This window comes from Thunnus albacares, chromosome 18 (assembly GCF_914725855.1).
Source record: "Thunnus albacares chromosome 18, fThuAlb1.1, whole genome shotgun sequence".
NCBI classification, from domain to species: domain Eukaryota; kingdom Metazoa; phylum Chordata; class Actinopteri; order Scombriformes; family Scombridae; genus Thunnus; species Thunnus albacares.
In genome coordinates, this window is record NC_058123.1 from 8,994,437 (window position 1) to 9,282,794 (window position 288,358).

Below are 288,358 nucleotides of genomic sequence, written 5' to 3' on the forward strand. Positions count from 1 at the left end.
CTCCCACCCATTTTCAACCATGCTACACCAGACAATCACATTCCCATACTGCACATGCCATCAAATGATTACAGGCAATGCAAAATGGACAAAAATGACTTCTGATCCAAAGACAGACTGTTGTTGTTGTTGTTGAATGTTGTCTCTGAGGTCGAGAGAGAAAAGTGATTATGCAACAGGGCCTCTGTGTGACATTGCAGAGCATTACAATGCCCTGACTGTGAAAAAGCAAGGACATAAACTTGTAATGATAAATATGCATACCACAGTGAAAGCCTTCGACATCTGCAATAGCAGGAGAGCCAAATGGAAAAGGACAAACGCTCATGTTCACTTGTTGATCAATAGCAAACATGCTGATAAACAGTACTTTCCCCTGAGTGGGATACAAGCGCAAATTAAACATGGCACAAATGCTGAGCTGAATTAATTATATTCTTCTTGATTATATTGGTATTTTTACAAATGCATCTAAGGTTGCTGTGGAGAAGGATCCAGAATACTGCTAATAAATAGAAAAGAAAAAAAAAGAAAGTAGAATCTCTTGATGTGACAGTTTGCCTTTTCATGATACCGCAGCTCTGCCATCAGCCTCTCCTGGTGTTGTGCATATTCACGTTAATAGGATGTCAAAGATCAGTGAATCATCCTATATGTCAAACCTGACAGGCTAAGTCATTGTTTTTTATCTGAGAGGCTCATATTCACCCCCAGAATAGAAAAGCTCAGGGGAAAATAACCTGCCAAGATGTAAATCAATCATAAAACAATATGATTGACACAGTTTAGATGTAGGTACCTTCAGTATACAAAATGAATTTCAACCCTATTCAGCCACTGGTGTTGTCTTATTTATGTCTGTGTATACGACAGCCCAGATGGTAAAAAGATTCAGTATTTTACTGAAGGCTATTGAAATGCAACGTACATCCACAGGCTGCTTTGTTATCACTAAGTTGGAGGAACATAACCAACTTTTATTATTTTGTTTGACATGCCATTTTCTTGATTTGTTTGTAGATGATACTGAACAGTCAAAATGTTTGCTTACTCAGTTGAGATATTCAATAATTTGTGAAAATGGTTTTCCACCCAGAAACTGAGTTTGATGCTCTTTATACTCTGTCAGTATATTGTAAGAATTATTACTGGTTTAAATATGCTGCTATTCGTTTTTCTTTTCAATACATATCAACACCGGCCCACTGTGTTTGTGTGTGGGTGGACCTGCATATGTGCATGTGTGCTGAGTGGGAGCAGGGGCACAGCTGGGGTCTTGGCTTTCTCTCTAAACACTATCTTCAAGCCTTTTTACATCTCATTGTAAAACCACCTCTTACCAACTCTTGAGCTCTCCTTCTTTCTACAGTATCTTTGTGTCTGCATGCTTTGTCCTGTTTTTTCCTTGTCACTTCTTACTGCTGCAGTGTTGTCCATCTCATATGTACTGTATAAATTGCGGCATCCCTTCTTCTTTATGATTATTGCCCTCCAGCAAGTTAAATCTAATTATTAATCAGATTTGATCTCTAACAACAGACACAACCCAAGATTCCTATTCAACACCATGGATAAGCTCACTAAAACAAACCTGCCCACACCAGTGTCCTGCTTTGCAGCTGAAGTTTTTAACAACTTTTTCATTGAAAAGATTGAGCTAATCAGGAATAATATTATTGGTAAGGCTGTGTGCCTCTCCTCTGATCCCTTCCACCTTCTACTTCTTTCTCATACAAATTATAAAACCATTTGCCACTTTTTTCAGTTTGATCCAGTTGATTCAAACCCTCTCTCTCAAATTGTCACTAGCTCCAAACTAACCACATGTTCTGGATCCCATCCCTGGCAACCTCATTAAAGACCTGTTCACTGTTATAGGAAATCCTCTTGACATCATCAATAAATCCCTCAGTTCTGGTATCGTTCCCACTGCTTTAAAAACAGCTGTGGTTACACCATTATTAAAAACATCCAACCTTGACCCACAAACTCTAAACAATTTTAGACTGATCCCAAATCTCACATTCATGTCCAAACTGTTAGAAAAGGTGGTTGCTACCCATCTATCCAGTTATAACCTCTTTGATGAGTTTCAGTTCGGTTTCAGACTCAAACACTCTACTGAAACTGCACCGACCAAGGTAACTAACAATCAATTAATTGATTCGGACTCTGATCTCTTATCTGTTTTGCTGTTACTTGATTTAAGTGCCACCTTTGACACTGTGGACCGCGACACCCTACTACAACATCTTGAGAACCTTATTGGTCTCAATGAGTTGGCACTTTCTTGGTTTCATTCATACCTCAGTAATAGAACAGAAAGCCTTACATACAATAATACAATGTTTTCCTGCTCTAAGGTCAAATACAGTGTCGCACAGGGATCAGTACTCAGACCACTTCTGTTTTGTGTTTTCTTGTTGCCTTTGGGTCACATTTTCAAAAAACACAACATAATGTATCACTTCCACATTGATGACACACAAATCTATCTTCCTGTAACAGTCAATTACTCCTCCCAGCTGGTTAAATTTGAGACGTGTTTGTCAGACGTCCATCACTGGATGTGCAATAATTAATTAATGTGAGATGCTGCTTGTTGGTCCAGCTAGATTCACATCACTTTTTTACAGACTTTTACATTTATCTTGATGGCTGCACAATTTCTCAGACCCATACAATTAAGAATCTGGGAATAGTATTCAATCCATCTCTTACATTTGAGCCGCATATCAAGTATAAAACACAAACTGCCTTCTTCCACCTTCGTAAAATTGCCCAAATACGCCCCATTTTATCAAATTAAGATGCTGAAATCCTCATACATGACTTCATAATATCTAGAATAGACTACTGCACTGTACTTTTCTCTGGCCTACCTGAGACAGCAACAAAAGGTCTTCAACTAGTCCAGAACGCAGCTCCCAGACTCCTCATAAATTCTAAAAAGCTGGATCATATAACACCAGTACTAATGTCTCTGCATTGGCTACTGATTCATGCAAGAGCTGATTTCAAAATCCGCTTTCTTACCCATGAGGCTTTAAATATATTGGCTCCCTCATATATATCCAGCCTTATAGCTCCATATACTCCATCACGTCCTTGACGTTCCCTTGGTGCCAGTTACTTAATTGTTCCTCGATTCAATAAGAACGCTTTTGGTGGTCGAGTCGTCACCCACCAAGCTCCACCTCTCTGGAATAATCTACCACTGCACATTTGGGAGGCAAGCTCTGTTAGTACTTTCAAATCCAGGCTGAAAACACATCTTTTTTCTGTTTACTATGGCTGTTCCTAATTTTACCAGCTGGGATCCCAAATCACTAACTGTTTTCCTCCTTGACATGTAGCTATCCCAACCGTGTTGGGATTATATGACCCTGTTTTAAAATGACTGGCCTAAACATTGTTATATTAACTTTACTACCTGTGTATGTGTGTGTGTGTGTGAGTGCGTGTGTATGTGTGTGCGTACTTTTACATGTAATATCGTGTGCTTCAATTTTCTGTTGTTGTTTTTATTGACTTGTAAAGTGTACAGAGACTCTCTAGGTGATGTGCACTTTAAATAAACTGAAGTTGAAGTTGAAGTTATTGCATGTTGTATTAGCTCAGGTGAACCCCAAGAAGGAAACTGCAGAAACAGACAGGGCTGCAAACAAGTACCAGCTGACTCCTACAGCTTCCTTTGGACAGGTATATTGGCAAAAAGGCTCATCTGCCTTCCTTTTCCAAACCACCAGCTGTGAAATCACACACACATGCCAGTAAGACATGTGCACTTTTGGTTTTTGACAGGCGCATTAAGAAAAATAATGGCCCTGCCAAGTGGCATTTCGAGCTCTGGATCAGTTTCATATTGGTTAATAAACATTAGCCATCATATCACATTGTCAGGCTCCTCTAAGGAGCTGATGCAGCATGAGAACGGAGAAATTAAGATTGAACTTTGCAGTGTGATTGAGGCTGTTACTGTACTACCTTTCTCTTATTTGAATACTACAAATACTGCATAGAAAAAAAACTGAAGCTCCACAGTGGATCTCTGCTGCCCCCTATAGCAGCAATACTACGGGAGTTATGACCAATATAATACATTAAATGTATACAAAATATACACTAAATGTCTAATTTGAGAAATCCAACCTCATATTGGAGGTTTTGCAAAATATATACTAAGGATGGAAAGGTTTCCATGTGAGAATGAAAAGTTTATGATCACTGCAGATGCTGCTAGTGCATCTTGATGCTGTGATTCACAACAGAACATGAAGTGCACACTCCTCATTACTGGTTTATTAGACTAAAGTTCAGAGTACCATGTGTTGTCATGCTCCTGGGTCTCACATTGGCTGTTATCATACTGTATGTAGAGATGATTGGAACTGAATAAATATGCACTATTTCAACCCAAGGCATTATGGAAGTTGTAGTTGCAAATGAAGTATATGAGAATATGTGAAATCTTACTGGTCTCTAGATAAATAGAGTGACTCTAATAAAACATTAATTTTATGGTTTTGTAAGTTAAATTTAATATATATATATATATATATATATATATATATATATATATATATATATATATATATATATATATATATATATATATACATTTTTATCAATGCTGTGCACTTTTAAAACTGTGCTTATGTCTGTTTGGAGAAACTAATGATAGAGGAAGTACTTTGTGTCTGTTCTTACACAAGTCTACACTACCACCTGGTGGTGCATTGCAGAAAAACACACTCAAACATAATGTAGTTCTATTATGTAGGGATGAACAATAACTTTAATTGCTATTAAATGTGATCATGATTTCAGTTTAGCAGGTGGTGGAATATGTTATGACGTAACTGGCAACATTTCTGTTTTTTTGCAAAGTAATGAAATGTATTTGGCAATGTTAAGATTCATAAATCAATCTGGATTTATTCATAAACCCTAATCAAGTCAAGTCACAATCTGTTCATGCAGATCGTGACAAATCAAGCTCCATGGAGATTGCAGCAGGTGTTGTTCAAGATTAATTCCTGTTTTATTTTCAGTTTTTTTTCTAAATAACAATGGGGATTAACACAACTGTGTATGTAACAGCACATCACTTAACTATTGTGTGTGTGTGGGGGTGTGTGTTCTACACCAGTCTTACACTTCTCCCTTTGGACTACACCATTTGTCTTTTTGAGTACAATTTCATGTTTCTTGTTCTCGCAAGTCCAGTGAGGAGAATTAGTTGTGGTATGGTTAGTTTTCTTATCACTTTCTTTTGTAAAAATCTTGTTCCAACTGTGTGGGTTTTTAGCACATGTTCTATTTTCTGCTTGCTTCTGCTTTTGCTCCTTAAATTCCAACAAATTATGGATTTCATGTGATCCATTCCGGCTTTGATGAGCACCTTCAGGCTCACTGGATAATGAGCACACACAAACGTGGTTGAAATTAATGCAGTTTGAGGCAGTTTCAGGTTTTCTAGATTAATGCCAACATTGGTTTAATTTATGGCCTGTCCAGGAAACCGGTTGCAGATTCTTTGAGGACTTGTTTCCTTGACATCGAATAGTATGAGAACTGACATTCTGGGAAAGGACACAGATAAATGATTGTGAGCACACAATCAGAATCAGAATCAGAACCTGTTTTATTAGCCAAGTATGCAATGATACAAAGAATGTGTCTTGGCGTTTGATCCTGGGATATCAAAACTTGAAATGAGATATTGACTGTACAAAGGAAATATGGACTGTGCTATGAACAAAGAAATGAAGTGTATGAAACGTATGAAGGTGACAAGTGCAAAAATTAAATGTGACGTGTAATAAAAATGTAATAAATAATTAAATTATTTAACAGTGTAGGTAGAATGCAATGTATAATGTTAAAACCAGTTTGATGAAATATATGAAAGTGACAAGTGCAAGGATTAAATAAGGAATGTGAAATTTGAAGTCCTGTTTGATAACAGTACAGTTCAGGTTATTATGAATCTCAGTCTTTTTCCTGAGGGAAGAAGTTCAGAGAGTCTGTGTCCAGGGTGGGATGGGTCAGAGATGATCTTGTTTCAAATGATGCGCTGCAGCCACTGACTGTCCTCTTCAGTTGCTGCACTGTACCAAACAGTGAAAGATGATGTGAGGATAGACTCAATGATGGCAGTGTAGATAAAAGGCTGCCTGCATCAGGTTGAGCTTCCTCAGCTGCCTCAGGAAGAACATCCTCTGTTGGACTTTCTTGGTCACAAGTATTTGGACTTATGACATAGTCTCATACAGTATTGTGGTTGGTCTTTCTGTCTGCAGTGGATCATCCTTTGTCCATAATCGAAACAAAAAGTATAGGTCAGAGTAGAAGCTAGGCTAATCATCAAGATCCAGAAAGAAAAATTCAGGTCAGGACAAGGTGTTAGTAAGTTCCACCTGCCTCAGGGAACCAGTTTCTGCACCACCCTCTTCTCAAATAACTACAAGGTCTAGCCTTGTTAATGTATTCGGCAGGACTAAATACTAATTGCCAGCAATTACCTGCACTTCCCTGCAAATCCTACAGAGCAGGACGGGAAATAATTAAAACCCTGTGGAGCTTTTGACCATCTGAAGTGCTGTAGAGCAATGTTTGCATCATATGTTTTAGCAGGCATGCAGGGATACACATGCATATTGCAAGCATTGCAGGGGTGACATGATATACATTTCTGCCCTTTGCAGAGATGCAAAAGCTGCAAGCTATTGTGAACAATGCAGGTTTCATAACTTTGAAAAAGAATATTTTGCAAATGTTATAGTGATAAACACTGAATGTAGTTCCTCAGGTATTATGTTCCCGCTTGTCCTCCGAGGCTGAATTGAGGAGAGTTGCTGTCCATGGTGCTGAACCTCTTTTTTCACTTTGGTGCCTTTCTGCCTGCATGGCTAAGCTTCCACAGCTGACAGCATTTTTTGGAGAAGAAGTGGCAGGAGAGACAGGGAGAGAAAGTCAGACTGCTTTGTATTTCCATCATGCCTTTTATTTATTAACAAATGAGTGATGTGGTCCTCTGACGCCTATTCTCAGTGCAACGTCTGACTCAATTATCACCAAAACGCAAACAACTAGGCCACCATTTTTTCATTTGTATGTAAATGAAAATGCCAAATGACCCGGCAAAGTGCATTTCAAGGTCAGGGTAATACCAATATGTTGTAGTGCTGCCATTTAAAATAGGGCTGTAATGGTCCAGTCACATTACTGCTGGTGCAACTCAATTTCCTGCAGTGAATACCAGCGTGAAAGGAACTGCATAGTTAGTGTGAAGAGGCCAAAATTGGGGGAAGAATGCCTTTTTCTGTCTCTCAGAGGAGAAGATCCCAAATGTTATCTACTCATAGTAGCACAATTGCAGAATATTGGCTCCTTGTGCTTCAGCACTTTCTCATGGGAACACAAAACTGTCTTAGGAGGCGCACTGATTTTGCCTGCACAAGCGAAACACAATGTGAGCAGAAGACTGACATGCCATAAAAGACTCATATGGTTTCCTTTTATTTTTTACAGAGAAAATTAACTTTTTTTTACTACTGTAGTAGTGATAGTCAGATAACTTTACTTAACCTGAAATTAAGATGAAAATGCAAATGAAGTCACATCTGTTAACAAAATTAAACATTAAGGTGCAAGCTAAGGACCATTAATTGCCAGTTGCACATTTCACTTGAGTCACAGGCCTCTTTTTTAGCAATATCTTTCCCTTTTACTTTATATTTCCACATGGCTCATTGTGGGGGAAGATGGGATCTGCATGTTGAAAATTAGGCCTGTGAAAAAACTTAACCCAAACTATAACCTACTTAACCCACTCAGTTACTTATAGAACTATCTAAATAAAGTATGATCCACAATTACTGGCACAAACCTAAAGTATTGATTAATAATGGTTTATTTATGGCAGACACACATGTTGTGGAATGAGCACAGCCTATTGTAATTATAGGGACTGTTTATACAAGCCATGCAACTCGGCACAATGCTCACAAAACTGGGATGTCTGGCCAGTTTTCTCTATGCACAGATTTCACGTCAATATATAAAGAAACTTTACAAGTGTTGTCATTGATTCATATATGTGTATAAATGTCTGCTTTAAAAGTAATAGAAAAAAATCCCATAGGCCTGGCCACAACTCCAGACATCAGATGAGGATGAGGAGGAATTTGTGGAGAATGTGAAGAGCATGAAAGAGTTAAACATCAATCTGGAAGTGTGTGGTGAAATGTCAGAGCTGAACTCGGGACAGTTTTAGACTTGAGAATCTAAATTCTCATTGGATGAAATATTATAGCATGAAATCAGTTAGTGCGTAAAATGCTCTTTGGCTACAGTGGGAACTGTGGAAATTCTAATTATAATGTAGATGTTACTTTTTCTGACAGGCTTAAACTGATTTATAGTGACTCAGTTTACTCTTTTAGTATCTGTTGTACTTATTTATGCTATTCTGGCACCTTTAATAGTGTTCTCATCTGCATTTATTGATGTTTACCAAATGTGTGATATAAGACTATCATTAATATGTATACATGATTTATGAAATATTATAGTTTTCCAACAGCACTCACCATTTTTTAAAATGAACAATAGCTCAGAGTTTAGATATATGCTCTGTATCACTCCAATTCTAATACAATTATTATTAAGAATATTTAATAATGGTGACATAAAGGACTTTAAAGGACATGTTTGTTCACTTTTTGCTTTATTTAGGTTTACTGAATATGTACAATACAAAGACTTTTTCACTAAATGTATCTCAAAGTGTACTCTCATATTTTACCCAATATAACAATGTATAACAAGGCAACTTCCAATCTAAATGGACCAAAAGTTGTTCAAAAAGTAGTAATATCTCTGTGCTTGTCACTTACAGTCCAAATATGGCCATCCAGACATAATTGGCTGAAAGTTTATATCGAAAGCCTCTGACAAAGTATTTTAAATATGTTCCCAATAAACAAATGCACAGCCAGACATGGCTTAGATGTACTGTCCTGTTTGGCATTACAAATATTTTCCATATTGGATTATTTATTTTATAGGCATAAATTGTAGTAGACTCAACTGGCCAGAAGATGGGCTTCAGTTAACCCTTCAGTTAACTCAGTTCTTCTGTGAACACCTTGACTCTTGAGCCCCTTTAACTTTTTTGCACTTTGTTGATTGTTGCACCACTTTCTTGTTGTTTATGGTATTTCTTATGTACTTGTCTACTTCCAGTTGTTTCTTACTTTAATTAAAAAATGAATTAATTAAATTGAAATTTAAAAAAAAAAAAAAACACTCTGTCTAGCGCTGTTTCTCGTTGCACTTGTACCTGGTCAGCTACTTAAGAATTAATACTAGGACTCTTGAGTCACTGTCCTCTAAAGCTTGATTGTCTTGCCAAATGATGAAATGTAAATATAACCCTGTTTTAAGGTTACACTGTCAAATCAATAAACCTTTATAAGAGGAGTCTCAATCAATAATCCTGTGATCTGTTACATGCATGATACGAGTCCTTTCAGGTCTGCTGGTGTCTAAAGAAAAACTCAGAATCCTAAAATTGTGACATGCTGGGGATTTTTTTTATGGGAACTGATATAATGGGAACTGATGGGAATGGAAACTGGTGGGAAATTTATAACCAGCATTTGAAATTACATTTATGTAAACAGCGAATGTGAAATGACTAAAGGTGTCATCTTTGAGCTCAGATGCCATTTTGTATTTAGAGGTTGAATCTTTAGTGACTTTTTAATGTTGAGCAGGTAATGCAGCCTCTTCACTTGGCTTTTAGCAAAGCTTTAAATCACTGTGTTGGTAAATCCAATGTAATTGTGATTCTCGGATGTTTTAATGTTGATGTTGTTGGAGGTTTATGGCCACACCAGCTGGTTAGGTGCAGTTCTTCCTTTTGGGACATATTATATTGCTAAGTTGAATTATTCTTGGCAAATGCATCACCTTTTAGTATATTGTACTGGTATATGTAAGGGATAATGCCCAACAAGGTGTCCATTATCAGGAATTAATGGATGACGGGGAGGCCAGAACTGTCCGACACACAGGTGCTAACTGGACACAATAGTACACAATCTGCAATCTGTATAAGTGGTGTATTGACTTACAGATATACATCTTGTCAGGAACTTTTTCTTGAGGATGCAAGTTGTGAATCTACCAATGTGACAGACTACCAAAACTAAAATGTATATACTGGAATGATACGAAACTTCAATTTTTTATAGGTTTAGGCTTATATCTTCTTTGTAAACCTTGCAATATCAACTTAAATACTCATTTCAGTGAAGGGTCACAGGGCATGAACTCTAATTGAGAATATAAACTGAATGTAAGAAAAGAATAATTCTCTTTTCCTGGATTTTGAATGTTATTTTTAATGTCTGTATTGTCTGAAATCAATTTTAAAACACCACAAACGGGGATACTCTTTACAAAGGCGATCTTTATAAAGGTGGTAGTTGTTGTTAAGTTGTAAGTTTGTTCAGTACTTTATCCTCATATGAAAATACAGATGAGATCGATGTCTAAATGACCCCCAAAACACTGACATGTGACCTCATGGAAACATTATAGCTGCGTTTTAGAAGCATAATACAGATATTACAATAAAACTTTAAAATATCAAGCAGATATCATGTCGAAAATACACTGGAAATTGTAAGATAATATAAGTTTTTCCAACACAACAGTTGATATCAGACTCTGGGATACTATACTTTTTAAAAATATATTTATATATATGCATTTTTGTTATTGTAGCCTACACTAAATTGTTACCAGAAATGCCTGATTTAAATAATCATTATAGGCTTGACTATTTAAAATTGGACATTTCACTGTGTTTTTTTAAAATAATAATGTGAAATATGGTCATACAAAACGTAAGCGAACATATTTTCCGGGTAAAAAGGGTGATGCCATGTTTGAAAGGGTCCACGCTTGGCTGGACCCAGGGTTTAAGGAAGCTTGTCCGCCCGGCCGGCAGTCAGAGGGGGACTCGACGGCGAGAGCTTCGGGAGGTTGTGTGAGCCGGTGACGGACGCCGAAATATCTCCACGACGGCTCACCTAGCATCCTAAATCAACGCAGCAATGAACAAACTCTTTCTGTAGCGGTCGTTTTGTGTCATATCCAGGTGAGTTAAACTTGTGCACTGTCTGGTTTGCGGCTCTAGCTGTGTGAAAATAGCCGAGGCTAGGAGTGTACGCTGTGGCTCAATACAAAGCCTTTCTTTGCGGGAGAAAATGCCGGGGCTGCAGCAGCCGGGAGGCCCGCCTGTGTCTTTCAAGTCACCGACTAGCCGCGGTTATCCCTCCAACGTATCGCACCATCTCGCTCTTCTCTCCTTAAAATGTAACCTTTCTGTGTTATACACTACCTTAACTGGACATTACTTACGTTTAACGCGTTTAACAACCAAACGCGGTTGGTTTTTGACAACCGTGGCCGGTACCAAGAAACATGGTTGCTCTGCGGAGTCTCCTAGCGCTGCACGCCGGGCATCGGTGCAGTCCGCGCCGCTAGAGGGTTACGGGGATAGCCGGGGTTGCTGTGTTGCAAGCAGGAAACAGTCCCGGGTAAAAAAAAAAAATGCACGCAACAACACGTTTCGTTATGTAATACTGAATTTGCGACTCACTAATGTTGGCACGTCTGTCTAAAACTTTCTTTGTACACATGATATGTCAAACTAAGTTGGCATACGTTTTCAGCTCGGTTTATGTGCTTTTTTTGGCATTTATCCGCGGGGCGTCTACACTCGTTACGTGAGGTTGTTTTCTACCAGTTATAATCTGTGATGAGTATGTTTCAAAGGTGGGTACATAATCTCTTGGTGTCAGGCTGTAGTCGGGTTGCCCATTCGCCCCTGCAGGCTGCACACTGAGCCAGAAGGGAGGATTTACATTTTTGGTGGGTACAGGCTAGCAGAAGCTCCTGCATAGCGACTCCTCGGCGGGGTTAATGTCCTTTCGACAGCTTGTTCGTGCAGGCACCACTAGTGGCTGTTGCGGGGTGTAACTTTGAGCACAGGACAGTCTCATAGCAGTCCTGGGTTCAAAATGCTACATTATCGGGGGTGATATTTGTGTGCAAGAATTGGTAATTAAAGGACAGCTTCACAGTTTTTTCCAAGTCTGTCCTAAAACAACAGTCAGGTGCCCAAATCGACACTGACAGATGTTTTGCTTGCTGTAATCATTCCTCCTGTTCATACTGGCCATTAAGAGCTGCCTTCATAATGCACTTTCAATGTAAGGGTTGGTGGACAAAATCCACAGCCCTCCCTCTATGCAAAAAGTTTATTTTAAGCTAATATCAGGCTTCAGCTGTCCAGATTGGTCAAATCAAGTCAATATATTTCAAAGTTGTTGTCATTTTAGTGCCACACTCCCTTCCACTGCAGCTGAACAAGAAAACACTGCCCATTGAGACCCAACGAGAGTTTTTTGTTTTTTTTTAACTAAAAAGACTGTTACTGTGGAAGATACCCAATTATTTGACAAACTTAGGCAGCTGAAGCCTCATATTATCTTCAGATACACTTTTGAAAACATTTTTGCTCAAAATGACCACTGTGGATTTTGTCCCCCATCACTTACAATGGAAGCACATTTAAAGGGGATCTTCTAATGGTCAGTATGAACAGGAGGAATTATTAGGCTACAGCGAGAAAAAACTGTTTCAATGTTCATATGGGCACCTGATTGTTGTTTTTAAGACAGACTTAAAAAAATGTGAACCTATCCTTATAATCCTCCCAAATACACATGTTTGCACCATTTCACAGAGCACAACTAAGATGCAGTCTTGTAGAATATGTCTAACTCATGTCAAAGAACATAACTTTGTGTTTATAACATGCAAAACCCAAAATATATTCACTAGCAGTCCATAATCAAGATGTATGAAACTAGGCCTGCAACTAACAATTAGGCTATTTTAATTACTTATCAATCTGCTGATTTATTTCCACAATTAATCAATGAATCATTTGGTCAATAAAATATCAGAAAATGGTGAAAAACACCCATCACAACATCCTGAATTATAAGGTGATATCCTCAAATGTGTTATTTTATCCAACCAACAGCCCCAAAATATTAAATTTACAGCAATATAAGACCAGGAAAAGGAACAGATTCTCAGATTTGAGAGCCTTGAACCAGCAAATGTTTGGCATTTTAGCTTGAAAAATTCCTCAAACAATTATTTGATTATCAAATTAGTTGCAGATAAATTTTCTGTCGATCAACAAATTGGTTAAGTGACTAATCATTGCATCTCTATATTAAACCCAGTGGTGGAAAGTCATTAAGTTTCATTTACTCGAGTACTGTACTTAACAGTGCAATGTGTAGAATTTAGTGGCATTTAGCAGAGCAGACTTGACCTGAAAATAAGAATCGTGTTTTCGTTACCTTAGAATGAGACCTTTATATCTTCCAAGGAAGCGGGTCCTCTTCTACAGAGCCTGCCATGTTGCACCGCCATGTTTCTACAGTAGCCCAGAACGGACAAACAAAACACTGGCTCTAGAGAGGGTCTTTCACGTCTTTTTACGAGTTTTACGGCCACCGCAGGTTCTCCTAGATGCTTGCCAAGGGAGGGGGAGGGGTTTCAATTGGTTGCAATGTGCAACCTCACCACTAGATATCACTAAATGCTACATACGGAGCTTTTAAACAGTTAATTTTTTGTTAATTGAACTTGTCTTGAACATTTCCAGTTTACCCCTGCTCTATGGCATTTCAAAAGGGAATATTGCATTTTTTACTCCACTACAGATGATCTGAAAGAAAGCTAGATGCAGATTAAGATCTATAACGGTGCATTGTTGTACAAGTATTATTATACAATGTAACATTAAATAAAAACAGCTGAACTACATTAAACCCCAGAGTATATTAAGTAGTTAAAATCTGCTCCACCCTCACCTGCTACAACATTAAAATTGATTCATCAGTAATGATAATCTAATAATATAATGTGTATTAACATGACATAGAGGTGCCATTCTTCCTGCCTAAAGAGTACTAAGAGTTATCATTTTCATTTCATTATCATTACATTTACAGCATAACATCATTGCATTTGTGGATAATACTTCTGTACTTCAGTAAAATCTTCAATGCAGGACTTTTACTTGTCAGGGACTATTTTTACATTGTGACACTGCTGAGTAATAGATCTGAATACTTTTGACACCACTGATTGGACTCCAACCTCTTCATGACCTGACGTCTTCTACTATTTATTTGGTATTGAATTACACAGCAGGATGTGTGCGCAGTAAGAGCTGTCCATCAAAGAGTAAACGAAGAGCGCTTAAACAACCTCCGATGCAGAATTAAAATTGAGGGAGTGGAACAATTGGATAAACAGGATAATTTAACACCATTCATTTGAGTGAGTGGATTCAGTAATGACAGCTTTGGATTCAGGATGGCAGCTGTATTAAAACACAGCTGCCATCCTGTCACTGACACTCCTGGTGCATACATAACCGGACCAGCCACAACAACCTGTAACTTCAGTTCCTGCAGCTATGACAATAATCGAGAGATTAATCGATAATGAAAATAATCATTAGTTGCAGCCCTACCGCAATACCCGATGGGCTCAATAAACTAATATCTGCTGTTCTTAAATTGATAAAGTGGGATCTGCGGACTTCTATTGGCGCACACAAAAGTGATGGTTTTATTTTGCCACTGTAATCTTAGGAGGACTACAACTAATGATTATTTTCATTATCAATTAATGAGACAGCTATTTGTCAATTAGTCATTTGGTCTATGAAATGTCAGAAAATGGTGAAAAACGTCAATCTGTGTTTCCCAAACCCCAAGATGATCGTCCTCAAATGTCGTCTTTTGTCCCAACCGACAGTCCACAACCCAAAGATATTCAGTTTATTAGTTTATTTTTTCTTTACAAAAATGTCCCAAAACAATTATTAAAATAGTTGCAATTAATTTTCTGTCCATTGACAAACCAATTAAATGACCTATCATTGGGGATCTAAATCTTAGCATTAGGAGAGCATGTATAAAAGTGACCTGAGATCATAGATTTCTTTCACCTTTTTTATTATTTGGAGTTGAACTGTGTTTAAAGAGTGTATCTTAATCAGCTGAAGTGGATTGTTTAATAACTACACCAGAACAGTTCCTAATACTTCTTTCTTATTTTTTTAAACATTTTCCACCCAAAGCCACAATCGAATCATCAAAGAGGGAAACAATGAACTAGTCCGAGAGTGAGCTGCGATAATGACGTGTGCAATGAAAAATCATCATATTTCATGATAGAGTGGAATATTGTTTTGAAATGCAGTTGTATTTTTTTCTTGGAATAAAATGTATTAACGCTCCAACCAGAGCTTCAGGGAATCCCGTAGGCTGGATTAATAACCGAGCTAATTGGGCAACAGCCCTGATGTCTCAGACCCTCAGGGGCCCGAAGGCCCCAGGTTCATTGTGTGGCAATTACACTGTGGAAATTTGATTTATTCAGATATAAATTAAATTATAAGGGCCTAAAGTGTCTCTTGCATTTTTAATCTCAATCTAATCCTAATCTGTTTCTAATCCTAATCCCTATTTAGTAGGGGGATGTCAAAATCAACTTTTAATACCTTAGTTACAGTTGACCTTATGTTTATGTCAACCTTGGCTTGTTTCACTTTGTGTGTTGATTGCGTATTGGACTGTCATTTTGCATTTGTTCATCTTGAAGCAACTGTAGAACACATCTGCAGGTTTTTGCGGCCATCGGAAAACTTGCTTCTTTTGGCATGCTCCAAAGTTTTGGCTGGAAGACCTGAGTTTATCTGCCATAATTTGTCAGAGCTGTAATGAAGTCCATTCTTTCCCTCAGAGTGACAGAATGTTGATGCACTTGAACTCTTCAGCTCTAGTGGTTTCATACTCAACAGATTCCCTGTAGTGTTTTGGTGTAGAACTGAGAAATCACTTTTATGCACTTGACTTGACTAGAAAATGGGTCCAAAACAAGACTATGAGGAGGCATTGGACATGCTGTGCATGGCACGCAAATGTCTCAAGTCTCCCAGAAATTCCATGAACCGCCAACAAATGAGCACCAACTCCTGCACCCCCAAGCAGCAAGGGAAATCTCCCAAAACTATGCAGCACCATTACATTTACATGATAACACAGTCTGCATAAGTGGTGCAGGGTGGTTGCAATGAGTTCCTCCACTGGATGGCAGCAGTGCGCTGACAATGCCCATTCAGTTCGACATTCAGGATGTGTAGATGTGTGCTTTGAGATCTATTTTGATCAAATATCACTTGTGTGAATTTGACTATATTTCCAAGTTGATGTGCATATCTTCTTAATTTAATTAAGTCAAATTGTAGGCTATGCGACTGACAATTGTTAGTATGGAGGTACTTTTTTATTTTACAAAAAGTCATGTTTTCTTTTGTCAGAGTAAGAGCTCAACAATAGTGGCAGACATAAATTGCAGCATCTTTAATACTGAAAGATTAGTCCCTTAATTGACCAGTTAATCAAATGAAGTGCACTAGTCAACAACAATTTTTGTAATTGATTGTTAGTTATTTATCAAGGAAAAATGTCAAACCTTTACTGGTTCTAATACTTTAAATGCTGATTTTCTTTAGATTTTTTAGACTGTTGGTAGAACAAAACAAGCAATTTGAAAACCTTACATTTTTGCTGTGGGCACATTCACAATGTTCTTACATTTCATAGAATAAACAATTATTGTAAAAATAATCAGCAGATTAACTGATAATGGAAATTGTGAGTTGCAGACCTCATTTTGTGTGGCAGTAGTCAATAGTAGTACTGAGTAGTAGTACTCATAGTTCAAGATGTCCATGCATGATTAGTCAACATGTAAATTTAGACATCTTTAGACACATTTTGTGGGTGGGCCCATTTGCAATATTGCAGCTCTCACAAAACACCACAGATCTGACGTGTTGATACAGAATGACTATGCCATCAAAATATTTTTACATAATCACATAAAAATTCAACATATCGGGGCTTTAATTATCAGTGCAGTTTGACTTACCTGTCTCTGTTTGTTTTTCTCACAGATTGAACAATGTGATTGTTCTCGGAGGCAGCCGCACTCCTATGGTCCAAGACCTCACCTTACTTCACTAGAATGTACTTGATGAATGTACCTCCTGTCGCAGCGACTCACACAGAATGGAGAAAATGTGGCCCACCTGGAGGCTATAGCCTTCCAATCTGCTTCAATGACTCTGACACTGAGTTGTCCACCAGAGGCACACCTATCTCAGATAAGGTCCAGATGATCATAGAGAGTCTAAGGAGCACCCAGTCCTCACTCGAGATGGGCGACGAGATCGAGGGAAATGTGCTATCAGGACAGGAAGGTCATCCCCAAGTCTGCAAGGTTGCAGTGGGTTCTTTTGTAGGAGCCAAGTCCAAAACTAAAGGTCCCACTGAAAACCAGCAGGCAGGTGTTTCCTCCCCAATCAACCATGAGAGCAGTGACTCTGACAGCGATGATTCTGTGGACAGAGGAATTGAGGAGGCAATACTGGAATACCTGAAGGAAAAGGATGATCACAAACGCAAGGCGGAACCATGCACCACTTTCCTCCAAACATCCAAAATTCCCAGGAAAAACCCACCTATTCCTGAGGTTTCCAAACAGAACTCTGACAGCAATACATTTTTGATTGCAAGCAACCAGTTTCCAAAAAGTGTCAAAGCTGAGACCCCCACAGCACCAGCTGTCATACCTATAAAAAAGTATATCAAAAACAAGGCCTTTCTTAATGACAACATGGTTAAGAAATTGGAGTCAAATAAATCAGCCAAAAGTTTACAATTGGCCAAAGAGCAGGCAAAGAGCCCTTCAAAAACAATCGACCTCCTTAACAAAATAAAGTCCCCAGTCACAGTTAAGGAGGAGGAAGATTCAAATGATTCCAGTAGTGATGATGGCATCGAGGAGGCCATTCAAAGATACCAGTTGGAGCAAAAGGAGCAGCAGAACAGAAGGGAAGCATTCAAGTCACCTGCATTCGAAGAGGAGTCTGACTCTACAAGTGATGATGGGATTGAGGAAGCTATTCGCAGCTACCAGCTTGAGCAGCTGAAAGAGAAGAGCGTCCTGAAACCGTTCTTACACAAGCAAAAGCCCATAAGTAAGTCATTAATACAGGCTGTTGGAAGTACAAGCACGGAAAACATGAAGAAACACAAAGTGAGAAAGAAAAAGAACAGAGCAGAGAGAGAAGTGAAATCTGTTCTACCTCCATCTGTTTTCATACCCAAGAACACACTTTCTGACAGCCAGAGAGGTAAAGGGAATGGATTACTTTCACTGAAAGTTGAAAGTTTTAAGGAGCAACCTACGCCTGCTCCTCCAAAGGCCAATACAACTGCAGAGCTCATGTGTGCTGAGGCAATATTGGACATCTCAAAGACTGTTATGCCTGTGACCTTCCAACATAGTGTCGGCCTGAGCAGCTGTGCCCGCAACGAAACTTCCTTGCAGTCTTCACTTCCTGACAACTGCCCAGATGACGAAAGTGATGAAAGTTCTATTGACAGTGAAGATGGGATTGAGCAAGAAATCAGGAAATTTCTTGAGCAGAAGGCGCAGATGCACAACAAGCCACCCAGCTCTGCTGTGACTCAAGAGCCAAAAAGTATGAACGAACCAGAGAAGATGAAAACAAAACAAGTTGTAACCCAAAAGAAACCTCCAAGATTGTCCTTGACACAGAGAAGAAAACACAAAGAGGAAAACCGTAGTGTTTCCAACGCATCAGGGATAGATGATGTTAAAGATACAGCCCCTAAACCTTTACATGAGCATAGACAAGAATCAAGCCCATTGGTATCTTCCCAGAGAAGTCAAACACAGCCAATAACTGGATTACACAACACAGATCAAAGTGGAGACAAAAGCAGCTCACTTGACAGTGATGAGGACTTAGACACAGCTATAAAAGACCTGCTCAAGACAAAAAAGAAGTCAAAGAAAAAGACAAGAGACTTAAAGCGGAAATCAAGGAAGTGCCTCAAGGAGGAAAAACCACTGCTAGCGAATGCTTTACAGGCCAAAAAGTTAAAACCTGATCCTATTTCCAAGCGTAGTGCTTTGAAAAAGGTTCAAAAGAGTAAAGATGACATGAGAGACAAGTCTACATTGAGTAAAAAGACAATTTTGCAACATAAACAAACTAGCAAGAGTAAAGAGCATAACATGCATGAGGATGAAACAGAGAAATTGAAAGGGACTGAGGGTCAAGACACCCCACTGCTATACAATGCTCAGACTCAGACAGCTCTTCAGATCAAGGAAGACAGCAGTTCAGTAGACAGCGATGATAGCATTGAGCAAGAGATCAGAAGGTTTCTGGCTGAAAAGGCCAAAGTTTCCACTGCAGAGAAAAGTAAAGACGGAGAGGTGTCAAGGAATGGTACTGTCATGGTTGGTACCCCACTTCAAGATGAAGACAGTAAACAGGAAAATCAGCTGGCTGAAATTCCAAGGAAAAGTATCACTCCCCTTTCTGGACGATCTCCTCTGAGTAGTCCCGAAAGTAAACCACCTCAAGATAGGCCACAACTTCCAACGCCACTGAGTCTGCCGCCAGACAACTCTATCTATTCTGTCAGTGCACAATCATGTCTATCCTCAGTCCAGTCCTGCAGCCCCAGTCTTTTGGAGCCAGCAGACGGGGCAGGGGTTGCTAGATCTGAGCAAAGGTGGCCTTCAACTGGGAGAGGTGATATCCAGGATGTCACTCCACAGATGGAGAGAGTTCGGCCAGTTTTGAATCCCAACATTGCTCATTCTCGCTCTGAGTCAATCAAGTGGCGCCAGAGCCTTGGACTCCCCACTAGTGACAAAAGGACTCTCAGTCGAACTCCATTCCATATCACCTCGTCTAAAATCAACGAGACTGCATCAGAAATTCCTCCATATCAAGGTCGGGGCATCGACCTCAAATCGCAGACTCCAGTCACTGTTTGGTCCTCTGCAAGGACCAGCAGAGCACCTTTCACCTGCTCTACAGAGAAAACTGTAAATACCACGTTTCGACCGCCTGTTTTGAATCTTTTTTCCGCTGCCAGGCAGCTCCCAGGAATGTCATTTACACGGAGCTTTGCGCCTGGCCACAGTTCGCAGTGCCCTATAGAAGAAGAAACAGAGAGTATGGTGCACATGTCTAAAGACAAGAGCGTGTTTGTCGAACTGGAATCTGATAGGACCAATCATGTCCAGGTCAGAAGCAGGGAAAGGAGCGAGGGAAAGGAGAGAGCGAACTTGCTAAGTGAGATAAAAAGAGAGGGCGAGAGCATGAAGATAGATGATAAAGAAGTACATCCAGAAAGAACAGAGGAAGAATTTATAGATGAGGCAGATTGTGAGTCAGACAACAGGAGAAATCCAGAGAAGAAGCAGGGCTTTTCCACATTGTAAGTATTTCTTTGGCCACTATGTCGCACATAGCATCATAATCCAATTTCATCACTTGATTGTGCCCTGCTAATAAATATAATGTAGGTTATGATCAAGTTCATTTATAGGCTCTAAGGGAATGTTTGTTGATAAGAAAAACGAAAACAGGCATTTTTAAAATGTGTTTGTACATTTATATGGCTATGTAACACAACAGCAGCATCATGAAACTTTTTTTTGTGCTCTGAGATTAATTCATATCACTGAACCTTTTGAAAAGCAATACGGTGACATTTTGGCTCAGGAGGCAGACTGGCATGAAAATTAACCTCTTAATATGATAAAATAAAGGTTAAGGCCAAATGCTTAAAATTAGGATGTATCTTTTTTATGTAGTGGGACAACACAATGAACAAAGTTCATCAGAAAAATACTTGCTGTTATTACATAATCTTACGCAATTTACCTGAGATAGGTTTACTTTAAGTGGAAGACCTTTTTATGTGCAAAAGTTAAAAAGTCTTTATTGTTGATGTTATTGTAATATGTTTCCAACACTGCCTTCATGAAGGGTATTTCAGTAAAAACCCCAAAACACAACATAGGCTATATTGTACAACTAGATTCGATCCATTCACGTTCAGCTGTACAGCTTTGTGTGAAACAGAGAAGAGACCAGTTAAAACACTATTGGATAATTAATCAGCAGCTATTTTTATCATCAGTTAATTGTTTTAGACATTTTTCAAACAAAAACATCCAACATTTTCTGGTTTCTGCTTCTCAAATATCAGGATTCGCTGCATTTCTTTGTCAAATAGCAAATTAAATATTTTGGGGGTTTTGACTGTTGGGTCAGCCAGAACAAGACATGAAGATTATGAGAAATTGTGATGGGCATTTTTTTTTACTTTTTTACATTTCAAACAATCAGTTTGAATAATTGGCAGATGAATCAATTCTTAAAATAACCTTTTAAACATTATTAGCTATGTTATAAAAACTTATGTAACGTGATTATATTTATCAAAATAATTTGAATTATGTTAGGAAATTAGACAAGTTAATAGAACAGAACAAGACCAAAGCACGAAAATCAACTCATTTTAAACTGGTTATTTTATCACCCAGCACTTATCTCTTTCTAAACTCTGAAGATTTTGATGACTGAAACTCTGACCAGGCCGCAGTCCTGAAATATTCGTTCACCCCCACAACATATGAAGCATAATACAGTTTGCTGTGACTGAACCTGCCCAGTTGTCAACCATTTACTTTACACACACTCTTTAGTTGTGGTTGCCGGTGTGGTCAGCCCATACTTTTACTTTCCTCCCCAAGTAGTACCTTCCATCCAACTTGAAAAATGTGTCTTTACTTCATCCCTCACCCCAAAGAACATTTTTTTCTAAATCAGTCCCCTCCTTTTGTGCTTTTAATGATGATAATTTCAGAAAATATCCCCTCTCACCTCACCTACAAATGCAGGATCGCCTTTTTAACTTTTGCACATAAAGAGTAAATAATCCAGGGTACACTTCTAAAACAAGTTATTCCCTTCACCCTCAGTATATACCTTTTTTTTTTTTTTTTTTTTTTTTTTTTTTTTTTAAGGGCAATTTCAGAACGACAGTCGGTACTGGAAAACCAAAAAACCAAGCAGGGATGCAATCTTGTATCCTTTCACAAGTACCACAGAGATATTAATATACTACATTTCCCAACATTATTTCTTTTTCAGACACTGAGCCCTTAGTTCACTGTGTGGTTTAAATTCATACATTTTTAATAATCAGTTGTCAATGAAAGCCACTACAGCAGTCTTGGACTTCTGACCTCTATGACTGAAGTGTTGTTCCAGATGCCACAGAAGCCACACATTTACTCGTCTCTGTCGCTCTGTCTTACTAGACTTGATATTTAGTGTGTTCATTTCTTTCTGTCATGTAAAAGTTTTCTTGAATTTCCTATGTGAAAAAAAAGGCTATTTATTTTTGTTTATCAAAAAAAAAAAAGTTACTGAACATGCTGTGCATTGCCAGGTTTTGTAAATATTTTGTAAGAGGTGTTTTCTTTTCTTTTACTCTTTCAGATAAAAAAAAAAAAAAAAAACTTGCTGTGTCTTTTAAGTGCATCTGTGTAATAAAGAGTGGAATCAAAGCAACAATGTGTCTTCTTCGTTAATAATATATCATTTCTAATATTGGAACACTCCTCATGGTGATGGAAAATCTACCATCTTTTAATTAACGAGCTATACTCACCGGCTTGAAGATAGTCTATGAAATGAATGACTGGGGAGTGGTCTCATGCATGTGCTGCTCTGCTTTGCTCAGGTCTTTGTCCAGTGCCATTGACCCTGGCATCACCTTCAGACCTTGCATAGCTCTTACCACAGAGGAGAGAAGCAGGACGTTCAACAGGAAGTACCTGACTGATAAATACAAGAAGGTACCATTATGTAGAAACAAGACAGAGTTTGCACCACTTCACTATTTGTATCCCTTTAAATCATTCGATGACATGTTAGCTACACTCACTGGTCAATCATTTGCAAGAAAACTCAGAATATTTCTTTTACTTTGGCTGTCGAATCCAGAGATTGTGAAATACTGTATTGCACAATGTTTGCAGGCGACAGCTGCTCTGAGTAGTGTTTTCGTGCAGAAGAAGACTGTGCAACATGTCAAAAGAAAGCTTCAGTTCATTTCGGTGAACAGGTACGTGATCCAAATGGTTTTATCTCCACAAGTGGTTGCAGTAAAATAAGACTATTTTCATCTTTTTCAGGAGAAATGAAGCGCCGACCCTGCACAACATAAATAAATAAAAAGTAATTATGCATTTGAAACATTCATGTGTTTGATATTACAACATGAGGGCTGTTTTTGATAATTATTTTGAATTTTGTAACGTTTTTGTTTCTGTAAGGTTGGATGTTTCAGGATAATGGCAATTTTTCATTTTGGATTTGACCTTTTTTAACTTTTTCTTTTAGTTGGGATTTTGGAAAAATCTTTAATGCCATGTTTTGTAATGTTACAATTTATATATTACGGACATTCTACAAAATATATAACATTAAATGGCAGTTTTTGTTCAAATAGATGAGGACAATTCTTTGTCTTTTTTTCCCCTTGTTTTAAACCATTAAGTGAACCCTAAATTCCAGGAACTGCCTGAATATTCTGCCATTTTTCTTGACTTTATTGTCTTATTGTTGTTGTCTCTTTTCATGTTGCTCGTGAAAAATCAGAGTTCAGAGAGGTTTCAGGCTTTCTAGTTAGTTGCAGTTCTTAAAAACTCATATTTGCTCACCCTGTACCAGAGAGATAGCATCAACATTTTGTCATAATACAGCTGTTGTTATTGTAAGAAGAATATTTGTTCTATATAAGGAGATGTTGCGTAACATTAACACTTGTAATGTTAGTAGGATTGTATTTATAAATAAAGTTGTTAAATGAAAAAAAAAATCACCTGGGCTCATGGGTATTGTAGTCTATGATAGAAAACTGCCACAACAGTACTTACTACACAGCAATTCATGAACTACAAACTGACTGCAGAATATTTTATTTTTATTTGTGCAGAATATGCAAACAAGAGACATTTATAAAGGAATGAGCTGGGACATAAAGGGATTAAACACATGGACCTTAAAACAATCTTCACAAACAATCTTGGAAATTCTGGTTTGAAACATATCCTTACCTTTAAAAAAAACATATTCTTAACTTAAACCAATGTCTTTCTTGAGTTTCTGTAAATAATGATTAGTTGGACGAAAAGGATTTTAAAAGATACCTTATATCTTGACTTTGTTAATTAAAAAAGAATGTATGCAGCAATAGCCAAACTCTTTCTCAACAAATATATCCAGTAAATGTGGACCAATATGATAAAGCAGGGGGTGTACTTATGATGTCTTGTTGAAAAAGTTGATGGATTGTTTTATTCTTAATGTGTTCACTCTATGCTATGAGGAACAAGTTTTCCCAACTTGTTTCAAAGACAATTAAGAAAAAAGTTGGTGTTGAATAAATTCAACATAATTATAGTGTTGACCATTTTCGTTAAATAACTGAATTAGCAATGAAATATTATATCCTCCACCTGTCTTCAAGACACAGGACTGATGGCAAAAATATAAGGAATATGTAACACAACAGTAGGTGGCGATAATACTTCGGCTGGCTGCTATTAAAACCAAGAAGAAGAACTACAAACACGCATGCGCACTTTGCTGACCTTCTGGGGTAAGCAAGTAAGCATGGCAGCCCGGACACTGATGAAAGGTATCTTTACATAATTATTTTTAATTGTCCAACGCAGTGAATATTTTGTGTTTATGTCACAAGTGTTAGAAATAACGGTGACATTGTTTTGCATGTAATTGTGCTTGTTATTCTAACCAAGAAAACTAGCAACTTAGCTTACAGCTAGCGTAAGTAGTAGCCAGCTGGGTACAAGTTAATATCAGTTATTTAACCGATATTTGTGTCTCATGTTAAGGACTATGGGGGCTACGGCACTCACGGGCTGCTACGATCGGGTTTTCCTGTGGTGGACAACATTATACCACCGCAGCGTCCATCAAACCACCTCAACTCCAAACTGACGATGTTTCAGGTGAGCTAACAGATGTAGCAGCATATGATATAACGTTAACATACTTGGTACTGTGTTTTGTCTCCAGACTTTGAACAATATTATTCCTATAAATATAAGTACATTCACTCAAATACTGTACTTAAGTACAATTTGGAGGTACTTGTACTTTATATGAGTATTGCCATTTGATGCCACTTCCACATTTCAGAGGGAAATATTGTACTTTCCACACTACGTTTATTTGACAGCCTTAGTTACTTTTCAGATGAAGATTTGACACGATGGATAATATAACAAGCTTTTAAAATACAACACATTGTTAAAGATTAAACCAGTTGTTTCCAACCTTTTTGGCTTTTGACGTCTTACAAAAAGCAGTGTGTAGTCGGGGTCACATTTCAGATGTCTATGAGTTGTTAACAGCTGCACCAAATAGTGATTTTCCCCTCTAAACTTCTCACATGGTTTAATTTCAATAAATGTTCAAATGATCCAATATGTCACCAAAAATCAAAGATTAGAGAAAAAGTCCTAAAACTGAAAACAGATTTGTGTATCAGAACTTTGTTTTTTCTTCTTTTCTCTCCCATTAATCATCTCACGACCCATCAGATTTATCTGGTGACCCTTTTGAGGGGCCAGACCCCTAGGTTGGGAACCACTGGACTAAACTAGCTAACTGTATATGAAGTAATTCGATATAGCTCCACCACAACAGTAACATGCTGCTCTAACACTGATGCTTCAGTATTAATAATCTAATGATGTCATATATAATAATATATCAGTCAGAGGGACCAAACCACTACTTTTACTACAGAACTTTATTTACATTTTTCTGATAATACATGTATTTTACTTGAGTATGATTTTTCATGCATGACTTTTACTTGTAATAGAGTATTTTTACATTACTGTATTGGTACTTTTATTTAACTAAAGGATCTGAATATTTCTTCCAACACTTTCTTACACACAGAAAAAATTATGAGCCTGCCACTCCAGAAGCCAGACTTTTTCCGTGTGTCTGAGCTCTTCTCGTTGAAAGACCTGTTCGACGCCAGAGTGCATCTTGGTCATAAAAAAGGCTGCAGGCACAGGTTGGTATGACTTTTATCCACAGCTCATTGAATTGTTTGACTAATGTGTGTCACAGGGATTAGTAGTCATTAGAGACATAGGGATGGGAATTTTTGATATAATCTAGATCTGCCACTATTACTCAATTACTCCATCGATATAACAATTAATCAGCAACAATTTTGATAATAGGTTAAGCTATTATTTAAGTAAAAATGGCATAAATTCACTGGTTCCAGCTTCCCAAATGTGAATCTGTTATGGTTTTCATACTACTCTATGATAAACTGATTATTTTTAGGTTTTGGACCAAGTCAAGTCAATTTTATTTGTGTAGCCCAATATCACAAATTGCCTCAGGCGGCTATAATGGATTTATTATGAATATGAAGAATGCGATCAGGAGGATGACGACCTCCATCATCATGGAGACTTGGGAAGACGACAGACTACACATGCACACTGAGGAAACTCGTATCACAACATTGACATACACAGAGGAAGAAGAGACAAGCTACCACACACTAGGGAGGCAGAAAGATAATATATGTACAGTACATGTTGCGTTTTACAGCTTTTGCTGAAATACCCCTAATGGAGGCAGTGATGGAAATGCACATTAAAAACTCTTGGTTGCTTTGGCTGCAAGTTTAGGTTCAGTGTCCTGCTGCGTTGTCTAATTTAAGGACTAAATCCCATTTTAATTTACAACTTCTTTAACCTGACAGTAATTTGCTTTTTCTTAGGCTTATGGAGCCATACCTTTATGGCTGCCGTTTGGACCATGATATAATCGACCTCGACCAGACCGTGGAGCACCTTCAGCAAGCCCTGAACTTCACCGCCCACATAGCGTACCGCGGAGGCATCATACTGTTCATCAGCCGCCGGCGTCAATTCGGCCACCTGGTGGAGAGCACCGCTAAGGACTGTGGAGAGTACGCCCATACGCGGTACTGGCAGGGTGGCCTCCTTACCAACGCCCCCACCCAGTACGGCCCAGGAGTCCGCTTACCAGACCTCATCATCTTCCTCTCCACTCTCAACAATGTGTTCCAGCCGCACGTGGCGATCAGAGATGCGGCCAAGATGAACATTCCCACGGTGGGTGTGGTGGACTCAAACTGCAACCCCAGCCTGGTGACGTACCCCGTGCCTGGGAATGATGACACTCCAGCTGCCATGGAGCTGTACTGTCGCTTATTTAAGATGACCATTAGCCGTGCCAAGGACAAAAGAAGACAGATGGAGCTACTGCACGGCCTGACGGCACCCTCCTCACCGAGCTCATGACATAACGTATTCTTATAAAATAAAAGACATTCAATAACGCAGTTAAGAGTCAAGACTGTCTGCCGCTCCCCTTCATCCTGCATCTGCACTTGGAAAAGATCCGATGTTTGCGTTCAGGGCCGCAGTGCTGTCTTGTGTTATGGATGAATGTTGTGTGTACGTCACATGTTTCTGTAACATATGGTCTTTCTCATTTAATATTTTTCTTACAGTATATCTTTAAAGATGCATCGCAACTATGTCCACATTGTAACTGCCGTGCACCGCTGATACAAGAATGACTTTTTACATGGACTGCCATATTCTGACTTTTGACAATCTCATTTAGACAGGACTTTGTGTTACTGTTGCATTCATGTTCACAATCCCAGGCTGTAGAACATAACCCAAATAATCACTAAAATCCTTTTCATGACAAAGGAGTGTCAAGTTTCACTCTTATTTTCCTGGATCCAATCTTCCTGTCATGTTGCCATTGTGGTGTACCATTGAGGTTAATGTTTGGACATATTTTGCAGGGAACACAGTTTAAAACCAGTCATTTTCTGGCAAAACATAAGAGTGGTTTTAAATGGTAGAACATGTGTGTACTCTAAGTGTTGCAGCTTGTCCCAAAATTTTATGAAGCTTATGGTAGACAGACTGCTCCAAAGAGTGTGTAAACATCTTCTAATGCCTTTTGAGTAATCTGGCAATTTTGACATACTTGTACCCTTCATACACTTTATAAAGTGTATTCTGACAATGACAGGTTGTTGTTCTTCTAATGGGATTAATATTCATATGTAAACATCGTGTTAAGATATGAAATTTCTTTCCACAAGCAAGAAGAAAAGCACCTCTGCTAAAGGTCTTCAAGATAAACAAGCTGTGCAGTTTCTAATAAAATATGCATCACACAGTGTTGTCATTTCTGTTCATCTTACTGATTTATTTCAGTAGAAAACTAATGGTTTGAATTCTGGAGATAATTAATATTCCTTTGTTTTTGTATAATATATTTGTTCAATAGCTCTTTTTTTCCGCCAGTTTGGTGGTTGAACAGACTCAGCTAGACTAATACATTCAGTTAAACTCAGATTTTTATTGTCTCACAAGAGGAATTTCTTTTTTGCAGCAAAGGCAGCACAAAACATTAAGTATAAATGCAATAAAAATACATGATTGGATCTTATTTACTGAGAAAGTCTCAGATTGAGTAATGTACAGTATTAACTTGCATGGTAGACCCATACTAACAGTACGACTTTATTAAGAAGTCTCAGTAAATTTTAAAAAAAGCAACTTTTTTGGCACCACCATTCCATTATGTGTTTTTCACAGATTAACAAGAACAGAAGACAATGACATACAGTATAACACCTATTATTCCACTGTAGGCTGTTTGCAAACTACATGAAGTTTTGTCGCTCTCACTTCCCGTAGCAAAGAGCAGGACCCCCAGTGATCCCACAATAAGAAACTCATCAGCTATGAGCAAATCATCTAATTCATATTTGTCCTGCTGGAACCAATTCAAGGACTTCCTCTGAGTAATCCTGAGTTGTTTGACAAATACAGGTCTTGTCAGTCCAGGAAAAGGGATTTCCTCTTGTGCAATCCATCCCAAGGTTTCTTCCAGTTTCGCTTGTTAAAAAGTGTCATTTGAAGTTTGTCCTTGCCCGCTTGGGGAGGGAATGTCCTTACTACTTGGGTGTGGCATAACTTTACTACATGAATTGTTCTGTTCTCTTATATCAACAAAAAACAAACATTTCCTCAACACAAATTGAATTCTCAACTAATTCAGAGTTTACAACATTCAAGGAACAAGAAACGCCACTTAATCTAGTCAATACTCCACTCCACTTCTCTGTTTCCTATTCTATTTCTGGGACGAGGTGCTTTATCCTCTACTTCTCTTTTAGCACAGTGTGGAATTTGACTTGTGAGATGAAGGATTTTCAACTGATACAGGCTATGCCCATTTTCGCCTGGAAATATTTTCCGCCATTTAGGATTTTTTGCTTCTGTTGGTACATATTTCACCTAATCTTCACCAAACTTGGTTAATATCATATTTAGATGACCCTGGACAAAACTTATGAGTTCACTTCTGGGTGTCACTTATCATTTGTCTGTAATTGGTTGCCAAACTTTTGGAGGTGTGGATAACGCCCTTAATGGGCCAGAACTTTCCAGTGTTAGATTGGATTGCAATGTAATTTGGGAATGTTGTACATAAAGCCACACTGCACAAGTGTGTAACATTTGATATAATTCTACCCACAGTAAAGTAACATTGTACATAATATTTCTGCAATTCTGTTGTCTTTAATAAAATGAAACTTGGTACACAAGTTCTCCATGACAATCTGCACGACATACTGAATCATGGCACCAATAGCCCTACCCTGTGATCTTGGGTAAAATACCACCATACTACTTATTAACTGCCATATCTCTTAAACGTAATATACCATGGTAACCAAATTCGGCAAAGTTGTATAGATAGGGATGCTGAACAAGTGTGTTGTATTTTCAACAATGCTTTGCAAGTTATTCCGGCTGTCAGCATGTAGCCCACTTTTTTAGGTAGTCTGCCAACTGTAGGACAATGCAGGAGATATCTAACATTTGGTGTCAGACTGTTTTCAGTCGTTGACTGTCTCAAGTCTGTGATCCCAGAGGACACTTATATCTCCCCTGGTGATTCTATGTTGGACCTGAACTATAAACTGGACTTTTGCCTTTGGTCTGATTTACGGCAAGTGACACACCTGCTCAGCTGGACTGAGGTCAGGTGATGACAATGCCAGTGGAGAACATTACATATACAGCAGAGTAAAGTCCATCTGAATGATGGACTTTACTCTGCTCTCTACTTACCAGCTGCTAGTTGCCTCTGGCTGTTTCCAGGTTATCCTGGTGCAGTCACTGGATGAGTTTATGCATCAGCATACCAATGGAGGTCCCACACCTGTCAAATAGGACACATGACATTCATTATATTTATATTTCTTTACTTTGCAGTCTGCATGCACAAACACATTGCTGGTAATGTAAACATTTGTGAGCTTAATAAATCAAAAATGCATGTCAAAACACCCCTAATCCCTACATATATGACTGAAGAGGTTTCAGTTAATTCACTTCTCCCATAACTTATATGTAGACATTTCACACAGCAAATAATCCAAATGATGTACAAAAGCTGATAATAATAAAGGAGTAACGTTAGCATAAAACCGCAGTTTGTTAGCTACCAATCAATTAGCATTGCTAGCGTTGGTTATCCTCTGAAGCTAACAGTTAGCTACGGTGGTGGGCAGGTAAATAACTTAAACTGTGTTTGGTTGGAGAGGTTAACTTGATAAAGCCATGCACACTACAAAACAAACAGACCACAAACACAAAGTTGAACTCACCTGTACGTAACTTTGAAAATCCCTTGGTTGGTTCCGCCGCCTCCGTTTCTTTCTTCCTTTTTTTTACATAGTTTTATCTCCAAAGTGTGTAAAAGAAGTTATGAATTATGTTCATTATTTAGGCTATTTGTTTATTTATTTATTATAGCCTCTCCTTAAATTGAGCTGCGGCCAACACGCTTGAAAACGCGCAACTTTTACTTTGAAGGCGAGCTGTCTCTGTTTCCGGCTCCCGACTTCCTGTGTCAATTTTCTTTGCACAGGTTTGATAATGGAACAAGCGGACACTTTAGCGCGCTGAATTGTATTGCACCTCTTAAGACAATAAAATCTGGTAATACCCCCAAAAATTGGGGTTTTCAACAACTGCAAATGAATATAACTTCATGCACGGACATTGATGCTACTTTGTACTTCTACTCCACAACAATGCAGGAGGAAATATTGTACTTTTTATTCCTCTACTTTTATTTGACAGCTACAGTTACATACTTCAGATTAAACTTTAACATTAAATAATATAGCTATATAATATATAATCTTATAAAATACAAAAAGTTAAATATTAAATTAGTAGTTCCCAAACTTTTTGGCTTCTCACCCCTGTGTGTGTCTCCGAGGCCCAAAGAGGTACTAGAACTTTCCAACATTTCACAAAAAAAAAAGTTTGTTTATTCTTCTTTCCTACACCCAGGTGATATCACAGTCACAACTGCCAAGTAGACTACTTTTACTTTACTTTAAGTACATTTAGCTAATAATACCTCTGCACTCTTACTTCAGTAGGATCTTAAATGTAGGAATTTTACATTTGCTTAAGTAAAGGATCTGAGTCATGGAGGTATTATAAGAGCTCTTATTATGCATCCATGATCTGAGTGTTTCCTCCACTACTGTAAATATGTAAAGGCAGGGTGACCTGTGTTTCCTCAACAAGGACAGGAAACGCAGGCAAGATTTTTTGTCGGAGGTACAAAACCATGGCACAGCTGAGGTCCCGCATCTTTCCCTTTAAAGAAGCGCAGTGATGAGTCGCGGGGAGAGAGAGGCTGCGAGCTCACCGGGAGACCCGCTGGCTATTTATGTGTCACAATTATGATCAGTGTCGACGAACAGACTGTTTCTTACATTCACGGGATTGTGATGGCAGCTGGACGCTGAAGAGGAGATCCTGAGATTTTTCTGGCTCATATGGAGCTGAAATCTGAAGGACGCGCTATTATTTTTCTCCGGCGAATGATTTTTGATCAAAGAACTGGATTATGAAACCAATTTGTATAAACCATTTATGCTTTGTCAGCCCCGTGTGCTGTCAAAAAAGATTTAAAGGCTGAGGAAATTATCATGGCATATGCTGCGCGTAATTATTAGATTGAGTTTTGTGTGGGTTTTTGCGACGCATGGCGTAGGTTGCAGTGAGGATGTGATCAGACAGGAATCCCTGGTTTCTCGCTCCGCTGCCTCCCAACAGAGTCGCTCATGATGCCCAGAGCTTTGCGGAGACTGGTTCATTTGGTGCTATTCTGCCCTCTGTCCAAAGCCCTGCAGGTACGGACAAGCATGCTGCAGCTGCTTTTGTTGCTATAAAACGGTCCACACACGGTTTACCTGCATGCATGTCAAACACACAGGGCAAAATCTACGTCGATGGCTTCCTTGTACAGTGCTCATAAATCACATATCATAATTAACATATCGGCTATCTCGGTTTTCTCTTAAAGTCAGCTGTTCATTCATTCATCCATTGTTGTGTGCAGGCCTCAGCAGTGGGAAGTAATTAAATACATTTACTCAAATACTGTAGCCTACTTGAGTACAATTTTGAGGTACTCGCACTTTATTTGGATATTTCCATTTTATGCTACTTTATGTTTTACTCCACTACATTTATTTACAACAACAACTTGAACTTGTGATCAATTTAATTTGTTACATTGTTATATATGATTATATGAACATTGAAGTACTGCTTACATGTTAATGGCACAATGATCCAATAATATAATAACATAATACTGCCAGTGGCCATTCTGCATAATGAGTATTTTTTACTTTTAATACTTTACATTTTGTTGCTAATACCTCTGTACTGTTACTTACTGTATTTTCTTCTCTCTCCCCTCCAAAGAGTCGTCTCCCAGCCATCAAGGTGAAATACCTTCTCCTGGCATGGCTGGGCATCCTCATTGCCAGCTGGGTCATCTACATGCAGTATGCCTCCTACTCTGAGCTCTGCCGTGGGCATGTCTGCCATATGGTCATTGTAAGTATGGTTTCTCAGTTTCATGAAAATCAATATCATAACTTTATCAGTGTGACAGTGACAAAACTGATCATCAAAATGATCATTTTAGTCATCTATCAAGCAAAAATGCCAAACATTTGCTGGTTGCATCTTCTCAAATGCGAAGATTTTAAGCTTTTCTTTGTCAAAAATGATAGTAAACTGAAGGTCTTTTCATTTTTGCATCATCTTGGTCTCTAAGAAGCTAAAAGGGGCATTTTTCTCTACTTTCTGACATTTTATAGACAAAATGATTAATCAAGAAAATAATCAATAGTGAAAATAATCGTTAGATGTAGCCCTAATATCAGGATGGTACAGGAAGGTGAGGAATCATAAATTTAGGTTACTTCATCGTCATGTCTTCACATTCAGCTGTTCAACCAAATCTGTACTCCAGTGTGGTTATGCTTTGCCCAGCTTCATTGATTTAATATCATGTTACTGATTTAATGGTCACTTAGTGGTGTATAACCACAGTATAAGATCCGCATAACAGGTGCACCACAGGGAAAATCCAATATAGGCACAAATGGGAGGACTATAATTACACACATTCAAATCAATACAGAAGTGATTTGTTTTGAGCCGAAAATACACTATTATATGTCTACAATCTGGCAAATTTATACAATTTTGGAGTATGTTAGAGGAAGATTTGGACCCAGCTAATTTGTTGTTGTTCTAGCTGTGTCTTAGACCTGCAGACAATCCTAAGGCAGAAAAAGAAGAATAGGCATAATACAGGCTGCATAGAATAAGAAAATAACTTTCCAGCTGCTGCAGTAAAGTGCTAACACCTAAATAGTATGCAAGGTTTCAAAACAAGGTCGACTGGACAGGAGGACTTTTTTGATGAAGATGAGGGACAGTTTGGGGACTGCTTGTGTTGGCCTCCTATTTCAAACAAGACCTTTAATGCAGGGCAAAGATACAGCCTATAGCTTAACTACTCTCCTACTGTGTCCAGCTGTTCCCAGAGGTTTCAGATGTCGAGAACAGAACAGGCATTGACATTTAACGAGTCTCCGAGGAACAGGACGGTGATTTACAGGAAAACTAATTAATGCACGATGAAAGATCAATGATGGAAACTCAATATAGCCAATAATCAGATCTGCACAGCAGTGTGTGTGTGATTGCATGTTCACGGATGTACAGTTAGTGAACGTGTGTGCCGTTGTTTTAGACGGTACACACAATGATTGGAAAAAGGGGGAAACAGCTTGCTTTGCTCTGCCTCGGGCATCTGATTATATAGTGCAAACTACAATGAGTGACCTATATCAGTACAAACAGTGCTAGAGTACATTGGTGAAGCAGGTCACAAATGTCCATGAAAGATCTTAAGGAACACCTTCCCCCCCAGTTCCCCAATTTTTAATCTTTGATCAAAATTTCTGAGTTGTAACAGCAGCTTGCATTGTCTTCTTTTGAACATTTAAAACAATGCAATCTTAATGGCTGCAGTTTGGTGCTCCTGTTTAGTAGGATGATTGCAAAAGCTTGCATTGAGTAAAGGTTGGAGGTGAGTAGAAAAAAATTAATTTAGGTGTTGGTTTACCTTGATATGACTTGTGTTTTTAATTCATTAGCTTCAGATCCTTTTGCCTTGTGTGTTACTGAGGTTTCATACTCCATCTGCGTGAGTGTGAAAGTTGACACATCACATGACCTCTGATGGCTGCTTCTGAGCCAACTGGAGGAGTTTCCACCACATCAGAGCTGACTACTGTACATTTAAAGCCCACATATAGTACGATTGCATTTTTAGAAACATATTCACACATTGTTGTCAACAGAATATCTGTTTGCACAAATGTATTGTCAGTTAATGTCTTTTATTATTTGACTTGACTGCTGTTCATATTTTAGCAAGTTATTCACAGTATAGGTACACACTATTGGAGTGCGATAGTGTGTACCTATACAAACCTATAATAATTGTGCCACAGTAAATGAAATCACATCAGATTGTAGTGTGTTTAATGATGTGTTGATAGTTATAAATGTATCAAAATGCAATGGAACATTTGTGTATACTGAGATCAAAATAGCCTTACTAGGTAAATGCCATTAAAGGAAAAGTTTGTGATTTTTCATGTTTGTCTACAAACTATAGACAGGTGTCAATATGCACATGAAAACAGGTTTTGCCTGCTGTAATGATTCCTCCTGTTCATACTGGTCAATAAGAGATCCCCTGTTAATACACTTAATACCTATCACATTAATATCAGCATGAAACTCAAACACTTAGTCGAAATCCAAGTTTGATGGATTATTATACTCGTATACTAATATACTAGTACTGGTAGTATAGTATGGTACCTTGTGCTGTTTAGAAAGTTATGAGACAACATTACTGGTATTTGCAATGCAGAGCTTTTGCAGTCGATTAAGATTTTTGCCACACTTGGACTTGACCTCCTTGGCATCTCTTTATTCATCTTCCTTTAATTGTCTAATTAAGTCCAAATGTTTGGACATACATTTTGGGATGCCATGTGTCATCTGGCTGTGCTTAGAGTGTTGCTCTGGACATACATTCCAGTAATTTTTTCTCTTCCCATGTGTGGAAATACTTGTTGTTATTTTTGATGGTAAACCATCCAGTACCTGTGCCCTTTAGCAGGTGGAGATATGAGATTTGCGGAGCAAGTTGGTCTGTGGTGGAATAAGTTGAGATGTTAGAAATTCATGGCACACGTGAACAGAGGAAGTGGAGGCAAAAAAAAGGCTAGTTAGAGGACAATGACATGTCAGTAAACAATGTCCGCATAGGTTCTGGTAAGAGTTTACTGACATTGGAGGGTGAAATAAACAGAAGTCTTAAAATACTTGATGTATATACTTGATGTTGGATTTAGCTTTGCAAGAGAGTGAAACACTTGGGAGATTTTCCTGTCGGTTTCCTGTTGTTAACTCAGTGCATTTCCTGTTTCCTTTTTACAGTGTGATCACTACAAAAGAGGTATAATATCAGGCTCATCCTGCAAGGCATTGTGTGATCAGAGATCTCTAACCCTGCAGCGCTGCATGTCCACCTCCTCTACGCATCAGGTAAAATAAACACGGACCGCACACACACACCTACTCAGTAAATCTCGACTAAAGAAAACAGTCAGGTTCCAAACAACCACAAGTTGCACAAGCATTTTGCACATTTAAAATGTTTTATTCATATAAATGTTGTGGCACAGTTTTCATTATTGCTTTTAAAATATTAGCACATAACTCTCAGGCTGTGGAATATTCAAATTCAATAGGGAAAAACATTTAATTTGTTTTTCTAAAGGAAAACAAAATTTAGTATAGGGGTTACCCACTAAATCAGTAAAAATAACACCAAAAATTGGACCACAGGAGAAATGTTTGGTCTATATTTGGTATCAAATAGAAAATATATTTTATTTCATGTGAAAAGCGTAGTGCTCATTTGAATAACAGCTAATTGTAAATCAGTGTGAAAAGCAGACCTGTAGGCAGTTGTAGTAAATCATAAATGCCTGTAATAACAAATAATAACAAAAACATAGCATGCAGACATATTGCATTTCTTACCGTCCTCACACTTTTCTCCTTGCAGGTATACAGTGGACTGTGGAAGGAGAGACCTGTTGTGATCAAGTGCAATATTGAGGATCAAGTGAAGACCGACGGGACTCCGGACTCTGTGCTGCGACAGGAGATGAGCTTGTTTGACAAACCCACACGTGGAACCTCTATGGATGAATTTAAAGAGATGCTGCACAGTTTCCTCAAGGTATTTTTTTCTCAGTTAATTATAATCTGTCATAATAAGATATATTGTATGGAACAACTATCCAGCACCCGATTAGACTCCAGATCAACTTTTGTGTAGAAATCAACCAAATCAATTGAAAATTCAGTTGCGTAATTGCCTAATATATACAAATAAATGTGCCAATATGTATGAGTATGTGTAAAAAGTATGTGAATCAATTCATCTCAGATATAGAAACGAAAGGTAAACACAGGCTGTATTAATTGATTGTGATACAGACTACATATCAGATGTCTTATTTATTTGATTTTTTTTGTTTATTTATTTATACCACAATTACCACACAATAACCAAATTGTGTCTACCCCCTTCCTGCAGGCTAACCTTGGTGAGCAGCCATCTTTGAGCACTTTGGTGGACAGGATCATCACCCTGGCTGATGTCAACCAGGATGGAAAAGTGTCTCTGGCGGAAGCCAAGTCTATCTGGGCCCTTCTCCAGATCAATGAGTTCCTCCTGATGGTGGCACTGCAGGAGAAGGAGCACACCCCCAAACTGCTAGGCTTCTGTGGAGACTTGTATGTGACAGAACGTGTGGGCCACAGCTCCCTCTACAGGCTAGAGGTGCCTCATTACCTGGAGGCTCTGGTCCCAGAGGCCTTGAGTTCCAGCCTGAACCACTGGCTCGCACCAGCCTGGCCCCGCAGGGCTCGCATCACCATCGGCCTGCTGGAGTTTGTGGAAGAGGTCTTCCATGGGTCCTACGGGAGTTTCCTAATATGTGATGCCAGTCCTCGCCACGTGGGCTACAACGCAAAATATGACTGCAAGATGGCCAATCTGCGCAGTGTGGCATCTGAGGCAGTTGTTCGGGGATATTTGAGGGGACGCCGCTGTGAGACAAATGCAGACTGTACATATGGCCGTGACTGCACGGCCACCTGTGATCGACTAGTGAAGCAGTGTAATACTGAGGTTGTACAGCCCAATCTTGCCAAGGTGTGTGTGTTGCTGCAGGATTTTCTGCTTTTTGGAGCACCTTCAGATCTCCGTGGGGATCTGGAAAAGCAGCTACGCACATGTGTGACACTCAGCGGTCTGGCAAGCCAGATGGAGGTTCACCACTCTCTAGTCCTTAACAACCTGAAGACATTATTGTGGAAGAAAATTTCTAACACCCAGTACTCTTGAAAGCAGGTTGAGACCATTCAATCTGTATTTCTACATAATAAGTTAATTCTTACATGAAAATATGAATAGTTATTGCTGATAAAACTTTGCAAAATGTTTTAGAGGGTGGTGGTGTAAATGTATTTTCACTCTACATTGACTGTGAATAACAGGAAACTGTGAAATAATGAATATACAATATGAAACAGCAGATAAAACAAACTTGTTCCCTTAAAACTCATAAATGCCCTGTCATGCCTTTTTTTTTCAAATGCTTTATTTTGAGAAGCACATTCATCTATTTAGACATATTGTTCTCAGGACATTGCCAATAATTTTATTTGTAAAATTCTGTAATTAAATAATTTGTTTTTAAAATAAAGAAACCAACACTGGATGATTTAAAGATTAATACATCTTTTGTCTGTTCTCAGTAGAGACAGAATGTCAAATTGTGATGAGGTGTGACAGTTTTTATACAACTGTAAATAATGTTAGACCATTGTTGTTTCCTGTGTATAGGTGAATCTGCATTTAAAGCAGAGATAAGATACAAATAATGGATGGAACATGCAGTTTTACAGTAGCCCTGAAATGTCCTTCCTTGCATTCATCTGATATTGATAATGCATTCAAATCAAACATGAAACAGACTGGAGTTGTAAAGGATGATCAGATATGATTAAACCTCACTGGTCTACTAATCCATAAATAAAGTTGGTTCAAAAAATGATTTTTCTCCACATTTTTCTTCATAACCTGGTTCTGGTGTTTGATACATAAGCAGGAGTTAATACTGCACAGGCTCATGCCAACGGATTATCTACTCAGGAAGGTGTTTTACCCTAACATTTGAAACATCACTTTTTACAGCAACACTTGAAGTATAAAGAATAAATTTATTATGAGACCAGCATGTTTTAGCTCATGGGTCCGTGCATGAAGTATAATTCGTTTGCATGGAACAGGCGGACACTTTAGTGCGCTGAATTGTATTGCACCTCTTAAGACAATGAAATCTGGTAATACCCCCAAAAATTGGGGTTTTCATTATACAACGTGAACAACTGCAAATGAATTATACTTCATGCACGGACCCTCATGGCCTTTATCAGGGTTTTAGACATTTAAATAACATGGGTACAAAACAAAAAAATAATTTACAAAGGTTAAAAAAAATAAAAGTCAATTAGTTGTGTACAAGGACACACTTGTCAGCCAATGACTGCCATTATGGACCTAATATGGTGTCATTTATGTCCATTACTGGATACACTCCTTGCCTATCTGCCAATCTGGGGATGTGATTGGCCTCAAACCACATGACCACATACCCAACCCGTTTGCTGTATGTGTGAATACCCCACTGGCTGACGTGTGTCTGTTTGTACATGATTGGTTTTCTTATACGTTTTGTTTTAACCTTTGTAAAAAAAAAATTTGGTTGTTTCACAACCATCTTATTTAAATGTCTAAAACCCCTAAAATGTCTAAAACCTTGATGAAGGCCACAAACCTACATGATTATACTTAGCACCATAGTATGTACAGTATACACTTCAATCAAGAATTTATGTATGGTGGTGTCTTTCAATTTAATACAATAAGTCTATGATATGAACATCGTTCTATTTCATCAGATCATAAATTGACATACATTTGTTTAAATGAAAATCCAAAACAAATGCAAAAGTCCTGTGGTCACTGAAAAGTTAAAAAACAAAATTCTTTCAGACACTCTTTTTGTAAAACAGGTAAATTTAAAATATTAAATTAGGCAAGGACATAAAAGAGTCTAATTCAGACAGGGGTGGAACATTTACAGTATGTTTGAACAGTGATGATGTTTTGCTGAAATAAAGACATCTGAGAGTAGAACAAGTTCTTGGCAAAGCAGTGTATGTCATTTTGATTGCCAAGACCCACTCAAGACATCACTGGTTCAACTGAAGATTATCGTACCTTTACAAATAAATACAATAAATACACGAAATATTCACTGTTTGTGTTTATTGTATACTGCTGTTGTTGTAAAAATGTTACAATGTTTAGAAAAAACATTTTTTATTCAAGGATTGTACTGAACCAGTTATGTAAGCCTCACTTGTACCCGAATTGTGCTTCTTCACGACTGCAATAACTTTAGAAGTATGAAATATGATATCTAGGGGTGGTGTGCCCGAATACAAATACATTATTCGGCAAAGCACAAATAGTGTAATGTATTTGTATTCGGGCACACCACCCCTAGATATCATATTTGTTTTTACGAATATTTATTTTGTATAAATATTTTAAAAATTATTTGTTTTTGGGAAGAAAAAAAATGTATGGTATGTCAAATACCTGCATGTCTCTTTCCTCTGCTCCGCTGTTATGTCTATCAGCAGGTATAAACAAGGGGAGTCACATCCACCTGCTACATGATGCACATTTCCTACTGACACATGCAAAGTGCTCCCAAGGGACTCTCCATAACATGTTGTTCTCCTTCTCCTTTCCACAAAGTTAGGTTGTAAAAAAATAGGCAATAAATGAAAAGTGCAAAGCAATAATCGCCTTTGAAGTTCTTCCCTACATGTTACAGGGCGTGCTGTCTCTGTGTTATGGGTGTATAAATAGGTGGAGGTCTGCCTGCAATGAGGCAATGAGTAAAGCTTTAGTTCAGTAGTCAGTGCAGTGGTCCATCTGTGATCTGGGAGACTCCAGTTCAAGACTCGGTGTGGGGACCTCTTTTGTAAGGTAGTTTATTGATGAACACTTATTGTAACACTTTAATATTCTAAAATTAAAAGTGAAATAAAAACAAACAAATAAAAACAAAAACAGGATTTTAAAGCGTCTTTCCACTTCTATTAGAATACAAATACAAATGATTTTGCTGCCTCAACAAATATAGATACAAATACAAATACTGGCCCCTCTGCACATCCCTAATGACAACTGTACAATTAATTTTAAGTATAAGAAGCCAGAGGAATTAATGTTGTGAAGTCATGCCAAACCTAAGTAGTAAGGACACCCCCCTCAAGCGGGCAAGGAAAAACTCCCAATTATACCTTTTAACAGGTGAAACTGGAAGAAACCTTGGGAAGGACCACACAAGAGGAGATCTCCTTCCTGGACTGATAGGTGCCAAGTGGGAAGCATGACAAAATTGAGATCAGGGCCTGTATTTATCAAACAAATCAGGATTATTCAGAAGAAGTCCTAGAATTGTTTTTTGTAGGACAAAATATGAATAAGATGATTTGCTCATAGCTAAAAAGTGTCTTGTTGTGGGATTACTGGGGGTTCTGCTCTTTGCTACCTGCTGATATTGGGACTGAAGACTAGGTTGCAAAGTGATGTTACCCAACCTGGCAGAGTGAGGTTGAAGGTCACTGAACTGTGCCTGCACATGGCTGTATCTAATAATATGAACAGTATGTGCTAAATTGGTGTATGCAGAGGACTCCGGAGACACTTGTGACAGATTCATACTGTTTGTGCCCTTGGACACAACACCTTGTCTACTGTAGGCAGTGCCCTTTTTGCTATTAGACAGGTTGCTTTCTGCACCAGTTCTTTTTGTCACAGGTTGTGCCCTGGTTCTTATTGGCGCTAGTTCTGGATCTGCAATAAGCCCTCCCTTTGGTCTGTATGGAACCCGTAACCGAGATGATCTACACTTTTCCTCTAACTTTTGTAGCTCCAGATGCCTGTTTACTGTAGGCTCTATATCCACCCAAATTGGCCCCAATTCCCTGTCAACTGCAGACCCTTCTATGGGTTTATTGTGATAAGGACAGTCAGTCAGACGGCAAGTAAAGACACCACTGACACGTCCCTTGGTTGATTTTTGTCCCTGTGAAGCAGCTTTTTGTGGGATAGGTGGGAGCACTTGCCATGCAGATGGTAGAGATGGTTTTGTCTCCTTTTGATGGGGAATCCTGTCTGTTGATACCCGACGTTTCTTATCCCTCTCTCCACGCAGTGGTGGCACTGGTCTCAGTTGACTAGTAGAGGTAGGTATCTCTTCAGCAGTGAGACCAACACTCTCCTGTCGATGGGGAATCCTGTCTGTTGATATCCGACGTTTCTTAACTCTCTCTCCACGTGGTGGTGGCACTGGTCTTGGTTGACTAGTAGAGGTAGGTATCTCTTCAGCAGTGAGACCAACACTCTCCTGTTGATGGGGAACCCTGTCTGTTGATACCCGACGTTTCTTAACTCTCTCTCCATGCGGTGGTGGCACTGGTCTTGGTTGACTAGTAGAGGTAGGTATCTCTTCAGCAGTGAGACCAATACTCTTCTGTCGATGGGGAACCCTGTCTGTTGATACCCGACGTTTCTTAACTCTCTCTCCATGCGGTGGTGGCACTGGTCTTGGTTGACTAGGAAAGGCAGGTATCTCTTCAGCAGTGAGACCAACATTCTCCTGTCGATGGGGAATCCTGTCCGTTGATACCCGATGTTTCTTAACTCTCTTGCTATGCAGAGGTGGCACTGGTCTTGGTTGACTAGTAGAAGCAGGTATCTCTTCAGCAGTGAGACCAACTCTCTCCTGTCGATGGGGAACCCTGTCTGTTGATACCCGACATTTCTTAACTCTCTCTCCACGCGGTGGTGGCACTGGTCTTGGTTGACTAGTAGAGGTAGGTATCTCTTCAGCAGTGAGACCAACATTCTCCTGTCGATGGGGAATCCTGTCCGTTGATACCCGATGTTTCTTAACTCTCTTGCTATGCAGAGGTGGCACTGGTCTTGGTTGACTAGTAGAGGCAAGTATCTCTTCAGCAGTGAGACCAACACTCTCCTGTCGATGGGGAACCCTGTCTGTTGATACCCGACGTTTCTTAACTCTCTCTCCACGCGGTGGTGGCACTGGTCTTGGTTGACTAGTAGAGGTAGGTATCTCTTCAGCAGTGAGACCAACATTCTCCTGTCGATGGGGAATCCTGTCTGTTGATACCCGATGTTTCTTAACTCTCTTGCTATGCAGAGGTGGCACTGGTCTTGGTTGACTAGTAGAGGCAGGTATCTCTTCAGCAGTGAGACCAACACTCTCCTGTCGATGGGGAATCCTGTCTGTTGATACCTGATGTTTCTTAACTCTCTCGCTATGCGGAGGTGGCACTGGTCTCGGTTGACTAGGAAAGGCAGGTATCTCTTCAGCAATGAGACCAACACTCTCCTGTCGATGGGGAATCCTGACTGAAGAAACTCTACGTGTCTTTCGGCACACCTCAGGGGGAGGTGATACAGTGAAGGATTCAGAGGATGCACTGGGCATTGTGGATATAGGAGAAGGAGGGTCCTCCAGGAATGTTTTTGGCGTCTCTGACCTCTCTCTTCTCAATATGTTATTCTCTGCAAAGGACCATAAAAAACAGGAATAAAACATTTTTAAAAAATAAAAAACATGGATATGGATACAAAACATTGATCTCACTATTAATACATTACACAGTTCAATCAAGTATCTGTAATTTTTCCAGATCTGTATAGTGCATACTTTGTCTAGAATAGACCTGATGTAAAAAAGCAAAAGTAATTTGTTTGACAGCTGAGTGAATCGTTAGGAAAATGGTTTCCTAAAAACCAAACTATTTATTAGAGTTAATGATCACCACTGGGCATTGCAAGCAAAGATTAAAAAACATATTCAAGACTTTATGACCACAATGGTCGGCTGATTACAGGTGAACTTCTCAATGTGTAAACCAAAGCAATGAGGAGAATCACTTGACATAGGCCCGTTTGTCTTTGACATTGTGTCATTTAATTTAATGGGAAATTGAGCATGAAATATTAAGAACAAACTCATGGTGCTCTTTGATTTTCCAGGTTCAAACTAAATTAACAGCCCATATAATGAATTGAAACTGCTGACGATTCTTTACTTAAATCTTAAAGTAAAGAACATTATCTGTACATATAACTATCTATATGATATCATATTTATAGATTTTAGCCTATGCTTGCAGTTAACTGCATGTTTGATCCTTAGATTCTCTTCTTCTACACATTGATGCCTAAATCAAAATACCACTCTGACTTACCCCACTGCTCTTGATACCTAAAGGCGACATCCTTGATATCTCTTGATTCCTCTTTGCTGAAATGTGTCATTTCATTCACATGTGTAGACAGAAATTTCGGTGTGTCATCTGGCTGTGTGAGGAGTGTTGCTCTGGACATACACTCCAGCAAGCTTTTCATTCCATACGGTAAGGATTTTCTAGTATTCATCTTTGACAGTTATAACGGTCCTTTACTTAAGACAACGTGTGAAAATGTGTGCAGAATGTCTGGTTTGCACTGGTTTGTGCAGCAGTTCCAATTTGTTCCTTTGTGGTGTCATAGAGGGAAGATTCCGTTCTGTTACACACACACACACATGCACACACACACAAGATTTGTCAACATATTATTGCCTATAAATATTTAGTATTTGCAATAAAAATTATTATTGTACACACATTTAGCAAAGTGGACTAGAAGAATACCACTGTGGTAATCTGTTGAGTAAAACAAACTGAAGACAATCAGCAAAATAACGGAAGTGCATGAATCCACATGATAGTGACAAGAATTTCATTATTTCTAAGCATGTGAAACCACCATAAAATGGCCCTCATCAGCGTATATAAAGGTGTTCCATTGTCACTATTTAGTTATCCATAAAATGTTTAGTTTTCTTTTGGGATAGGCAGATCTAGATGTCTCCCTATGTTACACAACCGTGGTCCCTGATCTCTCCTTGATTGGCCATGATTGATATAATACAGCATCAGTTTCTAGCTGTTCTGCAGGTGTATTAATTACATTGAATGGTTAGATCACTCAGTTTCATTACTGTGGATTTATTTACAGAATGTGTATGTTTGAATGTGTGTGCTTATGTTGAACCAGTGACTTCAGATACAGTCATTTTTGATCATTAAATTTTTGGTCTTTCAGTCATTTTTGATGAGTATCAACTTGTGATCACTGTTTGTCTTTACCAATGCAGCGTTATTTTGTCTTTGGAGTATCATCATGACCTTTATTTCTGCAAATCAGCACAGATCTTTTGAAAACCTTTTTAAAATAAACTTGTCTTCTTTTGCTTTTTCACCCTCTTACAACTTAATATTTTGTGGGTTGTGCACTTGTGTTCATGCTTTTATGAATCACAGCTTTTTCTGTTTTCTCTCTTTCTTCTCTCCCTTCTGTAAACACTTTATAACAACTGTCTTAAATATGTTATTTATAATTATTATTAAGCTTTATTTATTCAGGAAATCTCATTGAGATCGAGATCTCTTTTGCAATAGAGACCTGAGAACAAATTACATACACACAGGATCACAATAAGAAGGTTCATTCACATCACAACCGCAAACAATCAACAGACACAAGTACTTTAAACAATCACAAACATTATGGAGAAAATCAGCTAGTAAAATTTTAGTTCCTCGAAGGAACAAGTTTCTAAGCTTTTGCAGTTCATTCCAGCAGTAAATAAAGTTTGCTTACTTACTGTTGTTTTATGTGTTCATATAGGTCTACATACAGGGAGCAGTACTATATTTTTTGTGTGTAAAACTGCGGTATTTGTTTGAGGACTTAAACTCTTTATTATTCGCTAGAGTAGGGGGATACAGCCACTGAAACATGGCACCCCCTTATTGCCTTCAGGTGCTGTCGGAAATAATACTTTCTCCTAGCTGGATACCAATTGAAAAGGTAAATAGTATGGGTATAAAGAATTTCAGTGGTACCATTCCCCGTCTATAAACCATAGATAAATACATATAGAAAACTGCACTCGGTTGTATGTGTTATTTTGTGTTTGTTTTTAGTTATTGAACTGACAGCTGTAGTTTGTGTTTTTCTACACAGAAACCATGCACACTGACGTATGAAAATCAAACTGTGATTGACATTCGCAATCTGATAAACACCTCTAATTTTCCGTCTTTATTTACAGTTAATAAGCAATAAGTCGAGAGGCAAAAAAAAAGACTTCTAAAATTAGGAGTTCAGAGGAGCCCAAAGGCAGCATCAGGGTTCATAGCAGATGGAGGCTGGACAATCGACGGTTCTGCCTTCTGTTCAACAGCACAGAGACGAAAAAAACATACACAGAGCAACGAGACGACCATGGGCATAATCACACCGCCGGTGGCAGCTATAAAAAAGTAGATAACGGTGCCTGTCAGGTAAAGTCTGCCATGAGTTAAAGCTAATTTCGCCAACGGCACTCAGAACCATAATGTTAGCTTAGACGCTAAATGAAGTTTGACAGGCTAACGTCAGGTTTAGCTCCAGTGTTGGCTACAAGTGCTGCCACTAGCAGCTAGGGCAGTCTAACGCCAGCTTGTGAGAGCCGCTAGCCTTTATGAAGTTGCTCGTTGAATTATTGTGGCAGTTGGCTAATGGCGTTAGCTAGCGTTAACGTTAGATGTCAGCCGGTCGTAGCTAACCCGTATAACGTTGAAGACTGAGAGCATATCTCCACCGTCTGCTCCCTCTCTCTGGAAAATTACGCGACTGAAGGAAATGGCTTTTACTGTTTAATTAGCCTTTTGAGCTAGCAATGCGTACTACATTATTTCAGAATAACGTTAGCTTGCCGGCGTCGGATTACTGTTCTCTGTGGTACAACTGTGCCCAGCCCAGCAGCGTAAGTTATAGCATTTCGCATAATGAGTGATCATTATGTAAAAGTCAAGGTTCAACTCGAGCAAATGAAATCATTTGGCGAGGATGCGGAGAAGCAGGGTGTGGATACTGACGAGCAGGAGGTGCCAGTGTCTTCTCCCCCTGCTTCTGTCTCACCAGACCCTCAAAGCATCACCATAGCAGGTAGAGATGCGGCCAACACCTCCATCACTTATAAACATAGGGGTAAAAGTCGCAGTAAGCCTGGAAAAGATGACAAGAACTCTTGTGGGAAACATATGTCAGACCTGTCATTGCACGGCTCTGTTTCTGCCCATATTGGGAAAAACTTGAATAGGCTAGGGAATGAACGGACGCTCCATATCAGAGGAACTGGAAAGATACTGCAGGGCAGGTCGGAGACCAATGGAAACTATATGACAATCCATCCATCCAAAAACATCCCAGAAACACGCCGTGAGGACGGATTCAAACATGCAAGGAAGAGAAGACCTGTGACGGTGGATACCTCGAAAGCCAAAACCTCGTTGGAGGCACTGAAGTTGAGCATCAAGCAGCTGCAGTGGAAAGAGGTAAGAGGAAAGAGGTGTGCTGCATGTTTGTCTTGCAGTAAATGTTATTCACCCTTTTGCTGTGTCGATTTCATTCTTTTGAGACAATGGGGTGGTTCAAGAAAGCAGCAGTGATTTGTTTCATCCAGAGAGGACATCAGCTGCTCAGTGCATCAGTGTTTCATTTGGATGACAACCAGCTTGTGCTCGGGTCATGATGGATGTGCAAGGATGAAAAACTCTTTTTCTTCTAGCTTAACAAAACAACAACCGCCTTCCCTGATTTAGTTGTCCCTTTTTGTTTTTTTAAACGGTGACTTAAGCCATTTAGGGGGTTCAGTTTGATCAAAAACCTGCATATGCATGCATCTCAATGGCACAGTCTTTAAGACCTGCTGGGATTCAGTAGTGTCTGAAGTCATAGCTATTAGAGAGCATCTGTAATGCTAGCAACCATTTTGCCACCAGCAATATGACAGTTGCCCTGACTGGAGAGTCTTCTTTTGATTGATATGGGGGGGGGGTTGATGAGCTGGGTTCAGATTTGAGGGGTCATGCATAAGTAAACTAGGACTGCAAATAACCGTTGTTTTCATTATCGATCAATCTGCAGATTATTTTCTGGATTTTGGTCTTTAAAATGTCTGAGAGTAGTGAAAAATGCCGGTTGTCATTTCTTTGAGCTCATGGTGGTGTCTTCATATGTCTTGTTTTGTCAGATCAACAAGCCAAAATCAAAAGATATTCAGTTTATTGTCACACGATACAGAAAAGCATCACATATTCACATTTGAGAGGCTGAAACAAAAGATAATTTTCTGTCGATCAACTAATCGTTACATCTCTAGAAACATGAGGATTTAATAGAGATTTATGAAAGTCAAATAGAGTTCATGGAGCAAATTATGGGCATTTTTGCTGAAAAAAAACTTATTCACATTGCTCGTTTTATGCATCTAACTGTCTAAAGTCCAAATATATTCAGTTCACTATCATATAGGCCAAAAAAGCATGAAATTATTACATTTAAGAAGCATGAACCAGCAAATATATGGCATTTTTGCATGAAAAATAGCTAAAAAGATTATTCGATCATCAACATAGTTGCTGATTAACTTTCTGTGGATGGGCTAATCAATTAGTTGACAAATTTTTGCAGCTCTAAGGCAAAGGCTACCTGAGGTGTCTCTAAAAATATGCTCTAATTTACGAGAAATGTACAGCTGGACTTGTATGAAATTTCAGTGTTTTTAAATGAATCTTATTAAACTAATTTATAGAAATGGGTAATAAAAGCATTGTTTATATTGAAAGCTGAAGCACCTCATACAAAACTTTCTGTTTATATGTCTATGTGTTTGTCATAAACTGAACATGAAGTTGGCCCTACTGATCTCTTAGAGAGTGGACAGAAGTCTTGATCTAATGGTAAGATAAAGGAGTACCTGTCTAAAGATATGTTGATGAATATGCCCATTCATCAACCTGCATTGAACATGAACTTGGTCAAAGTGCATGGGAATCTGTTGGAGATTAATGTGTCATCAACCCTGTCTGACCAACTGTAAAATAACCTATATGGACACTAAAATGGATTAATGGAGTTGCTTTCTCGATGACTTCTTATCGTTTCCTATTGGTAATTTATTTCCAGTGTCTCTATCAAAGTTTGCACTGAAGAAGTAATTGATGGAGATGAATTAGATGACTTGATCACCTCCAAGCCACAACTTGAAAATGTCAGTTTGATGCCTCTAATCTAAGAAAATGTGTCCTGATGAAAGTTGTTCTGAATGAAAAGAAATGGCTCTCAAATATTTATGAGAGAACTAATTGATCCAGCTCTCCGTTCTCTGAGCCACAAACACCATCTGGTCTTTTCACGAAGCAGTTTGAATGTCAATAATACCTGTCATCAGCCATTATTAACATGCTCTCCATTATGCATGAGAAGTAAAGAAGGGCAATGCAATGAGACAGGTGAAGTAAAGACTTTACTTATCACCGGTGACCGCGCGGTGACACTTAAGCCCAACCAGGTCTGCTATCGGAAACGGTCGACAGTAGGCCTATACATTACCACGCTTTTGTACTCATGATGCACCCCCAACAAAGTCAAGGGCTCTATAGATCCTGTGTCACTTTGAAAGTACCCGTCAACATCTTTTGAAGGGTTGAAACTCCAGTAGCTTCGCTCTATTCGTATGTAAATTATAAAATCCCTTGAGCAATTCGTCACACACATAACAGCTACGTAGGTTTACAACAGAGGACACTCGATACTTTTGGAAAGTTTATGAGGGCATTTTTATGAGTGTGATATATTCATTTTTTCTTGGCCTTAATGTCGATTTACATCTAAATTACTACGTCTTTACATCTACAGTAATTTCTGGCCTGAGAGAGTGCTTGACTTTCAGCATATGGTATTCTCTTAAACAGTGGGAATGATTAGCCTTAAGCTCCTCTAATCCAATAGCCTCTAAGTCCTGATTTAAGCAGAGAGAATGGCAAGCCCGAGGGTCGGAGCGACAACTTCAAAAAATTAGACTAATAACTGCATTTAATCAGAGGTTTCCTATTTTTATTAGGATCCTACAGATTAAACTGACATTTTGAATTAAAGTACGTAAGCCTGCCACCTAGAGGCTTCCTTAGAACATGTTTGGGAAAATAACGGCCCTGAATATCTGAAACTGGAAATGCTATTTACCACAGGCATGGCAGAGAGGATGTTCCCAGTTGCTGCTTTCTTACTACGGTAGCTAAGACAGAATTAGCCAGGCTGGGCTTCAGTGAGCAATGTGTATTCATTCACAAAAAGGCTCAGAAAATGAACATGTGACTAAGTCCACCATAAAGGGTTGAATTATGGTCCTATTTCTACCTCTCCATATATAAAGGAGATGGCTATTTTTGGCCCTGATCCCTAGTAACTACTCAAATTAATTTAACCTCCTTCCCTGATGCGATTAGACAGTTACACGCTGGAAACTCTGTGGAAGTATTTATAGCTGTCAAGCAGGGTTTCCCTGTTTCACATGCTCACATGTTTAGTCATTAATGAGGAGCAGTTCTGTCACAGATCTATCTTGTAGCTGGGCAGCAGGGTGGGTCGTATCAGAGTAGAATTCAGGAGTGGTAATGATATCCCGCTGACCTTCCAATGCTACTTGACTTAGAGTCATGGATTTTTTTTGTAGGGCAAGTGGAAGAGAAATTTACTTGCCCCACCGGACAAGTTCAAAGTCATAAATAAATGAATAAATAGACCATGTGTCTTCACGTTATTTGCCACTCATTACTCTACTCGCTATTTGATTAAATGAATACATTCAGAATAACAAATGCATTTTTTCCCCCATGATATGTCCAACTCAGAATGGGATAGCTCAGTGCGTAGGTTGTGTGTTTAGCGAGGTTGTGGGGGGTTGCCCTCATGTTGGTGCACTTAATACCAGGAACCACACTTTTTATTTCTCTAAATGTGTGGAAATCTGATGTTTTCACATCACAGATGTTGAACAACAGCATATAAGTCCCAGTGAAATGGAAGTTACAGCGTCTGTAGCTTCTGTACTGTCATTGTTTTCCACACAAGTGACTTTTGTCAAGCCCTGGTAAAATAAAGTTCAATTGAATTATTCTCATCTCACTGTTGATGATTTGAAACTCAAATAGGGGTATGCCTTTTTAAAATTCCATTTTGTATGGATAAGGGCTTCAACAAATGATTTTTTTTTTCTTATCAATTAGCCCATTAGTTGTTTGGGCTATAAAATGTCAGAAAATGGTAAAACATATCAGTTTCCCAAAACTCAAGGTGCAACCTTAAATGTCCCAACCAACAACAATCAATAACCCGAAGATATTCAGTTTACTATCATAGAAGACTAAAAAAACGAGAAAATATTCAAATTTAAGAAACTGGGATGAGAGAATTTTGACATTTTTTTTTCTTAAAAAATTACTCAAAACAATGATCAATATCAAAAAAAGATCAATTATCCAAATAGTTGAGTAATTTTCTGTTGATTGACTAATCAATTAATGGATTGGATGCAGCTCTGGTTAAGGATATAGCATGATCCCACAGACTATAAGAACAGAGAAAGCCAAAAATAAATTGTAAATAAATAAATAAAATGTGTAGTGAGTACCACAGTGTTACACCATTTTATTGCCTGTTTGGAACTACTACGATTGATTACAGTGCACATAGATATTTTATGTTTAACGTTAATTTTCTTATTTAAACAGTTGGGAGAAAACTTCCCTGATGTCGCAGGATTAATCGTCCTGTTATAAGTAGCTGCATCACAACCACTGAGGTTACACCACAGTCACATGAGTATTTGTGTTGCGCCCACAAGCTGAAAACATATCCTGTATTGTGTTTAAATGAGACTATAATTATGACTTTGATTAATACAGTGTGTGTAAAGAGAGCATCAACCTAGTTTGTTAAAAAGCTGAATGTAAATTTGACAGAACATAACATAAATCATCCAGTAACAGACCTCAGCGGCTAATGAAATTGGTACAGAGTGCTTCAATTAATGAAACGCTGAGCAGCAGTGCATAGAGGAGATATAAAAGCTGTCTTTGTAGCCGTTCATGTATCAGTCAGGGGTCCAAACACTGCTGGAACTCATTTTTTGTTTCAAGAACTTGTTTAAGAAAGGATACTTGTCTGTTCTTTGATATGAGATGGCATATAGGGCTGAATATTCAAACATTTTATACTTAAACTTGTATAGAGTTTGTACTTGATTATCTGTCAATCAAACAATGACTGTAATATTCTGTCATTTTAACTGAATTGTAACAACACATTTGGTGCCCAGTATGCGGATTATGACGTGTGAGTGCAGGCAGAAATAGAGACGTAGTGGACAAAAGCCATGCCTTGTGCCAGTAGGATTTTCTAGCTCTCTAAATCCTTTTATAGTCACATCCTCCCCTCTTCCCCAGCTCATCACAATACAACAAGCACTACCAACCATCTTTAGGAGAGATTATCCCTGCACTCTGGGATCAACGGAGACAAACACCTTACCAATGTTCTGAGTCATACTAACAGATTAAGACTTTATTCTATTTACAGATGCAAGAAAGCATGTTTTTTCTAAATATAATTGTTTTAATCTAAGCATAATTATTTTAATCTGTCTTATCATTCTTTGTTTTTATAGTTCATCCTCCGTCACTTTTATTTTATTTCTCCCCCCTCCTTTCTTTTCTGCAGTTTCCTCTGGGAAGACGAGCAGCCTGTGATATCTACTGGCATGGTGTTTCCTTCCATGACAATGAAAATATTGTCTCAGGGCAGGTGAACAAGTTCCCAGGTATTTCACTGCCTCCTTACTCCTTCTTCTCCTACACTTTCTCTTGACGTAGAGCATGTACATGCTTGGAAGGGGAAGGGGAAGAGGAGGGGTACTCAGATGTTTGCAGTCTGCAACCTCACCACTAGATGCCACTAAATCCTACACACTTCACCTTAAAAGCCTCACTGATCCTTGATTGCTCCAGTGCTGACCTTTTCATGTCATAGTAATAATCATTACTTTTGAGACTCTTTAGTAAGATATGCACACCCAAATCTACATCACTTGAACCTCCTGACTTGTATTCATCTCTGAGACTATGCTTTGTGCATTGCAGGAATGATTGAAATGCTGAGGAAGATCAACCTGAGTCGCGCAATGCGGACTATGCAGGAGATGTTCCCAGAAGAGTACGACTTCTATCCCCGTTCCTGGATCCTACCTGAGGAGTATCAGCAGTTCGCCACACAGGTATCGTGTACACACAAGACACCCTGTTTGCTCCAGAGCAGCTGCAATAGTTACATAAATGTAATGATAATAAAAGGGTTATAGTGATGATTGCACTTCTGGAGATCTGTGCAATAACTAGATACTGTGTCTTGGCTGAGCAGAACTGAGCAGCCATGTAACTGTATCATAAAATATTGCATTGGCTCTGATCACACGGATAAGATGACAAAAAATATGTGTATACAACAATGCATAAAAGGAGATTTAAAAAAAATATGTAATGGAGGTTTTTATTTAAGAATTTATCTTTATTTTACCTGGTAAATTGAGGTCAGAAATGTACTTTGCAAGGGAGACTTGGCTAAGATGGCTCCATAAAAAGTTGCAGAAAAAAATGCAAAACTCAGGCAACAGATAAAACAATACTAAAAAAACAAATCACAATGCTAAGAAGGGTAAGATAAGCTTAGAACAGAGATGTAATTTAGCATATAATTTATAGAAAATATCAAAGTTCTCAATAAAACTCCTTTTGCAGATTAATCCAGGTTACTATAGCAGAAACCATTAAGGCTGTCTTTCTCGTTCTGTCCTTAAATTAAGGTCACACAGCAGATATGTCTTGATAGAAATAAACACAATATAAAAATAAGGCTTTAAAAATATCAATGACCAAGACGCCATAGGGACAGAGATGGCTGGTTTCTTTTTGCCATCTTCCCTCCTCTCTGTAATCTGAACTTGCATTGTGGAGTGTGACCTGCTTTGATTTGTTGTTTCATGTACTTGCTTCGTTGCTCACTTTCCACAAGGGCAAAAGACAGATACTTATTTATGGTCTGTCATCTGGCACCTCTTAAAGGATATGGTTGGCAATTTTCTATATTTTTCTTTTGCAGAGCCAAACCACCAATGAACTCATCCTACTTTAAAGTAGTGTGTGTGTGTGTGTATCCAAAGCCTGATATATCTTATTCCTCTGTGGCATAGACCTCCGTTGTTGTCCTTGGCGACGGAGAGTTTGGTCATGTTAGTTTGTTTAGAAACGGCTCCAAAGACTAATAACAGAGATCATGTTTTCAGTCTCCGAAGAGTAGTTCCTTGCTACATATTACAACCTCTTAACTTTATACCGAAAGTTATTTAAAATGTGCAAAGTAGTACAAAGTCCTGAAGTTGCCACCAGCCATATCCTAACACATGGGTGAATGTAGTAGGATTATCCATCAAAGGAAATACAGTATATTTAATATACAGATATTCGTCCAGTCATCCAGACCAAGGCATCAGGTTTTCAAGAATAACCTTTTAAAATCTTGCGCTTTGTTATCAAATGTTTTTCTCAGTGCCATGAAGTCACTGACTTTTACTTTAGGTCAAATATGCAACCCTTAAATTTGTAATCTTTGTAATCTGATTGATTTTGGCAGTTGGCAGATTAATCTGGGTTTTTATCGACAATAATGATATCATTGAGGGGTTTTAAGTTTTCAGTGATGAATTGTCTTAATTGGTGGAGTAATTGCAAGGGCAGATGGTCAATAGTTCTGATTCAAGGAAATTATGAATTGCAACTATATATTTTGTCCAGCAGGGGGCACCAGAAGACTGCAAAACTACTTCTCACCAGACAGAGCTATTAAAGTCTAAGGCTTTCCTTCCTTAATTAATTAAATACTTGTTCTGTATGTCACAGTGTCTATAAATCAGCAAGCATTAGACACTCAAGCCAAATAAATATTACATCTATTAGTTTTACAATCTATCTGAAACAGAAATATTTATAAGGCTTGGCTTTGACTTTGTATGATATATGCACTATTTAGTTTTATGATTCTGTAACATTTCTGGAGAACTTAAGCTTGTAGGTAGAGATAAAGTCCATGTGAGTTTATGCAAAATGAGATTATTATGAGACTTATTCAACATCCAAGTAATCTAAAGCCTTGATGACTGCTGCCTGGTTTACATGGATATAGTTAAATGAAGTTAAATTCATTTAACCATGTAATACAGCAAGGAACTCTTTGAGGGTCCAGCTCTGGAAATAAGTTAGCTACAATTTCTTCTATATAATGTTGGCTTCAGAACTTTGTCATGTTCTCATGTCGTGTTAAAGTTGGACATTTGTTATTAGACTTAGAAGCAAGTAACTAACATTAGTAAATAATGAATTTGCAAATTTGGAAGATAAAAAGTAACTTAACGGTACCCTGTGAGTTTTCCTGTAAAGGCACAAAGTTTCTTCTTACAGTCTGTTTCTCATTAAAACACATTGTATGTATCGCTGAAGTCTAACAAACTTGTTGAATGTATTTCTTTCCTCATAAAGCATGTGCAAAGCTGATTTTTATGTATTTGTTTTTAACATTTTGAAACCTGCATTGTTTACTTGTAGCAATCCTCTTCTTCAGATCAGTGGAATAGTGTGAACAAATTGGCAGGATTGTGTATTGCATCACTCGCACATGTGTGTCCTTGTGTACAAGACAAACAAAACGGGGACCCAATCAGGACAACAACACTCCAAAGCACTGTCGGTAGTCAAAAACTCTACAGGGTACCTTTTAGCTTGAATGTAAAATTAAATCTCTCCCGTAAATGTAACTGTATAATAATATTGTCACATTTTAAATTCTGAGCATTTGCAGTTTAGTTTGGTTTGGTTTTGGATCTTGGTTTGAAGGAGTTGTAAATCAAGTGATACCAATAACCGATGAAGATTTTTTTCTTCTTCACTCCCACCGCTGCTATAGATTCGCATGGTGAAGGAGAACGATCCTACACTGAATCCCACCTTCATTGTCAAGCCAGATGGAGGCTCTCAGGGGGACGGCATCTACCTCATCCGTGACCCTACTGATCTAAAACTCATGGCGGGCTCACAGGCCAAACAATCTGTAGTCCAGGAGTACATCCACAAGCCGCTACTCATTGACAAGCTCAAGTTCGATATCCGCCTCTACGTGCTGATAAAGTCCATGGAGCCATTGGAGATCTATATTGCCAAGGAAGGCCTGACACGCTTTTGCACCGAACCCTACCAGGTAACCATGACGCCAGCAGGTTCCCCTTAAAGTTGTTAATTTGCTTTGATGCTCTGAAACATTGGCATACAGAATTCAAGTAATCTGATCTTTAAAATCACTCCTACTCTGATTTTGTAGGAGCCAAGCCAGAAGAATCTGAGCCACGTCTTCATGCACCTTACAAACTACTCCCTCAACGTCCACAGTGGCAACTTTGTCCACTCAGACAGCCAGAGCACAGGCAGCAAGCGCACCCTCTCCAGTGTGCTGTACAGGCTGGCAGCTAAAGGTGTCGACATCAAGAAAGTGTGGTCGGACATCATTGCTCTCGTCATCAAGACTGTCATCGCTGTGGTGCCTGAACTTAAAGTCTACTATCAGGCTGATATACCTCCTGGTAAACCTGGACCTACATGTTTCCAGGTGGGTAGCCTGTAATTTACACTTTGTTGAAGGTAGAACGTAAATTCTTATGTAAAATACATCTAAGACGAATGTTTTTAATGATATGTTTGTGTCTCAGATATTAGGTTTTGACATCTTACTGATGAAGAACCTGAAGCCAGTATTACTAGAGGTCAACTCCAACCCTAGTATGAGAATAGAGCATGAACAGGAGGTAAGAGTGAATGTCAACATCTGTATAATGATAGCATTGTCATCATTATTATTCACTTTGTTATAATAAATGTTTGTGTGTGTTCCAGGTGACACCAGGAGTTTTTGAGTATGTTCCCAGTCCAGTAGATGAAGAGGTCAAAGTGGGTGTGATCAGGGACACACTGCGCCTTATGGACCCTGGTCACAAGAAACCCTCAATGTAAATACACACTCTTGCACACATGACGTATAGCTTGAAGTTGTAGTTCTTACATCCTCCGCCCTTTGCCTGCTGCTCTTAAGGCTTTTACACACTTTTTGGAATTGTTGTTTTTGTACTTTTACACAGAACATGAATATTAATGCGGTGAAAAAGCAATGTACTTCTTTTCAGAACGAGGTTGATAAAGGTATCAACCAATCACGAAGCGTAATCTGCACAGACAGCTGTCTGTCGCCAAAGCCCAAGTGTGGTGTTGATGCGAAATGCAAATATCCCGCTGTATGTGTTTTGAACTTATTCATCGTATCTACATTGATTGATCGAGGCTCCCAGTCTGTCTGTAAGCTCGCCTGTTTACTGCAGGCAGACAGGTTGGCTCACTCGCTATGGTGGGCGGGGACATAAAGCCAATGAATCAATATATTGATTCATGTATGATGTGTCATCATATATATCATCATCATCATGTATTTATAAATACAAACACTGTTGATTTCTTCTCGTGGAGGCTGTCAGTCAGCTTGATGAAGGCAGCTGTCCTCTCAGCTCCCCGGGAGCTGCCGCTGACAGACGGCTGCCTCTGTGGACAGACGCTGAACATAGGTAGGAGATCATCATCCAGTGATGATGATCTTGTCCTACTTCCTCCTCACTCGACAAAAGGAAGAGGAGAGCATTATATCCGTTCAATCCACACCAACTCCGACCTGTGTTCAGCACGTCTCTGTCCACAGAAGCATCCGTCTTTCAGCAGCAGTTCCCAGGGAGCTGAGAAGACAGCGGCCGGACAAACTGCCTTCACCACGCTGACTGACAGCAGAATGAGCTGTTGCAAATTCGTGTTTCTGTGTTTCTGTTGCAAATTCGTATCGCTGCCGGTATAAATAGTTTTAATGCGAAATATTCTCAGGCGAGTATTTCACATTTTTGTGTCGTTTATTTGTCACGTCCCCAGTGTGTAAAGGTCTTTAAGAGTCCACTTTTAAGGGCATGATATCTTACTCTGCCTGTCCCTCCTCAGAGCCCAGCTCTGCAACTCTCTCACAGCTCTCCATAAGCCTGTTAAATGGAAAAATTAAACTCAGCTGAGCCATGGTGAAAATTCACACATTACTGTACAAGTCTGGTGGCTCAATCTCTCCAGCTGACTGGCCCAGTGTGCTGCCTGGCAATAAATCTCCTCTACCATTCGGGTTTGTTTTTTTTTTCCCCCCTTCTCAATCTGTTTTTCTTCTATGACAAGAGGATTTACTGTTTCTATTTTACTACCATCTCCATTTCTTGTCTCTTTCTCTCCTCCTTCTCCCTCTTTCTGTCCTCACTCCTTTTTTTGCCTCCTTGCCAGATTATCTTCATATATCAGATATTTGATCTGCTTTCTTCTGCAAGTGAGAGGGATATATTCTTGGGGATAATACCCACTTTACCATTATATTCATGACCAGTAATATATTGATATAATCCCCCTATAATATGTTTAATCCTCGTTCCCCCTGCATTGCTACCATATATTTCCACATCCAGCTAGAATCAGCAGAACCATATTCTGTTCTTGAATTACACTGCAAGGTAAACTACAAATTTAAAGTTATGTTCCTATCTGCATACTTTCAGAGACCCCTAATAAGATGTTGACTTAGATATCAGGGATTACTTAAAACCTGTATCTGTATCTTCACATTACATACAAGGGGCAACCCAAAAAATCTCTTAATAGTTGAAAAAAAACTTTCATAAATCTTCTAATCCCCTTCAAAGTACTCTCCTTGAAATGCAACACACTTGTCCCAGTACTTCTCCCATTCCTGGAAACATTTCCTATCGTCATCTTTTGTCACAATGTCCAGAACCTCCTGCGTTTCTTCCTGGATTTCTTCCACGGTGACAAATCTTCTCCCTTTCTGTCCCAATTTTAGTTTCACCAAGCTGCAGGCTAGCAGCAAATCTGATAACTACACCCTACTCCCCGTGCTATCCATGGCTTCCAGGAATGTTCGGGTCCCCCCCTCGTAGTATAGCTTAAATATTTAATCAATTACTCAATTAGTCAATTGACAGAAAATTAAGCTCCAACCATTTATATAATCAGATAACCGTTTTCAAGTAAAAATGCCAAATATTATTTTGCTCCAGCTTGATACTGTGTGTATCTAGTTCCATGTTGTTCACTGCTTTACTGTAGACGCAAACAGATACTTTATCTCCACATTTTAAGCCTCCTCAAGCTATTTAAGTAGTGGCAGAATATCTTTTTAGAAAATCCCAAAGTTAGACAGTATTTACAATCTGCAGTCATGTGGTGAAAAGAGCTTAAGTTGTGTAAGTAAGCTTAAGTGCAGATCGGGGCAGTGCACATCATCAAGGCAACAAGTGCAGTGATCTTTAATAAGATTTAATTCATTGTCTCATTAAAAGTGTATCACAGCTTACAGTGAGCTGGAGAGGAAGTAGTGACACCGACAGGAACAGGGTTTATAATGTGAAGGACTGAGTGCTTCAGGAAAAATATAATTATTTCCTAAGCATGTATATTTATAGACAGCAATGACACCAACAAGTAATTCTGAAAGACAATAATGACATAAAATAATGAGTAACGGTAGACAGTCAGGTAATTGGGTGCAGGTGTGTGTGAGATGTGGTCAGAGATCTGGGATGCTGATTGGATTTCAGGTTTGGCTGGTGACTACAGGATATCAGGACAGGATGGTGACTATCATCATGGGAGCGTCGGTCAGAATGCCAGTAGAATGAATAACCAAAATTCAGATTTTATTTACATACACAAGGTAAAAAAACAAGACACACATGGGCTGGTGAAAAGTTGAGTATGAGGATCAGTATTCATGCACAGAGACAATGCTGTCCTGTGAGAAAGAGTGAGGGGGGAAAAAAGCAGCAACTTAAGTAGGAGTGAACAGGTGCACACAATCAGGTAAATGAGCGGAGGCAGAGATCCAGGTGCACTATGATCAACTATTGAGGGACCGTGAAGGGCACTACATAGAGTGGAATGGAAAGAACAGGGAGTAAAGGAGTCAAACAAATAGGGAATGGTGTTTTCTTCAGTACACTGATTATTAACAGTCTCAGCTATTAAATAATTAGGACTATAAGACTAAAAAACCGAAGGCCAAAACATTTAAATAAATCTTTCTTCATGATAAACTCAAACTGCAGTAAAAATTCTGTTGTGATTCAACATAATTCTGAAAATCTGTGCACCCCAAACACAAAGATTTATTAGTATTCATGTCAGGTTGTGATTGCAGAGAAGTGTGTACTGTCAGCTTTGCAGATAGCGACTGAGTCATGTGGTTGAGGGGGTAGATATGCTAATTATGTCCCAACTAGCTAGTGCTAATGTTTATTAAATTATCCATTAGATTGGATATGCTCCGAAAAATGTAATCATCACTGTGGCCAAACAACTTGGGCACAAAATAAGAAGTCATTAATCATTCAGTTCCACAGTTTGTTCTTTGTGTGTTTGCATGGGCACCAAAGGCAGACACATTGCACATACATGTTTTGTCTGATGGAGGACACACTTGTTTGCAACATTTGTAGAATTATTTTAAATCAAACCTTTTTTTGTGGCACTGCCTGTAGAAGTTGAAACTAAAAACAATCTATCATCCAATATTCACCTAACAGCATGACAAGATACGATATGATGATGATAAGGCTCGCGAATTTCTATATTTTTCTCATTGTCAACAAATCTCATGTGCAGAGCCAAACCAACAATGAATTGATCTACTTACAAGTATTGTGTGTGTATCCAAAACCTGATAAATCTTATTCCTCTGTGTGGTAGACCTCCGTTGTTGTCCAAAAAATGGCTCCAAAGACTAATAACAACAATCAAATTTCCAGTCTCCAGAGAGCAGTTCCTTGTAAGGCAGACACAATTCTGTTTACAGAGCTTCGCTAGCTTATTGTGCTACATATCACAACCTCTTGACTTTGTACTGAAGTTCTTTTGAGAAATTTACAATGTAGTAAACTTACCGTGACCATAATCTTTGTAGCAAAGGAACACTCAGTGCAACAGTGTGGCTCATTGATATGTTCTTAATAGTTTGTGGAGGTCTACGGCACAGAGGAATAAGATACTGTATGTTAGGCTTTAGATACAAACACAATACTTGTGAGTAGGATGATTTCATTGTTGGGTTGGCTCTGCATATCAGATTTTTTTGACAATAAGAAAACTACAGAAAATTCCGAGTCTTAAGAAATGAATAAAGCTAACATAATTGATGCTAGCTTTATGGAAAATTTGATTGCTGATTAAAACTTTGTGATAGAACTAAACAGTCTTTTAAATGGCGTTTTAAGAGCTTTGATGCCATACAATCACAGAATAAAATCTCAAGGACCCCAGTGGATTATAGCCTTTAATGAGAAGAAACGACTGCATTCACATGCATAGATTAAGATTTTGATTCAGTTAAGTTGCATTTTAACAGGGAAGCAATGATTTTGTTTTCTTTTTGTTCTGCAAACTTGTAGAATCATTACCAAACCGTCATTCGGAGCACAAACAAAATGTTCTCAGCATCGTTGTGGGAGGTTAAGTGATTTGTTTACTGGACAGATGGTCTACCAGTACAGTAAGTAAATATACCTGCGCTGTTGTTTGCCAACAGCTGTTCTGCAGTGGGATGGATGAGATTCAGTCATTTAGAACGCAGGTTTTTAGACTAAATTCACTGCCTGCATGAATTTCACTTGTCAAGATGAAGTGGAAGAGAGGTGAGAACTGACCGGGCACACAATACGACAGTACAGCTGAGTAAAACAAACAGTGAGGCTGTTTAAAGGAGACAGAATGAGAGCTTATGTAAGAGAGATAAGTAAATACAAAATGGCTGAACAAAGGGGGTAAAAAAGTGGCATTTGAGATAGATGGGGAATTAAGAGAAGGAGGGTGTGATGATATCAGTGACTCTGAGACATGTACTTCTGTCACCCAGCTCATTAATCCTGTGTATTATGTCTCAGAGGGTGATTTATGAGACATTATGTGAGGTACAAGGGTAGGTGAGAACAAAAAGAGGATATTCATATGTATACATACCTTCAAATTGGGTGCGAGGGGCATGATTACAAAGGCATCATCTGCATGAAAAAGAACAACAGATGCCGAGGTGGATTCGGTGCAACCCAAGGTAACTAAATGTTTTCAAGCTACATTTTAAACCCTAGTTTAAGTTCTCTGATGATGCGGGTGTTTGGATAGGAATGATCCCTTGATATCGTAATGATTAGTAATATTAACACGTTTTAAGTCCTTTACGTGTACAACAAAAGCTTATTGTTACCTGTGGGAGACTATTTTTCTTGTGTGTGTGTGTGTGTGTGTGTGTTTTGCTATGACTCATACTTTGAGAAAAGCTCAGGCAGTCAATTTCTGATGTATGTCATGGAGATAAATTTACAGACACGTTGATTTCCTTTCATTGACTCTTGACAGGGTGCGGTACCTTTTTCGAAGATTTATTCACCAGGAGGCCAGAAATAACTTTCATGCAGGTTAATGACAGCTGAATTAGGGCTAGTCCTCCTTGTGCACACTCAACTAACATTTGGCACCTGGCCTCTGTATCTCTTTTTAATAACCTGCCATCCTTCACCTTTTACCCTTCTCACTCGGCCTCCATCATCTCCTTCTGTCCGTCCGCTGACAGTGTTTGTAGACGTTCCCCTCTCTCTCTGTCTGTCTGACTGTCAGCTTCTGTTGAAGACGTGTCCGTTTTTAGCCCGAGCTCGTCCTGTCTAAATAGATGTGGGTGGTGTCCTTCTGGCTGCTGTGGGATGATTGATTCTATTAAACATTCAGCAGCGCTCGCTCAGTGCCATTCACACTGCTTACTAATTCATGGAGAAAGAAACTGCCTCATAAAAGTCACCAGTACTGTATCTCCTTGATGTGAATATAACTCTATGTGTTTCTCTTTGTTACATGTGTGCCTATATGCACATATGTGTTGATAGGTGTAGTCCTTAGGGGCCTTGCACACACACACACACATACATATAGGTGTTTTCAGCTGTTCTCGCTTATTAGACATCACGCTCACGTTAAAGGTGTGAGGTGCTATAACGGGAATTATGTGAGGTCACAGGACTTGATGTACTTGTAAGAATGATAAAGGTATAATTTGTACTGCTCTGATAGATGCAGCAAAGCTACCAGGAGCTATCAGGCAAAAATCATTTAAATCACATGTGTGGGTTTACCACGGATGTATTAATAAAACTGGATACTGTGTTCCAAGACGGCACACCAATCATTCCAATGAAAGTCGCTTACCATACACCAAAAAAAAACTTGTAAGCTTCCACATCATTGGGCTGATAAGGTACGCCCATGAGAGTCCTTTTTTTTTGCGGCTCCCTGCACACATGAATACCATTAACATAAATGATTCTGCTCTTTGAGGATTCTTAAAGGTACCTTGTTCAGTTTTTGACCACTAGTGGTGCTATGAAGCTATACACATCCCTGCCAATTTTTACACTACTTCACTGATCGACAGGAGGTGGAGGTAAAGTGGCAAGAAACTAGCAATGTACCAGCAAAATACAGGGAAGAAGACTGCCGGCTAGCAAGCGTGGATGTAAACAATGCAGGTTTCTGGATGTTCAAAAAAAAATTGGCTTTGCAAATATTTCATGAGGGGGGGAAAAAATGCATTCATCATGTCTTTTTAGGCCTTAAGGATATACACAATGCATTTTGGTTAAAAAAAACAAAAACATAACTTTGTTCAAAGGAAAACCTCAGGACACCTAAATTTTATTGGATTACATTCTGTGACATTACATAAAGTCACCTCATAGCATTTGTGATGCTCAGAAAGACTCGTTGTGTGTAGACTTGCCGAACATGTAGAATACAATGCTACCACATAAATCATTCGTAAAGCCTTCTTGAAACCCTTTGAAGCCAAGTGGTGCTTTATTTATATAGAAGTCCTACATCTTTGTGCCTCTTAACCACCTTTGTGCTGCAGTAGAGTGATAGGCTGAATCTAAGGTTGATGGAGCTCTTATGGCCAATTTAAACCTGCAGTGCAGAACTTTTGTCTTTACATTCTGGCAGTGAGAGTAAATAGGAGTTACCTGCATGTAAGGACAGTCTGCCCTGGTTGACAGTCGCAAACCAATCAATGCTGGTTGATGTAAGACACATCATTACAGGTGTGCCAGTGTGGGAATGTCATACCAGACACCAGGTTTAAAAAGCTCTGTATACTGTGAAATACAGAGATATTTATCTGGCGGTGATAGGCTTAATCAGCATTGTGTGAACTCATTTGGCAAAGGCTTGAATATAACGGATGTTTATTGATATGTAAAAGTCCCACACTCCAGCTTTAAGTAACTAACTTAAGTGCTTTTATATTTCTGCTTCCGTCTGCATTGAAAGTATCAAACATGATTAAAATAAAGAACCTCAAAACGCACAATTTGTGCACCATCAGTAGTTGCAGTGGAATTGGCAACATGAGTCTTTGCATAAGCACAGGCTTTATTTGAATACTGTCCTTCACTGAATAAAACTGCAGAGAACTACTGTGGTTTTTCAAGAGCCATCACCAGGGTATACAGTGTTTTATGAGTCACACTTCTGCCCTCATCCCAAGTCGCCTTCCTCTCTGGGATTTGTTTCGCTCTATTATGTATCCAAACTTGTTGAGGTGTATCAGCTTTCTCTTTTATAAGAATTAAACACTGCTTTCTAAATGTTAAGTGTCGAACCTCTTGCTCCTGATGCAGGTGCTCGTCAGTACAGTCAGTGAAAAGGCTGTATGGAGGTTGTGAGATGCGGGAATGGAAAAAAAAAAAAGAGTTGAGGCCAGGATTTATCCTTCATACAACATTATTCTTCCTGTTTACCCTGCCAAGCCGGGCTGTAAGTGCAGACTCAAGTGAAAAGCTCGGTGCATTTATCTACCTCAGGTGGTTGGCTGTAACTCAGCTGACAAAAGCTCTCTGGGTTGGCCTTACGATCTTGTGCTTCAACCCCGTAGAGCCTGAAGGCCATTACTCAGCCCTGCTGCTAGACAGCACAAAAAGCAATAAATATATATATATATATAGAGCTTTTGCTTTTATAGTTGTTCCTTTGTGGAAAGACTTCAAAGCTGCTGGTTAAATGCTCGGTCAACTTGCTAATAAAGCGAAAAGAAGGGTCTGTCATTTAAATACAGCGCGATAGATTTATAATTCCCCTTCCTGTCCTGTTGTTATTCTGTGACAAAAGTTCCCAACCAAAGGCCGGTGGCTTTGAACACGGGGAGGAGATTCCCATGGAGGCGGAGTCCCAAGACAGGAACCCGGATGACGGAGGAGCTCTGCCCTCGCTGTGTCTGAAGCAGGTCTACCCCAAGTACACCAAACAGTTTAACTACCTGAGGCTGGTGGAGCGAATCGCAGCTCTGTTCATACGCTTCCTCGGGGTCAAGGGCAACATGCGTCTGGGTCCCACCGCCTTCCGAACCTTCATCAGGTACGAATTATTTCAGGTAAAAATGAAAACCCCAAAACATACCGACTGAGATATAAGAATATTTTCTTCACTGTGTTTAGGACCTGTAAACTGAGCAACAGTAACTTCACCATGGCTTCAGTGGACATCCTCTACATAGACATCACACGACGTTGGTCAGGAGCGATGCCCGACTCTAGAGAAGCAGGTAACACTCATATATATATATATATATATATATACACAACACTCAAACAAAAGTATCCCCGGGAAACAACATGTAGAGGACAGAGAGCCCGGTATCCTTGAGACTCGGAGTAAATAATGTGCTTGGAGATAATTGCTTGTCATTCTTTGTCAGATTTCTTTCTGACACTGTGCTCCCATAATTGAAATGAGCTGAGATCACAATGTGACAGCGAAGAGACTCTCCCGACATGAATTATTCAGACATTGCACCTTGCAGGGAGTGTTTGCAAGGCATAGCGGATGGATGGAGATCACATGGACCAGGATGGAAAGGCCTGTACAGAATTTCAAATGAGCTCATACGTATTCAGGGAGACTGGAGTCAGGGTCTGTTATTTCTGTGTATGTGCACTGGAGGATTTACAGGGAATCAGGAGGATTCATAACGCTCGCAAAAAATAAACAGTTATGAAGTTTTTTTTTTTTTTTTCAGTTTTGTTTGGGATACGAGACAAAGTTTTAGAAGGACACATGAAGGAATTTATGTAAATGCTCCCCTGCACTCCTCCTCTGATCTGTAATATATATATATATATCTATATATATATCCATCTATATATAATATATGTTTTTAGTTCCACTGCAAATGACCTACCAACTTATATTGGTCCAGTGCGAATCAGCATTTTATTAATGTGGTGTTTTTATTCCACTCCATGAATTCCTTGATCCCTCTGCTTCCACTTATAATATAGAGAATAATAGAGACCGCAGTAGAAAATATTAAGGAGACCTTTGGGTAAATATCAGCTCTTGCTCAGCTCATGCTCTCGTTATCTGCCACCCACATGTGAAATTATGGCAGCGTATTGTTGTCATTATTTCAAAACTTTTTCTCGCGGGTGTAGGTTACAATATCATGTCTCCAGGCACCGACTGGATCTTTTTCTTGTTTTAACAGCGTATGGAAGTTTCTTGTTATAACAACTTTTATGTTATAATGAGAAATGTTTTTTTTTTTTTTAATGAGATACGTTCATTTTGTGAGATAAAGAGAAAGTTATATAACGTATAACAAGATAAAGTTTTATGTTGTTAATACAAGAGAGTTTCTATTTAAAACAGAATCATTTAGTATCTAGTACTGAGTAAATAATGTCATTATAGTAGGAAACTATCTTGTTAACACAAGAAAAATATCTTATTATTATCCAGTATCCATTATTATTAATGGTGGCAGCAATACAATGCTGTATAAAATAAACAAAGCCTTTAATAAAATAAAATGATCACATCAGTTCTTCTAATCATCTTTAACCCTTTAAAAGCAGCAGGCAGTTAACTTTTTAATGAGCCGAGAGGAGAGTCCAGGCTGTGGTGAAAACACACAAAGATTAATATATAGCAACATATTAGCATATATTATATGAATATCTGAAATGTTATTATACAGAACTTCAAATTTCAATACGCAGCATCCCAAATATGTTTCAAGGGCAAATGTTGTGATGATGGAAACCAGTTTTAGGTGTCCTGTCTGTTGACTATATACTTTTTTCATTAGTTGATTAAAGAGGTTATTATCGTGCACATGAAAATGTATCCTGATATGACTGTCACTATTGTAAATACTTCAATCTGCCATTTTCCGTAACTGAGAATTCAATAATAATCCTGCTGCAGGCCGACAGTAAAAGTGGTAAAAGTCACGTCATCCAACAAGCTATGAAAATGTCTCACCAGATGTTCTTAGAAGATGTAAAAGTGAGTAAAAACAGCATCACGGAGGGTGTTTATACCTCCACAGTTTGCATATGTAACTTTTTTTTATGCCTCTGTGCTGGCGACAGTACGTCCCGTTCTCGTGAACGCGATATCTCAGGAACGCTTTGAAAGAATTTCTTCCAATTTGGCACAAACGTCCACTTGGACTCCAGGATGAACTGATTAGAATTTGGTGGTCAAAGGTCACTGTGACCTCACGAAACACGTTTTTGGCCGTAACTCAAGAATTGATACGCTAATTATGACAATGTTTCACACATATGTCTAATAGGTTAAAATGATGAAGTGCTGACATTTTCATATCCGAAAGGTCAAAGTTCAACTTCACTGTGACATCATGATGTTCTGCACAAACACTTTTCTGGCCGTTATTCAACTCCATAACTCAGGGACAGAAGGGGAGATTGTGACCATGTTTCACATTTGGTTGGACACTGAACTGGTGACACTAATCTTGGTTCCCACCTTGAAACTGTGGTGATTGTTTAGATCTTCTGTGCTGCCGGGTTGAAGATGTGTGTCAAGCATCCACGTTTTCACGAATTTGTAGCTTCTTTGCAGTAACATCCATATCTGAAGCATCGTCAACTTTATGTTTAATCAGATTCAGCTTTATCGGCCAAGCATGTGAACACATACAAGGAAAATACACTTAATACCTTTTTATTAAATTCCTTAAAAGTCTTCACTACAAATATTACATGAGTCTGGACAGACATGGATGTAACTGCTACTTGACTGGTCGGCGGAGTCGTACAACTGCAGTATTTCTAGTTTTTCTTTCTTCCATCTGTCTCCCTCAGCAGCAGAACGCCTCTAGCATTTGCTAATTCTGCCACTGATTAGCATAATCTAAAATAGCTTTTCCTTTTTCTTTTAAACTGTGATGGCCGCTGTTTGGACTAGTATAATTGATTAACTAGCAGCAGTATGAAAATCCTGGAAACAGGTACAGTAGTGGTATCACTGACTGTGTCACTGACTGTATAATTTCTTCTTTTTAAATGGCAGTTGATTTCATGTTTACCTTTCCTCCTCTGTTTTTCAGGTATGGGACTACAAGCGTTCGTGGAATCCTTTTTCTACCTGGCAGGTCGCAGGTTCAAATCCCTGCCGCTGAGGGGGCAGGCGGCGTCACTGCTGGAGCTGTGCGAGGCTCAGCTCGAGTCCCAGTCGGGCGTCGAAGACAGACGCTCCGTGAGCTGCAGCAGGGCGTTGCCGCGAGCCATCAAGACTCAGACGCTCGGCCTCACCAACCCTCAGCTCTGTTCCCCGGCTCCCCTGCGAAGGGCGGCCAGCCAGGACTACCGGCTGCATCAAAGACTCAAGCCTCGCACTCTCAGGGCCAACGTGGAGAACTGACGAGAGAGAGGGCTCCAACTAGTCGTCCAACTCCCAAACACTACCTTTTAGCCTCCTCCTGTAGAGCTGGGAAATTAGGTGTCCATCTCTCCTCTGCAGCTACAGCAAAGAGGGGAGGTGATGGGAGGTGAGAGAAGAACTAGCTTGACTCCTGCTGGCTGACTTGCAGGAGGACTGTTCTCAGCCTGATTGCTTTTTCCTCAGAGGAGGAAGATGTCCATGGGGGGGGAAGGGGTTGGAACGGTAATAGAGAAAGAAATATAAGGAGGTTGGTGCATTTCTTCCTCCTCTTTCTGGTGTGATCATATATGACCAGTGTGGTCCAGTCAGGAAGAGGATTAAAGGATTGCTTTTAATATACTTACTGATTCTACAGGGCAGCTATTTGCTCCCCTTCACCTTTTGTCTGGCAACACTTAACACTGAAACCAACTTTCTTTTCAGGGATAATATTAGATACTCCGGCTTCACATTCAACGCATTTTACACGCATCACACATAAATGGGTGTAAGGGAGTGTCCTTAGTATGTATATTCTTGACTTTGCACAACAACTTTGCACAGAAATGGATGTGAGTGTGAGTGTGGACATATTGTGTGTGTTTGAGTGTGTGTATGTACTCTACTGTACATATATATATATATATATATATTTTTTTTTTGTGTTTAGCTCAATGGTGAAAGCCAGTGGCTCAGCTGTGCATCCCAGCTCCGTGAGCCCATTAGCGATGAGTTAAGTGAATTCAAAGGGAATATTCAAAAGGAGAAAAGGTCACGTCGCCATTTATCCTCTTTCACTTCTGCAGCTATTCCAGTCAGGCAGCCTCAGACCTCCAGCGATGAAGTAAGAGAAAAATGTTTCTAGGACAACTACCTTACAGCCACAAAACTGCCATGAGGGATTCATTATTTCCCCCCCAAGTAATTGCATGGCACAGAATTTCACAATTTAGACCAATGCATTTTTTTTTTTTTTTTTCTAAAATGACAATTGTAATAAAATCTTATTTATCGTGTGATGTGGTTGCCAGTTACACATAAAATGACCACTGGTGGATGCCAACCTGAAAGGTCGTAGATCGTTACTGTAATTTCAGCTTATTTACACTACGGTTACTTACTGAACAAAAAATGTTTGAATTGTTTGTTCTCTCTGTTAGTTTTATACCAAGATTGTTAAATTAACTTGTGACATGCAGACCAAGAATCAAACGTGATGTGTTACACTTACTTACAAAAGAACACTGAAGCTTATTTAACACCTGCAGCTTGGGCAGCTGTTTAAATACATACAGGGAACTAAACATGTAAAAAAGATCTCTGCTATGCATACTGTAGGACAAAAGTATTTATTACAGTATGTATCTGAAAACATGAAGTAGATTTATAAGATTATTCACAGTGATGGGTCATATGAATAAAATGTATTGATAGAACTGCAAAAAATCAAATAAAATTAATTTTGCTCTTTGAACTGAAGATGTGTGTGTTGATTTGGCTTCTGCTCTTGATACTGGACATTTAATTTTATACAAATTTAAGAGTAATTTTCAGGTATTGCATGGTTGATTAGGATATTTTACAGAGGGTGGTGGAACTTTGTACAAATTATAAGAAAAAGTATTATATCGTTTAGTTGGTAAGTGCAGATTTTATTTAGGTTCATACAAAGTTAATTTGCAAAAATTCTTAATAAATTAGAAAATACTTAGTTTTCAGTGTGAAGTTTTGTGTGTCAAACTACATATTAAAAACTCCATAATGAGTGCATTTCCTGTGTGCTACCAAATGACATAAACCTTTCAAAGAAATGTCCTATGAAGTCAATTACACAGCAGCTACTTTTAAGAGTTGTCAAGTGGGTACTTAATGACTCAACACTTTTTTGTTTTTCTTTATAATTTGTATAAAATTGCATCACTGTGTCTGTGAAATGCCCTCAAAATTAGCTGTCGCGTATTTGGAAATTACTCTTCCAACTACTGCTATTTCTGAGAAAATAACACAAAATTGCGGGAACTGTATAATGTCTGTCTTGAACAGGCTAATAGCCTGAAATGGCTCTTTTTCTACATGTTTTAAGACCTTCGAAATGCTTCACAGCTCAACCATCTGCCAATGTTTTCTCGACCTTCTGTTGCAGACGCTCCGTGCCAGTTGATGCTGTATCTCCAGTGTCTTAAGTTTTCATACTTTTGTTTTGTTGCCCAGCGGTGAGTCACACTGTTGCACTGAGTTTCATGTTCCTTCATTACAACGAACATGAGCGCCGTAGTTAATTTTGATTCAATCCAACATAAACCAGCCTGCTGCTGGAAATAGTCACAAGAGCACCAAATCCACAGCTGACAACAGTCCCCAACAAAATCATTATTTCAGTCCTGTTTGACTAAAGTTTGCTGAAACCTGCAGTTCCCATCTGTCTTTGGAGATTTGCCTTTTCCAAAAAAGGTGGAACTTTATATTTGTGGGACATTTTTAAAGCTGTTCTAGTCAGTATTTTTTATACAAAATTAAATTAAAAGATTGTGTATTGTTAAAGGGACAAACATAGAAAACTATCATCAGACTTTTCAGTTCCTCTCAAGTCTGGTTTTAGCAACTTTCAGCTTATTGTTTTGGTTTTATTAGCAAAAAAGCAAAAAAAAAAAAAAGCTTATATATCCCCATTATACACTACCTACCCAGCACCAAACAACAGACAGAGCCACTAACAGCTAAATATTTCCTCAGCAGTGAGTGGAGACCAAACAGGAGCTAGAAAGAGAGTGAACTAGACTCGCACCAATTCACTTATAAGTAAGAATTTAGAACAGAAAGGTAATTATAAACTATTTCAATAAGCGACCCCTTGGGTGTCTTCAAGAAGATGTCATCTCAGGCTCTGGGAACGTGCAGATGAATGTTTTTCACTATATTCTGACATTTTGTAGAGTGAACAATTAGTCTATTAATTAAGAAAATAATCAGCAGGTTAATTGACAATGACAAAGGGGACGTACCTTCATCAGGTGTACTAATTGACGACTCCGAATGAATACTAAAGTCGCTCCGTGTCTGCTCGATGTGTGAAAAAGCAACTGTTCACCATTTAAACTTTAGAAGTTGATAATATGTCAGTGTTGTGTTTACAGCTTGTTGCACCGCCCCCAAGTGGCCAAAAAAAGTACTGAGAGTCGGACTAACATTTGTTGACAATAAGGATAAATATGGAATTTATTCATTCAATATAAACTTAATTTAGTTACCCCGACAAAACAGATTAGTCTTTTAAGAAAGGTGCATTGAGCAAATACCATTTAGTACATGTGTATCCATTCACCAGCTTTATGTGCATTTTTTTGCATCATCTGCACATCCCACTGTGGCTCATTTTCCTTGGTTTTAACAATATTTAGTTTAGTATAAAATAGATATTCAAAGCACACATCTCTGATTTGGTTTTTCCATTTGGAGATGTTTTGAAGTGGAATATAAGTGCACACTTCTTGGCTGTTGCACTGCTCTTGGCGAGAAACCGTCTTTCCATCAACAAGTGGCCTTAATATGTGGCTATGTCTCTTCGCCTTTGATACCTTCGAGCCATACAGGGGGAGCGTTGGAGAGTGGTAGGACTGGTAACTTGTTTTATTAGCTTGATGTTCTAAATGCATGTCTGTGCCTCGGGGAGCCTGTTCTACTTGGCCAAGTAAATAAGTGAGCCTCTCAGGGAGCAATTAACAGCAGGAGCTTCCTTTAAAACACACATGACGAGATCTGCTGTTAATGAGGTCCACTTTCCCCTTTACTATCACATATAATCATTTTTAAGAGTTTCATACTGCATATCTCTTGCTTTTGAGCTACACTTAGAAGCAGTGTGATGCATTTTTATGAAACTTTGAGCTCAATGTTATTCCTACAGCTATTGGGGAGACATTTTGCTAGAAAATCCTCTCCATTTCTGTTGTGAAGGCCATTTCAGGCTTTCTCATACCCACTGCAGGGAATAACAATCAGGCAGTATGTAGGTCAGGCTTGCTGAGAAGTAGGCATCAGTCTTTCACATCCCTCCATCATACATACCCTCCTTTGGACCCCGAGTCTGAGCATATGTTCATTCTAGCTGCTTGTAATCTATCTAAGACTGCTTGAGTATGTAATGAATGCAATTCATCTCGCATGCACTCAAATTAAAGTTCATCTACATTTCATAATAACAAATCGTCACAAAGAACAATACGCAAAAGGCTATGAGAGACAGACACACAAGGGACAAAGGTTTAAAATAGCTAAATAAAACTTTAATAGGTCTAGTTGCAAATGTACATAAATTGCACAGCCACAGTTTGTCAACACAAATTCCTCTGTACATTATTGTTTTGTCACTGTCGTCAAAGGAAGCAGAATCCAGCAAATACTTTATACTTTCAACATACTTACAAAAGTATTTTCTACAAGATAATAGAAAACATACAACATCTTTTACTTTATTTATAGCTTTATATTTTTGATTGATCTTTCTGACGGACTGGCTTAACTGTGTGAGGAGTGAGCTCATGGTTTTTTGACTCCGTAAACTCAATAAAATTAGATCAGAGGTGGGAACACGGATGGGCTAAAAGAACTGATAGCTGAGTACTTAAATTAGAAACCAATATGTGTAGCGATATATATGTGACAGCCTTTTATCAGTTATTATTGTACACTACAGTTTAAAGCGAGACTATGTAACGTTTGCTGAATATCGACCGCTGCTAAATGCTAAACCGCTGTCATGCTAATGAGCAGTTTAGCATTTAGCTCAACAATTGTTTGGCATTTAGCTAAGAATTTGGCTAAAATGCTAAGCTATTGTGACAGTAGCAAGTGGAGAAAAGTCAGTGCTTTGAATCATGAGCATTATACAGCAAACCTAAAATTAGGTAACATTAGCTAACCTTAGCCACCAAAAGCTACTGTTTATAATAGACCAAATAAGGCTGTAGCGGTCAAATCTTCGACTGTTTAGCTGAAAAATGCTAAGCTATTGTAACAGTAACACAAATAAGTCTGAACTTTATCAGTATTGTGCCTTATACAGCAAAATCTCTGTAAAATTTGCTAATAGCCACCAAATGCTGGTGGTTATGACAGTGTGTGAATTGTGTTTTATTGCTTTAGAATTAAACTTTTTATTCATGAGAGGCAAAATGTGTTTTTTCCTTCTGTTAAAAGTTACACAGTCTCATTTTAAACTGCAGTTGTACAATATTGTTTTGGCACTGAATGCCTGGTAAGATATGATGAGGAGAAAAGTGCCGTATCTTCAGTTTGAGGCTGTTCTTTTCTATTCAAACAGAAAAAAAAGCTAAATAGTTGTGTTTGCACTGATATAGCGGTTTGTGAATGAGCTAATCATACCAAAATCCCTTTCTTTCGGTTTTTAACTTTAACTTAACCAAGTTTTTAAACATCTCAAACAGGTTTCGTGCTCAAAAGAAAAAAAAAAAAAAAAAAAAGAAAAGCTACTTATAAACACCAACCACTGAACATAAAAGTGCTTCGAGCTAGACTGATGAGAAATACAGGATTGTGCTTGCGAATCTCATCGAGACTGGACTGCTTGGCCTGAAACCAACGAGGCGTCCTCCACGACTTCCCAAGAGTCAAACTCCTACTTACCTAGTCAGCTTTTTTTTTGGCTAGTGATATTACACTCTAAATACAATAAAAAACAATAGCTTTAACAGGGAGAACACTGAAAGGTTAATTTAATTGTATAGTTCTACCCAGTGAGGACAGGTGACCGACTGAGCTATTTTGTATTTACAATATCCATAATGATACAGCAGAGTTTGAGCACAAGATACATTTACAAAAAGCTCTTGTTAACATTAGGTAAAAATAGTGTGAGCATTTTATTTACACTTTCCCAGGCTGTCCAGCCTCTTGATACACTCAGTTATCATATATATTTACTGTATATGTCTGCAGCAAGCCATTCATCAACATCATCATCATTATCATCATCATCATCATCATCATCACCACCTTCCAATTGGCAACAAAAGAAAACAAATAGTGATACCAATGCTATCATTGGTTCTAGAGCAAGGATGAAGCATGCAGAGCCTCACACTATAGTCTGTTACAGGTAAGAAAAATGAATACAAAAATATACAAAATACAGATGCTGAGATGGAGCTATGGGATCTGAGAGCGATGACAGGAACGATTTGAAGGACCTCTTTAAGACCGACTGTGAGTTAGCATCTTCACATTCAGAAGAACCGGGTGGAGGGTTGGGTGGGGTGGAGTGGAGTGGAGTGGGGTGGGGGTAAGAAAAAGAGACAAAGACAGGAGATGAGAAGAGAGATGATGCCACTAAGGTTAACAGAGTCACAGTTTGGATGCAGCATACTTCATTACCACTGACAAACAAAGCAGTTAAAAGAGAAATATGTTGTAACTAAGGAGGCCATTAGCACAATGGCTCACCAGTCCAGTGTATACTATGAGCGAGTGCGTCCAAAACACGTCTCTCAATAGCTCTTGTGCTACTAGAGCAAGAAGACCACACACACACGTATATATATATATATATATATATAAAACTCATGAGCCAACCGAAAAATCTACATCTGGGTTTAACTGATCTGTCTTTCGGAGCAGTGACGAGCACCAGGAGAAGAACCGATCACTTGACGGTGCAAGTTGTGCAAGCTACGCAGGAGGTGTTTGAACTACTGTTACAGAAATTACTCTTACATGTAGCGTGTACTGTATGTAAAAGGTTAAACGTCTTGGGAGTTTGTTTTTTTTTTTTTTTTTGATGGATTGGCTGAGGCGATGGTGCTGATCACTGCTCTGGTGTGGTCTCTTCCTCCAGGGCTCTAAAGCAAGCTACACACTACAGTCTTTCATCGTCAGAGAAAATAAAACTAGATCTCACTCCTAAATAAAGGGCTGCTTTTATATTTGAGATTATCAAATATAGGTATATGTGTGTATATTCTATAGAAGAAAAAAAAAAACAAACAAAAGAAATGCATACATCTATATTAAATTTCATTAATATAGTATCACATAGAATTCATTTACTTTAGTTTTCATAATACATTTAAGTGTGTACAATTTTATTTTTGTATCCTTTACAAATCCACAGTATAAGTTGTGCCTTTTTTTTTTTTTTTTTTTTTTTGCAGAAACAGGGGAGAAAGTCGAGGTGTGTTCCTTACTTAAGGCGTTTCATGTACCAATAGCTTTTCACAAAGTGCACTACATAGGTATGGAGGGGGGAAGCAAAGGGGGGGAGGGGTGGGGTGGGGGTGGGGGGGGGAAGTGGGACGTTCAGGAACACACCCGAGGAGTGAAAAGGGAAATAGAGAAGATTTGTTTTGGACTAAAAATATCTTTTTTTCTTTTAGCTCCTATTTGGTTCTTTATAAACAATGATTTTCAAATAAAGCACTAGAAATGAATCTCTCCAGACAACTAAAGTGATAATCCTCAATGTGTGTTATTGTTATTAAGTGGGTCCACTTGGTCGTCAAGAGGAAGAAGAATAAAGAGAAAGAGACAGAGAGAGAGAGAGAGAGAGAGAGAGAGAGAGACGAGGAGAGGAGGGTTGCTAGGGCGACCGTTGTCTGGCGGTCGTCGCTGTGTGTGGTTATATAGTGGTTCGTCCCGGGCGTAGGCAGGGTCTTGAATTGTCCCAGCGACTGCATACATCCACTGGCAAAGTGTTTGACTGATGGACAGCTTTGAGTTTCGTATGTACAAGCTCTGCACCGCCTCCTCTGGCCGTCGCCCTCGTGATGAAGGCCGTCTGGTGATCTTGTTCTCTTGGTGATCTGTCCGTCACGCCAGATCCCACCTCTTTTTGGCTGGCTAACCCCCCAATCAGAGCGAGGTCCTGACTCCCACACTGTGTCCAAAAAGTGGAAATGTCTTCCAAAAAAAAGTACTGTCCGCTTTTAAAAACACACACACACGCACACGCACGCGCACTCGCACACATCTTGGCGGTCTTTCAAAACTGGCATGCATCCGTGCATGCACGTATAGACGTCCTCTCGTTTATTAACTGTACACACGCAGGCACGCGACACTCACTCGTGGGCAGATGCCAGTCTGTCTAGCAGTTGCTGCTGTTCCTAAACTCTCCGTTCTCAGTAATCTGCAGTTTGGTGGGGTTGGTGGGGGAGATGCCGTTACGGGTCTGCATGCTGTAGCGCTCCTTCAGCTGGGTCAGCGCGCTCATCAGACGGGCGTTGGCCGCATCCAACGATGCTATGCGCTTCTCCTGCACACACAAGTATAAATACAGTCAGAGAGACAGTCTTAACAAAGAAAAACGTGTCATATATATAGCTCATTTCAACAAATTGAATGCCTCTCGTTCATGGGTGGGTGCATGTTTGCAAAGATTTGATCTTTTGCTTCAACATCCCCGGATTTCTTCTTTTGTTTCATTCAGAAAAAATGTCACCGAAAAAGTAAAAAGTAAACTTCACAGTGCTGAGCTTCAAGTCCTGCTGTGAGGAATCAGCAGGGGATAACAGTGTCAGTAGAAGCAAAAGGGGAACTGAAAGAATTAGAAAATGTTATTACAGCTGTCAATGTTGCTCTGCCACAGAAATGGCACAGAAAGGAAGTTGTTTTGCTAAAGGAAAGTGGTCCATGACTAATACTGGAGGTGACCAAAGGGACACGACTATGGTCACGACCTGCATTAAGACCTTGAGGCAGCTGCGGCATAAGATACTTTCAAACTGTAGTTGTTAAAATATGCCGATAAAACCATAAAATCTAGAAAAAAAAAGTTGCAGAAACTCTTAGTATACAGGCAGTTTTATATCAGATTTTAACTTTTATTTTACTTGATTTCATTCACTCATTTAAACTCCAAATATCTTCACATTAAAGCATTTTAAATTCCTGACTCAAATAGGTGTTCATGACTCTTACAACAGGTTTGCACTACTCATAAATTTCATTTGTACCTAAGAGACAATTTTAAGTAAAATCAGTGAATTCTTTTACTCGTGCCACTTAAGAACGGATCTGTTTGAATGAGTGCTTCTTGCATAAAAGCCTTTATATCAGTTGTATAATGGCGGCTGAGCTGAACGGCGGGAGCGAGCTTCCCTCAATGTCTTTGTAATGAGCTTTTCATTTTCATTCTGTCTGTTTACTGTGGAAGACAACTTATTGCCTTACTGCGGCGTGTTTGTTTACAGATGCAAAGTCTCATTACTTGGAGCGTGAAGGAGATTAATTACCTATGCATGTTCGCGTCTGGCTTTGTGTAAATGCCATGTTGTATTTTTCTTTCCTGTTCTGTTGTAAAACCACTAATAATTAATCTCCAAAGATGCACATATGTGCTTCACTGTGTGTCTCTGTGTGTGTTTGCTTATATACATACATATATAATGCACACTTTTTCAAGAGTATACATGAAACAGTATCCAGAGACGACCGTAACAAACACGCACAGCAGCGTTTAATCCTTTATGGCAACACTTCTTCCCACACAATCACTCTCTGGTTAGTTTAATATTATATTCCCAACAATCAATATTCAGAATTCCAGCAACATTTCCCTTGTTTTCTAAGAAGGATTTTAAACACGGTTTTATATGACTAGGAACCACTATGGATTATAGAGGAGCTACATATTGGCAGAAAAGATAAATGTATAAATCTCTGTTTTATAAGAGACAGAGAGAGAGAGAGAGAGGGGGGGGGGGGGGGGAGGGAGCTGAGACGTTCTGCTCAGCCATTCAAGCTTGTCAACGCCAGCGCTGAGACAGCTATGAATTAAACATCTCTTTGTATTTCAGTGACCCTTTGTCTCCTCAAGCAGAAAACAAAAGTGACAGCACATACAAATGTGAAAAACACAGACAGAAAAGTACTGACAAAATTAGATGCAACCTGTGACTAGCGGGCGCTTGGATTTTCCTGTCAGTCAACATATTGCGAAAACTGACCTGTGCATCGATGATCTTCTGTTTAGAGTCTACCACCGCCTGCATGTCTGAGTGATCCTTCTTCAGCTCCTCTTCCACTGACATTAACCTGGAGATGTAAAGAAGAGGATGAAGTCTAAGTAATAGAAGGACAAAGCTGCATGTCAACAGAACAGCTTCTTCCTCTTCCTACCTGCTGATGATGCCCTTCATCTGGAGGTCTTTGTCGTCCTGCTGTCTGCGCAGGCGCTCCTCAGACTCCTCCAGCCTGGCCTGGTACTCCATCAACACCTTCTGGGCTTGCTCGTCCTGACCCTTCAGACGGGCCTCGTACTCCTCCAGCTTCTGCACCGACGCCCGCAGCTTCTCCTGCAGCACCGCGATCTCCTGCTGGTACTGAACAAAGAAGAAGCAGAGAGAGAGGAAGAGATTATCATCATCGCCTCGGTCGTTATCGTAATGATGATCATCATCGTCATCATCAGCCCTATCGGCGGGCTCCTCTTCTTCGTTACAAAGCTGACAAGAACAAAAAAAAAAGGAATCTCTCAGTCAGACCTGAGAGTACAATTTCTTTTTCGGATCTCAGGAAATCACATGGTTCAATTACGAGCCACTTTCATTAAAGCACTTTTATACTGAACTTGTATCGCTGCAAAACTTTTTTTTGCCTTTTAAACTCAATATATTTTTCCTTCCAATCAGGCAATACTTCTACTGATATTGATAAGCTTTCATCATTACTAGAAAATCTTAATAAATCCAAAAAAACGGTATCAAATTCAGCTGTTTTCCCCTTTGAAACAAAGACTTTCTGACCTGTTGAGAAGTTAAACTGGCTAAAAAAAAACAAAAACAGATAGTGAAAAAGAGGACGGTTAGACTGAACAAAACAAAAGGAGGGGGGTGAGAAGGGTGGGATGCAACCTGTGAAGTAGGAGTATAGCCTGTGAAATAAGCCCTGAAAATCTCTTCCTGGAGTTTCTTTCAGGCGAGGAGAAAAAACGATTGTAGGAATCAAATCCCTTCTGGATAGAAAACAACACATTCCCTATAACTCCGAAGGATACTGTGGTCAGTCAGCGTGTCACTGGAGGACCAGTGAGAGTGACATCACAGACAGGACGACCTGACAGTGATTAAGGAAGAAGTGATAAAACTTCAGGTTTGATTCGACCGATTTGCTTGATTTAGTTAACCCGTTGTCTTTAGTCAACGGTTTAACTAAATGTCAATCATAGTCTGTAGTCAATTGTGGTTTTAGGGGAACCTGTTAAATCTCATCAGGCTTCATTCTTACTTTGTTTCCTGATAATGTTTTCTTTCACTTGATCCTGTCACAGAACAAGTCACCAGACTAAACTAAAAATGACGGCAGCACACTATGACAAAAAAAGGAATTGTTATACCGTACCTGAGGAAAGTCTGGTTTTAATGAGATTCTTTTCATGTTACAATAATTTTATATGAATTATTCCATTTTAATCAGAAATTCTTGTTGTAACAAGGTATAATTTAATGTGGTTATATCACAAAATGTTCATGTTATTACACAAAGTCGATAAATCTTGTTTCTCATTATAACAACATTCCAAATTATCTCATTCAAACAGGAAACTTTTCACCTTTTAACTCGGTATGTTGTTATAACACACACACACACACACACACACATACACACAAAGACAAACAATATCCACTTGCTTCCTGAAGACAAGAGGTTTATTTAGCCTTCACTGGCTTTATAATTTAATAACGACTGGCTGTACGGTTTGATTAAGTCTTATTTCATGCTTGTAATGAGACACGTTGAGGTTATCATTCGTCTGTCCATCCTTCATCTATCTACGTGTTGAACAGGTCACCAGTCTATCACAAGGCTGATACATACAGACAGATAATCATACTCACAGTTTTTAGAGTCAAGGTGTGGTTATCATACATATATTTTTGTCCAGATTAAAAACTGTATGTAAAACTGTACTTGGAGGGAATGAGAGAGGTAGAGTATGTGTTCAGGACCGCTGACAGACAGACGATGGGATATCGGCCTTTGGTATTTATGAGAGGCCGTGAACTGAACGCACATTTTAAGCACGCCATCTTTTCTAATGTCATCTGGCCTTGTGCTTATTGCTGGCGCTGTCAGGAGCAGCAACTGAAAGGTAACAGATGTCTGTACTTGTCAGGTAACAACTGCATCACCGCGCAGGCTGTTAGCAGCTCATTTTCACTCAATCACAGGTTTAACCCGACTGTGCACACGGTAACGGCTCACGATTATAATACACCCGAGTGTCTTTTTAGGCGCTTTTTCTCAAACTTATCGAGAGTAGAGTTTCTTATTTTAAGGATAAATTAGAGATTTGCTTGTTTTGTGTAATAACAGAAAAGTTTCATGTTATAACAAGTGATGACTAGAAATGTTTCTCGTTACAAATTGGGATGTAATTTGAATAGTAATAACAAGACAATATGTCATAATAACATATAAAATAAATGAGAACCTGAGCAAGTATTTTGTTGTCATGGTGAAAGTAATACGACAAGTTTATCTGCATATTATATCTGAACAAACTCCAGATCATTACTCAGCAGTAATTGATGGAGAACAATGTGAAAGACAAACTATCAGAGCATCCTGAATGATCAGAGATTCAATTACACACTGTGAGGATGCTGCTGGGATCATTTATCTCTCCTCGTCACCTTCTCTTATTTTTCCCGCATCACTCTCCCGCCTACCACTGGGACATTTTTCCCATCATCCCTCTCTTCCCAGGAGGAAGTGACCTCAAAAAGATTTATCTTATCGGTCTCCTCGACCCTTTCTCCATCTCTAATATCCCCCCTTGCTCTTGTCATTACATCCCCTGAGAGTGAATGACATCTACTGTATCTATAGCTCTCTTTGTCCTGCCTCTCAGTCCCTGCAGCGATCTCCCTCGAACTCGCGACTCAGCGACTCTGCTCGGTAACCAGCGACGTCTTTCTCTACGCTCTTTTCTCTTACCTGCAACCTCCTTTTCTATCTTTAAAATCTGATCTCAACTCAGAGGAACCTTTTTCTCTCTGCATCGTTTGAAAGAAAAACTCCAATTAATCAGATGTTAGTGAGGAAAGTTTTGCTGAAATATAAAATTGTGTCTTTATTTTTGAGTATTTTGACCTTGCACAGTGTCAACAATCATATATCTGTATACATCAGATGATAAACAGTGTGCCATTTCATTGTTTTTCAGTGTTACAGTTGTTTGTTGCAGATGTGTATTTGAAATTCAAGCGACTAAAGAATATAAATGTTGTATACAAAAGAGAATGGAGGATAAAGGTCATCTGCACAGATGCAGCTCCGTCCCTGCTGTATTACATTTGATGAGAACATCATGGAGTAAGTAGATTTTATTTCAAACGATCCTGACACGATTATCAAGAGACAGCACCATCCGTCCTCTGCATCATGGATAATTAGGCTCAAATATCAAATATGCACAGAAAAAAGATCTGCTGCAGTCCAACAGATCCTTCCACATCAAACTACATATATTTTTCAATAAAGTTAGACATGTATTTTTTTAACTAATTTGCTTCGTTCACTAGTTTCACATGTGCTAATAAATGATGCAATTAAGCGACTAAAGACTTTGTGTAAATGTTTTATGTTGCTTTATTTATCGATCGATAGCGTGAGTTGACTAGTGATTCATTATAACCATAAGCTTCTCACAATCTCCTTCTTATGTGTTTTGGTATTGTTGATTTATCTAAGATTTAATATTCATGCATGTGCTTGTTTTTCGGGGATAAATTCTCCCAGAAAAATTCTCGTTGCTGCTCGGATTGTTTGAGAAACTTCTTCAAATAGCAGAGCCGTCTCTGCGAAATCTTACCGTCTAACAGTTTTCTATGAATGTTCACTTCCTTGAGGTTAGTTTCTCTGACTGAAATGTTGAAACTATAGTTCTTGTGTTCATCTGTATTATTCTTGAATGTATATCTTATATCTGTATATGCAAATGAATTTGACCAAACTATGGACCATTAGCAGGAGCATGAGTCTAAGCCGCTGTGGAAGATTTTCTCGTCGCTGCTCTGGTATTTTAAGGTTGCTGCGGCTTCTTTGTTAGACTGAAGTTATTGCCTTCTTTGGTTGCTCTCCCTGCCTGGGCTTCTGGCTTCCATAAAGTATGAGCTATATTAGGATGACAGGTTTGTATTCATTATGGATGGAGAAAAAAAAAAAGAAAAGGAAAAAAAAAAGAAAAAAGGGGGAGCATATGGCAGCCAATCAAAAGCGTAGAAGCGAAGCTGAGGGGTGAATGGTTGTAAAGGTTGCTGAGAAGAGAAGCGAGCGGGAACGTAGGCAGAGGAAGCAGCAGGAAAAAAAAAAGCTTCTTTCTGTCTCTCTGTTTTCTCACAGAGATGCAAACGCACACAAAGCTCAAACACGTCTGTGTGAATGTACTGCATGTGCATACACACACACGTACACATTCACACACCTGCTTTTGGCTATTAAGTTCATTCCACAGATGGTAAGAAAGAGGGAGTAAAGTAGTGAGGGGTGTGTGGCGTTCCTGAGGTGGAGGGAGGTTTGTTTTTTTTTTTTTTTTAATGAAACTATAATATCCATTATTGTAGAAGTATCAAATTGTTTTCCATCACCTGCTTTAGATTAGCTCATCCTACGATACACAGAATGTTGTCCTGAGACAGGAAGTATATTAGAAACCATTAGATGTGGTCGTATTTTCGCTACTGGCACATGCTGATGTTCTCTTCTGGTTATATTTAGCCTCATAATTATTTTGCCTGTAATAACCGCTTTCTGCCATTACTGCTGTTGCTATGACTTCCCTGAAGTTGACAGCTGCAACAAAAGCTCTCACTGTTGGTTGTGAATCAGAACCGATAAACAGCCTGAACGTCGGCGAAAAGCCAATTTCACAAAAACGGGGAGATTGACGTATTATAGGGTCACATGCGGTGCCAGACTGTTGTACAATGCATCCTATTAACTTCAGTTTAATGATATAAACGCTCATATTATGGCTTTAAGTGATAATTTGGGTATGTCTAACAGACCTCAGGCTTAGAGGAAAGGCGAGGGCGAAGTGGGGGGGGGGGGGGGGGGGGGTAGATACAGCAGATAATTAAGTGTAGAAGGGGTGTTTTGAGGGAGGTATATGAGGGAGCTAATGAGAGGAAGAGGAGAGGAAGGACAGTTAAGTGGGCGAAGGGCTGAAGGTTGAGGTGGTTTGTGAAAAAGGAGGGTTGGTAGAAGTCAAAAGGTTGGATGAGGAGGCAGGTTACCTTCTCCACCTGAGTCAGATCCTCTCTGTTTCTCAGTGACTCTGGCTCCATCCCCTCATGGTCTAAATACTGCACATTCATATTCAATAGCCAGGCGGCTGTGCGGTCCAGCGCACTGGGGTTCACTGGGGAGGGGGCCTAGTAAAACCAACACAACACACACACACACACGTACATGAGCTGAGTGCAAGTGACGGGGAGGAGGAGGAGGAGGAGGGGGAAGGGGAAGGGGAAGGGGAGGGGGGGAGTGGAGGAGGAGGAGGAGGAGGAGGAGGAGGAGGAGGAGGGAGGTTGCAATCACAGCACAGAAACAACAGAAATAAGCTTGAAATGCGCTAACTCATCTGGATTGAAAGCAGGTGGGATGGATACGCACTCCTGTTCTGCAAGCTCACACATACGCCGTAGCACACACCTCCGAGCGCTGATTTTAAACACGTGTGAGTGAGTGTGCGCACACCTACAGACACATGTACAGTGTCATACATGAGGAAGGTATCTACTATAAGCCCTGGAGGCAGATACTGGCAGGTGAAGTAAGGTGCGTGTGTGTGTGTTTATATATCTGCCAGTTATCGGATGGACAGATGAGTAGAGAGGGTGGCTGTGGGCTGTTATAGTACATGAGAGGAAACGTAGGATGTTTTTATGCTCATTTGCATTGAAAGCTTTTTCAAAAGGCTGAAATATTTGAATCAGGAAATGGGATAGGACAGAATAAAAGTATAAACTTAAATAGACCGTAGGTGTCAAAGCCCTTTTTAGTGACAATTAATTGATGACCTGTTAGAAAAAAGTTCATTTTAATGCAGACAGATTGAATTAAGATATGAATTCACATTAATTTAGGGTCAAAATCCTGCTTTCTGTTAATAAATGATTTTATCTCGGGCTACGTCGCCCATAACATTACATTACAATGGGAAGGACTTTAGAATTTAGAGTTTGATTCATTAATTAGTTGATAATCGAGCTAAAAATAGCAATAAAAATATAAAAATAATCAATTTAATAATAGATTAAAAACACCTAAAATCATTTCCAGCTTTTCAAATGTGAGCATTTTTCTGCTGTTCTTTGTTTTATATCATTATAAACTGAATATCTTTGGGTTTTGGACTGTTGGTGGAACAAAACAAGATATATGAAGATGTTACTCTGGGCTCTGGGAAATTAATGGACAGTTGTCCTATTACTTTTTGACATTTTGCAGACTGAACAATTAATTGATAATAAAAAAAATAATCAACAATAGTTGCAGCACTAGTAGAATTTAAATCTGACCTGACAACACTCAATTTCACAGATTGTCTAAAAAAACTAAAAACAAAAAAGAGGTAAAAATCTTTAAAGTCCTCAACTTAAATGTACGTTCATTATCAGTAGTTGAAGCAGCAAAGCTAAAGTTCCCTAAATGTACAAATTAAATTAAGGATTGGTGCTGTTAATTAGCCAGTTAATCTAATGGCAAGAGAGCAAGGCATCATGGTTAATATGCAGATGCCCTTCAGCCAGTCACCAAGGGCAACCATTGACCAGTGTTTTTTAATTAGAGCCTATAATCAAGACCTGCCAGTAATGGAAAGACTTGACGGTAAAGGCATGGGAAAGAAACCTCCCACTGTGTCCACACACACCGACACACACATCGTATCTATACGCTGACTCAGTGATATATCTGTTTGTATCCATGCGGTCTGTTTTTCTGTTGCCTTGTGCGCACGTGTGAGCACATACTGTATATCACTAGTTAATAAGATGCTAATCGTGCCTCCGCCACCCTCATTCTCAGCCCATTAAACTTGACCAGTAAAAACAGTGGTGAAGTGATGAGCTGCCTGTATGCAAATTACTGTTATTACACGCACAATAACTGTAGTTCATTAGGGCACAATGTGCAGTGTCTGTGCTGAGTCCACCCACACAGCCCTTCTCAACATGCTATGAGACAAATGGGCGTTTTTGTAATTGCAACTTTTTCTATCACTGTAATTTCCGGTGGATACATGGACTGAGTCAGCTACTGTATAAGCTGACTGTCTTGATTAATGTCCTGATCACTATCGTCCTCAGTTGTTGTAAGTTAAACGTGTGTGTGTGTGCGCTACTGTCGATGCTCCGCGTGTCCCGTACCTGTTTGTGCTGAGCCCTCTGCTTGGTCTCAGGACTGTCACCTTTGGAGGAGGAGGACTGCTGTCGTAACCGAGCCCCGCTGCCCGGCCAGTCGGGTGACGATGTCATCATGCTGCCGGAGGACGGCCGAGGGTAGGGTCCGCTGTTGAGCAGGTTTGGAGGCGTGCGGCCCCGCGTGATGCTCTGAGGTGGAGGTTGGTCTATCCTCCGCTGCGGGCCGGCGCTGTTCTGTCTGGGGACGGTGGGCTGGTGCTGCATTTCTGTCAGGGACAGCTGTCGGCGGTTAAACTCGCCCGAGCGCCTGGTGTACTCGTCCCCGCTGCTCCCGCCACCGCCGCCACCGCCACCTCCTCCGCCGCCGCCGCCACCTCCTCCACCGTGGTTCAAGAAGGCGTGTTTCCCTCCCGCTGGTCCGTCCTCGTTGTTGCTATGGGAACTGACGGAACTGTGGCATTCGGAGCCTGAGTCGGTCATTCCACGAGGGGACACGGGCAGGCAAGCGGCCATCTGGTACACTGGGTTCTGGAAGGACAGGGGGGCTAGTAACTGGGCGGGTCGGCCTGGGGTGCTTTCTGTACCTGGGGTGGTGGGGGTCTGGCCTGGCCTCCTCAAGGTGGGACCTCCAGGGATGTTGCCCTGTGGGACTCTAGCTGACCAGCCGCCACCAGGGGCCGGGCCTTCACCCATGACGTCTGAGGTACTGGGACCTGGGCCACTTTCCAGACTGCGGGGGTCCTGGAGGTCCACCATGGACAGACTCTTGCTGCCATTGGCCATGCCCAGGTCAGGCTCGTTGGTCTCAGAGTAGCTCGAGCTGCGTGCTGGGGAAGGCTGGATCCCTGAGCTCCTTGTCACAAAAAATATGTCCTTATTTTCTGGGGTTGGGGAGGGTAACCTGGTGAAGTCGACCAATCTGAGAGAGAAAACATAGAGAAACAGACCAAAAATAAAATAAATCTGGATAAATCTGGATAATCTAGATAAAAAAAAATGGTTCAGATAGCACAAAATATGTCACCCGATCAGAATGAAACAAAATATGTAACGTAAAACCAAAGGGCAGTCTAAAAAACATCAATAAAAACAAAGAAGACCAATCAAACATATCAAACAAACATACTGTACCACTGGAAATTTGTAATCTGAAAAATTTCAATATGTGTGGCTTCTACGCTCGTTCCCTTCGTCCCCTCACCTTCCCGTTCTTCCTTCCCCTTCTGCCAGCAGATGGAGGCTTTATTGCCAGTAGACGATTACCTTGACAGACGTGATTTATCTTCCAATAATCTCTATCATTCACATCACGCTCGTCTCCTCCCTCTTTTCTGTGTCCTTCTTCCTCTGTTCCATTACCCTTCCTTACTAACTTCTTTCTCCCCTTCATTCTGCTCAATTTCTTCCCTCTTTTTTTTCCCCCAACCTTGGTACTGTCTCCTTTTCATTCTCCTACTTTTCATGTCACCGGTCGGCGGACGAAAAGCAATTAGGTGAGAAGGCAGAGCTCATTCGGATGCTGTTTCGGTCTCACGGCATGCTGATGAGGATACACCTCACGCACGTCAATATATAAACAGACAATTTATTGCGATAAAGAGAGTAGGCTCTGACATTAAGTCATATAGGGACATCACTTTATGCTTCTATTGATCGTGGCCTCCTGATGAGCATAATGATATCAGCTGTCTGGCTCTCTGGCTTCCTGTTTCTCTACTTGTCTCCTCTTCCAGTACAGTATTCTCTCATCTCGTCTGTTCTCTTGTAGCGGTGTATTTACCGGTCTTCCTGAAGCACAGTATCGTTACATTCATCAATCTTTCAGTGTCACCTTGCCATTGTTGAGCCAGTGAGCAAGAGGACTGGAGATAAGTGAGATAAGCTGCTGTCTGAGTGTGTATTCATCCACAGGTGAATAAAAGAAAGGTTTTTTCCTCTGGCTGATGTAAACAAGCAGGGGTGACGCTCTCTCTGTGTCACGGCCTCACATGACAAAACGTTTTAACACTCGAGCAGAACAGGCGGTGTGAGGGAGCTGACTGGTGTCTAGTATCATCGTTGGCTTCGTCACAAATGATGCATTCAATCAGTGTGTGAAATATCCTTTGACGACCGGGGATTCTTGTGTAGTTTTTGTATAAAGTCTCTAAATCAATTCCAGACCCGTAGTTAAAGATGCCAAGAACCGGCTGCTGGCGTAGGCAGTAAAGGCAAAAAAAACTTGGAGCACCAGGGAATAAATAAATGATGAAAAATACTGTAAATAAACACAGGTATGTCAGCAGATTGTAGAGGAAAAAGGCTCCGGGATTTAATTGTAACCGACCTTCTAAAAACCAGTGAGCTGTTCCAAAAGAATCAAAGTTTATCTCATTCGGAGAACAGCGGCCAAGAAGCAAATCTTTAAACCCCGTTTGTTATTTGTTTGTTTTGTGATATAAGTGCTGTTCAAGGACTTTCTGTTATATTTTGCACATGGACTCATATGTATTTTAGTTATTGGACTTTTAAATGAGTTTTTTTTTTTTCAAATATGCAGGAGGAGGAACACAACAGCAGATAGTTTGCACAGCTATAACTGGCAGCTCTGATATCCAAGCCAGCAGCTGTGGCCACATTATACATTAGCTGTCTGTTCACTGTAAGATGACCTTTATTGTGCTGCTCAGTTTAAAAAAAAAAAAAACATAATTAGCTTCATCTTTGAGAACCCAACAAAATGTTTAGTGGGTCTGAGACACCATATTTCACACACTGCTTCTACTAGATGAGATATTAACTGTTTCTTACCCTGACAGATCGTTGTCGATGACCATCTTCTGCAGGCCGGTCGAGATGCTGCAACTCGCCTCAGCGGTAGGCGAACCCATGTGCTCTGAGGACTGTCCGGGTGTCATCTGGACACAGGACGGGTTAGACAGAGCTGTGTTCACTTCCCGCAGGATCCTGGGCAGAGGGCCCAGCTTGGAGGCGGCGCTCTGTGGAGAGAAACGAGAACATTTAACAAGGACATGAAACGTGCATGTTTTGGCGCTGGCATTGCCCAAATCATGACCCCGATGTTTTTGTAATTTCTACCTAGCTATCTAGCTAGCAAGCTGCCATTTTGGAGTGACATCATTGCCTACGTAACAGGGTTGGTTGGGTTGGTTGGACACTGGGTGCGCTCCTTTTCCTGCAGCCGGGGCACAATCCGGTGAGACGTCTCTTAAACGATGTGATGGAGGTTTATTGTGTCATTAATTGTTGACGAGATAATGATGCAACAGTGAAAAAATGATACCAGCAATCACCTGCTGGCTGCTCTGCTGTATGTTCAGTGTTATGAAAGCGTTGCCTGAAAGATCTTCTCCTCTATGTTGACTGCAAACCCTGGAGTCAGTGCCCGTAGGAGGGCTCACTCTGTTTTGTCCTTGTCTTTGTCTTCTTCTGTCCTGTGGCTCCCCAGTCTCTATCTTTCACTGTCTCTACCACTGTATCTGTGGAACTCAGTCAGTCCAACCAACCCTGTGATGTCACAGGTTATAGTGCTGCAAGATGGTGGCGCCCTTGCCACGAAACATATAACACAGTTTGTCTTTTCTTTTATATGTTTATATTTGTCATATTTGTTATATAATTGTTGATTAGAGTGGAAATCCTTTTAGTAAATTAACTTCATTGATTGCTTCATATCAACTTGAAGTTTCAAGCAGTTTGAAGTAGTTTGGTTGAATTTCATGTTTAGATATATTTTTATTTAAGTTATTTCCCCTATGCCATACAATCTCTCTTATTCGGACAACATGCTGAATAATGAAACAGGCCGGCCAGTCTGACTGACTGGAGTTTTAACCTGAGTCACTGTAATTTCTGAATTATTGAAAAGACAAGGTTTCTGAGAGCTGCATGCTCTATCGTTGATAAAAAAAGAACATGGATCTACCCTTTATCTAATTATTACCAGCTTCCAATCTGCTACCACAGCTAATGTAAATGTCCTTCTAAATCCATTAATATGCCTCAGCCAGCCTCCGAGGCTTCGCAGTGGTCTCCCCTTGTGCACTGCTTATGCAATGCAATAATAAATTATTGATTGATGTACGATAAACATCACCTAATGTAGTCTAAGCACGATTCAAACCCTGAAGTTTGTGATGATGCACTCAAGATGTTTGGGTCTTCAGGAACAAGTTGGATCTACAGAATATCCATCCATCCATCCATCCATCTATCTCTTTATCTCTTTATCTGTATATTTTTTACGGAAACAAATGAATTACAGTTCTCAGTATAAGAATATGGAATATTGGACCCTGCAACAACAAGGTGCTGGCTTTACTACTATCATTTTTGCTGCAAGTGTCCCTTATGTAACACTAAATCCCCTTAAAAATATTCCATCATATTCATTACCCAATATTACAAAAATACATATTGCTACAAGCAGAACTGTCTGTACCTGATCCATCTGAGACACCACCTCAGAGAGGAGGGAGTGCAGGGTGGAGAGTTCCCTGCCGAGGTCGATATACCCCTCAAAGCCTGCCGTGTTGGAGATTGTCTCTGGGTTTGAGATTTCCAGCAAGAAGCGCTGCATATTGGTCCACTCGTGCTCCAGGAACTGGTTCATGAAGGACATGTACTCTTCCTTGTTACCGAATCTGAAGAGGAACAAGGGCAGAGAAAAGGTTTATTTGGCTAAAAAGAAACTGATTCAAACACATGAATAAAAAAAAAACAAAACAAAACATAAAAAAAAAACACTCACTTGGTGAAGTTGGCCAGATTTTGGGTGACTTTAGCGATGAGCGTGAGCGTACGTGCCGTGCGGTCATCGGGGTATTCCTGCATCAGATTGAAAAGTGACGGGGACATGATGGCCGGACAGAGAAACCGCAGGAACAAGGACGCACTGATCAAACGCTCGCTGATGTCCGGTCGACCCCGGTTGCTGCATTCCTGCCGCCACGACGCGAACACCTCTTTCAGTTCTCGTGGAAAAACGCTATCGAGAATGAAAAGACAGGACAGATGTTGTTAAACGATCTATACTTCACAGCACATGAATGGGATTTTAACTGTAGGTATACAAAAATGGTTCATAATAGTTTGTATGTCAACTTGTGTTCCCTGTTCCTTTTTTTTGTCAAAGCAGTTTGTGTGTGTTTGGCATAATTCCTCTTCCTATTGATGTATTCTCAAAGCATAATTCGAAGACAGATGATTCGTCCATTTTGGAGCTCTGGTGGTTGAGTTGCTTTAAGATCCTTCAGGGCTAAAGTCTCCTGTTTCCAGGAGACGATATGTAAATTACAACATTTTCATGCTGTATATTTTTTCTTCACATTTATATCGGAGTCCATGCAATCAAGCAAAATAGACATCATTTATTGTGAAGTCTGGTGCAGTATGTGCCGCTAGTCACCCGCCTTTAAGAGTAAAGCAAAACGTTTATGACTCCGTACTTATTGTGTGCGGATTTCTCCAGAAAAAAAAGAATTGTGTTCCAGTATTCACCAGTATGAGTTGATGATTTTGCAGAAGGCCAGCTCACAGCACATCTTCAGGTTACTCTGGTGTTCTGGCAGGTCACCTGATGAACATTTGGACGGATCCACCTCACAGTTCTCATCTGACTCATACAGAGCCTTGATAAACTCACCTGAAAAAAAAAGGAAGTAAGAAGTTAAGGAACGAATGGCTTTTAAGGGATGAAGATATCAGTTTCTTAGTGTATCTGTGAGGCAAATACAGCAGGGAAAAGGAATTGTGATGACTTTGGTCTGATATTGTCCTAACCACGAACCAAAAAAAAGGAAGTAAGCTTGACCTATGACGATAAACACAACGACCGAAAGATCCAGAGCATCCCATGTCTTTTTTGTTAGCTTGGGTAAAAGCCTGTAAAGGGTGACCATCTTTGTTTGTCATCCCACTCTAAACAGAATGATAGAAATGGGGATAGGAGTGTGTCTGTGCTGTCTCTGGTGGTCTCAAGTGAGGCTTGTCTGTCCTTGTGTTACCCCAGTTGCAATTTCAATGATTTCAATAGTTTAGCTTGACACCAAACAAGAGAAGCTCCACCAGTGCGGTGATGCATAATTTACCAGCCCTCAATATTTCTCTGAAGCAACCCCCGAGAGAGACATGCAAGGAAACAAGGCAGCAAAACATCACATAAACGTGTCTCCGTCTGCAAAGACAGCCAAGAAGAGAGACACACGCAGAACGGCGAAAAAACACACGTCGAGCATTAATATAAGCAGCAAACAGAGAAAGAGGTAATGACTGCCAAGAAGGATGTGTGCCGTTTGTAGATTAAACTACCACTGAGTACGTTTCTGAATCGGGCAGGGAGAAAAGCACACAGAGCGTACAGAGTGCTTATTGTTGGAATTGCAGACAGACAAACACACTTGATCTAACCTTGGATTAACATTGTAGGAGCGAGACTAGGAGGGTCAAACAATCACCTCATAATAGTTTTCAACAACTGTCAGTGGTTTAGAGTTCCTGCAATGCTTGTCACAGCTGGACAAAAAATGTATTTCATCTATTTATTTTCATATTTGCTGTAGACATTTTCTTCTGTTTGTCTCTTGAATCTGGGACTCCATTTGAATTACTCCTGAATAATATTCCTGATCATTTAATTTACTGATGTTACACTTATGTAAACAGTTTCTAGATGGGGTATAAACAGAAATCAGAGGAAAGCTCTTGGTACATGCGGTAGAACAAATGGAAATACATTAAAATAGTATCTTCAAGTATGGACACGTCGTGTTTTTTTTTTTCTCCGAAACTATTTCAGCCTTTTCTGAGATGAAAAGCGGTAGATTATAGCCTCTGCTCCACTCACCGAGGGCGTCCTGCAGGTACTTCTGTCCCACCAGTTTGAGGTATTCCTCAATAGCCTTTGTTGCTAATGTGTTCTCTCTGAAGATGAGGTGCTCGTTCTCCCCGCAGCGGTCCACCTCTGACATCATCAAGTCTGTGAGGAAGTCCTGCAGAGAAAATAAAAACAAGACAAGAAGAGGGTCAACTGCGAGTCCCATAATTCTATGTGATTACCTACACTTAAGAAATAAACGGATACAGATGTCTGTTCCTTTATCGTGTGAACTGAATGCTGCATTTGAACGGAGATTTTTGCTATTTGGAAAACAGATGAAAAGATATTAAAAAAAACAGAGTTGGTGGTGGAAGTTAATACAGTAACAAGAGGATTATAATGGTCTGATTATTGTAATCTGATTCATCATCTTCCTCTGTTTAATCTGTTTACATTACTTACATCTTCTGTGATTTCAGACACTGTTATTCCCCACCTGTGCTTTGCCCCTTACAGTAACTGATCATCTGATCAGTCTCTTGCCTGCACACCTGCTCCCAATCACTAATCTAACACAGCATATTTACAGTCCTTGGCCACTATTCATCCGTTTGCCACACTGTACTTAGTTGCCGTAGATCTGCAAGTCTTCCTCCTTTCTTGAGTGCTTCTGTTTAGTTTGTTGGTTCATGACTGTCGGCTAGTTTGTCAATCTGCTAAATGATTGAATGATGAAAAAATGCACATGTGCATAATTTATCCCTGCCCCTAAACGAAACATGTGATGAGCACAAGCCTGCATACAAGCTAGCTTGAACGAAAATGAAAATATTAGCTTAAACCTGCAGTGCACTGTATTTTGGCCACTTGGGGGCAGTGGAAACAAACTGCAAACTAAACACTGATTAACTTTAAATTTTGAGGTTGATATGGCAACTTGTGAAACAGTTGCTTATTTGCACATTCAGCGGACACAAAGAAACATTAGCATAGATTTGCAGTCATGTTTCTGACCACCTGATTGATGAAAATCTAGTATCCACTAATAGGTTTGTTTTTGGTCTCCACTAACTCCTGCGGGAAATATCCTGCTATTCACCTTCTAACTGCTCCACTATTTTCACCAGCTAGTTGCTAACTTTGTCTGTCTGCTGTGTGGTGCTGGGCGGGTACCATACACTGGGTTTCCAGAGCTTTTTTACTGAAAGCTGCTGCTTACGTCAGAAAACTACTCTGATGAGCGATGAGAGTGAACCGAACAATAAGCTACGGGCCATAAACCAAAAACAATGAGCGCTACGTAGAACTGAGAGGAACTACAGAGCTGGGTGACAACTCTCTGTGGGTTTCTCATATATACACATGGTCATTTAATCTATTGTTAATACTACAGTTGTTTATAACAGCTTTAATAACATTATGTTAACTAGAAAATCTTAATCTTTCCTTCGGAGGCTATAAAAGTTAGCAGCGTGGCTCAATAAGTCACATGCAGAATGAAGCACTTTCATTAACTCCTGACACAGCGGGCCATGATAAGTCCTGGTATCACTAATCACCTTTATCAGTTGCATCTGCGCTCTGAGTGTGAGATGGAATAAAACTGTGTCTCAATTCACTACACTTCCACGCTGCGACAGGTTTTAAAATCACATTTTTATGACCACCGAATGGGAACAAAGTGGAATTGTGTCATCACAACAAAATGGAGTGAAACAAAATTGTTCTATTCATGTCATGCCTTTGAATGTGACATATCCTGGAGCTAGAACTCAGTATGCAGAGAAAGAACCACATGTTTACCACGAAATAGGCAAAAAAAAAAAAAAAAAAATGGTGACAGGACTCATTTTTTCATATAATGACAGCAAACATTTTCTTCACTTTCATTCAAATGCTCAAAGGGTGATTTCTGGCACCTCTTTTGCTGTGCAGTGAGTCAATGAAGACAGAGAAAATGCTAGTCTGTTTGCCACTCATGGAAATGGAGAGTAGCAAATAAATAAAGTCAACTGACAAAAATACGGATGTACTGTACGTCATAACCAGGAAGCTACACGACCCGAGTTTTTTACCAAAGTCACGATCACTTAAAAACAACACGTCAAACTTAAAATGTGTTTCATCTTTCTTCTTAGCTGGAAGTGTGAATTATTTAGATTGAATGCTCTTATTTACTTATCTTTGATAAAATAACTCTCTTAAAAGTAATATCCATAAGGAGTATATAGTATCCATCAGGTGAAGAGAAATAATTGGTGGAGACAGGCATTAAGGCTCCCAAAATCCAACGTCTGAGAGAGAGAGAGAGAGAGAGAGATGGAAACGGAGCCATCTGGGGATGAATCATCCCCCTGTTTAGATCCCTTCAACAAATTTCTGGGTGTACTCTTATGCAAGTCCCCTGGCATCTTGTTAAACTAGGGGAACCAGCGTAGCAGTGAGGGAGGGAAGAGAGGCAAGTGACAGATGTACAGAGAGAAATAGAGAAGGAGAGGAAGAAGAGACAGACTGGTGGTCTTTAAAGAACAGAGAGGAGGAGGTGGAAAGAATGCGACAGAGCCTCTCAGACGGTTTCTATAGCTGCTGCAGGAGCCTGTTATCCGGCTAATCAAAGATACACCGCGGGGAGCCAATCATCCACTGATGTGTAGCGAAAGGAGGCTTTTTGGTTAATGCATTTGCACATTCCGCGCATGCAACCTCCCCCACACACACACATACACATACAGTAAACTTAAGTTGAACAAATGCGCCTATCAATAAATATTTAAATGAAATCCAGAGTGCAGCATTAGAGGAGCTTTTTGAGTATGTTTCAGCGTGTGAGTTTGTGGTAATGAGACAAATCAGCGTTACAGTCTAGGTGATGTTTAGCTGTTTCTTGATACAAAGGTATTACAGCAATGGTAAAAGAATATTTTCAACAATGCATCTGACATCTCCGAGTCGTATTTTGTCGAGAACTCGCTGGACAGTAAGGAGTTCGTGCCTTATTATAAATAAGGCATTCAGCAGAGAACAGCACACATAACACACAGATGCCTGAGGAAACCTGACCTTTTGTGGTGTATGGACACCCATCCCATCATTAGACTAGGGGTCTTGTTTCTTTCTTTTTTTTTTTTTATTGGAAGAAAATGTCATCCCAATTATGATCTTTCCTCAAACCTCTACCCCTCTGTGGCTCTCTCTCTGCCTCCCTCCTCTCCTCTGTCCTCTCTGCTCCGCACTGCTTATGTGGCCACTGAAGCGAAGCAAATCCAGGCCTGATTAGAGAGGATGGTCAGATGAAATGGAAGAGGAGAGAGACAGAGAGAGAGGGAGAGAGAGGGAAACTGAGAGAGAGAGAGAGAGACATCAAAGAGACAGAATAATAACAGAATATTTTTCTGTTGGTAGTCTAAAACAAAAAAAAAAGAAAGAAAATGACATCCAACCACCTCTGACAATAATCTCTTGCAGTGACCTGCTAAGGGTAGACGTTTGTTGAGCCTACCGACGTCTAGTGTGTTTATTCATGCCAGCTTGGAGCTAAAAAAAAATAACACTACCGTATCGAGAGATTAGAGGGACTATAATGGTGGTTTTTGCATATTTCTGCTCTCCTTCAAGTAAAAACTACACATTATGTCAACCAGTTTTCAACATATATATGTTTTTAAGATTGATTGCTTTGCTTTCAGTTGGCAACTGGTTTCCACTCATTCCAGTTTGCTGTTTGTTATGACAGCATGGTAATGCAGTTGAAAGCAGGACCATTGTGGCAACTCTTGCATTCACAGACACATCAACAACACTAATTTAAGAGTCTGCAGCACTGACTGAAGCTTTGTTGTAGGAAATTCAAACCAGGAAGATTATTGTACTGTGTTAACAAGTCTACAGCCACGCTAGCACACTCTGTGAGGCTGACAATGCTAACATGCTGATGTTTAACAGGTATGTTCACCATCTTAGTTTAATGTTTAAGAATGTTAACATTTGCTGCAAAGGGACGACAATGGAAATAATTTGGGGACTTATCGTTACATCCCTGACAAAATCTGATATGTTGTATCTTATAAATATAGTAGAATGGTGTCAATAAACCAAACAAATGAATTAGCATGAAATACAAAAGTACAGCAGAGGGTGATGGGAATGTTATTAGTTTTGCAGGGTATTTGGTAATAAACTGGACTATCAAAAATTTTGACCTCATGATGGCGCAAGAGGAGAAGTCAGAGGATCGCCAAAGTCATTTGGATATATTGCCTGTCTACCATGAACACCTGTATGAAATGTTTAAACTTTTCTAACTAATAAAACACAAGCAAAAGTACAGTCATTGTAAAAGATACCTCTGGTATTTATACCATAGTGACATCTGTGGAAACCAGTGACTGCCTGAAAGGTAGGAGATCAATGAGCAGTAACAGTAAGCAAATATGTGATTTGTAGTCACAACATTGAGAACCACCAGTATGATTATAGAAGTCTCTCTTTCACTGAGCAATCGTGTCCTAAAAAGATATTGGAACTCCTTTCTTTTCCCTCCAGTCATCCTTCAGCCTCGTCACTGACTCCCTCAATCCTGCAGCCAGCCCCTCCTCCTCCTCCCTCTGCTTCAGTGCTAATAAGGAGAAGTGGAACGCTCTCTGTATCGCTGCCACATCTCATCAGCTAAACCATGCCTCAAAAAACCCAACACCCCCCCAACACACAGTACACAGAGAAAGGAGGTTGATATGAAGATGGGGTCGGGGTGGAGGGTAGATAGTGCAAAGCGGCTGATCATATCTAATAAATAGCAGGGAACAGAGTCCTGTTTGAAAAGATGAGAAGCTCCCTGGAGATGGGCTTACTTGCCAGGAAAAACTCATAAAGTCTTGTCCATTGCACCCCTGTCTGTGCAGTGCTTACATCTCTATTCAGCAATATTCCACTGCACATTGTGCAGAGGCCTCATGTTTTGGAGCTGAACTATAAAAAAAAAAAAAACTCCCATACTGAGTTCAGAAAAGACAACAAAATTATAATCAGAAATCTCACTGCAAGAGTCTCACACGCACTGAAACACAATCAGACATATCTGAACACAGAACAGGACACGATGATGTTCGTTTTAATTGACATGCTGTGCCTTGAAAAGCTAGGACATTGAGTCAGGGAAAGACAAGAGAGAGAAAAAAGTAGCCAAAAAAGAACCATGTTTATGCTTTTAACCCACCCAGATGTTTTTCCTGTGTTTCTATGGCAATATAAAGCAGAGAAATCCAAATGTGAGAGCAATACAGCACCTTAAAAGGATAGAGCAAGAGCAAGAGAGAAAGGGGTGAAATAACATAACATGTTCTTGTAAATTCAGCCTCATTACTAGAAGAGTGCACTTAGTAGAGTGCAGATTTCCGCCAGGTGTGTCTGAGGGCATGGGTTCATATAACTTCACTTAATAAGGTAACAAAAACAGGGCAATGAGTCCAAACTTCTTGATTTTAAACATTGTTATTTATTTAGAACATCTGGTTGTAACACACCACACAAAATAAAACCCCTCTCAAACAAAGAAGAGTTGAATCTCACTCAGCTCAATGACAGTTAAGATGGTGGCAAAGCTAACAAAAGCAGGATTTATTCATCTTGTATCGAGCTTAACTTTAGTGGATCATAACATATTGGGTATGGAATTAATCTGCAGATGCTCCGGTTCAAGATGAGACCAAATTTTTCTACGGATATCAGGTTTTAAGCCACGACAAAGGCCAAAACGTGGCCTGCAACAGACTTGTTTTTAGCCAAGCAGATTGCTGGAAATGCCTTTTGCTGCAGTGGTTGATCACTTGCGGCCCCTACCGGCCGGTTAAAAGGAGCGAGGAGTCAGCACTCAGTGGTGGCATAAACGTGTTATACAGTAACCTCCGGGGCTGAAAGATGAAGACAGAAGTGCCAAAACCTGCAGGTCCTCGAATAGCCACTTGAGGCTGGCTGCAAAAGTGACTCAATCCCATAGATCCCCATGTTAAAATACCCAACTTTACAGCAGAAATAAACATGTTTACAACCTGGTACAAAAAATGGTTTTGGTCTCTATAGCTAATTTCCCTGTTCATGACAACTGTACGGGGAGCGAACTTTTATATAACTCACCCGTTTAAAATTTATCTAGGCTTGAAGTTATGCATAATTAAGGGCATGGCTGCTTTGAATAACAGCTGGGTGCCGTCACAGGCAAGTTGCTACCACAGCGACAGCATTGATTAGGTAATGTAACCATGGTGTAACCCCAGATTCACAGAGTACAGGCGTTTTCAGTTAATGAAAGTTAGTTGTAACATTTTAGTCGCCTAAAAAATATTTTTTTAGCATTCCATTGTACTAAAAGACTCTCTAAAGAGTCGGATGCTCAGTCTTTTCTGGTAAGTACATTTTGTTAATGGTTTTAAGCCTGCTTTTCACTAGTGAAAATAAGCATTGGCATTATAACATTTTAACCATAGACTGTAAATGCACCGTGCTAACCAAGCTAGCAGCTAGCATTAGGGTCAGCTCCACCCTCTCGTCCAAATAGGTTACTTCTGGCTCCAATAATCCAAGATAGCGATGGTCAAAATGCAAACTCAAAGCTTCAAAATGGGAATCCACAAACCAATAGGTATTACAGTCTGTGCTCCAGGCTTACAGCTGGCAGGGATAAAAGCTGTCCTGGAGAGCATGTGGATGTCTTAAGTGAGCCTGAATATCACTCACAGATCGTTTTAACTCTGTTTCATTGTGTGCTCCACAAAGTGTAATGTGCATTGGAATTATTGCATTGTATATTGTGCAAAATGTAGAAAAATGATGCTGATATAATGGCCGAATCATGTTTTTTCTTGTGTGGTCTATAAACAAAATATTAAAATGTATTCCTACTAGAGCCTACTTTTCTTTTAGATTGTCCTCCTGTTGAACTATTATTCCAATATAAGAAAATGTGTTATTTGTGTATATTACATTCCAACAGAGCATGAGTAAACATATTCATTTTAGCATAAATTCTAACGTCTTGTTCATAGATTGTTTTTACCTTGTGAATGGATAGAAACACCATTATTGGAAAAGTCATGGACTGTGGAACTAATGGAATTCATTAGAAAACAAACAAAATGGAAATTACCTTATGATGCTTTGAGAGTTCATATTCAGGTAAATATATATCCCACAAGGCAGCAAATACACCTATTTAGATCATTTAAATAACAAAGTTTGGGTTCAATAATTGGTAATTTTATCGCAGGTAGGTAAGACGGCGACAAATTGAATGCGAGGAGGAAAAAGAAACCCTATTACATTAACAATTTGACTGATCGATGAGTCTGGTTTTCGAGCCTTGGGCAAGGGCTGAGGAGAGACTCTGGGGAAGAAAACAGGAACCACAGCAGCCACTCCATCCTTTCCTCTCCTCGTCTTTCCATTTCTCTCTCTGCCTCCCCTGGTCTTTCTCCCTAGAGACTGGTGGCTAGTATTACAGCGTTATAGCCTGCAGCTCTTCCTGTGAGGGTCACATTGGGTTGACGGAGCGAACTGGAGGCTGAATGGAAATGGAAGCGGCTCCTCCCGTAGGCGCAGAGGCTTGTCATTCAACAGAAAAAAAACAGGAAAAACTGTAGCTTGCTGAGCATATTCCCTGTGAGTCTGTGTTTCTGTGTGTGGGCGTCTGCTATATTAAGTGTTGATGTCATTAGTCTGCAACACCCTGTAATGCATATTTGATTATTAAATGGAAATTTTGCCCACTTCAACATCAAGCCTCATATTAAGTCTTAAAATCTTATTTGAAATATGCCAGTTGGTTAACATATTTCCACTTGTTTCTATTACATTTACATTTTTTTCCAGGGTTTTCGAGAGGGGTGTCATCATTTTGGCTAGAATAAGGTATACTGTATGTTAAATTATCTCACACAAATGGCTCATTATTTCTCAAATACATGGTTAAAAACAAGACTGAGAGTCTGTGAGGCTTCAGTGCTTTGAGCTAAGGTTAATATGTAAACATTTTCACATTGACGATGATAACATGCTGATATTTAGTATGTATAGTATAGTGTACCATGTTCACCATCTTAGTTTAGCGTGTTAGCATGCTGCCATTTGTTAAGTAGCACTACAGTGAACACAAAGTACAGCTGTGGCTGATGGGAATGTCTTCAGTTTTAAAACAAACAAAACACCTGCACTCATGGATTTATATCCTTATTATTTTTTAACGTGCAAATGCAGGTGTTTGGTCATAAACCAAAGTATTGTGCAAATTTAACTTTTGAGCTGATGAGAGAAAAAAATCTTATAATCATTCATCCTGAAGGGGACAAACTGTATATATGTCTGTAAAGAATTTCATGGCAATCCATCCAGTACTTGTCGAGATATTTCAGTCTGGACCGAAGTGGCAGACTGACGGACCGACACTGTCATCCCTACAAGCCAAAAAAATCCCCCAAGTTATTTAAACATTTACTTTTATGATATCAGCTCTTGTCACTTGACAAGTGCTGCACACCGTAGGTGCTTCAAAAAGAGGCAAATTGTATCCCAAAGGTTGTGCTGTGATGGAGTCCTGCAGGCAAGAGAACACCTGGATGATCAAAAGTGACCTGGTGCAAAAAAAATGTGATGAATAAGATAGCTAAGATGAATTTGACTTGGGGTGAGGCTCAGTGCGTTGTCAAGGACAGGGAACAATTGAAGGAACTCTTAATTTATGTATGAACTACTTAACACCGGATCTTATTCATACATTTTATTTTATTTGTGTGAAGAATCTATTGATTTTCATTTAATTATTGTATATTTCAGGGCTTGATTTGTATGCCTCTCTTTGCATATGTATGTGATAAATGCAAAAATGAACTGAAAAAAGACAGACACATACACAAGAGACAGTGTGTGTTTTCTTAGTGCCAACGCAGCCGACAGGAGGCTTCCAGATCAATGTGTCGAGAATCACGTTGTACGGCTGAATGTTTTCCTCTGCAGCCTGCTGCTGTTTGGCACCACAGCCAGAGACTGTGTTGCTGCAAGGTGAAACTACATTTCTCTAAATGCTCCCTCCCTTTTGTCTTCCCCCCCCCCTTCTCTTCATCTTAGGTGTCTTCACCTTTCTCTGTTTGGCTGTTTCCAGCTCTCTTCCATCACTCCACGCTGTCAGGGGATAGTCAATATAAATCATCTGTGAATTATTAAACAGTCTGGGAATATGATGCACTGCCTTTGTAGTACAGATTTTTACAGGAAAGACTATGAGGAGAGCGAGTGAGTTGATGTGCTTTGAATTTATTTCCTGTTCTGGTTGGAGCCTATAGATCTGTGGCTTTATGACTACGGTAGCTGACATCTTCTGTTCTCTATGTGCCCTCTTTCTCTCACTCAAATACACTTTACACACACACACACACACCCACACACACACCGTACGTCTGTCTCCTCCAACATCTTAGTTCATCACAGGCTACACTTCTTCTGTGGTGAATGATACAGATTACAGCTATTAAAATACTCTGGAAACTCAGACAAAGCTCTATATATGGAAGAAAAAAAGACGCCAGCACATACTGTACTGGAGAAGCCGATTGCTACTGTCAAAAATAATAAAAAAAAAACAATATTTGCAACTTCCCTGTTACTAGAGAGAGTACTGACGAGTGGCTAGCTTGATACGAACGCTCACTGGCCCTCTCGGGGGACAACTGATTGAATTCAAAGCCATGTTAAAAAAACAAAAAAAAGCCCAGAGGAATACAGAACTACCAGAGCCCTTCATGTCATGTTAATAAATCATTTGTCACACCATATTATATGCGTACCACAAACTATCGCCCGTGCGCCACAGCTGTGGTGATGAGCATCACTGCCCACCGATGACAGCGCCGAATGCATTAATAAGATGCTTCACATAACTAGCGGAGAATAACTGTGCTGCGGGGCTGGCGACAATTTACCACAGAGGATGTGGAGAGGAGAGACTCATATTTTTTGCCCTCTTAAGCAGGGCCGTTAGTTTACCTTCAGGAGCAATAACATAAAAAAAAAAAAAGCAATGGCATAATAACCAGAACACCACCCTCCTCTGGCCAGTTATCATAAGGATAAATCCTCCTTATCGTCGCTTCCAAAAAGTCGGTGCGGCAGAGAGGAGCAAAATTAGAACATCATCTTCCTGAGGGCTGAGGCGTCGAGAAGACTAGATCAATAACGCAGGAGGATTCATGCCAGGAGTGGATATTTTCAGATGAAAGAAAGGTGAACTTCTGCAGGCAATTCCAACACAGCGGAGGGTTGCTATTGTTACTGTGGGGCTTCTAATAGTAATGTTTGGGTGTGTGGACATAACAGCATTTCCCACAGGGCAGGAGACGGCCCCCGTGTCGTGACCTTACACCGCTAGGAGATCTGCAGAAATGTTATGGTTAGATTTCTCTTTTTTTTTTTTTTGATTTCAGCTGGATTTACAGTCTTAAAATCAACCCACACCCATAGGATCACATAATCTCCCACCACATATATCTTAATACCACCGCAGGCCTACTTGTTCATGCATAAAATTGGATAAATGACCTGCGATCACCTGCTAATGTCTTGTGACTACACATAGGTGTGTGCGTATAAAGTTAGCATCTGTGCGGCGACGCGGGGCGTGCCCGTCGTGCTCACCAACGCATCTAGACATCAATACAGCATCGGTAATGACATCTCTCCGGAGAGCTTTGGCCTCGAGACGCGACGAAGCGTGAAAGAGAGATGAGGGAAGACAAAGACGGAAAGTGGGGAGAGAACGAGGGGAGAAAGAGCGAGTGTTCAACGGAGCAGAATGTTCAGGGTGTAATTATTCGGTGATGGGTGATAAAGTGACACAGGAAGAAACAGAAGTCTGGAAGTGTTGCATACTAATGACCGTTACGACCCGCAATCTGCATCTCTTAACAATAGCCAGCTGCAATTAGAAGCTGCTCCCCACCTGTACGCAGCTGATTTAGCACGATGCACATCAAGCAGCAGAACTTACTCCATCCTTCAGCAGAGCTACAAAGAGTTACTGCTGCATCTCCCCCCCCAAAAAAAAAAAAAAAAAAAGCTCACCTCCTGTTCACCCCTGCTGGATGACAGGAAGGGTGTAACATCTTATGCAAATATAACGCAAAGTCTTCAGCTCTGACCTATACGAAACAGACACTGACGCATGGATTTCACTTGAGACTGGATAGCTGGAAGACTACGAGAATACCAGGGAGGGGGGGGGGGGGGGCAAAACAACCAAGGGCTCCATTACATTTGCAGGAAAACAATATAACCAGGCTTACAGGATTTTCCATAGTTTATCTTGGACATTGCTCGATTCCTAAATATAACTCACCGATGTTAGGGGAGGCCGCGCCCTGCTTGGCAATGGATGAAAAAAAAAAAGGACTTAATCATCGGGATTGTAAATGAATAAACCATGCAACATACGTCATGATATATGTATATATGCTCCATCTATGCGGCATCAAAGGATGTCTTAATTAGCCCTTTAGAATATTTTAGAATAAGTGGTTTGTTGGTAGGGCTGTGTGATGCTGTATTTGGCATGACTTGACTGCTCTATCCATCAAGGCTGAAGCGAAAACACGCACTCGAGTGTGTACGCGAGTGTAGTGCCTAAATATGTCAGACCACTTCACAATGTCACGAATGATGAAAGTCTTTTTTTTTAAGAAAAGGAAGCTGCAGTAGCTAACAGCAGAAACACTCGACATTTCAACACAGCTTTCATTAATTCTTCCTGTTTATGACTAAAAAGAAAACTGCGGCTCTGTAATAACAGCCCCTCAAAGGTAGAATTGAAAGGGTTTTTTTTCATGTGCGGTGTCTTGAACACAGATGTGGTGAGGACATTATTTGAGGGTCTCTCTCATGATAAGCAACCTTGAGATATCATCTCTGTGCCAGCCGTGTTTTTTTTACAAGCATCCAAGTGTCCCCGGCTTCCAGAAACCTTAGCCAGGAAGAGAAACCAGGAGGTGGGGGAAAGAAGTAAAAGTTTTAGTGCTTTTGCACAGAAGGTAGGGATTAATTGAAAGTAATCAAGGATGTGACTGTCTCTCCAGGGAGCTGTAGAGGCCTTCTCCCCCCATCAATCAGCAGCTATCAGTCCCGAGCCTAAACTGGCAGACTGGCAGTACAGTGTGGATAGATATCACTTCTTAAGCACTAATCATTCATCATTCGGCTGAGCCCTGATAAAGACGGAGAAAGTTTCAAAGCTCTGTTGACGAGATATCGTCACGAAGAGCTTAATTGAAGCACGAGTGGTCGCTGGCGACTAACGAGGCAGAGAGGACGAAGATGATGCTGCGGCGATGAAAGCAGCCTGAGTTATTTCGGTCTTCAATGACGAGGACAACAAGATGCCTATTTCCTGTCCTGGTTTTTTATAGTTGGCCAAAAATACTTTGTCCGTTGCAAATGCTTTGGAATTGAATAAATCCATCATTATATTTATTTATTCAACATTCATCATATTAGTAAACTTCTTCCAGACTGAAACTAATTCTTTTCATGAATTAATCTGCAGATAACGTTCTAAATTTATCAGTAAATTGCTTCTTGGTCAGTCAAATACCAGAAAATAGTGAAAAATGTCCATTTTAATTTTCCAGAACACAATTTGACGTCTTCAAATGTCTTGTTTGGTTTGCCAACAACAGACTGAAGCCAAAGAAATTTAGTTCACGATGATGTAAAACAGAGAGGCAGCAAATCATTTTCACTTAAATAAAATAACTTACACAACTAATCTATTATCAAAATTGTGTCTGACTTCCTGATGATTCATTATTCGACAAATCAATTCAGCTCTAAACTCTTACATCCTTTCTTCATTAGCAGCCAATAAGATGACTTCCCTTCTCACCTCATACTCTGCTGTTTGTATATGCGGGGTCAAAATGATGTCAACAACTGTTTCACCGCCTTCCAAAGACAAAAGTTGTGCAGTCAAAGTAAAAGTAAAATACAGCTTCGGATCGATGAAGATTATCTGAGTCCGACGGCCTGCTGTCATGGGAGACCGGGCTCCTACTGTGGTAGACTAATCTCCCCCATGCTTGCGATGCTACAGACAGCGGTGGATATATTGTGCTTCTGTCCTGCATCGGTATGCCGTGAAGCACTGCAGGGGATACATGTAAGGGATTAGCTTGAGTTAAAAATGTAATACAGGCTGGTGCACCGAGAGGAAATCACCTGTCTGTCTGGTCTTTGTCTGTGTGTTATTACGGCTATGGGGTTCAAAAGTTCATAAGATGAGCAGGCAGCGGAGGGGTAGTTAACCTCACTGTACTTTATAATGTCTCGTCAGTACTCATGGCGAGATAATCGTCCGTAGAGTACAAACGTGGGGGAAAATGGAAATAAATCTTGTTATTGGTACTTTACCTTGGCCTTGCCAGTGCTCTGTAGAATGTGCACCAGTGCACACGCCATCTCTTCCTTGTTCTTGACGCTAATCCCGGGCTCAAGCACCGAGCACAGCAGCATGTAGTTATTGGTGGTGTACTCTGCAAACTCCTTGTACATCTCCATGGGAAGGATGTTCATACTCTGATAGCGTGCCTTGATCCTGATCATAGGTCCAGATGTCTTGCCTTTAGGGGGGTTTGGTGTGCTGACTGGATACCACTTCTCCACAAACTGTCGCCCGGTAACAGCTGCGACGGGGATATTAACGAGTCCGATGTAATTATTTTTATCTTTCTTTTTCTTCTTGTCCGTGTCTTTGTAGAGGTGGGCCGTGATGCTCATGACAGCGGGCAGGTTGTTGAACTCAAAGTGCTCTCCCCAAAAGACGTTGTCAGCCTTGAGCTTACAGGTGGTGCGGGCGTAGAGTGAGTCATCCAGACAAAGCTCGCAGAAGTATTTCTTTTTGGCTGGCAGGTCCTTGGCCTCGATGATCCACAGCCTCAACATGTTCTCCACCCGACGGCTGTTGTCCTGGAGACAGGAGATGATAGATAGTGGTTTAGTAAGGTCTTTAAACACAGTTTTGCCAACAATCACACCACTGGGAAGTTGAAGAAAAAATTTATTTCAGCGGGAGGACATGTATTGGATGACAATCACTGACCTGAGAATGAATCTAACAACATATTAAGAAGATCTTATAAACAAAATAACTCAAACGCTGCCTGCTTCAAACCCTGATTTTGAAGTTTCACCTTTTCAAAAGACAAACATTTCAGAAAGTACTTCATCACTTCACAGTAGCGATTCAAAATCCGCTCTCTCTCTCTCCTGTTTCCAGTCATTAAAGAGCTACAAAAAATCTCACTCCTACATTATTTCACAGAGTACTCACCCATTCTTATGTCATCAATTGATTTTGCCAGGAGCAGGGCATATTTTTGGGCCATTATTCAGATTGCCTTGAAAACTACCTCGGAAAATGAGGCAATGAAAAGAGGAACTAATAATTACATTATTAAAAAGAAATACCAGAGCCTCTAATCGCAAGGAGAGCATTGGGATGTTTGAACTACTGGTAGCTTCTCTTAAGAAAACTCAACATTATCTGGATGCTTTTCATGCTGTCGACAAAAACACCGTCCTCTGTAATACGACTGAATTTATCTCGAATGCTTTTATGGCTCTTCATAATTAAATTCTGTCTCATATGAGGTGTTTCTGAACATTTCATCTTATCTTTAATGCGTCTGCGGGTCATTCAAGGTGTTTCCTTACGAGGTGAAAGCTAAAAGTCAAGGCATGAAAAAAAAAAAGGCGTATAGTCGACTCTAGTGAAACATCAGGAGATGTGCGGGTCAAGAGGATCGTGTCTCACCGTCACCTTCTTGTAGAAAGTAGAAGAGATCTCATTATCTGTGAGAAGAACTGGCTCAAAGAGATAGCAGAGCCTTTCCACAGAACTCTCCAAAACATTGCAGAGGCATTTTTCATAGCTCTTAAAATAACAAGTCAGGGCCCCTAAAAGAAATATTTATTTCCATCCACTGTCCAACAAAAAAAAAAAAACACCTCAATTTCCCTTCACTCCCAATTCCCACATTCTCCACACGTTTATCCACAAACACCGCATTCATCTCCTAATCGACTCTCGCACCCGGATCTCGAGACGTTTCGAGTGATCGAGGTTCATCCTACACAAATCCTGAGAACAACTCCTCCTTCAGACATCGGCAGTGATAAGCAACCACTTTCCTTCCTTATTTATCTCTACCCGAAGATGCCTAAAGATTTCATGTGCTGAGTCAGCCAGCGCGCCCTAATCAGAGAACAGCTCTACTAAATAGGAAATCAACAACGTCTCATCAAACACTGTGTCTTCTATTCTGCTTTGTCCCTAAACGTCCTTCTTGTATGTAACATCTACATCTTTACAGGCTCACACACCTTGAAGAATGATGCATTAATCCTGATGATTAATTTACTCTTATTGTCAAGTCAGTTTGCCTTGTTAGAAGTGTTTCCTCTCCAGATGTATGTCTGTTGACACAACCGAATTTACCTTACCTTTACTGTAAATAAAGGTGCTCCATACAGTCAAATAGAAATTAAACCTTGTTACGTGTATCTCTTCATTCACCCTGAAGTGCATTTGCTATCAAACACCATCCCGCATAGATGATACCCTCTGTAAATTGCCTATTATCATAATTACCCGTAATTATCCTCCCTCTTATACAGGAGTTGAATTGTGCAGGTTCAGCGTTTGGACCACCGTGTGTTTCATTTACACTGATTATCTCTGGCAGATAGGTATTGAACATGACTGAATGTATTTTTTTTTCTTTCCTTGTCTTTACTATGTGAGCATCTCCTTCCTCCTACCGAACACCAGCAACAAGAAAAGGGCGAGGTCATAGTATCAAATATTGACCTGCAAATCAAAAAGTCAACACGGTTGAGTTCTGCGTGTATCCTACTTAACAACCTGTCCGTTTTTTTTCTCTGTTGATCGATATGTACTCTGTTATTGTAGATCATTATAGATTAAGATTTAGTCCTTTAGGAGCAAAATATATATTTCAGTGAATGAAATGACTGACTTGTAAGGTTTCTTGAATCTTTTTCTTGTCCTCCCCTTTGCTGGAGATTTCATAAAATTACAGAGAACTCCAAATAATTCCAGTATCTGCTTCCATTTTTTTTTACATTTGACAAAAAACACTGCAACGCATCTAATCTCTCAAAATCATACAATAATTAAAAATGCACGTTAACATAGAGGAATAGCACAGCGCTGCAAAAAAGAGCTGAGGACGACGAGGACTTAAACGCCATTAGGAAACTTTTTTGCTGAAGTTCTAATTAGTGAGTAATTTGCTAAATAATGACAGATGAAGGAGCAAAGATGCTGTGAGATTAGGATTTACTTCTCGGCTCGACATGTTTGCCACTCTCCCTCTGACACAGCTGTGTTTGTCGAGATTGCAGATGGTGTCGATGCACAAAGGAGAAAACAGTCTTGGTATTTTTCCCTGCGACGTGTGCCCTCTGCTCTCGAGGTGCACGGTGCAGGAGGATCGCAGCTGGATTTAAAATGATCAGATTGCATTGCTGTATGAGTTACGACACCGTATAGCTCGCTGCGTTCACCCTAATCAATGTAGCAACGTGTGGTTTGGAATTGGGACACTTGTATATACTCAAGTGTTGATTGCTTCACACAGTCTCATCCCACCTACTGTGTATTTACACACGTACCTTGTTGGGTTGTACTGCTCTCCTCAGGTTCTCCATCCATTTGTCTCTCTCGGCTGATGAACGGCAGGAAAAGCATTTGCTTCCTGTGGAGGTGGTGACCTACCGCCGCGACAGAAGAAGAAGGAGGGAAATTAATATTTTAATAATCAAACTTCATGCAAAACAACGCCAGAGAAGAAGTGGGACAGAAACAGTTTTTTCTAAACTTACTCCATTAATAATACAATGACAAAGAAGCACATCAACACACACACACACACAAACACAAAAGTGGATATAAGGAGACTGAAGATGACTTGGCAGTGTTCAGGGATGACTGAGTGGTGTGAACGGACGGAGGAATGAGATGAGTGCTTGGCATGATGGGTGATAACTGGATAATTTAAAAAAAAAATGCAGAGAAAGAACAGAGAGCAGGAAATAGCATAAAGACACAGAATGATGTAATCAGCCAGATAACAGTGGAGAGATTTACGGTGTCTACAGTAGGCAGCGTAAGATAGAAAGTATTCAGGGATTTCTGTCTCCCTCAGGCTCTCAAAGGCTCCCAGCTGTGGCTAACAGCTACAGCTGCAACTGTGTGTTTGTACACACATCATGCTAACACTTACAGTAATTAGAAGCAATGTCTTTCATAATCTGTTGGAAATTACACCACACTACTGATGATCACGGGGATGTTGCCACTGAAAGAATATGGCTGTCGATTTTGTCTTTTTCTTATTGTCAACATATCTCATGTGCAGAGCCAAACCAACAATGAATTGATCCTACTTACAAGTATTGTGTGTGTATCCAAAGCCTGATATATCTTACACCACTGTGCTGTGGACCTCTGTTGTTGTCCAAAAACTATTAAAACTGCCTTGGCCTGGCATCTGCCTTACACAGAACTGCTCTCCGGAGAGTGGAAACGTGATTGCTGTTATTAGTCTTTGGAGCTGTTTCTAAACAAACTACTGTAATCGTTATCTTTGGGGTGAAGCAACATGTCACCAAGTGCAGCAGTCTGGCACATTGACGTGTTCATAATACAGCACAGAGGAAAAGATATATCAGGCTTTGGATATACACACACAATACTTTTACGTAGGGTCATTTCATTGTTGGTTTGGCTCTGCACATGAGATTTGTTAATAATAAAAAAATATATATATAGATAATCATCAGCCTTATCCTTTAGGTAAAGGATTGGAATACTTCTTCCACTATTTTATAAGCCTCAGCCAGTGTTGCTATGGTGAAGAGAGCAAATCACAGCTATAGCAAAATTTTAAAATGCTTTGTTGTTCCCCTTGGGAACTAATCACAGCATCATAACTTCATCAAAAATTAACCCAGAATCCAAAAGCAAACTAATTTAAACTGCTGAATGTTTTATCAGCCTTCTACAAAGCGTAATCTTAAGCTTCTGCTAGGCATTAGTGATACATGCGGCAGAACTTACAAACGATGGCAGCGGTACAAGCTTCAAACACAACATTGACATATCATCTCCTTCTTTAGTTATGGTCAATGTGTCGGCAAACAGTTGCCTATTAACACATCCTGCGGATATGGAGCGACATTATCATTCAATTGGAGTGGAGGCGTCTGTCCACCCGATTGAAGTCCGATATTCACTCTCCTTCCTGCTCTGTTTTTGGTCTCCCCCAATTTCTGGAGGAAATATCCAGCTCATTATCAGCTAAATGCTCCGATATGTTCATCAGCTAGTGAACTAAAGTGAACTTTTAGAGCTTTTGCTGCTGAAATGCATGCAGAGATATAAGGTTGTGATAATTCTCTGTGGGTTTGTTACTATGGAAAACCCCTTTCACATTACACTCAGTCATTTGACCCATTATTTACACAAAAATATTGATTGGTGCAGCTTTACGCTTGGAGATTGGATGTTTCTGACCGTGGATAATGAGTAACTGTGTCTGCATTTACTCTATGTGCGTTTGCGGCACCTCACCTCAAAGCAGTAGTCCTGCCCGAGGATGCTGCTGTGAACAGGCTTGATGATAACCTCGTCCTCCATACTTAGGTCCAGGGCTTCCACAGCGCTGCTGGGGCTGAGCAATGACTCATGGGAGCGAGACTCCTTCAGCCTTGGCATCAGATGAGATCTAAAGGGAGAGCAGAAGAAGAGGGAGATAACTGAGTCACCCTGCAGAGGAAGTGAGAGAGAGGAAGCATATGTATTGCGCATATTAGCGGGTGTTCATGGTGAGTGTGAGAGAAGAATGTGTGAGGATGACGAGGAGAGGATGCATGACTTGCTTCTAAGTCAGCGAGTCTTCGGCATGACAAGCTTGCACACTGTATCAGCACATGCTCATGCACTCACTCGCTAATGGATGCTTTGTGATTTCTCATTTACAACTTGAAACATCGATGAATGAATGACAAAGCATGAAAGATTTGAATCAAGCTGTACTGCAAACCGATGCGGTGGAACCACTATAAATGGGAAGCAATTCATATCATTGATTATCAGGTCAGGCTTGGACAATTTCCATATTGTGATAATGGCCGAGTGCTTCACAGTGATAAACCACTTGCTATCTGTTTTGTGGAGCATAATTCAACAAACACACACCGCAGAAACTGCACTGTTCTCATAACTCTGTCAACTCTTTCTCCCATTTTCACAGGAGCTCACCTCATAAAATGTTCAATATTCTGACAAAAACAGCCATGGAGCCTGATTTCTCTGCCATTTTTAGCCAGAGAAGATTAGGAGACAAAGTAAAGAGCTTTCCACTGTTTGCTATGTTTGATGTCGCCCTACTTCCTGTGTTTTTATAAGAGCTAAGAGTGAGTGACTGTCACTAGGAAAGAGCAAATGTCTCCATGCAGTGTACAATCACTAAGCACTTTATTAAGAACGCCTGTGCAATCTAATGCAGGGTGTTGGTGGTGGATTCAATTGAAAAGTATTCCTGACATTTTGTTTAAAATACATGAGGGTGTCAAAATATTAGGAACACCTTTCAATATAATGCATTCCAGTACACTACCAGCACCCACTACCACCTCAATAATAAACATAAAGTAGAATTATCACCTTTCTGATAATGTCAACAAAAACTGAAAATGTATAAGCTTCATAAAAGTAGTATTTATGGCAGAGCTGTTGTATTTGATTATATTGGATATTTGGACCAACATTTTGCTTTTCTAACCATCTAACCATCGACAACTACCAGTTATGCTGAAGTACTTAAATTTAAAGGATAAGGCTGGCAATTTTCTATATTTTTCTTATTGTCATGCAGAGCCACACCAACAATGAACTGTACCTTCTTATAAGCATTGTGTATCCAATGCTTGATATATAATTTTCCTCTGTGCAGAAGATTATGGTCACAGTCGTTTGTTTAGAAACAGCTCCAAAGTCTATTAATAGCGATCATGTTTTCAGTCTCAGGAGAGTAGTTCTCTGTAAAACAGACGCCATTGCACATGCGCAGGAATGCGGCTCAGTTTACAGTGCTTTGCTAGCTTGTTGTACCACATATCATAAACCTCTTGACTGTGTACTGATGGTCTTTGTGAAATGTACAATGTAGAACAAAGTGAAGAGATTGTGATATGTAGCACAATGCTGTAATCTTCCGGGCGAAGGAACATGTCACCCGATGAGCCAGTGTTGCTCATTGACGTGCTTTTGGTCTACCATGCAGAGGAATAAGATATATCAGGCTTTAGATACACACATAATACTTGTAAGTAGGATCTATTCATTGTTGATTTGTTGACAATAAGAAAAATATAGAAGATGGCCAGCCATATCCTTTAAATTATTCTCCAACATGCCATAAAGAGAACTAAAAGTGAGTCATCTTAGGTCACATACAGAGTCAAACACCAGCCCTCTGTGCTCTTGCGTTTCCATTAACCATCAACCTTACCCCGTCGTCCAGTCAGCCTCGCAGTCATAAGAGGATGAAAAGCTAAATATACTAGTGGGGGATGTAAGCAGTGACATAAACATTACCCCCTGACACTCACACACTGGCAGGATGAAGAAGACAGGGGTTCAATTACTAGTGTAATGAGTGAGAACGTTATTTTAATAATGCCCTCTATGGAGGGCTTACACACTAATCCCATGTATGCGTGTGAGCTTGTGTGAGTGTGTGTGCACTGTACATCTTTTCTGTGGACTAAAAGAAGAGCATTCCAGGAAAAAAAAAAAAAAAAAAATGCAGCAGGCGTAATGAAAGATTAGTGACCGCATGCGGCCCTTTGTACAGTCAGCCAGCTTTACTGTTAAATCCTCTGTCCAATGTGAAGTAGACAATGATCTCAACTCTCTATGCACCTATTTTTTTCTTGCTCACACACACACACACACACACACACACACACACACACACACACACACACACACACACACAGGCACATTTTACCCTCTGAAAAAAACATACAACGAAAAAAACAAAAAAAACATATGTGCAAACACCTCAAGGATAGCTTTGCAATGAGAATCCAGTTTTACTAGCTCCTACTATATGCCAAAGCACAGCTGCAGAGGAAGCGTCTTTGCATCTAGATCTGCTTTGTGATTGGCTGACTGGGTACTGGGCAGAACAGAGAGCGAGTCAAGTGAGCGGAGAGGAGCGGAAACAGGGGCTTTCTGGTGGGATGTGCTGTTGTGGAGACAGGAAGGGATGAGAACCTTATATGTGAACCTTGGTCAACAGACCCCGAACCTGCATGATGATGTTTCTACATCTCACAAACAGACTAATTGAGGGAAACATTTATATAAAATGAGCTCAGGGATGGTTGAACAAACTGGTCTCAACTAAGCCTGGTCCTAACTGCTAAGTCGGTGTTTGTTAAGACCAGTCTTTAGAATGGACTTTACATCAACCAAACTTAAGCCTAGTCTTAACTATGCCCGGTCTTGCGCGTCCATGTGAATGCCCATAAGACTATAGCGATTGCCTAGCAACACGTGTTGCTAGGATACATTGTTAACAATCTCCTCTGTCTTGCTAATTTGTAGCTAATCATTTCTAATTTGCGGCAACATTATGGAAGATCAAAGAAAAAGAAAAGGCAATTTCACAGACATTTAGATAAGAAAATTAATAGAGCTGTACAGCCAGCTGACTGCCAAGCAGTCCAAAATAATAACAAAATAAGACGAAGCAGTTGACTTGAAGAGAAATAACGGAGGCCGTAAATTATTGTTCGGACTTGAGCAGCCTTCGTTCAGAAAATGATGTATGGAAAAAGTTGAAAGACCTACGGAGTGAGGCAAAGATTTTGACTTTCCGCCTGCTCCTGACTAGGCGAAAGATTTACGCCCGGTCTTAGAGAGAAGAAGGCTTAAGCCTAGATGGTGCAACCGGCGTATTAGGCCTATCAGGTTAGGACATAGAACACCGAGTTACGATCGACTCAGCTTAAGACCACGTATAAGCCCTGTTGGTACAGCCGGCCCCCAGCAGACCAGAACACAACTCACAACTCTCTGTGCAGTAGTCGATCAGCTGTGTGTTTCTTTCATTAAAAAAAAAAAAAGAAAAGGTACAATGCAATAAATGTTATCAGACATTTTAATTAACTAGTAGCACATTTCTAACATTTAGCCACAACTAATCGGAAGCATGTAAGCATTTTTCCTGTGAAAATGGACTGGAACATGCTGCCAGAGTGGCTTGCCAATAGCAGCTCCTCTGGAGTAATTTCCCGCATGTTGTACAGAGAAATTGCAACAGAAAGAGGAATCCAATCTCAAAAATAAATATATTTTATTCTTCTATTATGATTTTCTTTTTCTCTCGGCATATCGTATTATAAGAACATTAGTGTCAGTGGAGATGGTGGGAGACTGTGAAAGTACGAACTGATGAATAATAATGCTGCCTGTCATCTGTATGGCGCTGTATTAAATTGTACTGTAACGTGTAATTTACAGCCTTTTGGTCGGACACTTTGTAATAATGACAATGAGAGACTGTCTGGCGTGTGAAATCTGCTCATAACTTCTATATCACCCGTTTTGACACACTGTTCATGTCAGCCGCCGCAAATAACAACTCGCATTACAAGAAGGGCTCGCTGTTCTCGTCTCCTCGTTTCTCTATTCTTTGGTCCCCCCCCCCCACCCCCCCAGCATCTTCTATTCTCAGCAAAAGTCCTTCTTTGTCCTTGACAATCCTCCGATACTCTCTGCCTGCGTTTCCCTTCTATCCTCTCTTTCTCTCGTTCAGTGTTTACCTGAGGTGGGAGGTCTAGTTTATATTAGGTGGATTCTTTGGTACACTTCTTTCCATCCCCGGTCGCTCCTCTTTCAGTGTTCTGTTTATCTCTCGTTCTCTGTTTATCTCCCGTCTCCTCTCTTGGCGACCGATCAATCTATCCCTCTTCATCTTCTGGACTTCATTCAGGCAATCTAAATATTTCAGATGTTATGCAGGAGATACACGGGCATCTGACAGTTCAGAAACTTCTATACAGCTTCTATACGCAGACCCAACTATATACATCCCTGTAGTGAAATACATAATTAAAAAGGTCAAGCCATAAAGAACAGTCTTTGTAAAGAATTACAGGTGATGTTGCAAAGAGCACAGCTCATATTGTATCTATAATGCCTTATACCTGGACACATAAAGGGACTGCTTGTGTGAAGAGTGTGTTTTGCATTTCATTTATTTTCCATTAAAGTTAGTGAAATTTCAGCAAGATAAGTGTGAATTGGTGCGTGTTTCCATTAGGTATGTTTATGTAAATACACTTAAAAAGATGTGACATGGTTACATAATTAATGGAGCACCAGTAACATCATGGCATTTCATTGCTGCCTCCCAACTAAATGGCATTTGTAGCTGCGGTGGTTTTTTATCAGTGATAGTGATAGTCAAATCTGTTTCTGTCAGCCTTTTTGACGTTGTTCCTCTTTCGGTATGCCAACTTTTACACTTTAGTCAACTGCAGAATCTTTTTTTTTGCAAGATTTCTGGGGATATTTCAGAATTCTCCCATCGTTTTTTTTTTTTATGCACAAGATGAAAACTTAAAAACGAGTTTGAAAGGAGTAGGGATGAAGAGTGAAAATGCCCTCGATAACTCTTCGCTCGGTGAGGGCCACATGCCGCAACACAGTTAAATAAAGTAGATCTTCTTCAGTGGTGCTGAGTTATCTTTTACATTGAGATTTTCATCATCTGAACACTTAGTTGGCTGCTGAAGTAAATGTACGTTCACTATTTTGGAATTTATGTCACTGCATTAGGCCAAATCCTATCAGCACGGTCTGACAACTAGACGCTCTGTGCCCTGCTAAGGTTCAATAGAAACTCAGTTAGGAGTAAGTGCCGGGGAGAGTAGAGCAGAGTAATGGATTCTGAGTGTGTCTGGGCTGCACCCAGCATGCTTTGTCTCTGCATCCTGTAAAGAGAGTTCATCTGATAGCCTGTCTGGGATCTGATATAGTCTGAAACCTCAGGCCCATATAGGCGTCAGAGCACTTAGACTTCTAACACACTGACTTGCTGGCTAGCTGGCTGCACCACAGGGGACTATGTTTGTACTGATAGCTCAAGATAGGCTGAATTAATGTACTGCAAATCCAAATAACGGCACTCTGAAACTCTACATCCTGTGAGAGTATGCGCTGTTTCGTAACTATCACATGTACAACAACAACAACAGCACATTAAAGTCCATGTGAAGAGGTGCTAATCTTCACATAGGAAATAACAGCCTCTTTGTTCTGAGCTTCAACTCACGTTACTGTAATAAACAACAGGCGTAATTGCCCTAATGACCAAATCTAAAGCTTCTGACAACATAAAAACAAAATGAAGTATTAAAATTAAGAGTTAAGTGGCCCTGATGAAGTCCTCTTGCTAACTATGTTTACTGTGGTTACTGTCCTGCACTTTGTTTACACAGTATTTTGCTTTGCCTTTAGACCGGCATTTACACCGATCGATACACTTTCCACTTACAGACTGGCACAGCAATTATTTGTTAACTTTTGATGAGCCACAATTCTCTCTGTCGAATAAAACACATGAGAGTAAACATGACGTGAAGGAGAAGGAGAGGCTGGTAGTACCTGCAAGGTCGAAATGTTGCAAGGGGTGTGCTGTAAGGAGTGCCAGTATTCCTATGGAGGATAAAACTTATTATATAGTAATCCACTTAAGACAGATAGTCTGCAATATAGATATAATGTCATGTTAAAGGAAAAAAACCTGAATGAATGAGTTGAGGAACATAATGAATGCAGATGGCTAAATACGAGGTTTGAGGGGTCCTTGGCTAGTTTGATGAGTATGAAAACGATGTGAATCATACACTACGGGCTTCACAGATGACAGACTGTCACCCGATTCAACACCTATGGGAGATTTCGGAGCCATGTGTAAGACAGCACTCTCTACCACCATCATCAAAAACGAGGGAATATATTTTGAAATGCAGTTCTAGAGGCAACACCTCACTAAGAGTGTCTGTATATCATTACAACATCTTAACATGTTTTCCACGATGCGAGCCCGCGCACAAGCATGAATATCTCCTTTTACAGTGTTAAGAGACAAATCTGGTCTTAATGAGCTTGGCCAACATGTAGGTATGAAACCAGATGAGATGATTTGGAAAGAACTGCGGCGCAGTGGATAGACAGGTGGTTTAGTGTACTTAGGGCGAGGTTGCAAAGTTTTCATCATGTTTGTCCTTGCAGCGTTCTCCTAACAGCTGGCTTGGCTTGGAGATGGTGCTTAAAATCGAAAAAATCCTAGCCGGTCGGCAACACCGAGCGCTCTGTAAACACCTGAGCCCTAACTCGAACATCAAAGCGGAAAAAAAAAACATCACAGTTAACAGAAAAACGCACACACACACACACACACACAATCACACAGTAATTGTTCAAGCTTGATTATGAAACACATGCACTGCAGAGACAGGCAACCGGACAAATAAACCATTATTCATGCATCAAGCCTCACACAATGAAGTGTCCATTATTCCCACTGCTTTGTCGCTGACTCAGTGGAAAGGACCACAGGCCGCGATGAAACAACTAAGTGTCTGTCACATTGCAGAGTGCTCTGTCACGGGCCTGATCGCTCATTTGATCCAAGCAGATGTGGTTGGTGTTTCTCAGTGCTCAGCATGAATAATGAGGCACTATCGGCTCAGAGAGCAGCTTGCTGCATATAGACTCAGAATTGTACCTCAGAAAGACAACGGATTTAGTAATCCTGTAAAAAAAAAAAAAAAGTGTTTTTTGTGCATCAACTCGCCATCTGTCGATTGTCATCTGCGCCGAAGTGAACAGGTGGGTGATGGGTAGTGAGAGAATATAGACAACAAAACAAAACAAATGTCTGGCCCATGGCGAGAGGCTGAAAGAAGTGTAGTCGAGAAGGGGCAAAGGAGAGAGACGAGGGGGATCCTGTCAGTTGCTGCTGGTGCAGAACGGTGGATGTGTGAGCTGAACCACTGACATGTGGCTGCCTTGGAGCCCAAACACCAATCAGGACGGCTAGAAGATCCAGTCAACAGAACAGCAGAGCAAACCTCATTCACTGTCAAAGTCAGACACACTGCTGGAGAGAGAATGATCTCCGGAGACCGAGACAGGTTGAGATGGATGGGGGAGCGAGCTTGAGATGCAGCAGTTAATGCGACGGCCTCCGCTACCGGTCCCTCTGCCGATAAGCCTAAGAGGAAAATTTCCACACATCACATCAAGACTGACACTCTAAATCAAAAAGCTCCCTTTCTGCTCATCCATCCGTGACCTCCGTGAGTCTTGATTGGCTGTGCCGTATGGCTATGAAAGCGATAACAATGACAGAGAAAGGAGAAAAAAAAAAAAAGAAGCAAAAATGTTCATTTAGACAGATGGGCAACATAGATGAGCGGGCACAGTCATATCTATGTTGCTCCACATTTAGTGCATTAGTGCTTTGCGGCACCTGTGCTGGTTGATGGCTTCGGCTCTTTGGGCTCTCGCACTGCCAGCGGTCTAATGCATACAAGACAAAAGAGAGATTACGCTGGAAAGAGGGAAGAGAGAGAGACGCTGCCCCCGGGCATCAATGCACCAAACAAGAGGGAATAAAAAAACTGAAGCTATGGTGTGACCACTTATGTGAAGAAAACTAAGGGACCTATAGATGGGAGCGCACATTAGCTCAAAGTATAGAGGGAGTCCTCTAGGCCGCACAAAGACGGCCTTTCATTTACAGGGAGGAAGGAAGCTTTTAAAGGCAAGAATGAGGCACATGCAAACACACGCACACACCCCTCCCTGCTAAAGAAACACACATACACAGGAAAGGACGGAGCTAGCTTTAGCATTCGGTATCTCCTAAAAGCTCCTTCCCTTTTTTAGGAGTCTGCAGGGATGCCTGACTCAGAGCGCTGGCAGACGTGCTACATTGTGGGAAAGCTTGGCTGGTAACTGAGATCAGGTGGTTGGAGAACAACTGTTGGAAAGAGCTAACACAGCCATTGAGCCAGGCTGTCTAGTAACACACATACACACGCATGCACAGCTTGATTACAGTGAGAGAGAGCGGCCTCCCTGCTAGGCTGGGAGGTAATTCAGTGTAACATCTGCTAGGACACTCACTGCAGGAGACCAATACGGAGCGCTGAAGAGCTGCTGTGGAGCAAGGGGGGACGGGCTGGGGTTTTGGCTCTGAAGTCATGTGCTGAATGAAAGAGAACAGAACAGCTGGCCGCGAATATAACCGCTGGATGCAGAAGATCGCGCTAGCAGCTGCGAAACTTAGCATGCCAATTACCTGTGATGATCTGTGCGGACGGTTAAGTTTTTAACATTCGGGATGATTTCATCGGGGTATTACTTTGTGCCAAACTCTGCAGGATGTCAAACATGTGGCGAATCCTTTTCAATCATCTTATTTCTCTTATTGAGTTTTAAGAGCCAAGAGTCAAAGGGTCATCGGAGCACATTATGTAGCTTCTACAGTACAATAGACTGTGTTACACCCAATGAATGTCTGCCTGTGGCTGTTTGTCCAAACATTGCAATGACAGGGAAATTATAATGAGGTTAAAGGTCACACTAATGAGTGACTCTTTAAGTAGTAGCTAAGGACAGAGGAGAAAGGTCAAATGTCATATAAATGACTAATGGTCTTCTGGGAACTCAAGCATCAGTGTGATTGGTATATTGATGATTTAAACAATGCACTTTATGTAACATGCGAGAAAAAAAAACGCATAATTGATTGAAAATGGCTTCATGATGAATAAACACAATTTTTGTCATACAGCCCGGTGGAATACTCTTGTCTCGCGACTTCATGTCCCTGCCTGGCACAGTTTTACCCACACACACACACACATTCACACACCACGCTGCCAGAAATGGGAGGAACAGAAGAAGAAAATACAGCATGTTCTTTAAAATGCTTTCGCCTTTAGAAACTGTGTTACAGCAACGCCTCACATATGACCCATGAATTATTTATCGCAATGAAATGTAATACACAGTATTTACAGAACAAGCATATATATGAGTGTTTGCATCACTACAATAGTTTAAAAGACATTAAAGGATAAGTTCAAAATTTTTTACAAACAATACTCACATGCCCGTATGTAAGTTTAAAGTCTTTTAGTACAATACTCTCTGTTTGTGTTACCCCTCCACCGTAGCTCAGCAAGACATCAGAAATGATGTCTGGTGGAACAAAAGGCCTCATATTAGCTTGACAGTTTGCACTAAAGAGGACTGTGGATTTTGTCTAGTGCTGCAACTAATAGGTTTATTTTCATTATCGATTAATCTGGCAATTATTAATTGATTAGTTATGAGAGTGGTGAGAAATGTCAATTACTGTTTCCCAAAGCCCAAGGAAGCCCAAGAAACCAGAAAATATGAATTTGTATTATATTATATTCATTTAAAAGGGTTGAAACCGGAGAATTTTGGCAAACGATTATCAAAATAGTTCTGTCAATCGACTAATTGATTAACTGACTAATCGTTGCAACTCTTAATTTTGTCCCCCATCTCTTACCGTGGAATTGCATTAGGAACAACTGCAGTGACCAATAACTCTTTCAGTGTACAGATGGGCATTCAAGACGGACTTGAAAAACTGTAACATTTATCTAATTCTATTTTTCTTGGAAGACTGAGCAGAAGAACTGAAAAGAGCTTTATTCCTCTTTTTTTTAATCTCTGTCCTAAATAACTTCATTACCAAAGTTGAGGAAAAACAAGAACTTTACTTAACTTACACTATGAATAATAATTTGAATGTGGGAATGGTGAGGTCATGGGCCAGAGATTGATTATTTCATCAGCAAAAAACATAAATAAAATATTCTGTAGCTATTGTTTCTTTGTTAAATTTGTGCCACTTGTGCATTTTATAATACACAGCAGCAACGTGACTGCTAAACAATAAATACAAATATGAATAACTGATTCATCCATACTGCAGGGACATTAATCAGTTCTTAATAAATCAGATATCTGACTTTCTGAAATATGTGTTAGACAATGGCTGCTTCCTGAGTATGCAATTGTGATAATTATAGACGCTTTTAAAAATCAGCCACCTCAACCCGCTTTGAAACTTGCCAACAAACAACCTTGACGGGTCAGGTTCTATTCATTATTTCAAACCTAAGGAAATGGATTTTTACAACAAAAGAAACATCTTTTTTTTTTTACTTTTCGCTTTGTAATTCAAAGTACTTACACAGCAGCATAAGCACTCATTAAATTCTGCACTGAAATACCACAGCAGAGAGAAGAGTAGAAGATAGAGAGGCAAAGATGATATAGTTATCACCATAGTAAGACAGGGGGATAGTGCAAAAAACGCTGGCCTAACTGGGCCAATCTCTGTCCAATTAACTGACTTATCCTCTGGCTTCGGGCCATCCAGCAAGCCTTACTGTCAAACCCTGAAGGGCACCGAGGTGTCAGAGGGGGTTTGAGAAGCTGCCCTTCCACGTTATAACCTGACTTTATTAGGAAAAAAAGCAGGAGAAAAGACAATTTCATGGTGCGAATCAGTGAAATATCACACTGTATATATGTCGTATTACTAACACCCTCCAATAGCATATACACTCACACAATAGATCTATTCTACTCTGAGTTTTTCCTGTTCTTCTTCCTCATTGGCCGTTATCGATTTGTCATTTGATTACACCAGCTGTGGAATTAGAAGTATGCTTTAATCAGACAGCGCCACAGAGACAATAATTAACTATTAGGGGCAAGACAAGTCACATATTAGCAGGTATGACTCAGCCTTGACCGTGAGGCTGAGAATACTTATGGCACGCTAAGGTCAGAGAAATGGTGTATGTGTGTGTGCATCTGTGCTCATGTGCTAATGTGCATGTGTGTAAGCTTCCATGATACCGCTGTATGTTTGCAAGGAAAAGAAAAACCAAACTGCATCCAAAAAATGTATAATTATCATTCCGATCTGTGTGGCACGAATTGAGAAAAAAAAAAACCCATAAATTAGTTACAAGCAAGAAAGCTTTTTCTCTTGAACTATTGCGTAACTGTTAAGTGCTTGGGGAACTGATGAACTATATGTGCAAAAGAAGTAGAGGAGATGAGGAAGTGTGTGTTTTTCACTTCTTGACCTGAATATTCAAACACCCCCGTGGCATTGGACAAAGAAACAGGCAAACACTCAAGTTCACAAGGAGAAAAAGAGGGCAGAGACTTCTCTTCCCACACAACATGGCAAAAAAACTCTTGACTGCAAATACAATATCTAGGTATTTGAAAACACAACCTTTCCCATTTTGTTCTGGTTTTTATATTTATTAATATCAGATGTAGACAGGTGAGGTTGCTTTAGCACATAATTGCCTCTAAATTGTAGAGAGTGCTGTCAATACTGACATCTTATTTGCACTCTAAAGCCAAGATTTGCCTCTGGCACTGAATAGTTTTCATGTTCAAGTCTGAACGTGTCCTCCTTTTTCTCTCAGCACCTTCCTCTCCAACTATTCAGCTTTACTGCAATATTCCTCTTTTTTAATTAACTATCCTGACCTTTCTATACATTCCAAACTCAGACAGAAAGTACTTTATGGCATTTTATCAAGCAAAAAAAAATAGTTACTCAGTGAACCGTGGGGGTGGATGCAAAGACAGAAGTTACATGAATAAAACGTTAAAACAAAATGACACTTACGATCTACTGAATATGTGAAACATGGTCCAGCAGCAGAACCTCTCCTAGCTGGATCCCTTAAAAAGCACGACTTCTCTTTGGGTCGCATTCCTCGCTAGTGGCTGGTCTCAGTGTTTTCCCGACTATTTTTGAGTCTCTGGGAACGTGGCTGGAGCCTCTGCCCTCTGAGTTACACCACACCGCTCCCAAAGGATGTCTGTTGCTACGAACACACCCCTCTCCACATCTCATTTAAAAAGACAGCGCTGTTATATAGGACGAGCCTGCCTATACTCTGAGGAAACATTATATTGCTATGAAGTAATTGCGTAAACCCTATCGTGCCATGGATTTATGAAGGTAGAGGTGGTTAGAAATACAGCTATTTATAAGAGAATACTTTAATGTAAACATAATTAATTATCAGATATATCCTACTGCAAATTAGTGCTCAAGTGTGCAGCTTTTTTGTAAGTTGGAGTCAGATATACCATCTCTGTGCTACTTATATTAAAGGTCAGAGCTGACTCCTACCGTCTTTGTTCTTAATAGAGGGATATAAAATTAAACCACAACAGGGTGACAAAGGGAAGAGGATGACAGCTTGTTATGAAGTTATTTAGGTGCTACACACTGTAGAAATATAATAAAAATCTATATCTTTAAAGCTGAAGTCAGTCCCTGTGATACAGTTGCTCTGTCATCATCAGATCTGTCTCCCCTTGCTTTTTTTCTCACACTGACATAGACCCCGAGCTGGCAGCCAGGAAGTCAGCCTGCCTCCTCCCTCCCTCCCTCCCTCCCTGTTTCCCTGTAGCAGGAAACAATGGCTCAGCCGTCAGCGCCACGCTCTGTGGGAAAATTGCTGGATCCTTGGACTGTGGGGGTGAGGGACTCCAGGAAAAGGGAGGAAAAAAAAAAAAAGGAGGAAGGCCAAAAAAAAAGGGGAATGAGGGAGTGAGAGAGAAGAGGAGAAAATGAGGCCAGCCAGGTTTAGGGAGGAACTACCAGATGTATCGTATAGTTGTTTTCGCACAGCTGGCGTCCATGTAAGGGAAGACTGATGTCACAGCTGAGACACGCTGTCAGAACACACTTCGATGTTTGAGCTCCGAAAAAAAAAAAAGCCAAAAGCCCCAGAAACGCCAGTCATTGCCTGTGAAATTATAATATGGAAACCGGTCCGGTTTGACATGCACCAGTTTCAGTATTTCTTATTAAAAAAGCTTCCTGGACGACGGGGGAATAGTTGAGCTCAATCATTAAACAGTCTGCAGATATTACATAGACGTCATTATGTAAAAGCCGGTAGCAGTCGCCTACCGTAACAATGGAATGAATTGTTAACTCAGCAGCGGAAAGGTCCTCGGACCCCAAAGGTGGACCGGATCTTCAGCTCCAAAACATTATAAATATCATTCGGGAGGTGAAACCGGAGGAGGTTTTGATGTACTCGCTCACCTCAGTGAATGCAATAGACTACAGTTGCTTGCTCATATCAAAAATAAACAGACCTGCGTGCCTTGCTGTCGTGGAGACTGGGCTGGTTAAAGGTTAACTACAAAGCCAAAGCAAAGCCTGGAGACTAAATACTCTAGGGGATTTCCTCATTCCTCTGGTCTGGGTTGCGATAATATCATACCTCATTGAGTTATTTGGAGTGTGACTGTTCCCAAATATAATGTGGGACAGGGCGAGGCTATTCTATCTATGGTATATGTTTGTAATCACTGTAGCAGGAGGGGAATGCAGAAAGGCTATCTCAAAATCTTCATTATTCACAGGAAAATGCATTTCAAACAATGGTCTTCTGTACTTTATGAGTCATGTGGCTGCATGACTTCTTACATTTTGCATGTGTTTATGTGCGTTAATGTGTGGAAACAAGCTTTCCGTGCATACACACACACACACACGCATGCACACACAAAGAGAAATGCATTTGTATTCCATGTGATTTTGTGAGAAAAATCCATGTCAAATCGTGCCAAGGAGCGTGTGGGTGGGTATGCGCGAGGTCATGAGCCAAGTGTACAGCAGCAGACGGCAACAGCACGGGGTCATGAGAGAGGGTTGGAGAGACGGGGGCCCTCTCTGCTAACTGTCTGTCTGTAGGCAGTCCCTGAGAGGCCTCGCCTCTGAGAAGTTATTCCCCTGCTAACCACTAACCTGCTTAGTAGAGCACCACCTGCCTGCACAGAGGTAAAGAAAAGAGAGGGAGGGGAGCGGAGGAGAGTAGTCGTGTGGATACAGTGCATTCCAGGCAAGCTTCCACAAGTCTGTGTTGCGGAGAGAGAGAGGTGGGTGGCGGATGGAGAGAGAGAGGGTAAGAGACACATTGGACAAGTAGATGTTGATAGAGGGCAGGGAAGAGGAGGGCAGAGGGAGAAATAAAGATAGAAAGGAGCAAATGAAGAGACTGACAAGACCGAGAAGGGCAAATGCAACTCACATCAACACTCCAGAGACTAAAGTAGAGAGAATATTAATATTACTGCAATGAGGAGGACTGCAAGATCAAGAATAATAACGTTTTACTGCTACGGCACTGAATCTGGCCTGGAAGTGATTAAGTTTCATTAGACACCTCTGCTGTTAAATTTAAAAATGTAATCTCTCTTATATGTAGTAGGGTTGGGGGGAAATTACAATACATACCATGCTAGAAAGATTTGCTATACCGTAAATACCGAGATAACCATCCCTTTAATATCTCTGGTTGTATTATACTGTATATTATATAATATGGCTGTATAATATTAGATTTTGAGAATTTTTGCATCACTGTAATGAAATATCTTGACAAAACAAAGGATAGGGCTAGCATTATTATACATTTTTCATATTGTAAACAAAAGCTATGAAAAGACCAAATCTGTTGTTTGTCCCTCAATACTCTCCGTCCTAGTTTGTGGCTATCGAATGCTAATACTTTTTACAAGCAGCAAAGCCACAATGTTATTCTCACAGTCTCTGATCACACCAAATTTCTCCTACACATCCAACTTGGCCTTCGATGATGTAATGTCCACAATGCTGTGTTCACCATTGGCTGTTTTTGTTTTCAGGTCATCCTTTGTGATCCGTTAGCTGTTAGCCTACATCGCTGTTTCATCAGTGACTTCCTATTGCTTAACCGGATGTGAATTGAAGGGTTAAAGATTGTGTCATGGGCATTATTATTCAACTGGTTTAGATGCTTTATTTTTTTGTTCATTTTTGCCTGTGATTTAATATAAATGTTACTTTTTGCAGGTTACCCAACCAGGAGGTTTATGGCACAGAGGAATATGCTATATCTATAATTGTGACATCAGTGACTTCGACAGCGACATCGGCTCTCCAGTGGGGGTTTTGTCTTTGTGAAAGAAAGATATAAAGAAAGAGATATCAGGATGAGAGAGGAAGGACAGAAGAAGACATGTAGGACCGCTGCTTGAGAGCTCTCCTCCTCTGTTGATCCTATTGACTGTTCGCTACGGCCTTCGGGGCTAGCAGAGAACGAATGAGTGATTCAATTATTGACAACGCAGATCGCTGCCCCATCATGAGCATATGCTCCTCTTTCATCCTCTCCCAGGCAGGCAAAGCAGGGTTGAGGAGATCCAGGATAATGTTAGTGAATGTCTTTGATGCGAACCGCTTGAACCATTTTTCATTCACAAAGGCGATGGCAGGCTAGCTGATATTCCAACCTCTGATTTGCTGACGCACATCACAAATTTTAAAGCGTTAAACTCATTGATTGCAAGCCTTTCGAAATTAAGGCATGTCATTCTCTCTTTCATGCTAAATTTTAATTTGCCACTTTAAATCCTTCTCAAATTGATTATTTTGACCAAAACCAGCCTAAATGTGTTTTTGTGTGTGTTAAAGTGAATCCTTTATGCTTGAATGTAATTGTTTGGTTTTAAATAAAGCATTTAAAATGTGTTACACAAACCTGTTAGTGAAGGCTACAACAAAGGACTGTATAAAACTTATCCTGTAGGGTTGGTTCTCATTCCAAAACTTTGCTCCAGGTGTGTCTGTTACACCACAGACACAAAAGACTTATCTCCCTTTAAGACTTTAATGAACTTGAGCAACAGTACAACAACATGGGTGTGGTTATGTGTGTACGGTGCTGAAAAGAGAAATAAATAACATTGTGCAAGCTATCATATACAATACACAGAGCAGCATATATACTGTATAATATAAATGCACTAAATCTTAAACCCCTAATAATTGCATAATCTTAATACAGTGTAACTACTTTGGCATGTAAACAATGCACTCAATAATACAAACATGGAGAAAGGGCATTCAGGCAATCACTACTACCTAATCAACAACCTTCTAGCTAGCAGGTGCAGAGTCTAGCAAAGTATGTGAACTAATTTAAGCTAAATCGCCAACGCTAACATAAGGTCACAAGAATTATCAACTACTACAAAAACCGTATTCGATCAATCGCAACTGACTGATATAGTCTCTGGACGGCAGACGTCAACCTCTCTCCTCTCTTCACTCTCCACTCTCTTCTCTTGTGTGGCTGCTCTAGGTGTCCAGCCTGCCCAATAGACAGCCTTTTGTACATTAAAATACAGGAAGTTTTTGAATATCTGATGCAAAAACTGATACAAAAACCACTATGCACTGAAACTTAACTATTACTGCTGCAAATATAAACACCAAACATGTACACTGCACATTAATATTGCATATAATACATTGGAAAATTAAGAAAAGCTTGAATTAGATAACTGTTTCTAGAAAAAATACACACACTAGCCGTGAGCAATACTTTCTTGGATGTTCATGATTGTGTGGTCATGTTGATTAAGTGTTAACCTGTGGCTATTTCTCCCCCCCCCCACCCCTTTTCTAAACCGCCAATGGTTAAGACCTCTTGACCCCCCCCCAGTCGAGTAGCCCCCGGGTGCGGCGCTGGCTCGCTCCTCCCTCTCCCCCTCTACATGTGTCTGATCAAATGCTCTGCTCCACTTCATCAGCTCTCAGTAAATCAATGGACATCACAGAGATGATCTATGACAGAGTAATTACACAGAGACAAAACACTCGGAATGACTCGGAGAGATGGGAAGGAGTAGCAGAAAGATATTGTACAATGGTGAGCTTTATTTTTGCCCTTTTCGTGCATACATGCTTATAAAGGATTGGATTATATTTACCATTGTGTTTAATTTCATAAGATGAAAGTTGTACATTACATAAGTTCAGTCCAAGAGCAGAATTTGAGAGCAACATCCTGGAAGGTGAATGAATATTGCATAACAGGTTTAGTCACCCAGAATGAACTGGTACACAACATATTGGGGCATAAATTGCTTCCTCTTTTCCACCATGTTTCTCCACTTCATGTTTGTTCTAACCACCTCTCCCTCTTGCTCCAACTGCATATCTACTGTAAGTCTGTAAAAATGACTTTCTCTAGGTTACTGGTTAGCAAGACCTGTCATAAAACAGGATTGTTGGAACACACTAAACCCACATGCTTCAAACATATGCATATCTGCATACAATATGTGCACATATATCAATCTGCGCAAAAAAAAAACATTTGCACATGCATGCAAGCAGATGCACTACCCGAGGCTAGGGGAAAAAAAAACAAAACAGGAATCACACTGTTACTGCATACAAACACAGACTGACACAAATGCTCGTAGCGTAATATGTAGAAGTCGAGCTCTGTTTTATTCTGGAGGGCTCGACAGCAGGCTACAAACAAGAGGACCACCAGCTGAGCTCTCTCACAGCAACGTATCTGCATACTGCAGTAAACAAGCAGGAGAAAAACCATCAAACTATCATTTATGTGTTTACTAAACCAAAGATGACTTTCTCCTGTGAAGCTACCTCAGAGGAAAATAATTGTTTGGTTAGATGCTGTTCTGCGACGGAAACTATTTAACTCTTCCTTCATAATGTGGCAGGGAAGCCTGAACAGCCACTGACAGCCTCATTGTTGATCTTTTTAATGAGTAATGCATAAAAATAAATAACTAGGCTATTAATTAACTCTCCATGTGTGGCTGCTGTATAATGTCATGCATGCAAATAGCGTGTACAGTACGGTTTATGTGATTACTGCTGCAACTGTATATGGTGTGTGTGTGTGTGTGTGTGGTGCATTAACTGGACCATGAATATTTGTGAAAAAAAAACATTAAATCATGATCCGGAAATGCATTTAAATAAAATGTAAATAAATCTTGGCAGCTGACATCTTAATTTGTACTGGTAGACATAATACAATTTCTTAAAACGACATAGCTAAGAATATTAGAGCATAACAGATTACAAATACTTACTCACTGGAGCCTTGACGAAACGATGACTAACCACCGAGAGTAGCCTTTCCAATCATCTCATCCTTCCGTATGCAGACAACATGATGTTTCTATAATGGAATGAGCTGTTGCTTTGTGAGGCTCCAAAAACACTCCTATCCTTGGGCCACAATCGCCTCTTCAAACTGCTAATTGCCTCCAACATACAACTAGGACTGTGGATGCCAGTCCAAATCAGCGGCTGACCTCACAGCATGGCCCAGTCATCTGATTTGTGTTAGCTGGCTGCCCTCCGTCACACAGGCCAGCTTTGTGTGATGTTGCTACATTTAGGATATGTTCAGCACTCACAATTAAAACCCCATCCCTGCATCGCTGTCTCTGGTGTTTAATATCAAATATACTATGAATGAAAGCCATTTGGGAGTTAAAGCAATTATATAATAATGACTGAGTATCCTGAATTAACGCTGGATGTAGTAATGTGTGTGTGTGTGTGTGTGTGTGCACAGGAGAGCAGCCTCCCTTGCATTGTCACTGATAGAGAGAAGCGAAAGGAAGAAGAGGACAGCACAGCTGGAGTATAAACAGCACACAGAGGCAGAGGAGTGTAAACAGTCTCAATGAAGCATCCTCTACACGCAGAGTCCACATTTCTATCCGTGGACGCACATTCACAAAAAAAAAACAAAAAAAAAAAACATAATCTCCCACTGCATTAACCCAAACAAACCGACGCACAAAGGACAGCGAGTGACATGTGAAAAGCAGAATAACACTCACCAGGCATTGTCAGAATTCCACAGAACAATCGAAGGCAGGCGGAGAGAGAAACCAAGGCTGAGCCAGAACAAGAGGGGAGAGAGGAAAAAAAAAAAAAAAAAAAAAGAAAGAAAGGCAGGGATGGATGAGGGCAGAGGCGCTTTCAAAGCTCCATTTTTTTTTTCTCCTCCTGCTGCCGATGCAGACTGCCGCTCGCCTCTCTTCTTCTTTACTTGTGGTTCTCTTCCTCTTTCTCTCCCTGACTCCTTCTCTCTTTCCTCCCGCTGCTGCTTTAAGGCGAGGGGTGGAGAATAAGCGCTACAGTGCTCTCTCCCTCTCTCTCTCTTGCTGCCCCCTCTCCTCCTTTCTCTTTCTCCCACCCTCCCTTGCTCACCCTGCACAGAGCATGCCCTACTTCCTGTGTTGTCTCTGAAATGGGACACACTCTATTCTCTCTTCTGTTTGTTTTCCTTCACTCCGCGTGAATGAATTTAAGGGTACCCTGACACTTGACTCTGATTTGGGAATGACAATGATTTGTCCCCCTTTCTCCTCTGCTGTCTCTCTCCCCCCCTCTCACTAACTCCAGCTAAACCTCTCCCTTTCCTCTGTCAGTGATTGACTGCACCTCCCATCTCTGTCTCCTTGCGCAGGGAGGAGCCTGCATATGGTGTGCGGGGGATCACATGCATGTGTGTGTGGTGCAGCCTAGCTTGGCCCTGCCCCCCCCCCCCCCCCTCTCTCTCTCTTGTGTTGCTCTGGTGGGAGTGTGTTTGTGCTCTTTGTCCTGTCAACTCTGGTGCGAGGTGTGCTGCTTTCCCTGCCAGCTACTACCGCTGCTTCTGCCACCGCTGTTGTTGGGACCGGGGTGCGGTGGGAGAGTGGGCGTGTGTTCGCATGTGGTGCCAACCGGCCCAGAGCGTGGACTCCGTTCAGCTGGGAGACTACGACTCATGCTGGGGCTCAGACAGAAAAAAAGGACTGTACATATGAGGCTGGAGCTCAGCTTTGGCAAAGTGACTTGGCCGATGGGGCCAGCCAAAGGGTTGGTAGTAGTGAGGCTGGAATGTGGGTGGGAGGGTTTTACCATGCTCAATTTGAGCTAGGATTGGTAGACTGGCAAAGGAGGTAGGGTTGAGACTGAGGCTATTTCTAGAGCGTACACACTGGCAGAGCTGGCACAAGGGGATGAAAGGCCAAGCAGGACACACAGATAAGGCAGGGCAGCTGTGGAGAGCTAGTTCAGAAGCCTCTAATCTGCACTCCCTGCACGTCTGCAATGATGTCATCAAATATGACATCACCCTTACCCCATATTCTCCCGGACACATGACGCACACACATACACACACACACCAGTGTGAGTATACACATATTGACCACACAATAGAGTGTGGAGGAGGGTACGGTAAGTATTGAACTCTGAGTTCACTCCCATTCTAAACAAAGGCACCGGTCACGGGCACATTGTATGGTTTAAAATTACAAAATCATAAAAAGTATCTCGGTAGCATGCAGCTGGCCACCTGTTTCCTCCTGAAGATGATAAATAAGAGTTCTGCTTTAAACGTCTCTAGTGATGAGTGATTATAATTTCACACAAAGCCCGTTAGGTTTGTATTGTCATTTTATTCCCCGAGGTGTTGTCTGTACAGTTAGTATTAATACAACTTAGATGTGAAGCGTAAAGACTGTAAAGTAGATAAATACAAACAATGATTGCAAGTTCATTAAAGCCTGTCTCAGAAGACTGCTGAGAATAAAACTACTTACTGTATCTGTAACAGCATCTGTACTTACTGAAACATTACAACATCTTATTCTTAAAAAGCTTTTTTACTTTATTCAATAGTAATAGTAGAGTCATGGACAGGAAAGGTAGGGAGAAAGACCGGGATGCAACAAAGGTTCCCAACCGGAATAAAATTGGGGACATTGAGGTTATGTGGTATGTGTATGAACTACTCAGCTACTTGATGCCCTGCAAATATCGATTTTTATGTAATCTCAGCACGGACTGTTATGGATTATAGATTAATTATTTATCCTTACAGTGAGAGCAGTGTCAGATGCAATCAAGTGCAAGAGCCCTGCAACTGAAGTATTCAAAAGTTTCTTTTTTTTGTATTGCATTTCGTTAAGGTAAGGTCTTTCTTTGATTGGTTCGCTCTAGAGACACATATCTGTGAGCACATTTTTTTGAAACTACATAGGAGAATTTCAAACCTGTCATGCAAAACAACTGTGATAGCTCAGCCTAGCTGTGGAAAAAATACATTTACTAACAAAACTTGAGTTATATCATTATAAATTGCAGCAGAAACATTTCACATTTGCAGTTAGGGCTGGGTGATGTACTGTATTAATTTGCAGGGAAACAAATAAACTCCTTGAATCGACCACAAGCTTGAAAAGAATTTGATTATATTTTTTGGCCATAACACTCAGCCCTATTTGCAGTCCATTCTCTTGACTAGATATTTCTTTTCTTTCTGCAGTGTGCAGTAGGTAATAACTTTATTGATATATGCACATACAATTAACACACAGTATGCACTCCCATTTCCTCAGGATTTCAGGTGAAAGGTGATAATTGTATTGATATTATTAAAATGTGTCAAAAAAAACCCCTTCCTGCTGATTTTAACAATGAAGGTTTTTATACCACAGTGAAAGAAATGCTTATTATTTTAATGCCAAAAATCTGTTCTCACTGTTAATAGAAGCATGGCCATAACTATAATGGTTGTAATGTTATGTCTGGCTCCTTTTAGGGTCTCTTTTTAAAATTGAGCTTAATGAGGGTTTTATCAGGAGGACTTTTTCATTTATAACTTCTCTTCGCAATGCCTCTTGGCTCCTGTCCGTTCACATATACAGTTTCCCTCCATCATTCTATCAGTTTAAAATCTAGGAAGCAACTCCTTTCTGGTTCACTTAATCCAATTAAGTAAGCCTAAAGCTACCACTCCTCTCACTTCCCACACACGAGCCAATCGCTAATCACCATCCCTTTTATCAGTCCAATTAGCTGCACTTGTAGCACGCCGCTTCCAGCTCCTGCAGCTGATGCCAACATTCAATCACCACCTTCCCCTCCACCACCAGCATCAAGACTCCATCTACAATCAGAGTGATGATGATCTGGTGGGTTTTGTGTGGTGCTGGCCAGTCTTGTGGTTCATCTCTAAATGCTGGGCATGGACCCCAGATATCAATTTTTTACCAACAATGTTTTGTATCTATGAATGAGTCTATCCTGATTTAATTATCATAACATACATGAAAATGTAATGAAAGGAAAATATGGCTGCTCTATGACATTACCTTTTGATGACCAAACCATTTTCAATTTTAATTTGTAGGCCATCATTGAAATTAAGTGAGTACTGAACAGCATATCCAAACGGCTGCCGTCAAATCAGATTTAAACATTGTAGCCTCATTATGTTAAAAGCGATCTAATCACAATTTTCCAAATACCTCTGAAGGTAGTATTGGTCTAAAAATATACTCTCTATCTGCACAAGTGAAATTATGAACATAAACGCATCTAGAAAACTTTCCGCAGTTCAACAAAATTTTCATTTTGATGATGGGTCAAATAACTGTAAAAATGTGAAAGGTGTCACTAACAGTTAATTAATAAATAACTGCAGGTCCCTTCGACTCTATATTGGAGTATTTTAGCATCTTTAAACTAACTGGTTTGGTTTTAAGGCCAGCAATTTTACTGTTTTGCTTCAGTCTTAACACTCTTTCAGCTAAAAAAGGTCTGATAAACCCACTCTATGCTGCATTGAACTGCTGAAGGAGTTGGTGGAGACCAAACCGGAGCTAGAAGGAGAGTGAATATTAGAATTAGATTCGCTGGGTGGCCAGAAACACTAACTCTAAATTGATGCTAATGTTGCTCCCTATCTGATGGATGTGCAAATGTTTGCTAAAACTTTCACCATTATCAACTTCATAAGGTGGTAATATGTAAATGTTGTGTCTACAGCTTGTTGCACTGCCCCAAGTTACTCTATAAGGTGTGCGCTACTGTAAAGTACAACATATTTGTGAAGAGTGAAATGCTAAGCACTCTGTCACTGTATTTTTAAATGTAATTAAATGTAATTAAATTGAAAAATATGCTCCATAGAAAGGACACAAGTGCAGTTTGAGTGCAGGGAGCTATTTGAGAAGGTTTGTAAATGCATCCAAAGATGAATGTCTGACCCAGACGCAATCCAGCTCACAACGACAGCACACAGATAGCATAGCCTTTAAAAAGGTTACTGAGATCTGTCTGTAGCCGTCTCATCTCTCCTTCACTACAGTGTTTGTGCCTGTATTTACAGTTCTCCATGGAAGAGCATTCACTGCAGTGCAATGACAGTCATCAATAAAGAATGTAATTTTGGTTATTTTGTAAATGTTAATGTGAGTGACATGAGAGCACACGGTAAAACTGAATACACCTTTTGACTTTTGAAGTAACCCAATCACATGCTAAAAGGACGAGCTATGAGCAGGCAGAGAGGTAAAGCAGGCAGCTCGGCACCTTGGTGCTTAAATGTTTGTTTCTATCTAGGTCAGACTGCACCAGCGGAGCTGTGCTGCTGTTACGCCACATACACCACCAGCTTCTCTTTTAATTGAGTTTAATTCCGTTGAGCCATATGAGGTAAATATTACGCAATAGTTCTGACTGAGCAAGTATTAGTTTTTTATCAAAAAGAATGACAAATAACGGGCAGTGCCCATTATTAATCATTATACGAATGTGAGTCTATCTATTATATAGATGTGTGATGTGATGGTCATATTAATGCCTAGAAAAAAAGGCTACATTTAAGACTTAATAAAATAAGACTAAAAGATTTAAATAATAAAGAATATAAAATAGCAATACAGAGTACATACTGATTACAGGACCAATATCAGTATTACTGTAATTTTAGCGGAGTTGATCCCAGTTTAGCCTGTTCTCCCTCAATAACGACAGGGGTCACACTGACTGTGCCTTAATGCAGACACACCCACACACCACGACAGTCTGACCTTGATGAGGCGCCGTCTGGAAAAGGCACAGTGAGTGGTGGATAATGAAGCACACCAGAAGCCCATCAAGCTTCATCACCGCTGAATCCAAGTTTCAAGTGCTCTACCACACCAAGGTTTCGTCTTTATAACATAACAATATAAGATATCTATACAGAATAAAAATAACAGCAGTAAAAAAAAAAGAGTTAAGAACACAGTTGATCTAGTCAAAATACAGTGGGGAGACATGAGTTTTACAACTTGAAGGTTTCCAGTGATGCAGCATTGCTAACACAGACAGGAAGGCCATTCCAAAAGAATGAATTTTTTTTTTTTTGCAACTGGAGTCTTGTGAACAAAGATTGTGCACTGACTTGTATGAGGTAATACAGTGTGACATGTAGTCAAGTGATTCCTTGATCTCCTTTACCCAGTTTGAGCACACGTTTACTCAGAACATCCAGAGCATTTAGAAAGGTTGGCCTGTCTGGACGAACAGAGCAAGAAGCATCAGACTGTGTTTTGTTGCTGCAATGTGAGCTAGCTGTGACTTGGATCAGTCCGTGTAAACTCAAGAGGGACCGGTCCAAATTTGGATGGAAAGCTAGCTTGCCTGTGATGTGCAATTGAGCAATCCAGGTCACTGCTGACTTGCATCTGCAGAAACACAAGCGAGGGTGACATTTATCAGTCTGCTGAAATCTAAAAAAAGAGGTTGCCTTTTGCATATTATCTGAACATCCAAGATAGGCAGATGGTAACTGATAAAATCCTTCCTTCCTCCAAGTGCTATAATTATAGTAAATTATGATGTGCAAATTTCACCTGACTTTTGCTCTTAGTATCATGTTATGACATAGTTATTACTCTGCATGGTCTTCTTCTCTTCACACAGAATAGAAGTGACACTATGAATCTCCCAAAGGCAAAAATCTCTTGAAGCCAGTGCCTCACATCTCCATCTCCACACAGAATCATATACTTGCAGAAAACAGACACAGAAACAACAACAAAAAACAAACTACTTCTCAATCTTAGTTTACATTTCCTGCAACTTAATTTTTTTGCTCCATTAATACTGTCAGAGTAAAAACCCAGATGTAAGTGTTGTAATTTTAGGATATATAATTTATTTGGATGACCCACCAAAACTGATTTGCCAATAAATGTATTTTCTTTTTTTAAAATTTTATTTGTGCAAGCATTATTTCTAACTTTCAAAGCTCAGCTGGAAATGCAAGTGAAGCTGCCAGCACGTCCTCACAAGAAAAATGACAGTATAGGTCTAAAATTAAGGCTGGCAGAATTTACCTATAGTTACTTTACTTTATAGTTACTGGTGGCTATAATAATTATGACACAGTTCAGATGACATCAATATAAAGTGACTTGATAAGATGATTTTTCCCTCATTAGAAGGGTTGGGTGGATGGCTAGGAGATCACTGTTCGCGTCCCATTTCCAACTACGAGTGTCATGTTTCCAACCGCGGGTCGGAAAATTTTTTTCTAAAAACCATAAGGTTGTGGTGTTTACTGTTGCCATGATCACAAAGGTTCAAGTCATCATTCTTAACCCAAAACATGATCTTTCCCTAAACCCAACCAAGTTCTTTTTGTGCCTAAACCTAACCAGACCTTGACCATAATTATTTTTTAACAGCAATTTGTAATGCTTTTGGAGAGCCAGGGTGCATCGCTACATCGGCTAGATGGAACGTCATCTAACTGTAAGTCGTTTTTGGCGGTCTGAACTTTAGACCTATATTGTCAGTTGTTTTTATGAGGATGTGTTGGAAACTGCAGATAAATTGAAAAGTCTGATATGCTATCATACTGTACCGACTAGAAAAATTCCTTCTCTAATTGGATGTTAGCTCTTGAATGCAATGATGTTTTGCGGCAAGTTCTCAAGTAATTAATATGTCATTGCTTTTCATCAGCACATTATCCCCCTTTAGGGATCAACCACCCCAATAAATCATCAACCTGTTGAAAACACTGGTGTATCTGACTCTTTACTCTTTTACCATACACTTTACCTCTTTTCCTTTAATTTTCATAGAGTGAAACTATGACAGAGATAATGATGCTCCAAGAAGGCTACATAGTTTCTAATATTTATAATATCTGTGCATGATAAATAACTAAAAATCCTGCAACCAGGGTAGATTAAAGAGAGGCATGAATGAGTAAATGAGTGTTTGCATGCGTACTGAGCAGTCCTCTAAAGGGATGCGCAAGGCGCTGCTTTGATGGGGCCCTCGGTATTCTTGTCACGCCCAAGGCCCTATCCATTACAGCTCATTACCCGGGAGAGAATGAAAGAGAGGAGACCCTTGGCCATACTCGCCCCAGCTCACAGAAAGCCCAGCAGGGTTAAACATTGACTGAGCCACCAAAACCCACCATCTGGGCAGGTGTCAACACCAATAAGATAGCTCCAGGTATGATTCTGCTGCAAAATATGCAGAAAATAAAGTGATCAGAGTAGTAATATACAGTAAAGCTTCCTAGATTACTAACATGAGACTCAGCTGTCACAATGTAAATCTCACACATTCTGTCTATTTACTATAGGGATGAGGGATGCACATTTTTCCCTTTATGGAAGTAAATAACAAGCAAAATATTTTCTTACTATGCTGTGCTGAGAAGTGGAACCAAGGCCATGTGAAATCTAATTGCACATTAGCATATTATAATGGCACCTTCAATTGCAAAGCTTTCTTCGATTTCTTGGAAGGACTATGCTTACAGCTGTTAGCTGAATCTGAAAGGATCTTTGGGGGGTACAATTTGTGCATCACTTAATTTGTTCAGTGTACAAACAATACTTTAATACAGTATACAATCACCTTAATATGCTTCTGGTGTATTACTATTATTATTATTAATAAACTTTTATTTAATCAGGTGAATCCCATTGAAATTACAAGATCTCTTTTTCAATGGAGCCCTTGCCAAGATAGCAGTAAAACAGTGTTTCAAACAACATTCAAGCAAACAATCGAAACACATAGAACAAAACATACAGCGGCAACTCACAGAATCATGCGCCTAGAAAGACAGGAAACGGATCTAGCCAAGGAAGCAATTATAAATTCCAATTGAATTTGCCTCTAAACCCTTCACTATATTTTAAATGCCCTAATCAGGATCAGCTCATCTAGCTGCAAATCTGTCTGTGTGTGGTTCCGGGCTGCAGGGCAGAGAACATAAAGGCCTGTTTGCCAAATTCAGTGCAAACTTAGGGATGGACAGTAAGAGGGTGCCATTTGAGTGCAAACAATAATTACTAGTTTTGAGTGAGATATACCCACAAAGGTAAGAGGGGAGCAGACCGAGGATGGACTTATAAATAAATATGTACCAGTGAGTGAGTCTGCACAAGGCCAACGAAGGCCACAGAACTCTGGCATATAGGGTGCAATGGTGAGTGAGAGCTTTGCAGCCTGTGACAAACCTCAGAGCGCTGTGGTAACCAGTATCCAGCCAATACAAGCACTGGGCAGGAGCTGCATGTACAGAAGATCATCATAGTCAAGCAAGGGAAGGAACGTAGCCTCAACCAGTTTTTTCCTGGCAACATAGGAAAAGCAGGATTTGTTTCTAAATTAAAAACTTAGCTTAAGCTTCAGTTTCCTTACTAAGTTTTCAATGTGAAGTTTAAAAGTTAAATGATCATCATTTAAAATACCTAGATACTTGTACTGTGACAGTAATTCAATCTGACTGCCCTGCAAGGTTACAATGTTAGGAAGAAAAGCTAAAGTCTTCCTGGCATTAGACAACAACATCAGTTTATTTTTTGTAGTATTCAACACAAGTTGCAGATCAACCATGACTCTACAATACCAAAGGCAGACTGCAAATACTCAAGTGATTGAGCAAGGGTAGCACCACAGCAGTAAATGACGTCAGCATAAAAATGAAACTGTGCATTAGGAACATTTTGATCAGGTTGTTTAAATGGGTAGTAAACAAAAGTGGACCCAAAACAGAACCTTGGGGGACTCCTGACACAACATGGCTTCCACTGGCCTCTCTCAGCTGTGGTAGATGTCCACTTTCAGTCGCTGAATTCAAATTTTGTGATAGAGTGAGATCATTCAGTACATTTTCAGAAATTTGAACTTTGATACAGACATTTTAATATTCAACAGCAAAACTTACTGCTTTCATTAAGCTGGTTCTGATGCTCTTTTTATGAGAGTGTTTGAACAACCAACACATGCAGTGACTGAAACAAATCTCACTCTGAAGACTGACTTCATCTTAGTTAGTTAATTTACTTTAGCTACTTTGAGCACTCTATGTACCAGAAGGTCTAACCTTGGATATCAGTTTAGTTCTGTTTGACTATGGCAGAACACTAACAGAAAAAACACACATACACACACACACTTGTGCCTTGGTGTTGCAACTTCAAAACTGAATAGCTATCTCTATCCTTGAAACAAAGGAAGAGCACTCTGTTTATGAAAGCAGGACAAATCAGCCCTTTCAAAACACCCACCTCTGCCTAAGCACCTGAACACCACATTACTCTTGAATTAATAAAATCCTCATTATAATCTCAAGTAGAAATAGATAATGCAATGAAGCTTTGCTTTGGTAATCATCACCGAATTAGAGGCATTAAGTTTTGAGATGCTATTGATGGGTTCATTTAATCCATTCTTGTTTGTGTGGGATACAGCTTAATAATGCACAGCGGTAGAAGAAATCTGCTCAGAACAACACATTGTTATGGAGTCACAGGAGTGCCATAAAAAAAAGAATAAATCTGTAAAAGAATAAGAAAATAAATGTGGAAATATAAAGACAAATAACAAAATATAAAAGAATAATTATGAGCATTTTCATATATTTTCACATTTATTTGTTCATTTATTTCTGTATATATAAAAATATATAAATATATTTATTTACTACATATAAATTCCTCTTTTTTGGTATATTTTTTATTTATTTATTTTTATATAATGTCATTTATTTATTTATATTTGTCCCTTTATTTTTCCTATTGCTTTTGCTTTTCTTTGGGTAGTAGTCAATTCCTGCACGCAATGAATGTTGCTTTGGCGGGAGCTTTTTAGCCGGACAACAGGAAGTAGACATGATGCGGACTTGCGCATGCACAGTGTGAATTTGGTAGTGGTTTGAATCAGGGAAGGAAACATCATAGCAGTGGAAGTGGAACAACCGTTAAGGAGAGTTGTCCAACAATTTCTTTTAACACTTGCTCAGTTTTGAACTGGACTATATTTTGAGGATGGTGGAAGATGTCATGGAGAGTCTTGGGCAAATATCTGCACTGACCAATACCTACATTGATGAGGTTGTGTGGTGCAATCTTGAAGAGTGCGCACTGCACTGCACAAGTCTGTGTCACGTCTACTCCCTGTTGTCCATGCTAAGAAGTTCTCGCCAAAGCTGGATTGATGTGTGCCTGAATTAACTACTCAGCCTTGACAGGAAGGCCCGCCCAAAGCCGGCTGATTGACAGCTTGGCCCTTCAAGAAATAGCAAAAGCAACAGGGAACATAATAAGGAAAAATAAAGGGATAAAAATAAATAAATTACATTATTTAAAAATGAATAAATAAATAAATTTAAAAAATATACAGAAAAAAGTTGAGTAATTTATCTGCAAAAAAATAAATATATCTTTTTAAAAATATATTAATAAATATATACATAAATAAATGAACAAATAAATGTGAAAATTTATAATTATCTTTTATATTTTATTATTTGCCTTTATATTTCTGTATTTATTTATTCTTTTATTTAGTTTATTTGATTTTTTCAGTCATTTTCAACTTGAACAACTCAAATACAAATGTAAATAAATAATAAACTAACATTACTTTTGAAGCAGTGACATTTATTTCTCTTTATATTTCCACATTTTTTTATTTACTTATTTATTCTTTTACTTATTCCTCTTTATATCTCCACTTTTATTTTCTTATTCTTTTACAGATGTATTCATTTTTATGGCACTCATATGACTCCATACTTTATTACCTTAAGAGCTCTGTGTCATCTACACCAAATCATGCTGATGCATTGCAAATGATATAGCGAGAAGGGGTAGGAAGCCAAAGAGAGGGAGAAACATGCACTCTCCCTCTACCTAATTATACTGCTGTAATGAACATAATGAAAGCACTGCTGTTGTTTTTCTTCAGATTGGCAAAAAATCTGTAATTGGGCATTTGATTGTTGTCACTAGTTATTACTTCTCTAGACAGTGTCCAGGCCTATAAAAAGTGAATGGACACACAACACAATGATCATTTCACATCATTTACTGATGTATGAGAGAAATTTCAGATTATTTTCATTATCAAATAATCTGCAGATTATTTTCCCGATTGATCACTTAGTCTATTGAATGTTAAAAAAATAGTGATGTTTTGAGTCTAAAACCTTAAGATATTCAATTTACTGTCATATATGACAAAGAGAAACAGAAAACTGTCACACATGAGAAGCTGGAACCATAAATATTTGGCATTTTTGTTTGAAAAATGACTGGAAATGATTGTTAGATTATCTTATCCTATTAATTTTCTGTTAATTGATGAGATGACTGGGGAAAAAAGGAAAATGAAGTGGTGGCAAAGAAGGCATTTTTGCCCCCAGAATAAGAGAAGATAACAAGCTTGAGAGTAAGAAAATGATGACAAATGTGAACAAGAGCAGGGGTGAGGAGGAGATTGTTGGTGCAGTGGCATGAAATGAAGTAGAAGAGGGCAGAGAGAGGTGAGAAGAGGATCTAGGGACAAATGTGTGAGCAATGGATTGGATTTAATGTAGCAGAAATCCACCAGTGAACTGCAGCTTCAAACAACAGCTCCAAACCTAACTATGACTATGAGAGAAAAGGAGGAAATTTTGGGGAGGGGACAGAAGATGTAGAGAGGGATAGAGACAAATGAGAGCAAAGCAAAAATGGGCCAGAGACAGAAAGCAAGAGAGTCAAATGGCTTATAATATGAAGGGATAATAGATACTAGGGGCTGGGAGAGCAAAAAATGAATGTCGGTAAGTAAGTGAGTGAGATGGTGGTGGGAGATAGGAAGAAGAAAAAGGGAGGAAGCAATAGAAAAGGTTGGATATTACAGTCGGACCATCTAGGGAATGTTTACAGGATTTAATAACTCTAAATGTCATCACTTTATTGGATTTATGGATGGATGTCTCGCTCTCTCTCTCACTATTCTGCTCTCTTTCCATCTTTCTCACACACACTTCGACACCCCCACCTGCAACAATTACCATGGTACCCATTGCAGCTTTATGGAAAGATGACAGGGGGGGGGTTGTATCAAGGGCTCTGGAATCCTGTTACAGGCCACCATTCAGAGTTATAAGGGAAAGCTTCTTACGACATGCTGATAACACTGCTTCACTACTTTACTGTATATGGTCACTGAAATTCTAACATTATTCCTGTCAATCCAAAGCAAGATAAACTGAGTGTTTGGAATAGAAATACAACTCTTAAGTCCATACTATTAAACAAAATGACAAGACTCTAATTAGTGTCGGTGTCAAGCGGTAACCTCCGGCGCTGAAAAATGAAGCTTAAGCAGAAATACCAAAAACTGCAGTTCCTAAAATAGCCACTTGAGGCTGGCTCCAAAAGTGAGTCAATCCCCATAGACCCCTGTGTTAAAATGCCCAACTTTACTGTAGAAATAAACATGTTGACAGCCTGGTACAAAAAATGGTTTTGGCTCATGACAACTGTACTGGGGGTGAATTTTTATATAAATCACCCATCTAAATTTTATTAAGACTTAAAATGATGCATAATTAAGGGCGTGGCTGCTTTGAGGCAACCATGCTAACCAAGCTAGCTGTTAGCGTTAGGGTCAGCTCCACCCTCTCGTCCAGATATGGTCACTTCTGGCTCCAAAAATCAAAGATGGCAACGATCAAAATGTAAACGCAAGGCTTCAAAACAGGAGTCCACAAACCAATGGTTGACATCATGGTGTCATGTCCTATGTCCATTGTTTTTTTTTACAGTCTATGGTCTATGCAGATATGCAACACACCTTTCAATGCTACTATGACTACTACTATCATGTCTCAAGAGGAATTTTGATCTTCTAGTCTTTGCTATTTTCATCATATCTCAGAGGAATGGTTCCAGGGTTGCTGCTAGCATTGAGGAGATAGAGATCATGTCTTCTGTAGTGTTTGTGGATATGTGGGTGTTTATATGACATGAGGAGGAGTTTGTAATTACACAGAAATTACACATGGTGTGTCTATCTTTAAATATGACAATAATCATTAGTAATTTAAAAAAAACAGGCATTTTATTCCTGCAACTGTGGATCATGTAGGAGAGATACAATTCACAAAAATATTACTAAACAGTTAAACAAATAAATAAAATGTGAAAATAATTTAGAATACTACTGCCTTGAATGTTTCAAAATAAAGTACATGGTGGACTTTCCCTGTGCTTTATGTTGGTGATGTCATGTCTTTGTCTTATCTTAATTGTAGCTTGATATGTTTCATTGTGTCCATTCATTTTCTATTTGTTTTATCTTGTGTTGGCAAAAAGCAGGGTATGTCCTGGACAGGACATCACAGGGCTGATACACATAGACAGAATGAGAACTTACAAAAACATGACTGACCTAGGAGAGCAGGAAGGTCTATAACATCGATCAGCATACAGTATGGGATTCTGTGCAATGCAAACATATTTAATTAAAGCTTATGCTGAACAAACTGTCTGAGACAAGCGAGACATGGAGCAGAAATGAGGAGAAGAGTACGAATGTAATAAATCATTTCAGCCATTTTATCAATCTGCTCACATTTAGGGCTGAAGTCGTTGAGTGACAGCAAAAAAAAAAACAGCTTCCCTGCTGTGTTACAGGAGCAGTCATTTGATAAAAAACACATGAATCATTGGTACCCACAGTGCTCAGAAGTTCAGTTACCCAAATACAGACACACACACACAGATATGCAAATAATTACAGACACAGAATCACGAACACAATCACAATCCGTTCTATCCAACCACTACTGTGGCCACAAAAAGTCCCACAAGGCAAGTTTTCCCATTACATAATGAGGAGCTGGACAGACAGGAAGATGGGGGTTAGGTGCTATCGACAGCAATGATGTAATAAGTGATTTGTGTGCACTCAGGGAAGCTGCATGTATTTATTTACATAGAGGGCGAGATTTCATAGGTGTGGCAGGATGTTATGAGCCCAGAAGGAGCAGTCAATGTCAGTCAAGACCCCAGTACACAAACACACACACTAAAGCTCTGCATTCTTGTGCTCTTCATGAGACAAACAATACATAAATGACCCTGAATTACAATAGCCAGCAACATCTGGCATGATGCAACAGAGGAGAGAGTGTGAGACAGCGAGGAAGGGAAACACAGAGATGGATTTTTTTATTTATTATTAGATAGGCTTCGGTGATAATTAAAAGTGGTTTTCTTGTAAGCAAACAAAATGTATTTTTACATTCAGTGTTTCTCCACAAAACATACTATGTGTATCCTTGAGATCTAACAATCCCGTGTTGTTTACATCAATGTTGACTAGCCTAGTCTTCTTCTTCTTCACTGCATTTATTGGCACACTTTTGCGTGCTACCACCACCAACAGTCCATCAGTGGAATAGCGGGACACCATCGGCAGGAATGTGCAATGTGTCGCCTCGCCTCACATGGACCCGCTTATAAAAACAAAAAACAACTGCTCTACAGTGTCATGAACTCCAGTTTGAAGTATTCATTTCTATTTATAAAAGAAACATTCATGATAAAAATTCATATCTGTCAAGTTCTGGGGAATATGTGATACCATCAACCCCACAGTGTACTGTCCTGTCCTTCTAAAGCTCTCTGCTCTCTCTCTCTCTCTCTGTGTGTTCAAACCACTGTGATATTCATCAGTGTATCAAGGCAAGGTCGGTGTAGATCAGATGAGGGAGCAGCAGCTAGAAAGGGTCAGATCATCTCTGATAAAAGTACAGGCTGCAGAGAAGATCACAGAGCGGCAGAGAGCAATAAGAGTACAGTGCATCATGAGGTTGTAACAGGCCATAACATACACACACCTTTTTAAGGTCACAAGCACGGGATAGTATTAATCAAGGCCTACAAAGGTAAACCTAATGAGCAAGTTACAGGTGCAGATTAGCTCATGAGTTTGATATTTATGAGGTATCTATTGACGGGTGGGGATTGACAGGAGGACTATGAGTTTGAAGGACTTGAGGAGGATAATACCCGGTCTCAACCATCTACAATCATTACATCTTTCTCTCAGTGTTTGCTCTGAAAGGTCAGACTCCTTAAAACTCAATCCAATGTCTGTAATTAGTTTTACAAAAGCTGAGCACCTGTCAGTTTATTATGTGATTTAACATTATGAATTGTCAGTTATAGCACACACATCAAGTCAATGTATGGTGATACAGGAAGTATATCCTTTTACAGGAAAACACACAATTATTAATGATTTATTGTCATTTATACCTATAAATCGAAGCTGTCACGCCACAAACCATAAAATAAACCTTGACTCACAATTACTTCCTTGTAATGGTTAGAATTGCTTCCTCATTTCTGAGGAGCCTTCTTTTTTATAAGTAACTCCTGAACATTTTCTACAATTATTTCACTGTAACATTTATTGCCTAGTTCCTCATCCTGTTACCCCGATAATTACCTCGACCGCCACAGCGAGAGTTAAAATGGAAACTGTGCACCCTGTCACGATGCCTATCTCCAGGAAGTACACCTGAAAACAGCGATTTCACTATATTTTAAAGATGCATTTGACGTATAAATAGATAGTGTGTTTAATTTAGGCGGAACAACCCCGTCGTTTATTTTGTGTGTGTTGCTTCGTGCGTAAACACATCGCTGTGTTTCTGCTTTGCTAGAGATAGAAGTGTTACAGGAGTGTCCAACCTGTGATTAACGCAGATGAATATTTCATTTTAGTAGTCCAGCTGCTCCTCATCTGCAGGTCTCTCTCCTGAGACCGCCTCGGGCTACAAGGCCAAACAATGTCATCACAGCTCACCAACACACCGACACTGTGTGTGTGTGTGTGTGTGTTTACATGATGCTGTGTATCTGCTCTCTCTCTCCACATTATTATGATAAAAAAAATATGTGCAAATGTAATTGGAGAATATATTAAGAATACTGTGCGTGGCAATCAACTTCATCTACAGTAAATAACTGAAATATATACATAACTCTCTTACGAGGCACAATAACGGTCAGTGTTTGCGATGTGAGCTGAATACTAAATCTTCTCTGAATGCGCTGCATCTCTCACATTAAAAGGCTGCATATCTGCACACCGGGGAGTTTTCAGGGTATAGGATTCCCTCCCTCCATCCCGCATTCCCTTGTTCGTCTGATCATCTCTCTTCCCTCTTCCTCCGGTTCCCGAGCCCTGTCTTCTTCCGCAGTATTTTCTGCCCTGTGGGGAGGCTGCTCCCAGGCTGACAAGGGAGTGTCACTGACTCCTCTCGCAGCACCATTACTCTCTCATTCTGCATCTTTTTCATGCTTTCTCCCTCTATTTCACACATACACAAAAGCGCACACACATAAACATGTACTACTATGTGCATCCCTTTTCCCACATAACATCCTAAAAGAGTGATAGCGCTGGAGTGGCGTTTCTCTCTTCTTCTACAATATGGGTATATGTGTGTGGAGACCTGTCGTTACATAGGAGTCAATGTGTGCATTTCCAAGTGAGGTGTGTGTGGTTTGTGTATTCCTGTGTTATACCAGGTGAGATAAGACACCTCCTGGACGTTCCAATTTTCTGTCCGATATTTGCCTTCTTCGCCGTGCGCTTTATCAGCGGGAAACACATAAATGCTGATAGGTTAGGAAACGTTACTACTGTTTGAAAAATAGAGAAAAGGAGAGGGGAGGGAGGGAGGAGGCGATGAGGATGAAATTGGAGAGTGATGAGTTTGAAATGGATAGAAGGGAGCGAGGCTGGAAAGATAGTCGCTATAAAAAAAGAAAGGAGTAGAAGTGGGAAAGAGAATGAGAAAAGACAGTGGGACAAAGAGGAGGAGGTATGAGCTCATTTTGTCCGACTTGCACCGGGGGAACAGTTCACCATGTTCCACGCTGAACAATCGGTAGTGTTCCCTTGTGATAGTCTTGACAGTGATGTTAATGCCTCATTAAAAGTACGGAGAGGGACAGCGACTCAGCTCCGAGTTCTGAAACCAAAAGCCGTAGAACATCTCTTCAAACGAAGCCCCCTTCCATTAATTAAACCTCACAGATGGACACCTTGGCTTTCTTCCAGGCGCAGCAAAGATAGGTGCTGGAAATGATAGCTGTTACTCGTGCTTGCATGGAAAGACAGACTAAAAAAAAAAAAAAAAAATCCACGGTGAGCAGGCGGTGCGATTAGAGGTCAGCATAGCTTGGTCTGGAATCCTAATTGACATCGTTAGGCGGGGCAACTGTTTGCCAAGAGGCTGAACTCTGGAGGAAATTAGTCGAAGTTAGCAAAAACTGGCAATTATCACAGCCTGAGGCAAGACACCACCTCACGGGTAGCGCTGTGGGCAGGAGACACAACATATTGCAGATACTGTATAGTTTAGACTCTGATGCTAAAGATGGCGAGGACTGATAGAGATGTATGTAATGCGGCATAGTGAGTAGGGGAAGAATTATATGTATGATATAACTACAAACGGAAAATCTATTTAAATAAATAAATGAACATAAATCCCACAGTGTGAAGTGTTTACTGCCAGGGAGCTCATATCTTGGGTATGCTGTTATATTTGACTGTGCTTACTGCCACCATGTGTTTGGCATTTAAAAAAAAAGCATTAGCATGTGTGATGTGTCTATTATTGGGAGGAAAAGCAGATTTGACGGCCTCGCTGCTCGTTCCTGAGGACGGGTCTGAACAGCTGGTGTCTTATTAGTTGGTGATGCTTCAGGTGATAAACTTTCCTGTTTCCCATCTTTGTTTGCACAGGTTTTCAGCTTAGTTAACGTTCTACATCTCCTATCTGCTTTGTGTCAGACTTTAAGTGGCCTAGGCCTGTTAAACTGTCTTATCTTCTTTATGGTCGGGGTTGTTCTGACTGTTTGGGTGTCCCTTTCTGTGCTAAAAGTTTCCCTCTGTGAGAGCTCATCTCTCTTGACGACTATACGTCTTCTGGTACCGGAACAATAGCGTGTGGTGTATTTGACTCAACGGACTTCGCTGTAACTATTTTGGCATTTCCATATTGAAGACATTTTAGGACGAAAGTGATCATATTGCCGAGGTCTAATGCTAACACAAAGCAAAATAAATCATACTTCAGCATTGATGCGCGGTCATGAGTTGAATGCCGCAAAACCCGCCATGCCATGACACTGCAGAGGACAGGACATTCAAGATGTATTACAGTGAGAAAAAAAAAAGAAAGAGCTGACAACACTAAAGAAAAAATGTCAACAGTGACCTAAATATCTAGCCATCAGGCAAAGAAAGGCACCAGAACAGAAAAGACATACGGATACTGGAACATAGAGCGGCGTCACCGCAACGCAACAAACACTTACCTGTCATTGTCGACGCTCCTGAAGCCAGGCAGGATGTGTCTGAAGCTGGAGTTGCGGTCGAGTTTGGGTTGACTCTTGGTGCGTTTTATCGAGCCCTTCAGCCGTCGACTTAGAAAGCCCTGACGGAAAGAAAGAAAGACAGACAGTCGGTAAAACAGCGTCCCGGCTACTTTCTGAGGGAAGTCTCCCAGATGTCAATCATCATTCTCAACTGGGCAGCGGGACAGAACATATTAATACCGACATTTACACTCAACGTCCTAAATTCGGTGATGCCAGATGTCATGAATAGTTAAAGGGTAATAAATGAGTATAGATATTCATATCAGAGTCAGAGTGATGTTCGCAGTCGGAGAAGTCAGGACAAGGTCAAACACGTTACATGAATTCAAAGTAACATATAATACCAACACATTCAAAGACAAAACCTCGACAAAAAAGAACACTGTCAAAGATGACAGACGTAATAAGCTGGTAGGTAATATTTCTGGCAAAATTATAGATTGCTTCCCACTTACCATGTATGTGTTTGTGACAAATTGCGTGACGTACAAACGTCGTGTTTTGTAATCATTTTCATATGCTAATTCGACGGATACACCCCTTTATTAGTTTTCTCAGTCTTCTCTTCCTCTGAGTATGTGTGTTTACTTCTCCTAACATCTGCAATCACACTCCCCAAGCACCTCGCCGTCTCCATAGCAACTGTTGGCTGGCATTAAGAGCGAGAGAATATGAAAAAAAAAAGAGATGTGGTGCAGAAATGGCAGGATGTTCTGAGTTTTTGGACACAAAAACCTAATCTTTTTTTTTTTTTTTTCAGCTTCTTCTGTTTTTTTTTCTTCGATTTCACTGCAGGGAAGAAGGTCAAGAAGGAGAAGAAGAAGAAGAAAAGGGGGACGAAAAAGAAGGACTGTGAATAAGAAGGCATATAGGAGTGTTGATAGAGCAACTTAGGAGGGCGGCACGAAGAAGACAGAACTTAACAAGTCAGCCGGTATGCAGGAGAGAGTACTAAACCGGGGTAGCGTTCAGCCTCAGGTGTAGCTTTTCAATACAAACAAACAACACAGCGGCGGATTCGTACGCCGAATAACAGACTGAGCGCCTTGAAGAAACACACGTTTTAACCTTAGAGACATACCTACAGTGCCTCAACCTCATGTCAGTCTTATGTATACGCATTTTTGACAAGATGGCGAGAGGCGACACGCGGTGAGAAGACTTCCCTCCCTCCCAGTCAGGCCATTAACACACCTGTATAATTACCACCTACAGTGTGAATAGGTCGCCCCAGGCAACAATGGAATAGAGATAATTAGAGAGGGACTTTCAGACAGCCTGCCAGCTGATCACAGAGGAGTCGCTGCAATCTGATGAACAACACCTGTCATTAGGAAGCACTCTGGTCTACGGACTGTTGTCTGTGTTTGAAATCACCCCCTATTTACTATATAGTGCGCTATATGTAATGACTGCCATTTTTATGTGAGTGCACTAAATCTGGTTTATCCAGTATATAGTGGATAATTATATAGGGAGTAGTGAAATCAACAAGTGAATAAAGGGCTTGCTAATGTCAGTATATTTAAGCTCACACCAATCGTGGGAGTTTCATTATTGTGTGTTTATGTGACCAAAAACAACTGCTGTGCCCCTAATTCAAAGTTTTGAGTTGCTCACACTGCAAAACTGACAATATTAAAACTCCAAACAGTCAGTACTGACAATAAAAAAAAAGGCTTAAATTTGAAGTGTACTGTGTATGTTCAATATTGTTTTGTATGCTAAGAATAAACACAAATTGCAGAGTGGTGGTGAGACAGCTTGTGGAAGATCTTGGAAGTTCAGTTTACTTGTCATGGGGAGCGCTACTCCGCCTGTGAAAACAGTTGTGTAATTCTGTTGCTCTGGAGAGAGGGAGCTGTCTAAAGTCAAGGTAAAAGTAAAAATACCTCACACTCAGTTTGAACTAGGAAGACAACAGATTTATAACGGAGTCTGTGTTACAAACTGGGGCATGGAGTTTGGAAGATGTGGGCATTTACCAGGCGGGGTGATGCATTATAGGAAATGTAGGATCCGGCATGACTGTAGCTTGACCTATACTAGTGGCAGAAAATCAGGATGTCTTGGCCCTTTGCTGCTTTGATTTTGACCGTTCTTTTTTAAAAAAAAATATGTCTCTTGCTAGCCTCCAAACTTTGTTGAAGTCCGACGCTAAAATGCTTCAGAACCCCTTTAAATCTTTGCCTTCAGAAGCATTCCCACGTCAAGGTTTGATCGATGTCTGCTGGCTTCAGTATTGTATAATTTTCTGTTAGCACACTGATGTCTTGTATTCTAACTGCAAAAATGTGTATACTGTCTGAAAACTGGACACAGATTACGTCTATGGATGTGCTGCATGGTAGCGGTGAGATCTAAATTCTTATTGTCAATGAAAGTAGGGGCGGTTATGACGTTTAACATCAACAAACAGACTCAAACATAACAGAGAAAATGAATTATTTATCATTTTTCATCATCATCATGCAATGACATCAGCAATAGCTATTGTCTGCATGCTGGATAATGATAAGACTTTGGGGTTTTGGTGCTAACTCTTCATTTATAGCTGAATCTGACAAGGTATATGAAAGCCTAGAGATAAGTGGGCAGCAAATGGCTATACTATTGCTACCTGCCACCGGTGAACTCTGTTGAAGGGCTATTAGCTAAATGAATAGGGCTGAGTCACCGCTGTTGCTATGAGCGAGACACCTGGGGTTCCAGCCATGGTCGCTTCCTGAATCTAATTCTCACTCCCTTTCTTAACTATTGGACTGTATTAAAAAAACATCATTTACTCCGTATGTGCATGAGAGTACGTGGGCATGCGGTTAGATTAGCACGGGCGTCATTCTAAACAATGAGAAACATGAGTCAGACTGTGCAGTGGGAATGTCGTTTCCGTTGACTGTATTTAGCATCACCCTGAAATCGGATCCTTCAACGACATGACAGAAGGACCTGAGGAGAGGCAAAAGATTTAGGCTTTTTGATGCTAAAGACGGCAGTGCGGTAGAAAATCGATAACATCCACACATACATGCAAACACCTTCTCTCATTTCCTCATATCATCATTCACAATCCTCTCCAAATTCATAGTAATTCCGCGCCTCTTCACCCCCCCCCCCCCCCCCCCCCCCGTAGCCCTTAGAGAGTGTGTGTGCCTTCTGCTGTTGGCATATTCACAGCTAACAAATTAAAATGCTTCTCTGTTTCCCATCCGCAGAAATAAGTCAGTGAATAGAGACCTGTCCCTGCCGGCGAGGTGGATTGATTAGTGGCTGCTCGTTCTGTTTTTACTTCTCTCCTTCCACTGATGGATGGACTCTGAAAAAAAAAAAATGGAGGGAGAAATAGAACGGCAGGAGAGTAAAAGTAGAAGCTATAATTTCTCTGATTATATTGTATTCTTTGCTCTCCTTTTCACTGCGGACAACAATGTGACATTAAGGAACACCGCTCTCTAATTCAATCAGCCCTGTCGAGGGCTTCTGCCAAGGGTAAAGGTTAGCTGATATGAATGGCCTATTTTCTCACTTATAATCAGTCAGTAAAGATGACTGATGCCTATATTAACATCGAACCCCACGGGAGGCGAGACACGCTGGGAGCTCCGCAAAATGTTAGCATTTAATTCGCCTTCAGCGCCCGCTCGTATGAGATGACTGAAGAGAGCGAGAGGAGGGAAAAAAAAGTATGCAGGAAGAGGGATAAAGAAAGAGACATATAGAGAAAAAAAAGAGAGGACAGAAATAGAGGTGAGACCAGTCAAAAAATTGAGAAAATTACAGCGAGTGCCTGCCCAGAGAAGAATGAGCTATAGGAGCTGGATAAATGGGAAAAAAAAAGAGGGGAGCACAATGTGGAGGTGGCAGAGCATGAGTTGATAGAAAAAAAGCAATAAAATGGAACTAAATGAGGGGGAAAGTGAGGAGAAAAGTACAGCAAATGAGTGACAAGGTCGCTGACAGATCGGGGCTCAGCAGGGGCCACGGCGCCGACTGCACAAGAGAATCTGAGAGAAGCCGGAACAAAAGACGGTGAATGACAGTAGAACGAGGTTTGTCTCTGTCTGCCGTTTATATTTCAGTCGTTATCTTAGCGGATATGTCCGTAGAAAAACAACGTTACGAAATGCCTCACACTGGGCAACAAATTAAACACGTACATTTTGAAAGACAGATAAAACCAATTCCAGTGTGAGATCAAACGAGAGGAAAAGAAACAGAAATAAAAAGTCAAGTAGAATCAGAGATTTCAAAGAAGTCGCTGAGTCACCATACGACACTACTCATAACATACAAAGGAAGTGATGTCTGACATTGGTTACATAAACTGATATGTACAAAGCTTGACTTCTCCCTATTATGTCTCGCTGTACGTGACTCATTTTTCAAAAACAACATGACCAGTGACTCCAACATGCACAATTGACACCTGATGAACTATCATTGTTCTATTGTGTGGTACAGAAATTTTTAAATTGACCTACGGGAATACAATTTCCCAGTGTGCTTGGGTGAATAATACCTATAAATCACAGCGTAGTGAGTTTGCATGAATGAATACAGGATGTAAATAATGTTGACATCCCCCCCCCTCATTTATTAATTTCTGACATCACAATGCTGTCCCTTTTATAGAAGCTTTCATTTAGCAAACACTTATACACAGAAACATGATAAGGCTATAACATCCAGTGCAGCATAACAGGAAGGGGGGGGGGGGGGGGGCATTACAGCGTCACATGTTAGCGTGAATTTCAATGAGCTCTTTAATTATTCCACATTTTCTACAGTTGACAGCTAATTAGAAGAAGGAGGGGATGGAATAATCTGATTCAACATGCGTCCTCGAAGGAGAGGAGAGGCTGGTATTCAACCCGAAACCTCCAACCCCCGTCTCTCATTGTGCTTGCTCTGGAGGGAATTCGATGGGGGGGGGGTTGTGGAAAGAATGTGTTTGTCCATATTTACTATGTTAGCTTGTTTACATTGCAAATGTGTGTTAGTTTACTTCTGCGCATGCCTGTGTGTGTGTGTATATGAGAGAGAGAGAGAGAGAGGGAGAGAGCAAGCATAACAGACATGCATACTTGATTATAATCTCAGCCTGCCCAAACCCATTAAATCAGCACTAAGAGGACGGCTCAATTTTACTGCTTTGCTTTTTTTAGTTTTCTTTTTTTTTTTTTCATGAAATTAAAGCAAATGCTTGCAACAAGTTAATTCTATTCCCTTGGCTTGGCAATTCCAGGCTTCCTTAATGGGGGCTGATAGAATCAGTGCCTGGACAATCAGCAGGGTGTTCCCTGCTTCCACATCAACCTCTCTTGTCCTCCTCTAGTACAACCAGATGAAAACAAGAAACCTACCTGTCCAATTAGACCCCCCGCTATTATCTGAGAGGAGAAGAGAGGTAGGGAGAATGGAGTCAGCTAGAGATTGGATAAGAAGCTAAATCACAATTGAGAATCAATCCAGTCGGCTGGTTGCAATCAGCGGGACGTGGAACGTGACAGACTTAGATAAGGTTTGTTTGTCTGCTCTTTAAACAAGCGCAGAAGAAGACAAACTAGCAACTTGTAACTTTTATATTTAATATATGCAATCCTCTAGTATTTCTGAACTGTCTGTTGAAGATTAAGCTTTGGAGAGATTTTTAGTTTCTCTCCATACCTACTGGTGAGGAATTGATTTTTGGGGGATGTGCTTCTCTCTGTGTGTGTGTGTGTGTGTGAACGTGGCATCCATTTGTGTGTTGGAGACACTGTATCTAGTCTCTGCGAAGAACATGAGAGAAAAACATTTTGACAGATTTAGCTCAAGGCCTAGGAGGGGTACTTTAGATGTCACCACAACTCTTTTCACTGGAGGGAGAAAAGTGAGGGGTGGTTTGTCATTACTAAGTGGGAGTGGGAGATGCAGGAGAGAAGGAGGAGAAGACAACCGCCTGCATGCACGTCTTCCTGTTTGCATAGTTGTGTGTGTGCCACCATGCCTGTATCCTATAGTTGCATCTATCAGCTTACTTTATCCCCTGTGTTTTTCTAATTATTTATCTTTAAAATTCATTAATTTAAGCAGAAACAACATTTTGAAAAAGTTACTGAACAGTTGCTTAGCTGGCTGTGCTACCGTTAAGAGGCCAGAAGGGGGCAGTATGACGGAAAAGTGCAGGAAAGGGTTCAACACTGTCTGGGGAAGCTTTGTGCAAGAAGTCACTGCTGCTGCCTAGCAATAAGCTCACACAAGTAAGTGAAGTGGTCATGTGATTGAGACAGGATGACTTTGCTGCAGTGCTCCGATTCTTTTTCCCTTCCCTGGAGAGTACAAGGAGCTGCTTAAGAGACACTTAATCAATATTTAGCCCCACTATCTGACCCTTTCTGTCTCCTACAAGCTTTCTTTTTATATATATATATCTATATATATCTATATATCCACTCATTCATGTCAGGCCTTATCAAAATAGACATAAAAAAAAGAAAAAGAAATGACTCAATTCACAGTCTCTGTGTAAAAATGAATCTAAAATACGATAAATCTGTCAGGGAGACAATAAAAAGAGAGAACACATTCACGCACACGCTGACACACACACACACACACAGCATGTAACAATTCATAAACCCTGGAAACACAATTTCCGCTGTTTTATATGAACAGATGAGAGTTCAACCATTTCTAATCAAATCCCATCAAAGTTGTGGGGATTTTATATGTTGACTTTAAATGTCGGCGACTCCTAAAATCAGCTTCGACTGTTTTTAAGTCATGAAACGCTTTATTCTCGCTCAGCGGGTGGTCCGACGCCGGTCTATTTGTTCTATTTTCTGTGGGCTTTTAACAAAGCTTAAGAGACGTCCCGATTTGTTCTTTTGTAGAGACTGAACGCTATTTTTTTGGGTGAAACGTGGTTGATGATGGTGATTAAAAAGGAGATGAAAAAGGAGAAAATGAAAAAGAAATACAGGAAGTGTATCTTTTCTATTTTCAGAAAGAATAAAATATCTTCTAGCCCTGAACTCGACCCGTCAGTTTACCTGCGGAGCCGTTACAAAAGGCGGAAAGTTTACAAAAAAAGTTGGCGGATTGTTTATGAGAGACTGATCGTTCACCTCTGGGTTGTCGTCTCCCCGCTCATTATTTATTAATGGAAATATGCACTGCTAATTGCTAATTAGCTTTAAATTGATGACTCATGGCGGAATTTTTTGCTTCATTAACTGGCTGTTTATCTATTGAATTAAACATGGCAGAAAGCATACCGGATTTGAATTAGAGCAAGATGACAGACAAAGGCCTGCTGTGTGTGTGTGTGTGTGTGTTTGACAGAGAGGAGGAGAGACAGTGTGCTTAGAAGTGAGTGAGTGACCGTGTGGCTCGTGCACAGGTGCGGGGAGCGTGCGTGCGTCGGCTTACTTGAAGCATGTTGACGTTATTCAGTGTGAAATGCGATGAAAAAAAAAAAAAATCACACAGGATGTACAAAGGCAACGGAGCACAGTGCGGTGAACGTAAACCCGAGATGTGTAGATGTGTAGACGACGCTAAACATCAAAGGACCCGTTCCAACTTCTGGAGTAAATGAGTTTCAGATTGGCTTGGGTCCATCTGGCCGCCAGACCGGGGGTTTTTGTAGACATTGATCTATAACTAACAGCCTGCAACGGCGAACTGAGGCGGTAACGGAGACAAAGTCAGAGAGTTTAAAACAAATAGAGAAGACAAGAGACGGAACATAAAAAAACAAACTCACAGTACTCACGGTGACTCTGAAAGGTGTGGCGGCGGTGGACGTGGCCTCCATGGTGGGTGCGGCCTTGTCTGAGGCGCTGCCTGGCATGCTGCGTCGGCGTCCTGTCCTCTCTGGAGGAGACTCTGCGAACACAGAGAGAGAGAGATCTTAGAAACTGCAAAAATTGGCACTTAAATTGTGAAAAATATACGTCAACATTTTGGGAAATACACTTCTTTGTTTTTTTTTAATGAGGAGATTGATACCACTCCTGTGTCTGTCCATTAACTACGCTTAGCTTAGCTTAGCTTTGCTTAGCATACAGACTAGAAACAGCCATCACTAAATCTCACTACTCAACAAGTTGCATGATTTAAATAAACAGGATATAAAGTGTTAATTAGTAATATTTGAGCTTAGACAGATTTCCCCCTGCTTCCAGTCTAAATGCTAAGGTGAGCCAATCACCTGCTAGCTCTAGGTTCCTATTTAGCATACAGACATGAGAGCAGTATCCAGCTTCTCATCTAACTCAATTTTTTCCCCATAATTTGAAACTTCAAACATTTTTCAATCTCCACGAAGCACACTGTGTGATTGGCTGTGAGTGTGTGTTATCACTCTCCAGAAGCTCCAGTCCACTTGACCTACCTGTCTCTACACTGTCTGAGGAATTCAGAGCACCCAGAGGAAACTCACACAAACACAAGGGGGAGAACGTACAAACTCCAAAGAGAAAAACAACCTAAACAGAGCTTTAAACTGAGCTACAACGCTGAACCACAGGCACAGCTTTGACACTGACAGCGTGGTGGAAATGGAAAAGGGTATAGAGTTTAGGGTGCCACGTAGGCTGGAGAGACTGGGTTCAATTTCAAACTTAAAGACGTTTTTTTGTGGTGCGATGAAAGGTTGCAAATGGGTGAAACTCGCTTAGAAAATGACAAACCCAAAGCCTAGGATGTTTAAAGCATTCAACATGTTCACCTTTTGACTTTATATGTGATTTGATTCAAAGAAGTTAACACTACCAACTGTATTCCTCCATGAACATATCTGTTAGCTCACATAGGGACTAAAACACTTTTTTCCTTTGCTTTCCATTCTTTATCTTCCCATCCTTGCCCCAGTTACTGAACTTGTCTGTATATGTTATCATTCTATCTTGTGCATACATCTAATTCTTTGCCCGAACCGGACAAACAGTAGAGAGCGAAGTATCACATCAGCGTGAAAAGCGATGTTGAAGAGTTCTGGAGTCAAAGACTGAGCATAAGTGTGCAGCAAGCAGCAAATCTGGACATGTCCGAGAGGAATGCGAGTGATGCTGAGCATGCAAGTCTCATGCAAGCAGACTTCAGATAGCCATCATCGCTAACTATAAGCTCATAACACAGAGCGAACTAACAACATGTTAAGATTTCTCATTTTAGGATACCACACACTAAAAAGTAAAACAGAAAATGTGTATCATTCTGATTAAATATTGGCACCATCTACAGGCCTTTGTGAAACACATGGGGTCATGCCATCGCTGAGGCCATGTTAGATTATATAAATGAGACTTATGACTGCGACATTGGAAACTAATCAAATTAGTATTAAGTATGTGTTGCAGAGTGACTCTAAAAAGGATGAAACTGAGTTAGGAAACATATTCCTCACACACACACACACTACACTGTAGTACAGAATGCGTATCAGGAGTGTTCATCATTTTACTGGGAACTCCATGCAGACTGGTGATTCAATCATCTCCAGATTTGGTAAGCAACATCTCTGGATGCCTGAGACTAAAAATTATTGATCAAGCACCATAAGCTAAACAAGTTTCACTTCATGAACAAAAAAGATAATGAGATGTAATTAGTGAACACTGCATATAACCTCAGCATATCAACTATCAGGACGTTTTTGGATGTGGTAGTACTCATTACTACAACTGTTTTCTTAATTTAACACTTCAAACTAATCTGTAAAATCAACATGCAACAAGATGTGGCCAATACATGGTACAACAGTACTGAGGTTGACAGTGCTTGGACACCAACTCCAGAAAATGTAACTAAACAAAATCAAGAAGCACTGATTTACATATTCTACTGTAAAGGTAAAATGGACTGTACTGACTGAAATTGGATGGACAAAATATTGTGCCAAATGTATTTGCGCCTAACATAATATTTGCATTTAGAACATCTCTAATAGATGAGTACACAATTGGAAGATGTTTTTGTCAGAGCTATCCTGTCTATTAGCTTGTCAAGCTGAGCTGTGCTAAATTAGCTGTCTGCTGTTTAACAGGCCTGTTGACTGAATTAGCGTAGATTGTCATTGACGAATGGATGGAGGAATAGCGCTTCCCGCCATGCAGAGCGCTGGCTTCCGTCTCAACCCACACAACTCTTCAACCTAACATAAACATGGGGGTCCGCAACAACAAACAGCAGACGAACACAACGCGTTCTGACACCGAGCAGACGTCCTCTCCTGCAAAATCAAATCTCCGTAATTGAAAACTGGAACCATCTGGATGCTCGGAGCGGTGATCCGTTTCTCTGTGGCGGTGAGGAGGATTTGATTTTAAACTAGTTCAGTCTCTGTGTCACGGAGACGTGTTAAGGCTTTCTTGGTTGAAATGTACCAGAGAAATTTGGAGTTAGAGAGAGGACATCTGTGTTAACCTCTTTAACTACATTGGTACATAGAAGGACACAATACTCTCAGGAGATGACTGATAAGAGTTGGTTCACTCTGGTCTAACTGTATGTTCGGACAAGTTGTTTGTTTCAACTTGAGTGAAAAATTTGTGCTTAACCCGGAGCTTTATCAGTCTGTTTCATAAACGTAGAGATAGGAGAGGAAAAGGGAGAGAGTCTGGAGGGAAATAACAGAAGGAACCAGAGTTACTGCTGAGTTCTGAGTTCAGTCAGAGGCTGAACTGAACACAAACACACACATCAAAAGACATGGTTGGTGCATCCATGGCTAACTAGTTTACAGCTAATGTACAGATGGTATTTTGGCTGTTTGGGGTGTAAAAATACAAATTTTCAAAGGGGGGGTCAAACAGGGGTCTGAACACACCACACCTATTAAATATTTAAGGTGTGTGGCCATACAAGACTTATCTGTTGCAGTATTTTTCTTTTTAGATTCTTACCAGTCAAAACTAATGTTTTTATTCACAAGTATCAATTTTTTTAGAGTGTCAAGTCTCAGGTAGCTTAACTTAATTAGCTTAGCAGTCAAATCAAAGTCAAGTAGGTCAAGTCTCAGGTCTACAGCTCTGACTAAGGCCCAGAGGTCGATCACAACATGAGCAATGTATTACTAAACATTTTCACATTTTGTAGAAGGGTGACCGGGCTGTTCATGTCTCATCCTGGAGGTTCTGTTTTATGCAACAATAAACTTTCCACTTGATGTTAGGAAATAACTGCTGTGGTAAAGTGGGCCAATGGAAAACCCGTCTGATCCATTTAATAAAGACTGGTACACCGACAGAACATTTCAAATACACAAAAAAATACTTCTTCATTGTAACAAACAAATATGGTGGCACTGAAATATCTGCTGCTGTGATTTAATCCTTTTAAATCTGAAAATCATTCATGAGCAAACAGGGCTGATAAGGTAATCATGAAAATTGACTGAATTAAGTCGGTGTGAACTTCTGTGTCTCTAGTCACTGGATTTACCCCCTCTAGTCTGCTTTACTTCTTAACGGATATCTCCCCACTTGTACACAGCTGGCTGCTAAAAGCGCTCAGAGGAAAACTTGCACTCTCTCTCTCTCACACACACACATACACACATCATTTTGTTGTGAACTAATTGTTGTGTGAAATTACAGTGCATGCTTCCACATGATTTTGCCATCTGCGTGTAATGTATCTCTACAAATGCATGGAAGATTTCCCTTGCTATAACTCGTTCCTGTGTCTGACTCCAAGCCCTCTAACCAACAGCAGATAGTAAACGGATCCGTGCACATGGTGCTACATCAGATTGAGGTCTTCCATAAAACTTCAATTAAAAGCACAAATTGCCCAAACTGAACCCTGAAGTAAATCATCAAAGAGCTGTTTTGCACGGCATGTGCTGGTTGATCTCAGATTGTTAACACCTGTTTAGAGGGGCCTGCCTCGCAGTTGTTGATTAGGCTTTTTCATTATCTGGAGGTCTGCGCTGTAATTGTATGTTGGGAGGCATCCGGCGTGCAAGGCTGCATTTTGTACGGTCAATCAAAGGGTTAGAGGGCCCGCAAACAAACTGCTGTTGTGTCAAAAGGTTCAACCGCAAAGTTGTAGCCTTTAGACCATTGACAGCAGAGGTCAGCAATTAGGTTCCACCATGGGCCTGGTTTTTCACGATTATTCATTTGGCGGCCATTATATGTTTTGTTTATTGTAAGACTGATTTATAACACTGTACTGGAGGGCAGATTTGGCTAAAAATGACTCATTTTCAAATAGATGTTCTGTGTTGCACTTCAAGATTAGACAAATACTTTATTGGTTATCCATACATGACAAACATTGGCCTGCTTCATTTATGGTTGATTGAAAGTGCTGTTGTTATAGAAAAAGATTGCATTGACACACCATTACTGGTAGACTGCCCCATATATGTGTTTGTGAAGAACAAATGGCTAAAGTTGTGGAATTAAAACAGTGTAAGGATTCACATATTAAAATGTATTTTCAGGTAGGTTAAGTACATAATGACAGCAACATTCACTGTTCAAATATCATGGTTCAACCATGGTGTCAATGTCTCTCCTCATATAGGGGCAGTGTTTGATGTAACTAGGTTATATTCATTGTGATTTATTCGGTTATCTTCAGTTGATTTGTGAAAACTTCTGTAGAAGGTTTGATGAAAACTATGATAGTAAAAACTTTTCTTTTTCTTTTTTTTTTATCAGGGAGCCAAATATATTTGCAGGAGGGCTCAATTTTCCCCAAGAGTCACCATTTGCCTACCACTGATCTACAGTTTGTTTTTTTTTACATTAACCTCCTTTCCAATTTATTCCCTTCCTATACATCATGCTCTTCATCCTCTATTATCTTCTGCTTTTTCCCTTGACCCTCCACCTTCTTCTCCTTATCATGATCGTATCATTGCAATTTTCCTTCACAAATTCCCTTTCTTCCCTCCTGATTAATGTTCTCTTTAAACCTCTATCTCTGACTTTTCTTATCTACAGAAAATAGTAACATTGGTGCTTTTCCTCTTCATATCCTAAATCCAATCAAATTCTCATCTGTCGTTCTTCTTCGTTCCACTTCTCTTCCTTTTTATTACCTATTCTTATAAACAGTGGCCCGCTTCATTTACGGTTGATTGAGAGCGCTGTTGTCGTTGCCTTAGAAAAAGATTCCATTGACTGCTTCCTATTTGTGTTTGTTACCCCAAAAACCCATACCACCATCTCTCCATCTACCATCTATCCACAAATAGAGCCTCTGTCTCTCTTCCACCTTCCTCCAGGCATCCTCAGTAGGTTAATGGGACCCTGAAAGTGCCAGCGAGAGCCCTGCGGGGCCTAAAGATGTATCTATCTGTGTATGTATCAATCTAAACCTTTCTTTCCTTCCTTCCCTCCTTCCTTCCTTCCATTAACATTCAGTAATATAGGTCAAACTGCATATTTCCTTAGTGCTTCCCAACCAGGCGTGCTCCATCCAGAGACCAGTGCCAGCTGACCTTTCCTTCCTCTCAGACCTGAGCAGCACAGGATATTCAAGCTTACAAAACGACTGTGGACGAGGGTGGGAGAGAGGAAAGGTTCAAATCTCTCCTATACTTCTGAAAAATAACATATTCGAGCGTTGAGTTGTGTAAAGACACAGTCTGCTGGGCAGGCAGGTGGCAGTGTGTCACAAACACTGATATAATACAAACAAGGCAACTGATCCAAGAGGGAAAAAACAGGAACGATGACGAACATTTGGCATGAGAACTTATTTTTAGTGTGACTGTGCCAAAAGTGCTGCGCTGGTAGAATGATAATGATGGTTGACTCTCTAAACAAACATTGTTCTTTTGCCTGGAGTGATGTGCTTTATGATCTTTTAGTGCTGGAGGAGTTGGCTGTGCTGAGTGGCTCTGTGTCACGTTAGTAATCATTCGGCAGACTTGGAGTTGGATGATTTCTGTCACATGCATAACTGTATTACAAAATATGTGCACACGTCCACTAAAAAGCAATTAGACTTGAGTTTCATGATTTGCGTTTTATGTGCATGTTGCTGTTTTTGGCGTCCGACCGGAATCGTTTTTGTCCAGGGACACGTCACCGTCCGAACAATTTTTGCTGGGTTCCCAAACTCATGTCTCTTCCTCACGTCTCCAAGCGAGGATGTGAGAGGGAGATGCGAGGACGGAGGAATTTAATTCATCAAACGAGACGTCCTCACTCACTCCGGCGTCATTTTGAGGAGACGATGACTACTCATGGCGTACAGCATCACAACCGTCAAATATGTAGAAGTCAGCTATCAATATATGTAGAAATAAAAACAGTTTAAAGTTAAATTTTAAACATAAAATTCATGTATAATTAACACTTTACACTGTTAGTTAATGATATCTACGCAGTCATAGTGATAGCTGGAAGGAAAACATCTGATAACTGCTCTTTTGTATCATTTGATTGTAGATCTATAGCAGCGTCTGGCTGTTTTAAGACATAAACAATTAAAATCTGGTGATTACTGAAAGAACAGAACTGATGGAAAGGAGCAATAAAAACAGCTGCAGCCTACAGAATATGTTTAAAAGAAATATTGCTTATTTAGTTTGTGAAAGTCTGACATCTTTTTCAGGCTCAGGATGATTTTATATGAGAAACGCGACTGTGTGGCGTCATATTATTTTCCTGAAGGAGCTGAGACGGAAACGGAAAAAACGAAACGGAAAAGAAGAAAGGAGAAGCCTTTGGCTTATGAAGAAAAAATTAAGTTACAAGAGCGTTTTTTTTTTTGTTGTTGATTGATTCACAGACATTGATTCATGATTAAGTCATTTTTTAAAGTCATATTTTCCTGAAGGAACTGAGATGTACTTGAAATGGAAAAGAAGAAAGGAGAAGCCTTTTGGGTAAATGAAGAAAAATAATAAGTTACAAGAGTGTTTTTTATGATTGATTCATGATTCAGTAATTCTTATTTTATGAACACATATGAAAAACTGCTGTTGGTGTCGCCGTTCCTGTTCCACGAGTAGTTTTCCTGATCTGCTGTATTACGATCATATATATTAATATTACTACATTAAAGCCTGAATGTTTACTGTCCTAATATTCAATCAAAGGGGTGTTGCTGTCTGGTAGGATACACCTGTGGTTCTTTGCTCTAAGCTCTTCAAAGAGACTCCTCTCTCCTCACCTCCTCTGAGGTACATTGAAGGGTTTGGAAGATCCACGATGATGACGGAGGGAGAGTGATTTCACAGCCGGAGAACGGAGGAGAGAGGACCCAAAGAAGCATAAATTAGCTTAATGAAAAGTACCTTCATCGAATCGAATCGAAACATTCCTCCCTAGTGCTACTAGTAGTCAAAACTCACCATATTATCACCATTTAGGTTGATAGGACCAACGAGTTATCACTTATTCAACTCCTGAGGAAAATATCTGGCTCTTTAGCAGCTAATTGCATCACTATGTTCACCAGCTAGTCTCTAACTTTGTCTGTGTGCTACTTATTGTTGCGTGACTTTTATTTATAATATTATTCGCCTGTTGTGGCTGAAAAAAAAAGGGCGGTGACAATAAACCAAAACAGTAAAGTTGTTGGCAGTAAAACCAAACACGCTATAAAGCTCTGTAGAGCTGAGGAGAAACTGCAGTGTGGGGTGAAAATGATTGGCGAGTTCATCGGTACCAGAGACGGCTTTCACATACAAATAGTCATTTGATCCATTGTTAATATAGAATATTGATTATAGCTGCTTTAAAGTGTGTATTTAAAGTAGGTAGAAATATAATCCAACTCTTGTTTATCAAGCTTATGAACAGAGAGTGTGAGTACAGGGCTCTGTTATCAATAGCAGCACGTGTCGGCATGTCAAGAAGTCTGTACCCTCAGGGCTGAAAAATAGCCTCCAAAGAGAATGCCGAGTTCTTGTGTTATGACAGGAGGGAAAAACAGAGGAGAATTCAAACACACACACATATGCATTTCTCTGTGGGCCGATGAAATGTACTGCAAAAAAAAAAAAAAAAAAAAAATCACAGACTGTCAGGCAGTGTTTACTGTGTTCTCTCTACCTGGAGGGCTATCTTCTCTCAGTCCGCCCTGGCCTTTCATCCTCCCTCTTTCACAAATACATCACTTTCCTGTTTTTCCCCCCTCAAGTATGAGACAACTAGAACTTGTCTTGACTGGCTGATGGTGCTGCGTCTGTCTGGAATATAAACTGTGAATTAACATCGATCAAAGAACAATCTGCGAGAAAGATTTATTTATTTATATCGTAAGAAGGCATGGTCTCATTAGGTTGTATATCTGACTCCCCAGCTGGACGGTGAACCATGTAATAGGGGTCAAATACAGTAGAACAGGCGGGCACATCTGTATGTTTTAGTCTAAAAAAAAATGTTGAGAAAAAGAGGGGAGAGAGTGTTTCCTTGCGTGTGTACACAGAGACTATGAGTTAACGCTGAACTGTGAGGACAGCGCTGGACTTTTGACCCCTGAGATTCAGTATTTACTCAGCGCAGAGATGATGGGGGGTGATAAAGAAGTGTCTGCTCTGTCTCCTCGGAGCGACTCTGTAGACACGAGGGAGTAAAAGAGAATCGTTTCGACCAACAACCACCACTAGCGCAGACAGTTGACAGTCACTTTCTGCTAACAGTGAGCCTTTACCTTAAAGTTGACTGTGGGCTGATAAAACAAAAGATCACAGCAGCCTAAACTTATACTAGACTTCAGTATTGACACCTCAAAATGGAATATGACAAACAATATAGTATATAGTAGAAGATATTGGGAGCATGAAGCAACCTTACAAACTAAAAACTTCTATATTTTACCATTTTCAAGCGATATCCAGAGAGAGAGAGAGGCTCTGCTCCGTGTTTAGTTTGGCATACGCATGCCTTTGTCTCAAGTGTGTTATGGGAAGGGGAGGAGGAAAAGGACTGCGAAAAAAAAAAGGAGAGTGGGGTGCAGAAGGAGGAAGTTTGTGTTTGTGCAGAGGGCGACACAGCAGCAACATTCCTGCGACTGCTGACTGAGATCCTACTAAGTCCAATAACATCGATCAGCAGACGCGCAGATATGAAGCGGACACCATGCAGGGGTCGGTGTCAGTTGATAACGTTACCGAATGACATATGACAGCTCTTTGACATGTTCTCCCTCCAAAAAGGTTGCACGGGGATGAGCAGTGCTTAGGGAATGACACTTTATTGGCTAAGTTGTAGTCAGTTGTGTGATTTTTAATATTTGGGGCTTAGGGATTGGTGAACGCATTTAATAAAATTTGTTTTCATCCCTTTTCATAGCATATTGTGGTTACATTTTATTCTGTCCCTGTGTGTTTTTGTACATATACAGTAAATACATGTAAAAATAACTCTGCTAACTTGCACATACTGTCTGCTGTATGTTAACAGGCTGTTTTTAGGGGGGGGAGCGATGATGGAAATGATCTTCTATAGTTCCACAGCTATTTCTCTAAAACCCTTCCCTGGCTCTGCCTTGTAATCTGAGTGGATATCTATGGATTAAGGGGGGGGGGATTAGCCTGCACCTGTCCCCCCCACCTCCCTCCCTTCCCCCGTTATTGGACTCTTTCGGGTGCTCCGAAGCACTGCGTCATCTGGCCCCATCTCCAGATGATTCACCGGGCTGAGGGAAACGAGGCTAGGCGAGGACACAGAGACTCCAGAAACGTGGATTAAGATCAGAAAAAGTAATCCCGGGTTAAACACTGAGATGATGTGGAGAGAGTGATTGCTATATTCACTGCCTTTCCCCTCTGCCTTGCGTCTCTGCTTCCTCTCTTATGATCTCGAATGCATCTAAAATACGGAGCTGTCTTCTCCTCCTCCTAAATCAAAAATGATCAAAGAATTAAGTTCTCTGTTTCGGTTAGTGAAGCCTTTGTTTTACTAAAAACATGATCCAATCTGAAAAAAAAGGATGTTCAGGCACAAACAGATCAAAAGGCTAATGTGTTTTAGAGAAAACAGGAAGTGATTAAATTGTCTGTGAAGTTAAGGTCTGAACTTGACACCGCGTCGCTCTGAATCTCCCATCGTGTTAATATTTAAAGTAGATTAACACTTTGCAAATTATTAACACAGATGTTTGGGTTTTTTTTTTTTTTTTTTTTTTGGCTAATTATTAATACAGATGTTTTTCCAGACTTCCTATGTTTAGGTGTAAGTGTGACTCTGGCATCCGAAACTGAGTCATTCTGTGTTGTTGTGCCTGTGTTTCCCATCACTCGGGATGATTTCTCTCCTCACTTCCCATCAGCAGGAACACAAACACTCAGACCAAAAAATCTGGCTACATCATAAACAGCTCGACAGAAAAAAACTAAGCATGACGCCGTAGTCGTAGATCAAAAGTGTTTCTTGGTAATGACCCTCTCAGAATACGATTACGTGCAATAACTGTCAGAGGTAATGCATTATTGAGTTGTTATTGAGTAGTTCGAACACTGTCTTGCGAGCTGCTGGCTGTAACTCTTTTTACTGTTATGTGATATTTCTATGCTGTCGTTGCTTCGCTTCTGGTGCTGCGTAATGTGACGCGGTACGGTCGGTGCTTTCACTGGAAGCGTCACAGAGCAGCCCACATCTGTTAGTACAGGTGTGTTTAAAGGATAGGGGAAAGAACAGACTCACTTCCTGGAGCTTCAGGCAGATTTTCCTGGACCTGGATACTGGTCTTGTTATATGTAAATTGGACTCGGTGTAATCCTACTGTTGGACTTTTTATTATTGCTACAGCTTTTGTTGTGTGATTGTCTTTTTCCCCTAATTATGGCTCCTACTGAGTCCAAACTTCCTGTGTAGACTTTTCTTCTTGTTTTTTCCCCTGTAAGTTTTTTTCTTTTGGTTTTTATGTAGTTGTTCTGAGGCAACCATTGTTGATTTGGACCTGTGAAGCCCTTTGGAAGATTGTAGGTGATGTTAAGCTATGCAAAGACTTATTTTCCCTACTGTGGCTGCTTTAATGTTTTATTAATAATGGATTATAAACTTGGAAGTATTGCTGCTTTAAGATTAGATTGCTAGAAAAATAAGCAGGTTTTTATTTAGGGTAAGGGTTAATATGACTTTATGGTTAGATGAAAGTTAAAATGACTTTAAAGTTTAGCTTAAAAAGCTTTAAGACTGAGAAGAAAGATGAGACAGATGTGTGTTACCAGCTGGTGTTTAGGTGATGCGTTGCCACTTTTTTTTATGTAAAAATATGGGTGTGCAAGAATAAAGTGTGATCAAAGGAGAAAAAAGGAATGGCAAGTTATTTATGCCAGACTTTGCATAAAAACACACCTCAGGGCAGTCTGTCTGATAGTGTTCAAAACAATATGATGCCAGGATGACATCTCATGGCAGCCAAAGTAAGGAATCTGTCAACATGAGAGAGGAAATAAGAGACAGAAACTTTGACTTCCACTTTTTCAGAGACCTAATTTTTTTCCCACCATCAAGTCTTAATAGAGCTAAGACAGCTTTCCTTTACAGTTGAAAACTGTTATGTGTTATACAAGAGCTCTGTCAAAAATATATATATAAAAAAAAGGAAAAAGAGACAGATGATTAATTCTGTTCCAAAAAAATTACAGCATTCAATTCACAGGACAATTCAGAACAAAGAGTGTGATTGCATCAAGAGCTTCAAAACACGCCAGCATAACAAGTCAGATCACACAATGCCGCTCTCTCTTTCTCTGCTCGTCTCGCTGCCGTTCTCTCTTTGAGATAAGTGGTAATTTCATATGTAAATGTCACCGACTCTCGGCAAAAGACGGGGAAACAGATCCAGAGTGATGTGAGGTTAAACTGAACTGATATAAGATTTTCCGTTGGCAGATAACGACACACACACACACACACACACGCATACACACACATACTGTGAAAACAATAACACATGAGCTCATGCAACTGCCACCTGACCTGTCCCAGTGACGGTGAATACGTCAAGAAGGGGCTACAGTAACTTCCTCGAGATAAAACACTCACAGATCTGTTCGTGGCTGTGCTGAGAACAAAAAAAAAACAAAAAAAAAACTCTTCATATATATACTGCGCTGCCGGGCCTCAAGAGTGAGAAACATTTCTGCAGTATCACATCATCTAGCTTCAGGCAAACAGAACTGTTCACTGGAGAAAAGTTGCTTTTTTCACAGCACAAACCTCATTTTAATGAATTTGAGAAAACACACACACACACACTGAGGGGGTGGACAGTGAGAATAAAAACTTTTATCATGGTGCATGTCATTATTATATTGTACTATGGTTATATATTCACTATATTGTGATACTGTATTGTGGGAAATGTTCTGGAAATTCTTCAGGAATTTATAGATACATAATCAGACCTAAATGTCTGTTAAATACCTCAATAATCAGAGTAAACATTGTTCCAAAAATCTAAAAATAACAAAAGCCAGTAGGTAGTCCCTCTCTATTTGCAACATGCAGTGTGTTTAAATGAACTTAAGTGACCTGATTACCGTCTGCTTTCCGCAGGAACTTGATTTCACTCAGTCGATCAGTCCTGTAAACGAGAAACCTGGTTTCACTGATCAGTTTTGGGGGACTAGAGACTCCTGATTTCTACTATAAAATGCTTGCTCATGCATTTGTGAAACCAGATTTCTAATTGGCTTTTTACATTAGTGGATGTGTGTGACACAGACTTAAAAGATTTTTGGTCACTCAGGGGCATCGGAAACAAGATGTGAACACTGTACTAATGAGTTATAATATCTTATTAAGTTGTTATAGCTGTTATATTTGCAAACAGATGCCTATTTATACACACATTTATACAGATATGGAGCAACATTAGTATTCATTTAGACTTGGGTTTCTGGCCACCTGGTGAATGTTCAAATGTTTCAAACTAGCTAGTTGCTAACTTTGTCCGTCTGCTGTTTGGTGCTGGACACATATCATAGCCGCCTGCCAGCGGTGGAAACAAGCCATGCCAGAAGGCGCCTCCTTTAGTGAGATACCCAGCGAGGTTTGAAAGAGAACAGTAACGTTTCAGGCTGTTAAACAAAACAATGAGGTGAAAGATGCTGTAAAACTGCGTACAGCTGGGAGGAACTGCGTAGTTGGGTGATAATTCTGACTACAAGCAACACCTTTCACATAAATGTATGTATAATATGTAACATATAATGTCATGTGGTGGAAGTGCCAACTCCACCAAGGAACCTTCTCAGCTCAACTATTACTGTTTTACTATTTGTAAAATTCAGATATATTGGCACCTGCATACTAGAGCGCATGTAAATGTGCTGCCTGATTTCCTGTTTTGACTCTGCAACTTTTCTGTTTGCATGAAAATGTACTCACAGCCTACCTTCATCTCACAATTTGTATGTGTTAAGTCATCTCACCCAACCGTACACACATACCAGCAACACAATTAGTGGAACTTAAACAATACTGCCCATGATGTGAAACCAAAGACAACCACTCTAACATTCTGTTCAGCAACAATTTCAGTAATCACTTATCTATTCAATAATAATTCCTCTAGAGTCATCAGATTAGGACAAGTGAACATCTAATGAATTCAGCCCTCTAGAGAACAACCATTATATTCTCTCTGGAACATAAGCATTGAAAAACAGTGGCGCACAGTTACCAGTTTCTGCTCCTACAAAAATCAAAGCGTTGCATTGCTCCTGAAGCAGCGTCTCCTTCCCTGTGTTAGCTGCATTAATGCGTAGCTTGTAAAAGTTTTGTGTGGGGGATCTTGCATTTAGCCACAAAGATCAAGGCAGAGGCAGAGTGTGTTTGCATGTTTGTCTTTGTACATGAGCTCCAAATGCATGTGTGCTTGCGTGTTCTTTTGAGAACCGACTGATACAGAGGGAGAGACTTCAAAGCTCCTCTTTCATCAGCTAGAGAAGAGAAGAGGAAAAAAAAAAAAAAAAAAAAAAAGACAGACCGAGCACCTACTCTCTGACTGTCTTTCTCGCGTGACCGTGTCTGGCTTCGTCTATCTCTTCCTTTTGTCAAACTACGCTCACCTACCGTGAGAAAGATAAATACAAGCAAAGTTCGGTTTCAAAGAGAGTGAGTTTGTCTGATGTTTTCCTGACTGAGCTATTTGTCTACAGAAACTTTGCATCATATTCACAGCAACAGATATGCAACACAGTTCTACTTAATATCCTGGTTGGTAAGTTATAGCAGCTTGGAAAAAATAAAAAAAATAAAAAATCCATAGCCGGTAGATTTTCAGAGATACTTCTTTTTCTCTCAATTCAAGTAACTTGAGCTAAACCCTGGGGGCAGACTTATCAATATAACCTTGCAGTTCAAACACTGCCTCCAGCAGTAAGTACAGCAGTACTGAGAGGAAGCAGAAAAGCAGCAAAGTGAAGAAACAGAGTGCTTGAGGACATGGACTAACAGAAAAAGAAGTAGTTATGCAGTGCAAAAAAAAACAACAAAACACTAACTAACTGACTTAAAAGCTTTTTCTGGGTTGCTAAGAAGCCAAATCTGCACAGGAAAAAACTGCCTGAACAGGGAGGAACCCTGCGAGTCGACACTGAGCCGTCAGCTGTTGGTGGTGTGATTTGAAAGTAGCATCACCTTGTGAAGTGTGACGCCAAAGTGTCATCTCGCTCCCGTCTCTCATGAACACACACAAACACATATGAGCAAAAACACAACCCCGACAGCAGAGTCACAACAACGCCATAAGCTTCTAAAAATAATGTTACTATAAAAGAAGTTCTCATATGAGCAATAAAACAGAGGAACTGGGGAAGCGCTTCTTCTCCGTGGTATGTTATGTTACTTTCACAGATTGCAGCTTACATGTGCAAAGAGAAATACTTCAACAAATGTGCACTTGCTATTAAGAATAAGACAAAATTATCATTAGCCTGTGATCTACAGCTACAGCTACAGTATGTTGTAGAAACAATGCTACAAGACTCTACTTGTTGTGTTTACCAGGCTAAAACTGCCGTATGGTGAACATTTTTTGCAGTAGTAGTAGTAGTATTTATTACCCCTGCTGGCAGCCGTCCTGGTGCGACTGCGGGACCGGCTGCGCTGACGCTGCAGTCGGGACTTGCCCAGGAATCTGTAGTAGTATGAGGGTCTCCCAGATCCCTTCCTAGAGACCCCAGCCATGGTGCTAATTCCTAGTCTGAAGCCCACACAACACAAAGTCTCAGCGGCACTGAAAGTCCTCTTGAATCTGGTATCAGCGCAGATAAACTCAAGTTGTCATGGACCGCTACTCTTGTTTATCGCAAACTTCACTTGAAAGTCCTCTCGCAGACACTCGGCTACTTAAATCCTCGTGGATTATGTCAGTGTCAGATCCAGTCCATTGTCAGAGCCTTTCCCATCGGAGTGAGAGGAGATCAAACCATCAAACATCCACTTCTAGCTCAATGCTTGCGTCCTGTCCTGCAAGCTGTGAGAGTTCTGCTCCACCTTTAAACACTCCCCCTCAAAGTTTCCCACAGAGAGATCCCAGAGGCATTATCCGGAATACTGTGTGAGTGTGTATCCTGACTGACAGGAAAGCTGTTCCTGTTCCCAGTTCCAGAGTACACTAAAGGAATTTTATAGATAGACAGAAAGACAGTCCCCCTGTTTCATAAAGCAGTGAATGACTCCCTTGTAGCACAGTTATATGCATCTAGAAGCACTATCTCTAACTCTTGTGAGTCTGTGTGAGTGTGTGCAACAAAGAGAGAGTATGCTATGTAGTTGAGAACAAGAGGAGAAAAGTTTGAGCTGCATAGAAAACACGTGTAGATACAGGCTTGGAATGGAATGGAGTTTACAAGACAGGTATCAGATTACAACCCATCGACCGACCTAATCCGTTAGAGACGCAAAGACAAAACAGCGACCGCTTCAGTGAAGAAGTCTGACTCATAAATAATGTCACCATCCCCCGCTGCTATTGACTCCAGATCCAGTCACGGTTTCAGTCACATTCCAGGTTTTACAACATAACCACTTTAATTTGCCTCCCTTGGCAAGAGAGGGATGGCAGGGTGCGACAGCCTATCAGAAGCACATGTAAATAGGTTGTTAAGAGTGTCAAACGGCCAATCAGAGTCTGCTCTGATAAGAGGGTCCGGGAGCTGGACCATAGTCCACCAGAAGACACAATGACAGTTGTGCACATTTGCATGGATGCGCATAGGAGTGCATTTTCACACTGTGATTCTGACTTCACAAGAAACTGTGACTGAACACTTAAAGGGAAAATTCACTGTGAATGTGATGATTTCTTAAAACTATATATAGTAGAGATGTTCAATTATTTTTGAAATTGGTGCCGAATGACCAGAGAAAACTGGGAAAAAGGCTGTTGATTCCCCATACAGCTCTTAAGAGGGAATCCTACAACAACCAGAATGCTTTGTGTGTGCCACATCCAATCAGACTGACTGACTCTAGTGACGGTGTGTTCACAGTCAGCAGAGCATCAAAGACAAAGTTAGTGAGCAGCAGCATTATATCTCTGTATTGAGGCTTATTTTTATTTACAAAAAGTTTTTCCTCATCGAGTCTGGATATATCATATCAGTGTGCAAGGATCATAACACAAACGGCATGCTGGAGTCAGTTACATTATGTGGATCGATGCTTATCAGGTACTACAGGGTGCCGCTGCAAGATACAGGCAACACAGTCATATATAATATTCTGTCAGAACACCAAGTCAGGTTTACCAAAGCACTGCAAAGTTTGTTGCAGCACAGAGTCTGTCTCCTTCCTCCTCAGCGGGCACCGGTCGATGGTGCAGCCGCCTGTCCAGCTGCAGGCGCCTCTCTCTCGGCTGCTGCTGTTACAGATCCCGCAGTCGCTTCCTCCTCCATACTCTGTTTTGTCTGATTCCACAGCACTATATTTGGCCTCATAACTTACATTATATTGTAAAGCTAGTTGTTTGCTTGTGTAAGTGTTTGTTAGGAATCACAGAGGAGTCAGGCTGCAGCTACAACTTCACTCTGGTGGGCACTTCCTCTTCCAGACTGTTGTGTCTGATTCAACAACGTGATATTTGAAAGTATTTAGTAGTATGATAGTTTAGTGTCTGCTTTTCCCTATCACTAGCATATTATAGTAGGAGGGAGTGTTTTTGGGAGACCCACGTTTTACCGTCTTTGAAGGCACCGCTACAGAAAATGCGGAAATGTAATTCGTAGTCTAAAGCAAATCTCCGAAGTCTGCAAGATGATGGTTTTGCATCAACCGTTGGACTTTTGCCGGAAAAAGAGGAAGCTCTGGTTGCATGCAACATGGAGGGAAGTTAAACATTGTTATTTGCATATACTACCCTTTAAATATTGAACTTACATATATTGTTGTGTACTATTGTTGAGCTATTGTAGTGTACTATTGAGCTAATCTCACATACTACTGGACCCATCAGCCTAATATTTTCTGTGCACATTTATGACTGTATGTTCAAGGACCTCTCGTGGTTGCAGTAATTCACAATCTTTGAAAAAACAATTTTATATCACTATTCCTTAAAAGCTTATAGTAAAGCTTAGACTTTCGTCTTTTCAGCAGTCCTCGCCATTTTTCAATATGCATTAGGACATTGCAAAAGGCATTTCCAGCAACCAGCTGGACTAAAAATAAGGCTTACCTAGTCTGTTGCAGGCCACATTTTGGCCTTTGTTGTGGCTTAAAAACTGACATCCATAGAAAAATTTGGTCTCATCTTGAATCAGAGCTTTTGCAGATGAATTCCATACTCAATATGTTATGATCCACTAGAGTTAGGCATGATACAAGATGAATAAATCCCTGTTTTTGTTATCTTTGCCGCCATTTTGACTGTAAGGGAGCCAGAAGAGACAATTGACAGAGATTCAACTCTTCTTTGTTTGGGAGGGGAGAGGAAGGTAGGGAGGGGTTTCATTTTGTGTGGTGTGTTACAACAAAATGTTCTAAATAAATAACAAAATATTCTAAATAAACAATTGAGAAGTCTGGACTCATCGTCCCATTTATTGTTTCCTTATTACGTTTATACAATTAGACAAACCCAGGACGCTCAGTCACATTACCATTACACCAGTCTATACATCACAACACATATACAACGCTTCTTTAAAAACTTTGCATACATCTATATAAGAGAACTTACACAACTGGTGGAGATTTGCACTCTACTGAGTGCACTCTTCTAGTTTTCTCATGATATGATGTTGAATTTCTATAGATGTATAACATATGATGACAGAGTATGTGTTGGAGCTTTGTGTGGAGTGGCCATTGACCCAAGTCACACTCGGTAGAGGGCAGTCAGCTGGCGCCACTCACTTCCTCTGATTGGCCTGTTGCTTACAAAGCGACACAAATTCACTCTACAGGCAAAGTAAAACCAATGGCTACCTTTTGAATGTTTCAATTTGTCACATATTTTTATAAACAGGAGGGTGGTTTTAGGAATTTATATTCAGCAGAATCAGAGATTGTGATTAAATGTCTGCAGCGTATCAAGCGACACACGATGTCCTTGTCCTGCCATCCCACAGGAACCCAACAGTTCATTTCTGTCCCTGTCGCAAACAGCTGGGACATTGTTTGACAGTACATATTTGTACATAACAACATTAGATGAATATAATGATAATAAAATAACTAATGAGATGTGGTTGAAAACAAGTGGAACTCGTGCTTTTTGTCAATGAATTCTACTTTTATCGAATTACCAAATCAAAACAAATTAGTGACTAAATTTCCATTAGTAGCCACAATGTTTTATTTAGGAGACATAAAAGCAGAACTGGGTATTCTGCATCTGTTAGCCACAATGGTCGAATAGAGGAACAAAAGCAACAGAGACCGAAACTTGAAATATATCGACAGAACATAAAATGAAAGGCCAAAGTCACAGAACTGACCACACTGTGATTGGCAAGTGCTTTCTGGGAAGAACAGAAATAACACAGCGATGACCGCAAAGACATCACAGAATGTAACGCAGATAAAAATGGTAACAAATATGCATGATGGGAAATAAAGTGCAAATTAACTTCTCTGTTTTCAACATCTTCCAAAGTCCCGAAAAACAAATGAATTTATATGTTGATTGTATCGACGTCTTCCTCTCCTTCCTTCACGTACTCTCATTTACCTTCAGTGGCTGTTCAATTGTTAACTGCTTGTTGCTAGTGAGAGCAGGGGGGACCATAACGCTGCACGCTGTGTGGAGTTTTTTGTCATTACCTCAGCTCATAAACTCACAACGACAGAAAGCAGCAGTGTGCATATGTGTCTGTAGGTCTCTAACACAGGCTTGGACTGTTTCCTCAGTCCCATAGAGAGCATTTAGGAGGAATATTAGCAGGTATACATCACTCCAGAGTGAGCAGGAGCCTCGTGTCGGGCAGCAGAGGGAACGTAAAGGCCTTCAGGCTTCACACTGATGCCGCTGGGCTCGTGAAACATCCTGAAGACGCTCTTAACATGTAACTCTCACACTCATGGAGAAACCAGTGATATACACACAGTGTGTCTAGGTTTTTTAAGACCTAGCCTGTAATTTCACATAAATACAGTTGAACCCATATGACTAACAGTGGTTCTTGTTCACACACAAAGAGACACGTGTGAGGCCAGGCCAATTTTTTTAATTACAAAGCAGGCTGATTTGTCTTGCCTGCATAATAGTCACTGTGGGAATAGCTACCTACAATGACTTCTTGTTAGACAGACCAGAGCCCCATAGACAGACAGACCAGAGAATCGGGGTCATGCAGAGTTCGAGTGCTGCTGCTGACTTCCCCTGGCTCGATGACAGAGACACCAGTGAGATGTGAGAGGGCCAATCAAAGGTCAAGAAAAAAAAGGTAAAGAAAAACCACAGGCTTTTGTTTTAATGTGAATGCCGCTGGATAGAGGTGCATCATCAATGATTGCCAAAATTGGTCTGTAATAGTGGATATTGACTATGTTATAAGAGGCAAAATATCCTGCAGATGAATAATAGGACAACCAAGTAAATGTTGCACGTTAATCTATAAATCAGATTTGGATCTATAACATACCTGAGGATACCTAACAACATGGAAGACAAGGATAACGTGACTACGATGACATCAAGCTTGTTAAGCAACCTGCTGCCTTTCTTTATTCTTTTAGCTCTATTCAGTGCGGACTGTGTGCTACCTTATCACTATGCGCATTGCAAAAATGTAAAAACAAATATGAGAGAAACTACAGTCTTATATATACCCATGAAAATCCATGCTAACATATGTTCAAGTTCATCAGATTTTGAGTTCTATTATCACTGAAACTTCCCTCAAATTCTTTAGTGTGTGGGTCTGTTACCCAGCGAAAGACTTCCACCAACTCTGTTCACAAAGGTTTCTTCATTATCAGATAATGAAGAAACCTTTTGTAGTAGTAAGACATAACAACTTTGAATATCAATTCCTTCTGAAGTACAATATATCTATTGTAACAATAAAAAAACCGAATAAACATCTTCAAACTGATAAGCAGTGTAGTCTAGCCCACAGATAACATTATACTAATAGCTTGCACAGCCAGCCAGTAGTGGATAGCCTACAGTAAACATGCTAGCAGATTAAAATGCTTATAACGGTAGAGCTAGCTTGACTACCCCTGTCAGTCATGTGACCTTCGCCTTTCAAGTCGTAGTGGTCCCTCGAGAGTCTCCTGTAAGACACGCGAGGACGCTAACAATAGAATGTTAAAGCTTCTTAGCCTTTTCGCTAATACCCCTACAGTACATGACTGCTGTTAGCATACAACAATACAACTGGTTAAGGCTAACATGGTGTGTGTGTGTGTGTGTGTGTGTTTACTAGAAAGAACCTTCTACTTAAATGCTTGAATGAGGTGTAATAGTGATAAAGACGATTTGCAAGTTGCTTTGCACATTGATGGCATTACTTAAAAACCTAGCATTCCATTAGCTATTTAATAGCACATTTTTTCCAGTCAGTCAGCATACAGAGTGGAAAATGTTTGGAAACAACAATGTCTTTGCAGGCAGATATAAACACACTAATGACTTGAACATACATTTATCAAGATGAATGCATTTAGCTGACTGAAGTGATCAGCACAGTCCATTAAGTGTGCTGAATGCGGAGTTTGCAGGTGAATTCCACCGCTTATCTATATGACCAAAACACCCAGGACTCGACCACAAAGGCCCGACATTATGGTGTATTGCAGCGTGTAGGGTTTAATGATTGCATGTTACTCAAACGCAACAAAAATCTGGAGGGTAGAATATGTCTGCCTGCCTTTTTGAGAGCAAAAAAGAAACCCTGAAGACAGGAGATGTAAAAAGTAACCACCCACCAGATCTGGAACCACACAGAGACAGACAGAAGCAGATAGAAGAAATAAATGTCTTACCTGTTAAGGAGACCAGTGGAGAGAGAAGGGTCAGAGCCGACACGGCAGCAAACAGGAAAAAGAAAAAAAGAAAAATGCCAAGTTAGACAAGACTGGTATTGAAAAAGCAATACTTCCTTTGCAGGTTTTATTACACTGAAGTTGAGGGCACATTTCTGTAACCTGGCAAATTACTTTAACAGCAAGAGCTAGAAAAAGTAGAACGTGTGTAACTATCTGTACGCCTCAGGAACCCGAGGTATTATAAGTTTTGAAATGGTAGTTTTAGAACAATTAACATTTTAAACTACCGTGCACATATAAGCATAATTCACATGTTCTCAGGGTTACCTGACATCATCAGTTTTGCTCTAGTTTCACCCACAACACTGGTAGCTCTCAACATCATTTATACATATAAATATATTTATAAGAGCCAAGATCTAAGAGCATTTACTGAGACATCACAGTAAAAAGCCTTCTGAGAGTTGCAGATATAAATTACTGAGAAAGAAAATGTCCCAAAACCAAAAAAAAAGTCACTGAACCTGTTAAAGCTCCGAAGCATTGCTTAGAAATGCAAGTTAGGTATCCAGCTGAGGAGAAAATGGAACTAATTCCGCTTTCAGAGCAAACAAAAAGACAGATGTATCAATTCTTAACACAGCTCACTCTGTTGTCTCAGCGTAGACGGTGGGCCTCACACACACACACACACAGTTGCACATACCATATAGGCTATTGCATCTGAAATATAGCCAGCCATTAGAGCCTCAGAGGGAGTCACGGGGGGACTGCTCTAAAATAACAGACCAGACCCCGCATGTGATAATAAACCATAAAGACTCAAGGACTGGACGTCTGGGCAAAACTGGTGTCTGGAAATGACAAAACGTATTAGTATGGATTACGAGCGGCGGATAAGCCGAATTGATAGCTACTGCTGCTTGAATCTCCTTGGGCAGATCGTAGTTTACCCTCTAAAAGGCGACTTAACTTTATTACATATAATAAAGTCACGACTGCTTTGGTGTAAACAGCAACAAAGTCTTGTAGATGTTACACAGAGAACAGAGTTTTTTTTCTGTATCTCTTTCTGATAAAGGTTAACTATGTGGTACATGGTGATATAGTGGAATAGACAGTGTAAGAATAGTCATTATTCTAGTATTTATAAGGAAAATACATGCAACTTCCCACAATACTAGCAATGGGTAGGTGAAATTTGTGTTATGTCATCAGTTAAACAAAATAGACAATGCAAGAAATATAACTCCCTTGCTTGGCAATTTGTCTTTTTTTACTTAATGTTGTTATAACAGTTGAATAAACTGTAATTTTGTGGAACAGACATCTACATTTACATCATTTATATCTATACTGGGTAGACTCACAGTGAGCTCAATGGTTTATCAAAACTGTATCAATACTGACCCCTTCTGGAAAACATGGAAATGTGCAACTCATGGCAGCACACAGTTTGTTTAACTTCCACGACTGAGTCATTATACCACAGAACCAGTATTTACCGAAACACGTTGTATTACAGCACAATAAAAACCTAAAATATCTTATGAAATTAAAATGACCACAGCTGCAATGAAGCTGAGTCTTCAATCTGATTCACTTTCATTGTTGTGGTTGGACTGTGGTTATACAGCTGTACAGTAACAAAGTTAGAAAACAAATAGAGGTAATGATACGGTTGTATAGCAGATATGTTATTGTGCCGCACGTTGATATTTCATGCTGGCTGCACAATATCTTAATAGTGATGCCCCATTCAAATCTGCATGAATCCACAAAAATTTGGCAGAAAAAGGATAAAGAGGTGGACAGAGAAAGCAGCGAGCCATCTCTAATGATAGATAAAAGACCGTCTGTTCTTCAGCCAAAGTTTTCATCACAAGGAAAGTGGAGCATTTGAGTGGATTAAAGGGATGCCCATAAGAAAAATCAAAGCCTGTGTGAAATCTCTGGCTATCGGAACTGACGTCCGATGAATGCACAGATATTCGGGAATAAAAACAACCTCATATTTCCCCAAAAATAAAAGGAAAGTTTTACAAAACTGCTAAGCAGAGACAGGGGAATTACGGACGCCAAGATGCCTCACTTCCTTGTGAAATATCCATTTTTGTCCCTCGAGAATCATCCACCAACTGAATTATGTGATCAAAGTCGAATCTGATTTGTAAAACTTCAACGTACGCCGTAGAACTTTGAGAACGTTGTCATTGACAGATGACAGATCGTTAAAGTTTACAGACACAAAATAAATTCTTCAAAGTCTGACCATGCTGACTAGTACTCCTGCTGCTATAGTGATAGACTGGTGCCATCTATCCATGCCGCCTTTTCTTCCTCCTCTTATTCAAGCCTCCTACTCCCTCTAAGCCCCGGAGTAAAGGCCAAATTGCAGAATGTCCCGTCCCAAGCAGAACTCATTATACAAGACTAGAGATAGAAAGAGAACAGAGGAGTCTGTGTGACACTGTTCGCCGGAGACAGATAGGCGAGATGGAGGACGAGGAGGAGGAGGAGGAGGAGGAGGAGGAGAGGGGATGAACTCTTTTTTATTTTCGTCATGATTAAAGGAATAAAGAGCACAAATAAGGAGCGAGGGAGCGGAGGAAGAGATGAGAGAGATCTCGCTAATGAAGCGACTTCACCACTTGAGACAACCGCGGAAAGTCAAACACGTTCATGCGCCATCATGCTCGGTCACAAGCTAGTTGGGATTTAAATACCGATTCTGTACACGCACACGCACACACACACACACGCTCCACATGTCCGCTGCTTGTGGCCGGCTAAGTATAATAGTAAACAGCTTCGTATTATCATAGAAAAACAAGTGATTTTGGAGAATTAGTGGTTATAGTGACGCAGGAAGAGCCACTAAGCTGTATGTTTGATAACTCTGAAATGAACTTAAAAGTATGTTAATTACATTTGAATCACATCAATCACATCTACTGCTGCCACCCTTCCCTGCACTTGTGGAAATTGACACTGTACATACTTAAAAAGCTATGTCAATGTAGACGAGATAATGTTCTGTAAACGTAATATGGCAACAACCTACCAACCATGATTAATATAAGCATTAACTTTGAAATGCTCACTTAAAAATGTCCAAAATCCCTAAAACACATCAGTTGATCATGTTTCAACATAAAAAACAAACAAAGGTGAACTGTCATTAACAGAAAGCTAACATTCATGCAGTCATCCATTTCTGCAGTTGACCTGTAAATACATAAGCATAACTCACTCTTATCCATCTATCTTTCTCTCTTACTCACTCTCTTTTTCTCTCTATTAAAATAAAGCTTTTAAAGCTCCTCTGCAGACATGTATTAAGACGTACAAAGATACTCTGCTTGGAACAATAATGTGTGTCTGATATGGTTTTTTCCATAAAAAAGGAGTGTGAGTCTAAACTTCATCTCTGGTTTTCTCATTAGCGCAGGTAGTCTTGCTTTTAATTTGACAGGTTTAAATTACACAAGACAAGTTTACACTAATTGACATTGTAGGTGTATGTGATGTGCTGCTGTGTGTAGCTTTGTATTTTGTCTGGTGTGTTCTGTATTGTTTTTTGCTTTGTACTGTTTGTTGTTGTGCTGTTTTGATTGTCGGGGACTGCGGATGTAAATTAGCTTTGAGCTAACTCTGGTGCAGTGCATCTTTAATGTTAAAAATTGTACACTGTCCCAATAAATAAATACAATCAAAAAAAAAAAAAAAAAAAAAAAAATGTAATGAAACGCGAAAAGATGAGAACTAAGTCCTCAACACAGAACGTGTCCAGCAGATCTTCTCGCTGCACAGCGGACATTGCATCATGTAAGTAGCAGATGAACAACAACAATAATCAAACAGAGCAGCTATTAAAACTGTTTTGTTAAGAATGCAGAGAAGAGAAATAACAGCATGAGAATATGGACTAATAATGAAAAAGTTATACTTGAAAATATCCTAAATTTCTAACACCTCTACCTCCAACTGCTACCTCATAGCTGCTTTATTTGGCAGCCTGGCTGTGTGGATTCAAGCTTAGCCAGAGGTCTCTCCGGCGGCTGTGCACCTATTTTCTTATCTCCCTCCTCCACTGGTGGGCTTCATATCTTATGGGGCCCCCGTTGAGCCACAAAACACAATAGTGAAGCTCACACCACAGAGGCAATCCTATGAGCTGATCTTACCGGCTCACATTACGTATATATAACACGGCGCCGAACAATAGAGACAACACCTGCCTCCGACATTTGGACAAACGCTTGTGTCCATGCAACGAGCAGAAGACGGCCTTTACATGACTCAGACTCTCAAAATCTGTCTCGCCGTTCAGTTCGATTGCAGTTTCGGTCTAATTATACTTTATTTTACAAAATAAATTTAACACATTATTATAGTGACGTGTAGAGATAGATGCAACAATGTGAAAATCAATCTCAAAACTGTTTGAAACATTCTAACAAGGGCTGCAGCTAACAATTATTTGGATAAAAAGTTTTTTTTTTGTGTAAGACAATTGTGAAAATCCTCTTTTGTCAAAAAACATTCAATTTGCAATCATATTAAAACAGAGAAAAGCACCGAATCCTTCTGTTTGAGCAGCTGAGCCCTGAAAATGTTTGTTATTTCTGCTTGATAAATAACTTGATTATTAAAATTGTTTATTTCAACACCGATTCTACCTGTTACTTTTACTACTGTCCCTCTCACGCTCTCGACGACACGGTACACACACACGCGCACACACACACACACACAATGAGGCCATACGATCCACACATCAAAGAGACAATGTCAGGATTACAGTGTGAATAGCCCACATTCTGTTGTTGACATTTAAGCGAATGCTTACACAGGGAAATCTGTTCCAATCAATCCTCTATGGATCAAACAAATAACCACATGGCTCGCGAACACAACACAGGGACCGGCAAAACAACACACACACACACACACACACACACACACACACACACAAAGGCTGCTGGACACTTTGTAAAAAAAAATACACCCAAACTCAGATCTGCATACTCATCCTCACCTAAGACAGACAGATTGAAGCTTCATTGATCCCTCTGGAGGGTTGGAGCCTCTGCACAGACACTCACGTAATACAATGTAAGCCCCTTCACAGGTTTTCACTGTCCATCTCCTCTTAGTTCTTTTGCTTAGTTTATTCTTATTTAATCTACATGGCGGCTCCCCCCTTTTAAATCCCGGGTCACTATGGGAGAGGAATGAAAGAATAAAAAGGCATAAATCAGCGTTGTATTGTTTTGTTGAGGCAGATTAGAAACTTACCAATATGCCAAAAACCATGTGAACAATCTGTTGTTATAATTCTCTGGAATAGAAATAAAACAAAACTCACATCTGTTCTCTTGAAGTAACGTAATCCGCGCTGTGTTTTGAACATGCTGTACAGATAAACCTGGTGTCACCGCGAGCTCTGCTTACCTAAAAGCAGTTTTATTGATTTTTCTCCTTGTTTTCTGGAATTTTGCTCAGCTGTAAATAAATTATGAGTTTATTCAAAGTGTTGAAATATTGTCCCCGTAATAAAGCCGAAGTCTTTCATGTGAGACATCTGTAATAGTCTCACAGGACAGGCTGTAAAGATACACTCAAAAAAAAAAAAAAAAAAAAAAAAAAAAAAAATTAGAGGACGGCGAGAGCCAGGAAGCTGGTTTTATAGGTAACGAAACATGTCATTACAGAAGTGGGACTGTAGTGCTTCAATTATCCTCCTCTTAGTTCATTCCTCAGCCTTTTATTGCTGCCCTTTATAACGTTCCCTTCTCTTTTGTACATGTAAGGAAGAATCACCGTTTTTTTGTCTTCACTTTCCTTTCTTTTCCCCCCTGCTCGTTCACATTTAAAGACCGCACATAACTCTACTGTAACAAAAAAAAAACAACAACAACATGTGCTTATATATACAGTGCATGTCTGTGTTGATATCTTGAGGTGGCATTAAGTGGATTAGCGGTATTAGAGCGGATTATCTTTAAATACCTACACATCTCATTTAAGTAAAGATAATATCTGATCTTGTTGCCTGTTTTATTCTGTAATACTCCGTGTTCTTTATGTTGGAATTCATGGAATTCAGTCACAGCCCACATAAGGGTCGCCACGTCCCGTTCAGCCACAGAGGCTCCATTGTGGATATGAACAATAGGCATAATTTGTTAAAATGGCCATGTGAAATTTAAGTGGCCCACAGAGTCAGACTAAGGAGGGGGTTCCTGAGGTTTTGGCAGCGATACAGGCGATAGCGGAGCTGGCAGTTAACGCTACTGTAAAAAAAAAAAAACGTCCATCCGTCAACCGCCGGCCTTTTATATGTGTGATGTGTTGACTGTTAATTGAGCTCTCACCTGCGTGTGCACGGCCTGGCGCACGAGCACCGGCTTCCATCTCTCCGATTGTAGCGGCTACGGTAAGTCAGTGCACTGTGAAGGTTACTATTACTAGGATGGTACGGAGGTGATCCTTTCAGACAAAGTCAAACAGATAGATATGTTGTGCCATATTATGACAATGACTTAATAAATGATTGAATGGATTATACACACTGTTTACAACTCAGTCATAAATATATGTAATTAAATTCTGCTTTTCATCTAACTCTTAAATCATAAGAACTACAGGATGATTATTTCTATGAATATCTAAGTCTGTCATATTGATGATACATATCTGCATCATCTCATCCTTCAGCTGCTTCAACTCACATGTCTGCAGACCCGTATCTCCTCCTGCAAGGTTTGTGATCATCCAGAAACGAAGGTGTTTACCTCACTCTCCGTTTTAATATATATTTCTTTGCGTTTGTTTACAACAACTCCATACCCCTACAGCACAAACCAGGATGGAGCAACCATAAGAATTATCCAGTTGTGTTAAAAAAAAATAAAAATATTGTACCCCACAGCCTTACATGCATATCCTTTTGATCTCTGCTCAATTTAAATTCACAGCGAGAATTTTTCTGGGCTGACCTGCAGGGTCAGAGTGTACCAGAAAGACGCTAATTAAAAACTAACAGTATGTTCGGTTTTTGGCTGTTTTGTGGTTCCTGCAGAATACGAGTTCGCAATGCTTTTTTTTTCGTTAAAAGCTCCCCGATGTTTTCTTTTCAATATTTTGTAATACTATTCCTGTTTTTACTGCTCAAACGGATAAAAAAAACTGAATCCAATTTGGCATGCTTTTTTTTTTTAAGTGAATTCCCTCCTTGGAATGTTAAGCAAAATCTTAAATGCGAGCCTGCAGCTGCTTCGAAATAAAACACTTCCAAGAAGATGTTTTTGCTTACATTTCAATAATATTTTACAGTATGTGCCATCTGACTTAGTGTATAGAGAAGGTCTAAATCAGTAGTATGCACTAGATTCATCTACCAATAAAGCAAACAAAATGGTTTTGGCAAGAACGCTTATGACATCCCCTGAACTACAGGAAGGATTTACTGTGAATTAGAAGCAGGAAGTGAATACTTAGTAGTCACTCTTGGCTGTCAAGAAGGATAATTAATTCCTTGCACCATAAAAGTTGGTCTCGCTCTATTTTTAGGCGCGTGCTTTGCATCATTCTGAAAGACTAGTTCAGAAAACAGCACGACTCCTTTATATCTGTCAGATAAACAGTTTAAACAGCAGGCTTCTAAGAGGCGCAAGTCAACTGGAAAGACAAACAGGTGCTTATTGCAAGTTTTGAGAAAACATTAAAGCTTTAACAACTGATCAAGCTGAACAAGACTTTTCCAATTCTCTTTTATGAGGAGACAGAGTTGGCAACAATCGTTCTGATCGCAGTTAGTACGCTGTAGGTAGCTTACTTAGCCCCCGTGGAAATCTGCTAACATGTCTGCACACATTGACAGACGGACAAAGACATGCATGAAGCAAAGAGAAACATCACAACTTAAAATGAACTCTATTTGTAACTGAACGTGGCCTGAACTGAACGTCCACATCCCAAGGTATAAACATTAATCACACAACCTCTCCCCCCCACCTACCCACCCGACACATGCTCAGACCCATTGCAGGTGTGTTTGTGTGAACGTGTGAATGTCTGTGTCCTGGTAGTGAAGCCAGAGGCAGGAATACACAGAGATTCTGTATTTTAATGCATTCATTCACTCCATTCAGGGACTGCACCTTTTTCTCAAAGTGGTACAGCCTCGATGACAAAAGATAGTGCTTTGGTTTGTGTGTGTGTGCATGTGCCTGTATGTGTGTAGCTATTCAGAGAGATCGAGGGCAGGACACAGGAGGAGTACAACTATCTGGGACAGTGCAGTCTTCACAAGTTGGTTGTACAAAAACACTGACAAGCAACTAGAATGGGGCTATTATAACCTCAGCTAATCTCCTCTTTAACTATATGTTACAACAGCATATTTGCTGACAAACTTGAACACAAATTGCTGTATGATCAGTCATTAAAATAGCTGTGGGAAGTTTGTGTGTGAGTATGTATGCACTGGAGGTCGAGGAGGGAGGTGGGGGGAGAGTTATGTGACAGGAAGTGATGTACGTCGGAGGGAAAGGGGAACCTTTGGGAGTGGAGTTCTTTTTTCTCCCCCCCCCCCCCCCCCCCCCCCCCCCGTTTCCTGTTTTCTGTTTTGTCTCAGCACGTCAGGCCACCTACTTACATCATCGACGTGATTCCTCTCACTCCCACGGTGCCTGTGTGTATATGATAAACTGAGAGAAGACTGTAAGATAAACTGAGAAAGAGAACTGATAAACAAAGAGCGCTCTCCCCTCGGACGGTGAGTGCAGTAATCCGTCATGAAAGGTGTGTTCGAAAAGTGTCACGAACATATCTTGCAGTTGCTATCGGGACGCCCTCTCTCATGCATAAAAAAAAAAAAAAAAAGAAAAAAAAAAGAAATCCCCCTTGTTGTCAAGGAAATAAGATAATTTACTTCTATTTACAGGAAATAAACTTATGAAATTTAATCTGTTATGTGTCATTTGGTATATTAATCAGTCTCTCTCAGGAGGAAGAGTGTGTTTTTTTGTTCGGTTTGAATAGCGACTCTGTGGAACATCTACTGATCCCTTTGCTGGTTACCATAGAAACAATGAAATCTTCGTAACCCTATGCCTATGAAAAAAAAGATTTGGTGTGTGAATTATGTAGTTAAAAGTCTTAAATGTCGATGAACAGGTGGCCGTTTTGCTTTTTTTTTTTTATGTGTGAATGTGAGTTCATGTGATAAAAAAGGGCAGAAGATCACGAGGGAGTTTTCTGTTAAGTTTGTCTCCAACTGTCTCCCAAATGTTTATGTAGAGCATACATCAGGGCACACTACTTTTTGTTTGCTTTCACTGATTTAACGCGTTGTTGCTCTCTGAAAACGCTACGCCCTCGGATCCTTTCAGCGTCACCCTCCTCGCCGCACGAGTCTGATAGTCGTTCTGTGGCATCTTTGAAAGATCCGTGACACGAGACGAGTTAGCGAGACTTTCATCTCAAGTTCAAGGAGCTTTTCATCTGCGGTGCCTCATAAGTTAGAGAGCAGTCAAAGGTACAGCTTTAACAGCGGCAGAACTATAATGCTGTAGTTGAAAAGCTTTTTTTCTTTAAAAAAAAATACATTATCCATGTTGGATTTTTCAGGGCTCAGCACCTTACAGCACATCTGTAAGCTATGTCTCCAAAAACCCTGCATATTCTCAGGGAGTACAGTAGAAAGACGTGTGCTTTTTTTTTTTTTTCCTGCGCTCCGGTTTCATTTTGTTTTGACAGCCAGAGGCCTGGTTCAGTGATGGGCTTTTGTCTCCACAGATTTTATTATTTACCAGTCTGTGTGGCCCTCTGTGATGAAAGCCTGTTCATCTGTACATCATTGTCAAGGCAGATTTGGAAAGAGGAATATAAATATAATATAATATAAAACAGCAACAAACCCAACAGTAAAGATTCAATAGTTTGCCATTGTAGAGTATTTGAAGTTATCAGCCCTAATCAATTACTGATATTACTTGTTACTTTACTTTCACTATTCAGCCATCAGCTCTGTCAAAATTTGCCTTTAAAAAACCCTTCACATCCACATGTTGCATCTTTTGTATTTAACACATGTAGAAATTAGAAAATGAGACGTTTGTGGTTTAACAAGCAGGCAGGATACGGTTTGGAAGGATTTACCGACCATCCAAAAGCTAGCGTCAGTGTAGCCTCAGTCACTTCACACGGCGCTACAGGAGTCTCGACCTCTCGCTGCACGAGTCACACGCCCTCCGGTTCTGAACTAAACTAGCGTCAGGTGACTCCTGAGCGTTAAGTGTACCCGTGGGTAACATTATAAAGCCAGCTGAGAAAACACAACATGTGAAAAAAGACAACTTTCTCCTCCTCCAGAGACCATACTGATATCAAACCTCCCTTAATCCCGATAAGTCAGCGAGCAAGGCCCCCCCCCCCCTCCAAGTGTATTAAGCGACGGAGCATTACTGGGATTATAACTGTAATCTAATTACTGAACTTCAAATTGTAATCCCTTCCACTACTGGTTACTGGAAAAGTGATTACATTACTATCATGTGTTATAAAGTAATGTCTTACTCCCTAACACACTTGCTGCCCTTGTGACACTCTGTACTGACATGTTCATAGCTTTGCAGTAAAAAAAAACAAGATGACGTGTGAAGGATAACACAAATACACACAAACTAACACCTGATATAATCCTTAACCTATAAACTCAAGAGACATGCGGTATAATCATTATATGTCGCATACAAAAAAAAAAAAGAAAAAGTGCATACAAAACAAGTAAATTAGACACTGAACCACTTGTGAAAACTCACAGACGAGAGACCTGAAATGTTTGCTTTCTTATCTCTTGGCTCATTGAAAACTCGATGGGTGGTCCAGCTTCATGTGAATCAACACAACAAGGCTTTATCAAATAAGACTATACATACAGGAAATGTCACCCCCTTTTTACATATACGCAACACAACTACACTGATATCAAATATGCAAATAAATGCACATAATCTCACAGAACATTAACTTCTTGTGAGACATTTACATCTCAGAATTGTCTTTTCAACAACTTTGGCATAGCAATAGCTACTGTAGTACCTCTGTCTGACTGTACAAACCACACAGTGGTTATGAGTCATTGCCTTAGTACTTCTTCACACATCATTTTATTTAAATTCCCCACATTACCATACCGTATCATTACTCTGGTGGCATTATTTTACATTTTAAATGTACCTTCATGTCCCATCCATTCATTATGTCAACTTTCCATTTCTATACTCTTTCTCTACAAACCTTGACGACGGACCTCCGCCGAAAACAGAATTTGTATAATTTCTTTACTGTTGCTCAGGACAGATTTAATTTGTGAGATTGAATTGAGACTCTGTTTAAGCTAACCAGCAGAGAGAGAGAGCCAGACTGTAGTGATGACGTCATTGTAAGAGCTGCTGCATAGACGGTGAATAATGGAACAACTCCTGGGACATTAATGAAAGTGGCTGCGGTGATTGTGCTGGGATATGAGAACGCTCACTGGTTCACAGCTGGAAGGTCTACATTCAAACAAAATTAATTTGGACGGGGTATGTCAAACAAAGATCCTATGAAGCGGGACCAGATTGTTAAATGTCAACAGACAAACTCCAAAAAGTCTCAGTTTTGCAGCAAGACAGTAGACAGTTTGCTCCTTTTGCAGATACCGATTTTTACAGACTTCCCCATTAAGTCTTCAATACCACCATAAATATATTGAGAATATCGAAGCACCTAAACTGTACTGTAACTCCATCTGTATGCATCATGGTGGCACACAGCATACATGCTGACACTGCAATGTGCCTTGTCAAATTCTAAGCCTACATGAATACAACCAGACACACACAGTGAGCCCATACATCCGTTTAACTGGCAGCCTCAATGGAGGGCGTGCATGTCAAAAAGCTCAGTCAGGGTTAAATTCATTGTTTAGGGCCACATCTGCTAAAAGAGGCTGCATCATTTCGTTTATGAACGACTACATATGGACTCCAGCTGGATTCATCACAAGAGACAATTCATCAACATATTATTATGTTATTATCTCATTATGAGAGGCGTGCAAGGTCAGCAGACATGTAAAAACCGAGTGTCTGACTAATTGATTGCACCGGGCCAAATGTGCAGAGCAAATTTCACACTAATCAAGTCATTTGTTTTCAAGATGTTTTGACGGATGAAGATGTGTTCATTAGTCTTTACTTTTTTAACTTGCTAACTTTTTAAAGGGGATATGTCATTGCTTTTTGTGATTTCCTGTTATTTTTGTAGTGCTATGATGTTGGATGTCTATGTTAAACTTGTTCACAGACTTATAACTTGAGGTGAACGTATGTAAAAATGCTCCTTGTAAGTCAAAAACCAGGGCTTCAGCCTGCTCTGAACACTTTGTTTGCGGTGTTACCTCTACTTCCTCCTCGTGATGATGTCAGATTGTTTGCACACGCCCACAAATGGCTGCTCCATAGTCTTTGGTACTAAGGTTATTGCTCCATTGGCTGTTCAAGTTGTCTCAAACATGTACAGATGTATTTGAGAAGTTTACATATCCTCCAGAACTGCCGCTAGTCTCTTGGGGAAGCTAACCAACCAGGTTAGGCTCATCAGGAGGGGAGCCTTAAAGAGACAGGAGCTTAAACAGCTTGTTTCAGACAGAGGCTGAACTGAGGGGCTGCATAAAGAGCCAATAAAAGATAAATCAGGAGTCTTTTGAACCGCAAATCATGTAAAGATGTTCCAGTGGAGCCCCAGATTATAAATATACACCTGAAAACATGCATATACATCCCCTTTAAAATCAAAATAAATGTAATAAAGAATTTACATACTATACATGGTAATTCAATTTATTCACAGCAAGATTTATAAGTAAGACCTTAATCTTAATTGTACATCTCTGTATGTGAGTGTATAGCCGTGAGCAGTAGGGGTAATTAGTTGGTTAGGAAGGGGCAAAAAAAGGAATTTAGCTACACAAAGCCTAGATTTGTGTGGCCCTAAATTCAGATTCCCAGCACTCTGTTGCCACAACAAAGATGAATAATGATAATGAATAATAATGAGTCATTTCTTAAGAAATTCTGATTCCATCTTTAAAAATGTGAATATTGTCTGGTTTCTTTCGTCTTCTATGACAGTAAACTGAATATATTTGGGCTTTTGATGATGTCACCTTGGGCTCTGGGAAACAATGATCAACATCTTTCACTATTTTCTGACATTTTATGGACCAAACAACTGAACAATGAATTGAGAAACTAACCAACAAATTAATCGATAATGAAAAATAATCGTTAGTTGCAGCCCTAATCTTAACGAACAATAAGTACTAGTGTTGACACAGAGGTTACGGCTGCACCCACAAGCCCACACATGCACTCTTGAAAGAAACAGACATGAACTAAACATTATCTCACACATTCATGGCCAGAATCCACATACACAGAGAAACCACCCCTTGTATATTACTGTGAAACATATATCAAAATCCCTTCAGTTGTCTGTGATTTATGACTCGAACAAATTACATAGCTGTTCTTCAGAGAGGAGTGGAGGGAGGGGTGAAGGAAAGCTGAAAAGAGAGTTGAGTAAACGAGGGCAGGTCCTGTTCTGCAAAAACTCTGTGAGCCACAGGAAAGTGTACGTGAGCCACGACGATTTGATGTTACAATACAGACGAGCCTGTCGTATCACAACTAAGCGCACTTGTCAGTTTCTTCATGTTGAAAGTCCAGTTTGCTTTTCTATTGACCACCTTCTTGTGTCGACTTCGAATCAACAATAGTCTCTACCAACACTTTTTTTTTTGATTTCACAATCGTTGCAAAACATCAAAACAAGTACATTCAAGACAAGCGATGTTAATCTTTCCTCAGTAGCGCCGTTCTGTTTTTTTTTTTTTTTTTAGGAGACAGTTTCACAATGGCTCTGTTGGCTGTCTTTCACCAAAAAGGTCACTCTTCATTAAGCACATCACAGCCCGCATTCAACACTGTGCTACATAACTGCAGGGATGAAGGGAGTGACAGACAGATAAAAATACAGATCGATGTTAAAAATCTTACCAGGGGTCACGTATAAAAGTAAACTGTTGAAAAAATGAAATGCAAAAACAGTCCAGGTAAGACAAAATAAAAGCTCTTGTTACTGTGTTTATCTAATAGCACTGAACAAGAGGATATCACTGGAATACACACCAGAGAGTTACAGGGGAAGGACAGGTAGAGATAACAGAGATATGCGAGTAATACCGGGATGCTATTATCTCTTTAGCCAGTGTGGCTACAGTTTTATCACAGCAGTTGATCACCAAGCAATCACTATCTATAAGGAACCGCTTCCATTTTCACTGCCTGAGAACACTTAGGTCAGCTACACCGCCTGAGCCACCGAAGATAAAGATGTAACAAAGAGTGAATGAGCTGACTCAATGACAGATTATATTAAGTTGTATTTTTTTGTTATCAACCTTTATTGACGTCGCTATTCATTGTACTCACACTGTGGCCTGTGGTAAAATATTGCAATTTCTAGTGAGGTGTGAAAAATATAGTGTTGAAACATAAAGCTGATTAGCTGATACCAGTGTTTTGATAATCGCTACATCACCGAATCAGTCTTTTATCGAGCAAAAGTGCAAAAAATTCACTGATTTCAGCGTCTCGAATGAGAGGATTTGCTGTTTTTCAATAGTAAACTGAACATCTTTGAGTTTTGGGCTGTCTGTCAAACAAAACACACATTATTTTTCACTATTTTCTCACATATCGTCGTTGAAATATTCATTAGTTGTTTAAAAAAATAACCGAAACATCATTCATTGATAATAAAAAACTCATGAATCACAGCCTTAAACAAATCCTTGTCCATAAATCATCAATTATCTTATCTATCCGTACAACAGAATGTATTAGTCCAGATCACTGTTGACCTCCAGCCTCTCCTACGTCTTTCTCCTCTAATGATTCACACTGATCCTTGTCTGCTGTTCTGGTTCACTCGTCTTCCTCGCCACTGAGTCGGCCACCTTAGGAATGCCATTCCAGAAGTCGGTGCATAATTCCCGCTCAGTGTTCCCAGTAATCCCTCTTCTCCGGCTGTTCTGAGCCTACTTCCTTCCCCACGCAGCTGCTGGTCAACCCGGCTTGCTCTAATAATAGGACAACAATGCCCGCCCCACGCCCAGACACACAACACTGCACTACTGTTGCACAAAAGCTCGACATCTAAAAAAAAAAAAAAAAAAAAAAAGTTGTTTCGTGGAATCTGTAATATTTTAAAGTGTTTCTCAAGTTTAACACAAGTGACCTATAACGGATAACTCGTTTTGTACAAAAAGGTCATAAAATTAAGATAAACTAATGTCACTACAGTTATAGACGTCCAACTCCAAGAGAGCAACTTTCTAAATTGTTGACATTCAGTACTTCTGTGTGGGTAACACACTGCAGCATGTAAACACATGTTGGTGGAGGAATGATGATGAGGTTGCACATTCAAGTGAGCTATCTGTGGTAAAGGAGTCAGAGAAGACACTGTAATCATGCAGGAGCTGATAAATGAAGACTACATACTGTTTAAGTACTTAAACACTAGCTTCTGCTTTTGCTACAGTAGGGTTGAAATGGGAATACTCCTCCAACACACACACACACACACACACACACACACACACACACACAGACACCAAATAGGTTATGAATAAGTGTCACATTCATGTTGCATGGTCCTGTCAACACACAACCACCAAAGAAAGAGAGGCATTAATCATAAGAGTCTGAGAGACTGAGAGCGCTAGACCGACTTTTCCTTTCTCATCTTCTTCTGTCCCGCTTGTAGAAGCACAACTTAGAATCACATGTTACAGCTCTTTGTGTCTTTGAGTCTGACATTTCTTCTACAACCTTCTTCTCCACCACCTCCATAAAAAAAAAAGATAGTTTGTTTCTTCCTACCTCTACTTTGTGTCTTTCTCTGACAGATCAAGTGTGATAATGTTGCTTCCCCGGCACGTGAAAAAGCTTCCCTCCACACCTCCTCCTCTCCTTCAACCCCCCTCCGCCATTCCACCAAGAGAGCATTCCCAACAGAAAAACCTCACAATGTGTAACTCAGACCATAGCTTGGGTCTTTCCCCCTTACCCCCCCCCCCCCCCACCTTTTCCTCTCACTGAAGTATTGGCCGGTGAAAAGGAGAAGAAAAAAAAAAAAAAAAGAGTGAGGAATGCTAGCGCTCACCTCAGACAAGGTCCCACTGCAGCAGGGAAAACAGAAAGAATATCATCCTCAATCCGCACAGAAAAACCAAAAGCAACAAGTAGTAACTCCAGAGATTCCTCCTCCTCCTCCCCTCTCTCTCTCTCGCACTGCTGCTTCCTTGCTCTGTTCCCCCCCTCTGCTTCGCACTCATTCAGCCTGCAGTAGCTGCAGAAGACTGAGCAAGTATGCGTGTGTGTGTGTGTGTGAGAGTGTGTGTGTGTGTGTCTGTGTGTGGTGTGTGAGGGTGTGAGTGTATGGTCCTGTGGACTCCTGCAGGGGTATTGACTCAGGGTTCAGCCCCCCCCTCCCCCCCCCCTCACCACCCCACCACCCAACCCCTCCTTCTCAGGCTCACAAAAAAAAAAAAAACCTCACCCACACACACACACACACACACACACACACAAACAGAGGGCAGGAGAGTATTCTCTTTGTCTTTTGTTGCTTTCTCTCACTTCCTTACTCTGTGCCTTCAAAATGTTTGTAACTCCCTGCTCTACACCCCCTTTCATATGAGAAAGCAAAAGGGACTGCGAGAGTGTGTGTGCGCGCACGCCGTGCTCGTGCACAGGGAATGCCGTCGTTCCTCGGCGCTCGAGGCTGAGAGGAGAAGGAGGAGGAGGAGAAGGAGGAGGAGGAGGAGAAGAAGGAGAAGGAGGTGGGGTTTAGACCTCGGAGAGCTGAATTCCTACCTCACGTCCAACCAATCGGAGGCCTTGTTGCGGCTGACCAAAAACCGCGGGGCCAGGCCCGGGCCTCACTACCACACTCCAGCTTTAAAGCATTAGTTGAAGTTTGCTATGCACTTAGACTACATTCTACAGCAGTGTTGTTGTCATTACTGTTTTTAGCTCGGACAATTACTTCTCTGTGTTTACGGTGGCATTTTGCTCTGCCTAATATTTCAACATTAAACATCTGATAAAAAAAATATTAGATAAAACATATTCTGTGTTTATTACAATGGCAAGCCAAGGAAAGTCTCTCTATAGTCATTTAAAACACACATTACTCTGTAGGCTGATGGCAGAAAGTAGTTGAAATAGACTTGAAAAGAGCTAATAAGTCTCACCTAGAGCTTCCTTTCTCTATGTGGTTCATTTACTAACACAGGTAAGAGGTATGTTAGTGTAGGAAGCTGCTGTGTGGAGATGTCTGCTTGTCTCTTCCCACGTCCCTCCCTCCTTTCCTGTCAAAGAACAGTATTCTCATGTTTCTGCTGCTGTCCTCGGCCAGACATTTGTCAAGCAAGGCATTTGTCCACAGAAGTGACAGCAGACCCTCCCTCCCTCCCTCCTCCCTCCATCCTCCTCCTCCTCCTCCTCTTCACACCAGTTAACTTCTGGCTCCTTCAACTTCAACTTTTCCCCTTCCTCCTCCTCCTCCTCTTTTCTTCTCACCACATCTAGTCACACTTACTGTAAGCCTTTAGGCTGTGTGTTGAGAAAATATCATGATGATCTTTCTTTGCGCTGAAACTGTTAAACTGTTTGTTTTTATTCAAATTCAGCCTATTGTTATTCATCAGCACAGTTTCTTCCTTATTGTCAAAACGTGTGATTTCATGTGTCGGGAAAAAAAATAACAGGACGGCAAAAAAATCAGCTTTTATTATCAATTCATCTGCCAATTATTCTCTTGATTGATCAATTATTCATTCGGTTTATTAAATATTTAAATACATTGTGAAAAAAGCGGTGCGAACATGTGCGCATACAATATGTATGATACACAGAACACAAGGATGAATTAGTATTTACATTTATTTAAGCCTTTAATAGACCGTTTAGCTCAAATGTGTGTAGAAGGTGACTGACGTGACAAATATTGTGGTGACAGGTTTCCTTTATTGAGCTGATTCATCTATAATTAGGGTAATTATAATTATAGCAACACAGCATTAACAGAGCCAACAGGTTAGAATAAACCGATGACAGACGGCTCCGTGTTTCCTCCACTCCGCGCGTTTAGCGACCTTCCAAAACCAAAAATGGAAACAGCCATGGGTCCAAACATATCCAGTAAACGTGAAACGATACAAATTGTTCTGGTGCAGAAGCAGCCTGTGACATTGTTGAAGATGAGATAAATATGTTGATCTATTACCTTCATGTGTTTCTTGCTTCTGAGGCATCCAGCGCTATAAAACTCTCCGGTTAAACATCTTATTGTGAGTTTAAACAGATAAGTTATTTGACACGGTTTGGCGTGTGGTTAGACCTTTTTTCTTTTGTTTAAGACTGACCAGATCACTTTCACGTAGCGGGTTTAACTCAGTGTTTTTGATGAAAAGTGGAGTCACAAGCTAGCTGAGTACAGAAATAAGTAAGACGAATGGTCACAGGTATTCGCAGGTGTGTGGGGGTCTACAGTATGTTAGCTGATCTGATTAAATAATGACAGCGAATGATTAAAACTTAGCAGAGAAATACTTTGAACACAACCTCCCAGCTGCATGATATTCTTATATCACATAGCACATATTCTTGAAACGTTTTTTTTAAGTGTTGTGACTTAAAAAGTGAAGCATGTGGTGGTAAAACAGTGTCCTAGAGCAAACTGAGGTCGGATCACTGAGACGAGAACGCTTGTTTAGGGCTTCAACAAACAATTACAAGAAAAAAAAAAATGCTGAAAAAGAGGAAGCGACAGTAAAAACGGGAGAGATAGAGACCCGAAGGCTGAGGTGACATAGTGAGTGAGTACTTTGGTATGTGGGCTATAGAGTTACAGAGGGACAAAAAAGTGCAAGCCCTGAAGTCCACTTGTCCTATAGACGACTCTGACACGCCTCTCCTTTTATCTCGCTCTCTGTTTGTCTCCCTTTCCAAGTAATCCTTCACCCCCTGTCACTCTTGTTTATTTTTCTAAGTCTATCTGTGTGTGTTTATGTCTAAGGACGTGTGAAAAGTTAAGAACATGAATACTTTGCATGTAGACTATATTTAAAGCAGTGTGTGTGTGTGTTTTGTATATGTGTTGATTTTTGTGTATGTAATGTGTACTGGATGTAAAAAATCTAATTCTCAGGGGTAAAAGTGGCGGTGTTCTTCAAAAAGATATCTATCCAGAAACAGAAGATATGTTACGAGAACAGCAAAAATGGAAAAATAGACAGGATATACAGAGGAGATGAAAAAAAAAAAGAGAGCAGTATACCAGCAGCGAGCAGAAAGTTAAAGGAAGGAAAAGAGTCGGATCATCCGTGACAAACAAGAAACAAACAGTCTGTCTAATGTGCATCTATAGTATCCTAATCATTTGCACCGAGAAGTCATTCTGACTTCCCGTCCTCTGTTGAGTGCTTGAAAAAAAAAAAAAAAGTTCAAAATATTTGTGCTGAGGCACAATAAAGAAAATGACACTGCTCTCCTCAGAAAGCTGAGTCAGAGAAAAATTAACACATAAAACAGTCAAACTACATCAATTCAAATCAGAGTGTCTGGCTCGTGATTCGTCTCTGCAGCTGTCTCTCGCCAGTAAAAGCAGAGAGAGAGAGAGAGAGAAAAAAAAAAAAAAGAAGTAATGTGTATTTCAGTTGAAGGAAGAGTTGGATATAGGACAGTCAGGAATGCCAACATCTGCCATTTTGAGGACAAAGGCACTTGTGTGCGGCACGTGGGGTCAGGCCGCTACCATGCCTACCATGCCAGCAAGTGCTTTTTGTGGAAGGATTCCAAAGGGAATTCAACTTATAAAAGGGGGCTAAAGCTGGGTCACCGTGGTGGGCTGGTGGTCTGACATGCCTATCATGCAACTGACTGGCTTGTTCACAGGTACGGCTCCAAATATGTCACACATACACACCCAAAAAGCTGTCTTAACGCCACTATTACTGCTTCTACTTCACTCAGGTTGCTATTCTGTACTTAAAACTGCAAGCAAATAGATAAAAAGCAGTAGGCTGAGGTGTTGCTGACTCTTTTGTCCATGTTTTCACTGATTGAACGACTGAAGTTACAATTATTTGTTGGATTGTAACAGACTGTGTCATTGATGTCTTGTCAAAACCTTACTTTGGTCTACATTTGAGAAAATCTTTTGTACAGTACACACAAGAACATGAATTTTTGTCAGTATAACCTCACGATCGTGGCTTTAGCATGACTTAAAAACATTGCAGATAGAATAGACGACACTAGAAATCAAACTTCTTAAAAGTTTTATGTTGCTGCTTTTCCAAAGCTCTTATTTAAGGCTCAAATTACAGCGTTTTCCCATCAGCGTTGGTACTGGACTAAATACCCTGGTGGATCATTGTAGATCTGTAACTGGGTAAACAACATAAACAATGAGGGAGGATAAACAAAAACACTGATTAAAATCAGTTTATCTTGCGTTTCTAGCATCCCGATTTGATTAGAATCTCCCAGGAAAAGGCTTAAGTCTGCGAATATTCATGCTCGCTCTGACTTAACTGGTTTCCTTTCACATCCTAGTAATTATTTTCCAACTCTTTTTCTTCACCTCATTCTCTTCTCCCAGCTCTCACCCTCCCTGGCACTCTCACTGCTCAGTGTGGGACCGCGGCGCATTTACGTAAGATTTACAGAGACGTGAAAAGCACATTCCCAACATAAATTTGTTTGTGAGTGTGTAACAAGCTCATGGCTGTGCTGGCTCGGTTTCTGCCCCCTCGCAGTCACTTCGATTTAGACACACATAACACACTTCCAGCAGAGATACATACCACGGACACACACTGACACATGAACACGCTAGCGCCCACGCACCTCGAGCCCGCTAACACGCTTAACATCTACGTTAACATACGGCGAAGCCACGGTTTACGTTCGTACCCGCAGTCTAATTTTCCATAAATCTCTATAGTTTCATATACTCATGCGCTGCTTTTCTCTGTTTCTTGTCCTTCCCTCCCTTCATCCGTCCTCTCCCCACCCTTCTTCTCCTCCTCCTCCTCCCCTTCCTTGGCAGCGCTCTGTTGACTGACAGTCTCCCATCAGGGAGGCTTTCTGACAAATGGGGCCAAATGGAGTCGTGCCACTGTTGCTGCTGGCCGCGAGTCAGCTCTCTGAGGTTATTGCTTAGCTCTGCTCTTACAGTGTTATTTATATCCACCATCACCAGACTAGTTTTAAGTGTTTGATGAACTTTTCATGTGTCATCTCCCGTGTGGACCTTACAGCTGTGGATCTTTTTGGATAGCAATCTGCTAGGTTTTATTACACTTCTATACAGTATATTCAGGTGTGTTAGAAAATGCTGATTTTTTTTTTTTTTTTTTTTTTTTTTTTGTTAATACGACTGAATTCTTGCCAAGATTTCAAATTGTCACAATAAAACTGTCAAAGTGCAAGTCAATAATCAGCTGGTCAGTAGCTATGTATGAGGTTAGAGGAAACAATAATGATGCATTTTTATATTTGATTAATTGTTTCGGTCATTTTAAAGCAAAAATGTCAAACATTCCCCAGTTTCAGCCACTCATTTGTGAGGATTTGATAGTTTTCTTAGTCTGATATGATAATAAACTGAACATCTTTAGAGTTTGGACTGTTGGTTGAACAAACTGAAGACGCCACCTTGAACTGGTCAAACCGGTCAAACACAAGCAGTTATTCAAATTTGTTGTACTTTTAGGATTAGGGATAAAAAAAATAAAATGTTTGATGCTACTGATAATCATGTAGTCTGAAAAGAGCCCGATAAAGAGAGTCTGGGAAAGAAGGAGGTAGAGAACGAGCGAGAGAAACTACACTGAAATTCTAATCTATTTGCAAATTGCTTCATTGTGGTTATGTACTATAACAGAAAAAAAAAAAAAAAAAAACACAACATCACATTCAGCGGATTGCTACTCTGGAGACAGACATCTTTGTGGTGATTCGCCGTCTTCACAACATCCATCACAATCACACAACAGTAAATTACGAAGAAAAGCATGATGACTTCAGACTCATCTATATTTACTTTGTGTGTTTGTTTCACCACATACAAAAAAAAAAAAAAAAAAAATGTCTCAAACCGAGTCACATGTAATCTGTGATCAGTGTGATTTGATTCGTCTTTGGGAGAGGCAAACACAATTGCGGTTCCCGAGTTTTGGTTCCCAAGTGTAGGTCTTGAGGCTCCTTGGTCTCTGGGACAATTTAGCCAAGAAGCAAACTGTATTAGAGACTCAGTTGCATTCTGAAATGTCCCAGTATACTCATTCATTCTTCTGAAACGATCACTAGGCTTTTAAAGTCACAGGACAAGCTGATCATAAAGAGACGGCTCTGAATATCAGTGTGAAAGTACCCCAAAATTCACTGAGGCTACATCAGGACCTGATTGTTCAAGCCACATTTGCACATGGTAAGATCTGCAATTATCCAAATATGTAGTGTAGTAAAAGCATGAATACGTCCTTGACCTCCTTGAAGGACCACCTAGTCAAGTTTGTAGAAAATTTACCACATATAGCTCAACAAAGCTAGCAAACATAGACCAATCATGAGGTGAGTTGTCATCTTCTCTCTCTGTGTCGCTCTTCATCATCATGGCTCTTTTGTTCCCGGCGTTTCCTTTCTCATTTTGAGGTTTTTTGGTGAAGTACCATCCATTATGCAAATAGCCACAGCCAACGTGTGTGATGTGAGGGTTTTCTTTTTTTTTTCTCTCTCTCTTCAGAAACATCCACAGTTTTCCCTACAGATAAAGTTAAATATGAACATGAAAGCAAAGTCCCATCTCAAGCAGCCACTCCAGATACGTTGGAGAAGAATTTTTAAATCCAGAGGTGAAATGCAATCGGTCTCAGACAATCTGAACGCGTGACCTGAGAGTGACAAAGGTTTCTCTAATGAGCTTATGGTTCAGTACTGACGAGAAGGTGGGAAAACCAATGAGTAAGACATGCATAAATTAAGGTAATGCATGCCGCAAGACATAGCATGTTATTTAAAACTAGTCTTGACATTCTTTTCCAGCCCAACTGATCCAGTGACACTTGCCTTAACCTCTGGAGGTGCATGACAAGTGGCGTGCCTCTTTATCTTTACATGATCACTTACGGTAAATGCTGTTATGTATGTAGAGCTGTATGTTGGGAGTCTTCAGAAAAAGAGTGACTATGTGGAACATTACGTTAAACCAAATGACAGCATGAGAGAGATAAAAGAATCGGCCCCAAAATAATAGTTATTCATACAAATTCTACATTCTGTATCTCAGTTACTACAGATGTGATGTTTATTTTGTTTAAATAAATAAAAGTCTTTACAGCAGCAATTTAAATGTACTTTCAACGGTTCCAAAAGGCAGACAAGCTATGGCATTTAAAACTTTTAAAGCTGCAATAATCTATATTTTGACAACATGTGAAGGATCACTCATCACTTGTCATCAGCCAATTCTGCAACTCTATGAAACATTTAGCCTCTTTTGGTGCATTGTGTTGGTTTCACAGCCCAAACATTTATTGGGCAGCTATTTCCAGCAAAAAGGTTCTGATAAGCTTTACACTTCCTGTCCAGGAGCACATAATAGACAGATACAGTTAGTGACTACCTGGTGAAAAGAGTCAGATATCTGCTACATTTAAAACCTACTTTTGTGGAGAGAGTTGGTGTGGACCAAATTCTGCAGCTAAAAATATGAGAGTGAATATTGGACTCACGTTAATGAGGTGCTAGAAACATAACTCCGAATGAATACGCTGATACATGAATACACTTCTTGGAATGTGTTTGCTGACATGCTAAAAGAATTGTTTGACATTTTGGGAAAATATGCACATTCACTGTCTTCCTGAGAGTTAAACGAGAAGATCAATACCACTCTAATGTAGCTTTATGCTTAGCATAAAGACTGGAAGCAGGGAGAAAACAGCTAGCCTGGGTCTGTACAATTAAAAATGAAAGTATAAAAACAATTAAAGTTAAAAAATCTGACTAGCAGCACTTTGTTTAATCCGTACACAAACATAAATATAAAAACGACAAGCTTCACAGAGAGTTTCTTGTTGTAACTAAGCAATGTTATGTAAGCTAATCTCCCGCTAGCTCAAGTTTAACACAGATATGAGAGCGCTATCAATCTTGTCATCTAACTCTTGGCATGAAAGTGAATAAAATGATTCCACAAAATGTCAAACTACTCCTTTAACTGTGTCAGCTACTATGTTTTCCTGTTTCATAATGAAGCCCATTGACTGACTGCTTGACATTTATTTCATCCCTAACCCTCTCCTTACTATAATCATAACTCCTATCCCAGACCAGTCCAACCCCTAACCCCAAAACCGAGTCAGTGAAACGCTGAAAAAGCCTTTTAAAAGACGTTTGAACCGACCAGCATGACCTCACTTTGACAAAATGTCTTTCCACTTTAAAACTTAAGATTTATTCTCCAAAAGCTGTAAGTAAATGAACACAAACATGTTTACAACTGGACATCAGACAGACTAAACATGTCTTCATCTGCGTCTAAATCCTTTAGACAACACTCATCTGCCAAGGCTGTTCCCTCGCAGGGGCGAAGAAAGCTTTGTACACCAGAATGAACTTGACTTAACCATGAGGCCTGGCGCGAGATAGTCTTCCCTCTGTTAAAACTAGATTAAAACTTACAAGCTGACAGCCCTGTTCCTAAATTTACACACCCTGTACCACCCAGCACCGGAGTCTGACTAGATTTTAGCACATGACAACACAAGCAAGAATAAATCTTTTATTAAAAGCTGAACATTCTTCAAGACAAAAGCCCTGCAGCACTTTCACCCACAAGACCACAGTTTCATCTGGATAAAATCTGGGAATTTCAAAAGTGTAGTCAGAAACCCTAATTCACTTCAAAATGGAAAAATGAAAGAAAAGCTGCTTGTTTTGTTTTTTTTGTGTTTTTTTTTTTTTCACAAAAGATGCTTTATAGCAAAAGAGAAGAAATCCTCAAAAGGTTTAATCCCCCTGTCTAATGAAAGTTCTGTCTGACACAAGTACAAACACACACACACACTCGCAAAAAAAAAAAAAAAAAAATGTCCCTGTGTTTTCTCCTCCAGTACATGAGCAGGCATTCAACCTTTCCTCAACTAGGACAAAAACACGCAGACCTATTTACATGTCAATGAAGGCCATGGATAAGGACTTTTTTTATGCCTCTCCCTTTTTACTTCCTCCCTCGAACTTCCTCTCATCTCTGTGAGCTTCTATGAACTAGTAGATGTTCTCATTTGAACGCATGATAAAGGGATGGGCTCTTGTAAAAAAAAAAAAGAAAATACTTTCGGTTTAGGTTTTAGTGGGATTCTCAGTTGATTCCTGACAAAACTAGTGGGTGCACACTCCAGACTTGTGTAATAAAACAGAATATTATAAGCATTGATATGCATATTGGGATAATAACATTGACAAAATGCTATTATTTGAGTGATTCAAGTGTCAGTGATCCTCTGCTTTCTGTGGATAGAAACAGGACATAGCTATCATTTACAGTGCCTGTGCTACCATAGTCAGCTAGATGCAGATCAGCACCTACTTCATATGCAAAATACACAAAGCAATGTGTAATATATGCCAAAAACATGCATATAGAAATGCATCTCTACCACCAGCTATTCTGCTCTTAGATTTGTTCCGAATAACAGCGATGATGTCTGTGTATATGCATCTGTTTGTGTGAGAGAGAGTGAAAATTGATGCCTGCCAGGCTTAGGAAGCATGAACTCTTCCTGAGGGCTTGCAAGCCTGAGGTGAGAGTGTAATGGGAAGATATCAGATTGTTGCCTTTTCTGCTCTCACTTTTCTATTTATATTGAACCTCAGAAGGGATCTTCAGAGGCTGCGTGCAATCGGGAAAGACTGTCTGCTTGGTTTGAGTATGAAGTTTGCATAGAGTGATCATTCTATGCTGGGAGACTTTTACTGTGAAGGTGAGAATAAAAGCTCAGTGTTCTCACTCATTTCGGTTAGATTATTAACAGAGGGGTTTTTTCCTGCGTCTCAGGAGATGGATAAAAACGGTGAAGTTTTGTTTTTACCAAGTTTTCTTTCCCTTTTCTTTGTCTCTCCTTCTCTGTCATGGCAGACGGCCCAGCGCATAAAGCAATGTGGCTTAGACGCTGGCGAGGAGAAACTACGGTCTCTTGGAAATATGTTCTCTGTTGACTCATTCTGTTAACCACATTCTTCATCAGCAGCAGCACAGCATAGTCCTTCCCGTCAGCCATGAAGACAAAACATCGTCTTTTCTGGCCCAGTTAATAATACACCATTTTTTTTTTCTGCCTTTTAACTATCTAGTTTAGGCTATAACATTTGGAGCAGTGGAGAAAAAAAAAAAAAAAAAAAAAAAAAAAAGCCAGCGGAAAATGAAGGGGAAGAGAAAGAGTGAGCACTCTCACTGGCCTACAGTGCAGTCTACATCCCCCTGGATTTATTTGTGTACATAACTCTTTTCTCTTTTCTGTCTCTCCCCTTCTCTTTCCCTCTGTCTCCCACTTTCATTCTTTCGTGCTGCTCTGTGTCTCTCACACAAACACCCACATGCGGCAACCACTACACAGCATTACAAATAGAAGGATTCACATAACCATCAAATTATCTTTTTTTTTTTTCTTCTTCTTTTTTTAAACAGAAATGGTACACCCACGGCCGTCACATATGCCACAGTTAATTATTCCATTCAAAGAGCGAGAAAAGAGCTTCCTGTTCTACAAAGCTTCCACCGACACAGCCAAAAAAAAAAAAAAGTGAAGACCAGGCGAATCCCAGAGAGGTAACACAGCATCAACATCATTCCAAACGTACGGTTTTGAACTTTCTTAGCTACGTCGGAGCCAAAAAACTCTATAACCCGGTTATAGTAAGGATGAAAATTCAGCACTCTTTAGCAGGATGTTGATTTCATCACATTGACATGTAACACCCCTCACTCCTTGACCCCCCTAACCCAACAGAACAGACTGAAGTCCTATTCATCTGACCACAGAGGCCCTAGTCAACAGCTTAAGAGCCAAACGGAGAGCATAGTTGTAGTAGCGAGCTAACAGGAAAACCATGTGACCTAACCCTCTTGTTCGCCAACATGCTCTTCAACTTTTTCCACAGTATCGCTCTCCTTTCTCATCTTTTCCTCCCTACAAAAAAAAAAAAAAAAAAAATCTCACTCACCATGCTGTGCCTCTGGATGGGTGCTGGTGTCGGGGTCCATGTTAAATTCACAGTGTGATGTGCGCCCGGATCAACACGCCCATATCCTGAGGCAAAGTTGACTCTGTGACTGAACTGCAATATTGAAACTACTTCTACAACCGCCTGTTTTTATCTCCTCCGCCGCTTTTTTTTCCGCCGCCGATGTCGTCTCTCTTCTCTCTCTTGCTGTTCTCTCTCTCTCTCTCTCTCTCTCTCTCTCCAGTCAGAGCTGCTGCTGGCTCTGGTCTGGCCCCTGCAGCCTGCCAGCTCAGCTCAGGCTTCTACCGCTGTGTTACATCTGTCTGACTGAGCCTCTCTCTGGAGAGTGGGGAAAGAGAGAGAGCGAGAGAGAGAGTATAGCGGAGCACTGAATGGGAGGGAGGAGAGAGAGAGAGAGAGAGAGAGAGAGAGAGAGAGAGAGAGAGAGAGAGAGAGAGACGGACAGAGAGAAAGAGAGAGAGAGAGAGAAGCAGTTTCCATGTTGTGGCGGTGGAGAGGGAGAGAGAGAGAGAGAGAGAGATATGGGTGGAGGAGGTTGTGGCGGTGCTATGGCTGAATGTTTCCACTTTGATCAATTTTACACTCTCAGCATTTTTTTTTTTTTTCCCCCCATCATAAAGAGATGAGATTAGTCTGGAAAGTTGATGTTTTCAGTTTTGAAAATTGCCAGAAGAATTGAGGAAACTTATCTAACGCTGCTGCCCGGATGAAAATGAGTGTTAACAATGAGTGCGGCTGTCACAGTGCTGGTTTTAAATGGCACATGCCGCTTATTTTTGACTTGTATCGGCAGCTTGTGTGGAAAGTTAATGAAATATCACATGTACCGACAACATGGCGAAACAACACGACGACTAGTATGTGTTTAACGTAGCTCGTCGTGGCTGGATCCCAATGAAAACGGTATTATAAACACTTGAGAGCTGTGAAAAGTTCAGTAATTTTACAACTCCATCCTCCACAGCAACTCCCTGTTACTGCTTCATTATCAACTGACGGGGGGATACCATACCTCAATTGCCACCTGCACTCCATTAAAGTGCCCTCCCCCCCCCTCCCCCTCTTTCAACCACTGAACACAGCCAAATGGAGCCCAGCCAACATTTACTTTGAAAAACATTTTATCACAACTATCTAAGGTCTTTCATAAGATACATCTCTGCGTATCTGAGATGTTTTAAGTTCAAGACATTGATAAGAGAAAAAAAACTCCATTATTTAGTGGTGCGCTGGCTGCAGCCACTGGCACGAAATCAACAAATAGCATTCAGGCTAATGATAGCTAATTGTAATTATAAACTCTAAGGAGAGAGATGGAGGAAAGCTTCGTTAAATTAAACATCACAGGGAATGCTAAGATACCTAAAACACATATAAGACAGTATTTGGGCCACAAGGTATGTAAAAAATCATTCTTTCATCATCCAGCCTTTGGTCAGTCATCCAGTATTTAATCCTATCTAAAGTGTTACAGCTTCAGTGAAAATATTTATGGAGAAGTTAAAAACTAGAAAATAGGGCAGCGTATGCCCCAGTATCTTTAAAGAACCAAGAGTTCAGAACTTTTCCGAAAACTGCAACCAGAAAAACAAACTTTTTACCTCAGTAAAATTAAGTTTAGTTGTTCTGGTGGGAGCATAACAGCACTCTCCGTCTCTCTCTCTCGCACGTTTGTGCCAAAACCTCAACGGGTTCAAAAGAACAGAGGAGGCTGCCGCTCGCTATTCAGTCGGAGGATGAGATGAGATGAGAGCGCTCTCTGATTTGTTGTGGATTCCTATTCATCTTAGCGTAGTTTTTATTCATTACGCTGCTTGTTTAGTGCCTGTGCCACGCAAGGACAAGAGCAGGTGGGGCCGATGCATAATTTAGTAAAACATAGACTAGAGTGTTTGTAGTGGTGTGATTATTTGAAAAACCGTACAGGTGCACACACAAACAAACACACACACACACACACGTGCACAAATGCAACTTTCATAGGTTAGACACAGAAGAGGGGACCTGAAGCATGATTTCCTGTTTGCTTTTCAGGGATAAAATGACCAATAGCCCTTCTATCAATATGATATTCAAAGTGGCAGAAACCTGTTTTTTGTTCATGAGGAATATTCATTTACCAATAATCACATTAAGTGAGTTTTAATGAAGCTCTAGCAGTAGAATTGATGAATTTACATCAAGTTAAGTTAAGATTGTTTTTGCCTCTGGTGTTTCTGTGTTCAGTCAAAGCTGCTTCTGATTTGTAAATGTTGTAAATGTTATTTTCCATCGTTGGTGACCGCTGGATTCAAATCTAAATGCGACTGCAGTCAGGTGATTAAAGTAAAAAGTTTGCTGTGAAATATAAATTTGACAGAATACCTCAAAAGGTGACAAAACGGCTTGAAATTTGTGTTTAAACGGCCGACATAACAACAGCCACGACTGTAATATATTAATATATTGTAATATATTCTAGCTTGACTATGGAAATCTGAATCAGCAGCTCAGAAATTATCTTACATAATCATCGTGGAAAAGTTTCAGAATGTCACTGGCAGAGTTGCAAAGGTACCCTGTAATTAGTGATCTAGCTGGCAGACTGTGTTTATTCTTTTAGCCTCTGTCTCCTCTCAGATAAACAAAATCAACCTAATCATACAGATCCAGTATGATGTTTTCTCATCATCATCATCATCTCATCACTTGTATCGGTGAATATAAATCGCAAAAAAGGGGATGCACGTATGTCAAAACTCTCCCCCTGCTTTTTGATGTTGTATATATGTGTGATTTAGCTCTGCAGCCCCTGTATCATTCTAAAGGCGAATATGTGCTATGCAGAGAATGCCGGGTAAACAGCCATAACTTTGAAGAGACAGAAGGACGTCTCTGCTTGTCTCATTATACCCTCATCATACCATCGACGAGAAAGAAACTTCACTCGGGAGATAAAGAGTGTGAGAGAAGGAGACAAGTGTCCAAAACAAAGCACAAGAAAGAAGAAAACTGGAGGCCTGCCAGGCGTTTGAGCTGCACATACAGAGTAAAATGAAGAAAAAAAAAGGGAAAGAAGGGTGTGTCGAGAAACATCTAACACATAATAATGCTGTAACTAAAAGAACAAACCTGAGGAATAAATACATTTCTTTATGTTAACTAAGAGATAAAGGATTTGTAAAAGTTTCAAAGAGCCACTTCTATTCTTGTTGTTAACAGAGAATTAAACGGCTCCCTCTACTGATCAAGGTGTGGTAGACCTGCAGATATCACTGTATAACAATCCAGCTCCAGATTCACTGACTCACTTATTATTTATTCAGACGGATGTGGAAAAACTGTGTGACAATTCCCGAGCATAGAGTGTCAGCAAAAAGCACAATACTGTTCCCAGCACTACAACCACAATAGTAAACACACAAGAATCTCGGTTGAAATTGCTTACACAACACTACCGAGACGAATATTATACAGTCTTTGTGCTGTCAAGTAACACTGTCACAGGGATATAGAGGGCAACATCACCTCAGGGAATTACTAAACTTAATAAAACCTAAACTTAATGTACTGTACAGAATACAGGGTGTAAATAAAATAATGTAATGACATCATGAAAAAGCACTTAAACTAATTAACCGCTGAACTCACTGATTTAAAGGTGGGTCATATTAGGTTACATGCCAGCTAACAACCCAGCAACAGCAACTGAGGGCTACAGATGCTTTAATGCCAAACCTGAGCGCCACCTAGTGTCGCATTTCCGCTACTCCTGTGTGTTCATCCTCATAAAAAAACACATCCACAGACTCCACCGGTTTGAGCAGCTCCAGTCCTTGTAGTGGCACATCCAGGAAGTGATGGCATTACATTGTCAACGGAAGTGTCACGTTACACCTTGCACGTTTTGTGCAATGTGACGATTTATGTGCAGGTGACACATTGTGTAGTTTGGATACACTAAACATTTTTTCAGTGGTTGTCTTGAGTAGTACTGTGCGGTACAATGAAGCTGCAAGCTCTCCATCTAGTGGATATGAGGTAGAAAAAAAAAAAAAAAGTCTCAGCAATTTTTAAATACTCAGCCAGGCATGTGAGCAATGCAAGGCTTACAAGCAGATATAAGTGTTGTGGTTGTATCACTGAGGAGCAGAAAGAGGTGCTTCTTTTAAGACACGTTGCCCGTTTGACCTTTGCACAGCACGACTATCTGCATATGAGAGCTTCTGTTTGACTTTAAGTCATTATTTAGTGGCATTGGACAGAAGATTGTAGATAAAAGTGTCCCAAACCAGAGCTAAGCCAGAAAAACTCCTCAGTCTCCACAGTCATTAATTATATTATATGTATAACCATGTTGAACAAGTGTTTAATATTTGATTTCTAGGTTATTAGTCATTCTAATTTAATTAAATGGCTTCAAGAAAGCAATTCAAGTATTTCCAGTGTATGAGAGAGTGTGTGTGTGTGTGTGTGTGTGTGTGTGTGTGTGTGTGTGTGTGTGTCTTGATTACTGCAGAGGTGTGTCCTCAGGCTACTCACCGCTCTCAGTGGACAGCTGGCTGTGGAACTCTGGAAACTGGGTTTCCACTGGAACGCTTATGGTGCGTCGCAGAAGATGGACTTTGCATGACGCAGAGCGCCTTTCCTGCAAAAACAAGGAACGCATCCGCTGAGAAAGAAAGAGAAAAAGTGGAGACAGAAACACAGAGCGAGAAATTCAAGACAGATAAAAAGGGCTGAATAAACGGAACGAACGGCACAGATACAGAGTAGACACACGGTGTTTGTAGCGTAAAGAAGAGGAATGAGAGCTAACGGGAAGAAAAATGGTGCCTGTAAGAAATGTATGAAAAGCACATACAATAGTCACTGAGGCTCCTTATCTATGTTGTTGTGGTTATTATGGTCACCGTGTTTAATGCTGTGTCAGGCCAACAAGGCACAATAGGCTGTTGAGCTCCTGATAAATGAGGAGTCATTGGATAAAACAGAACAGGCATTAGCAGCGCATCAGTCTATGTCAGTCCATATCTTTCTATAGCTTGCATACCAAATGTTTGGCTCTGAAAGATTAAATAGACAAAGAAAAGAGGATGACCATGGTGAGAAAGTGGTGAGTCAAAAGAGAAAAGGAGGGAAAAGGGCCTGCTGTCCTCCAAGAGGAGTGACAATGGCTTATCAAACATCCTCACACCTCTCAACTCAATGCAGCACTTTGTCTCCTTTTCTCTGTCCCTCTCTTTCTGTGTCCGTCTGTTTATCTCCCCGTCTCTCTCTCTCTTTCTCTCTCCAATCCTCTCTGCAGGTCACCTCTTTACTCGCCTCCGGAGACTCGAGTTTAAGAACAGCTCTCACTGACACCGTCTGTGACGTAAAGACAATTTCTTGTGATCTGAGCCGTAATGACTAAGCAATATGAGCTGTAATTTGAGTCTCACTACTCACTGCAACAATTTGTAGTGTCTGGGATTTATGGAACAGTACTGTAAGGGACAGGGTTTTGGGCAGGGAGTGGAGTATAATTTGTGGCTTTGTTATAATAATTAATCATTTAATAACCCATTAATTCACACACTTGCAGTATTCAATTATTCATTTGTCATACTCAGTGAATTAGTGGTAATTTATTGGACGGGTGGGTATAACCTACACTTAGATGTCTAAAATATTAATGGAGAGAAGGAAGAATATTTAAAAAAAAAAAAAAAAAAAAAAAAAAGGTACAGTCACTAATTAAAAGTAATCATTTTAGTAAATGTGTACTTATGTTGCTCATCACTGGTCTTAATCTGAAATAAATCATTCCAGTCTGCCAGTTCTAAGTTAAAGCAGCCTGTATTTTAGCATATTTCACTGCACTTTGTTAACTGATGTTAGGCTTGTGACAGTAAGGCCGACTATGATCCCGTGAATGAAAAGTACACTGAATGAATCTGGAATTACAGACATGCAGTATGACGCATGGTTATCATCCACTGCTAAAGAACTTATTTGCAGGAGCTCTTGAGTGAGGTAGAAGCTGCTCAGGGAACGACCATTTTACTGCACATTCACTGGGTGACCATGTGGTGCCACTGTATGTATAAGAAGTGTTTCCGTCTTAGTGCAGGAAACAGTCTCTGGATAATGGGTAAACATGTTTAAAATACAGCATTCTGATAAGATAAGAAACTCTCTAATTGTCATTGAAAGGGTTAACTGAGGAAAAACACTACAAATGGTAAACAGTGACGTATCTCTTACGTCTCTTTTAATTCAGTTAAGATAACTGCTTTTACCATGCGTGTAAGCACTGATTCTAATTACAACAGAAACGCAAACTGTACAGCCTGCTTGAATGAAGACTTTATTGAAACACTGGTGCAGCCACTTTAAGTATCCTCATATTCAGCAGGAACTTTTGACTGTTGACTCTAGCGTAAACAAAACTAGGTCAAAACCTAGTATATATGACTGGACTGTGTATGAAACACTTGGGGGGGGGCTTTTAATTTGAAACAACAGTTAGAGGAAGTGGCGACACGTGGCAACCGAGCCCCCCAGGAAACGCACCAGGCTTTGACTGAAACCAATTCGACATAGTTCGACTCCTGAGTACAAACTTCCGAGGACGGGAGGATGCAGTACTATCATTCTGCAATTATAACAGCAGCGTACTATCTGACAGCAACAGCTCAGCTTCAACACAACTACCTGACTGTACTGTGACAAAATCATCTCAAAGCTCAACAAACAGCTCACAAAAAATAACCTCATTGACAGAGATGCAGTTATTCAGTCTATAATGTAGCTATAATAAAAATCCAAACTGTTCTGTAGCTTAATAAAATAAGATGGAATTTAATATAGACTGATCTGTTCATTTTAATACAGTTATATTTATTGAAATGCGATGATATCTGTACATATAGAGCCCCAGAGGCAGAGCTTCACTTTACATTCAAACTAATGTGGCAGCTACAATTGTTAGATTTCATCTGTTAGACCAACATTTTTCTTCCAAAAGGAATTATATCATATATCAAAATGACATTAGAGCCAGCAGTATATTACCAAAGAGTCGCACAGATCGGTTCATCAGATCATGTTCTCCCCGGGATGACGACCGACGTTGACCAGCTGGTCTGACCCGGGCCAGCAGCTCCTCACATCTCCAAAATCGTCGGACCAATTTTGCAAATAGGCATTATTTGGATAAATTGATAACATATTGGGAATCTAAATGAAATATTAAAACCTAATAAAGTGACATATTAACAGTCCTACAGCGAAAATTACGACAGCTTTTAGCCTGGCTTAAAATCTCAACCATCACTGCTGGTTGGTGTGAAATGCATTCTGGGTTACTTAGTTGTCCAAAGCTCTGGCCACATTCAGCCGACCAATGGTGTAACTTCATCACTCAGTCACTCAGTCAGACACAGTTGCGTTTATAGGTCCGGCCCTGCTGTTGCTGTCCAGCCAAAAGACTAATTTGTGTCTAATCATTAGTACAGCTTTTAAAATACAGATGAGAGCGAGAAATAAATGAACCTTGATCACTACTTTTACACACAGTGGTCTTTGTGGGCCCGAGGAACGATCGAAGGATTCCCAACAAGCTGAAGGTGAAAATGAGAAAAGTCTAAACCCCTCCGGAATCACACTCTTCTTTCAGTTTTATTACCTTCATATTGAACCCCTCAAGAAATGTGACTCACTTGCTGAATGTTGAGATTGTTATCTCCTTGCGTGCAGTTTTGCATTCACTCCCTGTACTCCTCCCTTTTGTCTGTCTTTGTGTTTGCAGAAGCATCATTTGTCTTACGAATAGGGAAGTGTCACGTTGGCTGTACAAATGGCCGAGGGCCAAACCTCCTCCGGCAAACAGAGCCACAATCATTTATTAATTACACATACTATTGACAAATGACAATAAAAGCATCAGCTCTTTTTAGTGATACTGCTCCAATTCTGTTTTCTCATTGTCTCAGAGTACAAGATAACCATGAGTGTAAGGAGGAAAAATAGAAACCGGCATGGATGAAGAAAAAAATGGATGAAGTGGAGAGTAAAAGAAAACAAACAAAAAAAAAACAAACAAACAAAAACTCAAGTTATTAAAAGAGAATAATACAAAAAGGGATAACAAAAAAGCTGAAACAAGTTAGTTTCCCTGAGGCAAAAACTCCTTCACTGCCATCAATCAATCAAAACATTTGTACAGGCGTTCTGAAAGTCTTCTCTTTCTCTCCTTTTCAAACTTTATAGTTTTGTTGACTCTGGCTTTTGCTCACGGTGGCAATGAATGGAGGATCTCAATGTTTGTATGCTAATTATAAAGCTTGCAGTTGGCTGACTTAGTTTAGCATAAAGACTGGAAACAAACAGCTAGCCCGTCTCTGTCCAAATGTAACAGCATCTGCCAACCAGCACCTCTAGAGTGCACTATTTAACACATTATATCTTGTTTGTTCAACTTATACAAAAACCAAAGTGTATAATAACAAATCGCCATTTAACAGGGGTTATGTGCCGGACTATTTCTCGGTTGGGACCAGTAACTTCCTGGAAACTCCAATGGTTGCTGGGCAACTGGTCCTAACCGAGAAATAGGGATTAAACACACAAGCTTCATATATCAAAGCTAACGGGCGACTTCCAACTACTCTCAGTTTTTAATTTGTGGCTGAATCTGAATTATTTAAGTATATTTCACAATGGCACAATTGTTCTTAGACGTGTTGCATTATGTATTGTATGCTTGGAGATACATTGCATCACAAGGATAAAAGGAACAAATGGGTTTTCCTCAGAGGAAGATAGAGGCTTCTCCTGAATCGAATTCTATTACTGTACCTCTGACTATAGATGATGCCACAATTGCAAACACGGAGGATATACAGTGGTAACTATAGCGACTGAATGAGTCTGTGCAATATTTTTGTTGTCAACTTCGAATCAAATCAGTAATTTTCTTGAAATAACTGAAAACCTGATAATGCCATCACATGTCCGTCAGAAGTGCAGCTAAAAGTTTGACCTCGACAGTGTGATTGCCTTTTCACAACACTTAATGCTCTTCACTCATTCTTTCTACACCTTGTTTAGCTGTCTAAGCCATGTTACCGCACCATCATCTAGCAAGCCATTATAAGACAGCGTTGTTGTTTTGACCTACAGTTTGCTGACATCCCAGAAATGCAGCAGTGTTAGAGATGACCTTTCAGAGTGTGGGTCTCTAGATGGATGCCTTTACATTTAAAAGCTGTTGTTCTTTGTTGCTGTGAAACAAAAAGCACTGTAGTGGAAAGGCTACCACTGGGTCGATTCAAATAATTCCTCCCTGCGATTATTGCTCTATTTCAACAAAGCATAACTTGGTCATTGTGGACAAAGAAAAACCCAAACCACACTTTTCTCACATTGTTCCAGCAGGCAAATCCAGTAATAATGCACTGTATGTGTGCTCTGGGACTTTGAAACAGAACCCCATGTTTGGGTACTAGTCTACCCACATAATGGTTCTCAGATAGTGGCATCAGTTGAAGTTGATGCACCTTGGGACCTTGGGAGACCCTGGGAGACCTTTTTCCATACAAATTCACTCATATTCAAAAATCACATATTGAGCCAGTAGGTCCAATATACAGTAGGGATATAACGATTCATCTTTTTCTTTCCTGATACCAATTCCAATACCTCAACTCAGGGTATGTGCTGATTTCCAATCCAATATCTCTCCAATAGCTCTCTTTTTTTCCCCAAAATACAGTATAAAATATTTATACCCGATCGCATGGTACTGATTGTAATCTGATGTAAGGTAACATGAGACCAGGGATTGCTGTTTATAGTGATACTGTCAAACAAACTGCATTTACTGGGGATTGATTGCGTCTGACAAGCACTGATACTGATCCAGCATGTCCAATATACTGTATACAGGTGTAATACAAAGATATTTTGTGAAAGAATTTTTTTGTTGCTCATGAGTGATGGATTTGGCCATAAACCGACACTAATGTGCATGAGTTTTTGGCACCCACAGCAGACGGTGCTTTCGGCAGTGAGCAGCTCTCACTACAATAAATGGGCTCAGGTTAATGTAGGACAGAGGTGTGCCACTGTAGAAACTACACCAACTGACCAAACTCTATGCAGTAATAAAAACTACAAAAGGTATAAACTGTCTAAACTGTGCACTAACAGGAGAGTGAGGGAGATGTCAGTCATGATATTTTTCAGCAAAGATGAATAATTGGCCATGTTCAACAATAATTCTTAAACATTTACAAAATGCACATTTTTTCTCAATAAAATGTGTTTTTTTTTTAACAAACTGCGTGAGCTAGTAACCCCAAATAAAGTTGGTATTTGAACAAAAGATTAAATGAGCACAAGTAAACAGAACCTTCATCCAAAACTGACTTCCACTAACATCTGTCCTCCAGGCGAAATGGGTGAAAACACCAGTGTGCGACGTGGGGCTTTAAATATACGCTCACACGAAGCTGTAAAACAAGAACAGGATACTGCACATTGAGCAATGTAATTTAGATTAACCTGCTGACTCCTGACTTGTTCTTAACAGGACTTCTAATCTCACAGAAACTTGTATAATCCGGCGTGACATTAATCAAAACAATGGAGGCAAAGAGAGCCAGACTCAGCTTGCTCTGCATAATCTGGCTACTGGTCTCCGCTGTGGGATGAATTATTAACAAAGTGAGGCAATGGGAGGCCACAACACAGCAACAGTGGAAAGGAGAAAAGAGGGCAATATGAGGTGTAAGTGTTAATGAATGGTGTTGATGTTCAAGTATCAGACTTGTCCACATGGTGCACCTGCCTAGGCTGTGTAAATAAGCTATATTTCAAATGTGATTAAAACCATAGCCTTTCCACTGAGTCTAAATTAAATGTTTCACTGACAAATCGACACATTGCAGTCATCAACAACAGACTTCTTCTCTTCTTTCAGCTGTTTCCGTTAGGGGTCGCCACATCAATCCCTGTTTCCGTCTCTTCCTGTCCTCTGCGTCTTCCTCTGTCGCACCAACCATGTCCATGTCCATGTCTTCCCTCACCGTATCCATAAACCTCCTTGTTCTTTTCCTCTTGCCTGGCAGCTCTATCTTCATCATCCTTCTCCCAATATAACCAATATCTCCCCTCTGCACACGTCTCTTTTCTCCAAACCGTCCAACCTGACCTTTCCCTCTAATATACTCATCCCTAATCCTGTCCGTCCTCGTCGCTCCCAATAAAAATCTCGAAATGAACTGCACGACTGTAAGAATGTGTTAGAAAATGAAGTGGAGAAACAGACAGACAAGAAAGACAACGGTGACACAGAAGGACATGACAGACTACTAGAGATTGTACAGTCTGCTCCTCACCACCTCCTCTTCATTCAGAAGCAGCATCTGACAGTCAGCGACCACACAGTACTTTGGATTCCTCATGGTTCGCTCTTCATAGGAGTGTCCGCGTGACACCCAGTGTCGCGACGGACACCGCGCATCTAGAGAGGACACAGGAGAAGAAACACAGTGACAAACAAATATCAGTTTTGAAGGCAGAGAAAAAAAGGGAAGTAAAAAGTTTCTGGAAAAAATAAAATATTAGTTCGTACACTTGATAATGGAGTGGAATGGAGAGTCACAGTTTCAATAGTGGTGTCCTAAAAAACCCTTGAAATGAGGGATTAGTAGGCAGGAAATCAGCGGACAATTAGGATTCCTGTTTAATGCGCCTTTCATCCGTGTAAAAAGAGATTTGCTTTTCAACTTGTGCAAATAAATGTTTTTCTCAGTGAATGAAAAAAAACTCTTTTCTTAATTAGAAATAGCACTCGAGAGACAATGAATACCACATGCTCTCCACTTCTCTCCTTCTCTCTCTCTCTCCACCTTTTCACTTCAATCGTTCTGTGGATGTCAGGTGAAGAAAGGATAAATATGAAACAACTGAGACAGGCATAAATTGGATTCTCCTGCATCTCCGAATAATGAGGTGACATAAATCTCAGGAAAGCAATACATATGCTTTTTTCACATGCGATCCATCAACTCTCACACCTGGGGTTACTGTTACGGAGACACTGTGACTACATCAATCAACGTAGGACTTAATCTAAGAATTTCATTACAAATCTGTTTTGTGAAACAAACCCTTATCAGAGTCTCAGCTTTACACTCTGACACTGCATACAGTAAGAAAATATGTATCTGATGGCTAAACTCAAACAGCCAGCAGACACAGACACAGAGTGCAAAACTTTTTTGTCCACTGGCAGAATGGCGAGTGATGTTCAAATTTTACCAGCCGCTCAACAGATTACCATTGTTTCTTTTTTTGGCTGGTGAGTGAAGCAAATCTACCAGACACTTGCATATTTTTACCAGCATTTGGCTGGGGAGTGGTGCTAATTTGTTGCCCTGAAGAGAAACAATGAAAACGGCTTCTGGTAAGAATCAAAAGGTGTGTGTAGACATCCAAAAAAACTTTAAAACAGGTGCTGTACCAAAGAAACAATGTACAAAAGAAAGAAAGAAAGAAAAAAGAAGAACACACTGTGTGCAGACTTTCCTCTTTCTTCTGGTAGGAATCAAACATCCACTACAACGTTTCTATGAAGATCTAGATCACCTGTTGGTGCATCTCTTGCGAGTTGTGTGTGGTTCAGAAAGAGGCTTCTGAGTGGAGTATGTGGGTCAGAGTGTGCTGTTGTGCTGCTCTCGCTGCCATGAGGGTAACACCATGCAGAGGAGAAGAGATGCACTGCACGATGCTGCAATGTGTTTCATCATATGATATACAACATACTAAATGTGTATATAGCCATACTTGAACAGCCACTGAGAAGGCACTTACATAAGGTTGTTTTCAAAGTGTTTGTTCGTCCGGTAGCGACTTTGAAACTGGATGTTTTCATCTCCTTTCATGGAAATGTAATAGTAGGAAATAGAATATGGAACGTATCAAATATCAGCGTGGTTCCAGAGACTCTTCAGTCATGCAGAGTTACAGAGTGAATTTTCAGTTCACTGAGACATTTATTATTTAGACATTGAGACTGAGAGTTTTTTTGTCTTCCATTTTTTAAGTTATCTCACTGACAATACTGTGGAACTGCACTGGACATGAGTGTGTCTAATGCACATAAAGCACACATGAAGTTTAGCCTTGCCGTAAGCCTGTCAGTTTTGTCTCTTTGATCATTTTCTCTTAACAACTGCTTCGTATCTCAGGTAGCCTCCTCACCGTGCCATTAAAGACTAAGTCACATTCGCATTAATGCACATACACACATGCGGGGGGCAGAGGGACAGAGTACACCCTACTGCATACGGCATCTGTCTGATCAGCTTACAGTCACGCTGTGGACAGGGGCAGGTCAAGTACACAGAGTTTTCCATTTAGCACAGACTCTTTAGAGGCAGGTTTTTTAATCCTGGTGTTGATTAAATTATGCAATTCAGAATCAGTTCTACAAGCTTTAGACTTATAGGAGAGAGACAGTCAAGAGAGACAAGAGACAGAAATGAAAGAAGTCTTTGCTTGGTAGCTTCGTTTCCTTCGACGAGGCAAAAGGGGCGACACTCATAGCTCATTTCTCTGAGTCTTTTACCCTCGTATATGACAGCAAATATATTCAGCATATACTACAAAAGTAAGTGAGGACAAAAATCAAAGAAATCCCTGGTAAGAACAACTCAGGTTTACCAATGCACTAAATTTCTCTGTTTAAATGACCTTCTCAGCAGATCTTTGACAGAACTCATTGACTCCGGTTGACAGACAGACCCAAGGATGACTTGCTGATGTGATATAAATTATATGGATTTTTTTTCATGGCCTTGCTGCTGGTTTATTGATCAGGCTTATGACAGGTACACATTCTGTTGCCGATCGATATTTTGCAGGCACTGCTCTCTGAGGTCGTAGGCTAGGTGAATATACACAAATTGTGTTTTCCCCCCCCAGAGCAACATATTGTACTGTAGTCATTTTGCTAACTGTGAGACTTAATGAGGCAAGACTAACTCCATGATCAGAGCTACAGTAATTTGATTAAAGAATGAGTAGTATGTTCAACCCTCTGTTTGGCTACATAACATAATGAGGATGATGCTTATTTTGTTAAAACAATATTTGAGAACTGTGGTAATTATGAAAACAGATTAATTAGGCAGTTCATAGGCGTCCATTCATACTGTTGTCCATTTATGAAATATATTCACTGCACAATAAATGGCATTAGAACAAGCCAGTTACTTCCTAAGAAGTCTGACTTTATGATTTGCTTTATTCTTAGATCCCTCCACACATGTTTTAAGACATATAAAAATGCAATGCATTGAACAATAATTTGTGTCTGGTCTGGTTTTTCCACAAAAATTATTTCCTCATTTAAGTTCTTAAAAATGGCATGAGCTCATTTTTCCTCCATAAAATTCAGATTTAAGGTGAGTATTGAGAAACTTTCCTCCTTCGGCAGATGAATGTGAAAACACACATGGTGTATATATTGTTCTGAATAGTCAAACATCCAACTGAAGGAACAAGAAGAAAAACACATTTTTGAGTCAACTTTCAAACTAATTAAATGTTTTCTGGGGCTTTATGCAGCATCAGTGACATCTGTGACGGATGACAAATGAAAACTCAAATATCACAGATGCTCTAAAAAAGCATTTCATTGGTTTTGGGCTGACCCATTGTTGCTAACTTTGGAGCTAACCCCCTTCACTTTTCCAGCACTTGGGGAAACAACAGACTTGACTTTTTAGAGTTTATTAACTGTTACACTGGAGTCTGTACTGTACATTTACTGCCAGACTGACAATTTACTTCTAACCTTTTCCTCTGTTCCGCTCACATCCACCGTCACTTTCCTGCCGCTCACTCTTTCCCACTCGCTACGCAAACATACTATGCAATGCCGTATTCCTTGACGGAGTTACGCTTCCAATAGTTTCCCACGCAACGACACAGAGGTAGACTCACGTAACGCAACAACGCCCATGGATCCATGACAACGCCGCACAAAGACTCCCAAACGCTACTGATTTCCGAATGATATTTGGCGTTATTTTTGACATTAAAAACTATTTTTTGGCCTGGCGGGAGTTCTTGTTGTTATAATTTTAGGAGATACACTGATTTAGTAAACGTTCAGTACGTTCAGTAAACGCTTGGTAAACGTTAGGACCTAGTGGTCTCCATTAGGTTGGGCGAGTTCAAAGTTCTGAAAACAACGGGGGTGTTTTGAATACACCTGTTTTCACAGGTAATTTGTTGTCTGTCCCTCCCGCTGCAAGAAATGATGGATTAATCCTGGAAGGCTGTTGATGTAGCACTTTTCTCCTTATGAAAGTAATACGGCAATTATTCGACCAATGAGAATTTGATCGGACGAGAGCATATCGACCAACTAATCGACCAGTCGACCAGGAGACTACAGCCCTATTAGATACAACAACTACAACTGGAAATAAATAATCAGAAGTAATCAATTTAGGGCTGCAATTAACATTTATTTTCAGTTTCAATTAATCTGCAGATTATTTGCTTGATTAATTGATAAATTTTCTGTGAATAGTTTAAAAAATACAATTTACCTTTGCCTAGAGCTAGGGCTGGGCGATATGGACAAAATCAAATATCACAATATTTTTGACCAATACCTCTATATTGACATTGCGACAATATTGTAAGGATGATCTTGGTGCTTTCATAAAATATTTACACAATGAGATTTTTGATAAATAATTATCTGTAATGTGGATATCATGACTAAGTGGGTAATAATAATACAAATAGTCAGAACAGTCTGGTAAGTTCAGAAATCACATCACTGGTGTGGCTAACGTTAATAAACACCAATACATTGCCAAATGCAGTCTATGTAAATAACGGTTACTGCACTCACATCACAGAAAACAAAAGCAAAATTGGCTTGCCCAGACAACTAGCTTAATTTAGCAAATTAGCTGACTCCTTTCCCTAAGCCCTGCTGAGCATAAAATATAGAAACCCACATTAATATGACACTTATTTTAAGTCCATATACACTTTCTTACCTGCAAACAGAGCAATAGGATAAACGAATAATGTCATAGCAGCTCTTCATTCTCCTAACGGTGCTAAATTCAGACATGTTTTAAGACTGTATAAAAATATGGACGTAGTTACCGTGACGTCACCCGTTGGTTCCCGAAGAGCGGTTTTGAAGCTCAAAGTGAGCCGCTCCGGCCGTCGCCATCTTGGCAGTACGTGACGCTGCCTAACTCCCAGCCAATCAAAAATGGGTAAAGAGGCGGGCCGAATGGCTGAAACAAGCCACCTAACGGCTGGCGGACCTGTCACTCAAAGCAGCCCTATCCTTCATTATGCATAACTTTACGGCTACATAAAATTTAAACGGGTGAGTTTTAAAAAAAAATTCACCCCCGTACAGTTGTCATGAAAGGGGAAATTAGCTATAGAGACCAAAACCATTTTTTGTACCAGGCTGTAAACACGTTTATTTCTGCTGTAAAGTTGGGTATTTTAACATGAGGGTCTATGGGAATTGACTCGCTTTTGGAGCCAGCCTCAAGTGGCCATTCAAGGAACTGCAGTTTTTGGCACTTCCGCATTGGCTTCATTTTTCAGCCCCGGACGTTGCCGCTTGGTTTTAAGGTGTTCATTCACAGTGCCAGTTAGACATTTGCCAGTCGCTGCTGCCATCTACTGGCGATAAATGCGATCACACTAGAGCTGCATTAGATGAATGCTAATGAGCTTGTCTGTGACAATCAGGCTTATATTATAGTCAGAATATTTATTATAGTCAAAATATTTACTAATAATAATTAGTCTAAATATAACAAGGAGCTACAATAATATTACAATTGATATTAAACAGATCTACCCACACAAGTGTTTTCACTTATTATACCTGATTAGATCTCTTCTCAAGCCTGTATGGCGATGTAGAGTTTGTGATTGACACTTAAATCACTCTGTTAGGTTTTTTGCAAGCTCATTACCATTCTTAACATGAAATGAGTTTCATGTAATCAACCTTTTCACATATATTTGACTTGGCATAGCACATGTCAAATGTACAAAGGGATATATGTTATTAAGTACACCTGCAGCTGTACTTTTCATACTGTGACAAGTCAGAATGTCTGCCGTGATTGTGAATAAGATCGATATCCAGTTATCTTGAACCTGAAAAGGGTTCTAATCAAAAGTCTAACTAACTGGAAACAGCTGTGTGGGTTTGTAGGGCTTTTAAATATTGACACAATTGTCTTTGTTATAATGTCCAGAAAATAAAGCTGGATAAAGCACTGTTGGACATGATAGTGAAGGATGTCAAGCCATTTTCTGTAGTGGAAGATGAAGGCTTAAGGAACTTTGATGCAGGCAAAATAAAAAATAAAGTGGCCTGTGTGAGCCAGCTACATCTAAGGCATAGCATATGTTTTTACTTGTCACAAGGGCAAACCACAGAGCACATCTGTACACAGGCTCTTTTGTCAAATATTTGCCCTTATGAAGGTCTAGTGATTGAAAGCTTTACTTTATTATTAAATACTTGCATTGGACCATAGTATGCTTTCTCCATATTTGAATTTGATTGTCTTAACAATCACCAGGGTAAACTTTAAATGTGGAGAGCATCAGTACAGTACAGTACAGTAGGCATTCAAAATTGTGGGAAACAGTCACTGAGAAACTGTCTGCTAAGCAGGCACATGTGGGCTTGCCACAGTTAAAACTAATACAGGAAGTAGATACAGTACAAGATGGTAAAACCCTTTCATGTTGCTCAGACCGTTACTAAAAGGCTCAAAAGGGTGTTGTGGATCAGCAGAAATGGCTGCACCAGAGCCAGCGTCAATACCAAGCTCAGCTCAGCCATCATAGTACAACCTCTTGACCATGCTGAACAGCCGCTGTGGAGATATACAAGCACAATCATTTTTAGCACTCGTCTGGCTCAAAGACAACGGATTTAATTAAATGACAATGTTCCCTCAGGGATGAATTATGTCCACCCAGGTATTTAAAAGGTATTTAAAAGAACCACACTTGGGGAAGGTCAGAAAACACATTGGATTACTGGGTCATTTTCAAGGCTATCTACATGTACTTGTTTAAATTTGCAGCTCATACAATACACGTATCCCTCATGTATCCAGAGTACTGTTTATGGTTCAATTTAAATTCATAAAATATTAGGCTACTACATCTTTATATAGTCTACGTGTTTGGTTTCGTTGAGTGTTTTTCCCAAATAAGAGGGCATGATTCAGTTACACGAGTCTGCTCTCTTTGTATTATGTTACCTTTGATTGTAGGGCAGTTATGTAATCTAGCACATTTTACTAAAGCTCAAAGGAATAGCATGGGGAAAGAGACAATAGATCATGTTTTTCATTGGGCTTGCACAGTGTGTCCATGATGCCACGGTGTCATGGATGAGTGTGTTTCATTCTGTGTGTAAAAGATAAGGAGTGCTCCAATCAGATAGCAGCTAGATGCTCTAATCTAGCTCAGCTGACAAGCATGGCCTCGTATTTGCATATATTTATAGCCATGCTGTGCTGCTACCTCCTGTGTTTTACATATTAGTGGCTGACTGAGAATATCAATAACTGTACAATGTTTGCATTTTATTCCTTGCATCGATAACTGTGCTCTGCAGAACGACGATAAACCCCGCCTTTCACCGGACGCTACAGAGTCCTTCCGTCAGACATTGAACAAATATAAAAGGCCTTAATGGTATTGGATCAATACTTTTAAGTTTGGAGGAGATGCCTCACAAACATTTTGTTTCCTCTGTTTCCTGTTCCAGTAACAGAAGAGTGAGTGACAGAAATAAATGGGAGAGGATGTGATCCAACATAAGTTCCAGAGTGAAGCATAAACACAGAAGATGTGAGAGTATGTGGAGGCTGACTTGTCGATTTACCAAGGCGGCTACGGTTGGAGCTTAATCCGAGAAAAACTGAAGTTTAGTGAGATCTTAAATTTAACTTCTTTTTTGTGGATATTTTAAGGTTTTGTTCATGAGTATTATAAATGCTATGAGAACACAGAGGTTGATATTGACTTACCATCACATAACAGTTTCTGCACCTACAGTACAGCTCACCTAAATCAGACTTTTGCAGAGGAGTTTTGGGATACTGGGTGGAGATGCAATTCTTCACTTTTCCTTTTAGAATCAATTTACATATTTTAATTTCAAAGTCTTGCTTTTATGGAGAAAATATTTAAATAATTTGTGCATACTATATGACCATCATGTATAAAATGTATATAGCAGGAGGCTCCAAAATTTAAGATTTAATCTTTTCTGGTGATACTGTCACCTAATGTTATTACTTTCACCTTGCACAAGCTAAAAAGACCTTTCTCATGGTAGACTTGCCAAACACATGTGTAACTAATCACATTCATTTTGGCTGCATTACATTTACACTGTAGGTGTGTTAGTTCTAGGACCCTCCTTTTGCGCATTTGTTGGCTGATTGGAATTGCTTCTGACACCAAAAATGGGAGTACAGCCATGATTTATTTTATTAGTCACACCTGTGCTTTTCCTACTACACATAAAAAGTGTACGGCAAATAGCTTGGGGGGACAGTGTGGACTGAACTGATATTAGTCTTAAACCTGCTTAGATTTTCTACATATTACTTGCTGCTATATTTACACTGTGTCTCCTGAAATCTAAATCCTAAATCCTTATTCTCACTTGTCAATGTCACACTTGACAAGTGGTATGCCAATTGATACGGCAAAATAAATACTGCATACACTTTCTTTTTGGGCTTCAGAAATCCTGTTTGTTCTCCTCTGATTTATATAATATAAACAGTAGTGCAACAAAATATTTAAACTTTGAGAAATGGACATTGAAGAGGAAATGGGGTCAGAATCAGATGGTATGCGCTCATCATAACCCACTGAAGAATCACTTAGGAAGAGATGCATCCATTTAAATAGCAAGCTATAAATCCTGCCTGCCTACATGCCGCTGGCTACACCAGCATGCTCTGATGCAGCTTTGAGAGAATGAGAGCTCTTGGATTCTCTGTGCTGCTGATGGGAGGCTTCATCTTGTTTTCTGCTCATACAAAGAAACGCTGCAAAGGTATGCCCACATGCAGAGGCTGTGATTAAACTTCCTCTCAGAGCTCTCCGGAAATGCCATGCAAGCAAATAAATGCCATGAGCTTGGCACCTGTAATTGTCCACTGGCACAAATCACAACTTTGGGTGCAGGTGAAACAGAGACAGAGAGGATCCAAGTACACACACAAACAAGAGTTACAGCAGTTATAGCCCTAGAGGATGCCACACTGCCACTGACAACCACTCACTCGTATGGACTCAAGGGTCTCACTGAGCCATAGTTGTCAGGTAACAGACTGAAAGAGACGGCAGTATTAAATGAGCTCTAAGAGCATGAAGATACCACTGAGATGAGGCTAGAAGAGCTTTGTCTACCAGTCAATGGCACAATGGAGCAAGCTGGAAAAAGCAGAAAATGTCTCTGCAGTTCTCTCTGCTTTTGATACTCAGGGCATAAATATGAAGCTTGAGCAGTTTTGTTACTCCTGGTCATCAATTAAAATTTAATCTACAGTTGCAGCCCTCGGTCAAGTGAGGAATCGATCAAAGAGCGGTGTTCCAAATATGAATGTGTTCAAGCTCTAATGAATCACTGTCGCTGTACTTGGCAAACACGTTAAGGACACAGGAATTTGTCTTGCAAAACACTGGTGCAGATTTAACCCAAACAACTGAGAACTTGAGAGGTTCCAAATTAAACTTGGTTCAATGACAACAGAATGTCATACAGTGCAATGTGCAAGACAGCTCTACCTTTGTACCACCCGATGAGACCGACCTTCATCTCCTGCAAGATTTGTTTGTGCTTAGCTGTTCTTTGTTCAGTGAAATGTAGTGACCCTCCAGTATACTGAGCATTTCTTAGGTTGAAAAGAATCATTACAAGGTCTGATGCACACAGATCAAGTCTGCACAAACATCACTTGAGTTACAAATATACAACAGTTAAGCAAATAACTCTTAATTTCTTGTTTTTCTATCTAACAGGATATTGCTTTATATGTGTTACTGCTTTTACAAGGACTCAAGGAGGATATTTTCGGTAAATACTTGGCATTGGAGGGAAAAAAAAAAAAAAATCCTGACCAAGACCATAATCTAGGATGTTCATGGTTAAACTTTTGAGTTAGTAAGTCTTTGCATAAAGTTCTATATAATGAAAAATGTTGTGGATAATCAGTCTTTTACCTGGAGACAGGGAATCTGGGGAAAAAGGGGAAAACCTTTCAAAACCTTTGAAATCACATCACCAAGTGTGATTTGCTGTAGTACCATGATATGGCAGAGAGACTGAGAGTGACAGCTGGTTGCGCCTTGGGACAAACGCAGCCACTCTTTCCATTTTCCAAATTTCTCTTAGTTCACGGACTACTATGGAGACAATGTCTGAGAGAACAATGCAAGCCAACATATCAACAATTTGTTTTTTTTAAGTTCTCTGAAGAACAGCTGGACTGTGAAAACAAAATGTGAAAAAAGGACTCTCTACAAGTAACATTGTGCCCCTGTGTTTCTGTCACAACAAGGCCTGCTAAAATGCACTTGGTGAAAAAAAGTCCTAAAAACAGCAAACTAATTCAATTGAATTTTAACGATAAGCAGAGAGCAAAAGTACCTGAGTACTATAATATAAGGCAGTTTCATTATAATAAAAACACACACAAGGATTGAAGCAAGTCAGTAAGAAAGCATTTTAATTTACATTTTGCCTTGTGGCTGTGAACTCCACTCACCTTTACTTTCAAGCGTAGACTTTTTTTTAAAATATTTTTGAGATATTTTTCTTTGCTGGCATGTTGAGGGGGAGTTGCGTAGGCACTTTTGGATGTGGGGGATGTTTTTGTTACACACAGTGACCTAGACTTTGAACTCTCTCTGTAGCTGCCAGTTTAATATCCATTGTCTGACATTTTGAAATACGGACAAGTATCGAAACTAAAGTTACTTTTTTCCCCCCCTGAAATTACTATCCTGCTTTAAATTAGTGCCAGGTGTAAGTTTTACATGTTTGTTGTTTACTGAGAATTATTGTCTCAGAGTTTAGGATGAATTGAATCTTTGCCGACAGAATCTCTAAATTGAATCAAATTGCTGCTAGAGAACAGGGAGGGGATGTGATACTTAACCATTTTTTCTTCTCTGAACACAAAAGACCCAGAGTTTAGATGATGATCCCCTGAAAACGGGAGGAAATGGAATTTAAAACCTTTCGCAAAGGATGGCTTTTGGATTCATTATTGGAAAATTAAGTAGGATTAGAGGAGTTACTCTTTCTGCAAAATTCTTGTGCAAATAGCATAGCTGTACAATACTGTCAGTCAAAATACATTCTTGCATAGGATGGAGGTAAGCTGAGGATATGGTGAAGCTACACTTGAATGGCTTCACTCATAATTTTAACCATAACCACAATTCATCCTTGATTAATAATTTCATGTATTTCACAGTTCTGAGGATAGAGGATGTGATATGACTGTAAAGCCCTGTCCATGCATTTTTGATTTTGGGAAACATAAATACAATTGACTTTATGATTACATTGCATTATTTACTCAAAAAAAGTATTGTACATCTAGAGAAGAACAGAAAAGTAGAAATCGACCCCACAGCAGTATATTTAATTTTGTGTGCTGGTGAAATGCAGACATGATGTGAGAATCAATCGATCAACACTAGACTCACTTTAATTCTATTTTTGGACTTTTATAAATTATTATTATAATATATTTTTTGTTGCAGGTACAGACAGAGCAAATACTTCTTGTGTGTGCTTCATCAGACATGCTCATGTTTTTCAGTGAATTGTTAGTTTCATTTTGTCAAAGATGAGGTTTGGCAAGTATAGTCAGTGTATGTTTGTGTGTGTGTATGTGTGTCTTTTTGTCTGCTGTTCATAAATGGAAAATGCTGCATATTTCAGGAAATGTCAGTTGCCAGTTCTTTTCAGTGCAGTTTGGCTTTTTGATTAAGAGTTTTGCATATTCAAACGGTTATAGAAATGGTGCCAAGGCAATCAGAAATAATGTATTGTCATCAGAAAGGAAACCAGAGTAGCATGCACCAGAAATGCATAACTACAATTGGCTGTGAGTGCACATTATTTACCTCTGTGTTACATTAAAAGAGTCAATTTCATTGGTGGTTTATACTTCTTCTCACCTTTTAACTCTCTGTAAACCTTCACATATCTATATCACTCTCACACACATTATGTAATCCTGCTTGCCACCTGCTATTGTCACTGCTGTAGGCCAGCACAACACACTTCAGGGTAAATTATGCCTTTCTTGCTCATGCTGAGATCGCACTACTAATAACACCCATCTGTCTAAGCAGCCCAAGTAAAAGCAAATTGTGCATCTGTACCACAGTCACCTTAGAGCTTCACTGCTGTGTTGTTCTGCTGTTGTTTTGCTCGCAGATTCAGTTCAGCAGAGGAGATGTGAATCAACTGAAACTGAAGGATATACAGATAATGATTGCACCTGGGAGCTCGGATAAAACTGGTGATGGGTGACAGGCGAGGTGTCAGAGCAGGAGTGATGTTTGCTGTGTCAGTAAATCATTAACAACATTCTGGCAGCCACAACAACATTATGTTTTACTTCCTCCAAATGCCACTGTGCAAGTTGAAGTCAGATTTTAAAACGTAGTATTTTTGTAAGTCAATTAAACAAACTCCAACTGTGGAACTCAAGTACAAGGTCTCTCGAGAACATAGTGAAGATAATTACTGACTGTTTAATTGTACTGAATCTTATCTGAAGTGAGCATGTGACATGCCAAGAAACAGAAAAAGAAAGTATAGAGATCAGGGTCTTTGTATTAAAGCAAATGTTTTTCTTCCATTGGTACCATCTGTTCATTTACAGAATATTCTTTGATTCTTGATAAGGGACGCAAGGTACACAACGCATCTTTCACTAAGTCTGTTTACAGCTCATACACAGAAGAAAGGAAAAACTGAAAACACAAAAAACAAATTGATTGGTAACCTCTTCAATAGTCAGTTTTCCTGTCATCATGAAAAAGTAAACATTTACATCAAAATGAAGATCTAATTCATTTTAGTGACCTTTGCTGTGGTTACCAGGCTTTCTTCTTCTCCTGAATAGCAAAAGATTCCAATAAAATGTGTCTCACAACAAATAAAATGCAATATAGTCAACTTGGGTACGAGACCAACCAATAACCAAAGGAGAAATACTGAGTGCTCTCATGGGCCCTCAATCAGGAAATTCCCCAGGACTGGATGACTACACTGTCCAATTTTATAAAAAAAATTCCAACCACACTTGATTGGCCCATTAATGGAGATGTATCTATATATCATTGTCAAGGGTGTGTTGCGTCCAATCTTGCAGGAGGCTCTGATCTCACTAATTTGCAAGCCAGAGAAGGACCCCACCCTACATAGTTTGTATTGTCCAATCTCGTTACTCAGCAGTGACTTAAAGTTGATTGCAAATGTTATTGCCCTTAGATTACAGAAATATCCCCCTTCACTAATAAATGAAGACCAGACCAGGTTCATTAGAAATAGAATGTCAACTAATAATTTAAGATGTCTTTTTCACATTATATCTGAAGGAGGAGCCTACAATAGTGGTATCCCTTGATGCTGAAAAAACATTTGGTCGAGTAGAGTGGGTGCATCTTTTCAAGGGTTTAGAGCATTTTAGTTTTGGGAAATATTTCATCAACTGTATAAGACTCCTCTATGACAATCCAAAAGCCAGAGTGAGTACCAGTGGTGTGGTATCAGATCCCTTTCCTGTTGGTCGATCCACAAGACAGGGTTGCCCCTTGAGTCCCTTATTGTTCACATTGACATTGGAACCCCCTTGCTCAGAAGATAAGAGAGCATTCTTGCATTGTGGAGCTTTTAGTGGGAGTAAAAGAGCACAAAATTTCGATGTATGCTGATGATATTTTAGTATATCTGTCGAAACCCGCTCTATCATCGAAGGCCCTGTTGAGTGTGATAGACACCTTCAGTCAGTTTTCCGGTAATAAAATCAATCGGCTGAAGAGTGAGGTCCTTCCAATATCTAACTCAAACCCCCCTCCCTCTGGATCATACCTACCTTTTAAGATCAAATCAACCATTAAATATTTGGGAGTTGATACTGATGGGAAATTGGGCAATCTTGTAAAACTGAATTACACACCATTGATGGACAAAATTAGTAAAGACCTGACTAAGAGGACTAGATGAGTGTTACTCATGTACTTATTTCAGTCCATACAAGTTGGACTCCCCAAATCCTTTTTTAGAAAATACAACTCCGTGGTTGTTAAATTTCTATGGAATGGTAAGGTCCTGGGAACAAAAAGAAGCACCTTGGCATTGCCTTTTGAAAGGGGTGGGCTAGGTCTACCAGACCCGTAACTCTGTTTCTGGACTGCCCAAATTAGGCCCCTATGTTACTGGTTTAATAAGGAACACTGTCCAACATGGACCCAAATTGAAGCGCACATTCTCGTGGTACAAGACTTGTCCTACATCCCTTACTGTTTCACATCAAAAAATATTAAGACATTCACAGCTAATTCTATTCTTAGCTATTCAGTTGAGGTTTGGGAGGATGTTCATGAATATATGAGACAACCAATTTCCCTCTCCCCCAAGACACCCATCATACTCAGTAGCACTCTGCCACTAGCCTTAAGAGACCATTCTTTTGGGGTAAGGTCGCAGAAGGACATAAAAAATATAGAGGATCTATACCAAGGGGACACATTGATATCTTTGGGGGACTTGAGAGATGGTTATCAAATTCCAGCCACAAACTTCTTCAGATATTTACAGGTGCGACATTTCATACTGGGACGATGCCACAATAGGCCCAAGTACTCCCCATTGGAATCTTAATTGCTCAAAGACAGGCTGAACAGACATACAGTATATCACAAATAGACAATTTACTATCTGAATATTCTAAGGCTAATACAATAGCACTAAAAAAGAAATGGGAAAGGGAATTTGAGATCCAGATCATAGATGATCACTGGAGCAATTAATGAGAAATTGCAGAGAATATGCATTAATATCAGGTATAAGCTCTGCAATTACAAATTTATACATAGAACATATCTTACGTCTGAGAGACTGAACCGTTTTAAAACCACTTCATGCTCTCTGTCCCCACTGCAAACTAGAGACTACGTTCATACATATGGTGTGGTCTTGTTCTTAGCTTAGACAGTGACTGGACATTGAGAATATTCTTGAAGACTTGACCAATCTGAATCTTCCCACCTTAAGGATAAAAGGTTTTGTTAGCGTAGCTATTACGGCTGCCAAAAGATGCATCACATCTAGCACCCCCTTTCCACCAACTCAAACTTAGTTGTGGTTCTGGGCTGGTGCTGCTTTGCAATTGGTTCAACTAGCGAACCTTCTTAAAACCAACTTGCTTTTCCACATGCTAGAGAGCTAAGTTGTTACATAACTGTACACACCTCCGGCTTCCTAGCAATGGTAACGTCAACTTCAAGCACTTCACACTGTTACATAGTAGGTGGTGGTAATGCACCTTAATGCTGGTGGTCACCCACCATAAAATGGAAAAAAAGAACTTAAAGCACAACAACAATAGCAGACGACATCACAGCTTTACAGTTTGGCTGTGTTCGAAATTGCATACTAACATACTGCCTATTACATGGTCAGTCAGTATATACTGCATACTGCCTACTAAATGAATGATTAAGTATGCCAGCAGACTGTTCACACTGAAGTATACTCGAGCAAGACTATGAAGTATACTCAAGCAAGACTGACTCACTTGACTGACTCTCATGACTGACAGCTGGCTTCGCCTGGCCAGCAGCTCCTCACATCTCTGAAAACATTGCTGTAAATTTCCAAACAGGCAATAATTTGGATAAACCGACCACACACTGGGAACGTCAATAGTTACTTTCTTGCCTGAAAAAATATTAAAACTCAATCAAGTGACACATTATCTGCAGTTTGAAGAGATACAGTGTATTTTGGTTTTGGTAGGTCACGATAATCCCATCCCCCCGCCCTTGACATAAGCGGTTCTTTGTCCTAGACCAGCTCTGGAACCAGTTTTCCTGGCTGAGAGCCAGTTCTTTGGCTGTCGAAACGTAAAGAACTGGTTCAAAACTAGGCACCGGCTCCAAATTGGCCCTCGAAATGCCTTGGTGGAAAAGGGATATGAGTGGATTCATGAGGATCCCCCTAATATTACTCAGTGGATTAAAGAGGTAAATTCATGTGCTCCTTAGAAGAAAATAACCTATGCCATGACAGGTAGCCCACAGCTGTTCCATAGGCCCTGGGATGCATGGATGAATTATATGCACTGGCGTCATTAACATCAGGCTTCTGGAGTTTTAGCCGGGAATGTTTTTTGACTAGCCCCAAATCTTTCTGACAGGAAAATATCTATAATCATCAGGTAATATAATTAATTTAATTCCTGACCACCCAATGGGGTAACGTCCTCTTGTATACAGGCTCAGTCCATCTGCAGCCCTCTTTTTCTCAGGTGTTGCATGCATGCTCATGTCCTCACCTGCGCTATGGTATGCACACGCGGCGTGCAATGCTGCTTCTGCTTCATGCGGTCTGTCAGGCTCACACAGCAGTAACACACTACATCAAAAAGGTAAGGTATAAACCTGTTCTTTGTTCAGTGAAATGTAGTGACCCTCCAGTATACTGAGCATTTCTTAGGTTGAAAAGAATCATTACAAGGTCTGATGCACACAGATCAAGTCTGCACAAACATCACTTGAGTTACAAATATACAACAGTTAAGCAAATAACTCTTAATTTCTTGTTTTTCTATCTAACAGGATATTGCTTTATATGTGTTACTGCTTTTACAAGGACTCAAGGAGGATATTTTCGGTAAATACTTGGCATTGGAGGGAAAAAAAAAAAAAAATCCTGACCAAGACCATAATCTAGGATGTTCATGGTTAAACTTTTGAGTTAGTAAGTCTTTGCATAAAGTTCTATATAATGAAAAATGTTGTGGATAATCAGTCTTTTACCTGGAGACAGGGAATCTGGGGAAAAAGGGGAAAACCTTTCAAAACCTTTGAAATCACATCACCAAGTGTGATTTGCTGTAGTACCATGATATGGCAGAGAGACTGAGAGTGACAGCTGGTTGCGCCTTGGGACAAACGCAGCCACTCTTTCCATTTTCCAAATTTCTCTTAGTTCACGGACTACTATGGAGACAATGTCTGAGAGAACAATGCAAGCCAACATATCAACAATTTGTTTTTTTTAAGTTCTCTGAAGAACAGCTGGACTGTGAAAACAAAATGTGAAAAAAGGACTCTCTACAAGTAACATTGTGCCCCTGTGTTTCTGTCACAACAAGGCCTGCTAAAATGCACTTGGTGAAAAAAAGTCCTAAAAACAGCAAACTAATTCAATTGAATTTTAACGATAAGCAGAGAGCAAAAGTACCTGAGTACTATAATATAAGGCAGTTTCATTATAATAAAAACACACACAAGGATTGAAGCAAGTCAGTAAGAAAGCATTTTAATTTACATTTTGCCTTGTGGCTGTGAACTCCACTCACCTTTACTTTCAAGCGTAGACTTTTTTTTAAAATATTTTTGAGATATTTTTCTTTGCTGGCATGTTGAGGGGGAGTTGCGTAGGCACTTTTGGATGTGGGGGATGTTTTTGTTACACACAGTGACCTAGACTTTGAACTCTCTCTGTAGCTGCCAGTTTAATATCCATTGTCTGACATTTTGAAATACGGACAAGTATCGAAACTAAAGTTACTTTTTTCCCCCCCTGAAATTACTATCCTGCTTTAAATTAGTGCCAGGTGTAAGTTTTACATGTTTGTTGTTTACTGAGAATTATTGTCTCAGAGTTTAGGATGAATTGAATCTTTGCCGACAGAATCTCTAAATTGAATCAAATTGCTGCTAGAGAACAGGGAGGGGATGTGATACTTAACCATTTTTTCTTCTCTGAACACAAAAGACCCAGAGTTTAGATGATGATCCCCTGAAAACGGGAGGAAATGGAATTTAAAACCTTTCGCAAAGGATGGCTTTTGGATTCATTATTGGAAAATTAAGTAGGATTAGAGGAGTTACTCTTTCTGCAAAATTCTTGTGCAAATAGCATAGCTGTACAATACTGTCAGTCAAAATACATTCTTGCATAGGATGGAGGTAAGCTGAGGATATGGTGAAGCTACACTTGAATGGCTTCACTCATAATTTTAACCATAACCACAATTCATCCTTGATTAATAATTTCATGTATTTCACAGTTCTGAGGATAGAGGATGTGATATGACTGTAAAGCCCTGTCCATGCATTTTTGATTTTGGGAAACATAAATACAATTGACTTTATGATTACATTGCATTATTTACTCAAAAAAAGTATTGTACATCTAGAGAAGAACAGAAAAGTAGAAATCGACCCCACAGCAGTATATTTAATTTTGTGTGCTGGTGAAATGCAGACATGATGTGAGAATCAATCGATCAACACTAGACTCACTTTAATTCTATTTTTGGACTTTTATAAATTATTATTATAATATATTTTTTGTTGCAGGTACAGACAGAGCAAATACTTCTTGTGTGTGCTTCATCAGACATGCTCATGTTTTTCAGTGAATTGTTAGTTTCATTTTGTCAAAGATGAGGTTTGGCAAGTATAGTCAGTGTATGTTTGTGTGTGTGTATGTGTGTCTTTTTGTCTGCTGTTCATAAATGGAAAATGCTGCATATTTCAGGAAATGTCAGTTGCCAGTTCTTTTCAGTGCAGTTTGGCTTTTTGATTAAGAGTTTTGCATATTCAAACGGTTATAGAAATGGTGCCAAGGCAATCAGAAATAATGTATTGTCATCAGAAAGGAAACCAGAGTAGCATGCACCAGAAATGCATAACTACAATTGGCTGTGAGTGCACATTATTTACCTCTGTGTTACATTAAAAGAGTCAATTTCATTGGTGGTTTATACTTCTTCTCACCTTTTAACTCTCTGTAAACCTTCACATATCTATATCACTCTCACACACATTATGTAATCCTGCTTGCCACCTGCTATTGTCACTGCTGTAGGCCAGCACAACACACTTCAGGGTAAATTATGCCTTTCTTGCTCATGCTGAGATCGCACTACTAATAACACCCATCTGTCTAAGCAGCCCAAGTAAAAGCAAATTGTGCATCTGTACCACAGTCACCTTAGAGCTTCACTGCTGTGTTGTTCTGCTGTTGTTTTGCTCGCAGATTCAGTTCAGCAGAGGAGATGTGAATCAACTGAAACTGAAGGATATACAGATAATGATTGCACCTGGGAGCTCGGATAAAACTGGTGATGGGTGACAGGCGAGGTGTCAGAGCAGGAGTGATGTTTGCTGTGTCAGTAAATCATTAACAACATTCTGGCAGCCACAACAACATTATGTTTTACTTCCTCCAAATGCCACTGTGCAAGTTGAAGTCAGATTTTAAAACGTAGTATTTTTGTAAGTCAATTAAACAAACTCCAACTGTGGAACTCAAGTACAAGGTCTCTCGAGAACATAGTGAAGATAATTACTGACTGTTTAATTGTACTGAATCTTATCTGAAGTGAGCATGTGACATGCCAAGAAACAGAAAAAGAAAGTATAGAGATCAGGGTCTTTGTATTAAAGCAAATGTTTTTCTTCCATTGGTACCATCTGTTCATTTACAGAATATTCTTTGATTCTTGATAAGGGACGCAAGGTACACAACGCATCTTTCACTAAGTCTGTTTACAGCTCATACACAGAAGAAAGGAAAAACTGAAAACACAAAAAACAAATTGATTGGTAACCTCTTCAATAGTCAGTTTTCCTGTCATCATGAAAAAGTAAACATTTACATCAAAATGAAGATCTAATTCATTTTAGTGACCTTTGCTGTGGTTACCAGGCTTTCTTCTTCTCCTGAATAGCAAAAGATTCCAATAAAATGTGTCTCACAACAAATAAAATGCAATATAGTCAACTTGGGTACGAGACCAACCAATAACCAAAGGAGAAATACTGAGTGCTCTCATGGGCCCTCAATCAGGAAATTCCCCAGGACTGGATGACTACACTGTCCAATTTTATAAAAAAAATTCCAACCACACTTGATTGGCCCATTAATGGAGATGTATCTATATATCATTGTCAAGGGTGTGTTGCGTCCAATCTTGCAGGAGGCTCTGATCTCACTAATTTGCAAGCCAGAGAAGGACCCCACCCTACATAGTTTGTATTGTCCAATCTCGTTACTCAGCAGTGACTTAAAGTTGATTGCAAATGTTATTGCCCTTAGATTACAGAAATATCCCCCTTCACTAATAAATGAAGACCAGACCAGGTTCATTAGAAATAGAATGTCAACTAATAATTTAAGATGTCTTTTTCACATTATATCTGAAGGAGGAGCCTACAATAGTGGTATCCCTTGATGCTGAAAAAACATTTGGTCGAGTAGAGTGGGTGCATCTTTTCAAGGGTTTAGAGCATTTTAGTTTTGGGAAATATTTCATCAACTGTATAAGACTCCTCTATGACAATCCAAAAGCCAGAGTGAGTACCAGTGGTGTGGTATCAGATCCCTTTCCTGTTGGTCGATCCACAAGACAGGGTTGCCCCTTGAGTCCCTTATTGTTCACATTGACATTGGAACCCCCTTGCTCAGAAGATAAGAGAGCATTCTTGCATTGTGGAGCTTTTAGTGGGAGTAAAAGAGCACAAAATTTCGATGTATGCTGATGATATTTTAGTATATCTGTCGAAACCCGCTCTATCATCGAAGGCCCTGTTGAGTGTGATAGACACCTTCAGTCAGTTTTCCGGTAATAAAATCAATCGGCTGAAGAGTGAGGTCCTTCCAATATCTAACTCAAACCCCCCTCCCTCTGGATCATACCTACCTTTTAAGATCAAATCAACCATTAAATATTTGGGAGTTGATACTGATGGGAAATTGGGCAATCTTGTAAAACTGAATTACACACCATTGATGGACAAAATTAGTAAAGACCTGACTAAGAGGACTAGATGAGTGTTACTCATGTACTTATTTCAGTCCATACAAGTTGGACTCCCCAAATCCTTTTTTAGAAAATACAACTCCGTGGTTGTTAAATTTCTATGGAATGGTAAGGTCCTGGGAACAAAAAGAAGCACCTTGGCATTGCCTTTTGAAAGGGGTGGGCTAGGTCTACCAGACCCGTAACTCTGTTTCTGGACTGCCCAAATTAGGCCCCTATGTTACTGGTTTAATAAGGAACACTGTCCAACATGGACCCAAATTGAAGCGCACATTCTCGTGGTACAAGACTTGTCCTACATCCCTTACTGTTTCACATCAAAAAATATTAAGACATTCACAGCTAATTCTATTCTTAGCTATTCAGTTGAGGTTTGGGAGGATGTTCATGAATATATGAGACAACCAATTTCCCTCTCCCCCAAGACACCCATCATACTCAGTAGCACTCTGCCACTAGCCTTAAGAGACCATTCTTTTGGGGTAAGGTCGCAGAAGGACATAAAAAATATAGAGGATCTATACCAAGGGGACACATTGATATCTTTGGGGGACTTGAGAGATGGTTATCAAATTCCAGCCACAAACTTCTTCAGATATTTACAGGTGCGACATTTCATACTGGGACGATGCCACAATAGGCCCAAGTACTCCCCATTGGAATCTTAATTGCTCAAAGACAGGCTGAACAGACATACAGTATATCACAAATAGACAATTTACTATCTGAATATTCTAAGGCTAATACAATAGCACTAAAAAAGAAATGGGAAAGGGAATTTGAGATCCAGATCATAGATGATCACTGGAGCAATTAATGAGAAATTGCAGAGAATATGCATTAATATCAGGTATAAGCTCTGCAATTACAAATTTATACATAGAACATATCTTACGTCTGAGAGACTGAACCGTTTTAAAACCACTTCATGCTCTCTGTCCCCACTGCAAACTAGAGACTACGTTCATACATATGGTGTGGTCTTGTTCTTAGCTTAGACAGTGACTGGACATTGAGAATATTCTTGAAGACTTGACCAATCTGAATCTTCCCACCTTAAGGATAAAAGGTTTTGTTAGCGTAGCTATTACGGCTGCCAAAAGATGCATCACATCTAGCACCCCCTTTCCACCAACTCAAACTTAGTTGTGGTTCTGGGCTGGTGCTGCTTTGCAATTGGTTCAACTAGCGAACCTTCTTAAAACCAACTTGCTTTTCCACATGCTAGAGAGCTAAGTTGTTACATAACTGTACACACCTCCGGCTTCCTAGCAATGGTAACGTCAACTTCAAGCACTTCACACTGTTACATAGTAGGTGGTGGTAATGCACCTTAATGCTGGTGGTCACCCACCATAAAATGGAAAAAAAGAACTTAAAGCACAACAACAATAGCAGACGACATCACAGCTTTACAGTTTGGCTGTGTTCGAAATTGCATACTAACATACTGCCTATTACATGGTCAGTCAGTATATACTGCATACTGCCTACTAAATGAATGATTAAGTATGCCAGCAGACTGTTCACACTGAAGTATACTCGAGCAAGACTATGAAGTATACTCAAGCAAGACTGACTCACTTGACTGACTCTCATGACTGACAGCTGGCTTCGCCTGGCCAGCAGCTCCTCACATCTCTGAAAACATTGCTGTAAATTTCCAAACAGGCAATAATTTGGATAAACCGACCACACACTGGGAACGTCAATAGTTACTTTCTTGCCTGAAAAAATATTAAAACTCAATCAAGTGACACATTATCTGCAGTTTGAAGAGATACAGTGTATTTTGGTTTTGGTAGGTCACGATAATCCCATCCCCCCGCCCTTGACATAAGCGGTTCTTTGTCCTAGACCAGCTCTGGAACCAGTTTTCCTGGCTGAGAGCCAGTTCTTTGGCTGTCGAAACGTAAAGAACTGGTTCAAAACTAGGCACCGGCTCCAAATTGGCCCTCGAAATGCCTTGGTGGAAAAGGGATATGAGTGGATTCATGAGGATCCCCCTAATATTACTCAGTGGATTAAAGAGGTAAATTCATGTGCTCCTTAGAAGAAAATAACCTATGCCATGACAGGTAGCCCACAGCTGTTCCATAGGCCCTGGGATGCATGGATGAATTATATGCACTGGCGTCATTAACATCAGGCTTCTGGAGTTTTAGCCGGGAATGTTTTTTGACTAGCCCCAAATCTTTCTGACAGGAAAATATCTATAATCATCAGGTAATATAATTAATTTAATTCCTGACCACCCAATGGGGTAACGTCCTCTTGTATACAGGCTCAGTCCATCTGCAGCCCTCTTTTTCTCAGGTGTTGCATGCATGCTCATGTCCTCACCTGCGCTATGGTATGCACACGCGGCGTGCAATGCTGCTTCTGCTTCATGCGGTCTGTCAGGCTCACACAGCAGTAACACACTACATCAAAAAGGTAAGGTATAAACAAAAGTCCCACTAGTGACCGTGCTGCCCCTAGACTTGTCAACCACTGGTTTATTGACTAATGTAGCTAGGCAGACCCTAACTATATATCTGTGATATCTGCTGCTGGTGCATTCTGACATTTTTGCTGGAGAACATGGCTAAGCTAACGTAATTGGTACATGTCAATAAGCTAATTAGCGTAGGTTTTGTCATGTAGGCATAGATGACATGAGATAAATGATATAGGATACTTGGGGAGTTGGTAACACAATTTAGAGAAAAGCAAGATGGTCAAAACTCCTTATATTCCCTAAATGGTTGTACAAATAAGTGTTTCAATTCAATCTACTGTCATCAGGCTGCTGGTTTATTTTATTTGTACAACCCAAAGTGCTAAACATTACAGTAGTAATAACAATGTAAAAACATAATAAAAAAAGTAAAGTTTAAACACTGGTGCAATTTTCTTAACATTACTATTAAAATTAAATTTCAAATGAAATGTAATGTTTGTAGTAGTCATACAGTGCGGTAAAATTAAATGAATTTTAGGCAGTAGTGTTCCAAGCAGAACAGCAGGGACCACCCAAAAAATTCACACCCCCACCCCAGCCCCAGATGGTCTGGGCTTAGCCCCAGACCTTGACGACTCCTAGAAACCCCCTGCTAACATGGAATCTATTTAATTTACTAACTTTTAAGAATGTTTTATCTCTGTATCCTTACTTTGTGGGGTGAGAGTGATGTTCGCGGACCTGTCTGTGTGGGAGGTAGAAGGGGTGAGTATGACGAGTGGATGGATGATAGTATGTGTTAAATGTAAGATGTAATATCTCTTATTATGGAACTGGTTTTATGTTTTGTTATGTTAAGTGTTGTTATTCTGTGAGTATGGAAAAAGAATAAACAGAAACATTGGTTTAGACAAGAAACCCTGCCCAAATTAACCAAAATAAAGAAGCAAATGTTCAAATTTGACAAAACAAATTAAACAGGCACTAAGTGAAAAGGATAAAACGCGATGCTTTTAGGTTGAACTGGCAGAGAAAATGGTACAAAAATAAAAATAAAAGGTAGTTGATTTGGTAGTTTCATGTGGTAACGTATTAGTTGTGTGTTTTTTATGCTTCTCAGAGTTTCCTCTCACAGTCCAAACCCATGCAATAATAAACATTGTATACAATAAACTGGCAACTTATCCACATTTTTTCTCCAAAGCATTTCTGCCCAAGGAATGGGATGGGATCCCCTTGACACCAAAAACACTAAATTAAAATAAATACATTGTCACCTCAGCAGCAAATCAGGTAGCTGTTCACTCGTTTAAAAATATAGCTGATAATAAAAGTGTCAGTGAGTGAGAAGGCTCAAACTCAAGACATAATTAGCCTTTAATCTTAAGAGTCACTCAGCCTCATTATTCACTGCACTCAAGTTTTTATAGTTCCGAGAAAGGCTCACATTGAGAAGTCTTAATGAGTTAGATGCTGTTGTGCAACAAGAGAACAAAACAAGTTCTTATTATAATTCTCCTGATAATAAATGCCATAATTTACACCTCACACTTCAGTGCATTCAACATAGCATTCAGTTACTGTAAATCAAATTAAACCTCACCAGCAATGGATTTTTACCTCTGGGCTACCATTTAAATGGCTCCAATCAAATGAATTATGTAACTAATGAAAGATGAGTGCACAGTCTAGTTCCCAGTCCTATACCCAGCAGGGTCGTCCTCATCACCAAGGACAAGTATTAACCTCCACAGGCCAAGCACAGCCAATTTCTACAAACCAAACCACATGCTTTGATCTCTCACTTTTTAATTTAATATATGAACTGAATTCTTATAGCAGTCAGCACTCGAATTGTGCTGTCTCTATGGGACACTCAAAACAACACATAAGCTTTTACTCTATAGTCAGTTATGACAATTAATTTTAACATGAGACACACTTTAAGTTAAAGCAACGGGAAAAAAGGAGACCCCAGTTAAAGTAGCACAGGCCTTGTCATTTTATCTAGGTCAGAAGAATTCAATATTATCTAGTCCATATGTACTTTCACAGCTGTGCGTTGGGTGTGAGGCAGCTGTAGTAGCAGCTTAATCTACTCCTTTCAGCGCTGACATATGGAAAAAGGTGTACTTCTTATTTTCTACAATAACAATCATCATTATCACCTTGTATAGTACAACACATGTACTCATGGACATACATAAGGGAAAAAGAAACACACAAACAGGAAAATAGACAGATGGATACACAGAGCGAGAGAGAGAGAGAGAGAATGGGATAGAGAAACCAGGAAAGAAAATAAGAGTGTGGCATTTAGCAGTAAAATTAGGAGGGAAACAAGATAGATAATGATGCAGGAAAAGGAGGATAAGGGATGGATGACAGAGATGCACATCAAATTTTGTATTTACCTGACAGAGAATCACAGGACATGCTCTCTTGCTGCTGCATCTTGAATGCTGGTTCCAGTGTGAGTCTGTGTGTATGTATGTGCCACAGAGAGTGAGCAAGCCAGCACGCCTCACTGTGTGTTTTGATGACGGAGTCCGCGTAGCAGCTCAGGGAGTGAACGAGCGACCAACAAAGCCAGGAGGAAGGTGGGCCTATGGGAGAAGAAAATGAGCTTCTTTATTAGCCTGTCAAGTGTCTCCAATCTCATTCTCAATTTCTCTCATTCTCCTTCTCATTTCTCTGAGTCATTTTCTCTGAGTGAGTGTGTGTATGCCTTACACATAGCACATGTACTGCAGATGGAGATTTATGAGGTACACAAGAGGCAGGGAGATGGGAGGAGCATAAGGACGGTGGGATTTGTAGAGGTGCTGAACAGAGGAAGAAAGCAATCACCTTCAGTGTAGGCTCACTCACTCAGGCACTGAGCCATTACTCTTCCCTCCCCTCCGCGTAACCTTGCAATGAGAACGCTGAGCCAATTCACTGCTTACATGTACCACAGCATTACTCTGGCACTGTGTGAGAGATCTTATCTTTCAGTTGAATTGAATTTGCGGTCAGTGGATGTCTTAGATGGCAAAATGCGCCTTTGTGTACAAAAGAGCGAACAAGAAAGCTACACACTCATTAAAGTTCACACAGCTTTTTACAATGTGCAACAAGTGCACAAACATTTTCCTTGACTTCAGCTGATGGAGGTGTGTGTGTGTGTGTATGTGCGTGTGTGTGTGTGCAGGCAGATCTATCCAAATTCATAAAGGATATATTTTTTATTTTCCTTGTGTAACTATTCGTTTACATGTTAAAATGCACACTAAAATTCTGTTTGAAATGAAAATGAAGTATATACTTGGTTAGATTAATCAGATTCCTAACAATAATGCCATCCTTGACTGCTTGTGAGATGAATGAGAGCCTTCTCCTTCACTTGATTAAAACCCTGTAGCAATTAAATTACACCAGGTCTGGTACGTGCACTTAATATACAGTTGATAGATGTACTGTGTTTCCAAAACACTGTGTGATTATGCATGCCTGCTAACAAGCATGTCATTATGTATGCCTGGGTACTTTAAAGGAGCACTGAGCTCTGACTTTTTCCATGGCTCTCACAGAAGGTTTATAGTTGCCTTAAAAAAACAACTAATATGACACTTCTTGGAATTGTTATGATTGGTGATTCAAATTCATTTGGTGATTGATTTGATTAGTTGGCATCACTCAAAAGTTTTATGTCTGTTAAGTTTACATCTTGAAAAGGTCACACCAATCTTTTCACACATCACTGTTTCTCACACTCCTGTTTTCTATATTTATTAGGCATGGCAATCATTTCTCATATACTGCAGCATGGAGAATGGCCATATTTTCCCCCAGATCTGAGCATCCTGGAATTCTGTAAACAGCAGATTTAGCTAAGCTTCCCTTTTTTCTGAGGCAGGTAGGAAGGTTTAAAGATCAGTCAGAAAAAATGAGTACCTTCCAAGTCAAGTGGGTTCATATTTTAAATACAATAACTCATTCTTAACCTATTTAAGAGTTCTTTCTTGGTCTACTGTGAGGGCACATTATTTAGGTTTAAACATGAACTTGTTTTTCTTAAAGCAAAATTAAATTAAAAAGGTAGATTATCTGCCCTTGGATGCATATCTTTGGTGCTGAATAATCACATTGCACCTACGCAGGAAAGAGCAGCTTTTTATCTAACAAAAAAGCTGGTCAGGGTCTCTCCCCCCAGCCCATTTGTAAAACTTTCTGCCGCTAATATATTCCTCCTACTCACAATGTATTCACCCTGCTCCTGCCCCCTTTTCCAGATTGTGCCACTTTTCACCAGGATTGCACTTGCACCTGTGGTCACCAAAATTGCAAAAACAAATCAGCCACAATCCTGTGAGTGTGTGTGCGTGTTTGTGCAGGAGTTTTATTTTGCTCATCAGCTTCCTCTTAAAACAAAAAATACACAGTCAAACACACACATACATAATAAAAGCAACAGCATATCTATGTACAGTAGGTTCAGCTAGTCATGCTTTTAACTGTTATGTATTTCTTTTTAATAACTAATAGAAGTTTGCAAAAATTATCTTTCAAACGCAGCTGCAGGAATAAAACAAAAACAAGCAAAAAAAAAAAACAATGAACAAAAGAAAACCAAAAAAAGAAGAAAAAGCAAAGAATAAGTAACAAATTTATTTAAGAAACAAAAAGGTGAGAAGATAATAATAATAATAATAATAATAATAATAGTAGGTGGATTTAATAATAGACTTGTATTATGACAGAGCATTTGACATTCACATTTTTTACTTCATGGTCTTGAGACATAATTTCTAATGTGTGGGTTCCATTTTTTTCAAATGTTTAGTTTTTTCATTCATTTACTTTAATCTACTTGTCTATTGTCCTATGAAAGGTGCGTCTTCACTGAGCCAATACATTTCCTCGCCATAACCAAGAGAATATTTAGTAAGAATGAATGTAGGATCCATCGCCGCTAAGCAACCTCCTTATGTCTTCAGCTGACTGGGTTCACAAAGCAATTATGTTGGGTAGAAAATCATTGTTAAAGAGTGGAAATCTGTTGATTTTCCTCAGGCTCATGGATGGTTCTCTCAACTTGGAATTGTAGCAGCTTATGAGAAATTATTGTTTAGGATGAATAATCAGGTTGATAGATATAGTCTGAAATGGAACAGTACCTCAGTCACATTAAAACCTCTCACAATCTAACAATCTAACAGTCCTCCTCTAACAGCCCTTTTGTTTGCAATTTGTCTTCCCTATAGCACACTGAATATGCTCCACATCGCTGTGGCCCTGAGCCAGGGGGAGGGGGGGGGGGGGGGGGGGGGGGGGTGTTCAGGGCCATAGCGATCAGCCCCCCCCTTTCATAACAAAAGGGGGGGGGGGGCTTTAATGTTATTTTTGTACTCTACTATTTTGATGTACCCTTCCTAAATGTGTTATTTGAGTTCTTCTCTCTGTTTCTACATTGCTTAACGTTGTTATGTCTGTTTAAAAAACAAATAAAGTGTTGATCATAAAAAAAAAAAAAGAATGAGTGAGTACAAGCATGAATGAAAAATTAAAGGATACCATTTGATATGTGTATATTTTAACAGCTCTACTTCTATTGTATAACTGTGTTTGAGTTCCTACCTGTATTGCTCATAGCACTGTTGGACAACACTAAAGTACTACTGCTGTAAAAGGAATTCAATGTAAACTGGAAAAAGCCGAGCGATGTGACCTGCTCAATGGATGGGATGTCCAAAAAGTAAAGTGAACTATGACACTTTTTAAACAACACACAGCAGTGTGCAAAATTTGTCTTTTTCATGGTTAGGATTCTGATTTTAAGTGGGTAAAATGTTTGGTTCATTCTTTGAGAACTACACAGTAGATCTGTACCGAAATTTCATGCTAATCCATCCAGTTCATAAAAAAATAAATAAAACAATGTTGGCTCACCATCTTTGTATTGTTAAATGTGTGTGTGTGTGTCTGTGTTTATCCTTGGTTTATTGAATTGCTCAGTGGGAGCACGTTATCAGCGTCTGTTTCTTACAGCTTATTCTTAATTATCCTGTTCCTAACTCTGCATCCCATGGAGAATTTAATGACAAACAGGAAGAAAAAGAGCCAGCCATATGTCTCTGTGTTTACACAACTTGGATAATATTCATGTGGAAATACAATACATGGTATTTCTTTAGTCACCTCTACCAATTAGGCTTTGATTCAATGTGCTGTATAGAAGGTTTTTACAGAAGCACAAAGAGAGATTGTGTTAACAATGAATAATGAATGAGGGTATTTATACATAAAGTGTGGGATAATTATTTATATATCTGATGTACAGTAATCCAGGAATTATTGAAATTAGTAATACTCTGCAGCAATAATCGTGATAATGATACCAATATATGGGAAATTAATATTGTACCTTTTGTGTTATTTATACTCAAAGGAGCAAGTTGCACATGGCTGAGACATATATTTGACAATTATGCCATTTGACAATTATGTTGTGTGAAGAACTGGGTGCAAAGCTCTGAAATTCACACCTCCCTTCCTCTGTGATCCACAAATTGGTGGATGTTGCTTGTTGTCAGTGATGGAGGAGAGAAGAGAGGCTGTCCCAACACTGCTTTCAAATTACTGCCTGGTGGAAGCTGAGTGGTCAAGAGAGATGTAAGAAGAAGCAGAAAAGCATACTCTTCCATCAAGAGGGTGAAAATACTAGCTGGTTCTGTTTTTAATAGATATTTGTGCAAAAACACCAGGACACCTGCATTAATTCAATATGATTCACATGTGAATGCTTGATTAGTAACAGTGGTGTGCATTTTATGTGTATTGAAACACCACCACCTTGTGAGCATTCAGTCAAATTGCAGGATAGTCATTATTTGCAATGTTTATTACATAGTGTCATTTGTCACTAGAGTGCATTTATGTGCTTTGATGGCTGACAAATAAGTGTTTGTAAGTATAACTTCTTCAAACATAACATGAACACACAGACTTTACACACAAATCCATGTATGTACATGAATGGAAACGTATACATCACAGAAGATTGCAGATTGCAGCTTGTGCATATGCAGCATCTCCCCTCCATGACCCCACACATGACTCAAGTTCACAGACAAAATAAAAACAATTTTAGACAAAATGAATAAAATTTCAAACAAAATAATCATTTCTTGAAAGCACTGTTTACTAATGGGAAATGCAGTCAGAGGCTATAAAGGTGCTGCAGATGACAGTACCCCCAGTTCTCTTTTTCCTGAAACCATGAGTACACGTTCCAGTGCCCAACAGGTCATAGATCTGATTTTTTCAGATGTCCAGGAGGAACAAGAAAACCATGATCATCTTCAGATGAAGCTGTAAGAGAGACATTTTTGTCAAAGAAATGCAAAATAACATGGTCCTTGTCACCATATGACAATCAGGTCAGGATGGATGCACAAAATGTCATAAGGATGACCCCAGCGCCCACAAGGCCTGCAGTTACCCAATGCACTGCACATCACCTCAACATTCTACATGTTCATCACACCAGCCATTGAAAAATTAACCTGGAGATGACAAATTTGGAGGGTTTCCATAAATGTGGAGACATCTGGAAAAGGTGTATAGGTCCAGAGGTGAGGCTACATCTAGTCTGCAGAGAGTGGAAGGGTGATTTTCCATGCCATGATGCCACTGAGCATCGAGCCATCATTCTGGAATACAACCACAACAAAGGAGGTGTGGGCCACCTGGACAAGGTTATTGGAACTTACAGCTGCTGGAGGATGACTGCCCGCTGGCCCATGGTCATCTTCCATAACATCACTGATGCTTCCTCATACAATGCTTTCTTGATATAAAACAAGACCAACCCTGCCTGGATACCTGAAAAGCTGAACAAGAGATTGGTGTTCCTGGAGCAGCTGGGAAAAGCACTTGTAACCCCACACATTCAGAGAAGGGAGCACCTCCCACAGCAAACTCTGCAGCTCTTTTGAAAGCTGTTCAGGGGGCTGAATCTTGTCCTGATCCACCATTTATGTTCTTCACGTTTTTGTTTTATATCTTTTATCTTATTCTTATCTATTGTTGTTGTTTATACACCTTGTGGGTGGGGGCAATGGTTCAAAAATGGGAGAAAAGTACTAGTATTTTGTAGTTGAATTCCTTCCCGTAGAGAATATAGGAAAATATCACTATGTTGCCAAAAAAGTTCAAGACTGTTGTTTTGCTTCAATAAAATGCATTCAAATATACTTTTTGCATATTTCTGCTACTTTCTTAGGCTATATAAGTACTATCTCTTGCTAAAAAATTAATGTTTACACCTTTGCAGTAACTTTAGCAACAACAATAATAATAAACCTCTACTTTAGTAAAGAAAACAATTATGACCGGTGTGTTGTGTTGTAATTAAAACGAGTGGTGTCCACTGATTAAATGCAGTCCTTCTGCACTGTGAAGAGGGAAAATCCAGATACACAAAGTTTGTGATGAGTGACAGGTTGTTACTTTAGGGGTTTTGTGAAGGCGGGTCAGTTTTTGACCCTTAGGACAAGGGGAGTATACAGAATGTTAAGACTACACAAGGGTTAAACAATTTTAACTGAAGCCTTCCAACCAACCAATCAGAAACAAGTATTTTCTATGGCTGTGATATAAAGCTCTAAATCTCCACAGTACATGGTGGAATTTACAGTGAAAAGGTCAGAGCAACAAAATAGTGTAAATGTCATGTATTGAACTATTGTTCAGCAGAGTACTTTCTGAACTCTTCGATCCAAAGCCTTCAAACAGCAGCCTGTACACATGGCTCGGTTTCCTCGCTCGGCTGCAATCCCTGCTGAGATAGACTTTGATATAATGATGTATCAGTCATCTGGAATAGCTTCATCCATCCACTTCATGTAAGCCAGGCTGCCGTCCCCCACTGGGAAGCTAAGGACTTCTGGATTTGCATAGGGGTGGACAGACCTTGAAGGGACACACACACACACACACAGACACATTTGTCTTCAACACTTAATTGGTAACTTAACACAGAACTTTTTCCTCCAGTTTGTTCAGAGTGAAGCTCCCCAGTACACTTAAACGAGAAGGAGCAAGCCCTACCAGTTGAACCAAAAAACATGCTTTAAAACATAATTCTGATAACCCATTGTCCAAGTTCCGCATTCTGTTGTACTATAAGAGATGTTGTTTTCACTAATTGGCACATCCACACATCTAATACTCTGATACTGCAATCAGAAATGGCCAAATCAGAAGAAATGTTGATAATGATTAACTCTTAATGGTTATTTCAAATAGAATATGTGCATCCTGCACCTGACATTCTTCCTGTGGATGTGTAAATACAGACAAAACAGTGTATCCGCCAACTTCTGCAATTACATAAAAAGTCACATCAATTAAATTTACAATCAAACACCCATAACGAAAATTTTAATCTAACATCTAAAAATCACTTTCAAGCTGCAGCAATTAAACCCTGTTCTACTACTTCTTCCAGTCACACATATACACAGCAGCAGTAACCTAGGATGTGTGTGTGAGCAGTGCGAAAATGCACTTTTATGAATAAAATTATGTAATTTTTAATCACAGCGCAGGGCTTTTGGAGAACAGTGCTTGAGTGCTGGTGGTCGTATTTGTTAATCTCTTTGGCAACATGTAGCAAACTTAAGCACACAATAAGGGCCAATTCGAAAAGAACCATACTGAACCTTTAATGCAGGTCTACAGCATTCAGCGCTTGAAACTTACAGTTGAAATGATTTGAAATGAGCAATATATTAAGTAAAAGCTCACCTCACATAATCTATGACTTGCTGGATCCTGGATGTCTTTGTTTTCACCAGCTGCAACAACAATTACATCTCATCTTACAGTTCTGCTTACATTTCTGTTGAGAACATAATGATCACAAAGGACATTCTCAGTGAGCTTACCATCAGAATTTCACTTGCATCCTGGATTTCACCTTTCCAATAATACCTAGAGAACATTCACACAAGACCTTAGAACTGTAGCATGCACTATATACCAGTACATGGTGCAGAGCCTTTCAATTCTATAAAAAAAAAAAAACACTTTCATGAAAAACTGTATTTTCAAAAAGAACACAGCAATCAAACCCTCCCTAAACACTTATTATAGCCACTGTGATCTACAGTGATATTGTCAAACTGTTCCTGACAGGCTTTTATGGTCTGCAAAACTGCCTCTTTACTCTAAACATGGTGCTCTTTTTTTGTGGATTATGAAAGACAGCACAACACAAACTGAGAACCCATATTCAAGCTTGTACCATGTTAAATGTCAAAATAAATGTAGAAGATGAGAGAATAAATAAGCCTGGATGTAGCTGAAACTCATCCATTACACACTTGCACTCACATGCATAAACCCCTACTACCTCCACCACCACCCTCACCCCTCAACTAATCCAACCACATTATTTATTTTTAGCCTAAACCTCTGTTTGTTTAACAGGTTTAACGCTGCATTTTCTATTCAGTTTCCCTGTATAGCTTCAGTTCTTCCTTCCTTGTTCCTTTTGTGGTTATGCATTAACAGAAACACTAATCCATGTACATAAACATATGACCGCTTTAAAGTCTCACTGCCACTCAGTTGCTATAGATGGGAAAAATGAAAGCATTCAGATTCAGCCCATTCACCTCAGTTGTGTTTCCTTGGTAACCAGTATGTGCTAGAGACAAATACGAGGGGTATTTGTTTGTGTTTATGTGTGCAAGTGTGAGGGACATTGCAACTTAACTAGTCCTTCTGATTGTGCATCAGCTGAAAGAAAGTTATGTCAAGTGTGGGTCAGGAAGTATGATTTACATTGTGGAGGTCCTGGCGAGAATGTTAATACTGGCAGCCAGCCGTCTTTTCATGATTGCCCTGGAAAAGAAGACAGAATGGCAGGGGGTGTAGATGGAGGACATGGAGATGGAAAGAGAGGAAAGAAAAGTTAAACACTTACAAGACACCAGCTGTTTTCCAATTACAGCATGAAACTGATCCCTTCATTATGGTGCTCTTCGAGACTTTTATGCAGTAAATTCAGAAAAAAGACAGTAAACTTTGCTCTTTGCTGCAGTTCAGCTCATATTATAGTTTATTACCAGCTTGGCTGTGCCTTCTCCCCTAATCATTGATTCTGAAGGAGGTGATTGACATATCTGGCAACTGCACTGTGGCTACTTTCTGTAATGACACGTGGTAAATAGATGGAGCTCATTTACGTGAAGCTAAAATGCCAACAAAGGAGACTGTATCTCGTCTCTAGACAGAACAGTCAAACTAATGTCTGGCTGACTGACTTTGAATTGTTTGAATCATTATAAGTAATTTGCAAACCACAAGCAAAAAGCAAAATAATTGAATTAGCATCCAGATTAAAGGAATAGTCTGATATTCTTGCCGAGTCAGATGAGAAGATCAATAACACTCTCGTCTGTATGTTAAATACAAAGCTACCTCCAGCAGCCGGTTTGCTTAGCGTAGCATAGAGACTTGAAACAACAGGAAACAGCCAGCCTGGCTAGCTGTCTGAAAGTAAATCTGTCAACCAACACCTGTAAAACCCACTAATTAACATGTTATATTTTGTTTGTTTAATTTGTACAAATACTGAAGAATAAAAATGACATATGCCACACTATTTCTTATTGACGCAGTAAGGTTGCCAAGCAATCAACTGAGTCTCCAGGAAGTTGTTGTACCTGGTTAAGAGAGAACCGCCTCTATAAAACACTTCAGTTTTTGTACAAATTAAACTAACAAGATATAACCAGTTACTTAGAGAGCTTTAGAAGTGCTGGTAGGTGCATTTTGATACTATCAGACAGAACCAGGCTAGCTGTTTCCCTCTGTTTACAGTCTTTATGCTAAGCTAAGCTAACTGGCTGTAGCATCATATTAACCATACAGACACCAGAGCGGTGTTAACCTTGTCATCCAGCTCCAGGTGAGAAAGCGAATAAGCAAATGACCCAAAATATCAAACTATTGTTACAACTATTACTATTGAAGTATTCCTTTTGAGGTATTTGAGCTAAGTCATTTAACATCAAAAATGAAAACCTGTGTTTCCAGTGTTTGGTTATACTTTTTTTTTTTTAGTGCTACAGTAGTGTGATGCAGAGTAGACTGTAAAATGTCACCTGATATCAATTCAAGTCAAGTCAATTTTTATTTGTGTAGCTCAATATCACAAATCACAAATATTTGCCTCAAGAGGCTTTACAATCTTTACAGCAATGCAACATTCTTGATCCTTATACCCTCAATTTGACTTTGAAAAACTCCCGAAAAAAGAAACCTTTTACAGGGAAAAAATGGAAGAAACCTCAGGAAGAGCAACAGTGACTGTGCTGACCAGTCACTACTGTACTTTACCTGCCAATGTCCTTGGCTGTCTGTTCATTGGGATTGTTGATGAGAAGGACAGAGTGGTGGCCATGTACATAGCTCCCTGTGACGGCAGAATGCAGCTGGACCCCAAGGTACCACAACCCAGGATACATGGACACGGACAGGACCAAAAGCTAGAGAGGGTTGGGTGGAGTGCAATAAGGGACTTGAATGTTGGCATGTCAAAGTTACAAACACATTTGTGGCATCCCTGTGTGATGTTTGTACTAAATTATTTGGACATTTGGCTGTTTCATGTTATTTTATGTTTGGATGTGGGGAAGTTATCACTCAATTTAATTATCTGCTACCCTCTGAAAGGATTGCCATGTTTGGATTGGATTGGATTCAGTATTTATCCTCTTATTATTTGGTGCTGTCTGTCACAGATAAATGAGTATAGACCTTGGCTCGGATGCAGTGACCAATTTATAATCTGTCCTACTTCTGCAGAGCACAGCATCACAGCCAGACATACAGCAGAGATGCCCGTAAATCCAACGCAAATAATGTCAGAAAAAATACAATTTATAATAATTTTTTGGATTTCCCACGTCAGAGTCCTCTTGTTGTGGATTACTTATGTTTTCTCTTAAAGTCTTCATATATGAAATGATCATAAAAGTCCATAAAAATAATCACAGTAGCTCTCCTCTTACCAAACATGACATGAACAGAACCGACCGAAAGACAGAGTGGAAAACAGCCTCTTTATGGCATCGCTGGAACAGCCACTCCATCCTGTTAGTTGCAACAAATGTCATTCCCAGAGTCCGGCTGGTGCAGATAATAAGAGGGACAAACTGTGCTGAACTGCATTCATAAAACCATGGAGACTCTCTTCTGGGATAATTAGCGTTCCATCATTTTTATAACCATTTCAACAGCTGCTTTGTGAAGGGGAAAATACAAAGAAAACTTATTACCTTTCGAGAAGAAGTGCATTGTGCTGACAGGTACTGTAGGTCGGATGGTCAAAGGCAGTGATAAATCTCTGTGCCGTTCAGTTGGTTGCTTAACACTTCCTGACACGCCGCCGACCAATAAAATTGCTGGTTCACCCCTGCTGGCCTGCCTCCGGGCCTAGGTCATAATCGGCTTTGGTGTCTTTACCATATAAACTCACTATCCTTCAGCCTCAGAGCACATTTGTAATGGCATTAAAAAAAGAGTTGTGAATCCATGAAATCAGGAGAAAATAAAACTGTTTTACAAAGGTTTATTCAGTTGTGGAAATAGACTACAGCCTTGTGAAAAATCACATTCCTATTATTATCCTTGAGTAACATATTTTTTTCACCTACTATACTGAACTGATGCTATGTACCTGTAATCAGTGGTTGGATGTAAGTACATTAACTCAAGTAGCCTACTGCACTTAAGAACATTTTTGAGGTACTTTAATATTTCCATTTTATGCTATAGCTCACTTCCTCTGCACCACATTTCTGAAGGAAATATTGTACTTTTGCTTCACTATGCTTAATTTATTTGATGTACTAGTTAAAGTCTTTGTCAGGACATAGATTCTTCATCTCAGGTAGTAATTCCTGTTTAAACAAAGGTTAAAACAGCATTGATGCATTGTTATTTTAAAAACTATCCAAGTAGGAAACTACCCAACTCTATACAGTAAAGCCATTGAAAAAAGATCCACCTCAACCTGCTGCAACATTAAGAAGCTGGTTACTAATGCTTCAGAAATACTTATCAAATAATATTATAACATTCTAAAAGGGGCTATTCTACTGCATAATGAGTTATTTCACTTTTGATACTTTAATACATTTTCTCTGTGATACTTTTAAGTAAATGTACTTCTTCCACCACTGCCCTATAATATTCCTGTTGGAACTTTTACTGGTTTACCGTAACAAACATGTTTTGTAAGATTAATAATAGGCTCCTGTTTTGGAACAAATATGACAAAACAAAACAATGGAAAGGGCTCACATTAATTTACCAAGAACATTACAATCAGCAGTCTCAGGACAGTAACAAAATCATTATAAGCTCTTCACTGTAGCTAGTTGTACACTTAATGCCAATGCCCAGCTAGTGAAATTTCAAAGACACCGTTCATATACAGTAAATTATAGTTAAGTTTAAGTGTTTGTTGCAGTAAAAGTAAGTAAAATAACTGTCATCAGTTTGTTAAAGGTACAGGGTGTAGGATTTAGTGGCATCTAGTGGTGAGCTTGCAGATTACAACCAAATGAATACCCCTTCCCCTCCCCTTCCTTACCTACAGTGGCCGCGACACTCACGAAAAACATGGAAGTGTTTGGTTTGTCCATTCTGGGCTACTGTAGAAACATGATGCAACATGGTGGTCTCTGTGGAAGAGGACCCTATGTAGATATAAAAGGCTCATTCCTAGTTAACCAAAACACAACAGTTTTTATTTTCATGGGATTATACACTAATTAAAAAGTACTGAATATTATATTCATTTTCTACCAAGTCTGTTCCATTAGATGCCACTAAATTCTACACACTGCACCTTTAAGAGTGGAGGAAAATGAAATATGTAATAATTACAATTTTTTTTTATACCTGGACACAACAATACACAGTATGGTTCTTATTGTGTAACTTTACATGTTCTGATTGTTATCATGTCATCTGCTCCTGCTGAAATTTCTTCTTTATTTAGAATTCATTCACAGTTTTTGGACTAAGCACCTGGACCAAAACTATGAAAACATGCAGAGATAAACAGCACAGAGACACTCTCATGCCAAAAAACAGAGCCAAAGAAAAAAAGAAAAAAGAAAAGCCTTGAACTTCCCTCAGGCACTAAGATTCTCTCATTTGTGAATCTTATCTGTAGGCAAAAAGCCAATCACATGCAAACACACAGATGCATAGGTGTGGGTAAACTCACCACACACATCACCACCACAACTACCACCACCACCACCACCACCACCACCACCATCACACACAGTGAGTTGAGCAACTTGTCCTTTCAGATAAGCTAAACAGAAAACCCAAGGATTCTGCTAGGCTGCATGTGAATGAAGAAGATACAGACAAATCTTAAAGAAATATGAATAATGCAGAGGTGAGTTGTTGATGCAAGAACAAGCTTCAAGCTAATACAGCCTGCTTGGCATTTGCTGCCATCTGTGAAACAGAACATGGAAAACAATTTCAGTATTGCAGCTGTGTTTGTTGGTTGTGGTCATAATCTGTAATGAGATGTGTACCTACAGAAGTCAGTTCATAGAAATAGAAAAGTCAGTTCCTTGAAGCTTTGGGTTGTCAAAGAGTGCTTTTATGCAGGATGTCCACATGGGGGAGTTGTAGGTCCATGCATTTCTCTCTTGTTCACTCCCTCCTTCCTTTGTGAATAAATAAAATGTAGACTGTTCATTTAGCATATATAAAACTCTCATCGACTAAAATCAAATGTAAATGCTCCAACACAGCAAGTTGTATGACTCATCCCATTCCCTTTTTTTTCTTGACCTCTTCCCTGCTAGCCCTATGTACTTTGCTATGCCTGTCCCCACCTCCTCCTTCATCTGAAACGGCACAGATCAGAGAAAGAACAGCAGGGGGCGCCATGAGAGTCACAGCCTCAGAACAAACCAATTTATTTCCCAAGCTCACACGGGCTTCATTTGAGAGCCCATCAGAGAGCTCCAATAGAGCCACTTAAGCCACTGTTCCCCCAACATGAAAGAAGGCAACCGAAATAGAGAGATGGGAAGAAAGACGAGGAGCCTGAGGAGAGGCGTTTCATCTGCATGTTCTGGGGCATCACTCAGAGGGGTTCGCTTCCCCTAAGGAGTGCTGTGGCCTGTTTGTCCCTTAGAAGTCTAATGTGAAAAATTGGATAATTTTTATTTCTGTTTGTGCTTCTTGTCTGTTTATATATAATGAGGCCACAAGGTCTACAGTAAGAGCAGAGCAGAGAAAACCAGAGATGAGAAGAAGAAAGGCACAAAGGATTCTGGCTCTGCTCTGCCTGATTCTCCATTAAACTGCAGTTGTCTCTTGGTGGGATCAATGAAGTTACCTTGCTGTGAAATAATGTGAATGCTGGAAGGGAGAATTAGAGGGAGTGAGACAAGGATACAAAGACTTGAGTGAGGTACTGTATGTGAACACAAAAACAGGGAGGTTACACAGAGTGGAAACTCTGAAGGGCTTGATACAAGTATTTTGTGGACTCTCACTGCTGTTGCCGTTACTGCACTGAATGGGAAGTAGAAGAAGTAGGGAAAGAAACTGTGGACACCACCGGACACAGAGAGGTCAGATAAGTCCTAATGAAGGGCCTTTCCAGGTTGTGATTACCTCTAAAGGAAGAGACTGGTCCTCCCAAGGAGGTTAATTAAAAAAGTCATGGGGGCCGAGCAGGGAAGTGTCTCCATCACCGCTCTAAACCCTGGTGACCCCTCGATCCTCTTGGACAGACAAAACCATCCATCACAGCTGATTCCTGGGCTATCTGACTCCAGCTGGTGCCACTGAAATCCCTGAGTGACTAAAAACACAGAAGTGTATGTAGCAGCGCCACAACTCTGGCAAGCAGCAGGAAAAAAATACACCACCGCCAAGACATCCCCCACTGTCCCTCAAGTAATGAAACCTCTCCCCTCTCAAAGATCAGACAAACACCATATCTTGTCATCTTCCCGCCATTCTGTTCCTCGATCTTCTCCTTTTTTTGCCCTCTGTGTCACAACTACCGAAGCACACAAGGCCATTTATCAGAAAACTGAACTGACTGTCATGTTGTTTCTTTCGTCTGTGCTCTCCAGAACAGATTGCAAAAATAGTATTTATGTTGATTTAGCAACATGAGCACACTGTTCATATCCAAAACCACAGGTAAGTATTTAAGATTAATGCTTTTCAGGAGGAGAAAGCAGAATATAAGAGCATTGCCTTCCCAATCACAGCATGAACGAATCAGCCACCATGAATGAAAAAAAAATCCTCCAGCAATCCCTGCTGAGAAGAAAGGTTTGTCAATCCTATTTCCCTAGTTCTCGGAGGCGAGGACAAAGGTGTGATAGTGTGGAGCGCCCTGATAGCCAAATGGCCACTGCGCATGCCACATAGCTGCAGCGTCACGGGTTTAATTCCAGCCAGGGACCCCTGTTGCATGTCATACCCATCTCTCTTTCCCCTTGTCTCCTGTCTGCCTCCTCACTACCCACCGTCCAATAAAGGCAAAAATGCCCCCCAAAAAATAATCTTTAAAAAAAAAAAAGCTGTGATAGTGTGAAAAATGGAGAGACACATTAGGACAGACTGACAGAGGGACAGAAAGAGAGAGAGAGAGGAGGAGAATAAAGGGATGAGAGGGGAGACAAAGAGAGAGAAATGGAGCGTTTTGGTTGATTGGGTTTGAGAGAGGAAATAGAGCCGGGAGCAGTCTTACAGGAAAAAGTTCAACATTTTCATAAATCTGTTCTCGCGGAGTTCACCTGCAGCGGCGGTAGGTTTAAATCATGTCATGCTTGATTGGTTGAGAGGGAGAAGCCAGTCCAGAGCGTGGCGGGCCACCTCCACCGCCGCAGAAAAAACCCCCCCCTGTGCTTCCTCATTACACTTTCCTCTCTGACTCGTCTGCAGCATAACCATTCCTCGTGCTGACGCAAGTAGAATGAGCTCATTCCCTCTCCATTCACAAGCTGAGTGTACCAAAATTCAGAGAAGGGGGAAGCATAATAAGTTCAGACTCCAAGTTAGAGTGCCTGCAGGCAATAAAGTGGAGGATGAACAGTGGAGACATGATGGAAACGAGTGGAAGAAGACTGTGTGTGTGTGTTTTGGGAATTACAGATGAAAAAATAAGAAAAAAAAAAACAGCAATTTTTTCACTGAAGTGTCCCAAATCCTCTTATAAGTATTTATTCTAACTATTTTCCAGGGGGAAGCATATGATTGACAAGTCTTCTCATTTAAAATAAAGAATTGAAATACACACGCATGCACACAATTCAGGTGAGGATTCCACATGATTACAACTCAGCATACAGGCGGGTTCATGGTTAGTGTCATGCTCATCTGCATGCATGGCTGCACTATCACACCGCATGCATTAAAAATACACATACAAATCATTTTCATATAATACATATTGTATATAAATGGACGGAAGCAAAACAAATTTCTAAAGGTTCAGTTCTGCAGAAATTCTGTCCGTAAAGGCAAGGTCATTGGGAAAAAAAGGGCACAGGATAAAAAAATCAATACATCCATCGATGTGCTGTCCAATGCAGATCAAACTTTGAGCTGGGTGTATAGTTACGATGTGGGTGTGTGTCTGGGAGTGTGTGTGTGTCAACCTCAGACACCATCAGAAAGTGGCATTATGGAAATGCAGGAATCGCCATGAAAAGGGCAGCCAGAGGCATGCTCAGGGCAACCTTTTATATACAGCACCTAATCAGCCAACCAACTGCCTTCGCCTATTTACCGCATTTATCAGTCGCCCTTAAAACCTGCAACCACTTCATCTAATCTCCTCTCCTCCTTCGTCATCCTCTCCGGTAAGAAAGAAGCAGCTTCTTTCCTGTATTAATTGTTTTCCACCTGGGCCTTGTTCAGCTCAGCTTATTATTCAGACCTTCACTGCCAGCCAGCTGATAACCTCCAACTGCTGTGCGCAATTAACAAGAGTTCATTTACTGTAGCGTCCAGAAGGAGGGATCCCTTTAGAGCCAGAGGAGAGATGGGGCAGGGAAGGTTAGGACAGAACAGGGAGGAAAAGGGAAGAAGAGAATAAGAGATAGAGAGGAAGAATGGGCATTGGACCTTTTTATGGTCATTCAAAGGGAAATCAATGCTAATAAATGGATGGTTCATGCATTTCGGTGATAAGGAAACGACCAGCTTAAGAGGATGCTTCATGTGCATGTTTTTGTGTGTGTGTGTGACTAGAAACTGATAAGAATTGTTTGGTATCAAGGAGGTACAACCCACTCTGCAAGGTACAGCAAACACAGATGTCCCAACCCATTAGGAACCGGTCTAAACTAAAGACCTGGTCAATATCCACGGTGCTGTATTGATTACGTGGCTGTGACTTGTTTGCTGTGGTTCAGATGATGCAGCCAATACACATGAACTGTTAGACAGTCTCTAATCAAAACAGGCTTTGTCAAAACATTATTTCCTCTAGTGGATTAATAGCCTTCAGAATGTCTTCAAAATTATGGAGGGAGTATAGTAATAGCAGAAAATGTACTGCAATCTAGGCAGTGCTGAAATTAAAAAGTTTTTGCTTTATAAAACCTTTCACACTTCTGAGTCAGTCTCAGTGAGGTACTGCCAACATGAAATTATTGTATGGTTAAAAAAAGATTAAAAAGATGTTTAGAAAAAAAAAAATTCAGTCTGCTTCACTTCTCAGAAACTGAATATGTTTTGTCATGCGTAACAAAATGTAGATATCCCTCCAGCTGCATTCAAACTGTACCACACACATCTGTAGCCGCCACTGTACCATAATGAAACCACAGCGCATTTATTTAAAATAATGTTACATTTGCTCAGCTGAACAAAGTTCCTGTCTATTGGTAGTAATTTCAGAAGCTTGGAGAAGCAAGGCAAAGTCAGGTGTGTGACTAGGTGGTGATGGTATGATTTTGTTTCTCAAAAGTGCTAATTAAAGTGGGAAGGTGTATAAAAATGCTACAAATTAGCAGTTCGTCCCTTGTGGGATCAAGTATTTTGCAGGTTGCATGAGTAAACATATTTGCTCTGCCTATTTATCTGCACATATTTGTTGGCCTCCACAGTTTCACAATGCTATAATGTGTATAGTTGGGAGGGTGGTGGTTTACAGCAGATAACAATGGAAGCAGGAGCGGCAGAGATCAAACGATTTTATTTCTGTTGTAACTGGGAGAAGGGGGCTCCTTTGGTGTCTCTTCTGGGAGTACTGCTCCAGATTCGGATATCCATTTTCCCTTTGTTTTCTCTCTTGGCCCTTTGAAATATTTAGCGAGAATCCCTGACTAACACATACACACAGACACGTATTAAGTGTGTGTGTGTATGTGTGTGTGCGTTTACAATCACTACTCTCCCTCCAGGCATCAATCATCAACTATGCACTCAACATCTGGATGTGGACAGTCTTTCCCTCAGGACAAGAACACTTCAGATCTCTCCATTTTAGCATAGAGCCCCTCCTGAGGGAGTGCTTCTCCCAGATCAGCCTTGGCCCCTCATTTTATTTCACCACTGGAGGCTCCACTGTGGAGTCTCCCCCAGCCTCTCCATCTCTTTATTTGTCCATTTATCTCCCCCCCTCTGTTGAACCAGCACTACTATAACCACCCCCCACGGGTTGGACTTTTCCTGCTGTTTCCTCTTTTCTATACTTTCACCTGCAGATGTTGACAGTAAGACAAAGTATGCAGGTTTACCTTTTTAAAAGGTTAATATAAAACCCCCACTCAAAAATGTGTTTTGCTTATTGTTACTTCAGTTGGATGTTTGAGCTTCACTGTGCAGAATGATTTATGTGCAGAGTTTGATACTATAAGGCTGTTTTCATGTTTATATGCTGAAAAGGGAAACTCTTGGGTTTAAGTGCTGAGCCTTTGAGCAGGATCTGTGACATCATAACTGGTTGGGAAGCTATAATTGTGGTCCGCTATTCAACTTACACAAGTGTGATGTGGAAACTTGAATCCTCCAGTGCACGTACACTGAGAATGGACTTTTCAGTGAAGTAGCAGACATCTTGTGCTCAGCAGTTAAACTTTTGAAATGAACGCATCTGCATATTCATAGATTATGGATTTTTCAGAGACGGAGAAGAAGACGTCATTTTATCTGAACACACGTCTGGAGGGGATCTTTAATCAGAATCAGCTTACTTGGTGAAAGTATGTTTACACATACAATGACTCCGGCTTCTAGTGGCCCAAAATTACACACAACAATCCTTAGAACAATATACATGGACATACTACCGAAACAAGGACAACAAACAAAGATAATTAAATATAAACATATCACTATTACGTACAAGCAAGTAGGTGAAAAAATAGATACATGAATATAGAAACAACAAATGGACAACTACATACAATGTCTATATATAAAACTGTAAGTCGTAAACAGGAAACAAGTAGTGTAATAGTGTGTAAGGAGTGCTGAAATTAATATTAAAAGTGATATTAAAAATGTACTTTATATACATACAATATGTGGTTATGTACAGTATATACAGCCTGCTCAAATATATATTTATATGTATACATATTAATACAGGTTTTGTATTTTAAGCTAATTTAAATATTTATAATTTGTAGGTACAGTGGATGTTTTAGTGTTATAGGGTTATTGCACAGAAATTGTTTACTTACTGATTTGTCTTCATAAGTGTGACAGCATGTGGGAGAAAGCTGTTCTTGTGTCTGGTAATTTAACATAATTAATGTATGAACTGGTCAAGGTTAAGGCTATATATGACCTACCACAAGACTACACAGAGTATAATTAATGTTTATTTCATGACATCATATAATGCAACTGTACTACAGTCCCCAGCATGGCCTTTACCGTCAGTAGAGCTAAACCTCCAAGAATCTCTCTGCAATCTGTACCACCTTGTTAGTGCACATACACCATATGAGGTCTGTTGTATTAGTTATTCTAATGCATGTCTTGTTATCCATATAGATGAGAGAGGGAATAGACCAACAGATGGCCAGGGAAAGAGGGAATCACAAACATAAAATTATCCATCAGGAATGCGAGGATCACATTCATAGCCTGTACACACCTAAAGACTCACAGACAACACTCTCTGCCACAAAATATTCCACCGCTCTCCAAGTCCACTCAATTCTCTGCGATGTCTTGGCAATGAGCCAGTCAGCCGATTGTGGGTAAAAGTTGCAAAGGGATTGCTGGTTGAGATTTAATCTCTGCTCCCTTTCCAGGAGTTTCCTGCTGGATCTCTGTCATCTCCGGGTCTGAGAGATATTAAAGTGTATCAATAATATGGTTATTTCATGGTGATATGAATCTTCAAAAACTCTGACTTGTACAGGAGTATGCCCTGTTGGCTTTCAAACTACAGTGCAAATTTCATTAACTGTTTGCAAACACAGCTAGCTCTTCAATCTCTGGAGGAATTCCACATCCAATTTCAGTGCATTCATCTTCTAATAGAAAGCATTTGCTAAGCTAATTGGTGATGTATTTGTAAATGGGACACCACCTGGTGAGTAACAGGATATATATGTATGCAAACTAGACTCTGGTTAGGATAATGAAACAGAACTGGAAATATATTGTAGATATTAATAGGTATGTTTGGGTTTTTCAAATGAGTGCCTAATATGCATTGATGGACTTTCATTGTTTCATTTGAAAAAAAAAAAAAAAAAAAGATTTCAGTACTCACGTCATGTTCAAAAACCTGCCTATCAGTCTATTTGAAGACTGATAGTCATAAATTGTTTATTAATCCTGTATAGGACATTAGGTAAGATATGCTCTTAGCTGAAAAACAGATCCATTAGTGCATAACTGCATGGAAGGCGGAAAGGAAAAAAAAAAAACTTAAAAGGTTTTCCTATTGCATCAGTTAGCTTATATTTGTCAGAGAACCCCTCAGATTGAAAGAGAGAGACAGGACAAAAGCAATGGCAAACAAGTCAGCAGAAAGCTGTAGGTAAAACTCATGCTAAGTAAGTGGTATCCTTTTGATTTTTCCACTGTTCTCATGAATCCTGTTCTGTGTTTATGCTGTGGCCCGGTGCCCTGCTTCTCCCGTCTGACGCAATGAAGACAGACGAGCTGCTCTGAGATGTGCTCTATCTTCTGTTTTGTCTGATTTTTTTTTTCCCCCCCTTTAAGGGTTTCCTCTGACCGTCTCATACCTACATGGACTACATTAAAAATGTGTCATTTTCTGAACACTCTTACACAACCATACCTTACTGCGCACATTGGGATGGGAAGACAAATTTATGGCACCGTGGGCATGGTCAACAGAGATGAACATGATACAGTTACAAGTTAATCAGTTTTCACATAGTCGACATCTGCCATCAAGTCCAACCATTAAGAAATTATCTTTTTAATGCAAGTACTGTATATGAAGGGGAAATTGTGTGAAAAACTGCTTTCTACTTGCATAATCAATCATATTTAACTTAGATCAAGCTCCATGTGTTATTAATGCCTCAGATAATCAACCTGTAATGTAGGCTACATAATGAATGAATGTAAGCCATGGGCCTTGAGTAATGAAGTGAGGATGTACTTCACACTCCAAGGAAGTAGCTGGGCACCAAGTATAGCATTTGATTCATGTGTTTGGCCTACTCCAAACCCATTGGGACTGACTACAGAGGACCATTAGTTTTGTTGTCATTGCTAACTGCATCACACCGGAGACTTTGCGACATAGGGAGAATATTGCTTTTCCAATTTCACTCTCTTTTAGATATATGGACTCGTGATATACAATGAGATCATTGATTTTCACTCAAACCTTAAAATAATCCGGAAAACCTTGCTAGTAAGGACAAATTGCAAACAGAACGTATCAACGGCGTTTCATTTTCCCTCTCAGCTCCTTCGCCGTCTGTCCATCAGTGGCTCATTCCACCCACTCAATCTCATCACTTGTCAAAACATTTTGCTGACTGCAGTGGTCCAGGTAATAACCGTGGCAGGGTGACGCAGTTAATAATATCAAGTGGACTTGAGAATTCCTGCCGCTCCCTCCTCATCGGCATCCTACGTATTGAAAATCAATGTCTATAATAATGGAAACCTATTGCCGTTCCCTGTGCATTCAGTATAGAGAACAAATCAACTGACTCTGTGTCAAACATATCAGTGATTCTTTATGACACTTGATTTCACCACTCAAACTGTTTACTGAAGCTCTCACTGAAAAGGGCAATAAGACAAATTTGTCAACAAGCCTTATTGTCCATAGTTCTATTTTTTTTGCTTTCCTTTCATTTTGGAAACTCAGGAATTTGCTAGTTTGAGTCCTTGACTTAAAAAGGAAAAAAAAGAAGAAAAAAAACATGAAACCTACACACAAACATTCTTTATTTAACAAGTGTGTTGAAGATTTCAACTTCCTTCTCACGTAAAGCAGCAAGTTTCACAGGCTCTTGAACAGAAAAATCTTTGTAGCAAATATCATGACATAAAACTGGAATAAAATCACGATCCAAGTGAAAATTGGAGATGGCAGTACTCCCTGACTGGCCTATATAATAGGGTTTTTATGTGCAGCGGTATAAAAAAGAAACGTAGTGATCTGTGAAAAAGGGAAAAAAGGAAGAAAAATTACAAAGCGCCTCCAAGGGCCTGTCTCGTTATTATTAGTTTTAGATGAAAAACACAAACGCTACCCAAGAGGCAACGCCATGCAGCAGGCAGGCATTCTCTGACATTTGAAGGGGTGGCGGATTGGGAGTGGGAGAGCTGGAAAAGTTAAAAAAACAAAAAAAAACTACTGATCTACTCCATGAATAAAAGAAGTTGGCAAATCACGGCTGGGGACATTTTCTCCGCATATCACTGAGTCACGTAAGAGCATGACCCATTGACCAAATGTTTCCTGACATCAGTGCTTATGTTTTATGAATCACACTGAAAATATTTCATTCAAGAAATATTTTTTGAAATAAGATATAAATGCGAACATATGCCGGGTCTGACTCAGGCATATGCACGAAAACACATACACACAACCGCACACCCTCGCTCATATGTGCACGCTTGATTTCCTTGAGTTCCCCAAAGTTCACAGAAGGCATTCAAAAGTTTACAGTTGAAAAGTCTGCAGTCCTGAAAACTGTATGGCATAAAGAGATAATGGAGACTCCTGATATCTCGCCTGAAGAAATACTCTGCTTCTGTCTGTGGAAAAAGGCAGCCGCATCATTCTCAGCTATACCTGGAATGGTGAAGACAGGAACACAGGTGAGTGAGAGCAGCCAGCGTGGTATAAAAGTCAGGCTGCTAGTCAGCAGTCAGAGCTTCACAAACAACATTTCAAAGCAGAGAAAAAAAAAACCTCATTAACTTCAGTCAATAATTGATGAAGGTTTAAACTGGGTTTATTGGTTGAGTACATGACGGTTCATCATGGTACCAGTTTGTGACAAATGCAGGTTAGTCAAGCAAATGAGCATTATAGAATCATTAGTCTTCACAAACACGCATCAACTCATGTAGTCAGTTATTCAACAGATATACGCAGTGGATTCAGTAAGACAGATAGGTTGTCAGGACACCTCTGCCTGTACACTAAGTGGTCAGCGGAGTTGTGTGCATATATTGTTTCATCAGAATATCATAAAAACATAAAAGGCAAAAGACAAAGTCAGTTTTCTTCACCTTTCTGCAAGACTGGCAGCATGACACTCAGAAATCCTCTGCTCATATATAGATGTCAATCACATCATCATGTGTTTAAAGACATCAGAGTGGGTGGTGCAAGTGTAAGTGTTGGCTGTCAGTCATTTTAACCAAGACAAAATAGCTAAGGCGAGCTGACGTTTATTTTTAGTAATGTATAAATGACACTTGTTCACAACAAAAAAAAAAAAGTGTGGCGAAAAAAAAAAAAAACGTTGATGGTAGTCATTGCATTCTAACACCAACCTCCATGCTACTGTTTGTTATTGGAAACTGTGATGCTGAACGGATGAGGAAACATAAGCGTAAAAGTAACAAGAAGAAAATAAAAACACATCTCACTGAAAAACTGTGTTAATAAAAAAAAAACAGTAGCGCAAAATTAAAGGAAAGTGACTAAAGTAACGAGTGACTAAGCTACTATAGGCAAGGCTGATGCATAGATTGCAGGTCCAGGAACTATTTTGACAGCTATTATTCAAGTCCCTATGTAAACAGTAATTTACATGCATATGTACTACAGTATAAATATAGACAAAGCAACAGGGTTTGTGCTTCAACACGAAGCAATTCACCTCCTAATTACTGAGAGCTTCCTGAGAAACTAAAGTATCTTGGTTCACCTTTAGTCTTCAGCGGAGGAGTATGCAACACTAAGTTATGTTCTCACATAAATGGTGTCAAGTGAAACCAGTAGACCTGTTAGGTGCAGAGATACATGTTTATTTCAACGAATTATATTCCTCTAAAACACAAGCGATGGTCAGTGAGATCATCATTCCTGAGGAGAGACAGAGGTAAGAGTGAGACGAGCTGTGGAGAGTTCAAGTGAGGTGTGAGAGATACAGAAAGAAAATGCTGCTGAGGGGATGAATTCATACAAGATCCTGAGGGTGATTTACAGTAAAATATCTATATAGTAATTGATGTCCTAGCAAATGAAATATGAACAAAATTGATATTTAGCACGTAAATTAGAGGTCAAACAGATGTGTCTTTCCAATTTGTTCATATAATTGCAAACCTGTCTCCTAGAAACTACACTTTTATACTCTTACATTGCAACAGCAAATATGTTTTGAAGGAAATGGAAATTCAAATAAATTCCATTTTCTGACAACATAATGAGTAAATGTTGCATAAATATCAGATACTGAACACGTGAATAAAATTGTTTAGTATTTAATTAAGCGTATTTAATGTTTGTGACGTCAAAATATCTGATCTTGCAACACAACATCTGCTTGCGGTTATGTTTAGACTCTGGCGGTACAGTAGTCTCATGCTTCAAGTCACTGCAGACTGTTTTCTGTATTACACCAAGAACCACGATCTTTCACACTGCTTAACCAAAGTGTGTTTGGTACCTGAACCTGAACACACAAGGGACTCAGGAAGCCAATCCTGCATCTGCGGGTGTTAAAAAGGGATATTAAAATCCGTATGAGCTGCCTTTCCCCTTTATTACTCACAGATTTTTCTAATTGAGTCTTAACATTTTACATAAAACGTGGCCACACACAGAAGGGGTCTTATCTCACATGTGTCTTAGACCAGGGTTCCCCAGTTAGTTTTCCCTCAAGAGCCAAATTATGTCAAGTATGCCAAGCCAAGGGCCAAAATGTCCGAGTTTTTTCCCCCATTGGGTCAGTAAAAGTTGTTTTATGTACAGATGTTGTTGTTGCTGCTATTACAATAATAATAATGATAATAATAATAATAATAATAATAATAATAATAATAATAATAATAATAATAATGGCAATAATAATAATAAACTTTATCATTCAGACATATCACATATCAAAGGAATACACACACACACACACACTGAGAGAAACAGCGACAGGAAGACAAATAGATAGAGACAGACAGATTTTCAGTTTGTCACTTTTAAAATATGAGGTTAAATACCACAGTAACACATTATCACAATATTACAGCCCAGCTCGCTAGAGGAAAGGGAAGCAACATAAAACCAGGTGTTTTCGGTTGAATCAAGTTACTTATCAACAAGAAGGTAGATCATTCAAACAGCAAATACACAAACAAAAGACGAAGGGTGTGTAGATGCTGTTCATATCAATAACCAAAGGAGGACTCCTAAACTAGAGCTACAACTAACTAACAGAAAGAAAACAATAAAAATAAAAACCTCACTTTCTAGACTTTCTAGTCTTTAGTGGCTTTGCAAAACATAAACACAATAAGAACAGCAACCCTGCTCCTAATGAAACAAAGAGAATGCTAAGTGTGTGTGTGTGTAATCAGTGACAGGCAGAGCTACACCTGGCCCAGTCCCAAAGTAGCAAATGAGGGCCTCATACTAGCTTCACAACAATAGATATCTACAGCAATGAGAAGCTCAGTTAGGGATCGAGTACTTCTCACTAGTTTCACAACAAAAGATATCTCCTCTCTTAACACAACAACACCGACACACAGGCACAGTGTGTCGAGGCACAGTGGTGAGCTCTTCACAATATCCCAGCTGCCTCGACTGACATGCCGGCCGGACATTTGTTGGTTCAGCCCCCCTGATTGAATCTTCTGAAATGGAGTGCTGGACCAGGTGCCGCTCCAATCAGGATCACCGCGGGGGCCAGCCAGGAAGTGGGAGGAGTCTTGGGGACTAGAAACTGTTTGACATAAAAACACTAAAGAAAACGACTACACATATAAAAAACACACAAGGCAGGGGTTGGTGACAGCCGTAACAATTAGTTTCACACTTTTAGAATATGTGCTTATCGAATAATATCAGGCTTTACTATATAGCAAATACCAAATAGTATTATTTACTTTTCTTGTGGCAAACAATATAATTAGTTTTTAATTTTGTATTATTTTAATTTCTTTTTATATTATTCAATTGTTGTATTATATTTTACCAACTATAGTTTGCTGTTTTAGTAGTATTACCACTGTTTCTGTTCTCTCATTTCATATTTGTTCATTTTAATTAAGTTCTGTAGCATTTGTAGTATGAAAAGTGCTAAACAAATTAAATTATTAGTATTCTTGTTGTACTTATTATTATACCACAATAAGATTGACAAATGGACAAAAATAAATGGACATTCACTCACCAATCAGTGAGAGAAGTGAAAGCAATGGGATGAGGCAATCTCTCTGATGTTGAGCATGTATTCTGTTGTGGCAATCCTGAGGGTTGTTGGCATTAAAACTGGCAGCGTGCGTAGTGTTGAAGTGTTGCTTTAGATAATCTGCTTTGCAGACAGCTATGATCTACATGCATATCAAGCATGTCGGTTTAGCATCGCTAATATGCACCCCTGCTGTGAAATGCTCCCCCCACCCTCTTGGGATACATAGAGGTTACATGATTATATGATTTGACACAGTAAACCACATTACATTTTCAGGACAGCTGATATTCTGGAGATTCAGAAGGCTATTGTTCTTGACTTATATGAGTAACTTCTATGCAGGCTAACCCCGTTAAAAGCACATACTTTTGAACCTATAAATTGGTAAGAGAAGCTAGGATTATGAAGCTGCGTGAAATGCTGCGTGAAATACTTTCAACTTGCTCAAAAAAGAATCCATTTCATTTCCACAGAATAAGTTAGAAAGGTATTGGTTTATGTTCATTATTTTCCATTATAATTTGTGTGTTTTAAGGATTTTGTGTTGAGAAGGACATCAGTTATTTACACACAAAGAAAGAAGATTAAAATGTGAGCTAGTTTTTCCCCCCTTCGTTTGTTTGCAATATTAAAGGGAATGCAAGGGGGTACGTTTCACAGCATGGACAGATCAGTCCAGTCAGATTTGAACTGGTGGTTTTCCTGGTTGACTTTTTTGTGCAGGCCGTGTTGTTCTTGGTTCAGGGCAGTTATTGATTATCTGTGACTTACTGGTAATAATTCGCTTAGATGACAAGCGGCTCAGCTGATGAGTGGCACTGTCTAATCGAGGACTGTAGAGAGCATGCAATAGGTTGTAGGTTAAGTGTACAGTGTGGGATGAGGTCAAAATAAAGTAGAGCATCGCGCACTTTATTTCACATGTTGCGCACTTTATTTCACATGTTATGACAGGTGTGTCCACATAAGTACCAGTTGGTCGGTGTGGGCCACACATTTGGATCTCGCGGGCCTCATCTGGCCCCATGGGCTGCCTATTGGGATTCAGTTTCTTAGAGCTTTCTTTGGGTAGCCTACAGCTTTGAGTGAAATACAGCTTTGGTGTCTTCGTGTCTGGTCATAAATCCATGGTTCTGAAAGGTCCTACTTCCCCTTTCAACTAAGTCCAATCCACCTCTGTTATCCTGTGCTTTCAACTCTGACTCTAGACTTTTTTGAAGAGCCCAGTTTACTTGAATGTTCCACTGATAGCATCACATTTTAATGGTAATTGCAAGTTTATCTTTGATTTATTTGCACCTTTTATGGCTTATCCCAGTTAAAATGGATTTTTCTTGTGTTTGTCCTCACAGGGAGCATTAAAAGGGAGTGCAGGAAATTTGAAAAGTTGAAAGTCAATCCACCTTGTGGCCTGTGAATTTTATTTTATTAAAGGTTCTATATGTAGAATTGTGAAGCAATTTACATGTATCAATCGATTTTTATTGCCAATGTGTGAATGGGTAGTAATGTCACAGAAAAAATTAGACCTTTCCCAACTTTCTCACTTGTCTGTATCAGCCTGTGGACTGATTTCTATGTGAAGGACCCTTCCACGAAATCCAACAGAAGTGACATTTTTGCGCGCCTCTCTCCTGCTAACGCCAACAAACGACCAGCATAACGACACAACAACATAACAAAAACAGTGTAATCCGATTAGAAACACCCTGCAGATATTTCCTCCCCAAGCTAATGAAACAGCTAGCTGCCTCCGTCAACCAGTACACATTTCACAACAAAACACTCCTGCACTGACAAGTCCCCCACTCCCAAGCACACACAGCTAAAACAACATTATTTCCCCAACAAAGAAGCAGAAAACAAGCTCCGGAGCGACAGCAGAGCATAGCTTACTTAATGAGAAGGGATTTCTGATTCCTACATACAGAACCTTTATTAATTGATCTAATATGTATTATGAAAGGGGTTCTCTTGTAATGATGAACCCACAAAGTATTAAAACCCCTCAGCTCTATAGAGCATTTTAGCATCTTTCAGCTCATTGTTTTGGTTTATTGCCTGCAACTTTAAACCAATCACTCCCATCAACCTTCCAGCTGCAGCAGGCACCTGTTTTCAGTGAAAAAGCTCAGATAAACATGCTGTACATTACCTGCCCAGCACCAAACAGCAAAAAGACAAAGTTAGCAACTATGCTAGCTGGTGAGTATACTGTAGTGAAGCAATTAGGAGCTAACAAGCCAGAGACCAAAACAGAGCTAAAAGGGAAGTGAATATTTGAATTACACTTGCAAAATGTCCAGAAATACGACTCCAAATAAATGATAATGTTGCTCTGTGTCAGCTGGATGTATAAATCGACAAATGTTTCACACAAACACATTTGCCTTAAATGCTTGTTGTCATAAGGTGATAATATGTCAATGTTGGGTTTAAAGCTTGTTCCACCACCTCAAAGTGGTAAAAATAATGTATGCACACTTAAAAACTTTTGGCTGCCCACTAAATGCTATTTCCTGTTCCTTTCTCCAGAGAGTGCTTGGTTTAGCTATTATAAATAGCTCTCAGGCCACAGGGTTGTTCTCTTATTACTTCAGACATGCCTTAGTCTACTTTCAATTAAAGATACAGGCCAAGACCACTCCATTCTAAATAACTACATACCAATAATTTTGAAGGCTTCACTCACTAGTAAGTTCGTCTTTGAAATGTTTCTGAATTCAGAGTCCTCCACAGAGTTGAGTCTGCCCTTATCAAGGCCACTTATCCCGTACCTTTTGAAAATGAGACCATGATTGTTCACTTAAGCTCAGCATTTAATACAGTGACACATACGCACACTATCTTGTTGCATAGCGTGGAAAAAATGGGTTTCAGTAGCACTACTCTTTCACTGTTACAGTTTTACCTTTCAAACAGAACTCCGTTGTTGTAGGAATGCTTCCTATGTGTTCCTATGCATCGCCGTCTGCCACAGTATCTCTTTTGATATTAGTACTTGGCAGTGCCAAAGTCAAAAAATCTTCAAATCCTACACATACAGGCTTTAAATAACATTCAAATTCCTAATGGAGTCTTTTTTCATCAAAGCTAAATAGGATCCAACCCATGTCCAACCCAGAACATCACACTACTTCTTGCATTGGCAGTGAATGTTGTTGTTGGACCAAAACCATGTACTGCAGAATTGTCCATTATGAGTATCATTCCTAGGGACACTGGGCCAGTCCATCTATAGCTGTTGACTTTCTCAGATGTAGCAGTGGGGCAGCCAAACACCAACTGCCAAAACTCCCAACTCTGTTGTGACACTATGGGGAATTGAGTTGTGCCAAAATGAGCACTGCTAAAATTAACAGTTTCTCATTTAATGGAGAAACATCATAAAAGATATGCAAAAATGATGCTCATCTCTTTTAGTGCTATGGCAGCTAGATTGGCTGGAACTCCCCCAAAAGGCAGGGACACAGAGACACAGAAGGGGAGAGGAGGACATGTGTGGAAGAAGAGTGGGGTGATGAAAGAGGGGAGACATAAAGCAGGGGACTTCCAGGAACCATTTCTGATTCAGCAATGACATTAAATGTGCCACAAAGCAATTAGTAGCCATACGAAACACACATGTCATGTTAAGTTACCTGTTGAGTCAGATGAGTGTTGTACGAATCCAGCCAATGTAAAAGACTTTCATGTTTCTGCAATTCAATATCTAGAGCTGAATAGATCTTCAAATGAGAAGCAGAAAGGCAATAAAGAATGAATTTAATGTTGAATCATGTTGTATTATCCTGTTGTTTTCACATGACCTGTCAATGCCAAACATGCAGAAATGATTAGACATAATGTGTGTGTACTCTGATGTATAACAATACACATTTGAGGTCTCACACTCAACAGTTTATTGGAAACACACACGGTAGGTTCCTTCGTTCAGTGACTTTGATGGGATGACACCTCTTCATGAAAATGAATCACCAGCATCAAAGCGTCATCCCAAACTCATGCCTCTTCATTTACATGGCTGTCTACCATGAGCATGGCACACACACACACACACACACACACACACACACACACACACGCACACACAGAGATGGAATGAGACCACTTAAGCGTTACCTTTGAACATTTTGAATCTCTGAGAGCAGACATGTAATGCTGCAAGAAAAGATGGATGTCGCACAGCAGCCGAAGACATAAATGAGAGAAGAGGAGTAAGAGAAAATAGTGAGAGAAATGTATTACAGCAACACATACTGTGGAAGCATGAAAAGCACACATTGGACCACTTTAATTGATGCTCACATGTAAAATATCCCCAGGACATAAACATGTATACATTCTGTTTGCATTATTTTATGTCCCTAATGTCAAAAAAATTAATATACTACCTCAAATGCTGTTTAGATTATATGGTGCAGCATGGAGCCCAAAGGCACAAATATTCTGTATAGTGTACTGACATTGATACCATACCATGCAATGTGTGCCAATTTTTCCTAATTTTTATTCTTCTCTGCTCTCAACTGTGATATCTGGACTATAGCATATTATTTATAAATAAAAAGGGGGACGGAGATACATTTTTTGAAACTGAGCCAAACTTTTAAACATTTCACTGACTTCACCTTTCCTGTCTACTATCAACCATGATATTTGCACTAAAGGGACACTCCAGCAGTATAGTATTGAACTTCCTTAAAGTTTGGGGATTTGCAAGAGAAAGATAAAAAAAAAAGAGTCAAACTCCAAAAACCCTGGATCTTCTTTCAAACCCCTTCTCATTCTCATGTTGTCGAATACTGACGCTTTGTCATGTCTCTCTGCGTCTCATGCAGACGTGCAAGATACCCTTTGGCGTCCGTATAGTGACGCACTGGGCTTCCGTTGATTCCGATATTAATGCCGATGTTGACTCGCCATCCAGAGGAATTTTCCTCATGTCAGTTCCCATGTTATGGATTTTTTTTAATGATACCTTCAACATTTCTCAACACAAAAGCACGAAAGTCTCCTAGGTAACTCAACAATACGATATATTAATGTTATGGCCATCAGTTTTAATTATATGAGAAATCAAGGGTTTTTTGTTGATTTAGGATAATGGAAGGCTACATTACCTATGATCCTCAGCCATCATTGCTATGGAAACGAAGACAGTCCACTTTGCATTACTCATTACAAAACAAAATATAAAACGTTACCAGTTAGAGCCATTTATTTCCCTTTGTTCTGACGTGTACTGTAGCAATCCTCAGGGATCGCAGAGCACTTCTTAATAGAGAACTAAGGCCTTGCAACACTTAAAGACTTTGACATTTCTGCAAGATGAATCCATCAAAACTCTTTTTTACAGGCTGTGACACATTTTTAGTGCAAATGAGGGTTAGGTTTGGGGTTAGGGAAGGACATTGTGTTGTGGGTGAATTTGGCGCATTCTACTCCTGTTATGGGTTGTCTGCCATGAGTGGGCTTCAGTCCATTTCAAATTGCTGCCAGTCGGCCACATCCCTGCCCAATCCAGGTGACATCACTATGACATCATCAGGGTTATTGTATGATTTGGCAAAGCTCCTCCAGGACCATAGAGGACCTTGGGTACAGTAGTACCCAGTAAACCGATCGTTATGTGCCCCTTTTAAAACTATCTTTTATATAAATAAAAAAGAATCTTGGTGAATTCTCAATGTAACTATTTGAAACAAAACCAAACTTTGTTGAGATACACATTGATCCACCAACCCCATGGTTCTTGTTTGCCCTCAGCCCTGATATTTGGATTAATACCGTGGAACAATTTAGTTGTGTAAACTGGACAGATGAGACCGTGTTCACAATCTTTTTCAGCGTGGGTGGGCAAAACACTATTGATTTCTCCTCTGCAGGTGGATTAAGAAACAAGTTTGCCTTTTTCAACAGAACGGTCTTGGGTTGAGGAACACTTCAGTGTAAATATGAAATACTTGTGTGTGTATATATTTGTGTGTGTATGTGTGTGTGTGTGTGTGTGTGACAGAGAGAGAGATTGCTACCTGGAAGTCTGGCAGTGACATTTGGCTGTTTTCTGTCTGACATTTCTGCAGTCAAACAAACAAGGTCCAATCTGTCAAGAGCAACGGAGCAGCGTGTAGAGATACCTGACTAGATAAAACCAAGAAAAAAAGAATCTATTCCATCTGAAGACTGATTATATTCAGAAAAATTTAAATTACTGTCAGAAAGCCAATGACATTGGATGATGGCTGACTGACCTATTGTGAAACATTCTGCATAACTACATATTTAATGGAACTTTTCATTTTCCGTTATCTTTTTGTTTTTGCCGTCTTTCATCATAATCCTATATTTTTTTTCATTGACTTTATTTTACTTCACTGCATTCACTTTCCACTCCATTCTTCATTCCTGTGCATAAACTTGTAAATGCAATCCAAGGTCAGCATATTACGTGGGTCCAAAATTCTTTGACAAAATCTAGGAATATTGTGTAATAGGTGCAAAAATGGCTGTATATAAGAAGGATGGATAGGAAGTTAGAATCTATAAGAGTACTGCAACAGAATTATAGTTCTGTTACAAAACATCTCTGCCTTCTTTTATGTCATATAGTCTAGGCCTACATAGTGAGCCGGTGACAGTGCAGATAAGTTCTGGTTGTCGGCCTGTATTTTCCTGCTCTCTAATGCTGTCTTATTACCAGCTCCCCATCCCAGAGGAAAAGACCCCTTTCTACCTGTGATCCCCCAGCGCTGACACTATCTGCTCAGCGTCTCTGCTGATGCCATGCAAAATGACAGCCCCAGGTCCTCTGTTCCACCGCTAGATAACAGTGCAGGGGGCCCATAAAGCAGAAAATACCAAATCACATTCTGCTAATACCCTTAGTGTTGACAGCCTCCGTCTTAGTTCACTTGAAAAACGTCTTAGTTTGCTAGAAAAACTCTTTATTGAGTTTGCATTGGGGTGAACAAAGAAAATGCCAAAGAAAGCATCAAAGCTGAAACGAAAGGCAAAGGCTGTGTATGAGGTGACAGTCATATGGAAGCAGCCACTTTTGAATGAATTTTTATTAGCTGAAGCAGTTTTTCTGTACATCTGTATCTAAGGGTGAACATTCAACACAGCACTGTGATTAGCTCAATTGAGATAGTTTGTGCATCTGATCAGGACGTCTACTGAATGGCTCCCTGTGGAGGGACTCTGGACATGTTCAATGGGGTGGAAACTCTTGCAGACCCAGATCACGCTTGAGTGATTACATGTCCTTTCTAGCCTGGGAATGTCTCGGGATCTCCCAAGAAGAAGTGGGGAATATGGGTGGAGAGTTGGATGTTGGGAATCCTTTGTGATCCAGAAAGAGTAAGTAGTGTAGTAGGAGCTCTATAGGCTTAGCGACCTTCATTGCATATCTGTAGAGCTGGTAATTTTCCATTTGCATGCTGAGCCAGTCAGGATAATCTTGTGCTCCTCCTGCCCAGGCTTGGTCATCAAGATTGACCTATACTGGTAGTGTTTTGCCTCACTCGTCAAACATGGGCGCCTGGTATGTTTTAAAATGGAGATCATGAAAACAAATTGTAATTTAAAACAAATTTCCTTTTTTTTCTACACCACCTAACCTCTTGGGTTAAGTCAAGAAACAGCCACCTGCATTAGATAGATTGAGGGTGCTATGAAAACCAAGAATGCATCAATAACAGTATATAATTGGGTGGATCAGGGCAGGAAATGATTATTAGAGGAATGGCTATTTTCATTCAGCGTGAGAGGAGAGGGAGAGACGCTGTGCTGCTGCCAGAAGAGCCAGTGACTGAGATAACTGAGCAGCATGCATGGGAATAAATAGCAATATAATAGATTTGTGTGTATTTCTCGTTTTCCCCAGATGGTCTGCTGCATGGTGCGGCTGTTGTGCTGTGCTGTCTTGTTTGTCTGTGCGCTGTCAGCGTCCTCTTTTTGTGAGAAAATGGATGTGTGGCATGAGAGCGTGTGAAAAGTGTCAATTACTTTAGTCTCAAAGTCAATGCGTGAGCTTTGGCAGCCCTGTTAATAGCTGTGTTACACTTAAAAGAGCCGACTATGTCTCATGAACATTCCATCTCCACAGCCGAATCCTGTCCGATCAGCGAGCTAACGCTAGGTGGGTGGGCTGGTAAAGTTAGCTAACGTTGACACAAATCGTTTCGGCATTTTGGTGAAAGTAAATCCTGCTTTTAGCTAATTCAAAGTTTGGCTGGAGTCAGTAGTCAACATATTCTAGCCTATCTTTTCCTATGTTCTATTTTCAGTCAGTGATCACAGTTAAGCTAAATGGCATGTTTCTCACCTTTGTAAACAGTCATACTCCTATGTGGATTGACAGACTGTGATTGACAGCCAAAGCATGTTGTGGCAAACAATCAGCGAGGGGTTCGAGTGAACGAGTCAAAGGGTGATCCAAAAATGTGATTTTTTACTAATTTGTTTTTCTCAGTTGCTGAAAATAGTAAAATAATCATTGATATAAGCTGTTTAAATATAATCATCTGATTATGGGGACTGTATGATGATATGTTAATTTTTAAAAAGACAAAAAGTTGGGTAGCAAAATCATAACTTTGCTCCTCCTAACTGAATAATGGGGATGCATTTTCTCCATTTGCTCCATTGCTCAGGCGCCCATGTCATCAACAACACCAGCCGTCTGGCAGTGGCAAGATGCCAGCAGTGATGAGATGACTTCCAGCAATTTCATGTGGTGTTCTGTGCTGACAGTGAGGCAGTGTGGTTGCAGCTCCACCAAGCGAGCACTGCTCCTCTGGCCTTGTTAGAGTCCCACTGGGCTTATGCCCAACAGTTACTCTGTGCTTCTCAAAGTGTTTCTCAGCTGACCCTGCCTATTCTCTCTCCCATGAAGAAGGCTGTCAACACTGGCGGTTGGATTGGATACAAAATCGTAATACTTGTTGCTCTTGAGGACTGTTCTTAAAACAAAGATGAAACACTGTCAAATGAAATGATCGTGCTGGCTTGACCATCTTCAAATGAACACCCCCATTGCTGGGTTTCTCAACAACAGACTAGATGGAAAGACCACAGTGTGCAAACACATGCTAAGTCCTCAATCTAAACATAGGCTTGCCTGCTGTCTTTGTGATGGCATATCAAGCTTACATATTGGCAAGCAAGGTCCATCCCTGTTGGCATCAGGAGGCTAGATCAGTGGAACACGAGGAGGACATATGTGCAGCATTGACTAGACCTGCCTTTGTTGGCTAACTATCATCCATTCTGCAGGAAGGTTTGTTGAGGAGTGGAAATTTATTCCTGACTGTCTCGTGTTACGCTCAGGTTTCTCTCCAGGTTCGTGTTTAGGACTCAGGGGAGACCAGTGGGCATGAGAGATTTATTGTGCAGAGGGCATACAGACCCGATGCTGTCAAGATATGCATGTGTTGGCTGTGCTGTCTCTCACCCTCTGCTTAGTAGGTGGATTGGTTGGTTGTGCCAGATCTATCCCAGGTGACCTGTTGTATAGTGCATACAGTCAGTGTAACACAGTGACGGCTGCACATACATTCAGTTTAAACAGGTTGGATTGGGAGAGGGTAACATTTTGCTTTGGGTTATATATCTTAAGGGATAGGTCCACAATTTTCAAGTCTTTTGTCATCTCCTGACAACAAACCTACACGCATAACCTTCTGAAGCCTCACATTAGCTTTGGTTAAACTCCCGAACACATTTTTGTATTGCTATAAGGCCATTATGAATAGGAGGAATGACTACATTGTCTACTAACTCAATGTACATGGCATGTGAGTGTGTGTTGTTATGATAGATTCAGATTTTTGCAATTCTTTCATTTACCTTTATGTTTGTATCAAAGTGTAGAGATTTTACTGAGATTTTGACATGTTGGAGGGTGAATCCTGTATGAAACCGAACAATGGTTATATATTTTATCTGTACTTTGGTGATCACAAGCTCATAGCTATATAAAACTAGCTCTATGATTACAGGCAGAGCCTAATAGTGGTGTGGCTCTGGGGATGGCAGTGATAGTTCGATCTGTCCACAGTCCACACTGAAATATCTCAACAATTCTTGGATTGATTGCCATGCGGTTTTGTTCTGACACTCATGTCTCCAGAGGATGAATCCTACTGACTTTGGTGATCCTCTGACTTTTCCTCTAGCACCACAAGGTTTTGTTTTTTAGTGAAATGTCCCAGCAACTATTGGATGGACTGCCATGAAATTTGGTATACATATTCATATTCCCCTCAGACTTTGGTGATCTACTGACTCTTCATCTAGCATCATCATCAGGTTAAAATTTTAATTTGTCAAGGCTTTGGTTTATGACCAAATACCTGCAAATCTAATCACATGAGATTTATTTTTTATTATTTGGTATTGGTTGGATGTTTTACATGCTTTGATTCATGGTTAATGATTTGATAATTATAAACAGTATATATCCCGTATATTTTTACTCAACTGTAAATTAAGTCAAATCAATTTTATTGATATCACCAAATCACAACAGAAGTTATCTCAGGGCACTTTTCAAATAGAGCAGGTCTAGACTGTACTCTTAAATTTACAGAGACCCAACATTCCCTCATGAGTGAGCACTTGGCGACAGCGGCAAGAAAAACTCCCATTTAACGGGAAGAAACCTCGAGCAGAACCGGGCTCTAGGTGGGCGACCATCTGCCTTGACTGGTTGGGTTGAGAGAGAAAGAGGGAGGGGGCGAGGGGAGAATGAGACACAGAGACACAATTTGGGAAGTATATTACACTATACATCTTGTCTGCAGTGTTTAGGATAGTTTAGATTGGGTGGAGTGATACGCTGTACAGCGAAGTGATGTATTAAGTTTGTTGTCGGTGTTCTGTGGTCCCACTGTCTTGGACTGACATTAAAGTACACACAATCCAGGGATGAAGCTGTCCCCGTGCTGTTACTTACCCACAACCCGAAATCATATTTAATCAAAGTACTAGTTAACACTAACATACAGCAGCCTTACATTAGCATTGTCAATGAGAGCATTTTTAGCTTTAGCTTAACTGTGACCAAGTACTGCTCGTCGACTCTTAGTTTTGTTATCAGTTTCTGATGTACCTGAATGAGCATTTCTTATAGTGTCATGACTACCTGCTACAGCACTTGTTGGGGTAGTGTACACCCTGATAGGTACACCATTTTTCATTTCCTATTTAAACTGCCCATGCTGCTGTTAGACAATACTTAATTGTACATGGTCTTACATATAAGTGAATATAAATATAATATTATTTATAGATAATATAAATAAGCTGATTTTATTTCATTGTAACCTAGCAGTAAATACAGCAATTATCTGAGTCTTTACTGTTGAACTAAGCCATATAGTTTAGTCAGTAGACTGTGTATTACATTAATGATTTCTTTATCTGTTTGGTAGAGGATATCACATTCTGTGACACTGCCATGCTTTTCGTGGACTTTCTTTTAATAACTATTTCATTGGTGACAAACCATTGAATATGTATGAATAGCTGCACTGAAAAGAATGACTCACCGACAATAGACTGTAGATTACAGTCAGTTCTTCAACTGACTGTGTGCAATGTGAATGTCAAAACACACAAAGGGAAGGAATAAAAAAAAAAAAAAAAAAAACGCATAGCAAAACCAAACACACCAACAAACAAACACGCACACAGACATAAATACCGCAACTGCTGTCATCTTCATACAAAGACACATTCTGCAGGCTGTTTGGTATTTCTGGTGCAAACCTCTCAAGACATTAATGAGTAAAATGTTAGCTCATGTTGGGTGGATGGATTTTCACACTAAGCAAATTCTGCCAGAGAGGTTTCACGCAGAGACATTGTTTTATCATTCACACATTTCACATATCAAAGGAATACACACAATAAAACACACACATACATGTACACACACACACACACACAACCATGCACAGAGAAATAAACACGCATTTAGGGAACACTTCACATCGCTGGAAGTCGCATACTGCAGGCATGGGGCTCTGTGTGCCTGCTATTCAGTATTCAGTGGCTACCTATGGTTTGGATATAACTCATTTCTGAAAGCAAAAGCCTGACACCCTACTGCGTCTCCTATTGGCTTACTTTTGTTTTTGTTTTTTTGCTGCTCTAATATTGCTTTCCCCGGCTCGCTCACTTGAGAACAATCTGCCTGAATTTACTCTAGCTGTAATGCTGTTTTCCCCTGGAAAGGTGACCTCCACCCCAGGTGTGGTGAATCTGTCATAGCATCCCTGCCACCTCCATTCCAGCTGCTAATGACAACAGTGCTTTGCTGTGTGTCTTCAAGCTTGTTGATGGCTTTTTGCAGCAAAAGGAAAGTTGAAGTGAGTTAATGAGGACTATAAATAGCTTGGAATTTGATGTTGGCTTTTTGTGTGTGCTCATATGATAAATTCTTTACTTAGCTGATAGAAAACTAAGGAAATACACTCCATTCTTCTTTTCATCCAATTAACTGTTTGTATCAAGAGGATGATAATGTGTTGATTGAAATGAAAATATATGTCATACAGTATTTTATTGTGATTATCGAAGAAATTGTTGAAGGCATGGATTGAAGAACCATTATTTATTATGAAGACAAAACCAAACAAAAATAAAACCCTGTACATTCAGAAATTCATACTTTTACATGTGAAATATCATATTACTATTTGTGAATTCATCACATGTGAAATTCCTTCTCATATTATTGAGCCAAATGTACCTGAAATGATGTTTCATATGTGATATTACATGTGAAACAAATGTTTTCACATGTGACACGCAATAAATTCATGTGCTGTTTTTGCAAGAGTATATACAGAAGGCTACAAAACAACTTTTGGAAGTTATTGTACACAAAAAAAATACATTTTTTTAAAAGAAGAAAACCCTCAAAATATATATTGCAATATAGAGGAAATATGGAGTCGTGACAAATTGGGAGATAAAAGCTTCTGAAAGTCTGCAGAGAAAATAGTCAAAGAAAATATATAAGTATATATATTTTTCTCCCAAAGCAAGACACATTATGGTGAGAGCATACTGTATATTTCAAACAGCAATGTCCTCAGCTAAGACCTACTTATTGTGATTATAGTTGTAATGGTGAGTAGTAGTAAACTAAACAGAGCAAGACAGAAATTCTGGATGTAAGTTTGCAAAAGATGGAGAGTGATTCTCAGGATGTACGACTTGTCTGACCTCCTTCTTATGCTCTTGAGCAAAGATGTTTTTTACTTTGAGTTAAGTATAAGAGAATCTCTACATTTGGATCATGAAAAAAAACCATGCAGCAACTGTATGAAACGGGGATGAAGAAGACCCGTGGAGGAAACACCATCTGTGGTAAGATGACACCCTGGTTGACTGTATTTTGAGAAAACATGGACTCCTCATGTGTCGTTTACCACAGCTTGCAATTTCACACCACTGATGAACTATATTCTCATTAGTGGCTGTCAGTAGCTGCAAAGAACTTGAGCTTCAAGAAAAATAGGTAGTTTTTTTCTCAAAGTAAAGGCACAGATTTGTTATGCACACTACTATTAGATATAATTTACGTCTTGAGGCACTAGGTCAGCATTTACATAGTGAACTCAGGATGAGAATACTGAATAGTAACTTAAACACCCTTGCGGACAACCAGTAATGTGCTGACTAAGGTAAAGAGAACCAATGGAAATACTCATAACATGGAGCCCAAAGATCTATAATGACCCTTGGTTACCATACATCTGATGTGAAAAGGCCTGCAGGGCCATGCAATGTAAAACGGTCCACTCCATTAATATCACAGGAGCCGTAAAGCTGTCACTGCCACTCCATGCTCTTCCCACATAAAGCTGATTTGTGATGGCTCCAATCCGCCAGCCCTCAGTCTCCCTAATGATGGTGAGATCCATCACACTCATTTAATCAGAGCTGAAAGGAAAGCAAAGAAGATGGATGAGGCCATTGTGCGCCTCAATAAGTACTTTATAAAGTCACTCTCGTACCCTGTCCCACACCGCCCAAAACCTAGATGATAATATAATCAGTAATTTAGTGCAGTTGAAGTTGTTGTTTTCTTTTTCTAATCACTCGCCTCAACTGTTGAAGCTAATCAGCACGTAGCACAAACAGCTTGAAGTCTTTAATTTATGATTCCATTCGATACAATGCACATTCTTCCGAGAGCATTTGAGACTGTGGAAAAGACAAAAACAGAGAGACAGAGCATGTGACAGCCAGCTAACCGGCTAACGTTACCCTTGAGTTTTGCTCAATATTGCTATTGAATGCAACATAGTGGTAATAAGTGTCATTCAATTATAGTTCTAGATAGTTACTGATAGCATAACATAAAAGCCAACACAGGTAATCACTGATCACAACTTTGGTTTGGTGAGAACATTAACATATGCATTGCGAAACTGTGCCCCCTCAAAAAAATTGCATGGCGCTGGTAATGCCCCTGTCATCAAGGCAACATTGTTTGACAGTGCCCTCCAAAACCCATGCAAACCGGTATAATTGTTACTAAAATTATTCATTGGTTAGGATCCCAGAGTGGAATGAAAACTGACGTTTCTGGTTTTTAAAGTCAGGTGTTACTACGTACGCACAGATATCCACCTGACCTTCTCCCCTAAGAGGATTTGCAGAGTTATAACAAAATATTGCTACTTCTGTCTTTGTCTCTCAGAGACAAATCACAAGAGGTTGCTTGAAAAGAAAGCTTTAAAAAAATTGGCAATTTTAAGTGTTTAAACAAAAGACCAATTGGAGGAGGACAGTTTTGATGGACAGACAAAAACACAAACACATACAGACAAACAGAAAAAAATGAGAGAGGAGGAAGAAATCAAACAAAAAAAAAAAATCCCCATAACTGGCAGTCAATCACTCACAGCTGATGTATAATGCATGCGTAGTGAGTACCGGCTCCCTTTCGTATGGACATTCTAAGAAAGTCTCTGTAATCTCTGTGTTCTTTCCCCACATCAAGTTTGATAGCAGCATACATAAAGTGTCCAGATGTGCAGATGTGTGGCAGAGTGGGCAGGCTGAGGTGATGGACTTGTGCCCCCTGGAGGACCTGGGAGTTCATTGTGCAGTCAGCTGTGCAGGATGAGGAAGTAAGTGGAGAAAAACAACCGATAAAAGACAGGTGGATACAATCAAATCCAAAATTAAAGTGAACATGGCAGAAGGTTATTTGGTTCTTTCAGGAGATTTACTTTTAAAGAATGATAAATGAAAGTTTGGCTGTTTCTTTCCTCTCTCTTTTGTGATCAGACATGGCCATTTCAGAGTGTTTGCTGCAATTGGCCTTTACCTGTTCATGAATGCAGCCAATTCCACACCATCACATTACATCTGCAATTCAGCAGAAAGTTGACAATGTTATTCCTTTGCCTAAAGCTATTGAACCATATCCGCTTGTGCACAGCAAGCCACTAAACCATCTGTAAGTGTGTGTGTGTGTGTGTGTGTGTGTGTATGTATTTGGAGCAGAGTTGTGGGTTGATATATTGGGAAAACAAATGGGTGGGCAGGGGCGGGGGTGGACAGTGGGGAAAGGCAGAGGAGTATTAGGGGTGTTGGAAGTGTGCAAGCAGCCAAACAAATAGCTGACTCTGTATTCCTCCAGGCAAAATGAGGTTACTTCTCCGGTGAAGCTGCCCAATAAACTCTACAATCAGGTTAGGGTCATAGCTAGACAGGACCCACAGTTTATCACTTTTTGTATGCACGTGTGTGTGTGTGTGTGTGTGTGTGTACGCGAGCATGCATTAGTGAGTGTGTAAGCCTGATGTAAAGAAAGGAAGGGTGAAAGACAGAGAGGAAGGAGTGAGCGAAGCAGCAGAATATGAAAGAGGAAAAAGAGGAGACGCACGCAGAGTGAGACGACAACCTTTCCTGTTTGTGAGAGCTTAGCCCACTGGGACCACCCGTGCCACCATATTAGATTTTCTGCCTTATTGCCTTGGCCAAACTCTCTCGCCTCAGGTCACTTTCCTGTATAAGGGGACTCGCATTACTCCAATCTCCTGATATGTTGATTGTTGCAACCTCACAGATATGTTGATCCAAAGCCAAGGCTTTAATATCAGCCGGCTAACCTTTTAAGATCCACCCCAGATTAATTCAATTCAAACGACGTTAACAGCGAGCATGTCAATATTGAAAATATTAACTTCAGTAATGCATGTGGGTATATCCTATTTCAACAGACAGGGGTCCTGAGAGACCAGGAAGATTCATCTTAATAGGGGAGCTGCATCAGCAGCCGCATCACTCATTTAGTTAATAAATGATGAGGGGTGTGTTGCCAGAGCTTCGTTCACCCCTTTTTTTTTAACTCGGTCATAGGGTAGATGAGGGCTATGCAAATGATGAGGGTGGGAAGCTGTAATCTGCTGCTCAGACTGATGTGATCTCAGTGGTGTAAAAAAAAGAAGAAGCAAGTAGTCAAAAATGAATATGTATACATAGAAAGAGCACTATTTTCTTTCAAAATATTGAAAGAAAATATTACTTTCACTCCATCTCTGACTAACCTGGACTGATTAATGAAATGTAATTCAACTGCAGACATGCATGCATACATATATAAACCTGACTTGCCCTTAAGACTGCAACACAGACACTGATACCCCTCATGCTTTCACTATAGATAAGTATTATAGATATCAATGACAAATTGACCTCTGAATGTGAAAAATATATTTCATATGTCGTGTTGCTTTTAAATCTTTCAAGAAAATATCCCTTCACGGAAAACACAATAAACATACAGCAGGATGTTCATCATATACGCCGAGTCCTTATGCAGATAACCTTCAACACTACAGTCACAGTCATTCAGCAAACATGGCTCAGAGGAAATTATACGGATGAACTCCTGACATTCAAGAGCATGCTACAGATGGAAAGAGAGCTCTGCAGGTGATTGTTGGAGGTTGGAAACAAATGAGGAAATTATAAACACATACCATATGAGTCATCCATCATACTGTATGTGTCTATGGCATGGCTCAGCATGTGCTGGTGTGCAAGAAGTAATCTGCCTCATACAAATTCATATACTGAACAGTACGGACTCTCTTTTTCATATCATACGTGAACATATCCGCAAATCAAGCTTGCCAAATCACTGGGACTAATGCAACTTGTCAGATCTCCTGCTGTATTCTCAAAATAAGAATTATTCACATTGTGTCTGTTCCTTTTGAAATCCATATGTTGAATATGTACCCGAATTAACTTAAAAGAAGGCTGGGGAAGGATGCACATAAAAATCCATTATTGTTCTGTCATTTGCATTGTCTTTATCATCACAACAACCTACTCTTACATCAGCATAGGCAGCACAGAACTGGATGAACTCTTCATGGCATGATATGCAGAGAAACTGAGGGGACAAAGGAGGAGATGCCGGATATGAAAGGAGCGAAAGATGTTTAAGTTGCAAATTAAGTTGAGATAAGTGCTCACTCAAAACAGAGAAAAGAAAGGAGGTATTTGGCAGAGACTGTGAAGTCAATGCTGGGTCATGCACAAAGAAGAAAAACAAGTGGAGACTGCTGCTGAGGCTGTATCAGCTCTATTATTATCAGCCCAGGGACCAGAAACAAGATTTTCCCTCATAAATGGACAAATGGTGACGTCACCAGTCTAGATTCATGGATGGCGTTTTCAGAAGAATTGCAGCTTTAATGACTTGAGATTCTTATTTTAATGGGGGGAAAGACTAAATTATGTAATTTAATTCTCTCTGCTACATTTAAAGCCTGCTGGCCTTAATCTTGGCGCAGTACAGAGAGCTGTCCAAGCTCTGTGACACCAGTCAAATCTTATCAGTCTCATGGTAGTTATGATGTAAGAAAGTGCAATGAAATGACTATGCATCATCAGTAAAGGCATTAATATCTTTTTACATTCAGTGATTGTTTAATTGACCCTTGTTTCACAGACTGCAACGTTGGCTGTCGTTTTCCTCGGTCGAGTATTGACAAAAGGAATATGAAATGAAGGACAGGACAGAACATTCAATACCACATTTTTTAGAGTAAAGATTCCCTTCAACTTTCTTTCAAAATGAGCTTTTAATTGAATGAAAAAGTTCATATTTTAGACAACTCGCTGTCGCTGTCACAGTATCCTCACATTACAGAACACTGCGTCTTAAGTTACTCAATAAACTTTCAATGTTTTCTTGTTAATATTTACTTGGGTTGTTAATTATTCATTGATCAAACAATAATTGACATACTGTTACTCATTAAATTCACTTTCATCGGAGATTTAAAAGCCTATTAATGAAATAAAAGACAAACTTGCAAATTTATGTTTATGAATTCATTACTGGGTAAATACATTTCTCATGAATTATGTATGAATGTT

General features: G+C 39.9%; 7 protein-coding genes and 1 long non-coding RNA gene across 25 annotated transcripts; 4 read left to right on the top strand and 4 right to left on the bottom strand.

Moving 5' to 3' along the window:
* Positions 1-5,629: 5,629 nt before the first annotated feature.
* On the bottom strand, positions 5,630-12,148 carry LOC122968403. The gene is made up of 2 exons (XR_006398823.1): positions 11,440-12,148; positions 5,630-6,928 (listed from the first exon to the last, which is right to left on the bottom strand). It is a non-coding gene; the product is annotated as an uncharacterized LOC122968403 (long non-coding RNA).
* On the top strand, positions 10,975-23,968 carry ppp1r26 (protein phosphatase 1, regulatory subunit 26). Its single transcript, XM_044333595.1, has 5 exons — positions 10,975-11,176; positions 17,138-20,510; positions 22,830-22,944; positions 23,128-23,213; positions 23,284-23,968. Exons 2-5 carry the CDS (start codon positions 17,209-17,211, stop codon positions 23,321-23,323), a joined length of 3,543 nt encoding a protein of 1,180 aa, XP_044189530.1. The 5' UTR covers positions 10,975-11,176; positions 17,138-17,208; the 3' UTR covers positions 23,324-23,968.
* A 713-nt stretch (positions 23,969-24,681) lies between these two features.
* On the top strand, positions 24,682-28,379 carry mrps2 (mitochondrial ribosomal protein S2). Its single transcript, XM_044334305.1, has 4 exons — positions 24,682-24,791; positions 25,009-25,125; positions 26,087-26,207; positions 26,934-28,379. The coding sequence occupies exons 1-4, from the start codon at positions 24,728-24,730 to the stop codon at positions 27,478-27,480; spliced, it is 849 nt and encodes a 282-aa protein (XP_044190240.1). The 5' UTR covers positions 24,682-24,727; the 3' UTR covers positions 27,481-28,379.
* Positions 28,380-31,520: 3,141 nt separating this feature from the next.
* dipk1b (divergent protein kinase domain 1B) lies at positions 31,521-38,822 on the top strand. Its single transcript, XM_044333860.1, has 5 exons — positions 31,521-32,435; positions 33,016-33,150; positions 36,127-36,234; positions 36,761-36,937; positions 37,298-38,822. The coding sequence occupies exons 1-5, from the start codon at positions 32,367-32,369 to the stop codon at positions 38,108-38,110; spliced, it is 1,302 nt and encodes a 433-aa protein (XP_044189795.1). The 5' UTR covers positions 31,521-32,366; the 3' UTR covers positions 38,111-38,822.
* A 2,034-nt stretch (positions 38,823-40,856) lies between these two features.
* LOC122968607 (proteoglycan 4-like) lies at positions 40,857-44,972 on the bottom strand. Its single transcript, XM_044333967.1, has 2 exons — positions 44,134-44,972; positions 40,857-43,441 (listed from the first exon to the last, which is right to left on the bottom strand). Exons 1-2 carry the CDS (start codon positions 44,321-44,323, stop codon positions 41,253-41,255), a joined length of 2,379 nt encoding a protein of 792 aa, XP_044189902.1. The 5' UTR covers positions 44,324-44,972; the 3' UTR covers positions 40,857-41,252.
* A 1,078-nt stretch (positions 44,973-46,050) lies between these two features.
* On the top strand, positions 46,051-70,240 carry ttll11 (tubulin tyrosine ligase-like family, member 11). Of its 2 annotated transcripts, XM_044333924.1 has the most exons (11): positions 46,817-46,924; positions 47,079-47,313; positions 52,541-52,640; positions 52,960-53,093; positions 55,832-56,122; positions 56,243-56,527; positions 56,628-56,723; positions 56,812-56,924; positions 65,206-65,451; positions 65,532-65,638; positions 68,453-70,240. In XM_044333924.1, exons 2-11 carry the CDS (start codon positions 47,158-47,160, stop codon positions 68,764-68,766), a joined length of 1,842 nt encoding a protein of 613 aa, XP_044189859.1. In that variant the 5' UTR covers positions 46,817-46,924; positions 47,079-47,157; the 3' UTR covers positions 68,767-70,240. The 2 variants fall into 2 exon arrangements, with proteins under 2 accessions (XP_044189858.1, XP_044189859.1); XM_044333923.1 differs by having other exon boundaries at positions 46,051-47,313.
* A 2,787-nt stretch (positions 70,241-73,027) lies between these two features.
* On the bottom strand, positions 73,028-222,629 carry LOC122968108 (disabled homolog 2-interacting protein-like). 17 transcript variants are annotated; one of them, XM_044333056.1, is made up of 19 exons: positions 222,479-222,584; positions 217,790-217,914; positions 210,948-211,077; positions 157,377-157,498; positions 149,564-149,682; positions 111,644-111,797; positions 109,684-109,782; positions 106,399-106,953; positions 92,989-93,133; positions 91,644-91,788; positions 90,895-91,131; positions 90,586-90,787; positions 88,935-89,122; positions 86,151-87,063; positions 84,018-84,155; positions 78,898-79,100; positions 78,726-78,813; positions 76,843-77,032; positions 73,028-75,000 (listed from the first exon to the last, which is right to left on the bottom strand). In XM_044333056.1, exons 1-18 carry the CDS (start codon positions 222,513-222,515, stop codon positions 76,865-76,867), a joined length of 3,768 nt encoding a protein of 1,255 aa, XP_044188991.1. In that variant the 5' UTR covers positions 222,516-222,584; the 3' UTR covers positions 73,028-75,000; positions 76,843-76,864. The 17 variants fall into 17 exon arrangements, with proteins under 17 accessions (XP_044188991.1, XP_044188996.1, XP_044188994.1 ...); XM_044333061.1 differs by lacking the exon at positions 222,479-222,584 and adding an exon at positions 222,591-222,629 and having other exon boundaries at positions 73,028-77,032; XM_044333059.1 differs by having other exon boundaries at positions 73,028-77,032; positions 210,948-211,053.
* Positions 222,630-247,877: 25,248 nt separating this feature from the next.
* Positions 247,878-254,238, bottom strand: zgc:63972 (protein CutA homolog). Its single transcript, XM_044334137.1, has 6 exons — positions 254,102-254,238; positions 253,428-253,576; positions 251,868-251,927; positions 250,967-251,012; positions 250,827-250,876; positions 247,878-249,989 (listed from the first exon to the last, which is right to left on the bottom strand). Exons 1-6 carry the CDS (start codon positions 254,204-254,206, stop codon positions 249,887-249,889), a joined length of 513 nt encoding a protein of 170 aa, XP_044190072.1. The 5' UTR covers positions 254,207-254,238; the 3' UTR covers positions 247,878-249,886.
* Positions 254,239-288,358: the final 34,120 nt, after the last annotated feature.

Bases quoted from the DNA above. Each gene is read 5' to 3' on its own strand.
- dipk1b (XM_044333860.1), top strand. From the start codon at position 32,367: ATGATGCCCAGAGCTTTGCGGAGACTGGTTCATTTGGTGCTATTCTGC. The intron at 33,151-36,126 runs GTAAGTATGGTT...TCCTTTTTACAG, and splicing joins ATGTCTGCCATATGGTCATT to TGTGATCACTACAAAAGAGG. The intron at 36,235-36,760 runs GTAAAATAAACA...TTCTCCTTGCAG, and splicing joins CCACCTCCTCTACGCATCAG to GTATACAGTGGACTGTGGAA.
- mrps2 (XM_044334305.1), top strand. From the start codon at position 24,728: ATGCGCACTTTGCTGACCTTCTGGGGTAAGCAAGTAAGCATGGCAGCC. The intron at 24,792-25,008 runs GTATCTTTACAT...TCTCATGTTAAG, and splicing joins AGCCCGGACACTGATGAAAG to GACTATGGGGGCTACGGCAC. The intron at 26,208-26,933 runs GTTGGTATGACT...GCTTTTTCTTAG, and splicing joins AAAAAAGGCTGCAGGCACAG to GCTTATGGAGCCATACCTTT.
- LOC122968108 (XM_044333056.1), bottom strand. From the start codon at position 222,515: ATGACATTATTCGTTTATCCTATTGCTCTGTTTGCAG. The intron at 217,915-222,478 runs GTAAGAAAGTGT...TGTCCTCTCTAG, and splicing joins TCCTATTGCTCTGTTTGCAG to ATGCGCGGTGTCCGTCGCGA. The intron at 89,123-90,585 runs GTACAGACAGTT...TTCTCTCCACAG, and splicing joins TGGTGTCTCAGATGGATCAG to AGCGCCGCCTCCAAGCTGGG.
- ppp1r26 (XM_044333595.1), top strand. From the start codon at position 17,209: ATGTACTTGATGAATGTACCTCCTGTCGCAGCGACTCACACAGAATGG. The intron at 20,511-22,829 runs GTAAGTATTTCT...TGCTTTGCTCAG, and splicing joins AAGCAGGGCTTTTCCACATT to GTCTTTGTCCAGTGCCATTG. The intron at 23,214-23,283 runs GTACGTGATCCA...CATCTTTTTCAG, and splicing joins CAGTTCATTTCGGTGAACAG to GAGAAATGAAGCGCCGACCC.
- LOC122968607 (XM_044333967.1), bottom strand. From the start codon at position 44,323: ATGAATACTAGAAAATCCTTACCGTATGGAATGAAAAGCTTGCTGGAG. The intron at 43,442-44,133 runs GTAAGTCAGAGT...GGTCCTTTGCAG, and splicing joins TAGGTATCAAGAGCAGTGGG to AGAATAACATATTGAGAAGA.
- zgc:63972 (XM_044334137.1), bottom strand. From the start codon at position 254,206: ATGACATTTGTTGCAACTAACAGGATGGAGTGGCTGTTCCAGCGATGC. The intron at 251,928-253,427 runs GTAAAGTACAGT...CTTCTTTTCCAG, and splicing joins ACAGCCAAGGACATTGGCAG to GGCAATCATGAAAAGACGGC. The intron at 250,877-250,966 runs GTAAGCTCACTG...TTGTTGTTGCAG, and splicing joins ATGCAAGTGAAATTCTGATG to CTGGTGAAAACAAAGACATC.
- ttll11 (XM_044333923.1), top strand. From the start codon at position 46,765: ATGAGTGATCATTATGTAAAAGTCAAGGTTCAACTCGAGCAAATGAAA. The intron at 52,641-52,959 runs GTATTTCACTGC...TGTGCATTGCAG, and splicing joins GCAGGTGAACAAGTTCCCAG to GAATGATTGAAATGCTGAGG. The intron at 56,925-65,205 runs GTAAATACACAC...CTGTGACAAAAG, and splicing joins GGTCACAAGAAACCCTCAAT to TTCCCAACCAAAGGCCGGTG.